The sequence below is a fragment of the Ostrinia furnacalis genome, unplaced genomic scaffold, assembly GCF_004193835.3.
Source record: "Ostrinia furnacalis isolate ACB-3 unplaced genomic scaffold, ASM419383v2 OfSCF0194, whole genome shotgun sequence".
NCBI classification, from domain to species: Eukaryota; Metazoa; Arthropoda; class Insecta; order Lepidoptera; family Crambidae; genus Ostrinia; species Ostrinia furnacalis.
Window position 1 is genome coordinate 1 of NW_021130433.1, and position 262,483 is coordinate 262,483.

Genomic DNA, 262,483 nt, shown 5'->3' on the forward strand with positions numbered 1-262,483 from the left:
GTTTATCGTGAAATATTTTACATAGAACATACTTTGCCAAACAATAATTTGCGAAACAATAATATGCCAAAAACGACATTTGCGAATTAAAAGTTTGCAATAAGTTGTTTTGCCAAATGAGAATTTGCCGTTGTTTGCGATGTGATAATTTGGGAAACGTTTTTTGGCCAAACATCAGTAATCCAAGGACGCCACTTCGAACAATTTTGGAACTCAGTTAATTTCTCATTTAAAATTATTTATGGAAAACATTGGTTTTAGGCTTTACTTGTTATAGTATTATCAAGAGATGAGTGCTATGTGGCTGAACCAGATGTATGGATGCTGGAAACGTTGAATATTTGGATAAATCCGGTTATCCAGTACCTAAACTTATTATTAATACTGTTTGATAGAGTTCGTGAAGCATTTTCAGGATCAGTAACTAGTTTTCGATATCTTACATAGCTTAGAAATAATCGAATGACATCGCTTATCAGTAGTACCAATATTGGTAGGAAATGGGGATGCATACGTTTGAAAAGTGCTTGTCGCGGGAGGTGCGATTTATTTGACGACGAGTGTAATTTAACGCTGCAGCGAACTTTATTTTTTACTTTCCAAAATGTAGCAAGAATTTTGCTTACAATAACTTTAGTCCAGTCAATGAATGCTTTAACGACGGTGTAGAGAGAAATCCCCAGAACACAATTTCTGACCTCGGGACTTTATTTAGACTAGTTAGGAGGTGAACATAGCAAAAGTCCCCGCCCTTAGCCCTTGAGCCGGCGGGAAGAGGGGGGTTTAAAGGTACCACTTTTCGGTTTTTCGCTTAATCCTCGGAAACTATGCGTCCTAGTGACATGGCTACTATGAACCAAAACAAGCTTATTCAATTTGCTACAGGTGAGACAGTCAAGTTTTTCTATATCTTGTATAGTTTTCGCGGTATCTGCTCTAGAAGGTCTGTAATATTGGAAATTTTAATTTTGTCTTACATGTTCCCATCAGGAGAAAATCGAATAAATCAACATTGAGCAAACATTATAGACATGCGGGAGCATGTTAAGCCTAGTTCCAGGGAAGGGACTGCATCGTGCGTATATTTAGACGAACCAATTGGAGCCACTTTTGACTCCTCATCACTCAAAAAGACATCGCATTAACACTTCAAATTTGGCTCATGTGTTGAGACTTTCAAGATAAACATCAGCTTCCAATTTTATAAATATACCACAAACGGTTATTTAGGTATTAACGTTCAAAAATCGACATTTAGGACACTAAAATCTATCTATCACCTGTGAAATGTTAAAATTTACTGGTTTTTTATTTTTCTTCTGTATTTACACAACTACCTATCTGGATGCCAAATTTGAACCTTCAAGGTCATCTGGAAGTGGTTAGAATTTGGTCTTATAGGTCAGCCATGTAGATTTTTAGACGTCAATACCTAAAGAACCGTTTGAGGTATATTTATGAATTTTGAAGCTGATGTTTATCTTGCAAGTCTCAACACATGAGCCAAATTTATAGTGTTAATGCGCAGTACTTTTTGAGTGATGAGGAGTCAAAAGTGGCTCCGATTGGTTCGTCTAAATATACGCACGGTGCAGTCCCCTTCCTGGAACTAGGCTTAACATGCTCCCGCAAGTCTAGAATATTAGCTCAATGTTGATTTAGTCGATTTTCTCCTGATGCAGACATGTAAGACAAAAATAAAATTTCCAATATTACAGACCTTCTAGAGCAGATGCCGCGAAAACTATACAAGATATAGAAAAACTTGACTATCTCACCTGTAGCAAATTGAGCTAATGATAAGCTTTTTTTGGTTCATAGTAGCCATGCCACTAGGACGCATAGTTTCTGAGGATTAAGCGAAAAACCGAAAAGTGGTACCTTTAAACCCCCCTCTCCCTGCCGGCTCAAAGGCTAAGGGCGGGGACTTTTGCTATGTTCACCTCCTGACAAGTCTAAATAAAGTCCCGAAGTCAAAAATTGTGTTCCACGGTTTTCCGTCTATAATGCTTTATTGACTGGACAACTTCTCTTTACAACTGTATTTTTTTCAATACCAGTGTGCGCAGCCGCCTCAGCTTGCGACGCCGACGCGCGGCCCGCTTTATGGGGCTCAGTCGTCGCTTGCGGCGGCGTCGCCAACACCTCCGGCTGGCTGGAGCGGCTGGCCAAGGAGCTGGCGGCGCGGGCTCCGTCCTCGCACCGGCTGAAGAGCCACGCCGCGCCCTCGCCCAGCGAGCGCCGGTTCGCGGCCTGGATCGGTGAGTGCTCGCTTGCACAAGCGTCGCTGGACTTGTGGAGGCTTGTTGCAGGCTGCAGGTGGCAGGAGGCTGGAGCGAGGCGGCTGCCGCACCAGTGTCGGTAGCTGTCACTGTCGCACCAGTGTCTCAGTAGCTGTCACTGTCGCACCAGTGTCTCAGTAGCTGTCACTGTCACATCAGTGTCAGTAGCTGTCACTGTCGCACCAGTGTCTCAGTAGCTGTCACTGCCGCACCAGTGTCTCAGTAGCTGTCACTGTCACATCAGTGTCAGTAGCTGTCACTGTCACATCAGTGTAAGTGGCTGTCACTGTCACATCAGTGTCTCAGTAGCTGTCACTGTCGCACCAGTGTCTCAGTAGCTGTCGCTGTCGCACCAGTGTCTCAGTAGCTGTCACTGTCGCACCAGTGTAAGTAGCTGTCACTGTCACATCAGTGTCTCAGTAGCTGTCACTGTCGCACCAGTGTCTCAGTAGCTGTCACTGTCGCACCAGTGTCTCAGTAGCTGTCACTGTCACACCAGTGTCAGTAGCTGTCACTGTCGCACCAGTGTCTCAGTAGCTGTCACTGCCGCACCAGTGTCTCAGTAGCTGTCACTGTCACATCAGTGTCAGTAGCTGTCACTGTCACATCAGTGTAAGTGGCTGTCACTGTCACATCAGTGTCTCAGTAGCTGTCACTGTCGCACCAGTGTCTCAGTAGCTGTCGCTGTCGCACCAGTGTCTCAGTAGCTGTCACTGTCGCACCAGTGTAAGTAGCTGTCACTGTCACATCAGTGTCTCAGTAGCTGTCACTGTCGCACCAGTGTCTCAGTAGCTGTCACTGTCGCACCAGTGTCGGTAGCTGTCACTGTCACATCAGTGTCCCAGCAGCCGCATCAGTGTCCCAGCAGCCGCATCAGTGTCCCAGCAGCCGCATCAGTGTCCCAGCAGCTGCCAGTAGCGCAGTAGTGTCACTCGGCAGCCGCTATGCGTCGCTCGCGGCGGCGTCGCCAACACCTCCGGCTGGCTGGAGCGGCTGGCCAAGGAGCTGGCGGCGCGGGCTCCGTCCTCGCACCGGCTGAAGAGCCACGCCGCGCCCTCGCCCAGCGAGCGCCGGTTCGCGGCCTGGATCGGTGAGTGCTCGCTTGCACAAGCGTCGCTGGACTTGTGGAGGCTTGTTGCAGGCTGCAGGTGGCAGGAGGCTGGAGCGAGGCGGCTGCCGCACCAGTGTCGGTAGCTGTCACTGTCGCACCAGTGTCTCAGTAGCTGTCACTGTCGCACCAGTGTCTCAGTAGCTGTCACTGTCGCACCAGTGTCTCAGTAGCTGTCACTGTCGCACCAGTGTCTCAGTAGCTGTCACTGTCGCACCAGTGTCTCAGTAGCTGTCACTGTCGCACCAGTGTCTCAGTAGCTGTCACTGTCGCACCAGTGTCTCAGTAGCTGTCACTGTCGCACCAGTGTCTCAGTAGCTGTCACTGTCGCACCAGTGTCTCAGTAGCTGTCACTGTCGCACCAGTGTCTCAGTAGCTGTCACTGTCGCACCAGTGTCTCAGTAGCTGTCACTGTCGCACCAGTGTCTCAGTAGCTGTCACTGTCGCACCAGTGTCTCAGTAGCTGTCACTGTCGCACCAGTGTCTCAGTAGCTGTCACTGTCGCACCAGTGTCTCAGTAGCTGTCACTGTCGCACCAGTGTCTCAGTAGCTGTCACTGTCGCACCAGTGTCTCAGTAGCTGTCACTGTCGCACCAGTGTCTCAGTAGCTGTCACTGTCGCACCAGTGTCTCAGTAGCTGTCACTGTCGCACCAGTGTCTCAGTAGCTGTCACTGTCGCACCAGTGTCTCAGTAGCTGTCACTGTCGCACCAGTGTCTCAGTAGCTGTCACTGTCGCACCAGTGTCTCAGTAGCTGTCACTGTCGCACCAGTGTCTCAGTAGCTGTCACTGTCGCACCAGTGTCTCAGTAGCTGTCACTGTCGCACCAGTGTCTCAGTAGCTGTCACTGTCGCACCAGTGTCTCAGTAGCTGTCACTGTCGCACCAGTGTCTCAGTAGCTGTCACTGTCACACCAGTGTCAGTAGCTGTCACTGTCACATCAGTGTCCCAGCAGCCGCATCAGTGTCCCAGCAGCCGCATCAGTGTCCCAGCAGCCGCATCAGTGTCCCAGCAGCTGCCAGTAGCGCAGTAGTGTCACTCGGCAGCCGCTATGCGTCGCTCGCGGCGGCGTCGCCAACACCTCCGGCTGGCTGGAGCGGCTGGCCAAGGAGCTGGCGGCGCGGGCTCCGTCCTCGCACCGGCTGAAGAGCCACGCCGCGCCCTCGCCCAGCGAGCGCCGGTTCGCGGCCTGGATCGGTGAGTGCTCGCTTGCACAAGCGTCGCTGGACTTGTGGAGGCTTGTTGCAGGCTGCAGGTGGCAGGAGGCTGGAGCGAGGCGGCTGCCGCACCAGTGTCGGTAGCTGTCACTGTCGCACCAGTGTCTCAGTAGCTGTCACTGTCGCACCAGTGTCTCAGTAGCTGTCACTGTCGCACCAGTGTCTCAGTAGCTGTCACTGTCGCACCAGTGTCTCAGTAGCTGTCACTGTCGCACCAGTGTCTCAGTAGCTGTCACTGTCGCACCAGTGTCTCAGTAGCTGTCACTGTCGCACCAGTGTCTCAGTAGCTGTCACTGTCGCACCAGTGTCTCAGTAGCTGTCACTGTCGCACCAGTGTCTCAGTAGCTGTCACTGTCGCACCAGTGTCTCAGTAGCTGTCACTGTCGCACCAGTGTCTCAGTAGCTGTCACTGTCGCACCAGTGTCTCAGTAGCTGTCACTGTCGCACCAGTGTCTCAGTAGCTGTCACTGTCGCACCAGTGTCTCAGTAGCTGTCACTGTCGCACCAGTGTCTCAGTAGCTGTCACTGTCGCACCAGTGTCTCAGTAGCTGTCACTGTCGCACCAGTGTCTCAGTAGCTGTCACTGTCGCACCAGTGTCTCAGTAGCTGTCACTGTCGCACCAGTGTCTCAGTAGCTGTCACTGTCGCACCAGTGTCTCAGTAGCTGTCACTGTCGCACCAGTGTCTCAGTAGCTGTCACTGTCGCACCAGTGTCTCAGTAGCTGTCACTGTCGCACCAGTGTCTCAGTAGCTGTCACTGTCGCACCAGTGTCTCAGTAGCTGTCACTGTCGCACCAGTGTCTCAGTAGCTGTCACTGTCGCACCAGTGTCTCAGTAGCTGTCACTGTCGCACCAGTGTCTCAGTAGCTGTCACTGTCGCACCAGTGTCTCAGTAGCTGTCACTGTCGCACCAGTGTCTCAGTAGCTGTCACTGTCGCACCAGTGTCAGTAGCTGTCACTGTCACATCAGTGTCTCAGTAGCTGTCACTGTCGCACCAGTGTCTCAGTAGCTGTCACTGTCGCACCAGTGTCTCAGTAGCTGTCACTGTCACACCAGTGTCAGTAGCTGTCACTGTCGCACCAGTGTCTCAGTAGCTGTCACTGTCGCACCAGTGTCTCAGTAGCTGTCACTGTCACATCAGTGTCAGTAGCTGTCACTGTCGCACCAGTGTCTCAGTAGCTGTCACTGCCGCACCAGTGTCTCAGTAGCTGTCACTGTCACATCAGTGTCAGTAGCTGTCACTGTCACATCAGTGTAAGTGGCTGTCACTGTCACATCAGTGTCTCAGTAGCTGTCACTGTCGCACCAGTGTCTCAGTAGCTGTCGCTGTCGCACCAGTGTCTCAGTAGCTGTCACTGTCGCACCAGTGTCAGTAGCTGTCACTGTCACATCAGTGTCTCAGTAGCTGTCACTGTCGCACCAGTGTCTCAGTAGCTGTCACTGTCGCACCAGTGTCGGTAGCTGTCACTGTCACATCAGTGTCCCAGCAGCCGCATCAGTGTCCCAGCAGCCGCATCAGTGTCCCAGCAGCCGCATCAGTGTCCCAGCAGCTGCCAGTAGCGCAGTAGTGTCACTCGGCAGCCGCTATGCGTCGCTCGCGGCGGCGTCGCCAACACCTCCGGCTGGCTGGAGCGGCTGGCCAAGGAGCTGGCGGCGCGGGCTCCGTCCTCGCACCGGCTGAAGAGCCACGCCGCGCCCTCGCCCAGCGAGCGCCGGTTCGCGGCCTGGATCGGTGAGTGCTCGCTTGCACAAGCGTCGCTGGACTTGTGGAGGCTTGTTGCAGGCTGCAGGTGGCAGGAGGCTGGAGCGNATAAATTATTTCAATCAAAAATGACGCAACTTCTACAATTTCTGCGGACCCCGACACAGCAGTGTTTTGTTAATTATTACAATAATAATTAAAATAATGTTAATCCTTAATTATTATTTATGGCCGATGCAATGGACACTAAACAACTAATAGATGATGAAAAATTACTGGAAATGCTGTCAAAAAAAAATATAAAATTAACTATTGAAAAAGTAAGGTTTTAATTTCAATAAATTGCCAAAGAAATGTCTTTTTAATATTAATGTGAAACAAGCACTGTTTCTTGTCGCAAATTGAGTCAATTTTAGGAGTAATTTTGGTCAATTTTAAGTCCGACACCATTACGTAAATTTTTTTGCGAACCCCTACCGTCCAATGTTCGCGTACCCCAGTTTGAGAAACCCTGCACTAGACCATAAGAGGCGGTTGCGGTTACTGTGTTTTGCAGTTAAATGCATTATGTTTACTTTGTATACCAATCCCATATAATTTGTGTAAGTATGTGAATAGTAATTCTAATGCTTTAAAAATAAGGCCCATGAAGTAAAGACAGGAAGAAACTGTTTAGCAGAATTATAACAAACGCTAAATATAATAACACTACAAAGACAGTCTCATTCGGGTTTTATCACATTGCTCTAATTATACCACTTCCTCGGACATTCGTCACAGCCCGGATAAAACGGCCAACTCATTGGTGGTCATCATAAAATCCACATCCAGCCAGTGGCGTAGCTAGGTAACTAAGGGCCCTGGGGAAATAAAAAAATGGAGCCCCACTGCAATCTAAACTTACTCCTGATACAGCATTAATTTTTTTAACCGTTCTCTTCTCTTCACAATAAAACGCACATCGATGAATAATAAAACGCACATACCTATCGATAACTGTCAAATTTACAATACTGCCAACTAGGTAGTATAACTTTCGAATTTCTCTTTATTCAAAAGTTAAGTTCAATTGAGATTTTCTGGTAAGGATTCGGGGGCCCCGGGGCACTGGCCCGCCTTGCCCCTTAGTAGCTACGCCCCTGCATGCAGATAAGCATAGTTCGTTCGTTTCAACCAATGACATCCACTGCACTGAACAAAGGATTTCCAAGATCGGTCCTGCACTGCTCACATCCAGATACTTCTGGCGAACTTTACCAGATCGTCGTCACCTTGTGGTAGAGGCTAGAGATGGGTTATACTAGGTAAATTTGATACTAGGTGCACCTATTCCTAGTATTTATTAATACTCAATCCAAATACCTATTCCATCTAGTACGTAGTAATTTAGCATACTTGACCCGACTAGTGCGGACTAATCCACGTAATATGACTTTACAATACATTTTTTTTAAAAAGATACAACCGTAGTATGAATAATACAATTTGAATTATTGAATAATAATTCCTCCCTTCATACTTCAACAGGCTTTGGACTGTCAACTTAAAAGTTGACGTATTTAAAAGATATCAATTTCATAAAACCTACATATTTTTTCTTATTTACATGAATATGGTTTGACTACGTTTGTGTGCGTTTGCTTCGTCGCGCTCAAATTTGTTTAGTCAGACAGAGACGGAGTGAATCTCTACGTTCGCACATAAGCTTAGCGAGAAATAGTAGGTGCGCGTAATACACGACTACGGATTACGCAATAATAACCTTTATTACTTTGATGGTAGGGTCGGAAATCGTGTAATTTATAAAATACTAGGTGGATCAAGTATTTTAAAAATTGGAATAGGTGCCGCCTAGTACTGTAAAATACCTAGTGTGTGGATCTGTTCTAGTAAATACGTCTCATCTCTAGTAGAGGCTTGCTCCTCACATAATGTCTTCCGGCCCGTGATTATAAGCAAAATTCAAATTCGGCAAGCGATAGGCCATTCCATTAAGACCTTAATTACCCCTTAATTGATATTTAAATACATTTTAATGCATAGAATCACTAATCAATAACATTTAGGAATCTAAGACTACCCCCACATGTAGCTAGCGTGATTTGTTCAAATGGATTTTTTTATTTGCATTACAAATCTAAAAATCCTAATAATAATGTAGCGATCTGAAGACGTAAAAGTAAGATTATAAACCAAATTAAACGTTTTATTTATTTTAGCTATGCATTCGTAGCGGCCATAGCTACAATTTCGTGGCTAAAATTATGCACACACTAATTGCACAACGATTCAGAGTGGAACAGAGAACGGCAGGTTTCACTCGATCGTGATGTAAAGCTACGACGAGACATGACGTGCCGAATATAAACAACTGTGGGCATCAAGAGGTCCACTGCTGGACAAAGACCCCCAAGGATTTCCACAACTTGTGGTCCAACGCTGCATGACGAGCAATGTGTCAAATATAAACATTTGTGGGCTTAAAGGCGACCATTGCTGGGTAATGACCTCCCTAAGAATTTCTACAACGGACGGTCCTACATAACGAGACATTTGTGGACCTCAGGACTTCCACTGCTGATAAGGCTGGTTTTAGAGTCACGCTGACGCACGCTGACCGTCAGCGCTGACAGCTGAAATATATGAAGTGTCGGTGCCGAGCGATCAGCGTCACTCAGGAACGTTCCCTTGAATTACATACATATTGATCTGTCAGCGCCGACGATCAGAGAGCGGTCAGCGCGATTCTAAAACCGGCCTAAAGGCTTTCCTCAAGTATTTCCACAAATTCCAGTCCTACGCTGCACGCAACCAGGCACTGCAAGACTGGCATGACGACGTGTGCCAAAGGCCTCCCCCAAGGATTTCCACAACGATCGCTCCTTTTCCTAGGTCGGTAACCTTTGCGAGGTCGGTCCACCGAGTAAGTCTGACTTTTACGTTGCAGGGTCTAGGACTAGGACTAAATTTAAAGATTGTACTCTATTATACTTACCGTAGCAAGTCACTGAACTCTGCTTAGTTTTTTTCAGTCAATAGCTAGTCGTTGAAAATAATTAGACTTAGAGTAGGCGCACACCGTTGATTTTTCGTCGGCCGACAGTTTAGTCGGGCAGTTGATCAGTATGCATGGGCATGTATGGGAGTGCGCACACTACGCCGATTCGATTTGGCCGATTCTTCATACAATTTAAAATCAGGCACAACTATCGGCCAACTAAAAATCAACGGTGTGCGCCTACACTTTAAGATCATAATGAATCCGAGAAAAAATAACAATATTCGACGCGTTATTGTCACTTCATTTACATCTAACTACAAATAATCGTAAACGTGCAATTAAAATCAAATTTATTTAATTAATACCGTTAAAAATAACTTTAAAACTTCTCTAAATGATTGACTTCGGTCTTGAAATCTTGATTTATTGGCACAAACATTGTGAAAATTCGCAAATTCTTCGGTTCCATTGCGCTCTAGAATTAAAAAAGCAATTGAGAGATTGTCTATGAACAAAAAAGTTAATAAACGAAAAAGTTTTTATTTATACTCCAATACGAGGGCTGCACTAAAAGTATCGGGAATGGAATATTTCCACTGTTCCAGTCATATTAAAATCTATTTAATTGCAAAGTCCAGGGTTTTAAAAATCGTATACCATTTATTTATTTAAAAAAAGATTCTCGGTCGTATCACAAGGTCTTGTCAAACTTGTTTAGTCGTTGAGAAAATGGNTTAAGGTAGCTCAGAGGTTACTACGCCAGCGTAAGGTAGCTCAGAGGTTGAAGTAAGGCGAGCTTGGTAGCTCGGAGGTTGTAGCAAGGCGAGCGGGTAGCTCAGAGGTTGTAGCAAGGCGAGCGGGTAGCTCAGAGGTTGTAGCAAGGCGAGCGGGTAGCTCAGAGGTTGTAGCAAGCGAGCGTGGTAGCTCAAAGGTTGAACAAGCGAGCGTGGTAGCTCGGAGGTTGTATCAAGCGAGCTTGGTAGCTCGGAGGTTGTAGCAAGGCGAGCTTGGTAGCTCGGAGGTTGTAGCAAGCGAGCGTGGTAGCTCGGAGGTTGTAGCAAGCGAGCGTGGTAGCTCAAAGGTTGAACAAGCGAGCGTGGTAGCTCGTAGGTTAGTACGACAAGCTAAAGGTAAGCTCGAGCGTCAAGGTAGCTCGGAGGTTTGAGCAAAGTGAGAAAGATAGCTCGGAGGTTAGAGCTACGGTGAGAATGGTAGCTCGAAGGTTAGTACGACAGGCATAAGGTAGGTCGGCTGCATGTGTAAAATTGATAGTTCCTTTTTTAGTTTTATTTTTATGATGTAAGACTGACTGTTTTGGCTTTTAAATACTTCTCCTTATTGTATGGACTAGTTTTTTTTTTTTTTTTAAGATTATTACCAATTTGTATTGCCCAAATTACTAATAGTCCCATTAGCCCCTCGTGGTAAGCTAAATAAGCTTGTGTTACGAGTGGGCTCACCACAATAGTCGAGCGGCGGTGGGATAGTGTCTGAAATAAATCTATTGATTTGATTTGATTTGATTTGATTTAAAAGTTACAGCAGCGGAAACCAAATAACACAACAGCTCCGAGGTTGGAGCGACCGAGAATATTGTATGATCTAACATAAAACTCAGGCTAGATCAGTGTCTTATGCCCATTTTCACCATCAATCCCTAATTTTTAAGTGACCCCTATTAAAACAAAATTCCTGTTGTGTTACCATAGGAGCCACTTAAAAATAAGGGATTGATGGTTTAATTTTGACCTACCTACATAATTATTGTGTTTTAATTTATATAATTTTATTAATATTTAACTTTTTGACACTTTAAATTTAACTGTTTGACATTTTATAAAATTGACATTGTATTTATTTGACATTTAGAAATTAATGTATAATTTATTACTATTTAATTAATTTTTAGTCTGCACTCTGTATTAATTTTAACTGTGAAAACTTTGCTGATTTCTGTCCTATTTTTGTGTGATTATTTGTTTGTTTCCCTAATATAAATAAATAAATAAATTTGCGTGTTTCTTAACATAACCATTTTGTCCGCAGGCGGTTCGATCCTGGCTTCAATAGGCTCCTTCCAGCAGATGTGGATCTCGTCCCAGGAGTACGACGAGGGAGGCAAAGGGCAGCTCGAGCGGAAGTGTCCCTAGCTAGACGCCGCGACTGGAGACGACGCGCCGTGATGAACTGAGGTCTTCAAATAGGGCCAGAGCCATAAAGTTAATATACCTAGCGCAGTGTTTTTCAACTACACTCAACATCAAATAAACCGCACCTCCCGCCACAAGCACTTTTCAAACGTATGCATGCATCCATGCAAAAAGGACACGCAAGAAGAATTTGGTTTTATAACCATAAAAATTGGTCTATTGGTCCCAATGGTGAGCCCCAAGTGAGGCGTTTTTTCATGTCACATTTATGGTGCCTGTTAATTGTTTATAAAAAAATTAAATGTGTTTTTCTATAAGTTTATTATTATTGGGCTTTCAAATAACACCAATATTGTTGGGGCACCATGATTGTGTCAGAAGAAAATCTTTAAATTTCTTGTCGCGGAAGGTGCGATTTATTTGATGTTGAGTATATTTTCATGACACGACCATACTAGTATGAAAAAAATTACGACCCCCCCATATTACAAAAATGTTTCAAGGGACCGAATAGCAGGTAGTTTTTACAACTTCTCGCGACCCCCTAAAACCCACATGTTGAAAAACACTGACCCAGCGGAATAGAGCAACAAAGATCTGAGCGAGCGAGATGACAGCAACACTGTGTGATAACAAGAGATACCGTCGCCGTCACGTCTAACAGAACGTTTTTTTGCAACTATTTGACAGTTCAGAGGCACTTAGTGGCACGCTGAAAATTTGAACTCTTGAGATTTCTTCAGATTTTACGTAAGTGAAATCGTGGATGTTTATGAGAAGTAGTGCTTCAGAAACGTGGTGACTCAAAATCAAAAAATCAAAATCAAAAATCAAAAATATTTATTCAGTTTAGACCACAAGTGGCACTTATGAACGTCAATAGAAAATAATAAAAAAAGAAAAAGGTAGCCCTTATGGGGCACTTTACATGTCTCCTTATCTTTTGGGCCCTACCAGCGCTTCGAGACAAACATATGGCAAGTGCTGAGAAGAAACGCCGGAACAAACTCAGTCACCACTTATTGCCAGGAATTATCTAACGGTAAGAATAGTCAAATTTAAGTACATCAAATATGTGCAGACTGAACTGACCACGCATCCTTGTCATCAATATAGTCTCGAACCTTGTAGTACCCTTTGGACATAAGGGTATTTTTTATATGTATCTTAAATTTGTTTATTGGCAATTCGACAAGGTTGTGTGGTATTTTGTTAAATATGGTAATACATTTCCCCAAGAATGAATTACCTATCTTATGCAACCTAAATGATGGAACAGCAAGTTTATTCTTACTGGTTCAGTGATTGATTTATTGTACAAAATATTGAAATAATCCTGACATCTTACACACAAATTATATCCAGTGTCATCCAAAATCGGTTTCGTTCGACAGCTCGTGGTTGTTGTTGCTCTATTCCGAAGGAACGAATTAACATTATGGCCACGGCAGACGTGCGACTTTTACGGCGATTTTGAAACGTCAAGTGGTCTAATAGTGGCATGTGTGTTGTGGCTCTTATTTTGATATTTCTCAGCCGCGCGCATTCGTCATGAAGTCGACACTCGACAGTCTATGTGACTATTTGACAATTTTAAAATAATATAGCAACAATAGAAATCACCAGAATGTCATTTTACAATGTTTTTTACAATACTGACCTGAAAGAAAGTAATTCAAATACCACATAAAATAGTATTTAATGTAAAATGACTGTCAGAAAAACAATTGAACCTCAATATCAAGTGCATGTGCACTAAACAAATAACGTGAATAGAAAAATGATAGCAGAAGAGAAAAGTGAAAATTAGAGATTATAACAAAATAATCTGAAAAGATGTTTGTCTTAAATTATTTGTGTTATTTTTTACGGTGTCAAATAAAAAGAGTTAGGGACCAGTCTTATAGGTAAAAATGAAAATGTCATTCTGGAGATTTCTATTTTTTAGAAATTATGGAATTAATTCTTCCAAAAATCAGCAGGCCTCATGATTAACCATGTACCAATTGTTAATAAAATATACGCATAAAAATGTAAGAAACGATTTAAGATATTGTACCTTCAACCCGGTCGAGTTAAATGCGCATCTGGCGGCCGTGACGTCACATCGACGCTCTGGTACGGACAGTGAGTTGCGCAGGTAGCTTAATGGGGTTGTAACTGGTACAGTCTGTCTCTGTCATTCATATTACATGTGACAGAGACAACTATACTATACGAACGAAGAAACGGTGATTGTCCAATTTAAAAGTTGTATAAGTACACACAGCACAACAGACCTTATTTCAAACTAGATAAGAGCGACCTTTATTTACAACTTAAATCTTTAATAACAAGTCCAAATGTATCATTGTTTTTGGACCTTAAGGGAATTAAGATCAAGATATGGTGGGAACTATGTTCCCACTTAGGCAGTGGGAAAATAGTTCCCACCATAAAAGGTTAATGTGTTAAAAAACACAGTCAGCAGCATATTTTATTAGTCTACATTTTTGTTCCAAAATAACACCTTTTATAACCACATTTGAAGTCGCAATGTTAAATTGAGAGAACAAACAGCAAAATGTATAATTATTAGATTTTTAAAATACGACATAAGCTATAGTATTAATAAGATGTGTGTAGTGATTGTATGAATGTCAGTTGTGGTTTTTGACTGAGTAATAAATATTTTTAAGGATATCCATGTGTTTTTATTATTTTATCAGTTCTCTCTACCTACAAAATTATATGTGCAGTCCTCGTCAAATGTTTTGTGATGCCCAAAGTGGCCAAAAAGTTTACACACAACCTTCCAATTGTAACGCCCGTATTCAGAAACGATACTTGCATAAGTGAAGTAGCAAATCGAACGCACAACGTTGAATAGAGCTCTGTGATTGGTTCGTGTGTCACCCTGTGCGTCCACGCTCACTGTGAGACCTCATAGTAATGTTTGTGAATACGGGCGTAAGAAGACGTGTGGCAAACTTTTTGGCTACTTTGGGTGTCATGAACTATTTAACGCTGACTGTACCATCGGCAACTGTGTTAACTATAATTTGCCTGTGATGTTGTCTCGTTCTATCGCAAAGAATCGCCATGTGATGAGAGCGAGTGCAAAAACGGAAATGGATAGTTAACAGTGTGGCCGTACGTGTGTACCTTATTATTTCAAATATCAATAATAGTGTCAAAAGTAAAAGACAATATTCTTTAAATAGTATATTTAAAGCTTAAATTAATATAACTTCACACTTCAGTCAGTTGTGATTTTTCAAAAATGCCTTAAAACTTCATTAAAATTAACAAATCTTTTCACATAAACAGAAAGAGACTTGACGATTAAATAAATAATAATAAAATGACATTTAAACATAACTGTCACCAAAAGAAAACAAATGTTTATACACTCGGCATCAAATAAATCGCACCTCCCGCGATAAGCACTTATCAAACGTATGCATCCCCACTTCCCACCAACATTAGTACCATTTGAAAGCCTAGTTCTAAACTTCATTTCATTAAAGGAAAGGTTTTTACCCCAAAAATGTGTCTTTAGAAGGAACCAGAGTCACTTCTTCAAAAAATAGGTAGTTACGCTTGAGCCAACTTTTATGGCTATAAAACTGTTAAATCCATCTGTTAAAAAGGACACGTAAGACCATTATTTGGTTTTATAACCACAAATATTGGTCTACTTGGTCCCATAGGTGAGCCCCAAGTGAGGCCTTTTTTCAAGTTACATTTATGGTACTTGTTAATTGTTTATAAAAAAAATAAATGTGTTTTTCTTTAAGTTTATTTATTGGGCTTTCAAATAACACCAATATTGTTGGGGCATCATGATTGTGTCAGAAGAAAATCTTTAAAGTTCGCGTCGCGGAAGGTGCGATTTATTTGATGTTGAGTGTATTACAAAATTTACGTTACTGATATTATCGCATATTTTTGAATTTATAAATTCAAGAACTTAGTAAAGACCGACAAAACTTCATAATATAACGTCTACGATTTTCTAACTAATATTTCTAATTCACCAAAACTAGCTTAATATCTACGACAATTTAAAATTAATTTACTGAATATAAATTAACTATTTCAAAGAGCTTACTTACATTATACTATCACAAATGCGTAATTTTGAACACTAAGTACGAGAAGGCGTTGATTAAAAATATTAAATAGGATTCTACCTAATGATTATTTATTCCAACAGAATAATATACCTAAATACACTCGAAAAACGTAACCCTTCTTGGCGCAGTCGGGTAAATAAAGGAGCAGCAAAACACATCATCATCATTTCAGCCACAGGACGTCCACTGCTGAACATAGGCCTCCCCCAATTATTTCCATAATGGCCGGTTGGTAGCGGCCTGCATCCAGCGCCTTCCTGCTACCTTTACGAGGTCGTCGGTCCACCTTGTGGGTGGACAAGACACAGTCTCCGGAAATTTTGTAGTAGTTTTATGTAAAGAAACTGTCAATTATGTAAATGCATTATATTGAAAATGGACTTATAGAGAGACTGAAGAATCTCAGTATCTGATATTACTTTTGAATCAAAATAGGTAAAACTAGATACATAGCTAATGTACAAACAACTTCAAACTTCTTGAAGCCACACGAAAGAAGAAAATATGTACAGATATTTCTCGCTAACAATTGGCGAATCCTTTTTTCAGCATCTGTTTAATGTACCTGTAACAATAATATGTTGGTTGAAATACCTACATAAAATTACTTATTTTCAGTATATTCGCATTAAAAAAAAACAATAGTTTTTTAAAACCAAACTAATAAATCACCCGTCAGCAAAGTGCAGACACACTTAAGTCATCCGTCAGGAAGATGTAGACTACGACGTCAGTCGTCAGCAAAGTGTAAACCCCTCCCCTACGTCACCCGTCAGCAAGATGCAGTGTTCTTACGTCAACAGTTAGCAAAATGTACACACCACAGCCCACCCGTCAGCAAAGGTAGCGTAGGGTCTACCTACGCCACGTCCCTCGTCAGCAACACTAATTAATGTCTTTACTGATCGTCAGCAAGTGTACACCCCCTACGTCATATATCAGCTAAGTGTATATCTCCTACGTCACCCGTCAGCAACACTATTCACTATACTGACCGTCAGCAAGCCGTGGCACCGTGTACAGCCTCTATGTGAGCGCAGAACAGCGGCCGCGACGACGACTCATAGCATCAAGCCGCAGTCATTACGTCAATCGTGAACAGCCGCAAAATATCTACGTCAGTAAGCTTTTCAGTCCTCCTTCGTCTTCTATCAGCAAGTGTATTCCCGCTACGTCACCACCACAAGTGTTTACTCACCGTAGGCAAGCCGTGGCGCCGTGGACAGCCTCTATGTGAGCGCGGAACAGCGGCCGCGACGACGACTCGTAGCCGCACACCAAGAAGTCGGCAAGCCGCAGTATTGACGTCACTTGTCAGCACTGTGTATACCACACTACGTCACCCATAGCGTTAGCGTGACGTAGAAGGTATACGCTTGCTGAAGCGTATACCTTCTACGTCACACTAACGCTATTTAAACTATATACTGACCGTCAGCAAGCTGTAGCACCATGGACGGCCTCTATGTGAGCGCGGGACAGCGGCCGCGAGAACTCGTAACCTTTCCGCAGTCTTTACGTCACTCGTCAGCAAGCCGCAAAATATCTACGTCACCCATCAGCAAACCGCAAAATATCTAAGTCACCCGTCAGTAAGCTTTACAGTTCCCCTAAGTCATCCGTCAGCAAGTCGTAAATGTATATACTGACCGTCAGCAAGCCGTGGCGCCGTGTACAGCCTCTATGTGAGCGCGGAACAGCGGCCGCGACGACGACTCGTAGCCGCACGCGCCGCACACCAATACGTCAGCAGCCGCCACCTCCGCTGTGTCTAGGTGCACCTCTGTTGATAACAAAAAAAATATTTAGAAAATGAGAATACCGTGTTTGCGCAACTAAAGTTGAAGCAAACACGGTTTCGGATTCACAGACAAAACACAGTGTGAGTCTTGATAAAGTGCACATAATAGGTGAAACTAGACCTATTTTTTGTCATTTTTTCGACGGAAAAAATGACAAGAAATATCTGAGATTTTTCTTTAATTTGTCATAGATTTTTTTTCTTTCAATTACTTATTGTAAAGAAAACGTAAAAACTTTTAAACTATGAGGTATGTCCTGATGAAATAAAAACAGTAATAATGCTAAATAACAGGCGATAATAATAAAATACATAAAATACTCAAAAAATGCCAACAAATAATAAAAAATTATACTTTTTGAAAGAAAAAACTACTAAACTAATTCGTGTTATTTGGTTATTTATTTGTTGAATTTCTCCAAAAAATGCCCATATTACGGATGTACTACGCGTCGTATATTGTGTGTTTATTTGGTAAGGAAAACAAAATAATAATTTACTTACTGTTCCCCTTTTGCGGTTTATCTTCGGCGTGTACGTCTTGAACATGTTTCATAATCTGAAAATAGTAAAAAACGTACAAATTCTGATATAAATTTAATTTGGAGCTCTAAATTACATATGTGTGTAGAAATACAAAGCAGCGATATAACATTTTGCTGAAATCCATTCGACGCCCGGATTATAATGATCGGTAAAGATGTGTGAGAACTGAATTGCTTAGGATGGTAAAGCCCGGTCCGTGAGCACGTAGAATTTTGTCCAATGACCCCTAGCTACCAATCCTTATCGCTCGCGCGTAATTATGTTGCTGTCGCACTCGCACACTCACTGCGGGCGCCCGTCGCACAGTCGCGACAGCAATATAATTACGCGCGAGCGATAAGGATGGGTAGCTTGGGGTCATTGGACAAAATTCTACGTGCTCACAGACCAGACTATAGATAATTAAGACCTCTACGTCACTCGTCAGCAAAATGTAAACTCCTACATCATCCGTCAGCAAAATGTAGAACACTACGTCACCTGTCACCAAGATGTAAGGCGCTCTTTGGAGGATAAAATATTAATATTTTTAAATATTTTATTATCTTCAATAATAGGGATGATGACTGGGTAATGAAATCGAAATTCTATTTAGTCCGCCAGACAGATAATTAGAAAATATTAGACTCATATTTTTTTCCATAATCGAATAATTACAGTAATTATATTGAGTTGAAATGTCGCGTAAAAATTCTACTCAAGCGTGACGTATCGCGCCATTTCAACTCGATGTAGCACTGTTATTATTTAGGTAATTATGAAAGAAAATATAAAATATGAGTGTAATATTTTCTAATCGGCTAGTTTCCTAAAAAAAATTTTTTAGTCCGTCATGTTTAATATCAAAAAATATTGGACACATATATTTTTATTTGTCAATCTAACAAATAATTACATAGTTATGGTGCGTTGAAGTTCCGCACGACGTCACAACGTGCGGCACTTTTATGCACGCATTGACGTCACGGGGCTCTTCTTATGAACTTTGGCGCGCTTTCTCTTTAAATTTTCATTAGTTTGAAAAAGTGAAAAATACGTGTAGAGTATTTTTTGATAAGTTAACTGACGGACTAATTAAAACTCTTGCTTTTTGACCCAGGAAACATCCCTATTATCTGGCTGACGGACAAACAATTGAAATTTTGTCATCTAGCCTATTAGTATATTCCTATTACCTGTGAGTGAGTGTTCACCCGGTACGGGCATAGCGCGCACTGTAGCGTGCCCGCGGAAGACCGTCGCCAACAGTTGTGCTCCGCCTGCAACAAACAGATGATAAAGGTAAATATATTTTCACTAGCTTTTGCCCCCGGCTTCACCCGCGTGAAATTTCGTTTGTCACAGATCGTCATAAATTATAGTCTATATGTTATTCTGGGTTATAAACAATAATACTGTAAAGTTTCATTAAAATCCGTTCAGTAGTTTTTGCGTGAAAGAGTAACAAACATTCAGACATCCAAACTTTCGCATTTATAATATTATAAGTAGGATTTGCATGAAATGTGTGAGATATCACAGATTTTCCGAAAACTACCGACTTCTCATCATCATGACAGCCACAGGACGTCCACTGCTGAACATAGGCCTCTCCCAATGATTTCCACAATGGCCGGTTGGTGGCGGCCTTTTACAGACTAAATTGGTGTCACTTTAAACCAGTGGTTCTTAACCTTTAAGTCATGAGGGACCATTTTACCAAATTTCTGTCTTGTCAGGGACCACCTCAAAATCGGTCAAAACCAGTTTGCCTGCAAAAATCAGTTAAAAGTGGTTTTAACCAAGGTGTGCAAGTGCACTTCGTAGACCACTTGGAATGTCTCCAGGGACCACCGGTTAAGAACCACTGCTTTAACCCTTAACCACTGACGTACGTACGTGGTACGTCGGTCAAACGGTTTTTCGTTCAAAACTTCATTTTGTGTGGGAATTTTTGCGTGTCCTTTTTGGTAGTTTCCTAGTGGCCAGAGATGCGTGTGCGAAGGGAGAAAATAAATGGGTAGCATGTTCCTAAGTAGGAGAACTAGACCACCCGACGTATGTGGTACGTAACGTCAGTGTTAGTGTAACTTTTTTAAAATCGTTTATGTATGGTGGTCCATAGATAAAATAAATCGTTAGCAGTCTTATTTATTTTCTTGGTCGTCTATATGTAAAAAACCTCATTTACGCCCATAAATATTGCAAATGACGAAGAAATTAGCAAAAAATCCAGGGGATGAAAATTTTTATATCGGTTGCGTCTTTCGAGAATAATCATCATGATGGTGAAAGTCAGTTCGTCGCTTTGGATTGAATTCTTCTGAAGATTGTATACCATGTTTTCATATTTCCTCACTAGTTTGAAGCACAGCAAACTGGTGACCAGGTCATCAATCAAAGAAAGACTATAGAAAATAGCCTTCCTAATTGAACTGTATTAAAAAGTGGCTTATTTTGTGAATTATTGCTATTGTGATTTTTTCGTAATTAAAACTGTTCTTAATCATAAATATGGCCAAAATAGAAGTTCCTACTGTTATCGAATATTTTTGTGGTGATTTTTAATAAATGTCTCTGTAACTTTTATTACCTCTGGAGGATTTCACTAATATCATACTATTCTATTAATCTTATTAAGTTTTTTTTATTATCCCCGTTTAATATAAACATGTGTAAATAATTTAAATTCAAATTTCACCAATGTTACACTCTATTGATACATCAAGAGGTCTTCAAAGTTACGTACGTATGCCGTACGTACGTCAGTGTTAGTGTAACAAAATGACACGTCAGTGGTTAGGGGTTAAACAGTCAGTGTTAAAAAGTTGATTAGGCACAGCGCCATCTAGTGACCTTTGAAAGTACTAATCCCGCACAACGCCATCTAGTAAGCTTAACAGGAACTATTATGCACAGTTCCATCTATCGAGTGAAATAGGTACTATCGTGCGTAGCACCATCTAGTGAGCGCTGAAGGTACTAATACTAGATTGTGTACAGCACAGATATGGATAGATGCAGCATGTGTCAAAAATTGTATGAAGCCGAGCGTGCCACTTTTTAAACGTCATTAGTGTCATTTTAGCGAATTTTAGTGATTGCCGCAACGTAAAAATAATCGTATCATCGTACTGCAATCGCAAAGTCATCGAATGATATCGTGTGACTCGATTCGATAATTAATTAATTCCGATAAAACTGACATTTTGTTAAATTTATAGCTAGTCTGACTGTGGATTAAAATAATTTTGTAGCGGTAAACGTCATTCTATACATATATCAAGCTTTTTATTTTAAATAAAATGTAAAAATACTTTTTTTCATAAAGCTAAGTCAGGTACCTACCTAGTTTTGAAGATATATCTAAACGACAAAATCCAGTGCCATCGTATATATTTTTATATTTCGATTTGTATATTTCGACGTTCGTTACACAGTGCACTCTGTCTTCCGCGATCACTGATCTAACTTGTTTTATAATTCTTCTACTGCTACTTTATTATAATTAATTATTTGTTACTTGTGCGTTAATTACAATAATTCTCAATCCGTAAATAATTTCTTCTTTCTACCGTGTTCGTACTACTGTCCTCGTAAAATCATCGTAACCGATTGTTGTAATCGGATTACATGAACATCACTCGACCATGTATGTCCATTTGGACATATCGGAATGGCACGCTTTGACGAGCAACTTGCTGTATCTACTCTAATCCATATCTGTGGTGTACAGCGCCATCTAGTGAGCTTAACAGGAACTATTAAAAAGCCCTCTAGCAAGTATAATAGGTACTATTGTGCACAGCGCCATCTAGTGAGCGTCGGAGGAACTAACCCTAATGGTGTACAGCGCCATCTATTGCCTTAAAAAGGCACTAATATTAACCGTGTACAGCGCTATCTAGTGAGCATAGTAAGTACTATTGCGCACAGCGCCACCTAGTGTCTAATGAAAGTACTAATGAATTAGTTTTTTGCGGTAAAAACGCACCTTGTGCTTGGTCATTCACGGCGTTGCACTTGAAGCTACAGCTTGAAGTTGGACAAAAATGGATTTCTTGCTGGATTGTTTGATCCTTATTCCTTGACAATAATAAACTTGAAATTTATCATAAAACACACCTTGTGTTTGGTCATCTCCTTCACAGCGTTGCACTTGAAGCTGCACATGCGGCACGAGTACAGGAACAGCTTGAAGCCGGGCGACGCCAGCAGCTCGTGCGGCGGCGCCGGCAGCTAGCGAGCTTCGAAGGTACTATCTAGACTTAGCGCCATCTAGTAAGCTCAATAGGAACTATGCACATGGGGATGCAGTAAGCCTTCCCGTAGAGCGACTCCTTTGACAAGACACTAACTCTTATTCTTTACAGCGTCATCTAGTGAGCATTAGTAAGTACTATTGTGCACAGCGCCACCTAGTGACGTTTAAAGACACTAATATTAATTATGTACAGCGACATCTAGTGAGCTTAACAGGAACTATTATGCACAGCGCCATCTAGTGAGCTGCGAAGGCACTAATCACGTACAACGCCACCTAGTGTCTAATGAGGGTACTATCTGTATTTGAATCAGTTTTTTGCGGTAAAAACTCACCTTGTGCTTGGTCATCTCCTTCACAGCGTTGCACTTGAAGCTACAGCTCGAAGTTGGACAAGAACGGATTTCTTGCTGGATTTTGATCCTTATTCCTTGAAAATAACAAACTTGAAATTTATCATAAAACTCACCTTGTGCTTGGTCATCTCCTTCACAGCGTTGCACTTGAAGCTGCACATGCGGCACGAGTACAGGAACAGCTTGAAGCCGGGCGACGCCAGCAGCTCGTGCGGCGGCGGCAGCTAGCGAGCTTTGAAGCTACTATCTAGACATAGCGCCATCTAGTGAGCTTAACAGTAACTATTATGCACAGCGCCATCTATCGAGTATAATAGGTACTATTATGCACAGCGCCATTTAGCGCCCATAAAAGACACTAACTCTAATTCTTTACAGCGCCATCTAGTGAACATAGTAAGTACCATTGCGCACAGCGCCATCTAGTGTCTTTAGGAGGCACTAATCAAGCGAAACGCCATCTAGTGAGCTTATTAGATCTTATTATGCACAGCGCCATCTGGTATGCTTTAAAGGTACTAACTGTGTACAGCACCATCTAGTGAGTATAGTTGATACCTTCGTGCACAGCGCCATCTAGTGAGCTGGGAAGGCACTAATCACGTACAGTGCCACCTAGTGACTAATGAAGGTACATTTTTTTAAACTCACCTTGTGTTTAGTCATCTCTTTCACAGCGTTGCACTTGAAGCTGCACATGCGGCACGAGTACAGGAACAGCTTGAAGCCGGGCGACGCCAGCAGCTCGTGCGGCGGAGGCAGCTCAGAGCGGCGGCCGCGCCCGCGCCGTTTGGGCGTCAGGCTGGCTAGCTGCGCCCTGGGGACAAGGTGGAGGTTTATAAGTCTAGCACTTAACTCAGTACAGTAATAATAATAATTATAAATAATAATAAATACAGGGTGTTTATTTCATTCCTCGCCATAATTATTTAGGTGATCTATTATGACTTACTAGCGGCCGCCCGCGACTTCGTACGCGTAGACCTCGATTTACCCCCGTTAGATATCATGTTGATAGATGGCGTTTCACGGCTTCCCCCGTATGAATATTTTGCGAACGTCAAAAACAGTAGTTTGTCCAGCGCTGTAGATTTTAGCCAATGACGATAGATGGCGCTTTTGAGACACGTCTTATTTATTGAAATTTATTTGTCACATATAAATTATAGCCTTTAAGTTAATCTGGGTTATAAACAATAATACTGTAAAGTTTCAACAAAATCCGTTCAGTAGTTTTTGCGTCAAAGAGTAACAAACATCCAGACGTCATGACATCCAGATATCCAAACTTTCGCCTTTACAATATTAGTAGGAAATAGGATAAAGTATTCTTATTCTTATTCTTAAGTAACACCAGGCCTGTTCATCTCCGCGAGTTTACATCGAAAACAAAACACGCACGATGGCCCACCTACAGGATACTATTCGACAAGGCCTCACATGCGAGCGAACATTGACTCACGCACGCGTATTCTTGTGTATGATGGAAGAAAATAAAGAAAATGGTGTACTAAATAGTAAATACTGTGCAGTATTTAACTGCCTAAATATAAATAAAAACACAGAATGTACTTTTTTAAGTTGCCTCAAGACACTGAGAGGTAAATAAGTAGTTAATATTATTCATGATAATTCATGCTAAATCATGTATTTCCTCCGCCATTTTCCGCAGTTTGGCACCTCACGTCACATCATTTTACCGAAGTCAGCCCTATAGCTTCGGCGCAGTGCCGATCACTGACGTTTGTCAACAAAATCAGGCCTGTTCATCTCCGCGAGTTTACATCGAAAACAAAACACGCACGATGGCCCACCTACAGGATACTATTCGACAAGGCCTCACATGCGAGCGAACATTGACTCACGCACGCGTATTCTTGTGTATGATGGAAGAAAATAAAGAAAATGGTGTACTAAATAGTAAATACTGTGCAGTATTTAACTGCCTAAATATAAATAAAAACACAGAATGTACTTTTTTAAGTTGCCTCAAGACACTGAGAGGTAAATAAGTAGTTAATATTATTCATGATAATTCATGCTAAATCATGTATTTCCTCCGCCATTTTCCGCAGTTTGGCACCTCACGTCACATCATTTTACCGAAGTCAGCCCTATAGCTTCGGCGCAGTGCCGATCACTGACGTTTGTCAACAAAATGGTGCTTGACTCTTGAGACAAGCTAAATTACACCATATTATTGTTAATGACATTGAGCATACTTTTTTTTAAATACCTTCGCGAAGTAAAACTTCTGTACGTAGTATAGGTGTACCAGAATCTCATGGCAAACAAAAATATTGGAAAAGTGTGTTTTTCATATGGCCATTGTCTATGGCTTTATTGTCACCTGTCAAAGTAAATCAAGTGATCTGTCAGCCGCTGCAGAAATTTTGTAATCTCTTCATGCCTATTTGTTATTTTTGTGAAAAAGACGAAAAAACTCAAGCAAGTCATATTGTTTTCAAAGTGTATTGTAAAATAAGGCATAATTCAAAGTCAATCTTTGATTTTAAATCGCGTCGTTGAGTTGACAGTAAGTTGGAGTGAAATGTTTTGATACTTACCTACATTTAGTTTATTACATAACTGCGTCAGAAGGAGGGTTATTTTTATTTTTATATTATTCTTACCTAATAGCTGCTTTATCGGGGTTTTCAGGTGTATTTCATGCATTGGTGCAGAGGAATGGTGAAAATGTTATGACCATGTAAAGAAAATTGAAAAAGATTTCATCAAGCAAGTTTGAGTAATTGAAATGCTGAAAAAGCGATTTATATTATATTAATACCTCTTTAACTTGATCATCTATTTGAAGAACAAGAAATGCAAGTGGAGTTCTTAGAAGGGTATTTCGCCGAAACAGTAAATTTTCTGTGTCCAGGCAGGCGAACACATGTTTTTTTATATCTATCTGTATAAAACTATTTTTATGGGAAAGTTCATCAAAAGTTTTATTTGTTTTTGCTAATACAATAGCAGAAACTACAAATAATACCGTAGAAAAACTTAATCAAAAGTCGTTTTTCTAATTTCCTTGTTATGTCCATTACTGTTGTTTGCCAAAATGAAGGCTCATTATAACAAATTGAAGCGTAATTTAATTCTAACAGCACTCTCTTTACATTTGAGAAACGTTTGGCTATCGGAAAATAAAAACTTTAAATGTCAAATACTTATAGGAAGAAAATAAAGTGAAGTTAAGTTCTTGTCCAGGTCAAAAGTATAATTTCCCTGGGTCTTCGTTTCGACCATTGTTGTAACGAAACGAAAAAACTTAGAATGTAACGCACTGCACCACTACACTCGGCCATTTCGTCCCAAGAGGCCATTGAGGCAGGACAGTACGTCGTTGATCAGTTTCGCGACAAATCGCATAAATAGGTCCCTCCTTGGGTTTTTGTTTACTAAAAAGTCAATTTCTTTGGACGGTTTTTTGCAACTAAACAATGGATTAATTTTATTGTTTATTTACACAAATGTAGTGTCTGTAGGGGTAAACCCATGATTTAAATAGTAAATGCATAGGGTAAATAGGTTTTTGTCTGTGGTGTCTTTTAGGCATAAATCTAATTTCTTTGGTCCTAATTTCCTTGTTTTCCGTGGCATAAAATGACCTAGGAAATTATAAAAGACCATTAATAATTCGGCGTAAAGTCAAATTTTGAGTATTTCTTTGTTTGTTTGTTTCAGCCAAATGACGTCCACTGCTGGACAAAGGCCTCCCCCAAGGTTGAGACGATGGCCGTTGGGGCAGGAAAGTTCTCGAGTGGCGACCACGGGCTGGAAAACGTAGCGTGGGCAGGCCTCCTACTAGGTGGACCGACGATCTGGTAAAGGTCGCGGGAGTATTTCTTTATTGGAATAAATTTAAAATTTACATTTTAAGAAATAGGTATCAGAATAGATATAGAAAAACTTGTTTTTAATTTTTAACTCAATCTACTGCATTTATCTTCCTTAGTTGTGTAAAAAGGTCGTAATGATATAATATTCATTGGCATGTTTTCTTGCGAAAGTACACAAAAATAGGTCGAACAAAAAAAAAGTAAACCACAGAAGAAAACTTCGAGAAAAAAATATTTATAATAATTTCCTTGGCTACCAAAAATTTATGACCTCATAACTTTGTTTCTAAAACGAATTATGACACCCCTTCTAGATAATTATATTAGCTTAGTTTTTACTAATTAACGCAATGGGAAACTAAAAATAGTTAAAAACAAAAATAAAATTCGTGCCAAGGAAATTAGGCAAAATTGACCATTTTTGGCGAAATACCCAGAATCGTTTTCTAGTTCTGAATGAAGTGATAAGTTATAAGTATAATACTTAATAAAATTATTTACAGTAATATACGATTTACTTATTTTTCAAGACATGTTCCTATGTTAAAAACCCGATGTATAACAACATTCTTCATACACATACCTAAAATGTATAGGTAGGCATTCGTACTTCATGTTCATTAATATTAGTCATAAATAATAATTAACAGTATCAAGATCGTTTAATCCAATTTCCCCAGTATTGCACTCAACAAAGTTTATTTTCCCCATTTGCCATGAGATTCTGGTACACCTATACTTATTATTACTATGTGGACATACCTACGTCATTTTATAAAAGTTTAAAGTTTGACAGCGTATACTCCCAATATAGGATAGAATGTTGGTGAATCATGAAGTTTGGGTCATCGTGGCTTTGGCAGCTATCCTAAAAAAACTATCTGACAAGGACAATCAAAATCAACTGTATATTCAACAGATACACTGTAATTCTACTTACGTTATACCATGAAGTCTGATTTTTATGTATAATATTTGAGCAATAATTAGAAGTTGTTTCCACATCAGCCAGTTTTAATATACTCAACATCAAATAAACCGCACCTTCCGCGACGCGAACTTTAACGATTTTCTTCTGACACAATCATGCTACCCCAACAATATTGGTGTTATTTGAAAGCCCAATAAATATCCTTAAAGAAAAACACATTTAATTTCTTAGTAAATGATTAACATATACCATAAATGTGACTTGAAAAAATACCTCACTTTGGGCTCACCTCTGGGATCAATTAGACCAATTTTTATGGTTATAAAACCAAATAATGATTTCACGTGTCCTCTTTAACAGATGGAGAGCAATTAAACCCAACTTAATAGTTTTATAGCCATAAAAGTTGGCTTTAGCGTAACTACCTATTTTTTGAAGAAGTGACTCTGGATCCTTCTAAAAACACATTTTTGGGGTAAAAACCTTTCCTTTAATGAAATAAAGGTTAGAACTAGGCTTTTAAATGGTACCAATATTGGTGAGAAGTGGGGATGCATACGTTTGAAAATGCTTGTCGCGGGAGGTGCGATTTATTTGACGTCGAGTGTAGTTCTAACTCCTTGCCAGACAGCTTTTACTAGCTTTTACAGCTTTGAATAGGAAGTACACTTACTTCGCTTTCTGTAACGCTTTGGCTCTCTCCAAAATTTCGTTCGGCGTCAATTTTCTTGGCTGTAACAAAATTAATTTATTATTAAAAAGTCGGTTGAATAGCTGATAAAAGAAAACACAATAAGTTGTTTAATGATGAATTAATTAAGTTATAACTATTTATCTCACACCAATAAATATTTTTATAAACCAACAATAAAGGATATAGCACACTTATCAACCTGGAAAGGGATTGTAACCGTAGATGCTCCCTAAGACAGGATTTTGCAAAATTCAACCCCTAGAGTGTAAAACGGGATCCACGCGTACGAAGTCGCGGGTGGCTGCTAGTTAAAACCTAAGTATATAAAAGGAGAAACTGACTCATTGACATATCAACGCACAGCCTAAACGGCTAAACGTAGGCACATGAAATTTGGAAAGGACGTAGCTTAGGTACCGTAGAGGTGCACTAAGAAAGGAATTCCCGAAATTCCCACGGGAACGGGAATTAGCGGGAAAATCTTTTTGTATGAAAAATCTAAACCGCTTAAGTTAGACGCTTGAAATTTGGCACGCAGGGACCTTAGTAAACTTAAAGCTTAGTTACAACAGGATATTGCAAAATTCCCACGGGAACGGGAGTTAGCGGGAATAAACATTTTTTTGAAAAAATCTAAACCGCGTAAGATAGATGAAGGGGGTAAAACGGGATCCACGCGTACGAAGTCGCGGGCGGCTGCTAGTAAAATATAATTCTCTTACCGGCACCGGCGCCTGCACCGGCTGCGGCGCTGGTTCCGGCGCCGGTTCCGGCTCCGGCGGCTCCTGCTCGTACAGCACGAGCGGGCGTCCGTCCATCACAACGTACGCGCCCGCATCCGCATCCGCCTCCGCGTCTGCTAGCATCACCTCCGCTGAAGTAGACGATGATGGGATGAGAAATAGTTGTGGTTATTTATAAGCATATTATACACCACTAAATTTTTATCACCGAAAAAATTTTAACAGGTTATGTAGAAACGTGTGAAAAATTTAAAGCAAAAGAAAAAGAAATGTTTTTCATAAAGTTATTTTTTTATTAAATTTTCTTTAGTCCGTATTTTACGCGTCATAGCTGGGTCACTCCGCTGCTCGCTAGAGTAGTCGTACGCTCTCGCATGTTGCATCGATCTGTCTGTCTCGCTCACGCCTCGACCACGCTTCCAGTGTTATTATTACATACTTAGCTAACTTGGACCATTTTAAATTCTAATAAGTGTTACATTATCGTACGTAAATAGTGCTAGCGACGCGTGTGTCCATAAATTACCAATTTTAGGAGGAAATTAAGAGTCACTTTATTTAACTTTTTTTTGCACAAATGGGATCAGTATCAATAACTCATTACCCAGAATTTTTTTTTCGGTGATAAAAATTTAGTGGTGTAGAAAGAAAGCAACATTTATTACCATGGACATCACAAAAGACAAAAGATGTAAAATTGTGAATAAAAAAAGCAAATAAGACAGAGGTGACATAAAACATACAATGGAAGAGAAAGTAAACTGAGCAGTGCCACCCTGTCGCACAGCGATATCCATCGCAATGGGACCCCACTCAGCACATGCCGTGGCCCCCGGTGAGGGAGGCCACGACGCTGGTTTGTAAGTAAAAACAAGCAAATTATATTGTGAACATAAACCTTTTTTTGAAGTCAGTTAAATAGTTGATAAACAAATTTTCAATTGCAATTCTCTAGTTTTACCAGCTTTTTGGCTATACCCGGCTGATTTTGGCCAATTGAATATCGATCTGTCATGATAAGATGGTTTATTCCACTTTATTCATCTGGATGATATCACCTGGGTTAGAACAACAAACAAAGTAGATTTTTTAGTATCCTCATTTCACCTTAGAACAGGGTTCGAAAGGATAATTATCAATGATAATTATCATGATAATTATCGTGATAATAACAGAAGGATAATTATCGGATGTTAATAACAAAAAAATGCTCTCGTAAAAATTAACTGTATTCGAAGTTTTCGAACATGTATTTCTGCACTTTCGTCTAGTGGTGGGCGTTAATCAACATAGATAGTTATAAAACCTATCTATTTAGATCCACAATGATCACTATTTATCTAGCGTCAAAATATTTATCTATTTTCCAAGTTTTATGTGATTAGCGATGGATAACTTGACAACAGTCAGCAACCAAAAACATAAAGCAACTTCGCAATCAAAATTTCTTATGAAACAATATGACAAATGTATCTTATACTGTTAATAATTATCGTGGAGCGTAATTATCTTCATAATTTCGAACCCTGCCTCAGAACCATTTGACCCAACTTTATTTTCCAGGTGAATTGAGTCGACTAAACCGGTCGCCTTTGTTCACCCAGCAATGAATTCACCCAGGTCAACAGATGCGACTTTTTTCATTGCTCAAGTGGACTTATGACTTACAATGCTAAAAGATATGATGATGGTGTAAATGACAGCTACCTTCATTATCGCTGGAGTGCAGCACGCACGTGACCGTTGCTTCTGAGCTGCTATCGCCAATCTCTGACGCAGACACCAGCCGGTAGGATTCTGAGCCGTCTTCGCACCTGGAAAACGAAATGAATGTCGTAACGTAAGTAAGGGAGAAATAAGTAAGGCAAAATCCTTACGCCCGTATACACAAACGATGCTTGCTTAAGTGAAGCAGCAAATCGAACGCACAGCGTTGAATAGAGTACTGTTATTGGTTCGTGTGTCACCCTGTGCATCCACACGCACTGTCAGATCCCATAGAAATGTTTGTGAATACGGGCATAAGTTTTTTCTACCATTTCTTCTCAACACCAGCCCATAATGTTGTCCCGATGTTGTGGTAGGGCAAGTTATTTGGGACGTATAAATTTTATAAAATCCGATATGTATGAATATTTAAATAATTAAAATGAAGATATCAATTTTCTGACTTCACCATACCATTTATATGCCCATGTTAACATGGGCTAGTGTCGGCTCATATACCCATTTACCTAACACCCTGTATAAGTGCCCTGGGAAGGGCCTAAGTACTGAATAAAAGCTGTAACTTTGACTTTGACCCCAGACTTACCTGACAAGCGTCAAATTGAGTAGGTCGAGCTGCATCACAGACTTGTCCGGATTTATGACTTGCACATACTTCGGTACATTGTCACCTTCCAAACTTGGCATGTCGTTTACCTGCAATGATGAAGTAAGTTATTTATATTCAAACCATTTCCTCAATCAAAATTAAAATAATTAAATTAGTGCGAAAACAAACCCAAAATTATGAAAAAGAAAGGCTGGGAGTTGTGCTCTAAAGGACGAAAAGAATTCACCTCATCTGCTTGTAGTTTCTAATGACTGATTGCATAGTAAAACCACGAAACAAAATATTTTAAAACCATAGTATAATAATAACTTTTATACTGACCCCTTCCACTTTATCAAATGGATTCATTTCCACGATTTGCAGCTGCCCTGTGAAAAGAAAAGTATAACATGAGAATGAGTATTATAGAAGTAAAATAATTACAATTTCTGACCAATAAATTTATGCAGCCTGTTATTCATTGATTTGATGATTCTAAGAGTAGGCGCACACTGTTGATTTTTAGTTGGCCGATAGTTGTGCCCGATTTGAAATTGTATAAAGAATCGGCAAAATCGAATCGGCGTAGTGTGCGCACTCCCATACATGCCCATACTGATCAACTGCCCGACTAAACTATCGGCCGACGAAAAATCAACGGTGTGCGCCTACTCTAAGTAGTGGACCTAGAGTAGGCGCAAGAATAAAACAAAGGTGAAGTAACTTCTTAAGTATATTTTTTTATCCACAAAAGAGAAAAATCTGCATAGATTTGTAGGGGATTTACAGCTGTATTTTTCGTAGATAAGTGGTGTTCTAATTAAAATTAATTTCCCCCAATGTTAAGAGTTATCAGGCCAAGATGTGAAATTAACCATGGATTGGTAAAACAAGAAATTGAATAGCATTACTGTGAAAAACGGCACAGGATCGGTCTTCGTGGAAATCCTTGGGGAAGGCCTTTGTCCAGCAGTGCAGTGGACGTCTTTCAGCTGAAACGAACGAACTGTAAAAAACAACAAAATAATATCGCACCATCTTTGTACTCCGCTGTAAGGAGCTGGGTTTCCGACGTCTCCGGAATCTCCTCGTTCTCCGACATGTTGTTTTATGACCTGAAATTAAAGTTTACAACTTTTATTCGTTGATTTCTCAACTACAGTCCTATCAACTTAAGCTGAGAATTGCATTTGTGTGAGTGATCGCCAAAAGTACCGTTAGTAAAACACATACAAATAAAATTAATGTTTTATTAAAAGGAAGTCTATAAAACACTTGCTACCAATTGGGCCGATGTAACGACACTTGACACATCCTTTTAAATAAATAAAAACAGGTCCTCGCTCAGCATATGCCAAGGCACGAAGTACCTCGACGCTGATATTCTGCGAGCACCGTTTATAGAGAGGGCGTCCAGCCAGCCTTACAAAATACAACAAAAAGACAAACTTTATAAAATTACAAAATAAAAACAGACTAAAAACTTTTCATTGACACCTTTAAAATACGTATTCAATTTGCATAAAATTTCTTTCACTTGGCTGTTTAATGGATTTCGTACAGGAAATTCACTTACAGTAGGAGCCATTTCACTAATATTTGGAACACAATTACATAAAATTACACATTATCTGCTACCAGTACCGGGGGTGAAGTGAAGTATAGTGAGCGGCAAGGAAGCGGTGCGTGGCGGACGCGCCGCGCTTCAGGCCGCTTGCTATAAATAAACCGGTTTAAACCATGCGCAGGACGCGCGCCGCGCTTCAAGCCGATTGTCACTCTACACTATCGGTGTGCACTCACACAAATGCAATTCTCAGCTTAAGTTGAGAGGACTGTATCGCCTGTGGCACTGCACAAATACAAATAAATGTAATATAAATTATTTACTATGATACTATGGTTGTTTATTTTATTAAATGCATTTGCTTGTGGTTCTAGTATATAACATCATTTTTTGGAAGAAATAAAGAACACATTTCTAAACACCACTCCTATCTTGTTCTGATTAATTTCATTGTGGGTCCAATGACAGTTTAACTTTCCCCTGGGACAAACTTGACCTTATCTGGTTGGGTTGTTGGCGGTCAAGCTGTAGATCCTGGCTACACAGGAGTTGCAGCGGTAGTAGGAACAAGAGGTGGGAATAGTTCTGTTAATTCTAGACACCAACTTTAGTGTAAATATCTTTATACAAGACTTTGGCTATACAGAACTTACAAAGAAAACATAATGCCCCTGCATTATAAATTAACCTACTTGTGATGAAAGCCGGGATCTGCAATGCAGATGAAGAACATGAATCCATATTTTTATCAATTTTACTTATACGTAGTAGCATGGTAAAGGTTATCTGGGAAACCTGCTTTCCAAAAGAAATTCAGATGGAAACACTCCACATAAGATTTTAATGAAAAACAATTAAAACAAAGTTTGATTGATTCGTAAATAAATACGAAAACGTCAAAATTAAAAACACTTCTTTCTTGCAACACCCAATATTTTAGTGTTTCTATTTTAAATGAAAATCGGATTTTATGGTTATTGCAACAATATACTCACGATTTGATTTGTTGGCAACAATTTGCTCAAATGTATTTTCACTATTTATCACTGTTTAGGGACTCTTAAAACACTGAATTTTATCTGAAACGCAATAATTATTGCAAATATGAAGCCATTTTCTACAGATTTCTCTTTTCTCAAGATTTAACTCCGCAGAATAAGAAATGGCCACGACTATAATGTTGCCACATGATAAAATTCCTTACCCCAAAAATTGGTAAATTCTCATAATATTTAACAAATTAATTTTAAGCATGGAATATTTTATTTGATCTTTAAAAAATGTTTTGTTTATTTTTTTTTACTTTTTAAGCTAATTAGAAACTCACAGACCACTAGACTCACTGTGTTATAAATTGCAATATTTTGTGGGTGGGACGTGTGACTGATCATGACATTTTCTTCCATGCAAATGACCACGCCCAGTTTTGTGTCTTGCTCTATCTTTCTAGTCTTAAAATGAGTCTTGCTCTAAAAATCAATTTTGGATTCACAGACTGTATAGAGTCGCAAAGATTGTTTAGGTGAATGTCACTCATACTTGTTTTGCTGCTTGCGTCAGTAGCTGAGAAAATCTTGTCGTCTCTTTCACACCTTTGCCAACATCATAAACGATGTTACAAAACTGAAAACATCTAATTACAGCTTAATTTTATGATTAATAGTCATGAAAAAGATATTGAAAGATAGAATTAAGCTGTCTTTTGTATCACTTAAATTTTTAGTGCTCTACATTGAACCTTTGAGGAGAAAAAGAATGTTTAAAAATTATTCCTGACTCGCGGTGTCGAAGTTTTTGATCGCGCTGCGTATATAACAAAGTTTTACGGCTCCCTGGTCGGGAGGTCCGTAGCTACTACGTAAGCCGGAGCTGGCAGGGATCCGGTCTAATTCCTTGCCATCAGATATGTTGAAGCGCTAAGCAATCATATATGGTAAAATAATGTCAAATACGTCAAGAAAATGATAAAGAGAGACTCTCTGGTCTCATCCACACGGTAGTAGCTGATTTGACCTTTCCTTTTGTTGTTTTAAATAACTTTTAACTAATTAAAGTAACATAAATAAGTACTACAATTTTTTAAACATTCTTACATATTAAAATGAGCTATTAACATTTGAAAAATATCGTAATTTAAAAAATGATAATAATGTAGAGTCAATAAATTGAACTCAGTGAGTAATAGGTAACTAAGTGCGGTAAAAGTTAAAATTTTGTTACAAAAAAATAGTGATTTTATAACAAAAACTATCGCTGGAAGTCAGTAGGTATATTTTTTAACAGTAACATAAATCAATCTACGAATGCCTTTTACGTGTCAAGGTGTGGGCAGTGAACTCTACGTGTACAGTTTATAAATAGACTTTTGTAATTAAGTAATACACGTTTGGTAGCTACCAAACGTGTATTAATTACCAAAGTCTATTAATACCAAAGTATAATGAGACAGCTGTCTCACTAGCTTAGTAGATAGCACCCTATCAAGCCAACGGTGGCGGGTTCAAATACGAAGAACTCTTTTTTTGTAAGTAGGATTTCTGAAGAAGAGGCTTTTATTTTTTATGATTCTCAAAAAACGTTTTAACAGTGTTGAAAATGTATTCAAAATATACCATTATATCTCTCATAATGTAGTAATTTTAAGCTATGCAGGAGAGTTAAAGGACAGTACTTTTCCCACAAATTTTGATAGGCAGGTTTGTTAAATAATAAAAACACTGGAACGATAACAAAAAAAGGAAGTCAAAGCAGCTACAGAGGTGTGTGTGAGAAGAACTCTCGTTTCATTTTACGATTATTACGAGTGATTTTTATTACCATTTCATATTAACCCATACATGACGACTTAAAGACGACATATTCAGATGGAGAGGGCTTAAAGCTGGCCCCTCACCACGACCAGTTTCCCTTGTAGCAATGGGACTCCCCGCTGTCTCTACATTGGGATTTGTATTTATACAGAGCGGCCAAAAAACTTTGATATCGAGATTCAGGACGAGCTATCCGATTGGTGAACCGCTATGACGTCAGTCTGCGTAGTGCCTCCATGAATGAGTTGGGAGACAGGTTTATCCAAGAGCGAGGGGAAATAATAAAGGGGAATAATAATTTGAATACCCAGGGCCGCTTGTAGCTGCGTTGCACTGAAATAAATCGAATTATGTTTTGTAGAGATGACCTACTTATGACTCAGACTAGACTGTCCAGTACGTTTACCCTGTACAACACAGCACATAGCGCATCTTAAAATGGAAGGTATTGAGCAATTTACTTGTCTTGAGATGATAATCATGATATTAATTTACAGTGGAAGTGCAACACTCTCTCTTTATATTCATTCTTTATACTAACAGTCTTATTAAACACATTTGGGACTCTACATCAGATTTAGTTATTTATTTGGCTTTGTCAAAGCAACCAATCAAGTACCTCCCCAAAAATGCTAACTAGTACCAATTTCATCACTATGTTAAAGATTTTTTCTTTTAAAGTAATGGAATGTTCAATTCATTTTGTAGAGTCATAATAGAAATACCAATTAATTTACTATTTGCTTTTTGTGTTTCCTTATTTTGATAGATAATTTATCTTTTGACTCTACCTAGCCACATCGATAACATCCAGCCACATCAAACAATAAAACTTCTCATTTAGGCAGCAACTTGTTAATCCATTATACTGATTATTACCTACTATTGTTATTGGTAGTATCTTGCACAAACTCGTCCATTTCAAACGCGACTATATTCGGTTGGAGACGACGTCATGCCCTGCGCAATACAGCCCACTGAACAAGGTCGAGGTCCATCGATCGGGAGCGACGACAGTATACAGGCTGTCCTTATTGAATAGATTAAAATAATAAATGCGTGAAAATAATAATCACCTGGTTTCCAATTTCAATGGATTATGGCCTTTATTCTTTCTCAACATTCATTATGGGTGAATAATTAATGTTCTAAGGATTTTATCCAGTCTGCCCTACTTATTTCTTAAGTAGTGCATAATGCTAAATTAAACTTATTGATTGCCTTAATTTGGCGCCGCGACACACGTACACTCGCGAGCAAAAGTATGGAATCACTTGCATGAAATTTTTTCCACGCGATCTTGTGTACTAACTAATTTGTTAGTAACAAAAAAAGTGGCACCATTTTAAAGATTAAACTTTGAACTTTAATTTGATACCAAATTCATTTAAATCACATCGGTATTTAAAAAGATATCAAGGCTGATGTGAAGAAGTAAGGAAAAAGACAAGTATCAACTGTTTAATACGTCGCGAGTTGCGGCCTATTTACTCCCAATAAAAACACGTGTTTTCGGATTTTTGCTTTCACACGTTGATCCATACACATCTCCGCTTCTTTTGACACTTTACCTGGAATTCTACACCTACGGAAGCAGCACAAATCGTTGCACTATTGCAAGAAGGGCTCAGCCAGCGGTCTGTCACATCTCAGTGCCACATAAGCCAGTCCTAGGTTTCGAAAGTTTTAAGACGCTTTCGGGAGACTGGTGGCTTTATCCCGAGACCAAGATCTGAACAGCGCCGGTGCACATCGCAGAGGGATGACCGTTTTTTCATGTCAACCTTTCTATGAAATCGTCATTTGACTGGTATCGACGTCCAGTAAGAGCTCAGAAATGTTCGTAGGATAGCTGTTAGCGAGTAGACAGCTCGTCTAAGATATAAGCAATAGAATTTGACACCAAAAAGCCCTGCCACAGGCTCGAAACTGACGGCAGGTCACCGACAAGCGCGCCTTCAATTTGTTCGCACACATTTTGATGGGAAGTCGAGTAATGGAGGCGAAATCTGTTCTCCGATAAATGCAGACTGTGTTTGCAGTGCAGCAGTCGAAGAGGTCGGGTCTGTAGGCGGCCTGGGGAGCGATTTGTGCAGTATTGGTACGCTGAAACAGTGGCTTATGGGGGTGACTTGCTCTCCTTCCCATCGAGATAACGAGCAAAGTGCTTGTCGGTGACCTGCCGTCAGTTTCGAGCCTGTGGCAGGCCTTTTTGGAGTCAAATTCTATTGCTCATATCTTAGACGAACTGTCCACTCGCTAACAGCTATCCTACGAACATTTCTGAGCTCTTGCTGGACGTCGATATCAGTCAAATAACGATTTCATAGAGAGTTTGACATGAAAAAACGGTCATCCCTCTGCGATGTGCACCGGCGCTGTTCAGAACTTGGTCTCGGGATAAAGCCACCAGTCTCCTGAAAGCGTCTTAAAACTTTCGAAACCCAAGACTGGCTTATGTGGAGCTGACGTGCGACAGCCCGCTGGCTGAGCCCTTCTTGCAATAGTGCAACGATTTGTGCTGCTTCTGAAGGTGTAGAATCCCAGGTAAAGTGTCAAAAGAAGCGGAGATGTGTAAGGATCAACGTGTGAAAGCAAAAATCCGAAAACACGTGCTTTTATAAGGGGTAAATAGGCCGCAACTCGCGACGTATCAAACAGTTGATACATGTCTTTTTCCTTACTTCTTTACATAAGCCGGGATATCTTTTTAAATACCGGTGTGATTTAAATGAATTTGGTATCAATACAAAGTTAAAAGTTTAATCTTTAAAATGGTGCTACTTTTTTTGTTACTAACAAATTGGTTAGTACACAAGATCGCGTGGAAACAACTTCATGTAAGTGATTCCATACTTTTGCTCGCGAGTGTAGTTCCAATTGGCTTTAATGTTAGACTGATAGAGTCTTGCGATATTTGGAAATTAGTGATGATGGTAATCTTTCATTCACCTGAGATAATTAACATTAGATTGTAAGAAAACCATTAATTTGTTTTCTTAATACTAACAAATACTGAAAAAGATAAAAAAATATTGAAATGAGACATCACTTACACCTCTTTCAACTGAAAAATTAAGTTGAACTTTAAAAACATCCTGTACCGTATCTAGATTCACCTGAGCTCAAAGAAAGAGATAGGATGTAACTTTCAGCTAATAAAGTATCATCTCACTCGCTCATATTGGATCTTATAGAGTCGATTTCATAGTAGTATGGGTATGACGCTCATACACATACAAAAGCAATCTATTGTAATGGGATTAAAATGCCAGCGTGTGCATCTTAGGCAAAGCTCTTTGTAATGAGCGGAATTGGTAGAGCAAGCGGTAACAAAATCGAACTTTTAATAATATTATGGTCTTTCAAGACTCTTAATTTATTATGTAGGTAGAGAGAGATTGAACAGTGGTAATGTACCTGCATATTCATCAATAACATAATATTGTGTAGAAAGAATGTAGAGACAGACTATTTTCGAAACAAAAGAGCTTCTTAGTCCTATACTCTACAATTTATTGAATTGAAATTAACAAACAAATACAAACTAAATGTTATCAGGAGTACCTATTATTTTTCCAAAGTTCTATTCCTAATTCCTACTCGAGAAATCGTCATGATCAGTTAATGTTTAAATATTCAGTAGGTGGGTATTTCGCCAAAAATGGTCAATTTTGCCTAATTTCCTTGGCACGAATTTTATTTCTGTTTTTAACTATTTTTAGTTTCCCATTGCATTAAGTAGTAAAAACTAAGCTAATATATCTAGAAGGGGTGTCATAATTCGTTTTAGAAACAAAGTTATGAGGTCATAAATTTTTGGTAGCCAAGGAAATTATTATAAATATTTTTTTCTCTAAGTTTTCTTCTGTGGTTTGCTTTTTTTTTGTTCGACCTATTTTTGTGTACTTTCGCAAGCAAACATGCCAATGAATATTATATCATTACGACCTTTTTACACAACTAAGGAAGATAAATGCAGTAGATTGAGTTAAAAGTTAAAAACAAGTTTTTCTATATCTATTCTGATACCTATTTCTTAAAATGTAAATTTTAAACTTATTCCAATAAAGAAATACTCAAAATTTGACTTTACGCCGAATTATTAATGGTCTTTTATAATTTCCTAGGTCATTTTATGCCACGGAAAACAAGGAAATTAGGACCAAAGAAATTAGATTTATGCCTAAAAGACACCACAGACAAAAACCTATTTACCCTATGCATTTACTATTTAAATCATGGGTTTACCCCTACAGACACTACATTTGTGTAAATAAACAATAAAATTAATCCATTGTTTAGTTGCAAAAAACCGTCCAAAGAAATTGACTTTTTAGTAAACAAAAACCCAAGGAGGGACCTATTTATGCGATTTGTCGCGAAACTGATCAACGACGTACTGTCCTGCCTCAATGGCCTCTTGGGACGAAATGGCCGAGTGTAGTGGTGCAGTGCGTTACATTCTAAGTTTTTTCGTTTCGTTACAACAATGGTCGAAACGAAGACCCAGGGAAATTATACTTTTGACCTGGACAAGAACTTAACTTCACTTTATTTTCTTCCTATAAGTATTTGACATTTAAAGTTTTTATTTTCCGATAGCCAAACGTTTCTCAAATGTAAAGAAAGTGCTATTAGAATTAAATTACGCTTCAATTTGTTATAATGAGCCTTCATTTTGGCAAACTACAGTAATGGACATAACAAGGAAATTAGAAAAACGACTTTTGATTAAGTTTTTCTACGGTATTATTTGTAGTTTCTGCTATTGTAATAGCAAAAACAAATAAAACTGTTGATGAACTTTCCCATAAAAATAGTTTTATACAGATAGATATAAAAAAACATGTGTTCGCCTGCCTGGACACAGAAAATTTACTGTTTCGGCGAAATACCCAGGTACTGTTTTCCGCTTAAGCTTAACGACCAGCATGTCTAACAATTCTCTCGTCTCTACCGATACTACAGAATATCGCAAATTAACACAGTCACAATATCTTCCGATATCATACAACACAAACGTATCCGGGCTTCATGCTCTACTACGCAGCTGTTAAGGCGACGTTATAGAGCTATCTAGTTTTCTGCAACCCCTAGTTTTATTTGATTTATAAACATGATTAAGACTCTTACAAAATCCTCTACGAAGTAGAATTTACAAAAAATATTTCGCAGGTCCTGGAATCTAGATACACTGAAGTGGTCGAGACAGAAATTTCATCACGTCTATTGAGATAGGTCTAGACTCCAGATAAGTCTATCATAGCTATTAGCTAGGTAGTATAGACTCAAAATAGAGTAAATGAATTTAAAAATGATTTAATTTATTAGGCTGTGGGTAGGTGTAAAGTAAATTATTACACTTAGTTATGTAGAGAGTAGAGCTCTTGTTGAATAAAATTTACTTCTATGACAGCTGCCTGGCCTGGTACTACACTAACCGGACTTACAATACAACACCAGCTTCATTATTGGTCAATGATGTGAATAATTCATCACTTTTAATTGACTAATAAGGTACCAACATCTTCGCGTTATTTTGCGCGTTGCTAAGAGTACCTAATAAGTAGGGGGCTATTCACGACAATAAACAGCATAGTGCTTTACCTTAATGTTCCATTGAAGAAACCTGATTCCACCCCTCTCTCCGTCGCAGACAGACAGAGTAGTTGAAAACAGATCTTGCATTTAATGTAACTAGCTCTAGCCCATAATCTTTCCTTTTTCATCGCCGAGCACATCTACGAAGATAACTCGTCAGCTTCTGTTAACGTCTCTATTCCGTTGGAAGTAACCTAAATTATGAAATAAATAGCTTAACTAGCTATTATTGTAGGCTTATCGTGTTGATGCTTATTTAGTAAGCTAAGTATTCTTTATAAGTTGGACAAGTACCGATAAGCATCACATTATATTTGGGAGCCAACTAAACAATCTGCCAATAATTTTTAGCATCTACTTGACTCTTTTACTTACTACATAATACAATTTCTCTGAAACTTACACTACCCTACATACCTGAATCGCGATATCGAAGTTTTCTCCCCGGCTAAGTATATAAAGAAGCCTCGCAGTTCTACACCCATGGAGTCCGAAGCCACTCGGGGAAGCGGCACAGTGCAGCCGCGTCATTCAGTTGCACAGCACACCCATTTAGACCTTATCATGTCGCAATAAGAACTAACTTCAACATTTGCCATTCTGTCGACTAGAAGAAATTGCTAGACTGTATCTGGATACCCGCGACGCTGTAGAATGACGAATGCTTGAACTTGAACAATGACTGCAAACAGTACCGCAGTGGACAAATTTGACTCCTTTTTTAAATTTTTTTTTTGTTTACAATCAATTATTTTTTTTGCCCTAAGTTGTATTTTTTCCGAAAAATATTATATTACTCAAACACTTTGGTAGGCTACATAAGTATTTGCCAATTATTATTTTGGATAAAGCGTTTCTACGTGCGGTACTGGCGAAAGTTTCCTATAAGTACATATTGGAATAATTGTTTAAAAGCTTTCATGTAATGTACTGTTACAATTTTATAAGTTGGGATATAACTAATTTTTTTTAATAAAAAAATATAAGTTTCTCTAAATAATGTTCGCTTAGAACGACATCTGCCGTCACCCGATCGTCTTGCCTTACTTGAACTTTGAACTCACAGCTTTGCAATCTTAAGCAGCTTTGTAAGGGTTGGGGTATAATCTGCTTTTTAAAAGCATCAATCAGAGGGATGGAGTAGTATTAAATGCTGAAACTAACCACGATGTTCAGCACATACATTAGATCGCTGAATTAGTTAATGATCGTGTCAGTTCTATTTCTTTTTAATTTAATTAAACTAAAAGTAAAGAATTGCCCATAGGTATTTTTTTATTATTTTACTATTTAGGGGTAACATTTACCCCTGACATGACAACCCTTGTTGGTGCACTGCGCAAGTCAATACAATGTCAAAATTTTTACCTTTTCTAGTCAGTCAAAGATCCAACAAATGAAGTAAAAATGTGGAAATTAATTATGAAACAGAATTAAACTGAAAATTAAAGAAAATAATTTAAAAAGTATTTAAGCAATTAATATAGGTAAGAACAGTAATATTTTTTATAGCATAAATAATTACAATTCTAATAAAACCTACCTATTACATTCTATGAAACCTAAGTTTAATTGCACATTATTCTGTTGTTATTTTTTATAAATATGAATACCTTTCAAGCAGCACTAATTACAAATAAAAAGTATTTTTATACAATGTTTATTGCCGACGATAAGGTCGAAATTCGAATTACAAAAATATAAAGCGGGGCACTCGTGTTAAAGTATCTCACAATAGGTTTCATAAATAAATTAAAAAGTACCTAGGTACTTTAGACTTCAAAGTCGATAATAGTTTTTCCCTTTCATATTTGATAATAATTTGAAATATTTTTTGTAAAAACATATACATGTAGGTATGTATATTAGTAGGTAGATGAGCATGAACTAAATGATAATATTATAATATGAATACTTAAATGTTTATATTTATTTCAGCAATAATGACGTCTAGTAATTCTGGAGCGGTATTTTTCTTGGGATCCAGGGCGCATTATCAGGTAATTAAAAAATAATATAGATATTCAATCATGTACCTACCTACTTACCTACCTGTTACATCTACTGTGCTATTACTGAGGAAAAAGAAGCCGCTTTTCTTGCAGTGTCTCTTGTCGATAATTATTTAATTTTATAAAGTAAGCTTTACGTTAGTATAGGTAATAATCAGAATATGCTTGAGGATCGCGAAAATATTTTTATTTTGAAACCTCAATCAATAACCAATAGCAAGTGATAGCAATTATAGCAAGTCTTATCCAGCTTCTGGCCTGGGGGGTGGGGGGTTCTGTAAGTCAGATTTTTTTACGTCAGTAGTTTGACTTATTCCCTTCAAAGTGACTCCCCTTGATACTGATGACGATCTACCTACAGGCTATAGGGAATTAGACAGTGCCTACTCGGCAAATATTTGAAAACTTGTTACTACATCTCTTACAATGATTTCTCCCCATTAGTCTCGCCTTTAAGTTGAAATATCAAAGCTATATTATCCACCAGGTCTTACAACAACCCGAATCGCAGTCCTACGACGCAGAGAACGGTAATGCGTCCACGGAGACGATATATCGCAATCCGTCCGCGCGCGAGTTGACCGACAACGCGGAGTATGGCGAGAGGAACTGGAACTATGAGCATAATACTAATAGTAAGTGGAAGATGGTTTATTGTAAAAGAGAATACCTTTATGAGATCTAAACGTAAACATGTGGAAACTTTAGCGACTCAGTTGATATTGTATCGACTGCTGTATTTTTTTTTTTAATGGTCGTACAAAATCGTAAGTGGCAGTGGGCGGGAAAAATAGCTCGTAGAGCGGACGGCCGATTAGGGCAAAAAGCAGTCCACTCGGTGGACTGACGATCTAGTGAAAGTCGCAGGAAGCTCCTGGATGCGGGCAAAGGGAAAGGCCGTTGTTGAAACCCTTGGGGAGGCCTTTGTCCACAAGTGGACGTCCTTTGATTGAAACAGAAGGAAATAAGATTGGTTTAACATTTGTGTAAAAATTCATTTATTTTTGTTAACAGTGACAGAAGATAAGGAGAAGCTAGAAATTGGAAACGGAGTGAAAAGACGCACTAAACGTCGTCAGAGCGAGACGACACTGTGTGAGAAAGACAATGACATGAAGCCTGCATTATTGAATAATGTTGGAGATAGGTAGGTCTTTTTATCCCCTAGTACACATATTGTATAATTTTTTGTCTATAAACTTGGAAAATCCTGCTGGCTGATGATAACAAATTAGAAATTTCTATATTAGATTCTCCTAACAAGGTGGAATGAAAATCCAAATTCAGTTTCATATTGAGTTCTGTTAATAAGGCGGAAACTATTTTTCGCTCTTAAGAAAGGAATACCTATTTGAACTTACATTTCGAAAGAGTTACATTCCAAAATCCTTTAATGTTGCCTTATTGACACAATAAAAACTAAATTGGGGATTTTACATCCCATTCGTCACTAGTTATCACTGGCAACAAGTCTTAGTGAGATATATCTACCCCATTTGTGTCATCACTGGGATATTTTTTATCCCATTTGTTATGAGTGGGAACGACGCCACAGGCAATGACTGGGAATAACCGGTCAATTCCTTCAACACGGGACTATTCCCACCTCTCGTTCCCACTATTGCAACTCCTGTGTAGCGCGGATCTACAGCTTGACCGCCATAAAAACCCAACCAATGAAGGTCAAGTCTGTCCCGGGGGAAAGTTAAACTGTCATTGGACCCGCAACGAAATTAATCAGAAGAACATAGGAGGAGTTCGAAATTAAGGTTCAATTCCTTCAACAGCAGCACGCCAAAGGCCAAGGCCCGCTGGCGGCTGGGCATCCCCCTATTTCTGCTATCGCTCGGCCGCCGCCGTATTTAGCGACTCTATAACATTTTCGACCCTACACCTATACTATAAAGCTGAAATTGCTCCAACAGCAGCACACCAAAAGCCAAGGCTCGCCGGCGGCTGGGCATCCCGCTATTCCTGTTGTCGCTATTTAGTGACTATAACATTTTCGACCGTACAACTTTACTATAAAGCTCCAATTCCAACAGCAGCACGCCAAAAGCCAAGGCCCGCCGGCGGCTCGGCATCCCGCTATTCCTATTTCCGCTATTTAGTGACTATAACATTTTCGACCGTACAGCTTTACTATAAAGCTCCAATTCCAACAGCAGCACGCCAAAGGCCAAGGCCCGCCGGCGGCTGGGCATCCCGCTATTCCTATTCCCGCTATTTGGTGACTATAACATTTTCGCCCGAACAGCTTTACTATAAAGCTCCAATTCCAACAGCAGCACGCCAAAAGCCAAGGCCCGCCGGCGGCTCGGCATCCCGCTATTCCTATTTCCGCTATTTAGTGACTATAACATTTTCGACCGTACAGCTTTACTATAAAACTCCAATTCCAACAGCAGCACGCCAAAAGCCAAGGCCCGCCGGCGGCTCGGCATGCCGCTATTCCTATTTCCGCTAATTAGTGACTATAACATTTTCGACCGAACAGCTTTACTATAAAGCTCCAATTCCAACAGCAGCACGCCAAAAGCCAAGGCTCGCCGGCGGCTGGGCATCCCGCTATTCCTGCTGTCTCTCGGCCGCCGCCGCCATGAGCCGGAGCGGGCGCAGTATCTGCAGTATATAGAGAGCGCGCTTGCGTGCACCTACCGCGGGTCTTGCCGGTGCTTGGACTGCCAAGTAAGTCTACTATAGTCTGGTCTGCGAGCACGTAGAATTTTGTCCAATGACCCCATGCTACCCATCCTTATCGCTCGCGCGTAATTATATTGCTGTCGCGACTGTGCGACGGGCGCCCGCAGTGAGTGTGCGAGCGCGACAGCAACATAATTACGCGCGAGCGATAAGGATGGGTAGCATGGGGTCATTGGACAAAATTCTACGTGCTCGCAGACCGGGCTTTACCTAGTGGCGTAGCGTGCTCTGTATCAAAATTTCTTGGGAGTCCTTTTTATCTAAAAATGACATTGCACACAAGACATTTATGGAGCCCCTTGGCAGTTGAGTACTCTGCTTATAGGTTAATCCGTCTCTGGGGGTCTGTATAGTCATGGGGGTCTCATACCATTGATACGGGGGTAGCTACGCCATGGCTAAGTACTACAACTATTGAACTTGGCAATAATGCTAGATGCAGGAGAATTAAATATGGCATCGCATTGCAGTATCTGCAGCATATAGAGCGCGCGATCGCGTGTACCTACCGCGGGTCTTGCCGGTGCTTGGACTGCCAAGTCAATAACCTTAGCTCTAAGGTTAACTGGGGGAAAATGCGGGATGGCATGGCGGAAGTTTACCACCCAGTGGCGCAGCGTGCCTTTTCAAAATTTCTTGGCGGCCCTTTTTATCTAAAAAAGTTGATTGCACAGTGCACACTGGACATCATCCTGACGTAACTATCGTCGTCCCTTAACTTCGTGAGCCCTCTTGGCATTTGAGTACTCTGCTTATATGTAGATTAATCCGTCTTTGTATCTATTAATATTGATGATGATGTAAAATGAGATAATATCCGAAATACAGCTTTGATAAGTAAGTCACTGGGCCTGATTAAATTCCTTAATGTTAGGTCGGTACCTAAGCAATTATAAGGTCAAGATGTGGTCAAGGTTTAACTTTATGTTTACTGTTGCGCATTCAAATAAGTAGGTACTTCTATCTAAGTCAACAAGAAGTACTGATAAGGTCTGACTGAAAATGGCAGTTTTGGTGACAAAAACGCCTAATACAGCAATAGCTCGTCACCCGCAGGTTCCCAGGCCTTGTAAAGGGCCGCCTTAACCAGCGCGTATCCCTGTCAAGGCTCGCGAGTTGGATTCGCTTATCCTTGTTCGTTCCAGCCGATCCTTAACTGCGGTTGCTGCACCTCTTCCTTGCACTCTCCTGAACGACTCTGTGTTATCTATTATGGCTGCCCCTCTTCCTTGCACCCTCCTGCACGACTGCATTGCTTAGCCGTATGCCTGGTCCAAGGTTCGACGCCAAAAATCAACAACAACAAGTTCATATTAAAAGATACCGAGCTGTAACTAGAGATATGAGCAAACGTATTGCAAAGTGAAGTAATGTTAAGGGTAGGTAGGAAGGTTACTCTCTCTGAGCTGATTTTTATCATAATACATTCACAGAAGTTACAGTTTCTATTGGCACGCACAGTGAAATGTCCATGACTGATAATGATAGCAATTACACGTGTGGGACGCTGTGTGTTCATCACTTCAGTTAACATTATTACTCACATCAGTTTATTTCCATTAATAATTTACTATTCAAGATCACTATCTTAGGAAATGCAATTGCCTAAACTTAAACAGTTAATTCCACTTCAAATAACACGTGAACATCACGCGATTATAATTATGTTATACAGACGGCACGTCAAGCTTAAGCACCTTATCTCGTTGCAATACAGATTATTTTGCAACAAAAATGTACATTCCAATGTGTTGTCTTCCGTTCAATTGATAGCACATCAAATTATACATTTATTTTTGCAAAATAGCGTTTGTTACAGTTACAACTGCATACGACGCCTCAGTGTTTACCTTAATTTGCTATTGTTTACACACTTATTTATCGCTAGTGGTCGACCTAAATTGTTTTCTGTATACACTTAGCTTCAGTAAAACACTCAATAAGATAATAATGATCATTAGTAACTAGTGTCCAGTTTTACTAGATTGCAGTAGTAATGAGATAACATAAACTAGTTCATAGGAACGAAGGTCGCGCGTGTAGGAGGTAAAATGTGCAGTTAAATCACTATCTATTTTAGGTTCAAAGTGATTAGAGCACTCTTACTATTAAGCATTCGATTTTGATTCGAAATTACTTCGTTAGGTCTATAAGTTATGTAGTAAAAAACCTAGCCTAAAAAAAGAAATTAAAGTACATAATTTAATTTCCAATAAATGTATTCATGGTTCAAAAAATATATTCCAACATACAATGCGATGGTAAACAAACATCTTACAATAAACGATGAGCCGATGACTAACGCGCAACTGATCACATACAAAAGTTTAATAATATCTTAAGCTAAATATTTACATGAACATCAGAAATATTAGTAACAATTGGCCTTTAGAATGGTAAATTTTATATTAAATATTAATCATCAGCATCATAAAGCTCTAAACAATTAACAATGTGAAGTGGCAAAAAGAACTTTAAATTTCGCTGTCAATTTTTTTGGAGAAAAACGTGCTGTGAATAGGAAGCCTTATTTTTTAAATGTCACAAAACGGATTTCCTGTATGCGCCTTGTCAAAAAATGGCGGCAACAATTTTATTTCCGGTTTTCAACAAATTAATCTGAATCTATTAAAATTCTAAATTCGAGGGATAAATTACTAATTTAGTATTGTAGCAGTCACATTATTTATTTAAAGCTTTTATACATTTTTATTGCTAATAATTTACAGCACCATTATTCTATAGAATTTAATATTACTTTTGTCCATTAACAAAAATTAACAGTACTTAGATAATTCCCCAATGTTTTATTTACTTCTCTTTAACAACCAGTGCCACCAGTTATTGTTATTTAATGTTACAATAATTAATTACAGTAATAACATTAAAAGTGAGTTAACAAACATTACAACTTTATATTATGTAACATAAATACTTGTATGCATCAACTAAATAAAATGATGCAGTTTTATAAACATGAGGATTGTAAGATAATGAGGTCAGATATGTTTTAAATAAAAACAACTAGTTTTGGCCTGCGGCTTTGCCCTTTTTAGCAACTAAAGGTCCTTTTCTCGCAGGTCTGTCTCTTAAAATGAAAACAAACAGTTGCTATCGTATTTATGATATTAGTAAACATTTAAAAAGCATACATTGTTAGTCAAAGCATCTTTTAAATAAAATTGTTGTTACAGACATATAATATGAGTGGTATCATTGGAAATATCAAATGGAATCCACTCAAGTCAAAAATCTTTAGAAGCCCCAAAATATTGGTTTGTTTGTAGAAAAAAAGGTCAAATATTCATGTATTTGTTTTGTTATTTAATCATTTCAAATTACTACTATTATTTGGTCAGAGATAGGATTTTATCTGTTAATGACCATTATTATGTAAATAAGTCAGTGTTTGTATTTTTATAAAATGAATGAATAATAAAAAATCTTGAATGTCAAACTTTTAGTTAATAATCTGAAGTTTCTAAAATGGTATAAAAATAAAATAAGAATACATTGAACGAAAAATAATATTTTTAAATGTCAGGTACATAAACGTTGTCGACAAATTTGTCTATGTCATATTCTAAATTAGAAATAGCATCAGTTTGGTCATCATCGTCATTACATACAATGCTTTTCTTACGTTCCTCTATACGGATACATTTGAGGCACTTTTGGCCTTTGCGTAGCCAGCACCCTCGGTGGTACATAGAGTTGCATTTGTCACACAGAATCGCACCGCTGTCAAACGGATACAAAATCTCATTGTTTCCGCACACTTCACATAAATAACCTTTGCCGGAGCATAGCGCACAACCTGTTATGTGGACGCGACATAATTCTGTCAGTTCTGTTAATTTTGACTCTAAAGAACCATCGTTTATAGCTTCCAAGTGTGCCATACTGTATTTATTATTTACATCTCCTAGCTGTATAAATAACGGAGATAATAAATGCGTTCCTTCCGGACACGCACACAAGTAACGTCTCATCCATTCTAAATCCCTTCTCATTTTATGCACCCACTCCAATTCTGCGATGAAAGTGAACAGTCTCGGGTTAATCCTCTCCACATCAATGTACGGTCGTGACCAAGATAAAGTCAGCATTTGGTAAGCGAGGCGAGAAATGTACCTCTTCTCCCAATCCCAGTTGTGGACGACCCTCGCTGGTACCGCAATCATATCGTTCCAATGGCATGTGGAACAGAAATACAGTCCAGTGTAATCACATAGTCGAGGTTCGTTCCACGAGTCCTTGAACGTTAAAGCTGTCTGGCATTCAGCACACTTATAATCTTGTGTCGCTAAACCTCTTTCCGGACATATACTCATCTCAAACTGCCCTCTATCGGTCATGACGACGTGAGCGCACATTCTGCAGATATGATCAACACACTTATAGTGACACAGATAGCCACAATCCGTGCAGATGTAAGAACTCTGTACGATGCTCCAGATAACTCCGCTGCAGTGGTCACAATACTGTTTACGGTTGTTTGGACTGACCTGCTGCTCGAAGTGGTGTCCTTTGATGGCCACCCGCGCCCTGACATGTCCATCGTTGTCTTTTAAATCTTCTAGCCTCAAGCGCAGTTCAACTAGATATCTCACGAGCCACTTACGCTCATCTGAACACTGTGGAGTGTTCAATACAAGCTCTTTACACTGTACAATTGCTTTTTCCACCTCTTCTCTGGTCGCTGAGCTGTGAATTTTGAGTTTTTTGTTTGATATTGACTTCGGAACGAAATTCGAGTCATAACTGTCGTCAGCCGAGACGCATCCTGACGTGGAAGACGACGCTGACGACGTAGACGCCACATCGACGCTCCTAGGGCTGCAGCAGATAAGGCTATTGCGGTATTTTGGGGAATCATTAGCCAGTGCTGCTGCCATTGTCACAACACAAAGGAAGTTAAATTATTGCGATTCACTTGTCACTAGCATGGATTTAGCAAACTCTGCTACAACGAACACTGATTTTGTCAGCAAGTGCGATTCGTCACTGGTTACGTCTCATTTCCGCGTGCTATTTTTCATTGTTTTGACGATAAATAGATTTTTTTCAATGATAGTGTCCCATCGTCGTGTTTGACAGCTATTATGATTTTTATGGTTATGTTGGCACCACACCAATGACTTATCCATTCCGTCTTGCGCATTTTATGTTAAGTTTCATTTTGGTTTTAAAATATTTATCCTAAACATTTGCTTTTAATGGCTTTTAACCACCAAAGTTTCAACTATTTACATTAACTGTGTAAGTTTTATTACATAAACCTTGGAATATTTCGTCAGTTTGTACAAAAACAACAATGAACACTTTTTAGAATCATTGATTCAACAAGAAATGGAACGACGCCCGACTACGTCCACTGCGCAAGCGTACCAACTTAACGATTTTAACCTTGTTTTCATTGATATTTTTTCACTATACATTTGCGTGTTTTGTTTCGTAGGCTACAAAGTTATTTTACATACGCAGCAATGTATGTTTTGTAATTTATTACTCAGAACTTTGAATGTTGTTTAGTTTTTGCGATGATTCAAGTCCAAAATAATGAGATCATACTTTAATCGACCTAGTTACGAGTATGTTGACCTGTATGTCAGTCTGCGATACACATACCTAGCACGTGGCAAATGTTTTGACGAGGCGATTTATTACATTACGATACGATTAGCATCTATCTATAGTTTGAGTAACTTTACCTATTACCTACTTATCTACATACTAGTACCTAATAAACAAAGTATTTGTTTATTTTTGTTTAACGTAACATTGTCACATGAGTCTTCGCATGTTACATTGTCTCGAACTGGGAATCGAACTCATGATCAATGCATAAAAAGAGATTTGGGAACATTTATTGATTCACTTGCCCATTTTCACCATCAATCCTTAATCTTTAAGTGGCCCCTATGAAAACATAATCCTGTTATGTGTTACCATAGGAGTCACTTAGTTATGAATAAGGGATTGATGGTGAAAACGGGCACATCCTCTAACCAAGAAACTTTTAAAAGTCTGTTTTTTTCTTTCGGGATAATATGCTTTGCGCATACCCACTGGTCTATGGGTTACCTCCGCCATATCGAATACCAAATTGATCGGAAATATAATTATCGAACACTAATTAATCGAAAAGTCGCCCACTAAAACCCGATGGTGTCTTCCAGGGTCAATGAAACTTAAACCTAAAATTGGACAACCGTCCGCAGCCCCAGTTAAAGATGTCATACAAAATATTACCTATTTAGGCCGATAGTTTAGTCGGGCAGTTGATCAGTATGGGCATGTATGGAAGTGCGCACATTACACCGATTTGATTTGGCCGATTCTTCATACAATTTAAATCTATTGGCCAACTAAAAATCGGTGGTCTGCGCCTAGTTTAAGTTAGTTTTTTTCAGTTGTTGCCTAAATTACACATAGGTATTTTCCCGCCAACAGAGCCGCTACTTCGAATGCGACGAGAGTGAAGACGAAAGTTCAGAAGACAGCGAGTACAGCGCGCAGTACCAGCCAGAGCCGGTCAGCGTGCAGCAGTGCGAGGATGATGATGATGATGAGGTTGGTAACACTGCTCTCAACAACTTACAGAGGGCGTAGTGGTTACTATCCGTTCGCGCTAAGTTTGCCGGTCCGTGGAATGCGCGTCCCCTCCCCCATCCGCGATTAAACGCAATTAGTTAGTGATTTAACGCAATTAATGTGTCTTATTTTACACAAATACACAAATTTTTATCAATAATAATAAATAAAAAATATTTTAAATATACATAGTTTGATAAAGTTATAGACGCTACCCTTCGAGTGACGTCATATCGCCAGCGGCAAACTTAAAGCGAACGGATAGTACGCCCGTATTTCACAAACGATACTTGCCTAACTGATCGCAAATCGAACGCACAGTTGAATAGAGCTCTGTGATTGGTTCGTGTATCCACGCGCACTGAGACCTCGTAGTAATGTTTGGGAATACGGTTAGTTTACATCAAACTTCGCAAGCGAGCGCGTCAAAAAACTCTATGAAGATTTTAGTTCTTGAAAGTATGCCTAGGGACGCTGTACAATCTGTCATGCATTTAATGTCATTTTTAACGAAGACGTTTGATATAAACTCACACTGCCCTCGAAAATGGCACAAGGATACCGGATAATCCGGATACCATTCTTTCACCACACCAGCGCTTATCGGAGTCAAGCGGCGTTGCAACCACGCAGCGCTCGTGTGGCACTATATCAATGCGTTGAAACTTGAAACCAATCATTACGCTGGGTGTGACGTTGTCATAAATGTTTGCAGGAAGGCGCATCTGACAAATGATGATGATAATGATGGCCAACTGATAGTAACGTCATCAGTGTGCGTAGTGTGAGTTCAGTCGAGCATTTGATGTAAACTCACACTACGCCCCCTGTTGTTTTGTTACATTTTAATTTGAATCTTGACATTAACTTGTGCCTCTGAACGGTTTAACCACGTCTCCGAATCCGTGACAAAACGATCCAAAGTAGTTGTAGAACTATTTGTATTCTAAGGTACTTTCGGCTCCTTGAGGAAGTCTCTGCTTGTATTGATGAGCTAAATAGTCGTTGCGACCAATATTTGGACGGATAAACGGATTCGGATCGGAAACCCTTCTTAGGCCAATGTATAACCCACTTAATTTTAAGCTGCATGTGTCAAACAAGGCTGTATGCTTCTTTAATAAAGATAAATAAATAAAAAATAAATTAGGATGAAAACGGTTTTATTTGACGGATTCGGATCGGACGTAGTACGAAACCGCTCTTATAGCATAAAAACGTTTTCTCCCAGGTGTTCCTTAACCAAACCTTCTTTCCAGGTGTTCATAGACACGCCACCAGACGACAGCACATCCTGCGAGCTGCTTCTATCCCAGGAGCCTGTGTCCCGCGTGTCTCCGGTGTCCCCCCGAGTATCTGAGGAAGATGATGACATGCAGCTGGAAGTCGCGGCTGGTACTCCCGTGCTGCTTAATTATCTGCTGACTCATCCCGTCACCTGCAGCGTGCAGTGATGCCCTCACTGCGTGCCCCGAGAGAGAGAGAGAGAGAGAGTGAGAGTGTGTGTCTAGTGTCCAATGACTGCTCTAGTGTCAGTCCGAAGAGTCACTAGAGTCAGATCTTCGAGTCTCCAGTTAGTTCTTCGAGCATCTTGAGTCTCTAGTCAGTCTTTCGAGCATTTTGAGTCTTTGAAGTCAGGTCTTCGCGTCTCTAGACTCAGCCCTTCGAGTCTCTTGAGTTTCTAGAGTCAGTCCGGGGAGTCTTGAGTCTCTAGAGTCAGTCCTTCGAGTCTCTTGGGTATCTTTTCCCTCCGACGAGTCTCTAGATTCAGTCCTCCTTGTCTCTAGACACTCTAGAGTCAATCCTCCTTGACTCTAGCCTCTAGAGTTGTCCTTCGAATCTTTCTAATCCTCGTCGACTCTCGCCTGTCGCTTCTGTCCCAGAAGCCTGTGCCCCGCGTGTCTCCGGTGTCCCCCCGAGTCTCTGAGGAAGATGATGACATGCAGCTGGAAGTCGCGGCTGGCACTCCCGTGCTGCTTAATTATCTGCTGACTCATCCTGTCACCTGCAGCGTGCAGTGATGCCCTCACTGCGTGCCCCGAGAGAGAGAGAGTGAGAGAGTGTCTCTAGAATCAGTCTGGAGTTTCTAGAGTCAGTCCTTGGTCTCTTGAGTCTGTCAAGAGTCTCTAGAGTCAGTCTGGAGTCTTTACAGTCAGCCCGGAGGCTCTAGAGTCAGTCCTTGGTCTCTTGAGTCTGTCAAAAGTCTCTAGAGTCAGTCTGGAGTCTCTAGAGTCAGTCTGGAGACTAGAATCAGTCTGGAGTATCTAGAGTCAGTCTGGAGTATCTAGTCAGTCTGGAGTTTCTAGAGTCAGTCCGAAGAGTCTTGTTGAGTCTACTTTTTAGTCAGTCCAAGTCAGTATTTCGAGCCTGTTGAGATTCTAGAGTCTCCAGTCAGTCCTTCGAACCTCTTGAGTCAGTGTGGAGTCTCTAGAGTCAGTCCGGAGTATCTAGATTCAGTCCTTCGAGTCTCTAGAGTCCTGTCCTTTGAGCTTAAATTAAAATCTTAAATAATGAATTCATTTTTAAACACTAATCAAAAGTAAAAAAAGAAAGTGATTATCGCTATTGACGAGTTTCAGTATTACCACAGAATAATAATAAGTACAGAGATAGATAGACATAATGTAGGTCATAAAAGGCCTAATTACTTACTTTCATCTTTGAAATCTAATTAACATACCCAGAGTGAGATATGATTAGCAGTGGCGGCGTAGCATGGGTTGGCACCCGGGGCGATNATAAGTCCTAAGGCACCCCCTGGTTAGGGTTGCCAACTATACTGTTTTGAACAGTATTATACTGTTTTTCACTAAATTATACTTTTTACTGTTGAACAAAAATAAAGTATACAAAATACTGTTTTCAGCTAGCATCACTAGTATCCATAGATATTTTTAAAAGTAAATGCCCAACACCACATTTAAGTACGCGTTGTAGAGCTATACTGTTTGTTTTTTTTTTTTAATACTGTCTGTTTTCCTTCTCCGACCTCTGATATACTTGTGCCATGTTGGGAGACATATACATTGCACATACTTTATATTTTGAAAGAAAAGTTGGCAACCCTACCCCTGGTACCCCCCGAATGAAAGACAATCGCAGATAGATGCGCCAGTGAGTACTAATGGTACTAATCTGCGCGACTTGTGTCACCCCCAGATGCTTGGCACCCGGGGCGGACCGCCAGCTGGCCAGCGCGGCCAGCTCTCCGGGAAATTAAAATATTCGTGTAAGTGCTTTTTGCATAATTGTAATAAAATAAAAGCTTCTGTGTACTAGAAATACTTTTCAGAATAAAATTGTACTAATATTGCACATAAATGACTATTTATCCGTCTCATCAAACGATTTGAGTGTTAGTTGGTCGACTATAAACTTCGCGGGCGTTCGCGACATGTCTATATATTCTTCTCTCTCGCTTGCAATCGACTAAATTAATTGTTGATAAGTGAGTGTTATAACTACGAAACAATCAGTTTTAAATTGTCTGGTACAGTCAGCATCATTTAATTCGTGACACCCAAAGTAGCCACAAAGTTCGCAACACGTCTTAGTATTGGAATAAGGTTGTATTGTCACTTTTTTGACCACTATGGTGGTATAGTATATACGAACTATACTCAACATCAAATAAACCGCACCTTCCGCGACGCGAACTTTAACGATTTTCTTCTGACACAATCATGGTGCCCCAACAATATTGGTGTTATTTGAAAGCCCAATAAATATCCTTAAAGAAAAACACATATAATTTCTTAATAAATGATTAACATAATACCATAAATGTGACTTGAAAAAATACCTCACTTTGGGCCCACCTATGGGATCAATTAGACCAATTTTTATGGTTATAAAACCAAATAATGATCTCACGTGTCCTCTTTAACAGATGGATAGCGATTAATCCCAACTTAACAGTTTTATAGCCATAAAATTTGGCTCTAGCGTAACTACCTATTTTTTGAAGAAGTGACTCTGGATCCTTCTAAAGACACATTTTTGGGGTATAAACCTTTCCTTTAATGAAATGAAGGTTAGAACTAGGCTTTCAAATGGTACCAATATTGGTGGGAAGTGGGGAAGCATACGTTTGAAAATGGTTGTCGCGGGAGGTGCGATTTATTTGATGTCGAGTGTATTTGACGTTGACTGTACATACAGGGTGTATACCCAAAATTAGCACGTCATATTTCATGTATTGTCAATGTGTATCACTTAGTACCAAATAAATATTTTTCTTTCTTTCAAAAACTTTTTCTATGGACATGAATTAGGCTTGTTCGATTTCGTTCATAGAGCCAATAAGCACACCTCTAAAATCGTTTAGATTTTAAAATTAAAATATTGTTATTGTTAATTCGTATGCTAGATATTAAGATTAGTTATAATATCATGTAAACATATTAATATGTTGTATTAAAATAAGCTTGATCGATTTTATTCATACTTTTATAATGAATTATTGCTTTTTAAGATAATAATAATTAAGCCAGATTCAGTATTAAGTTTTCAAAGCAGTATTTACAATCGAATATTCAATTATATCGTTCGTTTTCTTATGATTATGGAATTCTATTTTTAACCCCTATTAATATTTTATTATTAAAATAAGTAACACACACAAAAATAGTGTACCTACTTACTACTCGTCTATAACTTCAGCCAGACATTATTGTTGAAGACAAAATATTTACTAGTCATATAAAAATGTGTTTTGTGTAAGAATTTTCAAGGCTGACTGTACATTGTTTGCAATGATTATTTATTAGTTATGTGACGTCGTTCATGATTGTTATAATTTATAACTGTAAATAGTTTTAAGGCGACAGAAAAATAATTAAATAAAACAAGATACTGAAATCAAATTTCAATTTATTTGATATTACATAATTTTCCAATGACACCGGAGTGGCGCCCCATGACACCGTAGTGGCGTCCCATGACGCCTCAAATTAAAATAAGGCTGAAAGCTTCCAACATAAAAGTCTCCTACTATTCAAAGTTTCACAAATTATAGTACAGTCACTGACAAAAATATGCCCTATATATTTACATTTGCAGGGTGAATTTCATGCAATAAATTAAATAAATTACAATTTAAATACACACGAAATAAATATCAAATAAAGTACGTAATTTTACACACATCGCCCCAACTGAAAAATAAGCTTACTCAATTTATAATTCAATAAAAAACTACGAAATTTCTAAATATTTTACATTACATTATACCTATATTGAGCGTAATTTTCAGCGCATATTTTCATTAATGACTGTACAAAATTGAAAAAACAAAACTCTTCACTATGAAATGTTAAATAATATTTTTTATTTATAATATTTTACATAATGCGATGGCTACAGGCCTTTTAGCAATTAATTTCCTTTTAGAGTAGAATATTTAAACAATTTATGTATGCCCATACAATACTCCATTTTTTAAACTTGCAAAACCTTTTGCTGTCCGAAATCAATAAAAAGGCCACCATCGCTTTTTCTAGCCATTTCACTAAGAACCTAGGCTTTTGCTATGCAATAGTAATTCATATAAAATCTACCTTTCATCTAGTCATATTCATATTCACACTAAAGGTGCGTGCACATTTCACACCAAAGAGCACACCAGATTAAAGATTTTCTCTGATAAAAAGTATCTTAATCTTTGCCATTTCTGTAGTTATTGTAACATGTGTTGTTAGAATACTCAAAACTTTACTCATTCTTAGAAAGCGAGCCCGGTCGAAATCGTAGCATGCTCATCAACATTTTGAGTAGAACTCAAAAATGAATTTAGTATGAAAAGTACTTACGTACTTGATTAAAATATGAGCATGCTCAAGTAGTCTCATTCAGAAACAGGGTGATGTGATGTGTCTAAATATTGATATCCAACCAACTAGTCTAGCTAGATGGTTGATGGGTCTAGATTCTAGACCCTATCTATGCTTAAACTTGAATCAAGTCTTGAGTAGTTCTGTGATACGCACTTAAGAGCGTCTAAAATCCGATGTGCATTCTCTTTGTAGACTTTAAAACCGAGACACAAAGTTCAAATTAGAACTGTAAGATTGTAATTACAATTTTGATTTTCAACAAACTTTCATCAGCAGTTCTCAAATCAGTCTAGACCACTATAAACCACTGGTTATTCAAGAAGTATCCTTGAACCATATTCCAAATGGTCTATGGTCTATAAATCCCACCACTGTAGCTCCTGCATAGTCAGCTACTAGGTGGTCTACGGGACTATTCCCACCTCTCGTTCCCACCGCTGCAACTCCTGTGTAGCCAGGATCTACAGCTTGACCGCCAATAACCCAACCAATGAAGGCCAAGTTTGTTCCGGGGGAAAGTTAACTGTCATTGAACCCGCAACGAAATTAATCAGAAGAACATAGGAGGGTACCACGGGTGGTCTGCAGTGCTTACTACTATTTGAGAACTGCTTATGGTAAGTATCTTTGTTTTACACAGTCAAAATATAAGATCAAGTAATTCCAATTGGCTAAATACACCAAAATTATCTGTGTTACAAAAATTCCTTGACACCTTTTAGTAGCTAACATTATTCTATCAAATACATACAATTTCAATTTTAATCTAAATTTAAAATTTTATTTAATCATTCGAACCTTTCTTTTTCTATCGTTCTCTTTCCCACCACAGCATGGTACAAGATAAAATTAAACAGTTTTATAGGTTACTTTTAGTTTTAAGAATATTATACAAAATCATGTTCTGTACTTAAAATATATTTATTTTAATACAGGGTGAAATCAAACATGGGAACTAGCGAGGTCATTATAATATAGTTATTGTCTACTTGCCACAATTATTATAAGTTTTATGCATTACACAAAGGTTACAGGAAATTCCATGAGGCATATAAAGTGTGACAACTTACATAATATGTGCATTTCCTGTGACGAGTCCATTCTGTGGCAAATCGACAATAACCCTTTGAATCCTAGTAAACTTGCGTTTGCAAAAATCTCAACCAGAATTTTGATGGAAATATCATGTTTTTACACGCATATTTGATTCCACCCTGTATATTACTACGCATACTAATTATAACAATAATTGTGCATATTCTACACAGGTACTTTTGTCCCAGACATTGTGGGATATCAGAAACTAGCATGGTAATAAGACTGCCGTGAATTTTTTTGAAATATATCATTTATTTTAGTCTTTACTGGGGCTTGAGCGTTACTTTAGAATTAAAAAAACAACTTTCTCTACCTACAGAATGTACAGAAGCGCCAAATAGTTCGGATATCCAAAGTGGCCAAAAAGTTGACAACACAGCTTGCAGCGACCACACATTCCACACGCTAAACGCGGCAAATGAGTCGCTTTTCGGAAGCTCGACGCAGCGACAACCGTCGCGTCCGAACGCATGAAGTTGTTCATTTCAGTTTTAACTAAAGCACTGTGAGCACGTAGAATTTTGTCCAATGACCACAAGCTACCCATCGCGCGTAATTATGTTGCTGTCGCGCTCGCACACTCACTGCGGCCGCCCGTCGCACAGTCGCGACAGCAATACAATTACTCGCGAGCGATAAGGATGGGTAGCTTGGGGTCATTGGACAAAATTCTACGTGCTCACAGACCAGACTATAGACAGCAATGTGCTTTCTAGGTAAAGTTAAATCAAGTTCTAATTTCGGGCAGTCTTCTTACAAAATGCGTCGCCATTATCAAACATAGAGCTGTCTTGCCTAAACTTAAATTACAACTACTTTAAGGCTACGAAACTATTTGTCTACTTAATATTATGCATTTGTCGTTCAGAGTTCTCCCTTTGCTATCACTTTCTATAATCCGTGTTAGTATACGACGCTAGCGCCAATAGCGGTGATATTTGGAAGCTTTGGCTTTTGGAATACTAAGTATAGCATAATTCAGCGTCCAATTTACTCTCGTCAATAGAATTTGGCCATTGGAAGATATTGCAACTGAATTGCTACGAGTTTTACCCACAATGGAGAAGTTCTTGGCCTGTATATCACCTTACACAAAGTGATGATCACACCGAAAGTTTGTGTACTAACAATATTACAACCAAAATTAATACGCCGAGCTAATGCAGAATGTCGCAAAATGTCAAGGGTCATGCTAGCTCTAAGAAATATGCTGTTTTGAACTAGGCTGTTGTCTGGAGCCCGCATGACGTTGTTTTTGGACACCCTGTATAAGTATTTTGGCTCAATTCACACTTTCTAATATCAATAAAGCTTCCAAACCGCTCCGCTAGGGGCGCTGTGTGTATTTACATCGTCTAATATCCATTTATTGCGTATATTCACACAATTCGAGTCTCCCACAGTTCATTTCCTCGCATCCTTTAGAATATTTATTGGCACTTACGGCTTTTTAAAGCCTAGCCTTTAGCAAGTCTAAAATAATGAAACTTAAACTAGGTATACAGTAGCAACCAATTCCTTAAATTTTTTAAGGCTTAAAACATAAGTGTGGACATATCCATTGTCTGGTACAGTCAGCGCCAAATAGTTCGTGACACCCAAAGTAGCCAAAAAGTTCGCAATAATTCTTTGTTACAATGAGGGCTATCGTTTTAGCGCTCACCAGTTAGCGTCACTGTAGAGTAAGATCCTGTCACTTGCTAGTAGCGAAGACAGTGGCGCCAACTTGTGAGCGAAGTGGTAGGAGGACTATCGTGTTTGCACTCATCAAGATGGCGCCACTGTAGAGTAAGGTCCTGTCAATCGCCAGGGGTGCCAACTGTTAAGTATAAAAACGATAGCCCTCATTAGAATAAGGATGACAACAACTTTTTGGCCACCCAGGGTGTCATGGACTCAGGGTTCGAAAATTCGGATTTTCGAACCCTGACGGACTATTTGACGATGACTGTACTCATACTCATAGGTTTGTTTCATTTTTTGTCTGTATCTGCAGGGTTACTCCGAAACGGTATATCTGTCACTGTCCCTCATGCTGATATCTCGCTTTGTGTGAGAGGGATGGAAACATTCGAACTTCGTACATTTTTGGGAGTAACCTCGCTTTCACCGATGATAGTTTTTGTAGAGGATAGGCTCAACTTACGGAAAGTGAAAAAATTAACTATGTTTTTGGCAAATTATGACGAAACTATTACAGTCAGCGTCAAATAGTTCGCGACACCCAAAGTGGCCAAAAAGTTGACAACACAATCTTATTCCAATGAGGGCTATCGTTTTTATACTTAACAGTTGGCACCCCTGGCGATTGAGAGGAACTTACTCTACAGTGGCGCCATCTTGATGAGCGCAAATGCGATAGTCCTCCTACCACTTTAGCGCTCACCAGTTGGTGCCACTGTCTTCGCTACTAGCAAGTGACTGGACCTTACTCTACAGTGGCGCCAACTGGTGAGCGCTAAAACGATAGCCCTCATTGTAATAACGACGTAGCGAACTTTTTGGCTACTTCGGGTGTCACTAACATTCTGAAGCTGACTGTACAAGACAATTTTACTTTTTGGAGGTAAAATAGAATTGAGCAAACGGCTTTATCACTTAAATAATATAAATAAGATTGTTTATTAACATAATTTTAGTAGACAATTTTATTTATTTATTATTTTCCAGCTTTTTTAGGCGGAATGCGGAGAATTTAGTGTAAATGATGGTATTAAAGATGATTTTATGAAGTAAATATGGATTTTGTGCTATTTTATAGTAATTAGGGGTTAGTTCTCAAATAATAAATCTAAGTTTTCATAATATTTCTTCTTTTACTAATAAGTCTTAATTAACCAAATTCTATTTAATGGCTTCAATGGTTTAACTAAAAGTCTACAATGAAGGCGTTGTAAGACACGTTTAAATATCATGCCTTATTTGAAAATTTCCAAGCAATATTCCATCTGCTAGATCGAATGCAGAATTAATATGGAATTTAGTTTTAGATTACCATCCATAGATTTATTTGTGACAATTTTGTCACAATTTCTAGTGCAAATCCTTGAGTTTTCAAATCAATGTTCAACAGTAAAAAATTATTGCTATCATTTTTGTACTACATTGATTAAAAATGTTTAGTCAATTTAATATGGGACTAGTTTATGCACCATTATTTTTATTCTTTTTACCATTTCAAGTTATGTTGGACTGCGGGCGAAATTCTAATAAAAACAATGAAAATTACTAAACTAATGATTAATTATTTGCCATTAACTTACTTAGGGTCTAATTAAATAATGATCACCATTTTGCGAGACAATTTTAACCGACTCCAGGCCGGAGAGTTATGTTTTTAACATTCATTTAGAAGGTTAAAGCAATAACGTTATGGAATTTATTTATTTAAACATTTTAAAGAAACTGAGCCTTTGAGAAGTCACATGAGTGTTTTGTGGGCCATCTAGTGCTATGAATATGAAAATTTTAACCAACTTCCAACAAACAGTGGTTCTTTTTTTCTTTTTACAAATCAGCTAACACCAAGCATTTCAATGGACATACTATTGAAACTAACTTTAGTATGAAAACCAATAGTAAATTGCCCTTTAAACTTTTCCCAGGCTACTTCCAAACAATACTTCTTTCCAAATTGTCTACAAACCAAACCATATGCGTATCAGGCACCATGCAGCACTTTTCCTTCCAATAATCCGTTATAACTCAACCAAAAATCACATTACAGCTTCTTTCTTTACACAGTCCAACGTCACGTTACAAAAAATATACAAAAATTTAGCACGTCACAAATCGGACTTATACAACAAGGCATTTCTACCAGTCGACTCGTCTAGCACTTAAAATTTCACTATACATACATGTCTATTGCTAACTTAGTATAAAACGTTCTAGTGGAAGGCGGTCTTTTTAGAGATATAATTTATTTATATCTATTCTATTTCATTCAATCTGCAAGTCTTATCATTGTATATTTTCAGTTTGTTTCGTAAAAGTAAATTGTATGGTTGAATTTCATGGAATTTTTTTTTTACACAACAATGAAAGATATAAATTCAAGTTACCGTACAGAATTTATTAAATTATTTGAGCATAAGACGTATGAATTAAAATAAAATAATATGAAACAATGAAAATAATGTAATTAAATGTGAATTTTGACAATTTGAAAAAAATATACTCCGATAAATTACTGAAAATGAAATCTTTTGTGTCTGAAATCTATTTATTGATCATTGTTGGAAGTCAATGAAATAAAAATTGACTTACCGGTCAATTTTCTGCACCAAAAATGTCACCTCCCACTAGAACAAACACATACATGTCCACAACACATTCACTAACTATTATAGTCCTTATCGCACCGGTCATCGTGGTCCCAGTACTTCTGATTCCTGGGGACGTCCGTCACATGCCTCCTTGGTGGAGTCTTCCCGGAATTCGTGTTCACCGACTCTGAACTCTCCCCGCTATTCCGTCGAGGCATCCTGTTCCCCGGACGCGATTCCCGGGAATTCCTGGAGGAGGACCTGGGAAATTTTTCGCCGTCCTTAAACTTTTCTTTGTCGTCATCATCGTCTATGTTGTCTTTGGACCGCTGGCGAGTCCAGTTGCGTTGTCGATTCCTGTTGGCGTCTTCCTTCAAATCGCTTTTTTCCCGTCTCCAATTTTCAATAGGTCGTCTATTCTGAGCGTTTTTTTGAATCTCATTGTTGACTTTTTCAGGCTGCGGTCTTTCGTTTTGTGCGAACTGATACGTATCCCCTTGTTGGTTGAAATTCGCTGTGCTGTTAGCTGGATACTGGTTCTGTATATATGCTCCGTCACCTTGCTGGAGATAATTTGCCATGTTCTCCGGGTAGCTAAACCTGGTCGTGGGTGGTGGGTAATCTGGCACTGTCACTGGAAAATTTGGAGGTAACACAGCCGGGTTGAATACTGGTTCTTCCACTTCTTTTTCATCTTCAGCCTGTCTCCACGAGTTCAAGTCGTATCGCTTGGATAAACTGCTCTTAGCTGTCCACGTCTCAAATGTGTCCTGGCTAACGGATAATGCTTGCTCCTGTCTCAATAATCCTGCTCCAGCCCCCAATATCGGTCTCAACTTTGGTTTTGTATCAATATCATCGCTCAAACTGATCTGTGATACATTCTGACTGGCTTTCTCAGCCACACTGTCCGTGCTAACGTCAGATCTGTACTCATCTTTCTCCGGGCTCTTTTTCCATGAGCCATAACTGACTTCGCTGTAGTTTTCGTCTGGGGTTAGTTCTAGGTGTGAGGCGTAGAACTGTTGGAGCGTGTTTGGGAGTGGTAGAAACTTGTTGAGGCATAAGTCCGCGGAGAGGAGGAGCCAGATGATTGAGACGGGCGGGGGGGAGAGCAACCGGAGGCGGATTGATATGGATAAGTCGTCGAGCTCTTGTGCTGTGTGTTGTGAGAGTAATTCGCGACCATTTTGCATTAACTGTAAGGAAAGAAAAAGAATTATGTTATCATAGGCATCACCAGAAAGACTCGCGCAGGCAGACGAGTTGGAGTGAATTCATAATTCAATCATCATCAGCCCTCCTAGACAGACAAGCTGAACTTTTTGATCGAATTGAATCGTTAAAACTCCATACAAAAAGGCTTTTCGACTGGTTTGCAATTATAATGTGCACTTTGTCGGCTCACGATCCTATGTAATTTACCAGAAGCAAATGAATTTGATTGGCCAAACGGGTTGAGGAGCCCTGATGTTTGCTTTTGTCCCGTAGGGCTCTTTGAAATAAGACTTTTGAGCCGGACTTCAGTCGCTCGTTTGCAGGATCGCACACGGATAATTATATGAAAGTTTTTAGTCGCCTATTCCGCCACTTCTTCTCAGCATCAGCCCATATGTTGTCCCGAAGTGGTGGTAGGGCAAGCTATTTGGGACGTGTATAAGCGCCCTGGATAGGGCCCAAGTACTAAATAAAATATTTGATGCTTTGACTTAAGGTCCTATGTGCCCTAGATGGGGCAGAGGGCGTCTAACAGTCCTCCATCGCGTTCGATCTCGCTCCAAGTCTTGCCGATCTTCTTCATGTCGTCTACTACAGTCCGCCGCCAAGTTTGCTTGGGTTGGTTAAATATTTGGTAAAGCCCGGTCTGTGAGCACGTAGAATTTTGTCCAATGACCACAAAGCTACCCATCCTTATCGCTCGCGCGTAATTATGTTGCTGTCGCGCTCGCACACTCACTGCGGGCGCGCGTCGCACAGCCGCGACAGCAATATAATTACGCGCGAGCGATAAGGATGGGTAGCTTGGGGTCAACGGACAAAATTCTACGTGCTCCCGGACCAGACTATAGCAGGAAAAGACGATTTTATAATAATGTGACTAAATGTCTGTAATTTTGACTGTAGGAGCGACACTTTCATCATCATTTCAGCTTCAGCTACAAGACATCCTGAACAAAAGCCTCCCCATTTCAGCCACAGGAGATCCTTGGATTGGCCTGTTTGTAGTGGTCTCATCTAGCGCCTTCCTGTAAGGCCTGTAACCCTCATAGTGGAAATCCTTAGGGAAGGCTTTTATCCAGTAATGAACGCACGAAATAGAGGATTTGCCCTGCACTCCTCACGCTGGCCAGACAGTTTTCCAAGGCGTGAGGTTCGCATATTCATCCCGTTGCCTCTTACGACATCCACGGGAAGACTACCCTCAAACTCTACACATTGAAGTCTTTTGCCTGCCTGGCTGTCAAGAAAGGGATGTTATGGATATTCGTAACCGTAACCGAAACTTTCGGATATTCGAAATAAAAAATATCCGTAACCGTTACCGATTCAAAGGTTTCGGATGTAGGCAGAGTCAAGCAAGTCCCCACGCTGACTTAATGATCGCATTTTGAAGTAGGCGTGAGTTTTAAAAGTTTTTTTGTGAGACCAAAAGAAGGTGACAGATGCCAAAGATATCTCTTCTGTACCCATTCTATTCGTAAGGCATGAACTGTGTTGGACAACTATTGGAATTTGCATTCTATACTTAGCACAGATATCCGTAACCGTAACCGAAACTTTCGGATATCCGAAATAAAAAAATATCCGTAGCCGTATCCATAACCGAAACTACATATCCATAACATCCCTTCAAGATAGACAGAGACAACAAAATCAAATATACCTGTGTAGCCAGACTCCTGTGTGCCCTGATGTCGTCGGAAGCCAGCAACGCTCGCATGTACTGCAGCAGCGGGCTGGCAAGGATGTGCACTTTGTTGCCGTTGCAGAGACGCGCCTCTGGAATTATACACATAAATCATAAATTAATCACTACTGTGTACCATGTAAATCAGCGGTTCCCAAACTTATTTAGTCTACTGCCCACTTTGAGAATAAATTATTTTTTAGCGCCCCCCATTTTTATAGTCAAGAGTCGAGCTCAATCGGTGTCTAAGAGTCCTCCTAGTAGATGACGCCTCCCAAGCCTCTACACAACGTCCCGATTTTTTTTCTGGGTCTCTTACCGCCCCCCTTTAAGCCTGCAGCGCCCACAAGGGGGCGTTATCGCCCACTTTGGAAAAGACTGATGTAAATTGTCGACAAAGCTGTTTGTATAAATAAATAAATCTGTATACAGGTGGGCCAAATTTTTTTGCAAATTGCAACACTTGATTTTTCGAAAACTGTACGAGATAGCGGACGTGTGGGTGATGGGAAACTGTGTATAATTTCAAGAATTTTAGTAACTATGGAGCGTTTCACTGGACCAAAACGTGCTTTTTGTGTATTTTATTTTGGCAAGGTACTAATTGTGTTCAAGTTTTATCTTTTTCTTACTATGATCGAAGAAACAATGTATTATTTATTTGATTAAAAATAAAATATCGATTATTACCTGCGAAATAATCTCCCATGAGATTCGAAGCGTTTATTAAAAACTGTGGGTTCGCTCGCTCCAACACGTCTAATTCTGAAAAGGAAAAGATAAACCAGTTAAAAATATCTATGTATTTTTGTTGCATAATTTTTATGAATAATGTAACAGTCTACTGTTAACCAGTGACCTAAATTCACGTATTTTGACACAGTCAAAATCTCGCTGACGTTCAGAAGTCGTCCCATTGAAAAACAGTTCTAAATCCGTATTCACAAGGGTCATTTCGATTGAACGATTACTCGATAGGATGGCAACTCAGCGATTTGTTGTCGTTGAAGTTTTGTTACGTGAATAAGGCTACAGTTTTTAATTTCGTTAATTTTTTTAGAAGTCTCGTTTGCAATGATGGGGGCTCCTTTTAAAATTCTAATACAGAGCCCAACTACAAGCTAAGCTACGCCACTGCTGGTGTCCTGTTATATCACTGTACGTGTCCTGCATGCCTTGTATACTAACTGGACGTGCCCTATATAGACACTGTATGTGCCCTGCATACAGTCACTGGATAAGTTTTCCTGTATACTCAGAGGATGTGCCCTGTATTTTACTGTGTATGCCTTGTATATTTAATGTATAATAATATGCCCTGTATACGCACTGGAGAAAGTGCCCTGCATGCCTTGTATACTCACTGGATGTGCCTTGTATACGCCCTGTATAGACACTTTAAGTGACCTGCATGCCCTGTTTACTCACTGGAGAAGGTGCCCTGCATGACGACGTTTAGCAGCGCTTCTCTCAGCAACTGCTGTCGTTGCTGCCGCGTGAAGGAAGCGCCCACAGCGGCCAGTTTTCTACTATTACTGAGCTAAGACGCGCAACACTGAACGTGCCCTGTATATACACTGTAAGTGCCCTGTATATACATTGTAAGTGCCCCGCATGCCTTGTATAATCACTGGACGTGCCCTGTATATACACTGTATGCGCCCTGTATAGACACTGTATACTCACTGGAGAAGGTGCCCTGCATGACGACGTTAAGAAGGGCTCCTCTCAGCAACTGCTGTCGTTGCTGCCGCGTGAAGGAAGCGCCCACAGCGGCCAGTTTTCTTGCTGTGACTGAACTGCATAGCGCTGCGGCGCGGAAGGTTGCGAATGCTTGCCTTGAGAGAAAAATAAACGTTTTATTTAGTGTTGCTAGGTATTAAGTATTACATTCAAGTATTTACGACTACTTGTAAGTGGATCTTATAGACAACTAGCTTTCCGCCCGCGGCTTCGCCCGCGTGGACTACATTATAGCCTATAAACCTCACGGAGCCCGAGACCTTTCCAACGAATGCAAAACCGTGGAAATCGGTTCGTGCGTTCTGGAGTTATAGCGTCAGGAAGGAAAACCCGACTTATTTTTATATAGTAGACTATGAGATAGCGGAAGACATTTGCGGTGTAAATGTTCAATACGCATTCCCACAGCTGGATTACAAGATAAGTCAAGACCACTATTTTTTTAAGGTTTACTGTCAAACCTTCAGGCTGCAACTGGGTTGATCAAGATTTTTTTTATCCCAGCGGTTAGTAGTTTAGATACAGTTTTGTGTAACTAGGGAAAACATAGTTAATCAAGTTTTTAAAAGGCTGATACATGAGTACTGCTACTAATACTTTCTGTGGCAGACTAAAATCTACGCGGAAAAAGCCGCAGGACTAGAGATGGGTAAGTGCTAATAATCCGATTAATAGCAATTGGCTAGTAACGGATTAAAAGCAGTTATTAGCCATAAATAGCCAATAATAGCCGATTTCAGATGGTAACCCTGCTATTAATGTTATACTAATGATTAAACATATCCCTTCATAGTTTACAAATTTAGCACTTGNAGGACTTAGAATAGTTTTGAAAAAGCGGTTGCTACGGGGAACCTATGCCCAATTTCTGTTAGAATTGTCAAACACTTAGAATTTTTTACTATTTTTTGGAAGTTTGTTTACATTTTAATTTAACTGTCATTTATGATGGAACGATTACAAAATTGTCAGTTTGACCTTGCGTCAAGAATAAAAAAAGCTAAGACGAATTTCCAAAAAGGTCCGAATGAGCGTTTGACCAAGGAGTATTTAGAAGGAAAGTTGGAACTACTTGAAGGTTTGTGGAGTGAATTTCTGTTGGGTCATAAGGAATTGTTGCGCACTACGGAACCTAAATTGTTATCTGGATCGACCTATATGCAAGACGATACTTATGACAAAACAGAAGATTGCTATATTGATTATAAATGTAAATTGAAAGGAGCTTTAGCTAAATTAATTATAATCACAGGTACTTCCAACACTGATTCTAACCAGCCCTCTCTACAGGCGCCTAATGTTAAATTGCCAAAAGTAAATATTCCGATCTTCTCAGGAAAGTACTCGGAATGGAACACCTTCCGAGACTTATTCCAGTCTTTGATACACTCGAACAAGACATTAGGAAATGCTCAAAAATTATTGTATTTAAAGGGGTACTTACAGGGTGAAGCCGAGCAACTTTTATGTAACATTCCGATTACCGATAGTAATTACGAGCATTGTTGGGGTTTATTAGACGAGAGGTACAACAACAAACGGTACATCTGTCATCACATTTTGAAAAGACTGCTAAGCCAGAAAAATGTAACTTGTGAGTCGGCTAGTGGGTTGAAAGGGTTGATGGATACCACAAACGATTGTTTGTCCGCTCTATCTAATATTGGCATAGATACGAGTACCTGGGACGTGCTGGTAATCCATATAATAACTTTAAAGTTGGACCCTGAATCAAAAAGGCAATGGGAGTTTAGCATCGCGAATAATAACTCTACCGAGCTACCAACTTACGACCAGTTCGAACAGTTTCTTAAAAACCGTTACCGCGCCCTTGAATTTTTGAGTTCAGGATCCAAACTGATCCCTAATAAAACCTTACCTGTTTTCAAAATGAAAACCATGCACGTTGCCATGTTAGTCTGTCCCTTTTGTAAGAAGGAGCACAAATTGAGCACGTGTAAAGAATTTAGGGATAAGTCAGTGGAATTACGTCGCGAATTTGTTGCATCCCATAATGTTTGTTTTTGTTGTCTCGGAAATAATCACTCTGCCAAATTCTGCCACAGCAAATACAAGTGTCGCATCTGCAAGAGGAAGCACCACACTCTGCTGCATCCTACGAACAAGATTGCTGCTCAGGAACCCCAAAACGGGGAGGTTACTACGGCTGATACCAAGAAAGTTGGTGCTGTTATTTCCTGTACGTCTACAAGAAGCACTGTGGATTATAGCCAGGTTTTGCTAGCGACGGCACTTGTAGATACTGTATCGAAACACGGCCAAACTTATACTATTCGTTCTCTGCTGGATCAAGGGTCCCAATCCTCTTTTATTACAGAGGCCATGGTTGAATTATTGGGTTTGAAGAAGATTCCAGCTAAAGGGCAAATAGTAGGAGTAGGTGGCACGAACGGGCTCACGACAAAGTCGATGGTTGAAATAAAAATAGCATCACGGATTGATCCAAACTTTATTATCACAGTGAAAGCTTATGTACTAGGGTCCATCACTTCGCTTTTGCCTAACCGAAAAATAAGATCGGAGGAATGGAAGGAGCTTGAGGACATTGTCCTCGCGGATCCGAGCTATTATACTTCTAACAGTGTGGATTTGTTGTTGGGGTCAGAAGTATATAGCCGGGTAATTCAAAACGGAGTCATCAAAGGACCGCTTGGTTCACCACTTGCTCAGTGTTCGTCATTGGGGTGGATTTTGTCTGGTGTTGTTCACACGCCCATGAAGCCTTCTGAAACAATAAATGTGATGCACTGTAGCGTGGAGGATAATCAGTTTAGGAAGCTAGAAGATGACATTCCGTTGCCAAAGAAAAGAACGAATACAGAAGATCAAAAGACACGTGATGGATACTTTACCAGAACTAATCGTAGAGATGACACTGGTCGATACATTGTGCGTCGTCTTCCGGTGAAGAATAAAGATCCTGTTGTGAAGAACTATCTGCAAACACCTGGAAAAAGAATGTATTCTTTAGAACGAAGACTGAAGAACGGCGATCAGAAACAGAAATACACAGAGGTTACTAATGAATATGTTGACATGAATTTGGATCACGGTGAAGTTTCTCCAACGGCGGCTGAGAAGATACTGTCAGACTTTTATGTGGACTATCTCAGGATCAGTTGCGAAATTGTCGATCAGGAAAAGTTGACTACTAACAATGAAGATTTGGTAAAGACAATGAAAGAAGATGGTAAAGTAAGTCAACGGAAAGGAAACGAGGAAGGGCTGAAAAGGAAATCTGATGAAATAATAAAAAGTGGTGGTATTACCTGGAACCGAAGTGAAGATGACGTATACCGCTACAAGGTCGACGTGCAGACCTACGGAGGTCCTGAAACAAAAAGGAAGGTTAAAATAAAAGGGATACGCTTGGGAAATGTGATGGGTTTTCAACAACAGTAGAGATATAGAAGGCTATGGGTTGTATAGTTGCATGCCAATCTGAGAACTTTAGTGCTGATGTTGAAAGGTAAAACGAAAATTGATACTTACCCATCGTAGTTTCTCCGGTTCTTGAATCCTTTTCCCGTTGTTAACAACATGTTGCGATTTGGTTGGAGACTTGTAAGAATCACAGCTTCATGAACGTCGTAAGGGAAAGAAAGAAGTGGACTATCTATGCAAATTCCTCAACCTAACAGTTGATGATTTAGTTGTCATAAAGGAGGACAACTAGCTACGGGTCTTGGCTCAGTGGCAGGGTGATTGTGGTTCATCCCGGTAACGACGATGATAGAGTTGTTAGTTTCAAGGTTTTAAGATTTGGTCTCCTTCCTAAGGCTAAATAATTGTAGTTTATTTAGTTTTAAGGTTTTAAGTTTATTGAAAGTGTTTTTATTATTTTACGGTACAATGGTTTTTTACATGGTTTATTTTATGTTTATTGTTAATGTGTACCGTAACCTGTTTCATGGTGGGCGATGCATTCGCCTAAGTTTCATTTGGTTTTCCTGTTGTTAAGGACCTAGGACGGTCCTTGGTGGGCGATATGTATAAACCTTCCATGAAACTTGTTTGTATTATTTGCCGAGAGATGTCACTGTACTTTGAGACGCGTAAAGCTGTACCGCGGTGTCCAGATTTTTTTCCTTGGCTTTATATACCTGGAGTATTTTGACATCTGTGTACCTTTGACAACCATTGTGAACCATTGACAACCTGTGACAAGCAATAAATTGTCACCTAAATATTGACGTCTTATTTATACCTAGATAAGAGTCCCTTAAGTGCGCCGAGAGTATCCGTGGTTTATTCATGGTCCTTCGAGCCGGATATCATCAGGAAGCTGATGTCCATTGGGCACTGGTAACGGTGCAGGTACCGGGATTACACTTTGTGCATTTTTGGAGGGGGGTGACGTCCTGGACAGTGGATCGCTGTCACAAACAGGACAGGTCAAGAAGCTGGGTCAGCTAGGAGCTGTTGACATCAGTTTGACAGTACCAGCTGTGGTGCTGTCAGGGCAACCAACTGGTTGAGGAAGATCAGGAGATGATGATGGTGGTGCTGCGCTGAGGTGGCGCCATCTGGTGGAGAGCCCTAAGGGAGTCGTGTTGGAGCCCTAAGGAGTTCGTGTCGGAGCCCGAAGAAGTTCGTGTTGGATGAAGAGTTTGCCGTCTATTGTGATAGTGTGTGAGTGAAACGGATATAACTGTGAGTACTCTTTTGGCATTTTAGTATTGAGAAGAAAGTTGAAGGATTTTGGACTTTATTTACACTGGTAGTTTAACTTAGAAATTTTAAATTGTTTACATTGACTTAGAATAATAGTTTAGGACTTAGAATAGTTTTGAAAAAGCGGTTGCTACGGGGAACCTATGCCCAATTTCTGTTAGAATTGTCAAACACTTAGAATTTTTTACTATTTTTTGGAAGTTTGTTTACATTTTAATTTAACTGTCATTTATGATGGAACGATTACAAAATTGTCAGTTTGACCTTGCGTCAAGAATAAAAAAAGCTAAGACGAATTTCCAAAAAGGTCCGAATGAGCGTTTGACCAAGGAGTATTTAGAAGGAAAGTTGGAACTACTTGAAGGTTTGTGGAGTGAATTTCTGTTGGGTCATAAGGAATTGTTGCGCACTACGGAACCTAAATTGTTATCTGGATCGACCTATATGCAAGACGATACTTATGACNCTAGGTTTCTAGGTAGCTCGAATAATAGTTTCATTCAAGGACGAAACAAAAGGTATTTGAGCTTATTTAGGTCACTTTTTAGATGTAACTGAGTATAAAGTCTGTAAGTTTGTGTCAGATATTATGTTGACTACACACGAGTTGGGCAGAAGATTTCATAAAGGCAGCAGGAAGGCTGCTAGTACTACCAACCGGCCAATAAGGAAATTAGTAAATGTGGACGTCCTGTGGCTGAAATGAAGATTATGATGGTCAAAGCGAACTTTACCGAATCCTTAATCATAGAGGATTCTACTATCTAACTAACTCCAGGAACACAGTCATGTGCCTAGCCTCATTGGGAATCGAACTCAGGACAACAGAGGCGGCAGATTAGGACTATTGCCACCTCTCGTTCCCACCGCTGCAACTTCTGTGTAGCCAGGATCTACAGCTTGACCGCCAATAAAAACCCAATCAGTGAGGGTAAAGTTTGTCCCGGGCGAAAGTTAACTGTCATTGGACCCGCAACGAAATTAATAAGAAGAACATAGAAGAGTTCGAAGAAGAGAACCTCTCCCGTGAAAAACGGATGACATGTGACTAGGGTTGCCAGGTCCAAAATCACAAAAGCCAGTGCAATTACTGTCAGCTCATGAGTGAGTACTATCATCATCGGTTGCTAACCAAAATCCTGATGCGTGCGCTTCACATGATTCTGTGGCTCGACAACCAAATAAAAAGCCTAACAAAAGCCGGACAGGCCGGACAAGGCAATTTTTGGCCGGACAAGTCCCTTAAAAGCCAAACATATCCGGCTACAGCCGGACGCTTGGCAACCCTACATGTGACTGAACTACAACCCGATTGAGTTAACTGCACACTTGGCAGTCGTGACGTCACATCCCCGCTCTGGTACGGACGTGGCAAACGCGGGAAGGTGTGCGGGTGAGTGCGAGGGAGAGTCGCACTCCAGAGAGGTACGCAGTTAGCTTGATCGGGTTGTAGAGGCAAAAAGAAAAGAATAAATTAAAGCCATGCTTTTAAAGGCGAGTCCATAGCAGTGTTGTCCCAGCATAGTTCATAACGCGCGCCGTCACTGTGAGCGGCAATTATAACGCCGCCATGTTTGAACAGTACTTTACAGGGTACACTTTGGAAATTTCAGCTGAAAAATAAAACTAACATTTGAAATATTTTAAATCTCCAGCTTTAGTCCCTTTTTAAGGTCACTTTGGAACTTAATACTAATTTTGTATCTTTTTTTTGTATGATTTATTTGCAATTGTTAGATACAGTGTAGTTCTTCTTAGTGTACATGCTTATAAATGTTGCTAAGACGAACCATAGGCTCACACTGTGAAAATTATAAGTGAAATTTTAGACTTCATGTAGAGCCAACCTTCTAAATCTATGTGGCATGGCCGTAAATTGATTTGGTTTTTTGCCTCTACATTTTGTGATCCTAAAAGCGCGTTCGGTACGGTGATGATTCAAGGTGGACCAACGACCTCGTAAAGTTAGTCGGAAAGAGCTGGATGCAGGTCGCTATCAACCGGGCGATGGAAATCATTAACAGGGCCTATATTCAGCAGTGGAGGTTCTATGGCTGAAATGATGATGATAATGATGAAAAGCGCGTTCTATATTTTCTTTTCTTTTCTTTTCATTTATTTATAGAAGTTACTCTACAAAAATATTGTACGAGTATATGGCTAAAGGACAATGTTCGTTCTCCATACATTGTTCGCCTAAAGAACCAACAATTTTGACATATTACTACCCGAAAGCGAAATAATACGATTCTGTGTGTAAGAACAATGATTCCTGATGGACACTTGCCATAAAATTAATGATTAAGAATATTAAATCACAGCGATTTTATAATATGTCGTTTATGACAACATGGCGTCTAATGTATTGTGTGAATGTATGAACACCGATTCGCGAAAAATGTTTTGTATTGTCGTCACGCCGAGTCGCAGCCAAATAGTATAAAATAATAGAACAAGTTTTAGAAATACAACTCGGCATTCCACTTTTACAATATGCCCACATATTGCACGTAAATAAACAACATGAATCGTAGGTTGTTTCCACCCTTGTCATCTGACACATGAAATAAACTCCTATTGTATTATAGATATCGAAGCCGAATCGTATATAATAATAGAATGGGTTTTGGAGATCACTCGGGGTTCCACTTTTATAAAATACCTACATNATTATGGTAATTTGAAAGATAATTATATTCCCGTAAAAGCCAAACAAGCCACTACTGGTATTCAACAAAAAACAAAACATTTAAGAACATTTTGCACACTTTGCAAAGGTATTAAAATTTGAGTAATTCAAATGTTTTTCCTGAAAAATCGACTTTTTTGTATAGTGACGGTTTGATTATGAACGTGCGATATGCACTTGAAAGGATGATGGGCACAAATGTATGGAAAGTGGTACCCGCTCCAATAGCCATAACCAATATATATTTTAAAAGGTCTTTAGATGTAGGAAAATGTCTGCTATGGGGCCAGTTCTAATTCACGTTTTGAAAGCAGTAATTCCACTAAGTATTATAATGAAAGTATAACACAATCATCCATGTATACGAGTATGTATTATGACTATAATCTATTAATATAACTAAAAGAAGCATTGAAAAGGAAAGGATTATACGTACGATGAACTACCCAAGCTATTAGCCCTTTATTCGCTTTCATCATCATCATCATGATCATTTTAGCCATAGGACGTCCAGTTGAACATAGGCCTCCCCCAATGATTTCCACAATGGCCGGTTGGTGGCGGCCTGCATCCAGCCCCTTCCCGCTACCTTTAGGAGGTCGTCGGTCCATCTTGTGGGTGGACTTATTGGGTCTTGTGGGTTTATTCGCTTTAGCAACTCATAATAAAGCCCTTACGAAGTAATAAAACTTTAACCCCTGTATTAATAAAAGTTACACCCTAGTTGAACTCTGGCTTAAATTGTCATTTGATATGGAAATGTCATTTTAATCCAAGGTTCTTCCTAGGTGTAACTTTTTATTAATAAGGGGGTAGTACTTCTTTAAATAAAAATATTTATTTCACAACTATCCCCATCAATAATTATAGAGTTAAGGAAGGATGCTGGAGCAGTAAACNAAGCTAGTCTATACTAATATTAGAGAAAAGATTTTATTGTTTGTTTGTATTGAATAGGCTCCGAAACTACTGCACCGCTTTGACAAATTCTGTTACCATTGCAATCCAAATAATTTTATGAGTAACAGTAGGAAATAAAAATAACTCACTGCAGCCTGGCTTCGTCTGGGCACATGGTGGTGACTGTGGACTCGAAGTGACGTAGCTTCCTGTTGAACTGTATGCCATCTTCGCCGAGAGAGAACTGTTCCAACTGTGAATGGATTAATTTCGTTATCAATATCATTCATCATCATAAGCCCATCGATTGTTTGGGCCAAATGACGTCCACTGCTGGACAAAGGCCTCCCACATAAATTTCCTCGGTCCTTCGCTGAATGCATAGCGTCGAGGTATAATAAACCAAATATACTGGTCATCACAAAAATCGGCCCACCTACGTTTTACAGGAAAACTCGTTTCTATTGACACAATCATGGTGTCCCAACAATATTGGTGTTATTTGAAAGCCCAATAAATATCCTTAAAGAAAAACACATCTAGTTTCTTAATAAACGATTTAAACGATTAACATATGCAATAAATGTGACTTGAAAAAAGACCTCACTTTGGGCTCAACTCTGGGATCAATTAGACCAATTTTTATGGTTATAAAACCAAATAATGATTTCACGTGTCCTCTTTAACAGATTGATAGCGATTATTCCCAACTTAACAGTTATAGCCATAAAAGTTGGCTCAAGCGTAACTACCTATTTTTTGAAGAAGTGACTCTGGATTCTTCTACAGACACATTTTTGGGGTAAAAACCTTTCCTTTAATGAAATTAAGTTTAGAACTAGGCTTTTAAATGGTGCCAATATTAGTGGGAAGTGGGGATGCTGCATACGTTTGAAAGTGCTTGTCGCGGGAGGGTCGATTTTTGTGATGACCAGTGAAGATTAAAATATATTTTTATTTGATACACAACAAAAACCAACAATATTACAAGAGAGCCTTTTTTTCCTTGGCCTAAAAGGATAAAATATGATAGATTCGCCCAAGATCAATAAAATACCACGATACGTATCGTGGTATTTTATAGAGTCATAAGGATTTTTATCGAGTAATAAATAAGTTAAACTATTTTAGAAAAGGCACAACAATCAAAAATTACTGACGAAAAATCCACTAAAAGTTTTTACATTTGTTTTGATTTCAAAATTAACTTAAGTACTGGATGAGGAGATTCAGGTGAAATATTATAGGAACAATTTATTTAGTAGTCGGTAAAAACAGGCAGAATCACGTCCCACTTTAAGGCAAAGGCTCCACTCTTCTAAAAGAGTTATTATTTTCAACTCAAATTCTTAACAAAATACCATCTTTTGACGCTAAGATGTTTTACAAGTAATAATATAAAGCCACTCACCAAAACTAATAAGGGCCTGAACTGCTCATCAATAGTCAGCAGTTCTTTCAAGCCCTCATCTTCAATATTCACGTGGTATTTCACTTCCTGCTTCACTTCTTTCCCGACGTCCTCCTTTTCTGTGTCCTCTGACTTCTCCTTTACTTCTGTTCTCGGTTCTGAAATCGCAGAAGTGACGACTGTTTCTTTTATTACACAATTGTGATTTGATGCCATGATGAGAAATTTTAGAAGTGAAGAAAATACAAATATGGTTTGAACAGGTGATGACAGGTCAACAGGTAGTTTATGAATGCACCTGTCTAATGACGCAAGTACACTATGCGGAAAATTGACCGGGACTAAGCGCGAAGCGAACCGAAGTATGGACGACGCACGGGTGGGGGAAGGAAAAAGTAACCGAGATGGTGTTTACACTATTACGTCCCGCATAGTGTATTTGCGCCATAACAGTTTGTGGTGCGTGATCACGGCTTTGGATTTCGAAGTTTGAGCCAGAGAAAAAAAGTTTGTGGTTGATAAAAATGGTATTATTTGATGAATGAATGAATGAAAAATGGTGAGTTTCAAAGGTTGCTGTGCTCTAACTGGGTCCCCATTGATCTGCTTGAATTGTAAGACCTAAATGATAATGTGGTGAAGCAATTAAGTATTGAGTTTTGTAGGCTTATTTCTCTGTGTCATTATTTTCATATTTGTGATTAATATAATTTATGAACGTTTACACAGCGTCATCTAGTCCCTGGGAGACGTCACTGCTGTAGTATGTACCTGTGGCCCTAGGAGACAGCTCGGCGAAGGTCCAGACAGTACCTAGGTCGGATGATGACGCCCGATGAATCATACTCGCGATCCGGGTGAAATCACTGCTGCCTACAGCGCTACCTATAGCGGAGACGTCAGTACCGGTAGCCTTAGGGGAGCCCATCAAGGATCCTGACTCAATCCCGGTCAGTGTAGCCGGAATCCCATCGCTGTTGTCTACGCTCGCATCCTGTGTTATCGCTGCTGTATGCATATGCCTTCGCCTCCGTTATCAGTACCTGTGGCCCTAGGGGACAGTTCGGCGACGATCCAGATAATATTCAGGTCAGTTGACAACGCCCCGTGTAGCTGAAATCCCATCACTGCTGCCTACGCTCGCATCCTGTATCATCGCTGCCTTCTACCTATCTTCGTTGGTACCTGTGGCCCTAGGGGACAGCTCGGCGAGAGTCCTGGCTGCGTCGAGGTCGGCGGGGTCGTCCCCCGGGCGAGGCTCGCGTAGATGGTGGCGCCCGGTGTGACGTCACTGCTGTAGTATGTACCTGTGGCCCTAGGGGACAGCTCGGCGAGAGTCCTAGCTGCGTCGAGGTCAGCAGGGTCGTCCCCTGGTCGAGGCTCGCGTAGATGGTGGCGCCCGGTGTGACGTCACTGCTGTAGTATGTACCTGTGGCCCTGGGAGACAGCTTGGCGAGGGTCCAGATAGTACCTAGGCCAGGTGGTGGCGCCCGGTGTATCACACTCGCGCCCCGAGTGACGTCACTGCTGTAGTATGTACCTGTGGCCCTAGGGGACAGCTCGGCGAGAGTCCTAGCTGCGTCGAGGTCAGCAGGGTCGTCCCCCGGTCGAGGCTCGCGTAGATGGTGGCGCCCGGTGTGACGTCACTGCTGTAGTATGTACCTGTGGCCCTAGGGGACAGCTCGGCGAGCGTCCTGGCTGCGTCGAGGTCAGCAGGGTCGTCCCCCGGGCGAGGCTCGCGTAGATGGTGGCGCCCGGTGTAGCCGCGCCCGCGACCCGGTGTCGACATCTCAGCTGCCTGGAATTAACCAAAGAACGTTTATTAGGTACAATGGATATCACTCAAAGACAAATGGATACATAAAAAAGACGTCAGTACTATAAGAAAACAGGAAGAAAGAAGAAATAGTTGACTGAGCAGTTCCAACCTGAGTGGGTTGCATACTTATCCCAACTAATATTATAAATGCGAAAGTAACTCTCTGTCTGTCTGTCTGTTACGCTTTCCCGCTTAAACCTCGCAACCGATTTTAATGAAATTTGGCATAGAGATAGTTTGAGTCCCGGGAAAGAACATAGGATAGTTTTTATCCCGGTTTTTGAAACAGGGACGCGCGCGATAAAGTTTTTCTGTGACAGACAAAATTCCACGCGGGCGAAGCCGCGGGCGGAAAGCTAGTTAATTATATTGACTAATGCCCGTTTTCACCATCAATCCCTAATTTTTAACCGACCCCTATGATGACACATAACAGGCATTTTGTTGTCATAGGGGTCACTTAAAAATTAGGGACTCATGGTGAAAACGGGCATAAGGATTACATAATCTTAGCCTCTTTTAGGCGATGAAGATCTGTAGCCTCATTCACGTAACAAAACTTCAACGACAACAAATCACTGAATGCGATCCTATCGAGTAATCGTTCTATCAAAATGACCCTTATAAATACGGATTTAGAACTGTTTTGCAATGGAACGACGTAACAAAACGTCAATGACAACAAATCGCTGAGTTGCGATCCTATCGAGCAATCGTTCTATCAAAATAATGACCCTTGTGAAGACATAGAACTGTTCTCAATGGGACGACTTCTGAACGTCAGCGAGATCTTGACTGTCAAAATACGTGAATTAGGCAACAGGGTGTTGTTTCAAAACATTTTTTAAGACAACAAAAATAAGACTAATAAATAAAAAAAACATTTGGCAAGTGCTGAGAAGAAACACAACAAACTCACAATCACCACTGTCGACCACTTAAAATAAATAAAAGTAATAGTAATAGATAGGAGCAGTTCTGATACTTCAGTTTTGGGGACTAGAACCAGAGGTGCAATTGTGTAAAGCAATCGTAATCATTTGACAGTTCATAACGTACGATTATTCTGTCAAACGCTTTGTTTATCTGACTTAATCGTACGTTATGAACTGTCAAATGATTACGATTGCTTTACACAATTCCACCACAGGCCTGTTCATCACCGCGAGTTTACATCGAAAACAAAATACGCACGATGGCCCACCTACAGGATACTATTCGACAAGGCCTCACATATGATACGAGCGAACATTGACTCACGCACGCGTATTCTTGTGTATGATGGAAGAAAATAAAGAAAATGGTACACCATTTTCTTTATTTTCTTCCATCATACATAAATACTATGCATTATTTAACTGCCTAAATAATAATAAAACACAAAATGTACTTTTTAAGTTGCCTCAAGACACTAAGAGGTAAATAAGTAGTTAATATTATTCATGATAATTCATGCTAAATGTATTTCCTCCGCCATTTTCCGCAGTTTGGCACCTCACGTCACATCATTTTACCGAAGTCAGTCACTGACGTTTGTCAACAAAATGGTGCTTTACTCTTGAGACAGGCTAAATTACACCATATTGTTAATGACATTGAGCATATTTTTTTAAATACCTTCGCGAAGTAAAACTTCTGTACATACCTAGTACTTATTATTATTCTGTGCTAGAACTAAGTGTTGTTTTAGATTTGTGCCTTAGAATTACTGGTTTATTCCGTCAGATATTTATTGTTATTATTTATTTATTTCCGGTCTAGCAACATAACAAATCATAGCTTATATAAGAATACATCAAGTATTGTGGAATCTTTATTATTGTTGTGTCGAGACCTTTAGCTTGATAAAAGCCTATATTATAGCAGATAACGGTTTATTAGACTTCTACAATCAACATGAGATAAAGTAAACTAAAAACATTTACTTTATGTTCTTATCAATAAAATGCATGTACATATTTATTAGTATAACAAAGACTACTCTTAATATGTAATGAATCTGATTTTCTATGTCATTTTTGCATGTTAGTCATGTTACTAATTCGTTCGTTCGTTCGTTTCCGCCAAATGACGTCCACTGCTGAACAAAGGCCTCCCCCAAGGTTTTCCACAATGCACGGTCCTGTGCTGCCCGCATCCAGGCTCTTCCCGCGACCTTCACCAGATCGTCGGTCCAGCTAGTAGGCCTGCCCACGCTACGTCTTCCAGCCCGTGGTCGCCACTCGAGAACTTTTCAAATTAAATGGTAGTAATTTGTTTTTATTTGGATCAATCAAGACACAATAACTACGTACCCAATTTTTCTAAATTGGTCAATTGTGTAGTTGCTATTCCACTGTGCAAGTATATTTAGGTACTTAGTTTATTTGGATATTGAGAGAATCTAAATATTATTAACTCAAAGGTGACTGACTGACTGACATAGTGATCTATCAACACACAACCCAAACCACTGGACGGATCGGGCTGAAATTTGGCATGCAGGTAGATGTTATGACGTAGGCATCCGCTAAGAAAGGATTTTACGAAACTCTACCCCTAGGGGGTATCCACGCGTACTAAGTTGCGGGCGGCCGCTAGTTTATTATAATATTGCAATGCAACCAATTAGTTTCTTTTTCATTCAAGAAAATTAAATTAAAACAGAATGGTACAACTTCTTAATATTTTTTACTCAGATATTTATTTTTTTAATTTAACTAGTAAGAATCTAAAAATACTCAAAAACAAATCTTATAAGTGTAAAAACAAGGACTGTTTTTTAAGTATTATGGAAGTTTGTGGAATTATTAGGCTTTTAAATAAGTTTCTACGAACATTAATTGGTGAGTCATAACATGGAAAATAACAAAAAAGAAACAGTGAACCCAAGAAGTTCTTTTGTAGTTTTCATAACAATCATTCACTTTTCTAATGAGGGCTATCGTTTTTATACTTAACAGTTGGCACCCCTGGCGATTGACAGGACCTTACTCTACAGTGGCGCCATCTTGATGAGTGCAAATGCGATAGTCCTCCTACCACTTTAGCGCTCACAAGTTGGCGCCACTGTCTTCGCTACTAGCAAGTGACAGGACCTTACTCTACAGTGGCGCTAAAACGATAGCCCTCATTGGCTCAGTGGTTGGGTTTACATTAAAAACTTATAAAACTCGTTTATTTCTGCAAATAGGCTTTTAAAAAGCTCTTTCACACGTCCCAGTATTAACCCTACCACTGCTTCGGGACAATAAATGGGCCAGTGCTGAGAAGAAGCAGCGCAAGAAACTTGTCAGTCTCCTTTTAAAGGGTTTTTAACAGGTAATTGATATGACATAGCTTCAGAAGCTTTATTCATTTGACTCATCTATTTTCATGACTTCCATCCAATATTGGTCAATAATATTGGGAAATATTGGAAGTGCTATTCATTAACCCTCAAACAGTCAATGTTAGTATTATCCACTTTACTTTGAACTTTGTAACTTCATTTGCAGTCTAAAAAAATGTTATATTTTAGCTTGCTTATCCAATTAAGGGTTAAAACATTAAAATAGTTATATTTGAATGGCATACAAACAATAGTTTTTAAGTTTACAAGGATTAAACATATTTTTTTTTATGACCAAGTAACATGCAGGTTCACATTTCACTTGCATATTTTAACTTTTTGTCTTTATCATATATTCTGGCTTCATCATTTACTGCTGTGATGTTGTAACTTAGGTTATACAATACAGAATCGGTAATTGGTGTAAATATAGCAAGAAATACATTATGTGTGAGATATAACATAGTTAAACAGAAATAATTGTTGTTACACCTGTTGAAGCCAGAAATATTTGCCGCGTTTATACTGACACGAGCAAGCTTGATCCTTCTTCCTGCAGTCGAGTAAAACGACAGCATTTGCGAGTTACTTCACAAATTTCACGATAATTATTCAACAAAAAACACCCCATCGACACAAATACTCACCTAAATATCGAATCTTTGTATTTGACAACCAATCCAATTCGAATTTCACGAAATATTTCGTTGGAATCCAACAGGAAAACCATTTGACACATCAAATTCGCGACATAGAAACAGACACTGAAGCATTTGAATAACTGGAATTATTCAGGATTTCATTTCATGTATCATTTATCACGTTTCCAGTCATGATTTAAATATACATGGCGTGTAAACTCAAAATATCTTTGTCTCGAAGTCCCAACCGGTAAATGTGGACGACAGATTCTCCTTGAGTTCGCAAAAAAAAACATGAGGTTACACAAAATTGAAACGGAGAAAATTATTGTTAAATAATAATATAATTGTAAACTCACCAATAAGAACGTGTAATAGAATTTAGAAGTTATTTATTTCCTAGTTTTTTTTTTTTTTTTCTTCTTTATGGCTCTCGCGGATTGCGTTTAGCCACGACAGAGTTCTTGATGTGGTTCTTGACAAAGAATGTTCTTGACTTTTGCGTTTGGTTTTTCGGACATTGCGTTTTGCGTTTAGACAGGGTGGGATTAGGTTAAAAGGTAGGGAAACGAATTATGATTACGGAAGGAAACGGAACAAAGATATTGTGTGATAGGATGGAATCAGTGTTTATAGTGGTTAAGGATAAAAAAAAAAAAAAAAAATTTACATAAAAATACTATCATACATTATTTACAGCTTGATGTTATTATGAGTAATAAATGCAGCTAAAATATTATAGATTTTACTATCATTAGAGTTTAAGAGGCAAGTGATAGAGGTAGGGAAAGGAACATGGATGGATAAAAGCGAGCTAATAAAAGAGGAACGGTCATAAAGGCTACAATTAAAAAATATGTGGTTCATATCTCCCACATCAGATCCACAGGAACACATATCACTGTCTATAACATGAATTTTGGCCAAATGTGCTGGAGTGCACAAGTGACCAAGTCTCATTCTCGTCAAAGTGGTAGTAACTCTTTTTGAAAGGTTCATTTTAGCAAACCATGGCTTAAAAGGAATAGATGGTTGAATAAGTTTATAATGCTTCCCCTTAGATTGAGTAGTCACTTCCCAATTCTCCTCCCAGGCAGATCTGAGATAAGTTTTGGGAAGGGCTGCTGTTAAATCATGACAATAATTTGTATATGGATAAATATCTCCACATTCAATCGCTTCATTGGCTAGCTTATCGGCTTTATCGTTCCCTGTAATGTTACTATGACTAGGTATCCAAGCAAAATGTATTGAATAACTGTTTAAATGGCATTTATACAATAATTGTCTGCATTCCATGATAACGGGATAACTGGTATTACTCTTAAACGGAAATTTTAATAATGCCTGCAAAGCACTTTTGGAATCGGAAAAGATAACAGTCTTGTCTAATCTCATGAGAAGAACGTACTCTAAGGATTTAAATATTCCATAACATTCCCCTGTAAAAACAGACGACTCAGGAGGAAGTTTAACTTGTTGAAAAATTCGATATTGTTGATGGAATACGCCAACTCCAACGTGACCCGTTGGTGAGTGTTTAGATGCATCACAGTAAAGATGATGCCAACCATGCCAGTTTTCACTTAATATCTGTCGAAATTTAACATCAGCATTACGGTCATCTTTGTTTACATCTAAATTAAGATGAACTGTCGGAGTAAGGATCAGGCACTCAAAATTGACAGTAAAAAGCGGAAGGAAGCAGGATCTGTGTACTGGAGCTTGAATAGATACAAATTTGCGGTAACTTATAACTAAGCAAGGTGGGGATTTGCGAGACCAATAAGGGGAAGTATCAACTAAATCAGACAATCTGTTAAGCTTACTGTAAATTGGATGATTTAATTGTTGAAGAACGCGAAATAGGTATTTGTCGCATAAATATTGGCGGCGCAATCTCAAGGGTGGCTCAACACATTCGGCTTGAAGGGCATTGATCGGACTCGATTTCATAGCACCAGCCACAATCCGAAGTGCTTTAGATTGGATTGCATCCAATTTATTTAAGCCAACTAAATTACATGGTTCTAAGAAAAAACTACCATAGTCCAATACGCTTNCTCACTTAATATCTGTCGAAATTTAACATCAGCATTACGGTCATCTTTGTTTACATCTAAATTTAGGTGAACTATCGGCGTAAGGATCAGGGACTCAAAATTGACAGTAAAAAGCGGAAGGAAGCAGGATCTGTGTACTGGAGCTTGAATAGATACAAATTTGCGGTAACTTATAACTAAGCAAGGTGGGGATTTGCGAGACCAATAAGGGGAAGTATCAACTAAATCAGACAATCTGTTAAGCTTACTGTAAATTGGATGATTTAATTGTTGAAGAACGCGAAATAGGTATTTGTCGCATAAATATTGGCGGCGCAATCTCAAAGGTGGCTCAACACATTCGGCTTGAAGGGCATTGATCGGACTCGATTTCATAGCACCAGCCACAATCCGGAGTGCTTTAGATTGGATTGCATCCAATTTATTTAAGCCAATTAAATTACATGGTTCTAAGAAAAAACTACCATAGTCCAATACGCTTCTTATGATTGCATTGTACAACAGTCTTAATGAGGCTGGATGGGCACCCCACCAGACTCCAGAAACGCATCTTAGAATATTAAGTAGCTTTTCACATTTAGCAGCTATATTGTAACAGTGAGGGACGGCAGTTAGTTTTGCATCTAGCGTGACACCCAAAAATTTAGCATCATTTTTAACTGGGATGGCGCTACCATCATAGAGAACGGATACAGATGGAGGCACTCTCATTCTAGTAAATAAAATTACTGAACTTTTGGGAACCGAAATACTTAGGCCATTTTCATCTAACCAGTTTTTGAGAGCAAGCAAACTATTTGTCAAAGAATTAGTTATGTTCTGGACAGAGGCACCCGAAATATACAAAAGCAAGTCATCAGCATACTGTAGTATACTGACTTGATTATTGTGTGCTAAATCTAAATCATATGTATACAAGTTGAACAACAAGGGACTTAAGACGGATCCTTGTGGCAATCCCTTCCAAACAAACCTTTTGTAGAAACGGTCATCATGAAATACACTGATATATCGCTCTGAGAGTATATTAATAACAAAATTAACTAATATAGATGGAATTCTAAGTCGATGAAGTTTATTTATAAGTAAATTAATTAGGACGTTGTCATATGCAGATTTGATATCTAGGAAGGCCGCTATAAGTGACTCATTAGAAGAAAATGCTAGGCGAATATCGGTAGTAAATATCCCAATACTGTCCATAGTTCCTCTACCCTTTCTGAAACCATATTGATTGTTACATAATAACCCTGTGCTCTCTACGAACCATTCTAAGCGATTCTTAACAAGGTGCTCAGCCAATTTAAAAATTACTAATGAAAGTGCAATCGGTCTATATGAATTAGCGTCAGAGCTTAATTTACCAGGCTTTAAAATCGGAATTATTTCTTGTGATTTCCACGCATTTGGGACATTACCGTTAAGCATTATAGAATTTATCAATGTTAAATAATAGGAAAGACTAGAATCACTAAGGTGCGAGAAAAAGGAGTAAGGAATTCCATCCTCTCCTGGTGATGAATCTTTAACATAGGACAAAATTCCTTTTAATTCACAGAGAGTAAAGGGCTCATTCAAAGATCCAGAATTACTATGGAGGGAATTGTTCATGGATGGGTTTGTAAATGCTAATGGTACAGAAGGAGGGGCTAGTTTATCTAAAAATTGGTCTATTACAGTATCATCCATGTTATATGGTTGAGGTTCTTTAAATATAGATCTGTATCTACGGACATTGGACCAAATTACTGATGGGGAAACATCCGGAGATATTGATGAACAGAAGGACTGCCAGCCTTCCCACTTTTTTTTCTTGAGCAATTTCCGGGTGGCACTCATTACTTCCATCAAATATTCAAAGTTCTCAACAGTAGATTCAGACCTATAGTACCTCTCTGCCTCTTTCCGATTTTTGACAGCTGTCAAACAATCTTGGTCCCACCAGGGAGGAGAAGGGATTTTATTTGAATTATGGTTTTTAGTGGCAAACATTTCATCAGCTGTTTTAATTAGCAATTGAGAGATTGCTTCCGCGCACTCTGAATGATTACTACTTAAGACATTAGGTAACGAGGGGATCTGGCGTTGAACTTCCTGTTGGAATGCATACCAATTTGCATCAGCTAACCTATACTTCATACGAGGTGGGCGCCTTTCGGATGTTTTACCTACTTCATTAGGAAATGCAATTACAACAGGAAAGTGATCACTTCCGAATGACGAGCTTAATGTTGTCCAGGTTAAAGAAGAAGCTAAATTGGGTGTGCAAATAGATAAATCTGGTATACTAATACCTTCGTTAGGTAAAGTCCGCCGCGTCGGCTCACCGGTATTTAATAAACATAAATTTAAATGATCCAATATATCTAAAGTTCTAGAGCCATAGAAGTTTGATCTAGAGCTGCCCCAGGACTGGTGCTGGGCATTGAGGTCTCCCATAATTAAAATTGGTTTTGGAATATTAACNGACTCATTAGAAGAAAATGCTAGGCGAATGTCAGTAGTTAATATCCCAATACTGTCCATAGTCCCTCTACCCTTTCTGAAACCATATTGATTGTTACTTAATAACCCTGCGCTTTCTACAAACCATTCTAAGCGGTTCTTAACAAGGTGCTCAGCTAATTTAAAAATTACTAATGAAAGTGCAATCGGTCTATATGAATTAGGGTCAGAGCTTAATTTACCAGGTTTTAAAATCGGAATTATTTCTTGTGATTTCCATGTATTTGGGACATTACCGTTAAGCATTATAGAATTTATTAATGTTAAATAATAGGAAAGACTAGAATCACTAAGGTGCGAGAAAAAAGAGTAAGGAATTCCATCCTCTCCTGGGGATGAATCTTTGACATAGGACAAAATTCCTTTTAATTCACAAAGAGTAAAGGGCTCATTCAAAGATCCAGAATTACTTTGGAAAGAATTGTTCAGGGATGGGTTTGTAAATACGGTGCATAAAGGTACAGAAGGAGGAGCTAGCTTATCTAGAAATTGGTCTATTACATTATCATCCATGTTATAAGGTTGAGGTTCTTTAAATATAGATCTGTATCTACGGATATTGGACCAAATTAGCGATGGGGAAACATCCGGAGAAATTGATGCACAGAAGGACTGCCAGCCCTCCCACTTTTTTTTCTTAAGCAGTTTTCGAGTGGCAGTCATTACTTCCATCAGATAATCAAAATTCTCAACAGTAGATTCGGACCTATAATGCCTCTCTGCCTCTTTCCTATTTTTGACAGCTGTCAAACAATCTTGGTCCCACCAGGGAGGGGGTGGGATTGTATTTGGGTTATGATTTTTAGTGGCAAACATTTCATCAGCTGTTTTAATTAGCAATTGAGATATTGCTTCCGCGCACTCTGAATGATTATTACTAGAGACATTAGGTAATGAGGAGATGTGGCGTTGAACTTCCTGTTGGAATGCATACCAATTTGCATCAGCTAACCTATACTTCATACGAGGTGGGCGCCTTTCGGATGTTTTACCTACTTCATTAGGAAATGTAATTACAACAGGAAAGTGATCACTCCCGAATGACGAGCTTAATGTTGTCCAGGTTAAAGAAGAAGCTAAGTTAGGTGTGCAAATAGATAAATCTGGTATACTAATACCTTCGTTAGGTAAAGTCCGTCGCGTCGGCTCGCCGGTATTTAATAAACATAAATTTAAATGATCCAATATATCTAAAGTTCTAGAGCCATAGAAGTTTGATTTAGAGCTGCCCCAGGACTGGTGTTGGGCATTGAGGTCTCCCATAATTAAAACTGGTTTAGGAATATTAACTAATAAATTCTCCACTTCATCAAATATTGCTGAGGATGGATGAGGAATATAAAGGGAAACAAATGAAATATTACTTATACTAACTGCTATAATTGAGAAATCACTATTATGCTGGGGAATGGGTATGTGGGTGAAGGAAATAGATCTATTTACAAGGATAGCTACACCGCCGTAGCCATCACTTCTGTCTTCTCTTATACAAGAGAAGCCAGGTACTCTAAAATATACATGAGGTTGAAGCCATGTCTCTTGAAGAGACACAGCAAATGGTTTAAACTTGTTAATTATATAAAAAAGTTCACTTTTCTTACTACTAATGCTGCGGCAATTCCACTGCAACACTAGAGAGCTTTGATCCATTTTGAGAATTACTTTCTTGTATACTATTATTAGGTATGGCAACGTTGGACGGTAAAGAAACTAAATTAGACTTAGATAATGATGTTATTAATGCAATAATTAAATCTTTAATAGGTATGTTAAAAAGGGAATTAGGGTCATGGTTATTTAAGGCACATCCATTTTCAGGCTGAGGAGCATTATAATCTTTTACTAACTCACTATGGGCTACTCGATCATAGCCCTTTCCGTGTTTAGGTGGAGCTTTGGGTTTTAAGTATACTGTTTTATTATATGACCTGTTGCTATTGTTAGATAAGTTAGAGTTATATTCAATTGATGGAGATGGCGGAGGAGAAGACATTAGGACACTTGCATAAGACTTAGTAATGGGTGGATGTAACTTCAAGGCTTCACCATAAGACAGACAATTTTTAGCCATAGTTTCCTTAATTCCCTTTTGCCTATCAAATTCTGGACATTTCCTATCTGTAGCACAGTGAGGACCGGAGCACAGGCAACAAACACTTTCTTCAACAGTACATCTATCTCCTGAGTGTCCCTGACCACATCTAAAGCACCTGGGAGTAGATCGGCACTGGCTTTTGACATGACCATATCTACAACAATTGAAACATTGAATTGTTGGAAATATATACAAATTCACTGGTAATGAGTTATAGCAAAGAAACACACGCTTAGGTAAGACCTGGCCATCAAAGGTCAGGACAACAGTCTCAGTAGGGACAAATTCAGTTTTACCATTACTTGTTACTTTCCTTTTAAACCGTCTGACCTTTAAAATATCACCACAACCTATGGGCACTGAAATACTAGTTTTAACCTCATCATCAGTCCAATCAGTTGGCACTCCTCTAACCACTCCCATACGGGTCACATTAGCTGCTGGAATAAATGCTTTGTATTTATATTGTTTTAACAATGCACTTGAAACAAAACTGTTTGCATCCTCAAAATTTGAAAATGAAATTACAATACGGTTTCTACCAATCTTTTTCAAACTGCCATTAACTATATTTTTAAACTTGTTCTTTTTCAAAAATTGGCCGAATGAAATCGGGTGAATGTTAGATGGACGTTCATTTGATGGGTCTTGATCTTTAAGCACATGAATTAAGTAAGGGGCTGCATCAGAAGCTTCGTAGCGAGATCTGCCTACAAAAGTCGATACACGAGGATTTGGGGCTGGGCTTTCAGTGGAGTTCAATGCAATGGGTTCCNAGACGCTCATTTGATGGGTCTTGATCTTTAAGCACATGAATTAAGTAAGGGGCTGCATCAGAAGCTTCGTAGCGAGATCTGCCTACAAAAGTCGGTATACGAGGATTTGGGCTTTCAGTGGAGTTCATTGGAATGGGTTCCGACATGGGAGAGTTTGGAACTACAAATTTATCAGGCGGATTAATAAAGATATTAGGCTGGTTACTTTCCGTTTCACATAAACAACTGTTAATTTCATTCGATGAATTTGACCTATGTTTCCTCTTTTTGTTGCAATGTTTACAATATTTGCGGTTTATAGAACGTTTCCGAGTAGAGCTAGATTGACCAGCATCTGAACAATCAGTGTCTCTTTGAGATCCTTCGGTTTCAGAACCTTGTGAGATGGTTACAAAATTAGATACCTGGGGGACGCCAGTCCCGCCAGGATCGTCGGACTCATCCATGAAACTTTATAAAAGTGAAAAACTTACCAATGTACAGGAATTTTTACACTGATTATATTAAATATATACAGATAATTAATATACACACTATTTTACAACTGATCCTATACAATATACTATAAAATTAATGAAATTTCAAAAAGAGCAAAAAAAGGACGACCGAACAAACCGACGTTTCCCGCGCTTTTACTCTATTTCCTAGTTGTTTAGTTGCGTAGCGGTTGTCATACGTTTCAGTGCCATATTGGCGAGATTAGTGCGACCAACAATGTAAAAAAAATCATAGACAAAACCGCATTTACCGGTTTTACAAAGGAGATTTTAATAATAATTTTCAAAATATTAACTGCAACTTGCATGTTTCTAAAAATGCTTGCTATTTGCTACAATATTCATGTTAGCACATCATTAACTATGTAAATGTCAAGCAGGCAGGCTGAAAATCGATTATTCCCGTTTTCTCAACTAAAAGCCATGCTGGTATTATATCCACCGGAGCCTAATGAAACGGAGCCGCGAGTTATGGTCTTCACTTGAATTTTTCAGGCTATAGCTTTTTGGCTATCGAACCCCTTTCCTAGGACAGGACCCCTAATCCCCTCCTCCAGTTTTAAAGGATTCCTTATCATTGACTGGGGTACTGTTTCTTTTGTCTCTAAGCTTACCTCATTCTGTCTGTGAGATGGGCATTGAAAACGATTAAATTATCAGTAAAATAATTTAAAATGAACATGGTTTAAATTATAATGGTTAAAATTCTTAATTCAAATTAAATAATTGCATAAAAACCGGTATTTTAAACAAGAAGGAAAACTCATTGACCATAGACAAAACACCGGTTTTTCCGATCAACATCACTGGGAAAAGCCGATCGAAAAATGACATTTCAGTGTGTGTTTCAGTGTCGGGGGGTGAAGTATGAAGAAGAGGGGTTACGTTTCAGATGATTTTGCAAGTGAAACACTGGAAAACTGCCTTTTTCATGAACAATACCATCAATTTTCACCAGCGATAATGCAGCGGCCAATTGTTATACGGTTCTAAATTAACAATCGCCCTTTATAAATTAGTGTACAGTGTTTTTCCACCTCGCACTTAGTTTTTATCGCCACTGCGGTTGTTTGTACTGCTGTTTTATAATAAAACAAATTTATTTCTCTGTACCCAACCGGAAAATCAGTTCAAAAAAATTAAAAAAACCGGACTTTATCACAATAAATAGAAATTATAATCTGCCATTGCCTAATTAAATTAAAAAATATTATTAAAAAAAAGTAAAAAAAAACATGTCGGAAGGGCAAGGGGAGCCGAATCACAATAAAAAGGAGAAGGAGGCTGTGATAGCAGCTAATGTGCCTAGCGACAGTCCTGTGACGGACCCGGGCCACGTGAGAGGAGGGCCGGCGGAGGCCGGGGCGGCGGGCAAGTTTGACGGCCAGCGCGGGAAGTCCAGCGCTTTGAAGAAATCAGCTCGGTACCGGAGCAGATCGCTTTCGGCGTCTTCGGCGGATTCTTACAGTTCTACCTCTTATACAGGTCAGTGCTAGATTAGTTTTACTGTTTATTCTGAAGGTTCATAGAAGAATAATTTTTGTTTAATCTGGCTCTAAAAGTATATTAACTTGCCCTGTATTAGCTATATCGATATAAAAATATGCAGCTCCTGGGCTATAGGGGCCCAGTTTATGTGTAATAGAAAGAAACATTACTCGTGGTCTCCAACAAATTATAATACATGGCCCATATTAAGCACTCTTCGCCACTGTCATTCACACTGGAAAGTGAAATAAAATAATATTTATTCTAGTAAATAAATGAACTAGAGGCTTTGGATTTTTCAAGTGGAGAAAGGTATTATCTCATATTCTGGGCCCATACTCACTCATGTGTATTAATCTATTTGGTCCATCTACCCTACTATGAAGGATAGTAATGTGCGTTGAAAAGATTTTTACTAGATAAATTAAGGCACAATACAAAACAGTCCTTGAATAAGTATTCTTTGAATGAAAAATAATTTGCAGGAGGGTGGATAATTTTTTTGCTGTACCATACTTTTTTTTTATGATGAACCCGTTTGGTGTAGTGGTTCAGAACGGACTACTATGCCGAGAGGTCCCGGGTTCGATTCCCGGCCGGGCAGAAATTGAAATGTTGAATTTTAATTTCTGTGACGGGTCTGGGTGTGACTATGTATAATATTTATGTATTAAAAAAAAAGTACATAAGTAGTATATCCGTTAAGCTAGCACCCATAACACAAGCATTAAGTTGCTTACTTTGGGGCTAGCTGGCGCTGTGTGAAATTGTCCAAAGATTTATTTATTTATTTTATTTATTTTGCATTTATCATTATTAAATTTATCTTTTAACTATGAAATCCCACTATTAGAACAGCAAAGTTAGTGTTAAAGTTATGATAATTGCCATCAATTAATAACAAATGTAAGGTCATATCGTCCTGGCGCGTCCTACGGCTATGCTAAATATCCCTAATGTACTGCAATAAAAGCCATGACTGGGCAATGGGCATATCCATGTGCCACAGTGTAGTTAGGTTCAGTAGGGTCACTTCAAATGAAGGTTATCGTTTTTGTGCTCAACAGATGGTACCACTGGCGAGTGACAGGTCCTTAGTGGCGCCATCCTGTGAGTGCAAATGTGCAATCAACATCGCCTAATTTTGTTCATATGTTACGGTCAAAGTGATAAATGTGAAAATTATGAATAATCCCCGGTTATTATGAATAATTACCGCATGATTTGGTAAATGTGATTAATATGAGGTCATTTATGTGTGTATAAAACTAAATAGGCGGCTTAGGGGTGGCCCAAGGGCCACCCCCGCCGCACCTTAACCTGTTTTTCACTTTAAATCAAAACATTATGTTATAGGCATCATGGAAAAGTAATATTATGCAAGAAACATTCCAAACTCATTATGCCAACTCATTATGTCAAAATATCAAAACGTTCAGAAGTTTGGCTGTACACGAGCACGTACACAAGATGTTGCTCTCTTTTATGAAGTTTGTTAGTACTAAGGTTGAATTATTAAATAATCACTGTTAAATGCGATTAATTTATCACTTTTACCGCGACTGTCGGTAATTATTCATAATAACCGGTTATTATTAATAATTTTCAATTTATCACATTAACCGTAACACATACATAATTTCGACGAAGCGATTTCGTACGAAACACCGCACTTGCTAGAAGACAGTGGCATGGAGGCATTTGTAGAACAGTGGCGCCAGCTAGTGAGCGCTGAAGCGGTAGGACTGTCACTGACTGTTAAGCTCAACAGATGGCATCACTGGCGAGTGACAGGTCCTTACTCAGTGGCGCCATCCTGTGAGTGCAAACGCGACAGTTCTCCTACCGCTTCAGCGCTGACTAGATGGCGCCAATGTCTAAGCTATTAGCGAGTGACCTTAGGACCTTACTCTACTGTGGCGCCAACTGGTAAGGGCAAATACGATAGCCGTCAGTGATCGTGCGAGCGATTTTTAACACTTACATACTTCCCGTTAGATGCCGAGAAACAGGCTACTAGCTATAGCGCTCGCACACTCACTGCGGCCGTCTGTCGCACAGTCGCGTCAGCAATAACACGCGAGCGATAAAGAAAAAGATGGGTAGCTTGAGGTAATTGGACGAAATTCTAACGTGCCTGGCGACCGGGCTTTAGTGTGAAGCTCGCTTCCACCTTCGGCCTGATTATCACTTTCCATCAGGAGAGATGCAGGCCAAGAGCTTCCTCGTGGTTTAAAAAAAACACTTTTCTAGTTATTTCTATAGGCATATGATTATTTCTGGAGTGGTTCTACTGTTTCCTCTACTCTATTGGTACACTGAAGGTCAATGTAATATGCCCAATTCCGATGGATTAAATTTTTATGGCGCACGAAGGGGATGGCGAATTACATTGCAATCCAGTGTACGTGCGTGAATTGAATCCCAATTGGAAAAAACATAAAAGGCTTTGCATTGATTGTAGTACAATTTCATATTTTTGGAGGTATACATACAAATTACTATTTGCTTTTGGAATGCTTTGCCCGCTTGAATTTCTGTATGTTAGAGAAAGAAAGTCGCACGCGTGTTCCCCTTTCCAAAAGGAGGATATAAACCATCCCGTATGTTTTTCCCTAGGTCTCAAACTACTGCCATTCCCAATATCCTTTCGTTTCGGCTAAATAACGTCCATTGTTGGATGAAGGCCTCCCCTTAAGATTTTTAAAACGACCAGTCCTAGCTGCGCTTTCCTTTCCCGACATTCTTAGTGCCTAGATATTACACTCACTTTCCATAAGGCCCTGTTTTTACCAAAGCCTCGGCGATATTCTAGGAGATATGTTTGAATAACCAATCAGATTGCGTTAATACACCTCTCCGCTCAGCTTCGGTACGGATTTCTGAAAGGTTATTCAAACACATCTTTTCTCCGCTCCGCCTGGAAATCGGGACTAAAGGGTATATGCTGACGTCACATCTATAGGATCCTCTTTCTATGTCGTAGTTTACCTTCAGTTTGTCGTCTCCCGGGATTTATACAAAGACGCCACTTCAAGCTGAAGGATATGTACTTATGTAGTGGTAATAGGGTCGATTTTTCGTTAAAAATGTAGTCTGAAGTTTGGTCCTTCGTCGCAGTATGTAGATACAGTCAGCGTCAAATAGTTTTCACCCAAAGTAGCCAAAAAGTTCGCAACACGTCTTTGTTAAAATCGGAATAAGGTTGTGCTGTCAACTTTTGGCCACTTTGGGTGTATAGACAATGGCATATTAAGCCAAATACTGTGACATCTAAGCCTTTGTAATAGGTTCGCTTTTGCTACAAGAATATTTGTAGGAGCCTCGATATGCTGTCGTCTGTACGTTGAATTGAGTTCATCGATCTTTTTTGCATACAACTTTAAAATGTATCGAGCGAGCGTCTTCGTAGATTCACCCTTATTGCTTGACAGTAAAAGGTCTAAAAATTGGCGGGAAAGTAATTCAATTATTTTTTCTTTTTTAATCTCACCAGCCAGGTTCAACACTAAAACGACCATAGACAATTTATTTATCTTCTTCATATTACAAGATACTTTTTCGTCAACCTGCCCCTCCAGACATTAAGAAATGGCTTAACGAAGAAAACGCCAGAGTGAAACGTTTTCGGAATTACAACTGTCACGTTTTGTAGCTTATTTATGGGGCTGTTATAATTATCACATAAATATTTAGGTTTTCTTAAATATACAAGAAAAACAAGTTGTTTATTCGCCAATCTGGTAATATGGTTTCTTTGTCGTGGACGGTATTAACATAATCAAGGCTGTTTTCCCCATAACTACTTATTATGATTAGGTCATTATGTCCCAAGGACTTTATGGAATGTATTTTTTATGTAGAAATATCTCCCATTATACAACATCATCAGGTCATTTAGTCTCCACTGCAGGACTACATTCTAATTTACCAGAGGCAAATGGAGGATTTGGACACTCCACACGCGGTTCCCTCCGTACCTAAAATAAAATAAAAATACATTTATTTTTAAGTTCAGCTCTTTAACAATATAATATTATTTGCATTAATTTCTATCACTGCTTCAGGACAATAATGTAGGCTAAAACTAGTGCTAAGAAGAATCACCGAAAGAAAAGGGTCATTATGGTCAACGTCTTTTCCAAACTTTAGAAAGATTAATATTAAAAGAAAAAAAAACAAAAATGGGACTGATTCCCGTTCGTTAAGGTGTCCCAAATAATCTGCTAGCACTCTAACATCAGCAGGTGCGTAAAGTTTAAGTATTTCCTCTGCGAATATTCATCATCATGTTCATTTCTACACCAAAACTTATCTAAGTGCCAAATATTGGCCAAAATTGAAGATGCTTGAGTTATTTTCGTTAGATGAGTATATGTAGATGTATTTGCAGACAATCTCACCCAAATCTCAATTTGCGAAGAAGTATCCCAAAACCAGTCCAAATGAATCCGGTGCAAATAGAGGGTCCCGGTCTGTGACCCGGATCCGGTGCGGCCCGAGATTGTCCGGATTACCCGGGTGCGTGTCAACTGCGGAGATTTACCCCAATAAGGGTCGTTGTTTGGTATTGAAAATAGAAAATTGCTATGTATAGGCGCGACAATAGTTTTTGGCAACTCTACGTTACGTTTATGGTATTTGTCGACAACAAACCTATACAATGTCAGCCCAAAACTCCGCTACAGGAGTGGCGTTGTCAGTAGCAGTCATTAAATCTTCCTGCGTGCAGTTGCTCACGCAGGGCACGACATGTGCTTCATCGACTGGGGAACAAAACCGCACCTGCACTCCAAGTTTGAGCCTTCCAGGAATCCCCACCTGAACTGATTGTCCTTACTACGGCCGACCTGCGTCCGAAGTCAACTTTTAAAGACTTCCAGGTAAGCCAGGGGAGCTCATGTCCAGGTGGAGGACTCTCAGACATAGGGACAAAAGGGCAGGGAAGATCAGTGCTCACTCACGTTGATGGGTTTACAAAAAAAAGACACAATCAGGTTCATGAAGTCAAATGTTTTTATTTTACGGGGATCGAACACGCGATCTCTGGCATAGTAGTCCGCTACTATAGGCCAGACTGGCCAGAATTACTTGGTGCACAGAGTAACTCATGTGCTTGGTGACTACTACGGGTTAAGACTATTCTTCCCACCGCTGCAACTCCTGTGCAGCCAGGATCTACAGCTTGACTGCCAGTAACCCAACCAGTGAAAGCCAAGTTTGTCCCGAGGGAAAGTTAAACTGTCATTGGACCCGCAACGAAATTAATCAGAAGAACATAGGAAGAGTTCGAAGTTGAAGTCCGACTTTCCGACAGCTACAATGGGTATCAATGACGTACGTTCCATTGAAATAGCCAATGTAAATGGAAAGGATTGTGATTATGTATGTCATGGCTTTCAGCCAGTCGTAGCTAGTGTCGACTAGTCGCCGGTTTGGTAAATAACGAGCTATGTTGTACGTTTGATTGAACAACAATGGTTTGTATTGTCCTTGACATAAGCAAAGTTAAAAGTTTTCGATTTGTAGACAGCAATAGACTGACAGCTACACACAGCTCACTTCTCCTCTCCTCTCGTCTCCGCTTCTCTCCGCTCCGCTTTGGTGGAAATCGGGCCTAAAAACACCGACTTACACGAACCACTCATTTACAGTTGAAAAAAACACTTTCCAACATTAGAATTATAAGAAACCGGTAATTTAAAACTATTATATCAATCACATCTCTATACCTTGATTTTTTAGAATCCAGCAGAGATGTAAACAAACACTTTCATACACAATTACACCATAATCACTTACGTGTTCATAATATCATACACACTATTTAACAAGCCCATGAAACCAACTTTATTTTCACGTTTATACAAGTTTGAAATCAATCTTTGAAACAAATTATTTTAGCAAAATACGTGGACGATGAAAATTTGTGACATTGTCAAATTGACTTGACGTTTAAAATCATGTGTTATCTCCATATTGTCTATGACTTGTCTCTGACACATCAGTGCCGTAACCTGTGAGTCATAGACAATAATCTGTAAATTTAATCGATATTATTNCTTTGAGATCCTTCGGTTTCAGAACCTTGTGAGATGGTTACAAAATTAGATACCTGGGGGACGCTGGTCCCGCCAGGATCGTCGGACTCATCCATGAAACTTTATAAAATTGAAAAACTTACCAATGTACAGGAATTTTTACACTAATTATATTAAATATATACAAATAATTAATATGCACACTATTTTACAACTGATCCTATACAATATACTATAAAATTAATGAAATTTCAAAAAGAGCAAAAAAAGGACGACCGAACAAACCGACGTTTCCCGCGCTTTTTTTCAAATGTTTGACGTAATGAAGTGGTAATGAAAGAAACGTCAGTCAAATGTCAAATTGTAGATCGCAAGCAGGGCTGCCAGATATCAGCTAACTCAATTCGCCTAATTTTTCCTACCGAGTAGCCTAAATCGCCTAATATATTTTTTTTCCTGAAGTAGCCTAATTCGCCTAACATTTTGAGGTAAGTATACAAAAATACATATCAAATCGACACATTAATGACAAACACAGTGGGTCTAGACAAAGTGCAAATTATAATCGCAAACCAGTCGAAAAGTGGTCGAAAGCCCCTTTTTTGTATGGAGTTTTGACGGATTCGATTTTCGATTCGATCAAAAAGTGCGTTTTGTCTAGGGGGGCTGTTTATCTCTTTCTAACTTACCCATGGTGACGTATGAAAAAAGAGATAGATAATAATGTTTGGTCAGCCTACTCATTCTGGCAACATTTTTATGTGACGTCACTAACTACCTGACTTGTGCCGAGTACATACAAGATTTAAGAAATCAACATGGCTGCAATATAGGCAATCAGCTGACAACCACACACACACACACACACACACACACACACACACACACAAAACCTGTCATTTCCTATATTGCGGCCATGTTGTTTTGTGTATTTATATTGCGTGTAAATGTGTGCGTAATGTATGTGTTAGCGGCAATTTGTATAACTTAGGAATTCTATACAATACCTAGTCAATGTGTAAAATCAATGCCTGGGGCGCGTAGGCAATGTTTAAAATATTATTGTTCAATAAATACTTTACCTAGGCGTGTATGTAATTCCTAGGCATTGTATAGAATACCAGCTGGCCCACCGGTAATGTAAAACAGATTTTGATAATTATTATTTATGTACGGTTAGGGTGTAGCAAAGAGGGTGCAGGACTTAGCCGAATAACCGAGTTTTCGAACGTAATTTGTATGGAACTGACACTTAGAAAAAAATTGACGGATTTAGTATGGAGTTTGGACTTTTTAGAGTAGTAAAAGGGGGTAGGGGTCATTTTAAAAAACTAACTGAATTACAGAATACTAGGTTAGGATTTATTTTCCAAGGTAATCCTGAATTAGCCTAAATAGCCCGATCTTATTTTCTAGGTAGCCTAAATGGCTACCGGTAGCCGTTTGCATTTTTTGGTCGCCATTTGACCCCCAGAGGTAGCCTAAATGGCGATAATTCGCCTAATCTGGCACCACTGATCGCAAGCACAGATTATACAACAATGGTTGCCAGCATGAAGCTAAAGATAAAAATGGAGGCCACACTTGGAACAACAACTTGAGTCAAATACCTACTTGTCTCTATCTCGCTCTCTGTGGGCCGACCTCTCTTTTTAGTGTGGACTGTAGTATTGCTATCTCCTTATTTAAATCTCCTAGTAAATTCTTCGAAATAGCCAATTCACTAACCAAATCAGAAGTTAAACAAATAAATAATTAAATATTTGAACTACGATTACCTAGTTAAATTAAAAATCACAAAATTGTCGGCCGTTTAGTCTTAATGTGTTGGCGAATCAGGGAATTACAATCCCAATTCCTGGGAAATCGGTACCATGTGGCAACATCGACCCAATCCGGCCCATCATGGCGGTTGTTTACTATTTTGTTTAAGCAGTTAATTTCGTCACCACTCACCAGTAATTCAATTCGATCGTAAAATGGCAGCCAAAATCACGGTAATAATATCATATAGTATTATAGCCTGACCAGGAACATAAAAACCCTCGCCATGTTGCGGAAAACTAATGGTACTAATTTCTTTTAATGGCAACAGTAACTGAAAACTTCATTGACATGTCACCTTGCATGTCAGTCTATTGCTGTCAAAGTGTAAACAAACTTTATTTTAAATGTGCGCAATTGGTTTTATGAATTAAATTGCTAAAATATTTTTATAGTCGTGAAAGAAAAGTGGTTCACAATGTGTTAAAGTATTTGTCGAAGAGAAATACTAAGAGTTCGGACAATATTTTCATTGAATAATGTTTCCGACAAACAGTGGCGTANTTAGACTGTATTTCAGTCTATGAATAAAAAAGAGTTCCAATTTCGAATTGAAACGAATTCGAATTTGATTTGAAAAAATCTGTAATAGACATGACTCATTGTTACAGAATCGAGTCCAAAGTATATGGACATAGCCCATTGATATTGCTCTTTCAGAATCGAGACCTATATAGGGCTGGCGCGAGAAATAGGAGATGCTGCATGTGTTTCGCTTCCCACGCCCTATTTATATTTGAAAGTAATATACTAACTATGAGTCAGGGCTAAAACTATTCAGGGGAAGTTATTTACGTTGCAGTACAGTAAATGACACGCGTTATAACTGGAGTGGTTATAATTGGCCGTCGTTATCATCATCATTTCAGTCACAGGACGTCCACTGCTGAACATAGGCCTCTTCCAATGATTTTCAGATTGGAGTCCACGCAAACTGCAAACTGCAAATTTTGGTTACTAACTAGCTTTTAACTTTTTTAAACTTTGATTCAGTTCACCTTGTGTTGGCGAGGGCGATATCTTGAAGTCCAGGAGCTTTTCTTTTAGTTTTCTTGAAGTCCCGGTCTCCTGAGACGTCCCGCTGACTAGGCTGTCTCGAGTCCCGGGATTTACCAAATGTCTAGACTTTCCAAGGCCAAACGCTAGTGAATTTGCAACCTTTCTACTAACTAGACTCTTTTGGTCGATTTAGATCACTTTATTGGGTATTACTCGTCAAAATCCACCTTTGACTTTATCAAAACCATTCAAATTCAGCCATAACACTTCCCAGTTAAGTGCATTTTAAAACAATCCTCATAACTGGAGTTAACAGCACCACATAACTGGTGTTAACTAGAGTTAACTGAGCTAACGGCCAGTTATGCGGTGTAATCCGGTAGTGCATTGTTTACGTAGCCCAGTTACACTACACAGCTAAAAATAATCAGCCACAACACAACCGTCTATTCGTAGGCCACTCTAGAGTAGTCAGTCAGTTCTTAAAAACGGAGAATTGAAAAAATCATGAGGTCGACTTCTAAACTGATTTAAGCGTAGGTGCAGACCACCGACTTAGTTGGCCGATGGGCCCGATTTTAATTCGTATGAAGAATCGGCCGATTGCAAATCGCTATGTATTGCCTGCCAGTCTCTTTATTATATTCGTAACGGTACGAGATATACAGATGTAACATTTTTATTAGATAGCTAATTGACGCATTAATTACAGAATTATTTTGTCGCTATAGATCTCATAGTAAAATTTGTCCACAACTGGCCTATTCCCACCTCCCATTTCCACCGCTGCAACTCCTGTGTAACCAGGATGTACAGCAAAAGTTGAAAGATTTCTAACCCTTCTTGGGGTATGAGTTGGCTGTTCTTACGGGCTTATACCTAACAAACGGCATCCAATGCCAACCTGGTCGGTGTCGGTGGGCATTGCAAATATCCACTTCGTTATAGTTGGTTTTGTCAGGTAACCTTTTATGTCGACTGCAAGAGACGAGGGAGGTGATGTCTCTGCTGCCTCTGGTATTGGAAGGTCGTAGTTATAATAGACAACCATCCTTGTTATGAAACGTGACCCAAGTATGATTCTAAACTCATGAAGAGAGAGAAAGAGAGACGACAATAATCTAACGCTGTTGGTTTATTAGAGTACCTAGTAATAGACTACGGACTGGACCATGAAACATGGCACGAAGAAGACATTTTCAACTTTGAACTGACAATTAATTTAAAAATACGGACAGGATAATACCTTCAGAAGAAATGGCAAGTTTTGCTTTCCTGTGAACATGGCACGAAGAAGACATTTTCACAGGAAAGCAAAACTTGCCATTTCTTTTACTTGGATGGCTTATTTTACCTCTATTTTGATTTTAAAACTGGACTGATTTTGATTAAATGTATATTTTTCAATCTGAAGGTATTATCCTGTCCGTATTTTTAAATTAATTGTCAGTTCAAAGTTCTGAGGTTAATAAACTTTTATGTTGAGCGAATATTCTAGTTAAATGAAGTTCTAGTATCACTGCGAGCGATCTATTGTGATAGCCACTATTTTTCTTACTTTACCCCTCCGAGTCCTGCATCTATTGGGTTAACAAACTTACAACCGAGTTAATAACCTTCTTCGAAGTCTGTTGTTAAAAATAATTTCTATTCTTCTTAATAAGACGAGTGAGCTAACGAACTAGCTACGTCTCTTACGAAAAACGACAATTCCTTTCCATGATTTAATGAGCAGTTTGAAGTAAACGACACTTTCCGCTGGCGTTTGCTTGCAGCTCGGCCAGTGACGCCTGACCAATCAATTTTATGCAGCACTGCGGGCGGTAAGCTAACGTGGAGACGGACTTTTTGAAAATCGAACAGAGTTTTTGAAATTTGAACAAAGAACTCCACAGAGAAGAAAAAAACTGGAGATTTGAAAAGAGAGAGAGATCGAGCCTCTTTGCCAGATAACACGCGGCCACAGAGAAAAAAGTTCTTATAAAAATGTAAACTGGAGATTTGAATAAATACGGACTGTTATTTGAAAATTATAAATAACTTGAAAAAATTTGGAAGAGCAGTCGCCCGGCAAGCGGAAGGTCGTGGGTTCAATTCCCGCCTTAGGCAGTTCGATTTTTTCAAGTTATTTATAATTTTCAAATTAGTTTGAGATGCGACTCTTAACGCTAAAAATTAAATAACTATACGGACTGTTAGTTTTGAAGCTCAGTTTTTAGATTAAAATTATTTTTGAAAAGCGAATGAAGAATTGGAAAAAGATTTTCTTCTAAAAATAAGCCAGTGACGCTAGTCTTACCAATCAATTTTATGCAGCGCTGCTGACGATAAACGTACGTCAAACCAGAAAATTGAACAACGAATAGAAATAGAAAATTGCAGCCTTTGAAAAATATAACATTTTTAAACTAAAGGAGTATGTTGGCATGAATGTGGGTGAGTGAACCCTGCTTCGAGAAGAAATGGCAATGCCAGATTTTGTATGGAAGGTGGCGTCTTTTTTTTTTCGCGCGGCCATCGACCAAACTTTGTTTTTTGATTACAAAATAGTGTAATAAACCAAACTTACTATGACATGTATATCTACCTCTAAACTCAGTCTGAACTGAGTTACGAGCGTTAGAAGTTTGATGATTTACATACTAGATTTGCTTTTTGCGCGCAAGTTTTGTAAGAAATTGCAACAGGGAACTATATTGGTTTAAACTTTCATGGTCACTAACATAATAATTATTATCGACGGGATTGCTATTTGCTACCATGTACCATTGTGACCATGGCGCTTGCAACAGTGCCGAAATAAATATCGGAAACTCAAAATTAAGGTACATGGTAGCAATTCCGTCAATAATAATTATTATCCTTGAGGGAAATTACACCCAGCAGAGGACCTGATACGTTAAAAATTCCCAACAGTTTTTTGGTATACACAAAATAATTACTTACACTGCCTTTTGTCCGAGTTTTGAAACACCTCATTTCTATTCGATTTGTCTACAAATCAGCGTTGCCAGTTTTTTTTTTTCGCCAAGTCGGGACTTTATTACTTTTTGAGTGAAAATAGCGGGATTCTTCCGTCAGAAGCGGGACATAGTAAAAAAACGTATTATAATCAAAGGTTTTCAAATATTTATCCTTTTATTTGACTTAAAATTACTTTTACGTGACAATGGATAGCAAAAGTAGCCATAGAAAATGTATTTTAACAAAAAAATAATATTTTAAATCAGATTTACTCTATCGTTAAATTCGTTTTTAGAATAAAAAAAGAAAAAAAAAAACAAAAATCGAAATAAAAAAAAATATTCTTTAGAATAATATGGCGTTTCAAACAATAGTCTGGTGAAGTGAGTGTCTCTCTCCGAAAATCGGGACAGAGCCTGTCCCGCGCGGGACATTTAAATTTGATTTAAAAATCGGGACGTCCCGCCAAAATCGGGACGTCTGGCAACGCTGCTACAAATATAAATAAACAGAGCTGTACAAATTGTATGTAAACTGTACGTAATTTTAGTAAGTGAATATAACCAAAGGCAAGGTCAAGGGTCTGGCGAAAGCTTTCCCAAGGACTTGGTTTGACCTTGAAATATCATTACATATTAGGGCACATCAGACTACGCATTTTTGCTGCAAATTCGATCTTATTATAACTGAATAAGACTCTAAGCTCATTACAGTGTTTACCTTGACGTGCCGTCGTCTGTACAAGACGCAGAAGCTTGAGTGTTTCTAGATTGAATGACAAATACAGGAGAATAAAGTAAAGATTTGCTTCTATTGCTTGGTTACGATTAGGCGTTTGAGACCACTAATCAATCGACGTAAGTGCCTACGTAATATTATGAAGCTTCAAAATGTAATGCTTTATAGATTTTGCATAGCAACAGGACTCTATGGTATCACTTGCTAGCCAAAACGATCGACTAATTTTATTCAAATCAAATAAAAGTCTAACAAACCCTTTATATAAATATCATAGCAATTTGAATTGGTACTAAAATATTAGGTGGACTGACGATCTGGTTAAAGGTTGTGTTAAGTACCTGGATGCGGGCATAGCAGGACTGGTTGTTGAGGAAATCTTTGGGGGAAGCCTTTGTCTAGCTATGGAAGTCATTTGACTGAAAAGAAAATACAAATGGACTATAATTGTGTAACGTACTTCTATTACATAACGTGGTATTTAACAAGTGACTCTTCAAAAATATACGAAGAACGTGGGTGGAATATCCAAAGCTGGAATTGACAGAAGTTTAGGTTATATAAAACGTTGGCAGTAAACAATGCTGTGGGAATAATCCGTGAGACTTCATTATTCCGCTAAGTCACGCATTTTACAATCACGATATTCGAGAAACATGCTTTTAGATTCAAAGTATTGTAATTAGTCACATCGGCATCCATAATGTTGTTTAATCTTATATGCTTTTGAACCGCAATAAAAGGCACCTTTAAGAAGCGATTGAAGTTTTTGAGTTTGGTATATTAAATAGATAAACAATTGTTTATAGTATACCTACCATATACCGTTTGGCCAGCGTGGGGAGTGTAGGCCAAATCCTTCATTTGCCTCTGCTCTGGTAAATTAAAGAGACTCATACTCCTGCATTGGAGATGGAGACTTAAGTGGTTTCAATGCTGATGTCATAGTCACATAAACAAGTGACAGGATCTAATTTCAGGGTGCCAATACGATAGCCCTAATTGAATTGAGCTTAAGATCACGTTTCCAATCCTAAGATCGGATTATAGAATGACACTGACGCAGGCATAGATGGATACATTTAGACCAATCGCAGGGTTCAATCTGTTCTTGATGAGTGTATTTAAAATAAAGAGTATCGTTTAATTGTTTAAAACACAGACAAGAGACCAGAGACCAAAATGGACAAAGATAAAGATAGGCAGAAAGAAACCAATGAGGGTTTTCGCGATTGAAAAATTCGCCAGATGGCAATACGTAGACGCGAGGTCCAAATGCTGCATGATTGGTTATTTTTGACATGACATTGACAGATAGGTATTGCTATCTGGCGGATTTTTCAATCGCGAAATCCCTCATTGCAGGGTTCAATGTGTGGGTTCAAAATAATCTTGAGAGAGAGGGGCCTCATAATTATAGTATCATTTAATAGGGCGTGTGGTAGACAAACAAGAAACTGGCCAGAGACAGGAGAGAAAGAGAGAAACGAGTGACGAAAATCACAAATTACAACACTTTGCAAGTAAATATTTTTCGAATGAAAATCACATTACGTCTGCTAATGTGCGCAAATATTTGAAGTCGGTCGTTTGCATGTGCTGAGTTTGCTTTGGGTTTAACGTCAACAATGTTATTTGGGATTTGATTACGTTTAATAAAAATATGAGTAATTTCACACACAGATGCAGGTGCCAATGACCTGGTGAAATGAACAAAGAGATCGTAATCGATTATAAGAAAAGTCATAGTTTTCACGAGATAAGTGCAATAACTTTATTCGTTTATTGAAACTATAATGTGCCTTTCTGAAGGCGATTCGTCATTATATCAATTTCAAATTCAAACTATTATTAGTATGTACCTAAGGTTCTTTTTAGGGCACTTATACACGTCCCAAATATAGCTTGCCCTACAATCCTTTCGGGAAAACAAATCTTTTTCAATATCTCTCAAAACTCAGAACTTCGTGGGTATTTCAGGTTTTTATCCATAAGACCGCAAAGCTGTGAAATAAATGAGGCACTTAAAACTCTCATTTATGATGAAATATCCATATTTTAGAGTACTTTAATATGTGAAGAAAGTTCAGTGACCGTTTTTTATTTAGCCATCTATCTACCCTGTGTACCTAATCATTACAACATTCTGTAAAACATGAGAATACCTTGAAGTTCATAATGAAATAAAAAGTCGCTCAAACTCGCTTTGAAAGAATTCATACAAAAGTTAACACAATTTTCTTGCGAAACAAAGATTTGTACGTTTTCAGCTTCGCGATAAAATGAGCAGGAGAAAAAATTGTGTCGAGATAACATTTTTATCGTCAAAATGTCCCTCAAAATCAATCAGAATGTTTGTATAATTTATAGTTTTGTTTAAACAAACTCGTTGAAGTAATCCTTTTCCATATTAGTTGAGCGCGACAAATCTTACGTCTGTGCTATCGGTCACACTTGGCGTGTACTTTACGCGCGTCGAACGTATTCCAAATATAAAAATTCAAATCGAATTTTGACCAGAGTGCAGAGTTTTGGCGCGAAGTTTTTGTGATAGTGCTGTGACAGTGCGATTAGTTATCGATTTATTACCGGTTCAATTTACAATTCTTGGAAATACCGTTCGTGAACTGTGACTGTGAACGTGTGTAGGTACGAATAAATCAATGTTTTAGAAGAGTTGTAAATATGTGGAAAGATTAGCGACTCTGCAACAATTTTGTATACAGATGTTGTAGATTTTGTATAATACCAAATGTCAGGTTTTGGACACATTGATCTTCAGTCTCTTTCAGTACTTACATGACTTGATCCCATTTTACTGCCCTCGTAAAACGTTATCCCAAGAATTACATTTACATCGTGTAGAGACCACTCACAAACAAGACAACTCCCTCAAATTTCTTATTTTATTTATTCACTTTATCACCATAAATATAGGTTTCTATTACTTACAAATCTCTCCATTTTCTTGGTGAATAATAAACGCACCAATTATTTTCATATCTCACTGTTATAATAACTCGATAGCAAAGGGTCTAAAAGTTGCTAACAAAATATGATAGCAGCGCTTCATAGAGAAAGATATAGTCAGACTATCTCCTAAAGAAATATTATTACACCCGTTCTAAAACAATACCATCTAAGCCAGGGAATGGAATTCGCTGCCTACTGCTGTTTTTTCCGAACACTACAATCCGGGCCTCTTCAAGGCCAGAGTAAGGCACTTACAGGGCATGTACCAGCCTAGACTGCATCTCACTTAACATCAGGTGCGTTTGTGGTCAAAATGCCGCGGGCAAAAGCTAGTGTAATATATTGCTCTTAGTTTTACGCTTACGTTTGCGTTCTACTTTCTGGTTCTGTTAGTAACAATTTTAAGTATTTTCACTATAATAATGTACGTCCAACAACCGTTCTACCTATCACTGCCTACTCAAGGAAAGATTTGCCACGAAACTTTGCAACTTCTTCACGATAAACTTTAAACCTTGGAGATCTTTTCTATTCGAATGTGCGAAAGAATTACACGAACTAATTCCACCAGCCCCCTTCCATCATCGGGGAACCAGACGCAGGTTAGCGTACCATACCTATATTGTTGACATTCCACCAGCACGCACTAAGCTTTTCGATTATTCTTTTATAACCTCCTGGGGCCTGGCGTCATATATTTATTACATAAAACAAAAAAATATAAATCAACGCTATCTGTTGAAATTTACCAGAACTTTTACGTTAGTTAGTTAGATGGTGCATCTGTCCATCATTCTTAGCTGTGATTGGCTAGTGAAGTGACATTTATATATTTTTATCTTTAATTGAACTAGCGACGGCGCCGCGACCGGGAACAAGTGGTTAGTAATAATGAAATTTTTACTAAAATATAAACGATTTCTATAAGCCTTTCTTATTATTCGTTTTGGGATTTGAACTGTTTTATTATCTGAGTATCACTGATTGTGGAAATACGTATGAAAACTACGAAAACCATGGTGAAATCTGAATGTCATACAGGTATTACATGAGGTCCCAATTACTAGTGTAAACTGACAGAGCCCAGTGTAATACCTGTATGACATTATACATTTTCTATTAAATAGCATACAATCTGATATAATTTTCTTATTTGTTTAGGTAGATATATTATTATGCGAATATAACATAATGAGAACACTCAAAAATCGATTTTACTGGTAAAGTCGACCCAGAAGTATTATCAACACCTCAAGTCACTTTGATTTTTTTTTATGAAATTAAAATAATTTCATGAGGCACTTAATCAAATTGTTTTTTTTTTATTGCTATTGACCTTATCTACATCATTTAATGTTAATTACACATTGATGTGATGCATTTTTTTATCACGAGGATTTTTTAATTTGAGTCATCCAAATGAAATGCAATAAAATTTTGAAATACTATTTTAAAAAAATAGAGATGCAATGTTATTGCCCAAAAATGACATAAAACTTGATAAAGAATCTATCTAGCTACATTTTAACGAAAAGGTACTTAAAAAATATCAATAGTTGCATCCACTGCATAGAAAAAAGTAAGTACAGGCAGAAAAAAATTAAAAATATAGCAGAAAATGTTTTGGCATCTCAATATATTTCAAAAATCGATTCAAATTCGTTGTAGATAGTCAAGAAACTTAACTAGGAATTACTTTTGTGCAATTTATTACGGGACATCCTGTACATTAAATAAAAAAGTCGTTGACATTGGGAACCGATGTCGTAAATATATGACATTGAGAAAATTGCCGTTTTCCAGATAAAAAATTTTATTTTATTTTTATGATAATTATTTCAATTATTAATACTATTTGGATAGTTTTCATATGAATTCACGATAAAAATAATTCCCGGGCCCCAGGAGGATAATGCGAACAGCTAGGGACTGGAATTCGCTGCCCGCTGCTGTCGTTCCCGAAGAATATAATCCGGGCCTTTTCAAGGCGAGAGTGAATAGGCACTTACAGGGCAGATAAGTCCTAGTAACCATCCTAGACTGCATCCCATTTAACATCAGGTGCGATTGTGGTCAAATACCTACCTTGTTATGCATAAAAAAAGATCGTCACTGTTTTCCTCACAGTTCGCTTCCGAGTCCTGCATCCGAGTAGTGCAGTATCTTTTGGGGGCGATATGTTTTACATCTTGTACGCTTAGGATGTATTTGAACCATACATAAACAATCAGACAGTTAGTTCACTGTTTACGTTTACAATAATATCTGACCTACAAACGTCGTAGCACTGCAGGCGCGATGCGGGGTGCACCGGTTCGTGATTGGTTCTAAAATCACTCTGAACACGTCACTAGTAAATAACCATAGATAAAAAACTCTTAGGCAATTTTTTTAAGAAAAATATTATAACTTTTTTGGTTGGAAAATGAAATACGATTCATTTTTGCAAGAAACGGCAAAGGCATATCCACCACACAGCTAAGTCTTTTTAACAAGTCAAAAATAAATATATTTTTTTTCTTATTTCTTAAAAGCTGTGCTCAATATTGTACGACTAATTGATGAATGTATACGGTGCTATACTATTTTTAATTACAATGCACTTAAATCACTTACATATACTTCGGTAATCACAAAAAACCCAATAAATAAACACAAACTTGTTGTAGAGTCGCAATTTTTTCCAAATACCAACAAATATACCCAAAAACAGCCACAGAGCAGAGAAGAGAGAATAGAAAGAAGAGAATATAAATAAAATAAACAAATGACGGACGAAACCATGGATACCATCTCCAAAGAGATGTCCAGCATCCTCAAGAAGCCGGTGAACGATTTGAAGCCGCTGAAGAAACGGCACTCAGTCGTGTCGGGCAGAAGCGAGTTTTGTAAGTCTGTCTGGTACTCTTTAAAATGATCCTTTTTCATGGTAAATGAGAGATAGGTATGGTTCTAATGATGATTAGGCATTCTGGCTTGTCCTAGGCGAATCCTCAACACAAAACAACTGCCCTTTTTCGTCAGGAATGGTTTATGTGAGGTTCTCCCTGCCAGATGGGCATGGCCTACTCACTAAAACCTAAAGGTGTGCTCCAAAGTCTTTGGGATGGAACTGCGAGTTATTGTCCCTAAACGGCCTAGACATTACAGAGGAATTGCCTATCTTATCTCGTTATGTTTTCTTATTTACTTGCTACGTTTACTTCCTTTACTTATTTGGCTACGTTTTGGTTCCGCTTCTTCGTATCTATACTTCTATACTAATATTATAAAGCTGAAGAGTTTGTCTGTTTGTTTGTTTACTTGAACGCGCTAATCTCAGAAACTACCGGTCCGATTTGAAAAATTATTTCAGTGTTAGATAGCCCATATATCGAGGAAGGCTATAGGCTATATACCATCACGCTACGAGTAATAGGTGCAGAGCAAAAATGAAAAATGTTGCGAAAACCGGTTTTCACGCGTACGAAGTCGCGAGTCGCGGGCACAGCTAGTTCCATTATAATTTCGTAGGCCATTCGAGGCGCATCATAGAGTTACTGAGATCTAAGATCTATCAACTTTGTTCCACTTAAGATGGCGAATAAAAAGGAGCTGCTCATAAAATCTGTTATTTTACTTTAAATACCTGTTTGCTACCTTGATTCGTCACCCATTCCAATATTATGAAGTTTTATTACAAAACAATGCAGCGTGAAGGCAAACCGATACGAATTGGTGTAGCAAGTAGAATCAATTACAATTTATTTCACATATACTTGACATGCTCCTTGCGGGTCTGACGCAGAAAGTGCACTTCGCCAAATGTGCACTTTTCTATACAAACAAATTCTTCAGCAGCCCTTAACATTTGTATAGAAAAGTACGTATTTTGCGAAGTGCACATTTTGCGTTACACCCGTCCTTGCGAGTTCCTTGCGAGCAGCAGGTAGCTGTGACCAGTAGTAGTCTTAGCCTTAACCAACCTTTCGTTACCTGACTTAGATCCTTAAAACGTGCTCCATAGAGATCAAAACGACCTGTGCAAATGTTCTTCAGTTAGTACTCCATTCAATTAATCGTTCGTTCGTTTCAGCCGAATGACGTCCACTGCTGGACAAAGGCCTCCTCCAAGGTTTTCCACAATGAACGGTCCTGCGCTGCCCGCATCCAGGCTCTTCCCGCGACCTTCACCAGATCATCGGTCCACCCAGTAGGAGGCCTGCCCACGCTACGTCTTCCAGCCCGTGGTCGCCACTCGATTACTATTCACTATTCTGCCCCAACGGCCATCGTCTCTACGAGCTATGTGCCCCGCCCACTGCCACTTGATTTTAGCAATTCTGCGAGCTATGTCGGTCACTTTGGTTCTCCTGCGAATCTCCTTATTTCTGATTCGATCATGCAGGGAACCTCCGAACATAGCCCGCTCCATCACCCTTTGGGTGACCTTGAGCCTTCTTATGAGGCCCATAGTAAGCGACCACGTTTCAGATCCGTATATCAATGAATCGACTCAGTAATAAAGTTACGTAACGCACTGGACGACGAGGCTATTTTAGAAATGAGGTCGGACAATAAATCTGTGCGTCCATAAAGTATCTGTCTGTATACATCGTAAGACGTAAACAGTGAATACAGATAACTCGCGTTTCCATTCCACGACGAACCGTTAAAATCAAAATCGTACAAAAACTTAAAAAACTTGTTATACAGGATTACTACTCGACTCGAAACTCAAAACGAGACCCACCAAAAAACATCTAGCGGCGGCCCGCGACTTCGTACCCGTGGATCCCGTTTTACCCCCTTAGGGGTGGAGTTTCGTAAAATCCTTTCTTAGCGGATGCCTACGTCATAACACCTACCTGCATGCTTTTAAGCCCGATCCGTCCAGTGGTTTGGGCTGTGCGTTGATAGATCACTGTCAGTCAGTCAGTCACCTTTGAGTGATAGATATTTAGGTATTGCCAAGGCGAACCGTGTGTATCTTATAAAGGTAGCAGAAAGGCGCTGGATGCAGGCCGCTACTAACCGGGCGATGTGGAAATCATTGTTCCTATTTTCAGCAGTGAACGTCCTGTGGCTGAAATGATGATGATGGAGGACGAACTGTGCTGCTCACACTGTGAAAACGTTATCAGAACCCATGTAGAGCCAAGTTTTTAAACTCGAAAGTCCACAATATTAATAAAAAAGTCACCTCTGTTCACCTAGGTCCTGCTGGGTGAATCAATTCCTAGGTGAACAGAGGCGACTGCTTTAGTCAAATCATTTTACCTGGATGAAATAGTTCTGAGGTGAAATGAGGAGACTAAAAACTCCATTTTCTTCATATAGATTCACATTCATTCACAGTTAATTCATAATGGTGCTCCGAACATGCGTACCAATTTTCAGCTGTATGCGAATTAATGCAGGGTTCATGTCTAATTTGACTGGACTAATGATTGTGAACAATGACGATTTGTAAGAACTATTTATTAGTCCAAACAAATAAAGAAATTTTGACTTTGACTTTGACTTTGATTCGAAAAATATGGAGTTTTTGTGTGTCCTTATTTCACCTCAGAACTATTTTACCCAGGAGAACAAAGTGGAATTTGTGCCGGACGGTATGGGGTTGCCTTGATACCGTACGCCGACACGGCGCGATGCGGGGTGCAGCGCGAGCGGGAGAGCGAGACGAAGGGGGCGGGGAGCGCAGAAATGATAACTCGGTTGTGGTTGAGACTGTGACCGGTTCCTCGGAGCAGTGGCGAGAGCTTGGTGTTGTAGCTTGTTGAGGAGAAAACGCGGAACTGACTGGGTCCGGATGGCACCCCGATATTTATTTACTTTCATTAGAGTGAGAAAACCTCGTTGCCTCTCGCTCTAATGAAACAGCAAATCTATTGCCCTCTCTTTCTAATTTAGACCCCCCCTGGGCGGCAATACCGTATAGAGAGCCTGTTTTTTATCTATTCGGTGACCTATTTTTTAACTATGACCTTGACCTAATTCTTATCGGATTCTAATTAGCTCTTCCACTATTCTTCGGAATCTATGTTATTTATTTTCAGACAAATTACTTCTTACTATTCGATAGGTAAATAAAGGTACACAGGTACAGGGTTAATTACTAATTAAGAATTTGTACACGAAATAGGGCTCATTTGGCCACACGATTTTACATTAATTGCCTTTATGGCTAATTAAGATTATCACCAATTAAAAGTAAATAACTATAAGGCTCTACACATAATTATCTATCTAATATACATACTATAAATACGACTCGACATACATAACTATGCGAAATTACAGGTTTAATCGATATACATAAAACAAAGGGCTATCAAATTATACATTTCTATGGTTTTCCAAAATAAACTATGATTTATACATCTCCAATATTACATACGTCTATTAATTAGTAATTAATTAGAGACTTTACACATTAACTGAGAACTAATTGCGAACCAACAAAGAGAAAGTGGACTGTATTACGAAGTTATCGACATTTAAACTATACAAACTATCAAACGAAATAAAAATGAAACAACTATGAAACAACTATGAAACAACTATGAAACAAAAACGAAACAATTATTTACAGCTATTTAAGTTTCTGTTCGGGGCCGTCCGTCGTGCACAGAATTTATTCCAACTTCTTCACCTAGGTGAACAGAAACAAATCTTTGCTTTTTCTCATAAAACCTTATTCTTCCCAGGGTCATCATCAGACGAAGACGAAGGCGTTCAACCCCATGAAAAGGCCATCGCAGCGGGTCAACCCAACCCACCATACTGCGTCAGGAACGTGGAACAGCACGCCTTCGGGCGGAGGGAGATAGAGATAGCGGAGCAGGAGATGCCGGGGATCATGGCGCTGCGGGCGCGCGCCAAGGACGACAAGCCGCTCAAGGACGCCAAGGTAGGGCAGTGTAGGACGACCCCCAGCTACAAGGACGACAAGCCGCTCAAGGACGCCAAGGTAGGGCAGTGTAGGACGACCCCCAGCTACAAGGACGACAAGCCGCTCAAGGACGCCAAGGTAGGGCCCCCCCCCCCCCCCCAGTAAAGTGTGTAGGAGGACCCTCCAGTAACTTAATGAATGACGACCCCCCAGTAACTTAATGAAGGACGACCCCCTGTAACTTAGTGTAGGACGACCCCCCAGTAACTTTATGAAGGACGACCCCCTGTAACTTAGTCTAGGACGACAAGCCGCTCAAGGACGCCAAGGTAGGGCGTGCAAAATATCCGGCTCAAAGGACCATTCTTGATTGTTTCCACGACACTGGTAGATAAAACGCTAGCTTACTATTTTGTTGAATTGAATGTCGATTGTCATTTTATGGATTTGGGCAGGAAAAAATCTCGACACCGCGGTTAAGGAAAATACTTATTTTAGCCTAGGCGCAGACCACCGATTTTTTTGGCCGATAGTTGGTTGCGTCCTGCTGTTGATCAGTATGGAGTTATGGAGATGTATGGAAGTGCGTATTGGCCGATTCTTCATACAAATTAGAATCGGGCCCAACTATCGGCCAACTAAAAATCGATGGTCTGCGCCTAGTCTTAACTGAAGAATAAACTTGTCATTTTGACTTATTTCCCATACTGAAACTGTCAATGTGCCAAACTTATTCTTTAATTAAAAGTTACCCGACGATGGTAAGCCCTAAGAAGATTGTATAATAGCAATACAATCTTAGTTGGGACAAGATGGCCCAGTGCAAAATGTCAAAGACTATAAATTATATTATTTTATCTTTTCAGATCGTAGGCTGCACGCACATCAACGCTCAAACCGCCGTGTTGATAGAAACCCTCGCAGCCTTAGGCGCCACCGTCCGCTGGGCGGCCTGCAACATCTACAGCACCCAGAACGAGGTCGCCGCCGCTTTGGCACATGCGGGTAAGATACAAAAAGAGTTTAAGGCCGGGTAGCAGAGAAAATGGCGAAAATGAGGTTTTCATTTTTCATTTTTGAGGTACTAAACAGTAAAATTAAAGGCTAAGATTTTTATTGGGCATAGTTGAGGATATTTTCTAGGGCTATTAACGGATGGAAACACGATTTGATGAAGTTGACTCGATAGAATATATTCCCAAAGTTACCTCTATTCGTTTTCTATTTATGGTTTTATTTTTAAAATAAGCGATTTGAGATTCTAAATCTTTTACTAAACTAAAGTTCAGAAATAACTTGAGGGCTTTTAACGGATGAAATTTTTATATTGCGTTTTATTTAGTTACTATGTTAAAAAATGTGGAAAAAATCGTCCATGACGGCTTGGACAATCTCAATCAGTCGCGCGGTGGCGCTTACGGAGGACGGACGCGTGTCAGTTTTTTAGCCGTGACAGTTCGCGATTTGTCAATATTTTTGACAATGATGACTTTGATGAGTCACAGTATAATAATATCAGTGTTACTGGAGAAAGCCCCCCCCCCCCCCCCCGTATAAAGGTTACTTTTTTTTATAATTCTGGTAATTTCTGACTAGACCCGACTGGCAACACTGGATTGGTTTAAAAAAATAAAGAGCAACAATGGCGGCGTGTCCACATTAAAATTTGTGAAAATTCTCTAAAATTTATGATAAAACTGTTATCACAAGTAATTTAAGCCTGCACAGTGTAATGTTAATCCTTAAGAATGTCGGGGGAGAGTTGGAAACTTGAGCAGAATTTGTGTCGCTGCTGCCACAGCGAGGGCGCGCATAAAAACTTGTCCGAGGCTTGTATTGACGGGGAAGACGAAATTTTATCAGACATGTTACACGATACGCTAGATATTACTGTAAGTCCGTAATTTCTTTCATTATACTGTATTAGAATTCTTTTAAAATGCTATTGTTCGCTCTTGCTTTGTGTATCAACATTACTTACTTGTTCTGCAATTCCTCTGCTCTTGAATTGATTTTTTTTTAATAAGACACCTCTAGTTAACCTCAGTATTGACTAAAATCATCCAAGTACACAAATGGTCTATTTGGGGTGGGGGCTACAACACTATTCTTAGATGGGCACAGCCCACTCGGCCCCCTATAATAAATATGCCTATGCAGTCTTCACTAGTTTTTGATCCAGGGCTTCCATATAATGTATTATGTTACAGTGCATTTACTTTTACATTCTTCCTAGTGACCAGCCCTGGCTTCGCACGCAATGATGATACTAAATGTTTTGTTAGTTGGGTCTGATTCTAATTTGCATGAAGAATCGGCTGATACCAAATCTGTACTTTCGTACATGTCCACACTGATTAACAACCCGATCCAACTATCAGCCAACCAAGTTGGTGGTCTGCGCCTAGGCTTAAACATCTAAACATACATAGGGACAGACAGCGGAAAGCAACTTATTTTATACAATGTAATGTTTGGTGTTCCAGATAAACCCGGTCACGGGCCCTCTCGGCCTGGTCACGTACACGATATGCGAGCCGTGCATGATGCGGTTGCAGGACGCGTGGAGCTTCAAGCAGCAAGTGGTGGACTGCGAACGACGCTTCCACGAATTATACAGTAGAAACGCTTTGAAAAGTATGTAACACATTTTTTTTATAAATAAAATTTTCACTATATTTATGTAACATCTTTATTGCACACTAAAAAAAAGAAGTGGTACAAAAGTCGAACTTAATGTCATGTGGCATTCTCTACCAGCTAACCTTAGGCAAAACAGAGAATTTGAGTAGGCGGTGCAAAATAGTGCTCATACATTCAAAACTAGCAATTTTTCTCCTTTCCTATTCTTCAACAGCATCACGGAACAGATTTGCTCATAGCCTTGGGACTGATTGCAAATGAACAAGCAAAAAAAATGTTTCTTAACTAACCTACTATAGCAAATTATAAATAACTTGAAAAAATCGAACTACTTAAGGCGGGAATCGAACCCACAATTGCCCCGTGACTGCTCTTCCATCTGAGTTACTTAGACACTGGATGAAGCAGTCGAAATTTTCAATTGTAACAGCAATCGCTCGGCAAGGCAATTCGATTTTTTTCAAGTTATTTATAATTTAGTTTGAATAGCAACTCTAAATGCTAAGAAATTTTAATAAAATATACCAACACAAACATACATAACATAGCATTTCTTTGTTACAGTGGATCCGGACAATGTCATCGTAGTAGATGTGAAGCAGGAAGTCGATGTGCCTATTGTTGTCAAGACCAGTCCAAACGAAGGTCTGTAATTATATCAACCAATGGACGTAGTGTGAGTTTACATCAAAACGCATTTGACCAATGTCAATCAATACTGCGTTAAAAATATGTATGAAAATTTTAGTTCTTGATAGTTTCCACTAGGAGCGTACAATCTTTCATACATTCAATGACACTTTTACGTGCTCGTTAGTTACGACGTTTGATGTAAACTCACACTAAGGCTAAGAAGAACTCACGGCGCGATTTTCACGGCCCGCAGCTTCTGTAGAAGGCAGATACTCATGAAAAAACTAGCACAACTCGCGCCGTGAGTTCTTAGCGTAACTGTAACCGCTCCCGTGAGTTTTGAAATAAAACCGCAATTCCACAACCGCCGCGGACGCGGGTGAAAATCGCGCCGGGAGTTCTTAGCCTAAGGGCCACACTAGCGATTTGCAAGCAGAGTGGTCGACAAAACGCTGCCGCTCCTCCGTGTTGAAACCGCTTGTAACTCGCCAGTGTAGCAAGGCTCTAAAGCCCTCATCATCGTCATTTCAGCGACAGGACGTCCACTGCTGGACATAGGCCTCCCCCCAATCATTTCCAGATTTACTGGATGGTAGTGACTTACATCCAGCGCTTTCCTGCTGCCTTTATGAGATAAAAACAGTATTATAATACCTTATAAATGATAAATAAACAACTTGAAAAAATCGAACTAGTTCATGACTATTCATTAGTCCGTCTTGTGGGTGGACGTCCTACACGTCATACATTACTTATTAAAATTGATAAAATATTCATATGTCCATCTCATTAAAATAGTTGATGATTGATGATAAATAATGATAATTGACTCCTTTAAGCAATTAAATTATATTTTTTTCATTCTACAGGTGTCAAAGAAGAAAGGCTACACAGTGACGATGACGATTTCCTACCAGTTGGTCAGTATTTATTGTTCTTTATTAATACCTTGATTTATTTCTATCCCAACTAATATTATAAATGCGAAAGTAACTCTGTCTGTCTGTCTGTTACGCTTTCCCGCTTAAACCTCGCAACCGATTTTGATGAAATTTGGCATAGAGATAGTTTGAGTCCCGGGAAAGAACATAGGATAGTTTTTATCCCGGTTTTTGAAACAGGGACGCGCGCGATAAAGTTTTTCTGTGACAGACAAAATTCCACGCGGGCGAAGCCGCGGGCGGAAAGCTAGTTAAATAAATATATTATTATGATAATAATATGATTCTTTGACAGATTAAACCAAAATATGTAATAGAATCTTGCTTATCCTATTAACCGTGTGTTTTCAGTAGAGTCTGTTTCCCTACTCTTGCCGTGGAAGTCGTAAATATGAAGCGATTAAGCGTGATACGAGGGCTGCACTAAAAGTATCGGGAATGTAATATTTCCACTGTTCCAGTCATATTAAAATCTATTTAATTGCAAACTCCAGGGTTTTAAAAATCGTATACCATTTATTTATTTAAAAACTAGCTGACCCGGCGAACTTCGTACCGCCTTAGCGTAGAGATTTTCTTAATATTTTTTTCCGTAAGAACCATCTTTGGACTTCCACAAACATTTAAAAAAAAGAATTATCGAAATCGGTTCAGCCGTTCACACGTGATGCCGTGACAACGCGAAACGGGTTTCATTTTTATATATAAAAAAAGAAAAAAGATTCTCGGTCGTATCACAAGGTCTTGTCAAACTTGTTTAGTCGTTGAGAAAATGGAATTGACTCGAGAAAATTCAAGAGCGATGATTTATTATGACTTTTGAAGTGGTTTAACACAAAAACAGTGTGTTGACCGGATGATTTCTGCATTTGGTAATGAAGCCCCATCCAAATCCACAATTTATCGCTGGTTTCCTGAATTTCAACGTGGACGTGTCAAGCTCAGTGATGATCCCCGTCAAGGTCGTCCAAAAACTGCAGTCACCTAAGAAAACGTTGATGCTGTGCGTAAGCTGATTGAAGAAGATCGACATGTGATATACCGCGAAATTCAGGCAACTTTAGACATTGGCATGAGTCAAATACAAATAATCTTGCATGAACAATTAGGTGTAAAAAAGTTGTTTTCCCGATGGATACCGCATTCGCTCTGTGAAGAGCAAAAAGCGGCTCGCGTTACTTGGTGCGTCAGAACTCTCGGGAGATTACATGCAGGATCCTCAAATGCTGTATACAACATCGTATCAGGTGACGAATCATGGATATACGCGTACGAACCCGAAAAAAAAAACCAGTTACGAGTTTGGGTGTTCGAAAATGAATTAAAGCCAACAAAAATAGTTCGTTCACGGAGTGTTGCAAAAAAAATGGTGGCTACGTTTGTCTCCAAAACCGGCCATGTTGCGACTATTCCTCTTGGGGGACAAAGAACGGTTAATGCAGATTAGTATGCTAGCATTTGTTTGCCACAGGTCGTTTCTGAACTCCGTAAAGAGAACTGCAACCGCCGCATCATCCTCTATCACGACAATGCGAGTTCTCACACCGCGCACTGAACAAAAGGGTTTTTAGACCAAGAAAACATAGAATTATTAGTCCATCCGCCGTACAGCCCCGACCTAAGCCCTAATGATTTCTATACTTTCCCTAAAATAAAGAATAAATTGCGTGGTCAGAGATTTTCATCACCTGAAAAAGCTGTGGAAGCCTACAAAACGGCCATTTTGGAGACCCAAACTTCCGAATGCAATGGTTGCTTCAATGATTGGTTTCGTGTATGGAAAAATGTGTCAAATTTCGCGGAGAATACTTTAAAAAGCAATAAATACATTTTTAAATGGAAATGTTGTTTCACTTCCTTGATTCCCGAAATTTTCAGTGCCGCCCTCGTAAAGTCCGGTCGCCGAGCAGATATAATTTCGTCCAATGACCCCAAGCTACCCATCCTTATCGCTCGCGCGTAATTATATTGCTGTCGCGACTGTGCGACGGGCGGCCGCAGTGAGTGTGCGAGCGCGAATAGCAATTTATTTACGCTCGAGAGCTAAGGATAGGTTGGGGTCAATGGACGAAATTCTATCTGCTCGGCGACCGGACTTTAGAACATAAATGCACAGGTGAAGTGACATTGACAAATGTTAGAATTTTCCATGCACAAAAATATAGGGATAATAATATAGTCCCACGATTCTGAAACGTGAAGTGGCAAAAATCTTAACTGATTTTTTGTCGGCCGATAGTTTAGTCGGGCAGTTAATCAGTATGGGCATGTATGGAAGTGCGCACATTACACCGATTTGGTATCGGCCGATTCTTCATACAAATTAGAATCGGGCCCAACTATCGGCCAACTAAAAGTCGGTGGTCTGCGCCTAACCTTAAACTAAACCCAGTATTGATATTAGGGCCTTCCAGTAATGTCATATTATATGGTTGTCCAACGTGGCCAAAATCGGAACCAGCGATGCGGTATTGACGGTGTCGCCCCCTGTCAATGTCACGGGTGGAACGGTTCAGGACATCCATAGAAAATAGACTTTCTTTCTTATTTAAATTTAATACAGATGACCCACGCTGAACTGTCCCACCAAACTCAATGACAGGGGGGCGCTACCATCGTTCAACTATAATAATATTGTTTCCAACATGGCAAAAATCGGAACCAGCGATCCGGTATAGACGGTGGCGCCCCGCTGTCAATGTCATGCATAGGACAGTTCAGTATTTTGGAACTATACATCGACTTGAAATGTCGCGTAACGTCACTTTTGAGTAGATTTTTTTTTACTCAAAAGTGACGTCACGCGACATTTCAACTCAATATGTCCTGTACTGTAATGATTAGATTATGAAAAAAATACGTGTCCAATATTTTTTTATTATCTGTCTGACGCGACAGAATTTTGATTTCATTACCCAGTCATCATCCCTATTGGCAACATTTGTAACTTCGGACAAAGTTTTCCGAAATAAAAACTAGATTAGATACAGACTCTTCTAAAAAGCAAATCCCTTTACAGACGACGTCCAATCTGACATATCCGACCAAGAACAGACCAAAAAGAAGCGCAAGCCCCGCGGCCGGCCCAAAGCCCCGCCCAAGATCAAAAGAACGCCCCGCCACGCCCAGAACAAGACGCAGAAGGTGGACGACTCGACGGCGGACGACGGGAAGGAGAAGAAAGGTAGGTGTCTTGATTACACTGAAAAGTTCGCGCGTGGAGTTTCGGGGTGTTTGATGAGAGCTGAACGTTCTATGGTTCAATTTTGAGTATTTTTTTTAGTCAAAATAGGGAATATGCATGTTTTACATGACGTCACGCTCATCTAATTTCTTTCAACGTTTTTTAAACTCGTGTTATCTTTTCTATTTCTGCCCGGTCGGTGAGCACGTAGAATTTTGTCCAATGACCCCAAGCTGCCCATCCTTATCGCTCGCGCGTAATTATATTGCTGTCGCGACTGTGCGACGGGCGCCCGCAGTGAGTGTGCGAGCGCGACATCTACATAATTACGCGCGAGTGATAAGGATGGGTAGCTTGAGGTCATTGGACAAAATTCTACGTGCTCGCGGACCAGACTATAGTTTTAATTCAGTACTTTTTGTAAAGGTAAGATACCTGTATGCTTTTTTAAAAGTTTTTTTTACATTGTATAATTATTATCTTTTATAAACTATGCATATTCCCTATTGTTTTTTGACACCATTTATCCATAATTCTAAAGCACAACTTCCTAAAAGAATATCATTAGCTTACAGACGAGCTACTGACGTGACGATAATTTGTCGCTGATAGCAGAGTAAATACAAATGAGTAGGTCATCTTCATAGAAACCTACTCATTTGTATTTACTCTGCTGATAGCTAGGAAACGCTCATAAAAGTTTTACTTAGGGCCACATAGCAGGGGAGACAAATGAAAAGTTCATAGGTCAATTCGAGTTAGAAAGCCTTCTCGTTTCATTTTATACGATTAATACAGATTTTAAAGTATTGTGCTCATTATTGAATAACGAACAATCTTTCGGAAAGGATAATAGGATTTCACAGGATATATTTCAGGTTTAAAATTGATATCAAACGTTCAGCTTTCCTCAAAGACCGTCTAATTATATTTTCTTTCAATACAGCTTGTGTAATAATAAGCTTCTATAAATATACACACTTACTTAAAAGCCTGGTCCGTGAGCTCGTAGAATTTTGTCCAATGATCCCAAGCTACCCATCCTTATTGCTCGCGCATAATTATATTGCTGTCGCGACTGTGCGACGGGCGCCTGCAGTGAGTGTGCGAGCGCGATAGTAACATAATTACGCGCGAGCGATAAGGATGGGTAGCTTGGGGTCATTGGACAAAATTCTACGTGCTCACGGACCAGGCTTTAGTCATAAAAACTAGCAAAAGACATGTATACAGACATTCGAAACTCCATGCAGAACCGATTGTATTATGTGCAGATACGAAAATGCATTTGTATTGTCTCTCGATTGATAGAATCGACATTAAAATCATCGATTAAAAAAAAATATCGATGTTATGTAATTTATTGCAAATGACTCGGATACTGATTCAGAGACCTGTATTATCGTCACATTTGTTCTACAAATAAAATTATTTGATTTAAAAAAGTTCTCAAAGATAAATTTTTGGATGACTTAAAAACCTTAAAAAAACACTAACATCGAATTTTGATTTGTTTTAAATTTTTAGTGCATTTTCGTATCTGTGCAATTTGTATTCTATTTTTCTGTGTGATTTTATCTGAATTGACTATTATTCGTATCGTGTGACATTATAACTCTTATGCCATTGGAATATAAACTACTTTACCCTGACATTCGAATCGGCTTAGGCTTTTAAATCTTACGGCGTTAAAAGATGCGTTTTTTTTTTAAACGGCAAATGCGTTAAGTGACAGAATAGAGCGGTTTTTAGCTTAACTGGTACGTTTCTATACACATTTTAATATAATTACAGTATTTATACATTCGTATTTTTTTTCATCTGTGAATATTGTTGCGGCTTGAAATATTAATTTATTTACTACTTTTTGCGATAATTACTCTTACTTTTGTTTATTATGAATTCTCTAGGGAATTTTTGAGACCATCTTTTTCTTAAACCTTACAATATTAGCCCATATCCTTACCATTTTTAACGGAATTTTTTCCCACCACGTTTTAACCTTACTACCTTGTATTAAGGTCCAAAAACGATAACATTTTGATGGCGTGTACGCCAAAAAACCTATTGAACATACAAGTGACTTAACCGCCCTGTTTAAAATGCCCAAAACGACCACCCCGTCACTGGCACGCCCCAAAAGAACATTCAAGAGAAACCAAGAAGCAAACTGAAATGTTTATTTTGTTCTTCTAGACGGTAAAGCTGCCAAGTTCCGCCTCAACGACGGGGACTATACTCGGGACGGGGATATATACCAATGCGGCCGCTGTGATAAGCGTTACGACAAATTTTTCTCGCTTAAGTTTCACGTGAAGACAAAACACTATCACATAGCGAGGTACCCGTGCCCGTTCTGCGAGGAGCAGTTCATGACGCCCGCGCCTCTCACAAAGCACAAGCTAAAAGTACACAATGTGGACGACAGAATCAGTTGCAACGCTTGCAAAGGGATATTCAACTCTAAAGTGCAGCTGCGAAAGCATATCAACAATTTCCACATGATGGGCGAACGGTATAAGTGCGAGTCTTGCGACTACGAATCATTCAGCTTCGAAGGTATGTACAAGCATAAGTTCAAACACAAGACGGTCAAGGATTTCCATTGCCGGTTTTGTAGGAAGGCGTTCTTGAGGAAGACGACTCTGGATCTGCATGAGAGGATACATACTGGAGACAGGAGGAAGGTGTGTGCTGTGTGCAGCAAGGCATTCGTTCAGAAGGCCAGTCTGAACTATCACATGACTAAGTACCATCCAGAGGTCAATTATTAGTGCCAGTGACGTTAGTGGGATGTGTCGTTTTTTACGTGAACAGCACATTTTTTTTGTATTTATTGTTAAAATGTTAATTTTACATGATCTATACTTAAAATTGTTTAATCATACGTCTTCATGTGCAATAGAATTTAAGCTAAATTTGATCTTATTACATGTTAAACTTACATATCAATGAGAGAAGAGGCAGGCACGCCCCGTAAGTGTGAATACGCCATTATGTGTGCGTCATGACGTCATATTATGTCAAGGAAAGAATTGGCTACGTTCGTCAACAACCGAGTCATTTCTTACGTAATTAAAAAGTAATTTTGTTATAACAGAGACCGTAATATTTTTACATAAAGTATATTTATGTCAATCTTTATTTAAAGCGTGATACGTAACAAAACGTTAGCAGAATGGGTCGGGTGTATGTACCCTACTATTCCCACCTCTCGTTCCCACCGCTGCAACTCCTGTGTAGCCAGGATTTACAGCTTGACCGCCAATAAAAACCCAACCAATGAAGGTCAAGTTTGTCATAGGGGAAACTTAAAATTAGTATAGTATGGTCGGTTAACTTATAGTCAATACTTCTCTGCAATCATCCAGTAAAGCCTTAAAAAATATATTTGTGCAAGTGTCATTGCTCTTCTTAATTTCGTTGCGGGTCCAATGCCAGTTTAACTTTCCACCGGGACAAACTTGGTCTTCACTGGTTGGGTTATGGCGGTCAAGCTGTAGATCCTGGCTACACAGGAGTTGCAGCGGTGGGGACGAAAGGTGGCCACCTGACCAATGTCGCATTTTGCCAAATTGCCATGCACGATGTTTTAGTACATTGTTTTTATACTTTTTATTTCAATTGTTGAATAATAATAGTCTTGTGTACTGTTGTTTGAAATGGTTATTACTCTTTTACAATATGAACTTTTTTACTTGTAAGAATATTTTTTTCTTTCTAACATACAATCAAGAATCTTGTTTTTTTTTGCGAAACATAGGTAGCAATTACAATACAATACAAATTGCTAATAATCATTAAAAAATAAAATAAAAAAAATTGCCAGAAATCGTAGTAGAAAAAAGTGACCGTATTTTGCAGTCAGATCAGTATATTTATTTTATTTATTCTGGACTTCTTAAAAACCCGCATTTTTGTATAACTTGAAATATAGGAGAAATGAATCTATGACCATTGCTTACCTAAACTAGGAAACCTAACTGTTGTATTTAGAAGATATGGGGAATATTTTTATGCACATAGTTATTATTCATATTGTAATATTAATTAAATATAAATAACTATTATTTTAGAAATATCACAGGTTACATTTATGAATTACCTTCCATTATTTTTATTTTTTACTGTAAATCGTTTTTCCTTATACATACATAGTACTATGCGTAGTACATACTCATATAGTTATATTTGTTTTTATACAACAAAGCAGCCGTGTTTAAGACTGTTGTAATGTAATATAGTTATAGTAATATAACGTGTTGTAAAATGAAAATTAAAGTAATTATTACATGATTTGTTTATTTCATTTGATATTTTGCTAAGCTCTACGAAATGATATTTCGCCCAATACCTCCTGAATTTTGTCGGTTTAGTTTAAGTGTGGAACAGAAACAAACATCCATTCTCACAATATAATATTAGTAGGAAGGATATAGACGTGTTCAAAATGTATCAAAGTATCTTTAAATTTACTTTAACTGAAGAACGCAATAAAAATAGTCAACTACGTAAATTACATGGCGTGTGTGTGTGTGATTCAGGTATATCCAAAGAAAGCAATTAAAGATGAACATATTTATTCAACGAAATCAAAATCAATAACGCGACCTGTAAATCAACACATTCCACTTAATCACAACAACTATGAACTCGTGAATCTGTAAAATATACTCATATAGCCCGGACGAAGAAAGTGACGGCCATCTTTCTTCTACAGGGAACAGGAAACGCCCGGACTATTACAGCGTAGCGAACGAGCGTTACACATGCAACCTCTGCGAGCGAACGTTCGCGTCGCAACCGCTCGTCTCGCAACACCACCGCTACGTTCACTTAAAACGGCGTCCGAGAGAGCGGAAATGTCCCCACTGTCCTCAAAAAGTCCCAGGGTACCTCCGTGCGTACCATTTGGAAGAAATCCATGGAATTCCAGCTCCATCTTGTGGGGTTTGTCAGAAAAGGTTCAGGTTCCCATGTGAGGTGCTAAATCATCAGAGGAAGGTGCATCTAGTAGAGAGGACCGCCACTTGCGACGTCTGTGATAAGGAGTTCTTCGATGGTTTAAGTCTAAAATCCCATATGCTTACCCATGGTAATTTGAGAAGGTTCAAATGCGATTTTTGTGGGCAGCAGTTTAGGTGGAAGAATAACCTGAAAGACCATATTTTAGTGCACATGGGGGTTAAGCAGTATTCGTGCAAGATTTGCAATAAAGCATTTGTGCAGAAGTCGTCGGTTAAACAGCACACTTTGCGGAACCATTACTGATTTGATCAATGGCAGGCAAGAATGGAGATCATCATCAGCTCATGTAGACTCCACTGCTGATTTACTTACGCCTGTATTCACAAACAATGCTTGCTTAAGTGAGGCAGCAAATCGAACGCACAGCGTTGAATAGAGCTCTGTGATTGGCACGTGTGTCACCCTATGCGTCCACGCGCACTGTGAGACCTCATAGCCTCATTTTTGTGAATACCGGCGTTAAGAGTCAAATAGAGAATGGAGATTATTCTATTTTTTTGATCCAGCAGTCTTGGGATATTGCTGGTGATCTTTTTAAAGATTTAAGGATAGCTGCGATACAAAAATTTGGAATTATTGTCTTTTCTATGGGAATATTCACTGTATGGTGGACCTAGGGGGCTACCCCCTAACGCCTACTTACTTAATAATACAACTAACTGAAAATTAAACACTGACTTTCATTAACCTTATTATAGGATATGTCACACTGGATGCGGTCTGCGGTCAGGTCAGATTACTTTGACCGCAGACCGTATACAGTGTGGCAAATCCTTACATGACATTACAACCCTAAGTATGCACAAAGTACCAACCTAAAAACCGTAAATAATATAAATGGTTCTACCAGCTGCCTAGGCTAGAAAATCGCTCATATTATTCCGAAAGAAATCGTGTCATGTGGAATTTAGAATAAGTCGAAAATGATAGGATGCTATGAAGGTTAGTAAGAATTCCAAAATGTATCTTGATTATGAGCTCAAAACTTATTATACACACGGCGTCAAAGCACCGGCACCTCCCGCGACATACTTTTAAGCGTACGCTTAAAATGTATCTTTATTAGGATCCAGTGTCTCTTCTTAAAGCGACAGGTAGTTACGCTTGAGCCAACTTTTATGATTATTAAACTGTTAAGTTGGGATTAATCGCTCCATCTGTTAAAGAGGACACGGGAGATCATTATTTAGTTTATTTATTGGGCTTTCAAATAACACCAATATTTATGGAGAACCATGTTTGTGTTAGAAGAAAATCTTAAAGCTATTGTCGCGGGAAGTGCGATTTCATTGACGCGGAGTGTAGTTACGGCCGGAGATCCAAAAGTGGACCTTGGTAATCTTAGGCAGGGTACTCACCTGCCATGTAGCACGTAACGTAGCATGTAACCAACCTTCAAGTGAGTACGGCACGGCTCGTCCACGGTCATCCCGTATCTGGCTGCGAGCTCCTGGATCCTACTGCGAGCCGCCTTTGTGCTTGCAGTGATACCGCCACTCGGCGGGTCGCTACGAACCACGCGCGAGCAGTAGCTTGATACAGTATCTGATACATTACATGCTACACGGCTAGATGAGTACCCTGCATTAGTAGGTTCAAATACCAGCAAGATGCTCACCCTATCTTTCTTTTTTAGGGTGCGCTGACCAAAAATTGATGCCTTACATCCTCAAGGAAAACGACGGGGTCAAAGAGTTCATATGCAGCTGGTGTAGAAAGCCCTTTGGGAAGCTGGGACTGTTCTCGCAGCACTATAGAGATGTGCACCTAAAGAAGCGGCCTAAGTTGTATGGCTGTTACTTGTGTCCAGCGAAAGTGCGCACCTACTTGCGTACGAAGCATTTGGAGGAAGCTCACGGCATCCCAAGGCCGCAGTGCTTGGCATGCGGGAAGAAATTCGCATTCCCTTTCCAGGTAGTCTTTTAGCTGTCCATTTAGAAGTAATTTATTTTCCGCAAATTGTCTTTTAAAAAACGGTTTTACACGTTTTAGTTTAAAGATCAGAGATCTGTCAACCCATGTGACCAGCTCTCAAGTAACTTTGTAGCCTGCTTGAAACATGCTTTTAAAATCAAATGAACTAATCCAATCAATCAAATCTAATGTCCAAATAACTAATTTAGACATGGCTAAGTAACAAAGAATTGAATGACTGAGTAGCGATCTTTCGTAGTTTGATACTTTCAATAAGTAACTTTTTTAACTTACATGTCCCTAATTTGCCGTCGTGCAGTCCTGTTGTTCCCAGGGAGACAACAGGATCAATCCTATTGTCTCCTCCAGGAGGGGCAATCAGGAGGACAACAGGACTGACCATAGCCTATGGCCTATGCTATAGAACAGGGGTGGCCAGCCGGTCGATTGCGACTATTAGTGCAGTCGATCGTGGCAAGGCAAAAATATTACATGATTGTGTACTAAACTATGCTGTTTCATTTAAGATTTCAAGAAGTATGTAAGTGGCAGATGCCCAGGGTTTCGTTAGTAAACAGTAGATCTATGTCTAATCAAGTTGGCCACCCCTGCTATAGAACAATCTCTCCTTCATGGTCTCCCACTGGGTGGACCAACGATCTGGTGAAGGTCGCGAAAAGTGCGGACCGGTCGTGGAAATCCTTGGGGGAGGCCTTTGTCCAGCAGTAGACGTCATAACTAACGAATAGAATAAAAGGTTCGTTCGTTCGTTTCAGCCAAATGACGTCCACTGCTGGACAAAGGCCTCCCCCAAGGTTTTCCACAATGAACGGTCCTGCGCTGCCCGCATCCAGGCTCTTCCCGCGACCTTTACCAGATAGTCGGCCCACCTAATAGGAGGCCTGCCCACGCTACGTCTTCCAGCCCGTGGTCGCCACTCGAGAACTTTCCTGCCGAACAAAGGTTAAACGTTCCAAAACCTTTCAGGTGATCCAGCACCAGAAATTGGACCATATGAATGAGAAGCTGTATTCTTGTACCGAATGCGATATGCAATTCAAGAACCAATCCTACCTGAAAAGGCATTTGCCGTCTCACTCGTCGGAAAGACCGTACCAGTGCCAGTATTGTGACAAAACTTTCAAGTGGAAAAAGAACCTGACTTCGCACCATATGATGCATCTAAACGACAAGAGACATTTTTGTTACGTCTGCGACGCTGCGTTTGTTCAGTCCTCCAGTCTCAAGTATCACCTTATGAAGAAACACCCGGACTTTGCTTAGGTGTGTTTTGTAACGTAGGAAAAGCCTATAAGCCTGTGGAAAGCAGCTGGGAATGTTACAACCAGGGATGTTATGGATATGAAGTTTCGGTTATGGATACGGTTACGGATATTAGAATAATATTATACCGGTTACGGTTACGGATATGAAATCATTTCGGATTATTCGAAAGTTTCAGATAATTTCGGTTACGGATATTATAATTTTAAAAATGTTAAATTCAAATAGCAAGATGCTGTGCGACCCACATAGCCACTTTATGTAGTTACCATGACGACACCTATGATCAAGGTAAAACAGGCGGGGATATTAGATGGTGCCAGGGAATGCCAGACAAGTAACAAATATTAAGATTTAGACTTAGACTCCGCCTTTATACGAAACTATCCGAAACTTTTGAATCGGTTACGGTTACGGATATTTTTTTAATTCGGATATCCGATAGTTTCGGTTACGGATATCCATAACATCCCTGGTTACAACCGATTGAGCTAACTGCGCACCTCGCTGGAATGCGACTCCCTCGCACTCACCCGTATATCTCCCCGTATTCGCCCCGTTCATCCGAATCAGAACGTCGATGTGACGTCACCGTCGCCAGAGTAAATACAAATGAGTAGGTCATCTTAATAGAAACGCAACGAGCGCGGTTTGTATGTGATCGCGCCAATACGTATGCGGCGCGCACGCACACACTGACAAAATTTAGCGTGGATTAGCGGGGAGTTGCGCCGAATTTTGTTTTTTGTTGTGTGCGTGCGCGCCGCATACGTATTAGCGCGCTCACAAACAAACCGTGCTCGGTGCGTTTCTATGAAGATGACCTACTCATTTGTATTTACTCTGCCCCTACAATACTTACCTAAAGTGTCTAACGCCCGTATTCACGAACATTACTATGAGGTCTCACAGTGCGCGTGGACGCATATGACACGCGAACCAATCACAGAGCTCTATTCAACGCTCTCCTTTCGATTTGCTGCTTCACTTAAGCAAGTATTGTTTGTAAAAACGGGCGTAAGAGTGCATACTTAAAAAACTTATTTGCCCAAAATTGCTGTATTTAAAACATAGTGAAATACATGTCATCATATTATTTTTTACTGTTAAGTATCATGTTAACTAAATCCAAAATAGTTTGTTAACTATATTGATTACACTAATTCATTACTGAGCTATTGTATTCTTATTTGTTTTTAAATCTTTACCCCAAAATATAATAAGCCACAGTACATTTAATTTTGCTACTTATAGGCTGGGTTGCACCATCTCTATTTTAACTTTGGTCTTTGACAAATGTCAAAACTATAAAAACCCATAGTAAGCTGACACTTTTGCCTACCTACTTACTTGCATTTTAGATTTAGCATTATTTTAAAGAAATCGCTTCATTATTTACAACATTTAACTAAATTAACTAATCAGCCCTTTTAAACAAAATGAACATTATTTTTTGTAACGGTTTTAATTTCGAAATCGTTTCACGGAGCGAAGTAACTACTACAATACTAACTGCGCATCTCGCTGGAATGCGACTCTCCCTCCCACTTACCTGCACACCTCCCCGCGTTCGCCCCGTCCGTACCAGAGCGGCGATGTGACGTCACGGCAGCCAGGTGCGCAATTAACTCTATTACATATTTTTTTTCCCAATGAGCAACAGCAAAATGCGTAAAACAAAGGTGTAACTCAACGGTAACAAAGAAAGGGAAAAAACATCGTAAAACGTAGTGATTTAACGAAAGGAGCGATACGTCTGAAAGTTACGACCATTGCGTTTTTAGTGAGAATATTATTCCTAACCAAAAGCTACTTACTAGTAAATTTTTTGTATAATTTAATTATGTTTTTGCTTACTCCACTATTTACGATGGCTTCTTCAATTTTAATACCTCCAGTGTTCTTCTTGTGGACAAAAAATACATCTCTGCAAACCTAACACTGCGTTATTTAATAGTCAAAGAAAAGTAAATACAAATTTTAATTTCAGATGCACCAACGAACTCGGCATTGCTTGGTTCCACTGTCTGCCTGAGCAACAGTAAGATATGTAAGTCATACACCTGCATCGAATGCGGCAAAAAAGAGGACAAGCCGGGCAAAGTGAAAGATCACATATACAAAAGCCACTTAGAAAACGCCACGACTACGACTTGCTTTTGTAAGAAAAAGTTTGGAAACCAGACCCGACTGGACTACCATATCAAGAATGTGCACACGCTGTTTGAATGCAACGTATGTGCTAAAGGTTTTATGAAGAAAAAGCTGCAGCGTCATAAGGCTGAAGTTCACGGCCTGCCTAAGAAGTTGCCCACTTGTGGTGTTTGCGGGTATAAGTGTATGACAGAACACTTGTTAGTGGAGCATCAAAGGCGCGTGCACTTGAAAGAGAAAAACGTCCAGTGCCCCCAATGCGGGGAAATGTTTTTCGACAACGGATACTTGAAGTTGCATCAGGTGAAACACAATCCAGTGATGAAGTTTAAATGTAGATTCTGCAATAAGACATACCCGCGTAATCATACCCTGAGTAGGCATGAGAAGATTCACACTAAGGATATGAGGAAAAAGTGTGAGGTTTGCGGGCAGATGTTTGTTCAGAAGGCAAGTCTGAGTTACCATATGAAGAAGTATCATCCGGAAAAAGTTTAATAAGCTAGATTCCTAAAAAAAAACTTTTAATGCGCTATTATAAAAAATATTGGACACGTGTATTTTTATTTGTCAATCAAACATGTAATTACGAAATTATAGTGCGTTGAAGTTCTGTGTGACGTCACAAAGTGCTACACTTAAGCACGCTTTGACTTCACGGGCATCTTCTTTTGAACTCGCGCTTTATCTCTTTCAATTTTCATTAGTTTGAAAAAGTGTACGTGTCGAGTATTTTTTGATAAGTTAACTGAAGGAGTAATTTAAACTATTGCTTTTTTACCTAAGAAACATCCCTCCCTATTAATTATGATCATCATTAATAGGGATCATATGGGTTAAGATGCGCGCCGTGATAAAATGTTATCGATTATTTCAGACGACAAACGTATTATCACGTAAAATAGATAAAGCTTATCGCGACGCGCGTCCTAGGCCTTACAGTGGGCTGAGTGTGAGTTTACGTTAAAAGTCCTCACTAGTGAGCGCATTAAAAAATGTATGAAAATTTTAGTTCTTCAAAGTTTCCACTAAGGGCCCTGTACAATCAGTCATACTTTTAATGCCATTTTTTTACGCTCTCACGCCGCCGCTCACTAGTGACGACGTTTGAAGTAAACTCACACTAAGCCTCATGTAGTGGAGACTACATGACTCAGGTCATGTAGTCTCCACTACATAAGCCCTATCTTATTTACCAAAGGTAAATGGAGGAATTTGATTACACTCCTCAAGCTCTGGCCATACGAGTTGGAGACACCTAATGAACGCATTATTTGTTGCATTTTTGTTATATTTGATTGAAAAAAGAGGGGTTCTCTGTCTATGACATCATAGCTGCTAAACGACTGAAGCGATTTTCATTTTGTTTTTTTTTGTATGAAAAGTTTTTCAAGCGCAAGTGTTCTTAGCTATGTTTGATGAAAATCGGCTGAGCCGTTCAAAATTTATTTGGGTAAAATTACCCGAGTGAGGATGTGCGTTACAAATTTGAATGTTGAATTAATGATTAGTTGATGATTAAATTGCAAATAAAAATGTAATTAATAATTTGAAAACCCCCAACATAAATGAAATGGTCTGCTGACTTACATAAGCGGCCGATATTGTAACTTTCAACCTTACTGGCGCCATTTCAACTAGATAACCTTATTTTTTACTTTTCATCAAGTTTTTTTATTTTTTTGCGTTGGGGTTTTTTTAATTTTTTATTTAAAGATCATAAGTTAGTACAGTCAACGTCAAATAATTCGTGTCGTGACACCCAAAGTGCCAAAAGATTCGTTACACGTCTTTGTTACAATTGGAATAAGGTTGTGTTATGATAAGTGCCACTAATAGTGGTCTAAATTGAATAAAGTATTTATGATTTTGATTTTGTTGTCAATCGATTGGCCACTTTGGGTGTCACGAACAATTTGACGCTGACTATACCATGTAAAGAAATGTCACAAAGATTGCGTTCATGTTAACTATATTGTGGTATTTTACTGAAAATTCTGTAAGTTGCCGTTCCAATAATATACGTATTTTCTTAAGATTAATGGTGTTTTATTTCTAAAAAGAACACAAATGTATATTATTAATTCGGCTTTTAGGTATAGGTACGAGTAACTTTATGTATGAATTATTGAAATGCAACAAAAGTGGTATTTTGTTAAACATAATTTCATTATCTCAAAAATGATATCCCAAAATAAATAGTAGCTTTACAGTCTGATCAAGCTAACTGCGCACCTCGCAGGAATGCAACTCTCCCTCCCACTTAGAGTAGGCGCACACCGTTGATTTTTCGTCGGCCGATAGTTTACTCGGGCTGTTGATCAGTATGGGAGTGCGCACACTACGCCGATTCAATTTGGCCGATTCCTAATTCAATTTAAAATCGGGCACAACTATCGGCCGACTAGAAATCAACGGTGTGCGCCTACTCTTACCCGCACACATTCAGTGCGTCAATGTGACGTCGCATCGCGTGACGGCCGCCAAGTGCGCAGTTAACTCAACTGGTTTGTAATGATGTAGTCTCAATAAACTGGCGCCCAACGAGTTACTATATGAGAGAACACAGACGATAGTCGACACTCTGAATACCTTCATAGTCCAGCCCCCCTAGACAAAACGCACTTTTTGATCGAATCGAAAATCGAATCCGTCAAAACTCCATACAAAAAAGGGGCTTTTCGACCACTTTTCGACTGGTTTGCGATTATAATTTGCAGTTTGTCTAGACCCTCAGTAGTACGAGATTGAGACTCGTGACTATTAGGTTCTGGGTTTGATTCCCAGGTGGGTCACAGGCTAAATTCACGTCTAGTACGCATACGTATTCGTTCTTTTTATGATCATAAGGTTCCTGTTATCATTTTTTATTTCGAATGACCGTTTAAAATCTACAATAATTTAAAGAACGAATCATTCTCGCCTAAACATTAAATTAAATACCTACACTAAAACTACGCTAAAATACTCACAAAACTTCTAATACACTAATGTTTTCGAACTTATACACGACCTTATGATTGATATGATATGACTGTGTCTGGCTCTAAAATTCAATTGATAAGTACTCGCCCCATACTATCTCTACAGTCGAATATTAATGATTGTATACTTCTATAAGTATGCGCACTAAACAACTCTAATATTTTAATTTCAGATGCGTCGAAGGACCCGGTCAAAAACGGGTTCGCGTGCGAACATTGCCCCAGAGTCTACAAGCAACGATCTCACTTGAAAAGTCACATTGAAAACATACACAATAACGTCGCGTCTACGTGTCAGCATTGCAATAAGAAATTCGAGTCTGTGTTTAAGATGAAGAAGCATATTTACATACACAAGTTATTCGACTGTCCGGAGTGTTCACAAAAATTCCACAAGATGGAGCTGGTTTATCATAGAGCTGACGAGCATGGTGTGCCGATGCCCACTTGTGGGGTGTGTGGGTATAGGCATTATAACAAATTCATCGTTGTTAGCCACCAGAGAAGGGTGCATATGAACGAAAAGACAGTGCCTTGCCCGGAATGCGGTGAGAAATTCTTTAGCATCTACGAAATGAGGGACCATCAGGTCAGGCATAATCCGGTTAAGAAATTCGAGTGTAAGTTCTGTAAGAAGATGTTTCCACGGATGCACACGCTCATCCGGCATGAGAGGATCCATACTGGGGATAAGAGAAAGGTGTGTACCGTTTGCGGAGAAAAATTCGTGCAGAAAGCCAGTTTGAGCTACCATATGATGAAGCGGCACCCGGACCAAGTCTGAACTGCTTCCAAAAGCTGATTTTAGAAGACCATAACAAATCATATTAATCCTGTTAAGAAGTTCGAGTGTAAGTTCTGTAAGAAGATATTTCTACGGATGCATACGCTCATCCGGCATGAGAGAATCCATACTGGGGATAAGAGGAAGATGTGTATCGTTTGCGGAGAGAAATTCGTGCAGAAAGCCAGTTTGAGCTACCATATGATGAAGCGGCACCCAGACCAAGTCTGAATCGCTTAAAAATGAATCATCATCGGATCACTTGGTCTTTGGCAGGCACACGATCCTCTAATTTGTCAGAGATGAATCTATTTGGCCTACACTGATGCTTCAGGGTCACACAAACTTGTGGTCCCCTTCTTTTTAATTCAATGACAATCTGTGTTTCAAGAGTTTTGTCACGAAAGAATAATGATTTCTTGGTCTGTTAAACTGTCTTAGATGTGCATTCTATCAATGTTAAATTTTTTAAAACTCATCCATTACTGTCTGTTTACGATTACTTACTTCTAAGATTATTCTCAAATTATTTTTTGATCTAACTCATAAACTTTTTATTTTTTTCAAAGAGAAGACTCATTTACGTTTTTTATTTGTTATAGATATTCAATTTTTATTTGATTTGATTAGAACAAAATATTTTATAGTGCAATGAGTAAAATTAAAAGTAGGTACCTACCAGCTATCTTTGTTCTTCATAAATGTTGAGTTAAAGAATACCTAAGGTATTTTAATTATTATAATTTAACAAAAGTATCACTAGAGTAGCTATAGCTAAAGTATTTCAGTTGTATGGTCTGTTTAATAAATTATCTTGTAAAATAAAATATGTGTATCATTTCCGAAATAAATGTCCTTGTTCTGTGTGCCTACCATGAGTTTACGTTAGGTGAGGTCGCTAGCGAATACGTCAAAAAATTCTATGAAGATTTTATTTCTTGAAAGTAGCCGCTAGGGGCGCTGCACAATATGTCATACATTTAAATGTCATTTTTTTACGCAGTCGCTAGCGAGCACACCTAACGTAAACTCATGGTAGGCACACTGATGTTTAATAATAGGTAAGTTTTCAAATCGTGATTCTCCTATAGATTTTACTAGATTTTGACCGCTATTTTGCGTTCACCGTTGTATTTTTTAAATAGTTTATTCAGTAGGTACATAGGGCACTTATACAATATACACTAGGGCATGTAATATCGGAAGGTTTTCAATTCCGATATTGGATTCCGATATTAGATCTCAATATCGGAATTCCGATATTAATATCGGAATTGAGTTCATGTGCTATAAACAGTGGCGGATTAAGAGTATCCGAGGCCTTAAGCACAGAGCCTGTGTAGGCCCTCTATTGCTTAAATGGAAATGGAAGGAATGGAATGGAAGGTATAAAGTATAAAATGAAAGTTCATCAAAATAGAAAGTGTGGTAGGTAAAATGTAAAACTTAAAACATTATTTTCCTTGCCTTAATCAGAGCAAACGTCCAAACATCCAGACATCATGACATGCAAACTTTCGCATTTATTACATTAGTAGGATTTAATTTTCTTTTCAGCCAAATGACGTCCACTGCTGGACAAAGGCCTCCCCCAAGGTTTTCCACAATGAACGGTCCTGCGCTGCCCGCATCCAGGCTCTTCCCGCGACCTTTACCAGATCGTCGGCCTTAAACGTCAGGATTTAAACGGCCTTGTTGATATTATGCAGTTTAGGTTAGTGTCCGTGACTTCCACTCGGCATGGGGCCCACTGAAAACCAGCGTCGTGGCCTTCCCCACCGTGGGCCACGGCATATGCTGAGTGGAATCCCATTGCGATGGGCATCGCTGTTGCGACAGGATCGCACTGCTCACTGCTCAGTTCACTTTTTATTTCCTTGTAATATTTATATGTGCCATTTCTGTCTTTTTCTCTGTCATGTATGTGATGTTCATCGTAATAATTTTTTCTTTCTTTCTTTCTTTAAACGCCACTTGTATATTTGGGAAAACGCGCTTTACTTTATCTACACTATAATATTATAAAGAGGAAAAGTTTGTTTGTTTGGTTGTAATGAAAAGGCTCAAAAACTACTGGACCGTTTTTAAAAATTCTTTCACCATTTGAAAGCTACATTACTTACGAGTAACATAGGCTAAATCTCTATAAAATGTAGGTATGAAATGAAACGCCTCCATCCTCTGCTGGCGCGCCAGCAGAGGCCCCTGGAGAACAGGGGCCCCAAGCACGTGCTTGTAGTGCTTATACGTTAATCCGCCACTGGCTATAAAATTAATATTTGGTTATATTCGTAAGAATTCTGAATAGTTTACAATAAAATTATGATTCCAATCAAAATCTTTAATTTGGTACAAAACAGCACTTCATAAAATTGAAGTATTTTAAAACCATTTTTACGTTATGGGTATCCATTGCATTTGGTTGTTTATGTGACAAGAGGCAAACGAGCAGACGGATCAACTGATAATGAATGGTTACTGATAATGAGCCTATATGGACTAGCAAATAATTAAAGTGTTTTTGTAAAATCACAGGTATCAAACAAACTTTTACTCCTTCATTATATTACCCTGTTTTATGTTGGCGGAACGAATTTTAGAGTCATTCAAATCACGTGTTACAAAAATTGTAGAGAGTGGTAAAAACTTGAATATGCTTGTAATTTGTTCCTTTTTGACTATCGATGATTAACTCACAAAACCACTAGCCAGCCATATGTCAGCCATAGGACGTCCACTGCTGAACACAGGCTCCGATGCTGATTTTCACAATGGCCGGTTGGTGGCGGCCTGTATCCAGCGCCTTCCTGCAACCTTTATGTTACCTGCACCTTGTGGTTATGAGTCCTATGCTGCGCTTTCCGGTACGTGGCCTCCACTTCAGAACCTTGCTGCCTCATCATCCGTCTGTTTTGCGTACTAAGGCAGAACCGTTGGAAGACCTTATCACAATGCTCGAAGACCTTAATCGAGTTTCCCAACAGGTAGGCCTTCAGATGAATATGGAAAAAACGAAGCTTATGTCGAATGTCCATGTTGCTCCTTACCCAGTTTCGGTTAGGAGCTCGATTCTCGAGATTGTTGACAAGTAAGTATGTCTATCTCGGACAAACGATCAGCTAGGTAGTTAGATGCAATTTCGAGAAAGAAGTATATCGTCGAATACGAAGACGAAAGTCTTCACTTAGTGTGTGTTACCAGACCAGTGTGATATACGGCTTGAAAACGTGGCCTTTGAATATAGGTCACAACGTGCTATGGAGAGGGATAAGCTTGGTGTTTCTTTACGAGATCTAATCAGAAATGAGGAGCTCCGTAAACTAACTAAGATCGCTGACATAGCCCGACGGATTAGCAAGCTGAAGTGGCAATAGCAGCACACATAGTACGCAGAACTGACGGTCCATAGTCCAGTAAAATTAATGTTTGAAAGGGAGTTGAGATGTCGTTCTTTGTTGACCAAGCACCTATGGCAAATGCTAAAATTGATTTAGAACAAGTTAAATTAACCATAAATAGTAAAGATATTAAAATATTTGCAGTGGAACAAAAAGTGATGGTGAGAGACATGAGAAAATCATTGGTCTTTGCCTATCATGTACTTTGGGCTTTGTGGCAGGTTGTGGCGAGTTTAAACGCTTTGTTTAAAATCTCAATTAAAACTTTTATCTGATTCCGATATTACGATATTAGGTCGCTCAATATCGGAATTAAAATATCGGATCTCGCAGTCCGAGATTCCGATATTACGAGATTCCGAGATTCCGATATTCATGCCCTAATATACACGTCCTAAATATAGCTTGCCCTACCAGCACTTCGGGACAACATATGGGCTGGTGCTGAGAAGAAGTGGCGGAAGAAACTCAGTCACCTTTGTCAGCCTCTTTTGCAATCAAATACAGTAATTTATAACTTACATGACACGTAATAGCCTATGTTATTCTAATGTATGTTATGTAATGTAACTTTAATACTCAAAATTATCTTACTTTTGCGTGTAAGAGAAAGAAACATTATCACAAACTTATACATTTACCTATTACCTACGTTTACCCGTGGGCGCCAGCCAGCCACTTCATATTAGTATCTTCAAGCACTAATGTGTGACAGGACCTTACTCCTAACAACCAAACCTTATTATCATTTTCGCTTGGTCCAAAACCAATGAAAATTTTTATCACGTAGTTCCCTATAGAGGGTTAGCTCATAACCATAATTTCTTAACCTACTTACGTAGAACGCCCATGATCTTATATCACCGTACTCATCACTCTTAAGGTATAAGTCCATATAGGTATGGACTGCAGAGCGCAAACTGCAAGCCAACCATGAAGCTACAGATAAAAATGGAGGCCAGACTCCCAATACCTACTTGAAGCACAAACTAAGTATCAGTATCTCGCTCTCTGTGGGCAGACTTGCTCTTTCTAAATAAACAAAAAATATAAAATTGCTCAAATTCAATGAAACCAATGTAAAATCTTTATTTCTTGACATAGGTATCATTAAAAATGATAAGTGTAGTTACTGGTAAAACGTTTTAGGAAGAAATTACTGTAAAAAATGTGAAAAATGTTTACAATGATCCAATGTCGGAAATCACGAAATAAACACTTACGCGTGGAATCTTATGTCACTTCCAGGACAGCACGTACTACCGCAACCACGCACTACAAAATTTTGCACCAATTCTTGTGATAAAACAATGATTATTTCCTGTAAACAATCTCAAACGAAATTAACTGCTTAATAAACAAAATAGTAAACAACCGCCATGATGGGCCGGATTGGGCCGATGTTGCCACATGGTACCGATTACCCAGGAATTGGGATTGTAATTCCCTGATTCGCCAACACATTAAGTCTAAATGGCCGACAATTTTGTGATTTTTTATTTAACTAGGTAATCTTAGTTTCAAATATTAATTATTTATTTGTTTAACTTCTGATTTGGTTAGTGTATTGGCTATTTCGAAGAATTTACAAGGAGATTTAAATCAGATGATAGCAATACTACAGTTCACACTAAAAAGAGAGGTAGGGCCGCAGAGAGCGAGATAGATATAAGTAGGTATTTGACTCAAGTTTTGTTCCAAACTCTGCCCTCCATTTTTATCTGTAGCTTCATGAAGCCAACACGGTTTCTTTGACTTTTTCTTTTTTTTTTTCATTACGATCAACCGCAGCCTGCGGTTGCAGTCTGGCAGTCCATCGTGGACTTGTACCTTTATGTTTACCCCTACTTAGGGAGTATGTAGGTACTTATGTCCCGATGGGATTCGAATTTTGAACCTTTATGGCGTTGTAGGTTGTAGTCCGGTACGCGAGCCACTAAGTCAAGACTGTCGTCAAAACAATAATGCATGTATTTTGTTTGTGTCAGTGGAAAGAAACAACGTAAAGTAAAAAACGGGTATTGAAGACTACATTCTAAGATGGTAATAACTTTGATATTAAGTAGGCAGCGTTAGGGCTCTAGCAAACATTTTATTTAAGCATTGACTACAATTCAAATTGCCATGCTACAATAAAGTAAAATTGCTGATCAATTCTCTTTAATGCTACCAGAACTAAACGGCATCTTTATTTTCAGGTGATTCTAAAATGGCGGCGTTACTAACCAAATTCACTGTCGTCGAGGAAGACAGCAAAAAGAAGTTCCTCTGCGAATTCTGTGCCAGAACGTTCACTACACTTTTCTTCGTAAAAAATCACTTGCAAATATATCACTCGCAAGAGTTCATATGCGGGACGTGTAATAAGAAATTTCAAAATGGCTGCCAGTTAAGAAAACACTTGGCTATCCACAAGCTTTTCGACTGTCCTGATTGTGATGGGACGTTCTCTAAGATTGAGTTGGGTTATCATAGGGCAGACGCGCACGGGGCGCCCATTCCCACATGCGGAGTCTGCGGTTACAGGACCTTGAATAAGTCTCAAATGATGAACCACCAAAGGAGGGTCCACATGAAAGAGAGAACGATTCCATGCCCGTTCTCACAGTGCGATATGATGTTCTACAACCAGAATCATTTGAGGCAGCATTTGGTGAAGCACAATCCGGTAAAAAAGTTCGAGTGTAAGTATTGCCTGAAGTCATATCCCAGGCAGAACACGCTAATGAGGCATGAGAGGATTCACACAGGAGATAAGAGGAAGGTGTGTAAAATTTGCGGGGAGAAATTTGTGCAGAAAGCGAGCTTGAATTACCACATGATGAAGCGGCATCCGGACGCTGTGTAACAACATTATATTAGCTTGGGCACTTATAAAATGGTTTGTTCTGCTGACCACTCTGACTGTTTTCTATGACGCACAGCCAAAGAGAGCTGAAGTTGAAATAGGCATCAAGGTACAGCCGAAACGAATTCTTGAAATTCTAAACTACGAATATTGTTAGGTTTTTTAGATAATGTTATTGTTAGCATCTGCTACGAAAGGATTAAGTGGAAGATTTTATTTTTATTTTGGCAAAATGGGTTAATTTGTGTTAAAGTTTATTCAAAAGAAGCTAGTACCCAGTAAATAAAGATGTATAAAGTTTGTTATTTGGGTTTCGTAGGTACTCTTGTTTAAATAGTTCGTTCGCTCACGATTTGTGATTCGTTCTTTTCGAATAACTAATTTTATAGGTGTGTATTAAAATTGTATACCTACCTACTGATCGTGAGTCCTTGGCATAATACATATACCAATCCTAGTCTGGTAGGACACCGTTAGTTCATAATTTGTTTTGTAAGACCAACACTTACACTTTTTTACCTGTCTTCTTACTTCTTTACAAGTTTGTGCGGTTGATGGCACATCAAGATGACCTACGTACTCTGTTGCCAACAGGGATGATGACTGGGTAATGAAATCGAAATTCTATTTAGTCCGTCAGACAGATAATTAGAAAATATTAGACTGATATTTTTTATTTTTTTCCATAATCGAATAATTACAGTATTATATTGAGTTGAAATGTCGCGTGACGTCACTTTTGAGTAAAAATTCTACGCAAGCGTGAAGTATCGCGCCATTTCAACTCGATGTAGCACTGTTATTATTTAATTATGAAAGAAAATAAAAAATAGGAGTCTAATATTTTCTAATTATCTGTCCGACGGACAAATAATTGAAATTTTGTCATCTAGCCTATTTAAAATCTTTATTGCATATTAAATAGTTGTGATTGATGCGATGCGCAGGCCGCTACCAACCGGGCAACATGGAAAGCATTGGAGGAGGCCTATGTTCCGCAGTGGACGTCCTATGGCTGAGATGATGATGATGATTGATGCGATTATGCAACATTTTTTTTAGCCTGATGTGTCAGCGACCGTAGAAACAGTTCTATCTAGTGCTATCTCAGTCACTGCTTGAGGTATGGGAGCGGCACGGGAGGGGTGACATTGACATAATGATGTGACATAAAACTCTCATAAGAATCTGAAGAAATTCTGAAGTCTCCCTGACATTTGACAAAAACACCATCCCGTACCGCTTCGTTACCTCAGACACTGACTGAAGTTAAAAGTAAGCCTCTATTATGATTATTGTTCATATCTTTAGGCTAGGACTTAATAACAGAATTTGTTAAGTACACACAGAATTGAGAATGTTACTAGGTATGCAAAATCACTTGAAACCTATGTTACAGTTAAGCTTTTACATTTACAAATACATTAGTTTTTATTTCATTCAAAAATACCCAGTAGTTATGATTTTATAGGCATTCAAAGTTCGCTTAAATATTGAGTCCCGCCGACGGTCACGTGACCCCGTGTGACGTACATTCACAGCGTCCGCTCACTAGAAAACGGATATAAACATACTTAAATACATTTTTTTTTGTAAATACAAACTTATTATACATATTAACACCCAGACCCATCACAGAAATTAAAATTGAACCAAACCCAAACTTGATGCGATTGTGTCGTTTTAATGCGAATTACCTTCCAGCTCCATCATTAGACCCCGATTACTATATAGAATTAAAATACTCATCAATACAAAACGAACGAGCCCAAACTCGATGCATTTAAGTCGTTTTATTATAGAGTTCCTATGGCCACCTTCCAGGTCCATCATCAGATCAGCTCCATGTCATCATAATATTGCATGGTCATCCAAATCACATGTGTTTGCGAAATTTCAGCTTAATCGGTTGCCTGGAAGTGGGTCTTAATTCAGTTTGCAAGATTCCACCCATACAAATATGAGCCAGTCGTTGTAATATGACGTCACGCGCATAAAATGGCGGGCCGGCCGCCGCCCGCACTTTTAAAATTCAATATCTTGGAAACTAATTGACGTATCGAAATAATTCTTTCACGTGTATTTTTTATTTTTAACAGAGAATACAGAAAGCTTAAAAACAAAATTAGTGAACATTCTTCATTTTAATGTAAATAAGAACAGTCAATTGCTGACATGTGTGAGAGCAAAGTTTAAATAAAATGGTGTAACTAAGACATTATTTCGTTAAACAATTTTGATTTATTGTAATAATTAAGAAAGATGCTTGAAGAAATTGTTAATGAATTAAAAATATTATTGTTTTTTGGTCATACCAATTGTGTTTTATTTTTTTCAAGATAGCAAATACCTACCCCATAAAAAGGACTATGAGTGGTGTTCAGAAAGTAATGAGAATGGATATTTCTAGCCAACACAAAAATCTGAAAAAAATTAAATAGGTAGCTTAATTATTCAGTAGAAACTGGTAGAACATTCATTTAAGTTTACCATTGTGTTTAAGAATTAATTTCATCTGAACGCGACCAGTCGCAGACGCAAGCAGCGTGATCACGACAGCTTTGTATGGGGAGTCAGGATTTATTTATTTAGCTTCACAACACCACTTGCCATTGCAAAACCAATCGCTAACGGTCTGAGTTAGATTTATTTTCCTCTACATGCTTGATAATGAATTCAAAACGCAAGTTACCAAATTGTTTAAACGACTTCAAATGTTTTTGTTTCAGATGAATCGTTGACGCTAGAGGATATCTCCGACTTCACCATCATCGAAGAAGGCCCCCAAAAGAAATACCGTTGCAACAAATGTCCCAAAACTGCTTCAACGCCAGCTAGAATCCGGAATCACATACGATACCTTCACTTGCAAGAGGAGAGTGCTTGCGTATGTGACATTTGCAAGAAGGAGTTCAAAACCAGACCCCAGTTAAAAAGGCATATGTGGCTTCACAAGCTCTTCGACTGTCCAGAATGTTCGCGACAATTCACTAAAGAAGAACTAGGATTTCACAGAGCAGACGAGCACGGAGTTGCCATGCCCACTTGTGGGATCTGTGGCTATAGGAATATTGACCAGTTTCGTGTAATAAGGCACCAAAGGTCAGTGCATTTGAAAGAGAAGAACCTATCGTGTTCGCTCTGCGATATGAAGTTTTTTAGCACGTCGCATTTAAGGAAGCATATGGTGCGACATGACCCGGTCAGAAAGTTCGAGTGTAAGTTTTGTAAGAAGACGTTCCCACGTCTTAACACGCTGCGGCAGCACGAGAAAATTCATACGGGCGATAAGAAGAAGGTGTGCCCCGTTTGTGGGGAGAGGTTCGTGCAGAAAGCCAGTCTGAATTATCATATGATCAAGCATCACCCTGATGCGGTGTAAGAATACGAATCGTTTTCTAGCTGTGAATGAAATACAATCCGATCGAGCCAGCTGCGTACCTCGCTGGAATGCGCACTCAGGCGCTCACCACGAGCGTAGGAGACGTCACGCCCACCAAGTGCGTAGTTAACATGACCGGGTTGTATGTAGTTATTCCAAGTTTGCGTCCGTTTCTGTGTTAATCAGATATTCCGAAAAATAAGCGTTTATTTGCGCACCTGTGTGTTTAGTCAATGAATGCGATTTTTCATTGTTTATTTATATTTTGTGTAAACTGGATTTTACTAGAATTATGTAAATTGATATTTTGACTCGTACACGTACATTATATTAATATGAATTTATTTACATTTGTCATAAATTGAGAATTAATAAAACCCGTCATTGTAATATACTTACCTATAATTTTTCAATAAAACATTATTGAAAATGGTTGCGTTTTAATAGCTAATCTTTAAATAGACCTAAGTGATATTGCCCAACTAAAGTTGGCGCCCAACGTGTTCTAATAGACCTAAGTGACTGTCCAACTAAAGTTGGCGCTCAACGTGGTTTTCTAATAGACCTAAGTGACACTGCCCAACTAAAGTTGGCGCCCAACGTGGTGTTCTGATAGACCTAAGTGACACTGCCCAACTAAAGTTGGCGCCCAACGTGGTGTTCTAATAGACCTAAGTGACACTGCCCATCTAAAGTTGGCGCCCAACATGGTTGCTGAGTGACACCTTTCAGCCCAACTAATTTTATTTTTACCATTATGTGTTGAAAATTAAGGAAGTTATTCAGTAGGTTAGTACTTTTAGTTTTTACTAATAGATAGCTTGTTTCGTATACAGTTCAAATTCTAACGGTTATCTTTCTTCATAGGTACCGCTCTCGTGGACGAGTACGTAATGGTACGCGACGATAAGTACACTTGCAAGGCTTGCGAGCTCTCGTACATGCGATCATCGGATCTCCGGTACCACGTCATCCGATCCCATCTCAAGCAAAAGTTCATTCGCTGTCCTCACTGCCCAGAAAGATTCATGTACCACAGCCAGCGGAAAATGCACATATCTTCCAAGCATTCCAAAGAAGATCCTAAGAAATTTTCGTGCGCGCATTGCAGCAGAGAGTTCAAAAGGAAAAATACTTTAGCTGAGCATATGATGGATGTCCATATAGAGAAGAAATGTCAGCACTGCGAGAAACAATTCGTACGGAAGCGGTATTTATTCCATTTGAACGAAAAGCATGGGGTTTCGATGCCCACTTGTGGGGTTTGTGGGTTGAGGACTTTGACGCACAGCTCGCTGGTACGTCACCAGAGAAATGTGCATTTAAATGAGAAGAATAAGAAGTGTGAGGTTTGTGGAAAGAATTTTCACACCCAGTCAAATCTACAAGACCATATGATCACGCATGATCAGAAGAGAGTTTTCAAATGCGACGTTTGTGAAAAGAGTTTTGCGAGGAAAGAATGCTTGAAGACTCATTCTAGAATACATACTGGAGAGAAACCATTTATTTGTAATTTGTGTTCCGCCTCTTTCGTGCAGCGAGCCAGCTTGAGGTTTCATATGAGAAGTCACCACGCCTCTCCCAGTTCAACTAAAAATAAGAATTAGTAATTTCATTTCTATGAGAGAATGAATAAACGCTTTTTTGTTACCAAATAATAATTTGGTAACAAAAAAGCGTTTATTCTTTCTCTATTGAGACCAATTTATCTGATTACTAGTCAGCATTATCAACGCTTATTTAAATAAATAATTGCTAATAATTTTGTTTCAATCTTTTAATGGTCTGCCATGGAGGACGCTCATGGAATAATTACCTAAATAGCCAGTGAAATCAAAATATCATCTACTTACATAAATAAAAATAGTCGAGAGATTTCTATATTTTACCTCTTGCAATACTTACTGCTATCATTTGCTATTATGTCCAGATGCTTGAGCTCCTCGTCCGCCCCATTAGCGTTGCCGTTGCGTCGAGTCGCCGTTGCCGTTCCGTCAGCGTCGCCGCTCCATATTTTGGCTGGCTAGGTGACTTTTCGACAGACTTATGCCCGTTTTCACCATCAATCCCTAATTTTTAAGTGACCCCTATGAAAACAAAATTCCTGTTATGTGTTACCATTACAGGGGTCACTTAATAAACATTAGGGATTGATGGTGAAAACGGGCATTAGTCACTCTATAAGGCGCTTTCAATTTAGACGTTTCGCGCGCACCATAAGGACCTACATGTTAATTTTAACACCCCGACCCAAACTTATACTTACGCTCAATGTAATAAAAACTTACCTCTGTACAGCACATACTTTTTAAGACTTAAGTCAGAGTAAATACAAATGAGTAGGTCATCTTCATAGAAACGCACGGGCGCGGTTTGTATGTGAGCACGCCAACACGTATGCGGCGCGCACGCACACACTGACAAAATTTAGCGGGGAGCCAGTCGTGGTTGCGCCGAATTTTGTCAGTGTGTGTGCGGCGGCATACGTATATTGGCGCGCTCACATACAAACCGCGCTCGGTGCGTTTCTATGAAAATGACCTACTCATTTGTATTTACTCTGCTTAACCCTTATTCAAACGCGAGCTGGTATGCATTTTTTTTACAAAGTTGAAGTGGATTTTGGGTAATTGTGGGTCACTTATTTCATATTTTTGATCAAAATTAACAAAAAAATAGGGGAAGGGGTAGTTTTTTGGGTGGTAAATAATTTACCATTATCCATTCATGACTACAAATTATTAAATGTTGGTGGTAAAATAGTTACCATTGTCCGTTTTGGTTTATTTTTGGTTCTTGACTAGTGAATTCCTCTTAGTTCTGCCTATATTTTATTAAATATTTTGGGAATGAAATAAATTTATTGTTTTTATAAAAAAAAATATTTATTAATATTAGTTATTATGCTTACAATTAGGATGCTTACCTTGAGTCTGAAACTAACAATTCACTAATTACGTAACGTCAAAACGTTACGTAAATAGTTATCAAAATAACTTAAAATTTCACCAAATATTTATTTAGTTTTATTTGTGCACATACAAAAAAAAACAGTATTTTTATATATCATCAGACTTTTGTCAAGACGGGATCGGACAATGGTAAACTATTTACCACTTCTTTGAAATGTCTATATTATATGATTAAATCAATTGCAGACGTTGCCTATAAGCGAGATTATACAATAAATGTTATAGTTTAGGAATTTGAATCGAAAAAACACTTATCAGAATTTTCGTTGAACAAAGTTTCAAAAATACTAAAAACGCGCGCTAAAAACTTGAAATTTTTTACACCAAAACCGTTTGGTTGACTTTGACATTATCTGACAGTGACAAATGACGTTGAAAAGTTGTAAAATGGCATAGTTATGTAAAAAAATATATTTAAAAATATAAATAAGTGACCAAGATATCTTTAAGTATTACCATATCGAAAATTAGGATCCTTTTTTAAAAGTAAACAAAGTGGTAATATATCTACCTTTATTTGAATAAGGGTTAAGTGTTATAAATTATGAAATTGGAGGTTTGATTAAATTAAAATGTAAGTAAATAAAATGTTTAAGTAATTTATTCTAAAAAGTCACTTACACGTAGGTAATACAAGCAGGTATCATCTTACAAAATAATGGGAGAATTTTGCACGGACTACAACTTCAGATCTATGTAAGTACCTGACCTATGAACGTTTTCACCATCAATCAAAAGTGACCCCTATGAAAACAAAATTCCTGTTATGTGTTACCATAGGGGTCACTTAAAACTTAACCTACTTCTTTAGTCGTCCTTCAAGTAAATGATACGACTTGGTGTGCACAGTCAGCGACCGTTGGTTATCAAATATCTTATTGCAAGCCTGGCACTTCAGGACCAAAGCTTTAGCTCCGTGCACCTTCACCATGTGATCGTTCTTCTTAGTGTAGTCCGAGAATTTCTCTTCGCAATACCCACACTTACTTCTTTTATTGTGGCTCACATGTACAGCCCTTTCGTGCTCTTTCTGCTTCACCTTATTATCGAAAACCTTACTACATTGCGGACAAATAAACTCTCCTTTCTTATGCCTATAGCTATGAGTTTGAAGCATCCTTTGATTTACAAAACCACTGTCACAAACATCGCAAACGTAATTCCTAAAATGTTTGTTCATATGCTCCAGGAGGACTTTGAAATTGTTGAATTCGTTTCTGCAAATGGCGCACCGAAGAGTGTCTGCATCATCAAATCTGAATGGAACGATGTGGTTGATACAGTCTTTGTGGAACACTTTGTGATGTGATGAGGTCAAATGGTGTTCTAGTCCTTCCAGGGTGTCGACAGCGTAACCGCAAAGCTTACATTGTAAATCTGTCACGTCCAACTTAACTATGAAATTTATAATGGAATAGCCCTGCATAAACATGGATTTTTCGTCGTCACCATGAGCGGTTAGGGTGTGCTTTTTTAGTTGCGCAGGGTCAAAGAAATTCGTCGGGCAAAAGCTGCAAGTAAATCCCAAACCACCCCAACTTCTGATCGGAGTGGCATTTGATGACGTTATAATAGAAGCGACGTTCGCTTGATGTTTGTCCACTTCTTTCTTTTTCGTCATTTTCAATTGCACGGGCGGGGGCGGGGGCTGGGGAGTTATGAGCATGACTCTCTTTGGGGCGCCTCGGAGCATTTTCTTTCTTGGGCCAAGTTTGATTACGGCTTTTCTGGATTTAGAGCCCGGACCTATAACAAAATATTCAGTAAGTTCAATTTCGTATGCGTCATCATCACTGATCAGTGCTTAAATATCTGCTATGAACATTTCCAGGCGCTTATAACTTTTGTAAGGTCCTAATATTTTGCATCCGAAATAAAAGGCTATGGTCTAGTTCAGTGGTTCCCAAACTTATTTAGTCTACTGCCCACTTTGAGAATAAATTATTTTTTAGCGCCCCCCATTTTTGTAGTCAAGAGTCGAGCTCAGTCGATGTCTAAGAGTCCTCCAAGTAGATGGACGTCTCCCAAACCTCTACACAACGTCCCGATTTTTTTCTGGGTCTTTTACCGCCCCCCTTTAAGCCTGCAGCGCCCACAAGGGGGCGTTATCGCCCACTTTGGGAAAGACTGGTCTAGTTCTTACGGTCGCAAATTCTTCTACATCATATTTGCCATCATCTAAATAATACCAGAAGAAACAAACAAGAATACTATAATAATACTTGACTTAATCAAACGCACATTACACGCGGTGCACATCCTTCTTATGTTCAACCATCACACTCCTCATGATAAACGCTTTGTCACAGAACTCGCAGACATAGTTCCGATAATGTTCAGTCATATGACCCTGAAGGTCGCTGTATTCGTCGAACTCCTGCAGACAGATCGCACAGCTCAGCTGGAGACTCTCAAACTTGTACGGGACCATGAGATTCCTGATGTGAGAATGGATCGGCTCATCATGTTCCAGTTTTAAGTGTTCGATCAATTCTTCCAGACGATTCATGCTATCGTTGCAAATGGTGCATTTTAAGTCTGTCACGTCCAAATGCACGCTGTACCGCGATAAAGACCGAATGTTGAGGCATTCGAGTTTATCATCAGAATCCCTGTGCTTGTCTAGCGTATGTTTCTTTAAGTCTCGAGGATCCATGTACTGATCAAGGCAGTAGCCGCAGGCATAACGGTCGCCAACTTTGCAGCGTATAGGGGTTGCGTTGGAGCATCGCACGACAGTTTTGATGTTATCAAAGTGTAGGTCCAACTCAGTGAGGCGTTTTTGCTTCTGGGACGTGCGTTCGACGTGGCGCACACGCGATACGCCCGAAGGCTTGATGTTGATGAAGGTGGAGAAATTGACTCGCTTGTTCAGAGTCAGCGTTTCTTCGGAGACTTTCCCACGGGACCTCGTGTTACGCCCTGAAAATAAACGTGGGGATGATTGTTTGGATTTGTTTTACAGTGTTTTGTTTATGTTTTAAATGTAGTTTATGAAATAGTGTTAATAATAAATTATGTTCTCCCTCCAACTGGTTGGAAGATCTCACGCCATGCCGAAGTCTTGGAGATAAGAAAATGGCACACAAGAACGTTAATAGCAGTAAAAAGACATGGTTTTTGATCGGGCTGTGGCTTATTGGGTTTGCTGTTAAATATTGTATCAGTTACAAAATAAAACTATTTATAACGTTCATAAAGTTGGTTAGATTTGTATTTTGTATTTGAGTATGTACGAGTGACGAGTAAATAATTTACGTAAGTTTCTTGTCGAGGTGTTTGAATTTACTCTTGACATTATGTAAATACTTAAATAAATAAAAGCAATAAAATGTTGCGTTCCCCAATTAGATAACGAATGTAAATTCACGTCTTCTTGTAATCCGTGTCTATTGTCTAGGCAATGAATCCGTTTTCTAATGCTTAATGCTTATACCTAGTGGCAACTCTAGATTATTTTAATAGTAGGTATGATTAATATTTGTATTTTGAGATTCTCAGCTTCTAATATTTCATCTATGATACGAAAATAAAACAGCACAACTAGGTAATACCAATTAAAATTTATTTCATAAAATTTTAAATTTAACAATCATAATATTATCTCTAACATAAATAAACTATACACTTACGCACAAATAAATATAATATCTTTAGCTAGATAAAGTTAAATTTAGACCATGTCCCCGTGTTTGGCGCGCATATGACCTTTCCAGCTGCACTTTTGAACGAAAGACTGCCCGCAGTGCTCACATTTGAATCTCCTATCGTCCGCGTGTATCCTCATATGCTCATTTAGAGTCTTTTTCCTCCCGTAAGACTTAAAACAGACCCCACACTGGAACGACCTCATACCAGTGTGTTTCACCATGTGCTCTTTCAACTCGCTCGTCTTAAAGAATTTCATCTCGCATTGCTCACACTTATGGCGTCTCTCCATCAAGTGATCCCTCTTAGTATGAATGGTCAAAGCCGTTTTAGTCGCAAACGTTTTGTCGCAAGCGTGGCACTTTAACGCGCGGCTTGGCACACCGTGAACCTTGGCAATATGTTCGTCTTTCTTCTTATAATTCTTGAACTTCTCGTTGCAATACCCACACTTGTTCAGCAAGTTGGAATGTATGTGCACGGATTTTTCGTGCGATTTCTTTTTGCGGAACGTGTCGAAGACTTTCTCGCAGAAATCGCACTGAAAGACTCCGGTCTTGTGAGCTTCGGTGTGGTTCATTAGAATGCTGCGTGACACAAAACCTGCATCGCACACTTCGCAAATATAATTTCTATAATGCGAGTTCATGTGCTCTAAAAGTACTTTGAATTTGTTGAATTCGTTCATGCATTTGACGCATTTAAGCGTATCGCCGTCGAATTTAAAAGGGAGTATGTGGTTTTTGACGTCCGTATACAGTCTTTTATTGTGTACTTCTATTAGATGCTGAATGAGATCTTCTAGAGAATTTATAGGGTTATTGCAGACGGTGCATTGCAGAGACGTGATGTCCAGTTTGACGAGGAAGGAGTACATCATTTTGCCTTTCATGAACTTGACTTTGGCTTTATCGTCGTGTTTCTCTATGGTGTGAGCTTTAAGGTCGGCGGCGTCTGGGAATTGTTCGGAGCAGAAGCAGCAAGCGTAGCCGATGCCGCCTCGGCACCGGATCGGCGTCGCATTGGAGTGTTGGAGGATCATTCGGATATTGGTGCGGTGCTTGTCCAGTTCCGGGATCTGGCTTAGAAACTCTTCACCCATTATCCGTGTGCCGCTCGCTTTTAACTCTATTTTGACTTTGCGTTTCAGTTTCAGACGCACACCTACAAAGAAAAGTAAATGTTAATAGTCGATCGCACTGGAGTTATTGTCCGATTCTTATTAATGATACGTGTTCTAGCAGTGTCCGTATGTGTTGGTAGGAATTTGTTTTTAGCGCGTTAAAAATACTCATTTAATAGATTTCACGTTTATTTCCATAAATTAATTAAAAAATATTATTACAGTTTTTGGAGAGCTTACAAAAATTAAACTTACTTTCAAGTGTAAGAAACTCAAACACCTACCTACATCAAGTCTACAAATAAACACTATTATGAAAGTAATATTAAATAATAATAAGTCCTATAGCTTTTACAAAAGCCTTAAGGCGACTGTCCAATTATGCAAATAATCAGTCCTTTTCATTGTGAAAAATGTTGAACTAAACAAATTCAATTCAAATTAATAATTAATTAGCAGTAGCCTATAAATTGACAACGTTTAAACTTCCAAATGATTAGCAGTCAACGTTTTCTTCATCTATCAAACGATTATTCAGTTCACAACCAATTCCTTATGCTTAGAACGCATGTGATTCTTCCAAGAGCACTTCTGGACGAAGGCTCGGTCGCATATCCCACACTTGAATCTTCTGTCGTCTGCGTGGATCCTCATGTGCTCTTTTAAAGTGTTCTTCCTTCCGTACGACTTCAAGCACACGTCACATTGAAACTCTTTGATCCCAGTATGTTTCAACATGTGCTGCTTCAGATCACAACTTATAAAGAACTTCATATCGCAGAGTTCGCACGCGTATCGCCTCTCCATCAAATGATCCCGTTGTATATGCATCATGAATCTCCTTTTTCGGTCAAAAATCTCCCCACAAGACCGACAGTTGAACTCCAAACGTGGCGCCTCCACGCCGTGAATCTTAGTAATGTGGTCCTCTTTCTTTGAAGAACTCGAAAACTTCACGTTGCAATATCCACATTTGTACAAAAAATTCGAGTGAATATGCACGGATTTCTCATGGGATTTCTTTTTCCTGCTCGTGTCGAAAACTTTCTCGCAGAATTCGCACTGGAAAACGCCAAGCTTGTGCCCCTGTACGTGGGTGTCCAGGATCTTGCGAGAAACATAACCAGCGTCGCAGACCTCGCAAACGTAGTTCCTGAAATGCGTATTCATGTGTTCTAGGATAAGTTTAAATTTGCTGAAGATCTGCAAGCAGTAGATGCATTTTAGAAGTACGCCGTCGAATTTGAACGGGAGGATGTGGCTTTTGATGTCCGTGTATAGTTTTTTATTGTGAGATTTAATGAGATGGTCGACGAGTTCTTCCAAAGTGTCTATGGATTTGTTGCAGACGGTACATTTTAAGGCCGTGATGTCAAGTTTTACTAGGAACGCGCTCATCATTTTGCCCTTCACGAACTCAGCTTTGTCGTTGTGGTGACATTCTAAGTTGTGAGTTTTGAGGTCTGCAGGGTCTGGGAATTGTTCGGTGCAGAAGCAACAGGCGTAGCCGATACCGCCGCGGCAACGAATCGGTGTCGCATTGGAGTGTTGGAGGATCATTCTGACGTTGATGCGGTGTTTGGCCAGTTCTGGTATCTGCCCCGAATAATCCTTGGACTTTTTACGTCCGCCGACTACTTTTAAGGCCCTTTCAGTTTTGACGGTACGTTTCAGTGTCAGACGTACACCTACAAAGAAAAGTAAATGTTATTAAGTCGATCACACCGGCCAATTTTTAGATGTATTTTTTGTAAGTTCTACGTATTACTTATTAGCTTTTTGATTTACCAATTTTGTAAAGTGTCCTAGCTATTAAGATTTTTGCATTTACATTGCAAAAAATAAATTGTCACTTTGATAAATACCTACTAAAATAGCTTTTCCTAACAAAATGACACAAACGTAAGTTTGATATTTGGGTCACTTCAGATTAGATGCAAGTTGTGGCACATGGAGATTTGCTTTCGCAAGTTGAGGCACATAAAGCTTTGCTCTTAACATTACTAGGTACAAGTAGATTTAGGCATTTGTCCTACCGCGGGCGATCTAAAAGAAAAAGAACTAGAAACTAGATATTTTGGCGGGAGAACGAGACATTACGACAAATACACAAGATGGGAAGAGACAGAATAATAATATATTGTCAACTCGACAGTCCTAATCGTATCGACCTTTTGTATCGCTGCTAGTTGGCCGTACTTTAGTTAAAACTGTTGCTGATAGTACGTTGATTTGTGATTATTTTAATGGAAGATTTGGGAAATGGGATACAAGTAAGTAATCAATTTAATTATAGGTATAATCATTTATTCATCATCTAATTATTTTAGATCATACAGCACAAATAAGAACAATGTAGGTTTATCAATTACTTATAAGTACAACAAAGCGATTTACCAGTGGATGGATTTACCAATATCTATAGGTAGGTATTACATTCTTTTCATTTATTTATTAGGCCCGGTTACGGTCCACTAAGGCGGAGCGGAGAATTTGCCAGCGGAGGCGGCACAGAGCGGTGCGGTGTTTCATTGACAGCAATAACTGACAGCTGAAAGCTACGCACAGCTCACACATCTCCTCTTTGCTCTTTTCCGCTCCGCTTTAGTGGAAATAGCCTGCCAGCTTCGCCGCACATCTTTTTTCGTTTCCTCTCCGCTCCACATTGGTGGAAACCGAGCCTTACACTGGTCTCTTCACGAGGAATGCACAAAAATATTTAAGTTAACCTGACAGACCTATCCTACTTTTTGGATTAAAGGTAATGAACCTATGTTATAACGACATCATGCTTCGACCGCATGTGATTCCTCCAAGCGCATTTCTGGACGAACGCTTGCTCACAAAGCTCGCATTTGAATCGCCTGTCATCCTGATGTATCCTCATATGCTCTCTCAACGTATTCTTTCGTCCGAAACACTTCAAACACACGTCGCACTGGAACTCCCTTACGCCCGTATGCTTCAACATGTGATTTTTCAATTGGGCTCCCGAAAAGAAGTCCATCTCACACAGTTGGCACTGAAAAGGCCTCTCCATCAAGTGATCCCTCTTTGTATGGATTCTCAAGGTATCCCTGTTCGTAAAAGCCTTGTCGCACATCGGACATTTATATTTAGACTTCCCAACGCCGTGCACTTCTAAAACGTGCCTATCCCTCTGTCGGGAACTTCGAAATTTGACTTCACAATACCCACATTTGTTCAAGAAGTACGCGTGTATATGAACTGTCCTCTCGTGCATTTTCCTCCTTTGTGCCGTGGTGAATATACTGTCGCAGAAACTGCACGGGAAAGTCCCAGTTTTGTGAGAACCCTTGTGCACAGACAGTCTGTTACGCGAAGTGAAGCCAGCATCGCAGACCTTGCAAATGTAATTCCTGTAATGTGTATGCATGTGTTCCTGAAGCAGTTTGAATCTGTTAAAGATTTGCTTACACTCCACGCACTTTAGCTCACTGCTATTGAACACAAAAGGTAGAATATGGCATTTGACGTCTGTGAAGAATTGCTTATCGTGTATTTTGATGAGGTGCTGAGTCAGTTCTTTGACGGTAGGTATATTTTTGTAACAGATGGTGCATTGTAAACCCGTGATGTCTAATTTAACGAGGAAGTTGCTCATGCATTTTTGTTTCATGAACGTGCTTTTGGCTTTTTCGTGGTTTTCCAGAGTGTGGGTCTTGAGATCGGCTGGATCTGGGAACTGGTCTGAGCAAAAGCAGCATGTGTAACCGATGCCGCCGTGGCACCTTATAGGCGTGGCGTTGGAGTATTGTATAAGCATTCTGACGTTGGTCCTTTGCTTCTCTATTTCTTGGACCTGGTTGTACTTGAATGACTTGTAAGCCATTTCACTTTCGTCCACTGTGGGCAAGACCCGTTCGAATGTGACCGTAACTTCCGTACGACCTATAAAGAAAAGTCAATATTAATATTAAGAAGAGCTAAACTATTTGGGTTTTTAAAAGATAATTAAGTAGTTTACCTAACCTTTTATGCCAAACTTATTATCCACACTTTTATTATGATCTTCAGGAAACCCTATACCTTTTTGTTTAATGCATAACAAGGCAGGTATTTAACCTATACGTAAGTATTGAGTCATTGTCTCGAAAAATAAATAAACAGGATAGCTTCAGATAATTATCATTTATTAATGAATAGAGATAAATTCGATGTTAATATTGCAAGGAAAACATAAAAATATGGAATGTATATAGGTAAATTAAGTACTTATTTATACATCTTTTTTTCTTTGCTAACGTCTATATTACAATCTTTCCAAATGATCAATTCTCAACCTCCCCGTGTTTAGACCGCATATGACTTTTCCAACTACACTTTTGCACGAACGCCTGTTCACATCTTTCGCATTTAAATCGCCTATCGTCTGCATGTATCCGCATATGCTCCCTTAGCGTATGCTTTCTTCCGTAACACTTGAGACACACGTCACACTGAAACTCCCTGATCCCAGTATGCTTCAGCATGTGATTCTTCAAGTCCTTGCTCGTAAAGAACTTCTTCTCACAGTGCTCGCACTCATGCCGTCGTTCCATCAAGTGATCTTTCTTCGTGTGCTTCGTCAGCCGGTCTCGACTCGCAAAAGACTTCTCGCAAGCGAGGCATTTGAAAACTAACGGTTCTGCCCCGTGAATCTCAACCATATGATCAAGTTTCTTCTTATGAGACGTGAACTTCTCTGAGCAAATCCTGCATTTGTTTCTTTTTTGGATGCCTTCATGAACATACCTTACGTGTATATCCCTCTTGCTCCTCGTGTCAAAAACTTTGCCGCACGTCTGGCAATCAAAATCCCCCTGCTTATGCCTTCTTAAATGACTCATCATCGTCCGCTTGTTCACAAATGGCGCGCTACATATCTGACACAAATAACTGCCGTAGTGAACATTCATGTGCTCTTGAATTATTTTGAAGCTTTTGAATATCTTTGAGCAAACAACGCACACGAACGCTTCGTTCTTGAACGAAAAGGGTATTATATGGTTGTTGATGTCCAAATGCAGTTTCTTATTGTGTTCTTGTATTAGATGGTTCATCAACTGCTCTAGGCCTTCTATGCTGTTCTGGCAAAGCAAGCATTGAAGCGCTGTGACGTCTAATTTGACCACGTACGACGCCATCGGGAAATTTTCCATGAACAAATTCTTTTCTGAATCTGTGTGTTTTAACAGCGTGTGCGATTTCAAATCCGTTGGGTCCGGGAAGCTATTTTCGCAGCAAAAACAACAAGCGTAGCCTTGACCATCGTGGCATCTGATGGGAGTCGCGTTTGTATATAGAAGTATCTCTCTTATATTATGTAGGTGCTTATCTATTTCCCGGGGTATTGTTTTTCTTGAACTTGGCTTCTTTATCGACACTGTCCATTCGATTCGACGCTCTCTTTTGATCGCCTTGGGTCGTAATATCTTTAGGAATTCACTCATGGATCTTTTTACAATACCTAGTTGCGTTTCGCTGCGATTACCTACAAAGAAAAATTCGCATTAAAATCTTCGAAGCACCACCCTACAAGATTTAAGATAAAGTCGAATTTTGGAGGGGTGAAAGACCGTGACGTCAGCGTTACTTATAAGTGAACTCAACTTAATATTCAGTGGGTAGATGGAATTGACCTCGTCGCCAATATCGCCTAAAATATTGGCGACGAGGATTATTAAACTGCTTATTTGCTAGTGGGTATAAAGTGAAACATTCTTTAAAAGGAGAGAGCACAGTTTTCTTAATTCAGTGTTATTTTTAGGTTATAGAATCTTTGTATAACCGTTGTTTTGGTTCTTAAAATAATAATACCAAAAGTATAGTTTCATAATAATATAATTCAAATGAAATAAGTAATAATTTGTGATATTATTATAGTAATACTTGATTAGGCAAATCACGATACAAATTTTGTATAATAGCAATAAATATTGCAATCCTTTCTTCAAAATACACACAGTTTACAATAACCTAAATAATAATATCTTAAGGAAAAACATTTGTTAAATATTTTGTTTATTATGCGATGGGCGTGTCTCAGCTAGACATAAACTAAAGATCACTCGATGTTGGTTGTTAATCATACAGACACGCCTATATGACTTTATTGTTCAGACTAGATTACTACTATTACCTATTATTTAACATTAAACTAAGTTTCAAACGTGGAAATATAACAGTAACCACAAGGATTTATTCAGTTTCGGAATGTCTAAATTCATTCAACTTTGAAAAGTGTCTTGAATGAATTTCGTGGAAGGCAATAAATTATTACGAATTTAAAACCATTTATAAAATACCGTATTTCAGGAAAGCATTGTCATTAGGCCAGCTAGGTTTTTTGCACAAATTGAATAAAATAAATAAAATCTTTACAGCCAAAAATAAAAGGATATGTCGTCCATAACTTCAATACTTGTTAAGCCGATAAGTACAGCATTTGTTATTCAAATATTCGTTAAAAGATTTATATTATGCTAAAAGTTTCCCTAATACATTTTAAATTCAGATAAACTGAACGTTTTTATAGGAATATTTTTAACTAAGTAGTTATTCAGTCGGGTAAATATGTAACTCCGTGGAAATGTACAAAATCCCTTACTTTAAACTAACAAAATTCACTTAGGCATGTTAGGCATATTCTGCTGCAGATTCTGATTTGGATTCATCATAGACGTTTTAGTTATTCCGTGATTTTTCTTCATGTGTTTCCCCTTACTGTTCTGTGTAGCGTATGCCTTCCCGCATATATCACATTTGAACTTCCTCTCGTTTGTATGGGTCGCCATGTAATGCCCTAACATGTGGCGTTTGATAAAGAATCCCATGCTGCAAACGGAGCATTCGTACGGCCGCTCTTTTAAATGTACCCCCCGCATGTGAAGCATCAAATTCGACTTCAAATTGAACTTCTTTTCGCACATATCACATTTGATGCCTTCAGCGTTGTGCACTTGCATCATATGCCGAGTCTTCTGGTAATAATTCTTGAATCTAGCTTTACAGATCTGACATACACTATCTCCAGCGATTCCTTTGTGTTCTGTATTGACGTGAGTCTTTCTTTTGGACTCCGCAGCGAATGTCTGACCACAATGGCGACAAGGGAAGGTAGATTTCTTCTTGGCATGAGTCGTCTCATGCCGGTTCAAGCGGAAACTATTCACAAATCCTGCACCACACGTGGTACATATAAAGTTCCGGTAATGTACGTTCATGTGTTGCATCAACAGTTTCATGTTGTGGAACACTTCGTCACATAGAACGCAGTTGATTTGCTGTTCGTTGGTCAGTTTGAAGGGCTGGAAGTAGTCAGTTATGCCGTGATAGTATTTTTTGTCGTGTTCTTTGACTAGATGTTCGGTGAGCGGGCTTAGGCTGTCAAAGTTTTGGTCACACAGAGAGCATTTGAGGTCGACAATGTCTAGGAACGCTACGAAGCTAGCCATACCAGAGCCGGCTTTGTAGGTGGGTTTTTCTCTGACGTGATCGTTTTGTGTGTGAGCTCTTAGCACGTTAGGGTCGGGGTAAGTCTTGAAGCAGTAAGCGCAGACATATCCCGCGTCATTGCGGTCCTTGAACGGCGTCGCATTGGAGTACTTCAGCAGGGTAGTCAGATTGTGCCACTGCTTTTTCATCTCCGGGAGATGTTTCTCGCGGAACGGTAAGTTATCTACCTCTATGTGTACCTCCTCAGCCTTTATTTTCTGTTTTCGTTTTTTTGCGCCGCATTTACCTATAAAAGAAAAATATTCTTTCACACGTTATTCCTTGTTCTTCTTATTCAACTAATACACCGGACGTTTCAACGTTTAATTGGTTTCCTTTTGGTTATTATGAAAAAAAAAAAAAACGAGAAATATGAAATCAAACGCAGAAAGGTAAATCAATATAATTTATTACAGCAACTTTAGCAGCCACTATAAAACTTAAATACTATAAAACATAAAATAAAAGGATAAAATAGTCTTCGTGGTCATTTTAACAAATCTAATGTTTTGATCTAAAGATATACTTGACTGATTTTCACTATGTTATGTGGTTACAATAAAACTTCGCTAAAATGCCTTAAATAAATACAAATAAAGGTTAATACAAATAATATGTATTTCGTTCGATTCTATTGAATATTAGTATAATCTATATAGAGAACTTAACATGTTTAGAATAAAATAGACAGGTTTTTGTTTTAATTTCAATAAAACTAAATGTTAAAACATATTCGAAGATGAGATACGTAACATAAAATTTTCATAAAATTTATAAATGAATAAGAAATCTACTTTGTCATACTGGAAGAAAAGAAATCTACGTGTTTTTGTTGGTATAAAACTTGTTATAAGGCCTAGGTGATAAAGGTGATAATAATATTGCTCTTAAAATAAAATAAAAATGCAATACTTGTAAAAGTATGCAATACGGTCGGTTTTACCAGTGCTGAGCATTACATTTCCTGCCTAGGTAGTTACAGTCAGCGTTAAATAAGTAGTTCATGACGCCCAAAGTGGCCAAAAAGTTATTCCAATGAGGGCTATCGTTTTAGCGCTCACCAGTTAGCGCCACTGTAGAGTAAGGTCCTGTCAATTGCTAGTAGCGAAGACAGTGGCGCCAACTTGTGAGCGCTAAAGTGGTAGGAGGACTATCGCATTTGCACTCATCAAGATGGCGCCACTGTAGAGTAAGGTCCTGTCAAATGCCAGGGGTGCCAACTGTTAAGTATAAAAACGATAGCCCTCATTGTAACAAAGACGTGTTGCGAACTTTTTGGCTACTTTGGGTGTCACGAACAATTTGACGCTGGCTGAACCAGCTAAATCATTAAATAAAACTTTTGCCAGACATTCTAACTGGCTTCATACTATCATCTCTTGTTGGTAGTTTGTGTGACGTCCAAAGTGGCCAATAAGTTCGCAACACGTCTTTGTTACAATTGGAATAAGGTTGTGTTGTCAACTTTCTGGCCACTTTGGATCTCACGAACTATTTGATGTACTGTACATCAGACTATAACGTGGCATCTATGTAGTTATCATAAGAGCGACTTTTTAACAAAAATGTAGGTAATATACGCTGTTCGCTGTATACTGTACGATATAAACACATTTACGCCCGTATTCACAAACATTACTATGAGGTCTTATAGTGCTCGTGGACGCACAGGGTCCACAACCAATCACAGAACTCAATTCAACGTTGCGTTCCATTTGCTGCTTCACTTAAGCAAGTATCGTTTATGAATGGCGTTACAATGCGTACGACTACATAAACTCTGTCTTGTGTTTCTCATCCTCCGCTTTTTTTTTATTTTCAGCGGCAATCTGCTTCAACGTCATCTCCCTATTGTCAATCAGATGTTTAACGTCTTCAAATTCCTTGAAAATGTCCAAATCGTCCTGATGCAAGCGCATATGCGCTTTGAGGCTGCATTTCTGAACGAACACTTTTTCGCAGACCTCGCACTGATATCTTTTGTCGTCTTCGTGTAGTGCCATATGGACTTTCAATGTACGCATCTGGGAGAATGTCTTTCCGCAGACATCGCAAGCGCAAGTTTCCCCGCCAGAGTGCCTCGCCAGATGATCGACGAGACCGCGCTTGGAAAAGTACTTCGCGTTGCACTTATCACAGAAATAGTTCCTTTGCTGCAAATGGTGATTCCTTATATGCCTGTTGAGCTCAAACTTCTTTTTATACGACTTACTGCAAGCGTTGCAGTTGTACACGATTGATTTTTCGTTGTGCTCTTTAGCTAGATGCTCGTTTCTGTCGTAGTAACTCGTGAACACTTTGGGGCATTTCGGACACTTGTTTCTCAGCCAACCGCCGGTGTGAGCACCTTTTTCGTGGTTTCGTTTCTTTGCCAGAGAAGAATATGTCTTATCGCAATGATCACATGGGAAGACACCTTGAAAGTGCGTGTAATCGTGTCGCCTCAACGCCGCTATGGTAACGTAACCTGCACCACATTTTTTGCAGCAGTAATTCCTGTAATGCGTCGTCATATGATGGAACAGATTCTTGAACGATACATGGACAACAGAACAGATCATGCAAGTATAGCTGTTGCCGTTTCCTAAGCGGAAAGGGAGTATGACGTCCTTGATGTCTTTATAAATGGTTTTATTGTGTACAGCTGTGAGATGCTCCTTGAGATTTGCTAAGTCAGTCATGGGCAGATCGCAGACCGTACAGCGTAAGTCAGTGATGTCAAGTTTGATGGGGTTGTAGCTGAGTTTGTAGTCTGCCATGGTGTTAAGTTTGTCCTTTTCGGACTGGAGGGAAGTGTGTTCTCGTAATTCTTGGATAGTTGGGAATGATTTACAGCAGTAGAGACAGGAGAATCCGCGGACCGTCTTATTGCGGAAGGGACTCGCGTTGGAGAATTGTAGTATGGCGGTAAGGTTGACCCTGTGTTCGGCGCGTTGTGGCGTGGCGCTATTGACGCCTTTCTTTTTCGCTTTCCTGCGCTTCGGCGCGGCGCCGTCCGTTCCTATAACAGAAACGTGAATCTAATTATCTTGTTCCGTCTTCTTAACTTTAACCCAGGGTTGGTTTTAATTTACGTTGTTTCGGTTATTTTTATAAATAAAAGTCAACGGTAGTCGCAATGTATGTTTTATTAGTGATAATAACTAATATTTATTTCAATATTAGCAAGTTTTCTCAAGTATTTAAGTGCTGAGAATAAACATGCTGAAAAGGCGTCCACCGTGCTAAGATGACGTTGAAAATCTATATTGCAATATCATTTTTTTGTATTTCTTTGCTGTTTGTAGTGCGTGGAGGAGAAGATGTGACTTCCCACACTTCATTTCTATGTGATTTCCTGCCTATGTTCACTTGCTATTGTGATTTCTGTGGATATGGTATATCTTCGGGTGATCATCTTGAGAAAATCTTGCATCTGTTCTTGTATTGATATTTTTCCTTCTTCATGTCCAATTGCTATCAATTTCGAGTTGAGAAAGTCAATAGCATTTCGAGGCAGCTAGCGGGTTAATTGATCTACGTTCTTCATTTCCTCCATTTGCCAAAGTCAGAGGGTTGCTCCTAAAGTGAAGACTGGATGACCTGATGATGTAGATCATCATTTATTAAAACCGTTCTTCAAGTAGGTACTACCCAACTTATAAGATAATTTAGATCTCTTTCCAGATAGGGTGTATCATTGTATCAAGGTGTTTTGTTAGATGGTGTTTGCTAAAATGGTAGATTCAAATAAAAAGTAATAAAACAAATTGGAAACAATTTCCGAAAGAGCGTTTAAGCTACTTTCAATCCTTTGTCAAATAAATGTCATGGTTTAAATGAAAACTAAATAGAAGGCAGTATATTTTGTAGTCCAAGTGATTCTCCAAAATGCATTAATATACCATTACGGTGGTATATTGTATAGATCATACGATTCCCAGACACCGATTCAAAGCCGTCATTGAAGATGATATTAACGAATCGATTCAAAACGCAATAGAACAAGCCTGCACGTTATTCGTTTCACGCCATCTAGCGCATCGTATATGATCTAAGTCTCTACGTAGAGTAACGATTGTTTTCGAACCGGTTTAGAGAAAAGGTTGCAATTTTTAAGTTCTAAAAGAACTCAAGTTAGTCTTTATTATTACTTACTTTACTACAATTTAAGTTATTAATTTAGGAGTGAATAAATAAAGGAGCCAAATTAATTTCAAAACTTAGGCACGATTTCCTGTTTAAGTGGGTAAGCAGAACTAAAAACAATAAATGCTGATTTGTCTCGTCCGCCTAAGCAATTTTTAATTTTCGCTGTACAAAATCATATGCATCTGTTGTAATAATAAAGAAAGGGCGACTTAAAAGCTAAACGGATAAGTATCAAAAAAGCTGTAAAAATTTGGCTTGCTATTAAAAACCAAAATGAGTTAATGAATAGAATGATATTTAATAGTTTTTATGTCAAACTGTGGCGGCAAGAAAATTCTGACACTATAAAAGTTGCTACAATGCACATGATGGAAAAAGATGAAAAACCGTAAGTATACAGCTATTTTGATACCTATAAATATGTGGCACAGTAGGGTATGAGCATGCTAGTTACAAAACCCAAAACTCAATTTGTTAGAAATGATTTATTTTACTTTTTGTTGTCGTGCTATCGAAAATAATTTAACATGAGATAACATGTAACTAATTTAAACAATTAGTGATAATAAGTTTAATGTCCACTGTGTCTGAGCTCAACTATAGAACTTTAAAACTTTAATTGGATGCAACTGGTAAAAAAAAATCCTAAAAATAACAGTTTATTCTTTTTTGTTTATACTGCTAAATAAGGCATTTGGTTGGTAGGAAGAAGTAGATCGTCAATCGTAAACGTATCTAACGCCCGTATTCACAAACATTACTATGAGGTCTCACAGTGCACGTGGACGCACAGGGTGACACACGAACCAATCACAGAGCACTATTCAACGCTGTGCGTTCAATTTCCTGCTTCACTTAAGCAAGCATCGTTTGTGAATATGGGCGTAAATCATCATCATCATGTGACCTAACGTAAATTAGTCTCAATACCTAAAAAATATAAAAACTTTTTGTAGTAGCAACGGAAAGCTCTCAAAAAATCTTTCTAGTATTATAAAAAAGTTTCAAAACTTGTTTGGCTCAGCACAGCGCCATTAAACCAACCAGAGTACACAGACCCACAGTCCACAGATAAAATAAATCTTCACTTACGTTTCGAAGACGTCTCGGCTTCGAGCTTCGGCTGTTTGGCCCGGGATGTCGTCGCCTTGGCCGACCGCTTTTTGGCCTTAGTATCGTCTGACGACTCAGTCTTGATTGCAATTTCTTGGTATTCTGCAATAGTGGGATTTAGTTTTAGAATGGGAGAACAGTTATGTAAGCCAAGGATGCGCGTTACGATAAGTTTTTATCGCGCCATTTTATCGATTTTTCGGATTAAGCCTATACATTTGTCGTCTAAAATCTTCAATAAGATCCTTCCTACTAATATTATAAATGCGAAAGTTTGGATGTCTGGATGTTTGTTACTCTTTTGATGAAACTTTACAGTATCATTCTTTTTAACCCAGAACAACATATAAGCCATAATAATTTATGACGATTTGTGACAAACTGAATTTCATGCGGGTGAAGCCGCGGGCAAATGCTAGTATTATCATAATTCTAATTAGATTTTGCAATGAAATTGTAGTCTGAAGTAGCATTATCCCTTCAGATTAGTGCAGCTAGGCTTAAAAGCGTAAGAACTTTACCACTTAAACTCATTTCGTCGGAGTACTTGTCATCGTCATCGGACACTCCGACTGCTTCTTCCAACGGACTTGCTTCCACCTTCACTATGTTTGCTGTAACAATGGATTATAACAAATTAAAACAAGACCAGCAAGAAATAATGATTGTGTTCAATCCTACTGCTAATCAGAAAAGTGAATTGTGTGTAAAAAGCCCAAAATTAAGCAAATGATAATGTATTTGTAAAGAAAGAAAGAAAGAAAGAATGTTTATTCAGGAAAGAAAGACATTTATTAAATCGATATTACTTGCAAATATTGGCTTACTTACAGTAGGTATCTTATTGTTGAATGTAAAACTACATCAACATTTTTGCAGAACAACTTATGGTGTTAACAATAATTAATAAAAAATAAACTAAAACTCTGTAACTGGCTCAGATTTAATGCACCTTAAGCCAACACGAAAATTTCAAACTAAGCTGTTGAGTTTCTAAATAAATATTGAGAAAATAAGAAACAGCGTAATTTTTGTAATAAAAACTTACATTTAAACGGCAGATCATCCAGCCGCCTCTTAAACTGCTCCTCTGTCCTCTGCACCTGCTTCTTAAAGTTGGCGGCGTTACGCAGTTGTGTGATGCACACTTCGCATATGCCCGCCTCCTGGCCGTCGTCTGACGCTGCCAGCTGTCGATAATAGAGACATTAGTTTTATTACTATCTCAGTAGCCTTTGAAATCAAGGCACAATACAGGGTATATGAGCCGACACTAGCCCATGTTAACATGGTCATATAAATGGTACCTATGGTGAAGTCAGAAAATTGATATCTTCATTTTAATTATTTTATTTATCATAAAAATCGGACTTTATAAAATTTATTTTGTATGAAAATTTAAAAAAATAAAATGATATCAAATTTCTGACTTCACCATACCATTTATATGCCCATGTTAACATGGGCTAGTGTCGGCTCATATAACCATTTATCTAACACCTTGTAGAAATAAATTGTTACAGCAGCCTCATTTGACCACTTAGGGTTAATTTATACAAAAGACACAATTCATTTGAAAAGAACTAAATGCACAAAAAGGTGCAATAAATATGAACTGTTCAAAAACAACCAAATTGTTGTTATTTATACTTTTAAAATCTTTAATGAAGGTCTGTCATCCATTAATTTTAAATGAAATTACATAATGCTTTAAAATATATGGGTTCATTTATGTGCCTGGTAATTTCTAATTAGAAACACATCTAGATGTGTAAATTGAAAAAAAAAAACCTAATTAGTTATTAAAAAACTTAAATATTTAGGTGATTGTGTACAAAATACTGTAGCTATAGAAAAGCAATTTTATTAAAATTACACTTTACAGGTTGAAACTAAAAAGTATTGAGAAGCGGATTTATGACTCAGGTAAACAATAATATTTATTCATCATCCATTGCTTGTTCAAAGTGGTGATAAAACTCACACCTATTAAAAAAATTATCCATGTAAAGTTTTATGTTGAGTTAAAATATTTTTAAGGTTATCAGATTCATGAAGATAGAATAGAATTGAGGACGGTTTATTTGTTAAGTTATTCTTTTTGATAAACTCACAGTAATATCAAAGCATTCTCGTAACATTTCCCCGTAGACCTCCTCCTCTCCCATCCATTGGTACCTCGTCGCGACATCTTTGAACGTGCCCTCGGAAGCACAGCACCGGCACATGCCGTTGTTTATCGTCTCCATCTTTCGCGTTTATTACACAAAACGTTTACTTATTAACTAAACCGATCAGCGGAGTAATTTTATAAAATTTTCAATTTTTATTCAGTCAAAAACGCCGTCGACGATGCGCCGCCATTTTGTACAGTGTTGCCAGTCGGGTCTAGTCAGAAATTACCAGAAATATAAAAAAAAGTAACCTTTTTGAACAAAAAGTAACCTTTATACGGGGGGGATCATCTAAATACGAAAAGTGACCAGTCGTATAAAAACGTTTCATGGATTTGCGTTTTATTATCGAAAAACATTCGCTAAAACTAATTTTTCTTAACAAATAATAAATAAAATTCAAGTTTAAATGCACTTTATGACATAATTTTTAAATTGTCACTATTAATATTTTTTACTGAATAACCTGCAAAGTTAATTCTACAATTTCTGAAAAATCACCTAAAAGTAACCTTTTCATTAGTGTAACCTAAAAGCAACCACAGCAGTTCAAAAGTAACCAAAAAGGTTACAAAAGTAACCTTCTGGCAACACTGATTTTGTAAGCTAGCTAACTTTTTTTGGCGTTTGTCGATGCAGTGCAGTGGTAAAAATAAAATATCGGTATTATTGTACCGGAGTATTTAAAAATTATATCGTTAACTTTCCTATTGAATTAAAAAACATGTTTAGAAAGGGTTTATAAATCTATTTTCCATAACTTTTTCAATTTCTATTTAAATAAGAGCAGATAAATTGCGAATGCAGGGCCCCGATTACGCTAATTTTTAACGTCTCCAATACAGACAGAAGCGCGTCTGTATTGGAGACGTTAAAAAATAGCGTAATCGGGGCCCAGTTTGTTCGAAAATAATGTAAACTGTAGCAACGACAAATGAAATAACGATAAACAACGTCACCTCACTACTGTCAAATTGGCCACCGACTTGTCAAATCTGTCATTTTCAGCACAAAAAAAGCTCCTCTGTTTTTCAGTCAGTTTTCTTTTCTTTCCGTGGTTTTTCGGAATTTCCAATAGGAATTTCAGAATTCTGTTTATTTTAGCGTAAAAAATGGACTCCGCTATGGTTTGCCGATGCTGCCTGGCACGGCCTCCGGACAAAGACTTGAAGTTATCCTACCAAAGGCTTGGGAAGAATGAAGTGTACTTGGACATGCTAAAAGAATGTTTTGAGATTCATGTAAGTGGCTGATGGTTGAGAGATCTATTATATTTGTCTGCATGTCACATTCCGGCCAAGTAATGTTGGTTGCCATAAGCAACAGAATTAGTTAAGGACTCTGTAGCTGAAACTGCAGTAACATTCATAACTTTGAAACTTTAATAGTTGAAATTCTACTAAAGTGTAAATGTCACAGCTGATTGATTTGAAAGTAGCTTTTGCCTATGATTTTGTCTGCATCCATAATATGCTCCAACATGGGGAAGTTGAGAAAGTTTTATTAAAATTCGGCCAGCAGTGTAGCAGTGACAAATATCTACTATCACAGTCTTTATTGTTTATTTACAATGCAGTGTCCTCCAGTTATCTGGCAGCCACTGTTATCCAACATGCCTATCACTGTTGATTGATACATCATTTTTGTCAATTTTTATTCTTTGATTTGTATTTTGTCGGATTACAATATACTCTTTTTTTTTAAATTCTGGATTATAAAACTATAATGGATCTTAAGTCCAGCAGTGGACGTCTTTCGGCTGAAACAAACGAACGAATGGGTCTTAGAGAGAGTGCTTTTAGTCTTGAGAAATCTGATAGTCTGGTATCTGAATGCACACATATACCACTGTGTTCATCTACGTGAGTGTGTGGGCCCACTCCAGAATGGTCAAGTGCCCACCCCAGAATGGACTAGTGCACACCCCAGAATGGTCTAGTGCCCACCCCAGAATGATCCATTGCTCACAGCAGAATGATCCAGTACTAGCCCCAGAATAGGCTAGTTGCCTAAAAAAATTTTTTTAGTCCGTAATGTTTAATATCAAAAAATATTGGACACATATATTTTTATTTGTCAATCTAACAAATAATTACATAGTTATGGTGCGTTGAAGTTGCGCACGACGTCACAACGTGCGGCATTTTTAAGCAAGCGTTGACGTCACGGGCCTCTTCTTATGAACTTTGGGGCGCTTTATCTCTTTAAATTTTCATTAGTTTGAAAAAGTGAAAAATACGTGTAGAGTATTTTTTGATAAGTTAACTGACGGACTAATTAAAACTCTTGCTTTTTGACCCAGGCAACATCCCCATNTCTAATTCTCGTCACTACACTGCACAACTTAAAATAATTACGTTTTTTGTCGGTAAAAACGTCCTGGTGACGTCACTTAAGCATTTTTCTTATACTGCGTGCGGTCGTTGCGCGTGCGCACAAAGAAATGAGACCGCTCGGACACCGAGCCCACAGCGTGGTAGGGGTGGGGTTGCCCGCTCTTTTGTTTTTTACTACTACTACGCTGAATATTGTGTGCGGATTGGCTTGTCGTACAGGGGTACTACCTACACGGTAAAATAAATCTCGGAGGCGAAAGCAGGATAATAATAATTATTTACTGTAATAAACGAATCATATAATTTTAAAACGAATAATTTTAAGACAAATAACTAACAACTGATATAAAATGGTTTGATATAATGAATATATTTCCTATAAAACTTACAACGTATAATAATCAAAACAAATACCATTCAAATCATATAAAAATACAATGTCGAACAATCAAATGAGATAAAATTCTTTTCCTATAAAACTTAAACCATATAACAATAATTTTATATAAAGTTCAATTTTTATAATAAGCCTGTTTAATGTACGTTTGGTACCTAGTACAAGATTATGAAAATTTATCTTAATCCGAAGAATTATAAGTTGAATTAACGCCTATTCAATACTACTGAGCAAAATCGTCATAAGATTCTTTAACTATTGTAAAGTAAAAAGTAAATATGAACAATTATTTTTTGTTGTAGGTGGGATAAAAAAAAATGACACAAATAATTAAATTGTTTACCAGTGATTTGCGTATCTATTTGGAAGAAAACTTTGTGACGTTACGACGAGTATAATTATGAATTCCATAATTAAATGTGAAACCTTTTTAAGTTCCAAAAATTCGTTGAAATTGTTTATTGACGGTTACAGTTACAACAAAAATAGACAAATGAATAACAAGTTCTATTGGATATGTGAGTTAACTAATCTGGAAAAATGCAAATCCCGTGCTATTACTACGTTGGATAATGAGACTAAATTACATTCGGTGGAAAACTGGGACAATAAGCACAACCACGACCCGAATCCATCAAAACTAGTAACTACAGAAGTCATACAAAATATTAAGAGCGAGTCTTTGACCAATTACGATCGCAAGACTTGTAATATTCTCCAGCACAGTAAACGAAATCATGATGTATTGGAACTTTCGCAATTGCCTTCTACATCAGCGTTACGACAAATTTGTTACAGACAAAAGAAAAAAGGTAAACCGACTTTTTTAGAACCTAAGGACATATTTTTTACGATTCATCACGATAAATTACAGTTAAATGATAAAAGTTTTGTTATTTTTGACGAAATTTTTGGAGAAAATAAAAGAATAATAATTCTTTCAAGCCTAGAATTAATGAGAAATTTGGGAAGATCTGAACTATGGATTATGGATGGAACATTCCATGTAGCTGGAATTTTCCAGCAGCTGTATGTAATACATGGAAATATATTTAAGGATAATAGACAAACCTCCTACTAGGTGGACCGACGATCTGGTAAAGGTCGCGGGAAGAGCCTGGATGCGGGCAGCGCAGGACCGTTCATTGTGGAAAACCTTGGGGGAGGCCTTTGTCCAGCAGTGGACGTCATTTGGCTGAAACGAACGAACGAACGAAGACAAACCTATCCTTTATTGTTTGCATTTTGTTCTAACAAAGATAAATCGACATATAATAGACTTTTTGATGCTATTATAGACTACAGCAATGAAAATAATATAGAACTAAAGGTTCAAAATGTAATAATGGACTTCGAGATCGCTGCTATGCAGATCATGAAACTGATTTTTGAAAACGTTACCATAAATGGATGTTTTTTTCATTTAGGCCAAATAATCTACAGAAGAGTACAAAAAAGCGGGAAAAGTGCGTTATATGGTACCAATATAAATTTTGCGATCGAGATAAAATGTCTTTTAGCATTGGCGCTTCTTGAACCTGACGAAATTCCACTGTATTTTAAAAAACTACAAGAAGAGAGTTCACGTGATGCTATTAATATTATAAATAATTTCGGCGAGGACTTCGTGGTAGGAAGAAACAACAAGCCAAAATTTCCACCACATGTATGGAGTATTGCAAATTTAGAGTCTCGTGGTTTACCACTTACTCAAAATTCTGCTGAATCTTGGCATCATCGTTTTAACGCAATTGTAGATACGGCAAATCCTGGTTTTTATTTTGTGGCAAATGAACTTCTCCACGAGAGTATAAAAGTATTAGCTGATATTGAATGCTTCAAGAATGGTACACCTTCTCCAAAACGCAAAAAAATATACATCTCAAAATGTATAAGAATTAATAATATTATTAAGAATAAAACAGAATACACAGAATGCGAACTCTTGCGAGCAATAGCGTCAAATTTAAATTTGAAAAAACTTCAATAAGTTTTCAAATGTTTTGTGTTTTACTTTACTTAGGCTAAGTTGTACCACCTAACTTTAACCGTAACTATTACGTTAACCGGTGCTTTTTGTATGGATTTTGACAGATTTTTGACGTTTGTCAAAGTTAAAGTAAGATGGTGCAACCCAGCTTTACACACACATATGATAGCGCGAATGCGAAATTATACACAAATAAAGAAATACAATAAGTAGTTATTTGTTATAATAATAATTAATTTAGAATATTTTCTATTATTATATTAAATTCATTTACTGTAATTAATTATTCACAATATTGTTGATTTGTGAGTCTTAAAACACTACGTAATATTGTAAAGAGAAACAAGACGAGCGGGTTGCTGCAAAACAACACCTGCACTAAAACAAGTTTACGTTGCACGTGCAAGCCCCACCTTGCGGGGACACTCGTTATAAAAGCGGCAAGCCGGCCGAATTGATTCATTCTTATTACGGACACCGAACTGTGAACATCTAATAAAAGTATCAAAATGAGTCATCGTTTTACCACAGTAGATAAATCAAAACAGTACGGAAGCTTCATACAAATGCTCGAAATCAGACTCACGCACACAGACGCACGCTTTACACGAGCTCTAAGCGAACCTCGCAGTCCATCCGTCGCGGGTGTCGCGCGCGTTGCGTTTTTAATAATAATTTTTAGGCATCCACTGTCCGCTGTATTGTTAAAAACATGCCACGAATGTATTGCGTAGTATACGGCTACTTTAACTCGGCATCTTCAAGACCAGAACTTACATTTTTTAAACTTCCTAATAATTCTGAATGGTAATAATGATTAAATATTACTTTTTAAATAAAATGCTTACATCTGATATGGTAATAGTTATTTTTAAATTACGTAATTACGCTTCTTAACAATTTGTGTGTTCCATTTGATAAAGTAATTTGCTCAGCGCGCTTTTGTACTAAGTGATGAATTGTACCTAATTTAATATTTTTTTAACTACTTAGTCAAATAATTTATTAAATTACGTATTTGATAATTAAATAACCTAAATAAACGTTTTAATAAATAAGTAAGTAAAAACCAGTGCCCACCCCAGAATGGTCTAGTGCCCACCCCAGAATGGTCTAGTGCCCACCCCAGAATGGTCTAGTGCCCACGCCAAGATGGTCTAGTGCCCACCCCAGAATGATCCAGTGCTCACACCAGAATGGTCCAGTGCGCCCACCCTAAAATGGTCCAAGAATTGTCCAGTGCCCACCCGAAAATGGTCCAAGAATGGTCCAGTGCCTACCCCAGAGAATGGTCTAGTGCCCACCCCAGAATGTTGGGTTGCCCAATTTGATGTGTATTTTAGAGCACAATAAACTTAACTCTGACTAGTATTGCTGAATATCTGTGTTGGTATTTCAACTGACTAAGATAGAGTTCTCTTTATTTTCAGATGCTAACTGGCGAGTGCGAGGGAGACAGTGGAATTTGCGATGTGTGCGTGGGCCGGCTGCGCGATGCGAATGACTTCAAAATGCAGGTATGAGTATGTTAAAGTGTTAACATGGACGCACACGGGTGACTTTTGTCACCGTGAGCGAATCTCACGTAAAAGCAACAAAAAAATGCAGAGCCTTAAATAAAAAATACAATCTAAATGCTTTTTTTTAGAGTAGGTAGGCGTATTGTGTCGTTATTAGGGTCTAATAAATAAAATTGGTGAACAAGTTTTGTGACATCTTAATCGGTTCTGTAATTAATTCTACAATTCTTTTCTATTTTAAATCAAAAATGAATATTTTAACTTTTTCAGGTGCAGCAGTGTCAGCGGGACTTCGCCAGTTGCAAAGATATACTCGTCAAAGGTGATTAAAATAAAGTTTTATTTTTTAACTTTAACAGCGCAGCTAACGCGTGTTCGTAAAACTTAGATCGATCAATCCACGAAGACGCGCCCCACCAATTTTCGGTCTCGGTCGCGCGGGGTGCGGGGAGTGTGGTCCGAGCAATCCGTAAGGCATTATTGTAGTGTGCGTGTGCACTCATGGATCATTTAGCGTGTACCGATAACACTCAAACATTAGCGGAAGAATGGTGGGGCGCGTCTTCGTGTCGTGGATGGAACAATCTACAAAGGGTCTGATTTTCAAACAGGCTAACTTATTAAAATATCATTTATCTTTTTTACAGGAGAAAAAGTTAAAGTAAAGGAAGAGATAGCAGACGGTGATGATGATAACGGAATATATTTCTTACGTGAGTTCTTTATTTTTTACTATAAACTGCATTATACATATTTATTTCACATGCTTAATCACTAAAGCCTGGTCCGTGAGCACGTAGAATTTTGTCCAATGACCCCAAGCTACCCATCCTTATCGCTCGCGCGTAATTATGTTGCTGTCGCGACTGTGCGACGCGCGCCCGCAGTGAGTGTGCGAGCGCGACAGTAACATAATTACGCGCGAGCGATAAGGATGGGTAGCTTGAGGTCATTGGACAAAATTCTACGTGCTCGCAGACCAGACTATAGTAACAATATACAATCCGACCGAGCTAACTGCGCACTTCGCTGAATGCGACTCACTTCCCCGCGTTTATCCCGTTTGTACCAGATCGTCGAAGTGACGTCACGCCCGCCAAGTGCGCAGTTAACTCGCCCGGGTTGTACAATAACTAATTTCTAAGCAGTTATTTGCTTGTATTATGATAAACCACAACTCTTCAGTAAAAAAAAATGCTTGCATGAACCTAATGCATAAAACATACCTAGTACCTACCTACTATCCGTTCGCGATAAGTTTGGCGCTGGCGATATGACGTCACTCGAAGGGAAGCGTCTATAAGTGTATTTTTATTAGTAATATTGATAAAAAATGTGTATTTGCGTAAAATAAGACACATTAATTGCATTTAATCACTAACTAATTGCGTTTAATCGCGGTTGGGGGAGGGGACGCACATTCCACGGACCGGCGAACTTAGCGCGAACGGGTAGTAAAGTGAATAACGGAAAAAATATGCGGCGCGGGCCAATGGACATTGTGTTGGACAACGGGTTGTGAGCATCTTAAGCCTACTGTCTGGCGCAGTCGGGTAAATCGTTCGTTTCAGCCAAAATATGACGTCCACTGCTGGACAAAGGCCTCCTCCAAGGTTTTCCACAATGAACGGTCCTGCGCTGCCTGCATCCAGGCTCTTCCCGCGACCTTCACCAGATCGTCGGTCCACCTAGTAGGAGGCCTGCCCACGCTACGTCTTCCAGCCCGTGGTCGTCACTCGAGAACTTTCCTGCCCCAACCACAGAATAATAATAAGTACTACGTACAGAAGTTTTACTTCGCGAAGTTATTTAAAAAAATGTATGCTCAATGTCATTAACAATATGGTGTAATTTAGCCTGTCTCAAGAGTCAAGCACCATTTTGTTGACAAACGTCAATGATCGGCACTGCGCCAAAGCTATAGGGCTGACTTCGGTAAAATGATGTGACGTGAGGTGCCAAACTGCGGAAAATGGCAGAGGAAATATATGATTTAGCATGAATTATCATGAATAATATTAACTACTTATTTACCTCTCAGTGTCTTGAGGCANTCAGAAGAGAGGAGTGAAGAACCTACTACCCGCCCATATGCTGAAGTAGGAAACCCTGACCGACGCACACCTGTTCTTATGAAAAATCCAAGATTCCAAGAACTCAGCAATATTTCCTCGGGAACCTAACAGGTCTCATCCCTGGTGAAGAATTCACGCATCACAGCCACTCAAGCTCAAGAAAAGAAGCTTTTTACCGATCGACCAGCAAGTTGGACTTTGGACCAGTCGATTGTTCAAGGCGAGGAAACGAACTTGGGTCGGAAACCGGTTTGAGTATTTTGTGAGTTCGTTCCAATTTATTTCCTTTTCTTTTCGCTACAGAATTGCTAATAACAGTGCATAATTTTCATTTCCTTGCAATTTAATTTTCATTTTTTATTTTATCATTCCATAAAAAGCTTATGAACGTCAAAGTGCATCTTTTGAATAAAATACTAAATGTGGCCCAATCAAAGGAACACTAACGATTACCCAAAAAACGTAGCTGTTTAAAATCTAAATTAACCATTTTCAATAACTTTATTAGACTTCTTAAGATTTGGACTGAACTTAGTCAGGAACAATACCTGGAAGGGCGTTTAAACAAATTTGATGCCATATACCCTATTTTTGACGATTTACAGATTGACATCGAGATGCTTACGGAGGATTCCGACGCTGAGATGAAGTAACGCGAGCTGTTTGAAGACCAGTAGCACAAGCTGGCTGCGGCCGCGCGGGGCTTGCTCAGCGCGCCTCGCTGCCAGCAGCGCGATAGCGGTTCCGTTTCGAGCAACAATGATGTTCAGCCACCACCAATTAATTTTAAAACTGTCAAAGCGAGACTCTTCCATAGATCTTGTATGGCAATATTAGACTGTAACGTCACTATTTTGTCCACTCAATCAAACTTCTTTTTCAATTACAATTCAACCCAAAATCTTACTTAATCTTATAATGCAACCTAAAACTTACAGATAATTTAAGATTAGTTAAGTTTTTAAGACCAGAATTAAGTTTACCTACTTATTTTTTGAAAATGTTGAACTTTAAAATTGTTGGTAAATGGTGTCAAATACCCAATTAGCAATTGACAATATTCATACAAAATGTCATTATCAGAATAACCGAACAGTCTTCTAAAGAATAAAAAACGTTTCGGTTCCTTTGCTAAAGTTAAGTTATTTTACACAGTGGTCTGGTAATAATTTGAGTCCTAAATACTTAGAGCCGTATCAATCAAATCTTAAAAATTATTGACAATGATCGATATAAATAAATAAATAAATCATTTATTTTCTTAGAAACATGGTAACAAAATGAGCGATAGAAAATGTCAAATCCAACATGTTTTGTCCGGGATATGCATGCAACTTTTACAAAATTAGAATCTATTAATATTGCATAAATTTAGTCTTGGATACACTAATAAAGAGGTTTATTACAACTCAGCCATTTTGCAACTTTGTCTACCGTCTTATTAATGTCGAATTCATAATTAATAATGTCATTACAAGTGATAATAATCGAAATGTCATCAGCAAATAATATCGTTTGAAATTCAGTTACATTAGGCGGGTCATTAATGTAAATTAGAAACAGAAGTGGCCCTAAAATGCTTCCTTGAGGTACACCGTATGAATTTATCTTTGGACATGACTTAAAGTATTTTAGTTTTTTAGATTTTTGATCGACTTTGGATATTTCGACATACTGTCGTCGGTAACTACTTAGCCATTGCAGTGCACGACTTCTCAGGCCATTAAACTCACATTTCCGAAGAAGTCTCTCATGGCAGACATAATCAAAGGCTTTGGTCATATCAAACAGTACCACCGCTACATGATCTCCTTTATCAATTGTTTCCGTAATAGTTTTAATCAAATTAAATGCAGCTAAGGTTGTTGATTTACCTTTTTGAAAATCATTTTGATTATCTTTTATAACGTGGTGCTTTTGCAAAAATACAAAGAACACGATGCCAAGTACAAAGTCTCTATATACTGAGCATCTTAGGATAGTACCGAATCCGAATCTTGAATGAGCCGTGATAGCAAAATAATAAAATTACCATCACAATAATTACTTGTCAAAACAAGCCACAGAATAGCCTCTGAGTTCAGCAGACATTCCTGGAACGGAAATTTGTCAATCCAAGCCAAGGGCCTCTGAGTTTGACAAAAGTTCCGTATTCCTTAGTGCAGTTGAAACAAGCGATGTGTTTGGCCGCTGAGTTTGACAAACCTTTAGGATAGCAAATTACTTGTCAAAACAAGTCACGGAATAGCCTCTGAGTTCAACAGACATTCCTGGAACGGGAATTTGTCAAGCCAAGCCAAGGGCCTCTGAGTTTGACAAAAGTTCCGTATTCCTTAGTGCAGTTGAAACAAGCGATGTGTTTGACCGCTGAGTTTGACAAACCTTTAGAATAGCCTCTGAGTTCAACAGACATTCCTGGAACGGGAATTTGCCAATCCAAGCCAAGAGCCTCTGAGTTTGACAAAAGTTCCGTTTTCCTTAGTGCAGTTGAAACAAGCTATAGCAAATTACCTACCTGTCAAAACAAGTCACGGAATAGCCTCTGAGTTCAACAGACATTCCTGGAACGGGAATTTGCCAATCCAAGCCAAGAGCCTCTGAGTTTGACAAAAGTTCCGTCTTCCTTAGTGCAGTTGAAACAAGCTATGTCTTTGACCGCTGAGTTTGACAAACCTTTAGTCAGAAAAAGCATGTTAAAACCTCTGAGTCTGGATAAAAATAAAAATAAACGTTGTCCTTTTAGATTAACGAGACCGCTAGCTCGAGCACGAGCTGCTTGTCAGCATGGCCGTGATAGCGCGAATGCGAAATTATACACAAATAAAGAAATATAATAAGTAGTTATTTGTTATAATAATAATTAATTTATAATATTTTCTATTATTATATTAAATTCATTTACTGTAATTAATTATTCACAATATTGTTGATTTGTGAGTCTTAAAACACTACGTAATATTGTAAAGAGAAACAAAACGAGCGGCTTGCTGCAAAACAACACCTGCACTAAAACAAGTTTACGTTGCACGTGCAAGCCCCACCTTGGGGGAGACTCGTTATAAAAGCGGCAAGCCGGCCGAATTGATTCATTCTTATTACGGACACCGAACTGTGAACATCTAATAAAAGTATCAAAATGAGTCATCGTTTTACTGGCGCCCTACGTCGTTCACGATCTCAGTCACCTTCAGATGGACTTCCATGTACAACCCTCACCAGCTCCATCTGGTTGGGCGGATACCCGTCCAACTCTAACACATATTATAAATGTTTGTTTGCAATAATAAATACTTTTTTTGTATATTTTTTTTTATTTGTAATTTCTACTAACAATCGGCATTTATTATTATGTATTTATTAGGTTTCAATGGATTTCCACAGCAACCATGGTATTGATATTAGGTAGGTAATGATTAACAAATACACAAAGCTTGCAGGTATACAACATGCAAATTTGAGTAAAAACTTGAGATTTCTATGGATTTCCACAACGATATTGGTACTGATATTAGGTACGTAATGATTAATAAATACACAAAGCTTGCTTCCATGCAGAAAGCAAGCAAGCAAGCAAGCAAGCAAGCAAGCAAGCAAGCAAGCAAGCTAGCAAGCTAGCAAGCAAGCAAGCAAGCAAGCAAGCAAGTTAGCTAGCAAGCAAGCAATTTGACTAAAAACTTGAGACTTCTGTCACGGCTCCGGCACTGCGGGGCTCTGGCGGTCCCTCGCGTGCTATTCGTTCTCCTCAGCCCGCGGGCCGCCTCGCCCCTCCGTGCCTACGCGCTTCTAAATTACACTCTAGGGGTATGGCAGACAAGACTACGTGGAGTCGGTTTTACGGCGATTCGTTTTTACAAGCTTTNGTGCCCCGCCCACTGTATCTTGATTTTAGCAATCTGCGAGCTATGTCGGTCACTTTGGTTCTCCTGCGGATCTCCTCATTTCTGATTCGATCACGCAGGGAAACTCCGAGCATAGCCCTTTGGGTGACCTTGAGCCTCCTCGGCCTAGTCGGGTAAATAATACACCCTATTTGTACTATTACAGCGTTAAAAGACGAGTTATCCGAGTACGACGAACTAAAGCACGACAGCAGCGACGACGACAAGAACTTAGCGGAGATGCTGTTCGACGGCGTCGGCCTCAAGAAGAAGCTTGCTAAGAAAAAGAAACGGTTGCTACTTGACAAAAGCGGTGAGTCAATCATCCCGGGACATTATGGAGGGGTTCTGGAATAATAGGGGGTATTTTGGAGCAGTAGGGGGTATTCTGGAATAATAGGAAGGCATTTTGGAGCAGTAGGGGGTATTCTGGAATAATAGGGGGCATTTTAGAGCAGTAGTAGGCATTTTGGAGCAGTAGGGGGTATTCTGGAATAATATGGGGCATTTTGGAGCAGTAGGAGGCATTTTGGAATAATAGAGGGCATTTTGGAGCAGTAGGGGGTATTCTGGAATAATAGGGGGCATTTTGGAGCAGTAGGGGGTATTCTGGAATTATAGGGGGTATATTGGAGCTGTAGGGGGTATTCTGGAATAATAGGGGGTATTTTGGATCTGTAAGGGGCGTTCTGAAATACGAAAATCAGTTGGGTCCCCTGCTCTTAGACACTTCAGGTAGGCGTAAAATATAAAAGTATGACGAACTGAAACACGACAGCAGCGACGACGACAAGAACTTTGCGGAGTTCGCTAAGAAGAAGAAGCGCCTTCTGCTTGACAAGAATGGTGAGTGGGGAGTTCTGGAATAGTAAGGGGCATTCTTGAATAGTAGAAGAGGGCTCTAGAACAGTTGGGGGTATTTTGGAATAGTATAGGGGATTCTGGAAAAGTAAAGGGCATTCTGGAATAGTTGAGGGGTTTCTGGAACTTTGGGGAGGTATTCGGGAATAGTAGAGGAGGATTATGGAACAGTAGGGGGCATTCTAGTACCGTATGAATTCTGGAACAGTAGGAAAGGGCATTGTGACCCAGAGGGGTAATACAGGTATTTAGGCAGGGCAGTCTCTTAGACCCTTTCATTTTGATCCAGGTGATTGAGAGAACATTCTGCCTCAAGTGAGGGGAGCATGGCAGGATCCCTGCGCTTTGACAGTTCAAGACGAAACATAGTCATTATTTCCTTTCCCTTGTAACAGAATGAAAATTTTAACATTTCTTTATCATTTTCAGAAAAGAAACTCCTCAAGAACCCTCTCAAGTATTCTCTCCGGACACTCACCGAAAAACTGAAGAAGCCTCTCTCATGTCGATACGTCAGCGAGAACAAAATGCACAAGCTGAACGTAGAAAACATCCTGAAATACTCCAACTGCACTCCATTCCTGAACAAAACCATAGCGGGCATATCCTGTGCTTACTGCAAAGAAACATACCAAGATCCGCAAGATCTGAGAGTCCACACTCAAGAAGTCCACAGAAATGACGAGCTACATGACAACAAACGAATGGATAAAAACAATTTGTCCATCAAAATTGATATAACAGATCTGAAATGCAACATTTGCAACGCCCACGCCGACACAATATCATTATTGAAGATACATCTAACAAACGAACATGACATCAAATTTTATCCGGACGCAAACGACTACATCCTAGAATTCAAATTAACGGACACAGAAATTTTAAACTGTGCGTTATGTAACTCCACGTATGAGACGTTCAAAATGTTGCTACAACACATGAACGGGCATTATAGAAACTACATTTGCGAAGTGTGCGATATGGGCTTCATAAATAAGCACAGATTGAAAAATCACCAACGCACACATGATATTGGTACGTTTAAGTGTTCATACTGCGATAAAGTGTTCACGACTCGAGTGAGAAAAGCCTGTCACGAAAAATATACTCACAACACTAGTGCTAGATACACAACAAACTGCCCGCACTGCGACCAATCGTTTACAAGCTATTATCAACGCAATAGGCATATGTTTAAAGAACACAATCAAGTGGCAGCGAGTTACAAGTGCAATATATGCGTGAAGTCCTTCATTTTGAAGTCTAAATTAACGTCTCATATTAAAAAAGTTCATCTTATGGAGAGGAATCACATCTGTGCGGAGTGCGGTCAAGGATTTTTTATCAAGCAGTCGTTGGATGAGCATATGATCAAACATAACGGTGAAAGAGTGTTCAAATGTACAGTGTGTCATAAGGCGTACGCTAGAAAGAAGACTCTAAGAGAGCATATGCGTATACATAATAACGATAGACGTTTTAAGTGCGGTGTGTGCGGTTCCGCGTTCGTTCAGAAGTGCAGTTTGAAGAGTCATATGCTATCGAATCATGCTATAACGCTGTCCGAGTATGAAGCGGCCAGGAGTGAAGCGAGCAGTCCATAATTGGTAGGGAATGGTAGCTTTAGTAGAATCTTTAGCCGAAGTGGGCAGTGAAAGCTACCGTACCGATCCAAGGCTACCATATTCCAGTTGGCGCCACTGTAGAGCCTTGTCACTAAAGTCCGGTCGAGCACGTAGAATTACGTCCAATGACCCCAAGCTACCTATCCTTATCGCTCGCGCCCGTCGCACAGTCGCGACAGCAATATAATTACGCGCGAGCGATAAGGATAGGTAACTTGGGTCATTAGACGAAATTCTACGTGCTCGGCGACCGGACTATAGCTGGAGGCAAATTCTGGTCAGACAAGTGTCAAGATATTTGTGAAGACGCACAAAATATGTGTGTTCATACTGTGTTAGAAGTTGTGCAAGAATTCTTTGCGATGTATTCTTTTATCAACGAAACTGTCTTCCATTATGCCCGCTATCTTGTTTTCAGACTAACGTGTCACTGAATAAAATTACTTTTCTTTCTTTTTATCATTTTATAAATTGTTTCAAATATACTTATTTGCGGAATGCGAGGAGTTTGAATATTGCACCAATATCTTGCCACGTGTCTGTAATCCTAAGATAGTGGCGCCATAAGAGCGCTGAAGCGGTAGGACTGTCGCATTATGCACTCACTATAGTCTGGTCTGCGAACACGTAGAATTTATTCCAATGACCCCAAGCTACCCATCCTTATCGCTCGCGCGTAATTATGTTGTTATCGCGCTCGCACACTCACTGCGGCCGCCCGTCGCACAGTCGCGACAGTAATATAATTACGCGCGAGCGATGAGGATGGGTAGCTTGGGGTCATTGGACAAAATTCTACGTGCTCGCAGACAGGGCTTTAGAGTGGCGCTATTGTACAGTAAGGTCAATCGACAGTGGCGCCAACTACTCATGAAGAGAAACTGTTAATATGAGTTTTGTTATGATTAAGAAGTTATCTTCTTTTATATTTTGTGGTTTGGATTGGGGTACCATTGCGACAGGATTTTACAGAAAAATGTTTTTAAAAAGGTGCCTAACTCGTACCATGGAGGCTTATAATTTTTTTTATTAAATAAATAATTTTGACACTTAGTACCCACACAAAAGTGTTTTTATCTTATGTAATTTTAATACATTATGTGCATCACAGATTTATGTTATAATAATTTAGAGGTTTCAAATGAACCAATTATTATTTACAGATTTTTAAGCATTTATTTATTTATTATTTACCTTGTTGTATGGAGTTGTATGAAAGGGTAATATTTAAATTACTTTACCTTAATTAATTAATTCAGTTACAAACATCACAATGTTACTCGTTCTAAGTTGTAAGGTTTTTTTGTTCTACATAAAATATAATCTCAATGAATTGATTGACTTTTTAGAGTTAAAATATTGTTATAAATAAATTGTAAAAAGAGTTGAAAAGTGAATTGAAATAGAAAATATTTATTGTGCAATAAATAATTTTAGAATGAGACATTGCCCTTTAAATTATAGTTAAAATTAATTAAATAGTTATTAAATAGCTAACAATGTAAATATGTAATTAATATTATTATGTTTCATTTAAGTTACATAGTTACATTACAACTCGGTCGAGTTAACTGCGCACCTGGGCGGCCGTGACGTCACATCGCATGAGTGCTTAATTGGGTTGGAAATTTGATTTACTAGATCTTCCATTACAAGCTCGGTTATAAATTAAATATTTTTGGTACACATCCAATGAGGGTTTTCACGAATGAAAAATCCGCCAGATGGCAATACGTAGACGCGAGGTCCAAATGCTGCATGATTGGTTATTTTTGACATGACATCGACTGATATGTCAAAATCCACCAATCATGCAGCATTTGGACCTCGCGTCTACGTATTGCCATCTGGCGGATTTTTCAATCGCGAAAACCCTCAATCGTATTCACAAACGATGCTTGCTTGTGAAGCTGAAAATCGAGTGCACAGCGTTGAATAGAGCTCTGTGATTGGTTCGTGTGTCACCCTGTGCGTCCACGCGCACTGTGAGACCTCGTAGTAATGTTTGTGAATACGGGCGTTAGTAAGTTTAAATACTTTTTTTTAATAGAATTTCCAGAACAGAAATTGTTCATTAAAATGATTGTTTGTATTTTTAATGCCGTCCGAAGCCAAGTTATAATTTTCAAAGGTTTATATAAAAATTACGAGTTTTTAGTTCAGTGGGGTTACTCCGAAAAACGTTATAGATTGTTTCTTCCACGAAGACGCGCCCCACCATTCTTCCGCTAATGTTTGAGTGTTATCGGTACACGCTAAATCATCCATGAGTGCACACGCACACTACAATAATGCCGCTCGGATTGCTCGGATCAAACCCCGCACCCCGCGTGACTTCGAGTAAAAACTGGTGGGGCGCGTCTTCGTGGATAAAACGAACGTTTTAGTAGGTGTTATAGAACCTATAACAATAAGTTAGAAAGGGTCAAAACTGTTTCGTTCGTTCGTTCGTTCGTTTCAGCCAAAACTGTTTATTATTCATAAATTTTTATGAAATAATATTTACTTTGATTTTAATTTCTTATAAGGGTCAAATTATCTTGTACTCTTTGGCGATTTGTTGCAGTTAATAATTTATCTGTCAGTTAACTGCATGATGAAGTTAACTGCAAAATGGAGTATGTTTATTGTAGTCCATACGACTGATTTAGTTTTTATGATCATAGGAGGAAGGTAGACTTTTGCGTGGTTTAACAAAATATGTATGTTGTTTCAGTTGTATGTATAGAAATGGTTGTACTTTTGTTGTGAATTCGCAATAATTATTAAATAATTTTATTTACTTAACCTTAGTTTTATTTCACACGTTATTGACTAGGGGTAGGGTTGCCATCCGTCCGGATTCCCCGGATTTGGGGCGTCCGGGCGGGGTTTCATTTGTAATCCGAGTTTAGAAATTTAATTCTTAGCCGATGCCATGCGACTAAGTATTAAAAAATACCTGTTGACATATCCGGATTCCTGAAGCGATTTTGTATTAGGTACTGTTTTTTATGTAAGACAAGGCAGATATTTGAATTTTTAATTAGCACCTGGTGTTAAGTGAGTTGCAGTCTAGGATGGTACATATCTGCCCTGTAAGTGCCTATTCACTCGCCTTGTTTACCACTTATCTAAAAGGACTGGATATACCGTGTGCGAAAAACAAGATCTTTGACAAAATTAAACACAAAAGCAAATATGTTCTGGTAGTTACTACAAAGTATTGTTCACAAAAGAAGTTTTCAAAGCATTTCAAAATAAATGCGTCGCAACGAATCGCTACGATTTTAACTCAAGGAAGACCAATTGGTTATTATCGAAATTTGTAAATGTTTATTCTCACTTGAAAAAAATATGGCTTACGTCATTCAGCTCAGCCTCGCCACGCGCCACGCTCTTTATCGAATTAGATTATAGTATAGTACCTAAATTAGAAAGCCGCGTTCACATTGACCAGGGCCACGAATGCGCTAATTTGTAATGTCTCCAATTCATTCGCGTTTTTTCTCCAGTTGCGCGCGACTTACGCTCCATTGTCATTCCAGCTGATGTGCAATTCGGTATCGCGGTAAAGTTCACGTAAAGACGAAACAACGGAATTATGCACTTTCCATTAAAAGTCCGCACCCTTTATTTTTAAAATTAAAATGACTAAAACACAGCAAATGTTCGTGAAGCGTTTGACTTGCGTTTGCGTTTGACTCGCGCACGACTGGAGTTGAAATGCGAATTAGCGCAATCGGGGCCCAGTTGAAGTAAGGCACATTTTCCACGGTACACACGGCCACACTGTTAACTATCCATTTCCGTTTTTGCTCTCGCTCTCATCAAATGGTGATTCTTTGCGATAGAACGAGGTGACATGACTGGCAATGGGTAGTTAACACTGTTGCCGATAGTAGGTACCTACGTCATTTGACGAATGCATGTGTCGCAGTCAGATTGTATAATCCGCCGTTTTACATTACAGCTAGGCATTTTGCATTACAGCTCTGTTTTGTAATACGGCGGATTAACGTTTAGCCGGATTTAATACGGCTGCATGAAAATCCGCCGGAATGTATTCGGCGCTAAACGTTCTTCAATACGGCTAGCCGTAATGTAAAACAGCGTGTCATTACCCGCCGCTTTGACAGTTTTTAGTTCCTATTTTCAATACCGTGGCGCTGCCGGACAAAGTGGCTATGGATTCTGGTGTTCGGTGGAATCCTACGCAATATTATTAGTGTAAAAATATGAAATCATGGCTGTGGCCGGTGAAGATAATTTTATCTTAAAGAAAAATAACCCAGAAAAAATAACTAAAACTTTATTGTTTTGAGTTACCTGTTCCCTTTGATCATTTTTAATGTCTAAAAAAAAAGACTAAAGCCAAATATCTAATTAATTCTTAAAATGTTTAGAAAAGTCTAATTGTTTTGAGTTACTTTTTTTTAGATGGCTATCCCTTGTGATTTATAAATAAGTAAAAAAAATACTGAAGCCAAATATATTATTTAGTATACAGTGACGAAGGTAATAATTCTTAAATCTGTCTTATTAAAATTTATTTTCATTAAACATTGTTTTATTTTGTAAGTATGGTCACCCTACAATCTATAGTAATATAGTTCCAAAATACTGGACTGTCCTGTCGATGACATTGACAGTGGGGCGCCACCGTCAATACCGGATCGCTGGTTCAGATTTTTGCCATGTTGGAAACCATATAGTTGAACGATGGTAGCGCCCCTCTGTCATTGAGTTTGGCGGGACAGTTCAGAGCCCCGATTACGGTAACTTTTATAACGTCTACAATCCAGACGCGTTTCTGATTCTGCGATACGATTGGTCAAAACAGCTGACGTACGCTGTTGAACGACCAATCGTATAGCAGAATCGAGAAGCGTGTCTGGATTGTTGACGTTAAAAATTACCGTAATCGGGGCTCTGCGTGGGTCATCTATACGATGCGGCTAAACGTGGGCCGCCGTATTGAAGAACGTATCGCAATGACAATCCGCCTAAACGTTGAACCGCCGTATTACAAAACAGAGCTGTAATGTAAAATGCCTAGTGGTAATGTAAAACGGCGGATAATACAATCCGACTGCGACACATGCACCGCTTGGCATACGAACGCATGATGACAAGTGGTAGAGCGTGATGAATAAGAATAAGAATAAGAAATTTATTCATAATGTTCATTACATGTCAAATTTTTAATATATTTTCTTATTAATAATAAACAATTGCAGTATTAATAAGAAAGAAATACACATCATGTCCAAATAAATGTGCCGCTCTGTGAACACAGTTTTGATATTTTTGATTGATTTTACGCAAGATGCAAGCATAGCTTCCGCATGACGTGCAGTTTATATGTGGACTGTAGGTCCTTTGTAAGTCCTTAAGACGATATGTTTACCTATTACATATTTTTGGCTTGTTGTAGCCAGTCGTTTTCAACAAATTGTAAATTCGTCACTGTTTGGTACTTAAAATAAAATCGCACACCGAGGGTTCCATACAAACTGTAGGTATGTAAATGATTTTGTTCCTGAAATTAAGGCGGGTACTTACGTGTACTATAAGATGGTAATAAGTAAGTATGGGTCATTCCACAAAAATATGTCAACTCTTAGTCCGCGCCACATTTCACATGAAATATTTGTTAATATTTTATTCCAAAATTCTTAAATAACAGCTCGCAATGTGCTTTATTCATCACCCATTTATATTTTTTGAAACTATTTTTAAAACATCTTTAATTACTATTGAATGACCCAAANGTTAATCTGCATTTATGTTAAGTTTTACTCCAAATCGTCAGTTCCTAGAGCGTCAGGCCCTAGCTTTAAACGGCACTTGGGACTAAATTACTAGTTAGGGAATGATGTTTTTTATATAGTGATAATAACAAAACAACTACATTATGTATATTAACTTGTCTATAAATGTTAAGGTTATATGTTTTATACTTTATTAGAAGTCATATAGGAGTAATGTAGTATGAAAAAATTGAAAATTATAATTTCTCCTAAAATAAAGCATAAAGTGACTGGCCCTTTTAGACATAACATAATTAATTATTAAACTATAATTTACACTAATAAAGTATTCAAAAGCATCTTAAAAAAGTTACGGACAAAATGACGTCGAAAATATACAGATTTTTATGGAATGACCCGTACCTATAGATACTTGCCAAATTTCATAGTTCTAGGTGAAAGGTAAATACCTAACCTATAATTTTTGATCCCTATAGATAAGTAAGACCTACCTAGGTTTTTAGCGTCTTTTTTTAAAGATTGATTTTTTTCAGCTGAGACTCGATTCCTCCACGTGTTAAAAAGGTCTTGACAAACGGACGGTTTTTCCTTTTGATGTACGGAACCTTAAAAATCAAGTCGCATTCTTTGTCTTCAATTTTTCGGATTACTAGTACCTACACATATAACTAGCAATCGCCTTAGTTATTACTTATTAATGGCACCGTTCACCGTGTTAATACAGTGCTAGAACTACATAGTAACTACTTAAATATTTATTACTTATCTAATGGCATTTTCTAAACTGATTCCAGGTAAGGTTGCCGTCCGTCCGGGTTTCCCTCGATTTGTCCTAGTTTAGAGGGCGTCCGTCCGGGTGGGGTTTAATTTGTCCGGGTATACAAAATTTAAAGTCTTAGGCCAATGCGACTAATTTTTATAAAAATCTGTTGACATATCCGGGTTCTGGGCTCCAAAATCCGGGGTTTTCACGCGTTTTGTCCTGGTTGCCAAATTTTAGAGATGGCAACCTAAATTCGGAAAAGCAGCAAGACTTGGAGCGAGATCAAACACGAAGCTCAAGACCGAACGCGATGGAGGACTGTCGTGGACGCCCTTTGCCCCATCTAGGGGACATAGGACCTTACTGCCCGTTTTCACCATCAATCCCTAATTTTTAAGTGACTTGTGAAAACAAAATTCCTGTTATGTTACCATAGGGGTCACTAAAAAAATTAGGGATTGATGGTGAAAACGGGTATAAGTAAGTCATCCCTAATTCTAGGATTGAGGATAGCTCTGGTGCAGATGCTATGGTGCCCGGACAAGACGAAAAACCTGGCGACCGCTGTGAAGGAGATCCACAAGGCCAAGCAACGAGGCGCACAGCTGGTAGCCCTGCCAGAATGTTATAAGTACGAGCACAATAGTAAGTACTTACTTCTTTTATAACTTCAAGGTTCGATCAAATCATTGCGTGTACGCGAAAAATTTTTAACGCCATTTTATCGTAAAATCCATCCATCGCCATCGCTCAAGCCTACACATTACACTCAAGCACGTTCACGAACACTTACTTAATGGTTAATAATTCACCATTATTGCACAATTAATAGTCGGCTAAACACGAATTTTAGAAAAAACAAAACTGCTTAAGAAAGAAACGATTAAAAATAGTTAGCTGGGTATTTCTCATCGCCACGGTTCTCATCGTCACCTTCGTGGCAAATTTTATTTCTAACTTATTTCAACTTTTTGTAAACAAAAATTGTAGCGCTTGATGTGAAGAGTGTATTCTCAGTAAATCAGTCAAATAGTGAGTCCCGTTTGGAAGCTTTAACGTTTTGAATTTGTTGATGCCACGAAAGTGATTCTGTACTTCACAGCAATATTTTTTTCAAACTTTACCACTGTAAATGACTCTTAAGTGTTTATAAAACATATAATTTTGTCTTATTTTCATAGATAAATATCAATAACATAATATAAATAGGTACCTACTTAAATACAAGATAAAATTTTACCGATAACGTCACCTACTAAGTTACAAGATTCTACGTAATTGGTTTTAAGGGTGATACTGGTGGCATTCTGAAATGCTAAAAAAGCAAAAAAGGATTATCAGTACCTCAATAATAAAGAACTCTAACTGATTAATTATCAGTCCTCAACAAAAATATATTTTTTATTGAGGCCAGAGGGCCTCGTATTTTTGTTGTACAACTTTTAACTGACATTTCAGATTAAATTTATCTTACAAACAGATACACAGACAGACATAAACAGTCATACAGACATACATACAGTCATACAGACATACAGACAACAAAAATACGAGGCCCTTATTTTTTTATTGATGTACTGAACTCTACTTCATCATCAACAGCCCTTTACAGTCCACTGCTGGACTATGAGCCTCCTCCACTATAGTGGAGGGTTTTGCCATAATCTCCACGCTTGGCAGGCGGGTTGAACTCTACTTACCACGTATAATTTATTAGTTATTAAAATATTGTAAAAACATAAACACCAGTCACTATATTTTAAAATAAACCAAAGCAAGAAATCACTTTCGTGCCCTAAAATCACCTTCGTGTATAAAACACCACGAAGGTGATGCCACGAAGGTGACGAAAATTTTAGTTTTTTATGAATTATCCTTAAATTTGAATTTAACGGTTCAAGTCGAATACTATACAAATAAGCCTAACATTTTAAGTTTTCAATAGCCTAAGTTTCAATTAAATTGTTTAAATTTTAGAGGTAGAAAATATTGTTCAAGCAAGCGACGGTATGTCTATGGAAAATCACAAAAAGTTACGTATTTTTTTCGCGGAGCGACGATCGACCTATCTCACCTCCCCAATGGCTGGAGCACGACAGACGTTAACCGAATAGAACGCTGTGATTGGTTGCTGGTGTTCGGTTTAACGGCAATCTTGTATTATTACCCAAAATTTTAGGTACCTAAAATCGTGTGACCAACGTATTTCGCTTTCTCAATTCGAAATAATTATAAGAAGATATTTTTTTGACTATTGTGTGGAAAGTATATTTAATTACGATGATTTAAGTATATGCTACACACAAATTGAATGAAAATTGTGAATGCAGTAACCAAATGTTTCATTGCAACCGAAGGTGTGACACGATGAGAATGCGAAAAATGACCCCGTTTTGTATCGTTTCATGTGATGTTTTCGTATTATTTTTGCTTCTATTACGATAAAATTTATTTTGTATGTAGCTAAATAGATTTTTTATCATCTGATATCAAAGTTATTGTTCTAACTTATACCGTTTATGAACTATTATTGAGTGACCATTAAATTTGAGTGAAAATGAGAAGTACCCAGCTACTTGTATGAAAAGGGCGGCAGCGCAGGACGACCGGTCGTTATGGAAAGCCTTGGGGGACGCCTTTGTCCGGCAATGGACGTCATTTGGCTGAAACGAACGAATCAAAAGGACACTAGCGGGTGTCACGCACGCATGCGGGGCAATCCCGCGTCCGTGAAGAAATCCGCACGATATTAGAAAGAAAGAAAGAAAGAAAAACATTTATTTGGTTCCAACTTAAAATATAGCACACAAAATCAGATAACAAAAAAACAGATAACAGATACAAGTTAGAACCAAATCTGGCCACCGCACATATTATAGTGCATTTTTCCTGTAATACAGTTTTCGGCACGCGTGGGTGGCTTTACACGCACTCGGAAAACAATACGTAGTTACCTATCTGTATTTTTTTCGATCGCAATTAAAATTGTTTTTTAAAAAACAAATCAAAATCATAAACGGCGGTATTTTTTGTTTAAAGCTTGATTAGGGAAAATAACGGAGTATTTATAACGCTCTCCGTGGCTTGCAGTGGCAAGGCGTTTTTTTTTACAAGCCGGTCGAGCTAACTGCGCACCTTGTTGGAATGCGACTCCCTCGCACTTACCGGCTCACATCCCATCCCCGCGTCCGTCCCGTCCGTAGAGCGTCGATGTGACGTCACGGCTATCAGGTGCGCAGTTAAGGTCGGACCGCATCTGCACGGCGCTGCACTGCTGCACTGCGCGTCAAACTATTATATAAGACTAGGTAACTGTACTAACTGTTCTGTCAAGCGCGCTCATAATGCAATATCACTCCATCCATACAAAATAACTGAAAGTATCAAATTGACGTTTTGTACAGTGCCGCGCTGCGTCGCGCAAATGCGGTCTTACCTTTAACTTGACTATTTCTGTCCAGCAGTAAAAGAGGAGTATGCTTTACAAAATGCCCATTTGACGCGGATTGAGGACTCTAATCGCCTAACTAAATCACATTGTAAATTATGGTACATTAGTTGACTGGGAAGAAGTGCCATCGGGGGAAGCGTGTCGCGCGCTGTCTGAGGCCGCGGCCGAGGCAGGCGTATGCGCGGTAGGCGGCAGAATAACGTAGATTTTAATAAACGCTCTTTTTTTCTATATAACTAAATATACTAAATATGATGGTAGTTGACTGGGAAGAAGTGCCATCGGGGGAAGCGTGTCGCGCGCTGTCTGAGGCCGCGGCCGAGGCAGGTGTGTGCGTTGTGGGCGGCACGCTGCCCGAGCGCGACGGTAGCGCCCTCTACAACACCTGCACCGTGTGGGACAGCGACGGGTCGTTGCTGGCAAGACACAGGAAGGTATAGTATTAGGTTTTAAGGTCTAGTTAGTTAGTTTTGCAGGGCAATCGAATACCACACTTAGCCTCATGATTGGGCAATTGTGCGCGATTTGTGATTTATCTTCCTACTCCAACCACCGCAGATCCCCCAAAGCAAGAAGCCCGTCTAGGCTGCTACAGTAGGCCTCCTGCAGCGACGATAGTGATCGGAGAAATTGAGCCCGTTGTTCGGTTTTATTTAAGGTCTATTCCACTTTGATCACCTGGATTTGAACGACCCAGGTGATCAAAATGGACTCCGAGCGACATTTTGGTGTCCTTTGATCCCATGGATAAGAAGTCCACTTTGATTTTATCCATGGGTGATCAAAAGACACCACAGTGTCGTCTGGAGTCCACCTTGATCACCTGGGTAATCGAATCCAGGTGATCAAAGTGGACTGGACCTTTTAAAGTATGAAATTGCCGTTTTGTGTGGAGAATTTGAGACAGTTCATTTTTCCATAAAAAAAATTTGCGATTTTTTAGAGATACACAAATCTGAGTTTGTGACTGTTTTTTTGGGCAGATTAAACAATAAAAACTGATACTTGTAAAAAAATAAGTTGTCTTAAGAACTTATGAAACTTCTAGCTAGGCTATAACTAGTTACTTAGCTAGTTAGTTACTGTGCTGTATTAAATCAACAAACTCATCATTACTTATGGGGATCTTTTTGCGAAAAAAGTAGTACAGGACCTACGAGTAACCTAGTTAGTACCTATACCTACCGAAGTACTTATTATTATTCTGTGCCTATACTACAAGTTCAAACATTTTAAATAGGTACTAACCTAGCACTAACTTGCTTATTAAAATGATTCCAGATGCACCTGTACGACATAGACATCCCGAACAAGGTGACGCACAGGGAATCGGAGCTGGTGTCGGCGGGAGACCAGATAACCACCTTCGTGTTCAACGGCGTCAAGATTGGCCTCGGCATCTGCTTCGACATCTGCTTTCCTGAGATGGTGGAGCTCATGGCTCAAGATGGTCAGTCGAACTATAAATACAGGGTGTCCCAAAAATAGCGTTAAGCCGAAGCCCAGAGTCCAAACTGTGTGGCTGTACACGAGGTGTTCTCTTTCATGATATTTGTTAGTATTAAGGTTACATTATTAAATAATTTATCACTTTTACCTCAACTGTCGGTAATTATTCATAATAACCGGCGATTATTCATAATTTTCAATTTATCACATTAACCGTAACATATTTTATATTGATGATTATAATACAAGGGGTGATTCGGGTAGCCCTAGTGATGCTCTACCGGCTGGGCTTTGGTTTGACACTAGTTTTTGGGACACCCTGTTTAATAGTTACTTACTACCCTAAACTTTTACTTAATTACTCACTCATCTCTCTTGAGAGTGTACTGTAGACTGTCGCGCATCAAGTAAGCGCGTACCTCGTATTGTTTAGAGCATATAGTTAACTTATATTAGGTACTTACTAGTGTTGTATTTTGTAGTATAACCAGATAACTATCTTTATTTATTCTTCTGTCGTCTCTTCACTATGTCGTTCAGGTACCCCTTCCATACATCAGGCACTGTCTTTAAGCGCTAAACCGTACCGTGTTCATAAACATGCTTGCTTAAGTGAAGCAGCAAATCGAACGTATAGCTTTGAATAGAACTCTGTGATTAGTTCGTGTGTCATCCTGCGTCCACGCGCACTGTGAGACCTCATAGTAATGTTTGTGAAAACGGGCGTTGTAACCAGAGAATCTATTCTTGCTGTGATTAATCTCTCTTCTGTCGCTATGTGTAACCGCCTCTGTGGTCTAGTGCAAAACCATCTGCTTCAGACGCAGAGGTCCCGGGTTCGATTCCCAGTGGGGGCAGATTTTTCTGTTCGGTTTGGTTGGTGGTAGGGCTCGTTCTTAGTCCGCCTGGCTAGCTACCACCATCTTACCTAAGTCTGTCGCCATAACAACAATGTTAACAGCATTGTTGTGTTCCGGCAGTTAGAGGTAAGATAGCCAGTTCCTCCGTGGTTGAGGATTCCGGGCGAAGCTCGCTTCCACCTTCGGCTTGATCGTCACTTACCATCAGGTGAGATACAGGCCAAGAGCTTCCTCGTTGTGGATAAAAAAAATGTCGTTAAATGGTTAAGGGCGCTAATTATAATATTAGATGTTCATGTTTTGTAACCTCCAGGATGTTCTCTTCTAATATTCCCGAGCGATTTTCACATGGTGACTGGGTCGCGGTACTGGGAGGCTCTCGGGCGCACTCGTGCCTTCGAGAACCAGCTGTGGGTTGCGCTAGTGGGCCCCGCCCGTGACCCCGACACCGAGTATAAGTCCTGGGGACATTCTATGCTCGTTGACCCCTGGGGAACCATCAAGGCCGAGCTGGACGAGAATGTTGGGACGATACTGGAAGACATCGGTAAGTAGCGATGTTTAGTACCACTAAAGTCCGGTCGCCGAGCAGATAGAATTTCGTACAATGACCCCAAGCTACCCATCCTTATCATCATCATTTCAGCCATAGGACGTCCAATACTGAACATAGGCCTCCCCTAATGATTTCCACAAAAGCTGGTTGGTAGCGGCCTGCATCCAGCGCCTTCCTGCTTTTATGAGGTCGTCGGTTTACCTTGTGGGTGGACGTCCTACGCTGCGCTTTCCGGTACGTGGCCTCCACTCCACCTTGCTGCCCCATCGGCCGTCAGTTCTGCGTACTACGTGCCCTGCCCATTGCCACTTCAACTTGCTAATCCGTCGGGCTATGTCAAGGACTTCAGTTCGTTTACGGATTTCCTGATTTCTGATTCGATCTCGTAAAGAAACACCGAGAATAGCCCTCTCAAGGTAATAGATACTTGTAGGGTATAGTCTGGTCGCCGAGCACGTAGAATTTTGTCCAATGACCCCAAGCTACCCATCCTTATCGCTCGCGCGTAATTATATTGCTGTCGCGACTGTGCGACGCGCGCCCGCAGTCAGTGTGCAAGCGCGACAGCAACATAATTACTCGCGAGCGATAAGGATGGGTAGCTTGGGGTCATTGGACAAAATTCTACGTGCTCGGAGACCGGGCTTTAGGTATACTTAGTAATTTTCTTTTTACAGACTTTAATGTCGTGGAGGAAGTGAGAAAACAATGGCCTGTAAGGGCCCAGAGAAGGACAGACGTATACAACACCGTGCGGAAGTCTTCATGAAGAATAGTTTCGTTTATAATTTCGGATATTTTTATTAAAATTTTGACTTGTTCATCTCAAGCGGCATTTTTTTTACTAAAAATTACCTACTTACGCCCGTATTCACAAACAATACTATGAGGTCTCACAGTGCGCCTGGACGCACAGGGTGACACGAACCAATCAGGGAGCTCTATTCAACGCTGTGCGTTCGATTTGCTGCTTCACTTAAGCAAGCATCGTTTGTGAATACGGGTGTTGTTACTTAGTTAGGTACATCTTTGCGCAAATGGGGCGCCTGTCATCAAAATAAAATTTACCTACTTTCTAAATGAATCTGGCTAAAAAGATTAGGTTCTGGTGAAGGTTAGGAAAGTTAGGTCTTCATGGACCTTGAAGAAAAACATGAAAAGCTGGTGATCTTCAAAACTTTGGTAAATTATTTTGATACGCACAGCCCCATGTGCGCAAAAATGTAACTAATTTCAGACTATCGTTTGGGTGTCACAAACTAATTGACGCTGACTGTACACAAATAATTTAAAGTCATCTTTTACCACAACATCAATTTATTGCTTTCAAATGTAAGGCATTTACATAATCTCTATTTACTTTCAATATTATAGGTCATTTCATCCACGAAGACGCGCCCCACCATTCTTCCGCTAATGTTTGAGTTAGTGACCGACCGAATATTCGTTTTCGTTTTCGTTTTCGGCCATTTTCGGCCAAAAATGGACATTCGGCCATATTTTCGTTTTCGGCCAAAAACCAGCCGAAGCTTCGGTCAAACCGAATATCAGAAATACGTGAATGAGATGGTGACGTTTATCGTTCCGATATCTTCGGGAGTGAATCTGGTGCACTCATGGTTCCAATCAGACTTAAACAGACGCGGTATTGTCACACTCTTTTGAAGTTGTGAAGAGAGGTTACGTTGTAAAGGGTGTCCAGCTAGAATTTTCAAAATTGAATACAAATAAAACCAAAGAGTTTTCAGTAAGTTTAATTGTTTCAAAATAGAGTCTAATGCGGATTTGAAATACGCCATGAGTCACTGGTCAGGAGCCTACAGAGCGTTCGCAGTTGAGCATTAAGTATTTGAAATGTATTGTCGAATGATCGATGAATGTCTGATACCACAATTGCAACTGCATCCCGGTCAACTACGTAACTCTATTTCAGCAAGAAGGTGTCTCACCACACAAGGAGAGTACCTCGATGGAGACACTGAGGATCAGCAAGTACAGGGACACACCCTAGCCGCCTCAGTCACCAGATGCGACTTTTTCTTGTGGGGATATCTCAAGTCAAAAGTTTATAGTAAACAATCCTTAAATAATTCAGGTTCTGTAAGAAAATATCCGCCGTGAAGTTGCAGGAAAATTATTAACGCGATTTGCTCTCGCATAGTTGCGAATGTAAGGATCCGGCTGTGAGAGTGAGAGTAAAACGGGCATCATTTATAAGACATTACCTATAAAAAATTAAATCCGCATTGTTAAACTCCAGTTTGCATTAGTAATAAATAATCATTTTTGAAGTTGAAAAATTCCCACTGGTCACCCTTTATTTCTTCTTCACTTCCCAATATTTCAATATACACCGGAAATAATATTCTACTAAGAATTCATTAATTTTTTTTGAGTTTTAATGCCGATTTTCTTTAATCAATCCTTATCAAAATCAACTGTCAAACGTCATTATGTTTTTGGTCAAAACCTTAACGGTTTCAAAGTTTTTACATAATTTCAGATTGAAATTTGAGAGTTGAAGGTCATTTTCGTTTTCGTTTTCGTTTTCGGCCGAAAATGAGACTGCAGCCGAAGCTTCGTTTTCGTTTCCGTTTTCGGCTGAAAATCCATATTCGGTCGGACACTAGTTGAGTGTTATAGGTACACGCTAAATGATCCATGAGTGCACACGCACACTACAATAATGCCTTACGGTACGGATTGCTCGGACCACACTCCCCGCACCCCGCGCGACCGAGACCAAACATTGGTGGGGCGCGTCCGAGTGGATGAAACGATCTATAAAATAGGCAGTAGTACATAGGTAAGTACTTATTATGTAACAATATACATACTAAGAAGAATATTATGCAGGCTGGTAAGAAAAATGTTTTAAATAATACTTAATTAGGAAAATGCCAACAAACAAAATTTATATAAAAACTACGACTACTAAAAACTACGTTTACAGCACCTTGTCATATTTATATGTGAGATTTTATGTACAAGCTATGTTTATACATATAAATAATTTATATAATTTTGTGATGAAATGTAACAAATTTTAATGGTCTTTTGATGGCTCAGATATTATGATCTCAGGTCATTAAAGGACGTAGCACACTTATCAACCCGGAAAGGGATCGTAACCGTATCAACTCGAGGCGATCAGTATTATTTGTATGAAACTCCATACTCTAAGGCTCAGAACAGACGGTGAAACGCAACTGCAACGAAACTGCAACTTTCTGATGATTCTGATGAATGAAACTGAAAGTTTCAAACTGGTCGCGTCATGTGTGGCCTCTCAACGAATGCTATGGCAGAAACTTAGATGCAACTCAAAAGTAACTAGCAGTTGCAGTTTCGTTGCAGTTGCGTTTCACCGTCTGTTTTGGCCCTTTCTGGGNGCGCCGGTTTAGGCTGCGCTCCCGCTACGTGGTGGTGGTGACGCAAATGCCCTGGGAAAGATAAGATAAGATAAGAAGCGTTTATTTGCCAGAATACAGGTCATAAAGTTCTTACAAAAAAAAAATTGTACAAAATAGTTTTATTTGTCCCGAAAATAAAACAGGGAATTTTTTTAGACTACTAGGTCAGAGGCTGAGGAGAAAATGCCAATATGAGGGTAGTTGAAAATCTTCAAGCCCGCCCGAACGGACGACCACGAACCGCCAGTCTGCTTGTGACCACGGCTGCAGCATCGCAGCCAAAACGTGAAGCCGTGAGTACATAATGTAACTCATTAATAAACGCCGCGTTAAGACCCGTGTCTTACTATTTTAATTAAAATGCTAGGTTTTTGGAAATGCGGGGCATTACCGGGGCGTGTGTTAAAAATCGTCGTCGGTCGTAACCGCTCTCATCGTTACATCGTTATCGGCTACCCATCATTTCACTGGTTTGAGTAATCAAGCAAGTGAGCGAGTGCGGGGCGTTACCGGGGCGTACGTTTAAATTCGTCGCCATCTTTGTCGCTCGTTGCCCCATTTTCGGATACCTGTGTTAATGAATATGTTTAATAAACACAAGCGGGGCGTTACCGGGGCGTACGTTTAAGATTGCCTTCGTTGTCGCCGATCGTTGCCACGTTATAGGGAGCCTGTTATATCACGAATTTGAGTAAAGAATCAAGTGATTAAATGCGGGGCGTTACCGGGGCGTACGTTTAAATTCGTCACCATCTTTGTCACTCGTTGCCACATTTTCGGATACCTGTGTTAGTTAATATGTTTAATAAACACAACACAGAAAACGCAGCGTAGGACGTCCACCTACAAGGTGGACCGACGACATCGTAAAGGTAGCAGGGAAGCGCTGGACGCAGGCCGCTACCAATCGATCAACGTGGAAAGCATTAGGGGAGGCCTATGTTCAGAAGTGGACGTCCTATGGCTGAGATGATGATGATGATGAATAAACATAAGCAATACAAGCGGGGCGTTACCGGGGCGTCGCGGCGGCGCCAAATACTCGAACATGCTCTGCGTGTGCTGCGCTAGCATGCTCGCCAGGTCGCACGGCATCGGGTCCGTCCAGAAGAAGTCGTGGTTCAGAGCCGTATCCGCGTCGTATCTAGAAAATAATACTAATATAAATAAAGAGGAAATATTTGTATGTTTGAAACTAACAAACTCAAAGCCCCTTAATAATAATAAGTTACACCCCAGTTGAACACTGTTTTAAAGTGACATTTCCATACTAAATGTTACTTTAAAACAGTGTTGGTTTATTCCACTATTCCCCGTTGACAATCCCAATGACAAGTTAACGCCAATTGGAACTTATAATGGGGAATAAATAATAAACTAAAAAGTTCATTAATCCCCATTACGTTAAAAATAAAATCCTAATATAACGGGGATTAATGAACTTTTTAGTTCATTATTCCCCATTATTATAAGCTCCAATTGGCGTTAACGGGGATTATCAATAAGCCTGTTATACGGCTCTAGCGTGTAACTTTTTATTATTAAGGGGGAAAAACTACTGTACCGTTTGCAAAAAATATTTCACAATTAGAATGCTACATTATCTCTAAGTAATATAGACTATAGCAGACTAAATTTCACTCGGGTAAAGCCGCGGGCAAAAGCTAGTAATGTTGGTTGTTGATGAAAAGAAGAAGTTGCAATGACCCAACGACGCCCCAACTTCCGTCTGCAAGGAGAAGTATCTCAAAAAATCGCTAAAAACGATTGCCTCAGGTGGGAATCATTGGTCCTTTGCGACCTGGCGCCTTTAAAAAAATTGAATAATCCTAAAAATTGAATGCATTTTTAATCTTACCTCTTGGCTGGGTCCAACTGCAGCAGCTTGTCCAATAAATCACAGCCGTACGGGTCCTTTACATAGTGCTTTAGCCTTTCCTGTTATGAAGAACATAAATAAATATTACGGTCTCTGTTAAAAATCATCAATATTGGTTCAATGTTTGGATGTGAAGACAGAGTAACTTTCGCAAACACATGAGTCATAAAAAGTGACACATTTTTGTGCAATTAGGTTTTTTAAAAAACGTTTACACATCCAAATCATTGTTTGACGACAAAGATTGCACAACATTGTGCAATTATTGTTTGACGACAAAGATTGCACAACATTGTGTTCAACAACAATTTTTCCTGTGTATCACAAAATCACAAATAAATTATTTTACGCTATTTAAGGACATAATTTGTCGGCCGTTTGGTGTAGTGGTTCAGAACGGACTACTATGCCGAGAGGTCCCGGGTTCGATTTCCGGCCGGGCAGAGATTTAAATGATGAATTTTAATTTCTGTGACGGGTCTGGGTGTTTTCTATGTATAATATGTATGTATTTACAAAAAAAAAAGTATATAAGTATGTTTATCCCGTCGTCTAGTACCCATAGTACAAGCTTTGCTTAGTTTGGGACTAGAGGCGCAGTGTACAATGTCAAAGGATATTAATTTATTATTTATTATTATTATAATAATATCAACTTGGAAAGGGATCAACACCGTATCGCCTTTCGATGTCAACCGCGAGGAGAGGCGTTTACGTTACGGTGCGGATAAGTGTGCATTACAATACGGAGTTTCATACAAAGAATACTGAGTACTGACCACCTCGAGTTGACACGGTTACGATCCGTTTCCGGGTTGATATGTGCTACGTCTTTTAGGTTGGTTTTAGAATCACGCTGACGTACGCTGAGCGTCAGCGCTGATAGCCGAAATGTATGGAGCGTCGGCGCCGAGCGATCAGCGTCACTCAGAAACGATCCCTTCAATTACATACATTTTGATTTGTCAGCGCCGACGATCAACAAGCGGTCAGCGCGGTCATTCGAAAACCACCTTAGAGGTTACCAGCGCATGAAAACCACGAACCTTGACTTTCCTCTTCTGTCCTTTAGGCAGTTCCATCTTATTGTATAGATCCAAGCTCTCCACGCCAGGCCACACGTCTGGCGTGCAGGAACCGCACAGCTGGGAGATCAGGATCAGTTGCTGCTGCTCCGTTGGACCCTGGGGCGAGACGCAGAATGACTATAATTTCATTTTTTACTTAAGGCTGCCGCGACAAACGCACAGCTTAGTGCAGCAGCCGCTAGATAAACAGACTGTAAATTTTTTGCTGGCAAATAAAATACTTTTACTTTTTTACTTTACTTTACTTATTTATCTTTGTCGGCCGTTTGGTGTAGTGGTTCAGAACGGACTACTATGCCGAGAGGTCCCGGGTTCGATTCCCGGCCGGGCAGAAATTGAAATGATGAATTTTAATTTCTGTGACGGGTCTGGGTGTTACTATGTATAATATTATGTATGTATTTAAAAAAAAAGTATATAAGTAGTATATCCGTTAAGCTAGCACCCATAACACAAGCATATTAATTGCTTACTTTGGGGCTAGATGGCGCTGTGTGAGATTGTCCAAAGATATTTATTTATTTTTTTATTTTTTCCAAAAACAAAATACTTGTATATGAAAATTAGTTCGACACTAAAATTCACACAATCTGCAATTCAATTAAAATAAAATTAATCTAATTGATTGGCAAGAATGCCATATGTCCAGACATGTGCTGTGACAGCTGAGAGATGAGGATCAGTGGCTGCTGCTACGTTGGACCCTGGGGTTAGAGGCAGAAGGCGTATTATTGATTGACAGGCAACAGGAGTGATATATGGTTAGGTGCTGCTGCTATAATGGATCCTAGAGTAATAGGCAGAATGACTATAATTGATTGGCAAGAGTCGCACAGCTGAGAGATGAGGATTAGTTGCTGCTGCTGTTAAACCCTGGGTGAGAGGCAGAAGGGTTATTATTGATTGGCAGGCAACAGAAGTGAGATATGGTTAGGTGCTGCTGCTACAATGAACCCTAGAGTAAGAGGCAGAATGACTATAATTGATTGCAAATACCGTCCAAGTTGACAAAAGGTTCCGCGGGGCTACTGCGAAAAACGTTGCCCGAAGTTTCGAATTTTGCTATCCCCCTCACTTAAAGCGAGATACCAGCATAGCGATGGCGATAGATAGATCCGAAATTACGTAAACAGTATTTCAAAATAGCTCTCCTTTCCCATCGTAAGAAGGAACACCATGTACAGTCGCGGAATGAAAAGGTTCGTCACCTTAGTGTCGGTTTTCGCTTGCACTAGGTACTGTAAGAGTCAAACCTGCCAACATAACCGTGCAAGCAGTGCAAGAAACATTGCTGCTAACATTTAAATAAATATGACGTTTGCTAACGAATAAGGTTTTGCTTGTTTATTTTTCTATCCCATCAGTGCAATGTTACAAATGTAGTTTTTTTTATTTAATAGATAATGGCAGGTTGAACCAACAAGAAGGTTTTAGTTTATCAATCATAATAATCTTCTTGACAAGTTAAATCGTCCAACAACTTTGATCTGACTAATTTTGAACTTTACTGACGTACAGTTAAAGATTATTTTCTCTAACTCGAGATTATTCTGTAACATAGTTTCAAAAGGTAATATGTGCTCGCGATTCGTTGAAGGAATCAATTTGAAAACTGACGAACCTTTTCATTCCGTGACTGTACTTTAACTGCATTTTATCTATTAAGGGTGGATTTTACCAAACAAGAGTAAATATTAATCTCAGAATAAATCGTCAGTTTTGACATATTATTATTTCCCATACTGAAACTGTCAATGTGCCAGTTATACCAGGAGTTATTCTTGGATAAAAGTTTGGTCAAATCGAGTCTAAATCAAACAAACAAAAACTGCCAAAGGTCATGTATCAAATGAAAGATGACAAACCTGCATGATGGGTGACCGTGTCCACATTTCGGCCATGATGCAACCAGCACCCCACATGTCGACTGGAGGACCGTAGTTGCGGTCACCTTTGGAAGAAATTACGCTTTTTTCATAATTTACATCGCTACAGTCTTAACTCAACAAGGGGTTCTGGTAGAGCCCAAAAGATAAGGAAATGTGTAATGTTAAGGGTTAGCTTTTTTTAATTTTTCATAAGTGCCAAAATACTAGTCAAAACTTAATAAATATTTTTGATTTCGTTTATTGTAGGATAGTTTTAGTAATTGATTATTTTTTATTTAAATGCAGATTAATGTCATTAATAAATAAGTGGAGTTACCTACATAAAGAAGTCATTAAGAAATAAAAGAAGCAAAATTAGTGTTACTCATTTTTTGAATAAAAGCTTCTAGGGTACTTAAAGAAATCAATTAAGAAAACAACACAATGCAATTAATTACTGCTAATTTTAGCTAATGATATTGAGAGGATTATTTAACAGCTAACTAAGAAATCAAAGGTTTAAATATTAAAAATCAATGTTTTAAATTGATTTGGGTGTTGTGTTGCTCAAAGTGAACACTAAGAATAGGAATGTAACAAGAAAGTAATGTTTTTATGACTAATTTGCTCCAACTCAATACATTTATATAATATGAGAATGAACATAGATAAAATTCAGCCAATTATAAATTACTAGCTTTCCGCCCGCGGCTTCGCCCGCGTGGAATTTTGTCTGTCACAGAAAAACTTTATCGCGCGCGTCCCTGTTTCAAAAACCGGGATAAAAACTATCCTATGTTCTTTCCCGGGACTCAAACTATCTCTATGCCAAATTTCATCAAAATCGGTTGCGAGGTTTAAGCGGGAAAGCGTAACAGACAGACAGACAGACAGAGTTACTTTCGCATTTATTATATTAGTTGGGATGACACCATAAAATACTATGTTTAATGGAACTGAGAAGAAAATATTATTATCATGAAATCACAATAATTTATCAATAGCCAGGCTATGAAAGTCTTTATCTGATAAATATGTCAGCAAGTGATGAAATAACCATATTAGTATGTCATAGTCATAGTCAAATGTTTATTGCATCATGTTGGTATATTTGGATCTTAAATAATAATACAGTCCCTAAACATGGCCTGTAAGAGCATTGCAACATTGTAGGTACTAGTTATAACATAAAAATCTAAATTATTGAAATAACAGTAAAGCCCGGTCCGTGAGCACGTAGAATTTTGTCCAATGACCCCAAGCTACCCATCGTTATCGCTCGCGCGTAATTATATTGCTAATTCTACGTGCTTACGGACCAGACTATAGTAGTACTAAATAAAAATAACTCACCTAATAACAGCTCCGGAGGCCTATACCATAATGTCACAACTCTGTTTGTGTACTTGTTAGCCTGTCCAGACTTGGCTACACTGATGGCACGCGCCAGACCGAAGTCAGCGAGTTTTAAGATACCGTTCTTGGTAATCAGAACGTTGGCAGCCTTCATATCTCTATGTAAGATCTTATTGCTATGAATGTAGTATAACCCATTCAATAGCTGCTGCATGACCTTCTTAATCTCGCCGAGACTGAATTTCACGTTCACATTCGACAATAAACCTGCCAAATCGTGTTCACAAAAGTCAAAAACCAAGTAGAAAGTTGACCTATACTTATTGTGCAGTGTAGCCTTAGTCCGACATATTTCGATCAAATTCACAACATTCTCGTGTTTCAGACGCTGTAGTATCCTTATTTCTCGCAAGGCAGTGATAGGAAACCCTTCCTTTTCGTTATCCATGAGTACTTTCTTCATTGCCACGAATTTTTTACTACTGTTCCGAGCTCGAGCTTTGAACACTTCTCCGAAGGTTCCTTGACCGATCTTGGCCACTTTTTCGTATTTGGAAGACTCATCGCAGAATGGGAACTCGAAATCTTCAACGTACTTCTCTTTTTCCCGCATATTCAGGATCGTCGAACTTGTGCTGATGACTGGCGGAGCTTGCCCCCCAGGGGCGCTCACGCTTTGCATTTTAGACGTAATCGTGGTAGTTTTAACTTCACTCCCGGGGAAAACGACACACCTCGACACTATCTAAACTATAACTGACTGAATTAAGGAATTGCTTTCCCCAAATTGCTAAAAAATACCACAAAAAATCTTCTTCTTCTTCTTCTCCTCTATGGCTATTGTGTTTCCACGTTTGCCAATGTCACGTGAGCATAGCCATTACACGGTATAAAAAGTTATAAACCTTGGGGTTGAGTGCTATTAGGTATAGTCTAGCGTGCACACCTAAAACAGACAAACACAACGGCACAGATAAGACAACACAGTTAGTATAAACATAATAAAATCACGAAAAAACAAGAGAACAGACGACAAGGTGAGTAGAAGGAGGGAGGAAGGGAAACAAAATAGTTAGTGGAAAGGGGGAGACGTGAACATTTACTATAGTTTAATTTTATTAATTAGGATGAATTTTGATAGAATGTCTAAAATAGGGGAGTTAACAAGACCGAGGATTGACTTAAGATTGCAAGGACGGGGAAAGTCTTGAGGTAGGGAGTCGTATAACGACGCGCNGAATGAAACTGAAAGTTTCAAACTGGTCGCGTCATGTGTGGCCTCTCAACGAATGCTATGGCAGAAACTTAGATGCAACTCAAAAGTAACTAGCAGTTGCAGTTTCGTTGCAGTTGCGTTTCACCGTCTGTTTTGGCCCTTTCTGGGTCGTTGAGACCACACATGACGCGACCAGTTTGAAACTTTCAGTTTCATTCATCAGAATCATCAGAAAGTTGCAGTTTCGTTGCAGTTGCGTTTCACCGTCTGTTCTGGGCCCAACACATATTTATCCGCACCGTAACGTAAACGCCCCGCCTCGCGGTTGACAGCGCGCGAAAGTCGATGACAGCTCGCAAAGGGCGATACGATTTACCGAGTACCTATCTATCAAAAAGACCATTCAACGCGTCCAAAATACACCTTTACATTGAGATTTATGTAATCTAAAAGTAACTATGTACACATTTTAGTCACAAAACGTTGACCATTTTTATTGCACTATTTTAATTGAGTTTAGGCCAATTTAAACCAAACATAATATTTAGATCAATAATATGCAGGCGAAATATATCTGTCTTTTTTGCTCATGCTTAAAATATTACATGAGCGAGAGAGACAAAATGTGCTGTAGGTTCAATTCAAACTACAACATACTGACAAATATTTTCAATTGAACCCAATATCTTAGAACTCAAAGTTCAATATCCAACGAATCATAATCTGAGATCGATTCAAGTTCAAAACTTTTAGCCTAGGCGCAGACCGCCGACTTTTAGTTGGCCGATAGTTGGGCCCGATTCTAATTTGTATGAAGAATCGGCCGATACCAAATCGGTGTAATGTGCGTACTTTCATACATATCCATACTGATTAACAGCCCGACCCAACTATCCGACTAAAAGTCGGTGGTCTGTCCCTAGGTTTAAAGTTAATACTCCATTCGGTTAGCTTCCAAAGCTAAGAGCAAGTGATAGCGCTGGCTGTCATACTAATCCCATGATTTGACAGCAAATGGCTCTTCAAACTACACTTCTGGACAAACGTCATCGCGCACACTTCACACTTAAACCGCCTGTCATTATTATGTATCCGCATATGCTCCCTCAAAGTATACTTCCTAGCGTAGGATTTGTTGCAAACCTCGCAAGCGAAAATCCGCTCGCCTGTATGCTTAACCATATGAGCCTTTAAGGCTTTTTTGCTGAAAAATCTGTAACCACACTCCGTGCACTGACAGTTTCGTTCCATCAAATGGTTCTTTTTTATATGATACATCAGCAACGATTTTAAAATATACGACTTATTGCATATATTACACTTGTACTGGGCTTCAGAATTGTGCACTTTCACCATATGCTGATTCCGTTGATAGTAACTGCGGAACGGTTCGTTGCAGAACGGACAGTTGCTTATGTTCCGAGCACCCAAATGTTTGGTCTTCTCATGGTAGTGTTTCTTCGGTTTGCTACTGAATATTTTCTCACAATAATCGCACTTGAAGCTGCCTTCCTGGTGCGTTGTTGTGTGAGCGTTTAAAGATCTTTTCGTAGCGAACGATGTGTCACATTTTTCACACGTATAATTACTGTAGTGTATGTTCATATGCTGTTTCAACATCTTGAAAGTCTCATACGTGGATGTACACATAGCGCAGTCATATACTTCTCCCTTTTTCAATTTGAATTGCAATAAATGATCCTTTATATCGTTGTAAATTGTTTTATTGTGAGTCTTTACTAAATGTTCTTTCAACGCAGACAAATTGATCATTTTTTCATCGCACAAAGTGCATAGTAGATCTGTAATGTCCAGATTGACGTTGTATTCGGTCATATCGAAGTTTGATTTGAAGTCTAACCGTTCTTTTAGATGACTGGATTCTGTATGAGAGCGTAGATCAGCTGGGTCTGGAAAAGTAGACTCACAGTAGCCGCAAGAAAATCCTAGTAGAGATTTGTTCTTAAAAGGTGTAGCGTTGGAGAATTTTAACACTGTGAGGAGGTTCTCTCTGTGTTTCGTTTTGTTCTGATTGGTGCGCGGCGTTGCTGTCCAGGTGAGGTTGAGTTTTCCGTCTTTAAACATGGATTTTTCGAGTTTGATTTTTGTGGGTGCTTTTGGCGGCGTGATGGTTAGCTCGGGAAGGTTGACGGAGTCTGGAAAAGAAGAAATAAAATCTGAGAATGCTTTTAAAGAAAACCCAAAGATATTGTGAAATATCACAGCTTATATGGCTGAAGGGCGTCTGTGACCCTTGCTAGGCCTAGGCAAGTTAAAGACATGACAGTGTAATTTTGAAATCATAACTACACACAAAAATAACGAGCGATTTTGGAATTACAGCTAAGTACAGGCTGAAATCGCAGTGATGTTTTAGGTAATAAAAACACCCTCCGATGTCGCTCCTCCTACAAGAAGTGACGTCACATTACTAAAAAACTATCCCCCTTATTAAGAAAAAGTTAAAGCTGAGACGAATACTGCGCTACACCGACGACATCGTAAAGGTAGCAGGGAAGCGCTGGACGCAGGCCGCTACCAATCGATCAACATGGAAAGCATTGGGGGAGGCCTATGTTCAGCAGTGGACGTCCTATAGCTGAGATTATGATGATGATGAATACTGCGCTAAAATGACATTTCCATTCTAAATGTCAATTTAAACCAGAGTTCAACTAGAGTCTAACTTTTTGTAATTATTTACATGGCATATACCTACTCACAAAGGCCCAATCAAGAAGCTAATTCGATTGCCCTGCAAAACTAACTACTAAAGCCTGGTCCGTGAGCACGTAGAATCCCGTCCAATGACCCCAAGATACCCATCCTTATCGCTCGCGCGTAATTATATTGCTGTCGCGACTGTGCGACGCGCGCCCGCAGTGAGTGTGCGAGCGCGACAGCAACGTAATTACGTGCGAGCGCCAAGGATGGGCAGCTTGGGGTCATTGTACGGGATTCTACGTGCTCACGGACCAGGCTTTAACACAGCATATGATATTCTACTTACTTATGGAAGTAGCGAGTCGGTTAACCAGCGTCTTATTAATCTTAATGATCTTCTCTTTCCTCCACGCGGACTTGCCGCTCTTTTTGTCCGGGGCCTTGCCCTTTCTCTTCTGTTCTGGCTTCTTCTTGGCGGGGCTCTCTTTTACTTCTTCCTTTATCTTTTGCTCGGGAGTGTGTCGCACTGTAATTATAGAAGATTATTCTGGGTTATAAACAATAATACAATCAACCCGTTCAGCAGTTTTTGCATGAAAGAACAACAAACATCCACACAAACTTTCGCATTTATAATATTAGTAGGATTACATTTTAACGCTTCATCCAATATAAGTAGTCCGTAGAAACGCCACGATAGCCGAACGGTGAAGGGGTCGGACTGGCCGACTCGTGATCCGAGGCACGCGGGTTCGGTCCCCGCCGCCGCTCGACTATTGTGGTGAGCTCACTCGTGACACAAGTATATTTAGCTTAGTACGAGGGGCTAACAGGACTATTAGTAATTGGTGCAATACAAACAAATTATATTGCTAAAATCAAGTGGTAGTGGGAGAGACGCATAGCTCGTAGATAGTTGCTGGGGCAGAAAAGTTCTTGAATGGCGACCACGGACTGGAAGACGTAGTCTGGAGAAGGACGCGGGAAGAACCTGTATGTGGGCAGCGCAGGACCGTTTGTTATGCAAATTCTTAGGGGAGGCCTTTGACCAGCAGTGGACGTCATTTGGCTGAAACGAACGAACGATTCTAACGTTTCTTTTTAAGCCAGGCAAGGCAGTAATTTCCGAAAATATGTATTTTTGTTTCGCAAGAACTCACGCATGTCTGTATCGAAAAATAGTATGAACACTCGCGGCAAGGAGCGGGCGTGCATTTATATGCAATCATACGGTCATACCTAACACTTATCAACTCTGAAAGCATCAACACCGTATCACCATTCGTGAGCTGTCAGCCACGAGGCCAGGCGTTCACGTTACGGTGCGGATAAGATAAGTGTGCGTTGCAGTGTGGAGTTTCATACAAAGAATTTTAGGCGCGCACTCGCTCCGCCAAGTTTTAGCTAGGCCCTTAATGTGATGGGTCATCATCAGTGCAATTAGTGCAGTCAATAACAGTCCACTGATGGACTTAAGCTCCTCAAAGGACGCCACAGAGCCACAGCCTGACTTCTTTAGGTTCGTGTCGTCAGTACATCGAGAAAGTGGACGTCCTACACAATGTTTGCTAAGACGTGATCAGTAATTTTTATGTACAAATACTTACAGTAATCTATACTATAATATTATAAATGCGAAAGTAACTCTGTCTCTCTTTCACGCCTAAACCACTGAACCGATTTTGATGAAATTTGGTATAGAGATAGTTTGAGTCCCGGGAAAGGACATAGGATAGTTTTTATACCGGTTTTTGAAACAGGGATGCGCGCGGTAAAGTCTTTCTGTGACAGACAAAATTTCACGCTGGTGAAGCCGCGGGCGGAAAGCTAGTTAACACATAAAATAATAATGTTTATAAATGTATGTACCTGCATCAGCCAAGAAATAATCGTCTGAGTCGTCGCCACTCTCTTGAATAGGCTCCAGTTTTATTTCGAAAGGCTTTTCATCTGTGAACCAGTATGATATAACATTAGGTTGTGTATATATGTTTCTAAATTCAACATCTCTATTTTCAGTTTAATTTCTGAGTATGGCATAAAAACTTTTTATTGATCAATTGATCACTTAAAAAGAGCGTCTGCTTCATAAGTTAAACCCACAACTACATTATTGTGTTTTATTGGATTTTTTTTAACTTTTTCAATGTATCCAGATGTTCAAGGTACCTTTTGACCTAGGTTTTTCCTTTATTATTATATTGTAATTGTAAATAGTAGTGCTAAATAGAAATAGAACACAGATATAAAATAATAAACCACATTTCTTATTAGAGTTGAGCTCACTTTAATATAATATAGTAAGAAGATTTTGCAGAATTGCAGCATTTTAAATCCATACAACAATTTCCAAATAGCAATATTTAATAATTTTCCTGACATATAACTAAATTGAAGCATATGAAACAAGTACATACCTTCATCATAATCTTTGATCATTTTCAGAAATTCCTGTTCTGACCTCAACACTTGTTGTTTGAAGTTGATGCAGGTTCTCAGGTTTTCAATGCAGGTATCACAGATTTTGGCCTTGTATTTAGAAGATGAGAGCTAAAATTAATTTATTAATAATTTAGAAGGCAAAATAATAAATAGTCCTAGAAGCGCATAGGTATTGTGGTATGATACTATTTATTTTATATTAATTGTAATATAGGGCTAGACAGTGTTATTGAAAAAAATACTAATTTGACGGACTTGTCCACGATTGGCGATTTCTTCCATCTTTGGTACATTAATTATGCTATGTTATTAATGCATGAAAATGACTTCAAAGCAAACAAATAATTTAGAAAAGAATGAAAGAATGTTTAAATGAAGGTTTTATGGGTATAATAAGTGTAAATAAACTTACAACAATACTAAAACAATCATTCAACATCTTGGAATAGTTTTCAGCTGTGTTTATCCAAACGTGCGACGCATCCAAGTCTTTGTGCATGCCCTGAGATAGGCAACAGCGGCATGTATTTTCCAATTCCATTGTAGTTGGTCTCAGTAATCCATTTATTCAGGCAAAATTTATTGCGGAATTGCTTCTTCTTCTTCTCCTCTATGGCTACTGTGTTTCCACGTTTGCCAATGTCACGTGAGCATAGCCATTACACGGTATATGAAGTTATAAACCTTGGGGTTGAGTGCTATTAGGTATAGTCTAGCGTGCACACCTAAAACAGACAAACACAACGGCACAAATAAGACAACACAGTTAGTAATATACATAATAAAATCACAAAAAAAAGGCACGAGAACAGACAACAAGTAAGTGGGTAGAAGGAGGGAGGAAGGGAAATAAAATAGAGTTAGTGGAGAGGGGGAGACGTGAACATTTATTAGAGTTTTATTTTATTAATTAGGATGAATTTTGATAGAATGTCTAAAATAGGGGAGTGAACAAGACTGAGGATTGATTTAAGATTGCAAGGACGGGGAAAGTCTTGAGGTAGGGAGTCGTATAACGACGCGCCTACCCTGGGACAGTTAAAAAATATGTGGTCAGCAGAGCCTTCGTCCAAGCCGCATTCGCAGAGCGAACTATCTTTCACTCGAATTTTGTTTAGGTGAACTGGAGTACATGCATGACCCAAACGGAGACGACAAATGACAGAAACTACTTTTTTGGGTAGGTGATGGTGTTTAAAAAACCATGGACGGCTAGGGATTTCTCTTTGAATATCAAAATAATATTTGCCCGCTAGTCTCCTCGAATTTTGCCAATCAGTGCACCATGATGTAGATAGATGGGTAAGAGCCAGGCAGGAGAGATCATGGGAGAGTATTTTNAATATGCAACTTGCTTGCTGTCTACTATCCATATGACAATTTTACTTTGTTTGATTACAGCTGAAATCTACAATTACTGAAGCAGAAAAGGCCCCTGAGAATACCGAAGAGAAGAAATCGGAATCTAAACCAAATACTCCGAAATCACCTAAAAGCCCTGGCTCCACCCCTTCAGGTGAAACTAAGTCATGGTTCTCATGGTCATAAATTAAACTTACTACACTGTTTGATGATCTCATCTCATTGCCGGTACAGGGTTTAAGTTTGTGACCATGTGTTCATTAATGCCTTCTGTAGACTCATATCATGTCATCCAGAAATGGGCTATAGTAAAGAGATGGCTTTCATATAGTGGCAATTTAGTTCCTATTTTAATAGCTTATTAAATGCAATCATAAGGATTTATAGTTTAATTTATTCATTGCTAAGTTGCAATAAATAATGCCTACATTCACTTGTTAAATAAGTACGTTTTTTATTGGTAAATTGAGATTAAATGGCTTAGTGTTACTTGCGTAGTTCTTCAGGCGTGGCGAGCTTATTTACTACAATAAAATAATATTTTTGTCTTACAAATTGTACAGTAACAGATGCCCCCAAAGATAAATTTTAAGTAGAATGGGAATGAGGTCTTGTAGAAATTTAATGTATGTGATAGGAATATTTTATGTGGAAACATGGTGAAATGTGTTAGCACTTAGTTGAAAATTGTTGTATAGATGTATTAATATGTTTTGTTTGTGTTGTAATTGGGACAAAAATATATCAATATATAAGTGTTATCTTGACTTCTTGATGGCCTTTATATCAAATTTATATACTACATTGTATTGTTAAGAGTTAGTAGTGGACTAGGTACTTTAAAGTATTCAATAAATTTCTTACTCGAAATATAAACTACTTATGTCTATGTGTAATTGAAGTATACAGGACAAACTATATACTTATAATGTGACTCTGACCAAAAGTATATTATAAGGTGATACTCAATTCTATCTTAAATAAACTTAAATAAAATTCAACCCTTGTGTAGTTCAATGATAAACAAAGTAAAAACATTTTCAAACCGTGTTCAACCTATAGGTGTATTTTTGAGTACAAAATAAGCATAAATGTTAATTAATGTACTAGTCAATTGACGTGCATCTTTGTTCGAAGGCTCTACCAAATTACTTCAAATAAAAAAATCTTGAGCATCTCTGAATATGTAAAAGTATATGTATACTTGCCAGAATAATGTATGCATGAAAACGTAGTTTCAGATGATTGTGTATGTACTCTATAATATTGAATCTGAAATGTTACATAATTACTACTACTTATAAATGTACATAATGTACAGACATGCCGAGGTATAAAATGTCTATATATGTTACTGTAAAAGCTCGAATTGCAGTAAATCCTAAGATATTCCAGTACAACCTAAGATCTACCAAATTCTAATGGTAAATGTCCCAAAAGGTTTGCGATTCGAACTCTTACCACCATTTCGTTGGTAAATCTTAGGATTTACATTAATGGCACGGTAAATGTTGAAAAACAAAACATGTCATAATGTGCTCAGCGCATCTCATCATCATCATCATCATCAGAAATTACTTCAATTGGAAAAAATCGAATCTATCTTAATATTGAAGTTTCCTTCTTTGTATTTCTAGTCGCTCACTTAGTAATTTAGTCGCACGGACAGAATTTTAATATCTAAAATGGATTAAACATAACCCACTTTTTGTAAGCTCATTCTGCATTTGAATTTTTCGCTTACTCAAATTCATACCGCTCAAGTTATTAAAACAGTAAGTATGCCATCATCAATCGCTAACTAATTTTTTGGTCGATCGTTTTATAATTCCCCATTAAGAATTACTCATTGTTTTATTCCTAAAACCAACATCTACCAGCTGACAGAGGTAAAACCTAGCATATACTGAATTCGAATGGTAAAAGCTCGAAAAAATCGTCGTATTTTCAGAAATACTTGCATTTACCAACTCATGTCGGTAAATCCTAAGATTTACACTTAAATCTTAAGATTAACCATAGTTCGAGCTTTTACAGTAACATATACATACATACTTAAATAACTTATCGGGTGTGTAAAAATGTAAGTTTTGATTTTCATGCTAGACTTAATTTTAGATAAGAAAAAGATTAACTCTGATTTGGGCCCATACTATCTATGATACATAGAATTTTCTTATCGGTGCCATTTTATTTGATATTTCCGGTATTGAAATGTGAGTAATGGGTGCAAAGCATAGTAATATGTTGGTGTGAGTATTTAAAATTTAAGAAATTCATCTTAAACAAAATAAAGTTAAGTTGGCGTGGGGGTTGTATATCCGAACCTTACTTGACCTTCACATGTGCTGGAGCTAAACATATTTCTACATATATGTGCGTCATTTGTTCTAGATTTTTTTTTAGGTAAACTAGGTAGATACATATTTTTCCAATGAACAAGTTATGTTTATGTATTTTTTCGTCATTCCACTTTATATTCGACGGCTGTTGTGATTGTTTACATTAGTAAATAGTAATATACCGGACGCGTACATAATATTTTCCGCAATGCATTAGATTATATTGCTGAGTATTTCTCAAAAAAAGTGTACGTAACGAAACGGTAGTAACGAAATAGTAAGGCCATAAGGCTTGTTATACATTGGCGAAATATTGTGAATGCTCTTTATTTATTCAATTCGAAATATTTGTAAGTATGCACCCAAATANGATATTAAGACCTTTTTGATTGCACCTGTAAAGGGCTTCTCTAATTTTGAATAAAATGGGATATTTGGTTTTGGATTTGAACGGGTTGGAGGAAACACCTTGGAGGCAGCTTAAAGAGTCCGAAAAGATTACTGTTTTGGAGAAATTATGAGATTCAGCATAAAGGATGGCTTCAAGAATGGCTAGGGATTCGCCTGTGAAAACAGAAGAGAACGGAGGTAATTTAAATGATAATGCGATTTTAAAGGCAGGTATCCAGACCGCAGAGCCAACGCAGCCATTTATATCGAGTTTAGAAGAGTCTGTATACATGTACTGCCAGTCCGGCCAGTGTTTGGCTACAATATTTAAAAAAATTTTGGGAGCACCGGGGCAGTCTTTATCTATTCCCAAATTTAAAATGATGGATGGATTAAAAATTAATGATTCGAAGCTTATAGAGTACAAAGGGTTTACTTCCATCTCTTCGATAGGAGCCGGGAGGCGAGAAAATTTAGAAAATGAATGATTAATGCAAGAACGTTTTTGAGTGGAGCCGGCTGAGTCACACAGGGTCGATAAATGACGAAGTTTTTCAATGAGGGGGTGACCACGATTTTGGATGGTCTTCGCAAGAAAGCGGTCGCTGAGAAATTGTCTGCGTAAATAGAGAGGAGGGTCGACACATTCGACCTGCAGACCGTTGATAGGAGAAGATTTCATGGCTCCCAAAATAATACGTAAACATTTAGATTGAATTTTTTTAATTTTATCTAAAGCTGATTTATTGCAAGGGTCAAGGAGAAAGGAGGCATAGTCCAGGTGGCTACGAACGATAGCATTGTAGAGGAGTTTTTGGGAAAAAGGATGAGCACCCCAACTAACTCCAGAAAGAGAACGTAGAATGTTTACTCCTTTCTCAGCCTTCTCAGTGATGTAATTAAAGTGAGGGATTNAACAGGTTTTTGTATGAAAGGTAAAAAAGGACTATTTTTAAAATATCTAAATATTTGGTAATAAGCAGGATTATAGCTATAATTCTTCGTTATCTTAAAGATTAATATTCATCCTTCAAAATTGTGTGTGTGTTTTTTTTGTGTGATGATTTATAAATATAAAACTTTTGAACTGTTTCAAAGCACACTTTTTTTTTTCAAAATGTACATTTTTTTTGAGAAATACTCTGCTATGTTTTCAAACGTAGATATTTTCGTTAAAGGTGTTGCAATGTTATTTAAGCTTCCATGGTTGTAATGAATAACATCGTTGTGAAAATAAAGAATTTAATGAAATCATCTTTTTTATTCTGTCGTCTGATTCTGTGTTCCCTTGTTCAGAACAGTACGGATCCAGTTCAGATGAGCGCCTATACTCGTGTACACTCCTGGAAGACCAGACACGCCGCAGCTCATTCCGTAGCTACTTACGCCTTGTAAAATGGTACTGTTACCACAGAATAGAGGACCTCCGGAATCACCCTGAAATAAAACAAGTTTTGGTACATTTAAAGCGATCTGTTGCATTGAGCTTTTTATGACTATTTAATTGTTTACTTAAGCATAAATTATGTAAGGAAACGATTCAACTATGAACTCTTCGTTCAGCATAACGGACATGTCAAACCATTTTCTTTTATAAATTTTTAATTTTAGTTACCTACTTGGTTTCTACTGTGAATGACGTCCTTTTAGCAATTATTGCAGGCAGGCCTACACCAGGTGGACCGACGATGACGACGTCCTTTTAGTTCCAAAGACCATCAGACGTTTTTCTTTTTATAGGCATTTGCAATCAACTGATTATCGACCAAGATATTTTTGATAATCGCCTGCCCTTCACACGTGCCTGTTTGGCGCCCAACGTGGTGCAATAAAAATATTAATTTATTGATGTCAAAAATCATGTGGTAATATTAATACAGTTCCAATAAAAGTCAATATCATATACCTAGATAGATGTTAAATTTACACATTACAAGTCCAATAAATTAGAAACAAGTTTACTTGACACGCGTCGGCCCCGCTCTCTCCAACTGCGCACATCATACCGCTGTCGTACGCTGGGGCAACGTACGGTCCGAGTCGCTCTATGCATTCATCCAGCGACATCGTCTCTACTCTGCCTTCGAGTAGCCTCTCTGAAACTTCTGCCGTAAGGGGATTCGTGTACCCGTAGCCGTATATCGAGCAGTCATCACCTAGAAAATAAATAATGGTAGTAGGTACGATAAATTCGCTTTTCGTAATTGGATTAAAACATTACCTGACTATTATTATTATCATTCATTATATATTTTTTTACATAATGACTACCATTATGTAAAAAAATATAACAGCCTTATGAACAGGATGAACCCTTATTTTGAGATACCTAATCTATCTATACTTATAATAAATCTGTAGAGAGGTCAATTCTGTACATGAAATATATTTTCAAAATAACTATCAGGGGGTGATTAGTGATCGATACTGATGCCAAAAATGCAATCAGTAAAATTTTTGTCTGTCTGTCTGTCTGTCTGTCTGTCTGTCTGTCTGTATGTTCCTTATAGAAACAAAAACTACTCGACGGATTTTAACGAAACTTGGTACAATTATTCTTCATACTCCTGGGCAGGTTATAGGATACTTAGGAATTCCCACGGGAATGTCTGTCTGTCTGTCTGTCTGTCTGTCTGTCTGTCTGTATGTTCCTTATAGAAACAAAAACTACTCGACGGATTTTAACGAAACTTGGTACAATTATTCTTCATACTCCTGGGCAGGTTATAGGATACTTAGGAATTCCCACGGGAATGGGAATTAGCGGGAAAATCGTTTTGTATGAAAAATCTGAACCGCTTAAGTTAGACGCTTGAAATTCGGCATGCAGGTACCTTAGTAAACTTAAAGCTTAGTTACAACAGGATATTGCAAAATTCCCACGGGAACGGGAGTTAGTGGGAAAAAACATTTGTATGAAAAATCTAAACCGCTTAAGTTAGACGCTTGAAATTTGGCATGCAGGTACCTTAGTAAACTTGAAGCTTAGTTACAACAGGATATTGCGAAATTCCCACGGGAACGGGAGTTAGCGGAAAAAAACATTTGTATGAAAAAATCTAAACCGCGTAAGATAGATGAAGGGGGTAAAACGGGATCCACGCGTACGAAGTCGCGGGCGGCCGCTAGTTGCAAATAAATGTTGAGTTTTTACATGAATAGGATGTCTGGCTGGCGGCTTCTAATAATAGTTTTGGCGCCATATACCTACATCAAAGAAAAAACGGTCTAGTCTTGTAATTTGTTTGGGAAATAGATTTAAGGTTTCAATGGAACGTTTGTTTTTTAATACAAACGGCTGGTAAGCCTACTTACTAGTAGTTTCCTACTTTGAAATGGTGAACTAAATAAACTAAATGTGTGTCGGTGATGTTTTATTCTTTTTCTCATTAGGTAATTTATTTTAAACTAAATGCACAAACTTTAATACAAAAGGCGAACTTTATGCCATAGGGCATTCTCTCCCAGTCCAGTTCAATCTAAACTGGGGGCCCTAGTTACTTTAAAGATAAATCATTATTGAGTGTTGATGGCATGGAACCATGTCCAGTGTTTGATTTCAGTTATAACTTTGATAACTTAGGTAATTCGAACTTAGAGAAAGACAGCACCTGCTAGCTAGCAGCTAGCTAGCTAGTTACTAGTTCCGTGCCCAGACTAAAATTTTCAGGGTAACTTAACTTTACCCTCGTTAAATAAAAAAAAATATCCTTATTCCTTGGACATCTTACACTGTGCGATCTCTAAGCAAAGCTTGTACAATGGGATGAACGGATAAAGCTGAATATAATATGGATATTTTACTGATATACTTAAATACACATAATTGTTTTAAAACCCTTACTCACTTGATAAACCAAATGACGACGCTGGCAACACAGACTCGTTTAACCAAGTTACATTGTTTAGTTCGAGCCGTATCTGCAGGATGGCTATATCATGCGTCGACGAGTACCTGAAACCATACAAAGTTAGCATTGATGCGGAGCCCTGATTAGCAGATAAACCTTCGTTGATTCGAGTCTTGCTAAGTTGGAATTGGATTTGTATCTAGGGCAGAGATTACGTAATATCGGCCAAATGGATCAGGTTTAGGTACTATGGTGTTCCTATTGTTGTACCTACCTAATATGGGCTTCATAAGTTACTTACACCGATAAAACCATACAATAATGTCCACGTTAAAATCATAAAGTTAATATTACAATTTATTTTCACATAGCATGAAAAATATGAGAGTTTTTCTACTTCCTATTAGACATTTGGACTTTTTGGTCCGAAGTTCGATTTCTCATTTTTCAGTTCAGAGGGCTTAGTCTGAGTTTCTAGTGAGCGCGTTAAAAAAATTTTAGTTATTGAAAGTTTCCGCTAGCGCCCCTAGCCGTGCCCCTAGTAAGTAATCCGATCAATCATACTAGTCCAGTCAATGAATGCCTTAACGACGGTGTAGAGAGAAATCCGTGGAACACAATTTATGACCTCGGGACTTTATTTAGCCTAGTTAGGTGGTGAACATAGCAAAAGTCCCCGCCCTTAGCCCTTGAGCCGGCGGGGAGAGGGGGGTTTAAAGGTAACACTTTTCGGTTTTTCGCTTAATCCTCGGAAACTATGCGTCCTAGTGACATGACTACTATGAACCAAAAAAAGCTTAATCAATTTGCTATAGGTGAGACCGTCAAGTTTTTCTATATCTTGTATAGTTTTTGCAGCATCTGCTCTAGAAGGTCTGTAAAATTGGAAATTTTATTGTTGTCTTACATGTTCCTGTCAGGAGAAAATCGACTAAATCAACATTGAGCAAACACTATAGACATGCGGGAGCATGTTAAGCCTAGTTCCATGGAGGGGACTGCACCGTGCGTATATTTAGACAACCCAATTAGAGCCACTTTTGACTCCTCATCATTCAAAAACTACTGTGCATTAACACGTCAAATTTGGCTCATGTATTGAGACTTGCAAGATGTACATCAGCTTCAAATTTCATAAATATACCTCAAACGGTTATTTAGGTATTGACGTTCAAAAATCGATATTTAGAGCACTACTATCTATCTATCACATGTGAAATGTTAAAATTTACTGGTTTTTTATTTGTTCCTTTGTATTTACATAACTACCTTTCTGGATGCCAAATTTGAACCTTCGAGGTCATCTGGAAGTGGTTAGAATTTGGTCTATAGGTCAGACATGTAGATTTTTGGACGTCAATATCTAAAGAACCGTTTGAGGCAGATTTATGAAATTTGAAACTGATGTATATCTTGTAAGTCTCAACACATGAGCCAAATTTGAAGTGTTAATGCACAGCAGTTTTTGAGTGATGAGGACTCAAAAGTGGATCAAAGTGATTCGTCTAAATATACGCACGGTGTAGTCCCCTCGCTGGAACTAGGCTTAACATGCTCCCGCATGTCTAGAATGATTGCTCAATGTTGATTTAGTCGATTTTCTCCTGATGGGAACATGTAAGACAAAAATAAAATTTCCAATATTACAGACCTTCTAGAGCAGATGCCGCGAAAACTATACAATTTATAGAAAAACTTGTCTATCTCATCTGTAGCAAATTGAATATGCTTTTTTTGGTTCAAAGTAGTCATGTCACTAGGACGCATAGTTTCCGAGGATTAAGCGAAAAACCGAAAAGTGGCACCTTTAAACCCCCCTCTCCCCGCCGGCTCAAGGGCTAAGGGCGGGGACTTTTGCTATGTTCTCCACCTAACTAGTCTAAATAAAGTCCTGAAGTCAGAAATTGTGTTCTACAGTTTTCCATCTATAATGCTTTATTGACTGGACTATACAGCAATACAATCTGTCATGCATTTAATGTAATTTTTTTTACGCGCTCATTATAATGAATTACATAATGACGACGATTGATGTAAACACAGTCAGCCCTCAGTACTAAAGTTCTATCATAGGATAGTTGGTGTTGTATTTGGGAACGTAAAATAGCCATTAATAGCTGTAAGGCTCTACAACGGTGAATTCATTTTAAATCAAAATCTGTTGCCGCTGGGGCATTAGCTAATATGTTTTTTAAACAAGTGCTAGAAGCCCTACATACCTGTCATACTGATCGTAGATAATGATGTCTACTACTTCTGCTTCAGGGTAGGTCTCATTTTCACCAACACAATAATTGTTCAACCGCAGAACGTATTGGTCGACTGGCTGCAGAACACAATGGGCTGCTGTTATGGCAAATTCTGGCGATACGAGGGTAATTCCACAAAGGTGCTGACCGGTGGTAGAGTTCCGAATGGATGCGACGCGAGGCTGCTCGCCTGCCAATACAAATACAACTTATTTTTTCAGAAGTTGAATGTGAGCATTGCCTGTAAATTGAACACCTCTATATTTTCTTCTCACATCCACCGCACATCACAATACTTTCAGATATTTTGAATACGCGTTAATCTCTTTATGATAGAGTTAATTTGAATGTCGATTTTTTGAATTTATTGTAATGTAAGTATTAACCTGGGCAGGATCAGATTGGTTAAATTCAAGATTAATTCAAAATTTCATAAATTCGTCTCATGAGCGTTACATGCCGCACTTATTAGCTTCGCTTTAGTTTGCGCTATAAAGGCGCGGGAACGACTAGTCTTAAAATGTAAAAAAAGAATGCAAAAGTAATAAAAACTGATACGATATCTACCGCACAACACAGGCATTCCGTTTACAATCCTTCTAATCCTTCCGCTGTGCGAAATTCTTAAGCACAAAAAGAAAATTAGCACTTTGACCAAATCAGCCACGAAGTAAATTTTAGCAGACATTTCAAGTGTAGATTATTATCAGCACTAACTAGACTTTATTAATGGCAAATTGTTCTCATTGCATACCGACGTACCTTATTATATCGTGGAAAATCGTGACAATAATGTATAAACAGATGTTTTCTATACGAACGGCTAAAGTAGCGTGTAATGATGTCGTAAAGTACATACAGTTGCTTTCATTTCAATGCGTTTTTGGTAAAATACCTACTCGCAATTGTGTTTTTGACATTGTTATTATACAGGGTGTTTGCGCCAATGAATTGAATAATTGACACTAATTACAGATGCGAGAGCAAAATTATTTCTTACCATGATCCCTGTTGTGTGTCGCCTTGTAAAGCCATAAACATAAACTCTCAGTTTTGGTTGTCTCGTTCCTCATTTAATATTGTAAGCATGTTATGCCCTTTTTTACCTAGGCAATTGATTGAAGTCAACACAACATGCTATTCTCTGCAAAACAATTTGTATACACGAAGTACATTATTTACAAAAGCATACTTTTGTAAGCTGTTCTTGCTTTTGTATCTCATAAGATATAGCACGTATTTTTGAGCTCTCTTTGAAGAATAAATAGCGAGGAGCACATCCGAGAAAGGGAAAATTTTATACGTTTCACTTCTAAACAGGAATCTAAGCTACGTCAAATTACCCGGCAACACCCTATATTATTTCATATCGTGCAAGTAAACACTTCAGGGCTAATTCATTTGTATTAACTAGTTACTTTGTCTGCTTATTTTAAAAATATTTGTTCTAAAGAAACAGTAAGCAATAAAAATAGATCATGGCTAGATACCTTAATGAAAATTTTATTACCGAATTTATAAACTTCAAAATTCTTTCAGCTTTAGAACTGAAGGTGTGGCATTTTCGTGTTTTAGTTAAGCTAAGCTAAGATAAAAGTATGTGCAACATAATAACCGGATAGATGAGGCTTATTTTTTACAGCCAGGTAACTTTCTGGACCGCAATGGTGCCCCTAAGAACATATTATCATCGCGTACCTATAGGACACAAACTCGTGTAAGTAGGTTAGTGCTGTCTGTCACAGTTTCCATTAACGTTTGGCGACATCAAACATCTTGTACTCTATTTGTTCCATCACACACAATTCAGCGTCCCTCTTTTGCCCGACTGGCCGAAAAGGAGGACTATGTTTTTCGTGTGCATCTCTGTAGCTATTGATGTTAAATTCTTTGGCACGCTTTGAATCCTAAACGCCTTGATAGATTTTACATGTGTGGTGTCGTTACATGAATTAGGTAATTTACAGATTTGTCACATGACAAATTAATTAATATTTTAAGGTATAGGGAGTTCGGACGTCTCTCTATTCTTTCAGATCAAATCAGTCTTTATTTGCACAATATGGGTTATAAAGTTTCTTTTTTGTTTTATGAACAAATACAGATATTTTTTTTTTGAAAGGTAAATAAGAGGACAAAAGATAAAATGAATAAGATTTTTATCGATATCTGTCTCTACCTTAACCTAAACTTGACTGGACTCTATTTATTATGATTTGAAAACCTTTCAGCCGTTGATCTAAAATCAATTTATCATAGGTAACCTCAATTAATAGTCTATCCGCAGCAGGCCCTCTATCACGTGAACCATTAATTACGAGTAAGCTCCGCCACTTCTGTAACCATTGTCTGTTGAAAAGTATAAAACCTAATAAAATTCACAATTTACTTAATTAATTGATTGAGTTTTAGTACCCATAAAAACGATTTGTATGGTACTATGTGTAATGTAGAGTTGTCCACAATTCCACGTCGAATGAAGATAACTCAAAGGAAAATACTAAATAATTCAAAAATTTGCTGAGATATAGGGTACCTACTTAATTAAATTTTTAGTCGGTGGATTGTGGCTGTAAAGTTAAGTTCAGCTGGCAAGAGGAATAAAAATGGCAGCTGCATCTCAAGTTTATCATCGTCTCACATAAGCCACCAGTTTTATTAAGTACCTAGCTTTTCTTTTTGGTAAAGTGGACCTACTAAATTAGTTTATTTCCTCCTATATTAAATATGTTTTTTTGCGCATTTATATTAAATTGTTTCTATGTATTACACACTTACTTATCATAATATGACTGTCATTTACTTATTAAAACCAGAATCTAATGACACCTCTTATGTTAGCTCGCCAAACAGAGCGTTCCGCAGTCGGGTAAAAAGATAAAACTGATTAAGTCATTATTTAACCGCCATCGTGCATCATATCAATCAATCTATGTTAAGACAAAGTAGTACAAATTAGTCGTACTGAAAACGTTGGGTGCGCTTAAAAATAGTGTTTCTATAATTATTTAGTGTGTTATTGTTGTGGGTTGCATGCGTTGATGCCAGAACGTAGCGACAACAGACAGGTGGGAGCGGGCAGCGGGCAAGGAGCGAGTTTATGTAACGCGAGGGCGCGAGTCGTTGCGGCAAGCGGCAGTGCTCCCGACGCCGCACGGTGGGNGCCCGCCGCGAACCGCGCGCGCGCGCCATGGACCGCGCCGGCGGCTCCCCGCCGCCCAGCCCGCAGCCCGCGCACCACACCGGCTTCGGCGCCTTCTGCAGCGCCCTCTCCGACACCATCACGGTACGTACGCCCGCCGCCGCCGCCGCCGCCACAGCCGCCGCAGCCGCCCCCGCAAAATACCACTCATCCCAAAACCACATTTTGGCGCCGATTCACGCTGCACGCTCTCGATAAATCCTCAATTATCGATGATAAAACTCCACTGTCGTGTCGTCGCGCGGTCTATTTAGAGGAGCACGTGGCTCTCGAGGTCGTCGAGCGAGGCCTTCGGCCGTTAGTTAGCAGGAGGTAGGGAATCGGAATAAAAAGTCACGGAGAGAATAAAAAATATAAACAAGTTTATTATTAGAGTGCTCGTTGAGGCCGGGTCGCACGGTCGCGATTTGTCCGATGGGTGTGATATACCGAAATACCCGCGCATTAAACGTTTGCCCGACGCGCGACTTACCGGTGCAGCTTCGCACTCCCGCCGGCTCCGCACGCCGGCCACCACGAGTCCTCCGGCCCTTGCGACCCCGAGCCTTGGAACCGCAACCCTCGCCCTTCGCTACCAGCACCCTCATAGGTACCCACCATTATCTTTTACCTAACTCAATTCTCACAGTCAAACTCTGTTCAGAACTTGCTTGACTCTACAATTTCAAATTGTTAGTACCAAACTTTAGAGTTGTCACATACCATCACCATCATTATCACCAAATGTTTGGCATCCCATACGTTACATACAAGTTATTTCTGTATGCCTTGATATGCATTCCGCGTGCTCCTAGTAATTGACATGTTTACATCCGATAGATGATTAGGTAGGTAAGTAGGTAGGTACTCCTTTGGATTGAGTGAAAATTGGAAAAGTGATATGATTTTGGTGTATGTGAAGTGAATTAGTATTGTGCCATGATTGTGGATTATTTTGCAATAGGTAACAGGAGTTTCTGTTCAAATCTTAACCACGTTTTTCGAAAATAACGTTTTCCTTTCGCTGGTAACAGCACATTTGAATGGTAATTAGTAACATACAACAAACTTTAGTTACTTGAAAGTTTGAAATGTTAACTTTTCACGTAAACTGAATGAAAATTAAAAACGGTAAAAGTACATCAAAGATAGATTAACTTCATTATCAAAGCTATTTTTAAACTGTGAATCCAATTTCAATGCTTTTAATTGTGCTGTTAACTGCGGCTTTGTGTGAAGTGTGTTTTAAATAATATGTTTACTATTTTTAAAAATAAGGCTTATTTAACTTTAGTGCAAAAAATCACTGATTCATAAAAAGTGCGGTTATAGAAGTAATGTTTACTAGTGTAGACGAGCTTTAATATTACATTGAAAAGCAATTCCGAACTGCTTCATTGATACAATAACGAGAAACAGGTTTTTTAATTAAAACAGTTCTTAAAGTAAACAAAACAGAGTGCTGGCGATAGTTTCCTAATAGGAAAAAAATATCATTATTCCAGCTCTATTTGTCAGCTGTTTATTAAAAAAGTCTTTCTTTTTGTTTGTTTGTGTAACAAGTTTTGTCATTTTAATGTAGAGACACTTTAAACGGAATTGTTCTTAGGTGCTCATTAAAAGAGAAAATGCTTACACAAATTCATATGATCATTTTTCTACACTTATTCTTATTTCTCATTCACAAAATGAAGTCGTAAAATATCAACATTTATTTTGTAACAATGATAATTCGATAAGCGCCGGCTATGGTACATACATCGAAAACATTCGCACGGTTTGCCTCAACAGTTTACTAAACAGGGATGTTTAAAAGAGCGAAGTTCTTAGTTTGCGACTAATGCTTATACAACCAAGAGAGTTGCTGAATCTGCGCTAAACAGACTGCTATCTAATTAGGTTTTGTAGGTAAACCCTGAGCGCAGCGCTTAAGAGCAGACTCTACTACGAGTATTGTTTGTTTCACCACATTCTAGACAAGGACCAATTTGAACTCTATTATTGTTTTTGTAACTAACCCTATCTCTGATGTTTTGCCGGCATCACATGCCTACCTGTATCTCTATTGTAACACCACTATACATTTTAATGTGACATGCAATTAACAGTTTGAATTTAAATATGAATTTGTACTAGAAAATTGTTTTGTTTTATGTTAAAGAAATTCAAAAAATCTTAAGTATCCTAAATGCTTAAGTTCAATGTTATTTTTTATCAGCTATTTATTCTCTGTCCATGAATAAAATCCATACTAGAACCGTTGGAATGTGCAAAGCTTAAAAAAAAGCAACTTTCATTTCATTACTCATGGAATATTTCAATTAGTAATAATAAACTTCGTTACAATAGAGCAAAAAGCGAATTTCGTGCATTGTATTATGAGCTGCTTAAAGTTTGGAGACGAGTTCAAATTAGGTATTCCGGAGCGTCACGTAGCCTTAGTGGACCGGTAATTTCATTGCTAGTTAGTTCATTAGGGACTTACGGCTAGTGTCGTCTTTGTTTTTGTCGATAGGATAATGAGCCGGCACATTGCGCTCCGACATCTCACAAAAACTGCGGTGACTCACGCGATTAGACGCACTTATGAAAAATAACAAGTAGGTCGTAATAATGACATGTACCGAGAACTGAGCGCTTCCTACGCTTCGCAGTACTAAGAAGAGCATCTCATATGAAAAATGATGAAGATTGAAGATGAATGATTTAGAATAGATCTCATATTCTGTATGTAGAGTCGAAATTCCATTGAACCAAATCATTGCCCGAGTGCAAGGTTGGACCATTCCTAAGGGTTGACCGCATCGATCGCCGGCACGCGACGAGTGCCGCCTCCATTCTGAGGAAAAACAGAATAACAACCCAAGGAACCTTGCAATTTGTTTCAAATTCATAAGTTGTCAATTCCGATTAGAATCACGAACCCAAACATTGGATTATTCGAACAGGTGGGCCGGGAGATGTAACTTCGTTCTGCTTACAACACGAATTTCAAATAAGTTTCAGCTCGCTGCTACAAAATCTAACCAAGTAACCACATAAAAGTACTTTTGTTGTGATCATTTAAAAAATAATTGTAATACAAAGCATTAATCAAGTTTCATATTGTCAAGTCAACTGTTACAAAGGACACTACTAGTGCATCATCAAGCTTATGTGCCAAAATATTGGTCTAAACTAAATAAATATTTTTAATTTGATTTGAATAAACCAATAAGATTGACGGTAATTTCATAAGTTGAGGTCGCGTTATTTGCTTCACGCAATAAACGTTTTATCAATCACAACTTTTGCGTCGTCGTGTTATGACTCAAACAGAACTTTTTTATGGAACTAAATTCAGTCCAAATTACTCGACTAAAAAAACCCAAAAGTACGGTCGTAGTTAATAAGACCTAAAAAATACTTTTCAAGTTATTAAGGTTCTGAATTTGTCGGCTCATCAATTTGAGTGATTGTTTGACTTACCTACTAAACGACTGACAAATACCACGTTCATACATCGATCTATGATTGTTAGTCAGTGGGGCGATAGCCGCTGAAATGTGTAGGTTTGGCGCGTTGAATACAATCCAACGCGTGCCGGTACACACACAAAAAGAATTTAACGTATTTGTAAAACTGAACATGAGCAATGCCAGTACTGTTGTAGCTTGCACCGTCGTCAAGCAACAAAGTCACGGTAGCACACCCGGCTCGGTTCGTATTATAAATAGAAGATAGGGAACACAATCGTAAACGCACCAGTGCTTCTGCTATTTCTGATTGTAACCTGTCCTGGATCAAAAACACGGTCACGTTGCGAGAATCCCCGTTCTGGAGATGAACTCGCGGTGTCAGTGGGTTCGCATGGTTGGGGTGCTACGTGTCGGGTTACTTCGGTTACGACGCTACGTAAGTTTATACTGTTTACTTACCGTGATTATGTTAGGTAACGTTAAACCATACGTCAATAGTTTTTCTATCCAATTAACGCTAATGTGAGCATTTTAAAAACAATACTTTTCCATTACAGGAATTTATAATTTGAGTATCATTAAACGTACGAGCTGATGCCCAATAATTAACCGCAGCACATTTTACCGAATTTTATTGGTGGACGTTAATATACCTAGTGTTACATCAAAGGGCCGTTAAAGGCCGTTATGTAGAGCATTTAAAATATTTTACTTCACACTTCATATTGGAAAAAAGCCAATTTTCAAAACTGAACGTCTATCTGCTAACATTATTTTGGTTCGTAACGAAGTAGGTACATAATATTCATAAAAACCTATGATAGTTGTTACTGGCAAGGCTTTTAGTAGGGCTTATTAACTTTGTTGTTTACTTTATATGTATTACTTTGCACATTAAGTACTTTAGCTATGAATATTTATAGAAATAAATATCATACGAGAAAACTTAGAAAGATCACAAATTACGGGGATTCTCTTGTGTTCATACAATTACATACATAGCACCCTTTTCTATTTCTTTGCAATTAGATGAGCAAGCTAGAGAATCGATAAGTACTAGGTAGCAAAGTGACAGGGCTTTGATTAATGTTTCCTGTCTTGCACCAAAATTAGTCAGAGGTCAGTACAAGTGGAAAAGCCAGAATATTATAATACACTCACGCTAGTGTGAGTAGACTCAGCGATAATGCTGCCAAAAGCACGAAGACATATCAAAATTATGTTATACTATTACCTATTTAAGTTCAATAAAACAGTAGGTAATCTAGATTTATAAAAGCGAAAGGTCACCGATTGTCTGACTCACTCATCACGAAATCTCAGAAACTACAAGTGCTAGGAGTCTCACTCAAATTAATTTGAAAGAAAGAAAGAAAGAAAGATATTTTTTTTTCTTTCTTTCTTTCTTTAATTTTGCATGGGGTTCCTTTTAGAACGTTAGTGCTGGAACGAATTTTACGAAACTCAACCGCGGGGTAATTCAACGGGGTAAAACGGGATCCACGCGTACCTACGAAGTCACAGAGTCAAAACGATCACTTTTCCATGAAGCATGAAAGACACAGAACGCACAGAATACAGTGATATAAATCTGATACAGGATTTTTCAAACCTTAAACCAAGAACACTGCGAACTTCTTAATTATTAAAAAATGTTTGTTAGAACGTTTATTACTTAGGCTGGATTCTTGTAGCAGAAAATTGAATCGATTTTTGGTAAATCTTTTGACGAACCCCCTAGGGCTCTGTTACCCCAGTTTGAGTACCCTGATCCTGATTTTCATTTCTACCCATAGTTCACGCGCTACGACAAGCTTTACGTGTTCTTAAACGCGTAGGTACTAAGCAAGTGACTACGCCGTAGCACTTTCGTAGCAGAGCTACGAAGAGAAAGTTTAAGTTAACTTTTGATCTCAAGTAATAATTAATGTTCAATCAAACACCATTATTAAAACATGTCATTTCATTTATTAATTAAATGCTTGACGAGTTATTAATGAACTTGACACGTTAAATTATTGGATTTATAAGAAACTAGCTTTCCGCCCGCGGCTTCACCCGCGTTTAATTTTGTCTGTCACAGAAAAACTTTATCGCGCGCGTCCCTGTTTCAAAAACCGGGATAAGAACTATTCTATGTCCTTTCCCAGGACTCAAACTATCTCTATGCCTTTCATCAAAATCGGTTCAGTGGTTTAGGCGTGAAAGCAGGACAGACAGACAGACAGAGTTACTTTCGCATTTATAATATTAGTATAGATTCATTGTATAAAACATTGTTGAAAAATGTTTCAAATATTTGTTTTCCAGCATCAATGCTGGTGGGACTTGTTGAACCATGCAATGGCTTTTCCCAAAACTGATTTAAAGTTAGTTTAGAGAAAGTAAATGTTTGTTCCCAAGACAATCACTAAACTAATTATCAACATTTGTTTAGTATGCAAATGTTATCACAAATTATTTATGAAAGATAAGTTGGTATACCTATGTCATTGAACTAAAAAGATGTATATTATTTTGTAAATATGTTTGACTACTGCCTTCACACCATATTTTCTCATTTTCCAGGGAATGGCTACTACGTCGAGGAGTAGAAGAAAGGTGAGCAACTTCATCATATTTTAATAACTTAGTAAATACTAACTTTACTTCATCCATTAGCATACCACAAGCATACTTTAAGTATTAACTATTTGTAACTGTAGACGTAGTAATTTAGTAAACGTTAAGATAGATAACGACATGCTTTTGATGCGACTATTTCATAGATTTCATATAGCAATAGGAACCTGTGACTACAATACCTATTCACTAATTAAATTGACTATTTATTTCAAAGCAATTTAAAATCTTAACAGTAATAAATAGAAAACGAATTGGTTTTTAGGGTATTGGTTTAAATCAATCGTTCTTTAGAAGTTTGGGTCCATGTTTCCATATTATGTGTAGCCAATTCAAATCAGAGCTTTCAAACCAATAGCAATGATTTTTCGTAGTGTATGTAGATTCTAAAATCTGATAACAAAATCGTAATATGTAATTTGCTCGTACATAGCTCAAAGGGACAACAGTGCCCTACACAGGAGTCAAACGGCGAGCACGCCCGGAATCCTTCAAAGGCCGCGTTCGTTTGACAGCGCCGCGTAAACGGCGGACGTATGTGAACACTCGCAACTATGTAATTCGAAACATTCTGCATTCCGCGCGTTTTGTTGGTCACTCCGCTTAAAGGACAATGTTCGTTCTCCATACATTGTTCGCCGTTAGATCAACAGTGCCGAAATAATACTTTCTAGGTTCTAAATGACACAAATCTTTATGTAAGAACAATTATTCCTGGCGGACCAATTCTATAAACTTATTGATAGCAATATTGTTATCATAACCTCTTACTTACTAGTATTGTATTATATTATTTTATGCACATCGATTTGGGAGATGTTCTGTATTGTAGTTGTCGCAGCCAAATTGTATTATAATATTGGACGGGTTTTGGAAATAGCTCGGCGTTCCACTTTTATGATTTACTTACTTACATTTTGCACGTAAATAAATAACATGAATCCTATGTTTACTTTCCACTCTTGACATTTAACACGTGACTTACCAAACTAACTATCTCCATGGTTACCGTCTTAGTCTATGCATGACTAGGGATTGAACAACTTTTAATTGAATATTATTAACAATTCTCGATAATTATTATCGATTGAAAAATATTCGGTATTTGAATCGAAAGATATATTCAATTTTATCAATATCAAAATATTCAATTTTAATAATAAAATAAATATTATTTACTACCACCTATGAAATGTTCTAAAAATTGCCTGGAGCGCTCCCCCAATCCTGGGTTTTCCCTTTCCAAGCTGAGAGGATATCATTTTGGTTCTATCGATACATTATAAAGGTACTTAATATTTGAAATGTATTACCAATTATTGTTATAAGCATTTTGAGCGAATAAAACTTTCAATTTCTAGTAGTAGGTATACTAGTTTAATGAAAAAAATGATTCGATTTGAGTACTGAAAACAAAATATGGATGGTAATACTTATGTGGATACTTATATGGTGGAATAGTTCTACTGGTATATATCATAGTTTATGATATGAGAAAAGGTAGATTTTTAGACTAATATTTAAATAGAATACTTAATTTCGTATCAAAGTACCTACATCCACTGTCCATTTGGGTTATCAACGTAATAGAATGTCACACAGAATTGCAGTGTCGGGCTCGGGCTTTGCACGGGTTTATAAATTCAATTACACTATCCTCCTCAATTTGCCTATTCATTGCTGAAAATTGAAATGCTAACATTTGTTTGTGATATTTGCAACTGTAACACAGAGAGACTTGATGGTAAACAAAGGTAGGAGTTAGTTTAAAATGTACGAGTACAAAAGAAGGGTTAAACAGTAATAAGATTTAACTAAGTACCTCTCAGTACCCACTCGAAGCTATTTAACTTTAGCTAAGTTGAAAAACAGTTTCCCAAGATTGTCAAAAAAACTGTTTTGTATACGGAACACGAGTATTGCGGACAATAACCGAATACAGTCACAAAAACGACCTTGTTCTGGTCATTTGAGCAATTTATTGTGTAACTACAATTTAGAATCAGATCTAATCTTAACTTTAAGCCTTTCAGTACCCGAAAGTTATTAGGACCACATGAATGAACGGAAATCAGGTAGACACGTGTAACAGTTGATAAAAATCAACTTTTTATCGATTATCGTGTACTTACAAAAGATAAATTATGTAGAGTTTAATCTACATACTACAAACTTGAAGATCAACATCCTGGAAAATTTTGTAGTAGGAGGAGTAGCGCAGATTGTTCAAAAATACAACCACAGACCAAAACAAAGAAAATAAAGAGTTCTTTTTAGACACTGACATGAGACATTTTTAGAAGTAAGTGTAAAGTAAGTAGGTAGAGTCAAACTAAAATTGAAAGAAAAATTCCAAAAGTTTCCTATGTTTGCATATTCAGCAATCGAGAAATACGTGTATGGAAAGTTGAAACAATATTAGCAGAGCTGTGGCCGCAATTTATTGTAATTACTCCAGATTGATCTATAATCGCCGCCGAGAAATTATAATGTTCAAAAATTACCCGGGTAAGAGCACCTTTATGCTTCGAGGTAATAATACTGGCAGGGTAAGTTTAATGTAAATGCATTTCAGTTTCATTATGCACTTAATAAAGCAACTTGTATAAATGAGTCCGATAACTACTCACGAGGAATAAACACTGAAATAAAATTATGTAAGCGATTAAACTGAAGTCTCATGTAGCGGACAGAAAACCAATAACGCTTGTAGATGCCAGTTTTAGAATGCCTCTAACGGCGGTTTGTTTTGCGTTGGGAGTGTTTGTTTAACAATTAAGTCGGCTGATTTAGGGGGTGTCTTTGAAGATGGCTGTGTACACGGTCTTTATGCCGGCGATATATCACGCTACGGTTTATTTACCTTGCGTTCGGGATGTCATATTTTTTCACAAAGCAAGAGCGACCACGCGCGCTTGACGGCGTGCCAAGCGTCGCACATGCTATTTCTACGCGAACTTCACACGGTCACATAGTCACACCGCCATCATTACATGTTTGGTCGCATTTGGAACGTTTATCTGACTCGGGTGACTAATTTGCGATGTCGTCTTTGTAATGATTTTGTTCCGACAAATTGCGGCATTCTATATGATTGTAAATATTGTAATAGTTAGCTCTACATTGCAACAAAAATGTAGTCTGGTGTGCTGTCTGCTGTGAAATCGGCAACAGAATCTACAAAATATACTATCTGTATTTCAATATCCTTTCTTACATTAATTGAAATTACCTATCTATCTTCAATTGACAAGATAACCTTACTAGGTAATCATGGTAACTCTCGTGAACTGTGATTATTTCCGATTTGAGTAGTTGTTTTTAAGCAAATCTAGCCACTTGCCTATAGAGTTAAAGTTTTATGTCGTTAAACTATAACGTTATGAAATCATCCAACCTTGAATCATTGGTTGGTTAGTCAACGAATTCCGATGCGTTAGAGGATTTGGCATCGGGCCCTTTATTGCCACTCTAAAATTGCAAAACAGATTATTTGATATAATTAGGTATCTAATCTAAACCACATGCTTTCTCAGACTTTGATATAGGTAGGGGTAACGTGTTAGTATTTAAGTGCCAAAAAGTAACAATATAATCGTATCGATGTACAGACGACAACATATAAAGCTAAACATACCTTACATAAACACCATATTATTATACCTACAAAAGATCGATCGTTGGAGAACTACGAGTAATTCTTCATACCGTCCGGCTTGATAAATAAATAAATAAAATATCGTCTCGTCAATATCACGTAGCTATTAATTTATTATATACAGTGTGAGTCACGTTAAAGTGTACATATGAAAATAGATGAAACTAGACCTATTTTTACCGACAAAAAAGAGGTCAAAAATTTTTTGAGATTTTTTTTAAATTTTTTATAGAATTTTTTTTCTTCCAATTACTTATTGTAAAGAAAACGTAATAACTTTTAAACTAAGCGGTATATCCTGATAAAATAAAAACAGTAATAATGCTAAATAGCAGGCAATACTAAAAAAATACATAAAATACACAAAAAAGGCCAACAAATAATAAAAAATGATAATTTTGGAAAAAAATCTGCTTAAAAATTCGTGTTTTTTTGGTTATTTGGTAAATTTCTCCAAAAAATGCCCCTATAACTGGTGGTTTTTATTACTTTGTATTATTCTCTATCGTATTACCTTCGTAAAACCAANCCCTGTATTTCATATTATTCGACATAAAACATTTTCCTCGGAACAATCGTCACGTGTGCAACAATTTTCCAGCCGGAATTCCACGAAATAACGTGGATCTGTATTGATCATTCTGCCAATTATTTTTGCAAGGTCAACATAGATCTCCTCTATCAAAACATACCTAGTGTTATATTTTATTAGGTATATCGGGAATATTCGTGTTGTTCAGTTGTCAAGAAATAAAATGAGCTAATTATTTACGAGTAATTCTTACACAAAATGTAAGAATATTTTCGTACAAAGAATGTAGGTAGGTTTTCTTACAGTGACTGTGATTGACTATGATGTATGACTGGTCGATACAAAAAGCTTCATCAAGCATAATATTGTTACACTGAAAAACATTTTTAACATTGCATATTTTACGGTTTGTAACTAAGTAACTAAGACGTGCCTATTAGAGCATCTAGATAATTCTAAGATTTTAATGTAAAAAATATGCAAAAAGAGTTAGTAGATGATAGCTTTTTCAGTGAAAATTGTATTCTGACTTTGATTTAATAAGTTACTTTACTATGCCCTTTATCAGTCCTAGAAGACGTAGGTTAAGTATTTGACATTTCGATGACCGTCGCCTGTCACACGTGACCAAAATGGTCCCGTGGAGTCTAGGCCTAGGTCTAGGCAAATATTAGTTTCACACGTAAAGAGTGCCTAAACTGCCTCATCAGATTAACTAAAACCTGAAACTTTCCATGAGCAACCTAGCAATTAATAGATTAATCATGAAAGCTCGATTCAATTAATTGGAATTCAATTATTATAGACAATGACATAACTTAGTAGGTACTTAAGGTAAGTGTCAATACATTTTATAGCAGCTGAATAGAGATACACAAAAGGTGGACTTAATACTCTAAGAATTCTTCGCCAGTCAACTTGTCATGCAGAAAGCTCTAAGTGCAGTGCAGGTTTAAACATAAAATTTTTCAGAACTATTTTATTGTTCTTAACTTTTTTCACTAAATATTTGTTTTTGTCGGTAACGTTTTATTTTATACCTAACTTAAGACAAACCAACAAGACAAATTATTTTAACGAGGCTCATTTCTACCACAACTGGGAATAATTAGACGCTGTTAAAGTGCAACCAACCCAAAACGCAACCGTCTGAAATTTCTCTACCTAAACTTTTTACTACTATGCAAATCGGATAATAATAGCTGTTGTAAAGTTTTTGCATAAGGAATGTTAATAATATCGTAACGTAAAGTTATGCATTTTGCCTATTATGCAATTTTGTATTAACATAGGTAGGTAAAAAAGTATTCCATAAATCACTATCGATCAGCGTTGCCAGTTTTTTTTTTCGCCAAGTCGGGACTTTGGTACTTTTTGAGTGAAAATAGCGGGATTCTTCCGTCAAAAGCGGGACATAGTAAAAAAACGTATATAATCAAAGGTTTTCAAATATTTATCTTTTTATTTGACTTAAAATTACGTTTACGTGACAATAGATAGCAAAAGTAGCCATAGAAAATGTATTTTAACAAAAAAATAATATTTTAAATCAGTATGGCTAGCACGAAAATCTTTCGAGTTCAAATCGCCATCAAAAGATTTAGTACGAAAACTACAACAGCACCGTTGTGGACGTGTCGTAAAGTGAACTTAGTGTAAGAAATGGTTGCACGAAACTTATTTTGAGAATCAAAATTGTCACGTTATCGTTTAATTTGAAGGTTGAGTATCGAATTTTATCGGATACGCAAACGATTCGAAGACGAAAGTTGTTCATGCTAGAGGTACAGATTTACTCTATCATTAAATTCGTATTTAGAATAAAAAAAGAAAAAATATCGAAATTAAAAAAGTTGGTCACTCTCTAAGGGCATCTGGTACAGAACAATTCAACCTGTCCTGTGCAGATGTCCTTGGTTTGTTGGCACGGGTATGGGCAGGGATGATATTGTCTTGGCTCTTAGACTTCGTTCCGGACATATACCCTTAAACAGTTTTGGATTTCTTATGAAAAAAACACCATCGCCTATGTGTGACGAATGTAACGTCATAGAGGACGCGCATCACATCATGATGGAGTGTGTCAGGAACGAGCCTGAGAGAGTACAATTCTTTCATGAAATTAACTATGTAAATGAGATTGGTATTTGTAATAGTATTCTAGCTAACCCGCTTTCCGATAATGCATTAAAACTGTACTCTCTTGTAAAAATAGCGATAAGACGACGTCATAATGTAAGTTAGATTATAGTGTTGATCATGTGTGAGTTCTATGAGGGTGCCATCTTCTTTCAGAAGAAACCCTCCCTAAAATTTAGAATAAAAAAAAAAAAAAAAAAAAAAATTAAATAGTTGTATTATTTACAATAATATGGCGTTTCAAACAATAGTCTGGTGAAGTGAGTGTTTCTCTCCGAAAAGCGGGACCGAGCCTGTCCCGCGCGGGACATTTAAATTTGATTAAAAAATCGGGACGCCTAGCAACGCTGCTATCGATCGACTTTGTTTTGTGAATTTGTTTTTGCGAAGGACTGAAAATGCGAATATTTCAAAACATCGAGACTATTATCCCGCGATGTTAAATAAATAAGTTTGTTAGGTGGAACTACTATAAACTAACTAATTAATTAACTGCAAAAGTTAAAACTCCTGTTTTCGACTTGAAACAGTTTTTATACAGTTTTCGAACTGTATTACTTGTTATTGAATACTTTTAGATAAGTGCGCTTTATTGATCAGACAATAGTCCGATAAAACTCATGACAAGATGATAAGGTTGGCGAATTGATATAAAATCAGTATCAATATTTTCTATAATATTAGTTGACTATGTTTTGTTGCCGCCATTGCCGTATTGCGCGGAGTTGACGATTACAGTGTTGGAAAAATAGAGTGCATGTCGGATAACAGTGGTGCTTTGTTGCAGCAGGAGGATGAGAAGAAAAGCAAGAAGAAGCAGTCGCCAGTGGACGAGCGGCCCACGGTGCCCGCCCCCAGTGAGGCAATGCTCAACAGTAAGTAAATATTTACAAAAATAAATCACAATTTTCATCAAAACGTTTAGCTGCCAGTGGATATTTACAGCTTCACATTTTTAACCTCTGAATCCAATAATTGTCGAAGGCTAGGATCTCTTTTAAATTTTCGAGTTTATGACTTTTATTTGAATAAAAGTGATATAAAAATGTATGGCACGAGCCACGCTCAGCCAATTATCTCTAGCGTCTTCACTGATAAATTTTCGCGAGGAAGTAGGTACTCGTAAATAAAGTTGAAATTATCAAATAATTTATACTTAAACGCCCACACTGTATTACAGTTATCGCGTAAATACTCGTAACTGTGCGTATTGAATGACCGATAGTGTGAAAACGGTCTGCCTACGCAGTAATTTACACCTGAAAGTGGGCGTGAGTCGCGCCGTAGGACGGCATTGTTTGCTCATGAAAACTTTGATGCCATTGTCATTTCTATGAACACATTAATGCGATCGCAATAGCTAAAGGGCGAAAGCATAAAGGTGTCGAATAACGACCGTGTAACATTTCAGTAAGATTGACAAGAAACGTGGCGTATAATGGATGAAAGTAAACACTCAATTGCTCTTATATCTACCTAGTTACTCGTACCTAACAATAAAGATTTTCTTTTATTTTGGAAAACATGCACTTTATACACATCCACAATTATTTAATTCTATGTGGACCTTTAGAAATAAGTGCAAACTAATTACGAGTATAAAAAGTAAAAGTTAGTAGAGATACTTAGATATTTACGTGATTAATAAAATATTTTTTTGTATATAGTATACAGGGTGTTAGGTAAATGGGTAGGTATATGAGCCGACACTAACCCATGTTAACATGGGCATATAAATGGTATGGTGAAGTCAGAAATTGATATCTTCATTTTAATTATTTTAATTTTCATACAAATCAGATTTTATAAAATTTATTTTGTATGAAAATTTAAAAAATTAAAATGATGATATCAAAAGACAATGCCGGAAATTGGCGTCTTTTTTTTTTCGCGCGGCCATCGACCAAACTTTGTTTTTTGATTACAAAATAGTGTAATAAACCAAACTTACTATGACATGTATACCTCTAAACTCAGTCTAAACTGAGTTACGAGCATTAGAAGTTTGATGATTTTCATACTAGATTTGCTTTTTGCGCGCAGTTTTGTAAGAAATTGCAACAAAATAGTGAGATTGTATGTGTAAACAAACAATATCATCCATTAAAGGCTCCAGACATAAGTATGGAGCAGAATCAGCGCAATAAAAAAATAGCGCAATATTTTGTTGCAATTTCTTACAAAACTTGCGCACAAAAAGCAAATCTAGTATGAAAATAATCAAAGTCAAAGTCAAAGTCAAAATTTCTTTATTTGTTTGGACTAAGAAATAGTTCTTACAAATCAAACTTCTAATGCTCGTAACTCAGTTCAGACTGAGTTTAGAGGTATACATGCCATAGTAAGTTTGGTTTATTACACTATTTTGTAATAAAAAAACAAAGGTAGGTCGATGGCCGCGCGAAAAAAAAAAGACGCCACTTTCCATACAAAATCTGGCATTGCCATTTATATGTCCAAGTTAACATGGGCTAGTGTCGGCTCATATACCCATTTACCTAACACCCTGTATAGAGCATAAAAAGTAAAAGTTAGTAGAGATACTTAGATTAGAGATACTTAGATTAAAGTTAGTAGAGATACGTGATTAATAAAATAATTTTTTGTATATAGTATAGTTTTTAAGTTTGTAAATTACCTGTACTTTAATTTGTTGTTCTGAATAAAATATTAAAATGTAAAGCCACTAACTGGCGAACAAAAAAAATAAAATAATACAGTTCTCAGTGTAATCTTATTACCTATTTTTATATCAGTATTATGTCCATTCTTTCAGTAATAGCCAAATATGGTTTATTTAACCAAGTAATCGTATGTTTTTCGTAATCACATCAATTACTCTATCAATGAATGTTGTGTTAGTTCTGTTACCACAAAAAACAAGTTATTTCATCCCAATATTCGTTAATAAATAAAGCAGTCTATAGGTAGGTATACCTACACTACAACTATCCAATTGATACTTAATTAAGACTACAAGTCTCATTGTTGTGACTTATGATGAGAAAACACTATAATTGTTATCTGTTTGTTGACATTGTTAACAAGTTTATTAGACACACGATCTCGTACTTATTAGCTGATATTATTATTATCGTGATAAGGCGTATCACATCTAACGGTGTCATTAACTAAAGCACACACTACGTAAGTATGTAAACAATCTTCGAACCACGACGGAAATTAATTTATTTTCCAAGTTCTAACCAAGATACAGGGCCATTCAGTCTTTTGTTAAATTAATAAGAATGAAATTACGTCTTACATAACTTTACTGACTCGGAAAATACTAATTAGAGAGATAATAAATTACAACGAGTAGGTAAATGGAATCTGAAATTAATTTGGTCAGGATTGGGAGTCGACAATAATACTTTATTGAAAGAAACAGAAAATCTATTGACACAAAAAATACAATGAACAAAGATAATAAAAACTTTACATAACAAGTTGTCCAGTTGTAATCTAACTGAAAAATAACCATTATCTACTTTACAGATATTTTTTGTAAAATAGGTCAACCTTGTCTCAACGATAAAATAAAATCAGCGGGGATATCCCCAGCTGAATTTAGATAACTGAATTCTCTAATTGCACGCTGTACCTATATTTATTTATCGTCTTTTGTCTTTTGTAAAAAACAAATGAAGTTCTAATATTTAGAATCCTTGGTGCCGCCGCCAAATCAAGTAATTAATAGGGAAACTAATGTATGTACTTGGCACCACTGCACTGCAAGGCGAGCGGTAATGGCCGTGGACGATGTCACAGCTCTGTGAACTTCATATCACATAGTAAAATATGATACACGATAATAACATTAAAGACAGACACAAACATTCCCCACTCTTCGCATCATTATCGCAAAATTTATTTAAAGTGGCCATACATTGGGTACCATTTTGTAAGGTAGAATAATTTTCAGGATTTTATTTGCATTTTCAGGACTTTTCCCCTGTGTTTCACCTATCTTAAATAAATATATATTTTTGTAGGTATTGTTCTCACCATCACAAATATTCCAGTTGTATTTTTATTTTAAAATAAGCAGGAGAGCCGCGGGTAAGGACTAGTTAATAAAATTCGGTATAATTAGTCAGACAAGGTGTTAATTAAATGTTAAATAAACACCTACATTTATAATTTACCTTACATACGAGTACATGACCCATTATTTGGTAAATCTTTACCGCATATTATGCACATACAGGCTGCTTACTTTAAATATGAGGTTGAATAAAAGACGGGACTTCCTTTTACCTACTTGTGTTTCAGAGTTCCTTTCCACTAACTGGATTAATTTGTGCACCATGCTTATTTAAAAAATAAAGCTTTATTCATGTATTCATACAAAGATGGAATGTGTTTACAAAAAATCAAAATAACTAAATTCGGAAATTAAATAAAGATTACTTAATCTTGCTTTCCAAGTCTCGATGAAATTGAAGTGGAGAAAATGCATTACTATAAGTAAAAACAAAAGGTTGAAAAGTATAGCCATAACAATAATGCAGCTTTATGATTAGGTAGGTATTTTAATAACTTACGCATACGGAACCATTTAAATATTATAAAATACTTATTACATCCAGAACTAAAGTAAAGATGTTATTTTAACACACAAATACTAAAAATATCGAAACTGTGTGCATATTTAAATTAGTTAACAATAGTCCAAATATACTGTAAAGTCTCATATTTTATGCAAAAATAACACTGTTTATTCGTAGTCGGGGGAATTCCTTAGTCATCTTGTAACAACGTTGTACTAAATAAATCATGTTGTGTTGGACAGGTGTGAATGTGGTATTTATTACAGAATTTAAAACCGACACGTACAAGTTCTAAAACGCTTTGAAATGTTAATAGTTGTTGGATCGTTTGGCACCGTTTAGCAGAGGAATTAAACCAAGGAAATAGGAAGAGTCCATTCGCAAAAATCCAGATTCCAGGAAAAAGTTCGCAAATAATTCGACGATATAACGTGAAACGCGTACATCTGTGAATGAATTTATAAAACGTAGAGTTGTTGAATTTGAAGCGTTATTGTGAAGTAGGTACATTTTTTGTTACTTTTTTTAAATTCGTCCCATTTAGATAATAATTTCTTTTGATAGGCACCTTCGTCAATTCTATGGCATAATATTGGAACTGGAGTAGACAGTAGGTGCGAGACATAATAATTATAGTGGTAAATATTTGTATACTGGGGTTCTCAATTCAATAACTGCAATATAGAAAACTGTATGGACTAGCAAATTAAATGTTTCTACCCGTTCAAAGAGATTTATCACCACCATCGTGGTGTAAGTAGTCTGACACCAGAGATAATGTAGCATAAAAGACTCTACATTTATTTTCATACGCAATAAAGTGGTACTGATATTATTGCCTTACCACTTTTATCTTTGAAAATAAGACAACATTTATGAAATTTCCCAAATAGATTAGATTGAAAACTCATTAACAGCAGAAGCGTGGGGGATGTAAGACAAATGTTCGTTTTATAAAACGACACCTCTTTCTTCTGAACCTAAGTTCAAGAATGGATTTAAGCTAATTGATCTGTACTTGAATTTGAGACCAGTTTCAAGCGTCGTTTCAGTGACAGTCTTGGAAATATTATTTTCCTGCAACAGATAAGGCCGTATCGAAAATTTATTAACAACGGAGATGTAAAGCCGAGAGCACGATAAGAAAGGCATGATGATGCACGTAATCTTTTGTCAATATTGCCGTGCTCGCGCTTATATGGTGCCGAACCGCTGACGAGCAGGCATTTTCACTAAATCACCTGTCGTAGATACGGCGCTGATAAGTTTAAAATGAGACGTTGTTTTCAAGTTTAGTGAAATTATCGCAGCGTCAGAGAAATGGCTAATGTGAAGAACAATGATTTCTGTGAGTAATCTTAGGCGTAGCAAATAGACAAGGATTGTTTTGAAAGTTTATTTACATTGTGGCATATTGAAAATGATGATTCATTACTTTACCAACCTACATTTTCTTCACGCAGGTAGGTATGCATTAACACGTTGAGTGCGAAACCAGGTCTATAGACCTTGTGTACGTCTCGCTTACCGTGCGGCTAAGAAAATTATAGACTTCCTTGTCGTACGAAAGGCATAACTTCAATTGGGTCCGGTGTAGAAAAGTGATGAATATATATCTGTGATGTATTCTTAAAATAGAATCCAATGATGTACCTACCTTAATACCAGGTTTTTAGACCTGGTACCGCACGGAAGTAATAAAATGTCTTCACAATGCGAAACCAGGTCGAAGCACCTTGTACCCTGCGCACCTAGTACCGCACCCCACGCTAGCTTCGTGCAGCCAGTGTTGCCTCGCATTCGTAAGAAACGCACATGTCGACATGGCGTCAAGAGAAACAAACAAAATCAAAACTGCAAATTGATTATAATTTAATTTTCTACACGATTTATTGCTAATTTAAATAATATTTTTCGTGACAAACATTTGAAATTGTAACTAAATGTTATTAAATAATATGTTTTCTTTAAATATAGCTTATTTATGTATTTATGCACGTATGTCTTATTTGTAAAATATTTAGACTAAATTATTAAAACATCTTTGTTTGTTACTTTGTTTAAACTATCGATATTTGTATTTCACATCCCTAGAATACCCACCAGACTTCCCTACTTCAGTGCGGCACAGGGTGCATTAGCCTTGTATTTTGAATATAGCTATAATTTTTATACTAAACAAGTTATTCACGAACGCCTTCAGGTGTATGTCAATAAATGCATTATTATTAATATTCAAAGAAAAAAAACACAATATCTATTAACATGAAGTCAAAAATAAAATTAATATATCTTAAATATTACAAGGTCTTTAAGCCTTGTGCCGCCACAATGTAAGTTTTAATACCAGGTTTACTGACCTTGTACCGAAGGAATGGAAAGTATTAGAAAGTTACTGCCGCAGCAAAGGTGTTAATATTAGAGCATGTAATATGCCTTAGTGGTGCGGTAAAGTATTATGATTGTTTGGTAACATCCAAAAGGAATAAGGTATGAAAATATTTTACCATTTATAAGTAAAAATAACTATAGCAAAAAATAAACCCTACAAATTATAGTGCCTCTTAAAGTCTTTATCCGCTTGATGAATAAATTATACAAATTTGATTATCCTGATAGAAACCCCCTAAGTACTCATTCATCTTGAATGTTGAATAGAGGAGGCTCATCCAGTCCAGCAGTGGACTGTAACGGGCTGTTGATAATGAAGCACCTGAATGTGGGAGTTTCCCATTCCCAGTTTTGATTCCAGATAGGGTTGATTTGAAAATATGCCTAGATCTTTTCTTACGCAGTACTTTTTTATTGTCTTTGTTTTACTTCTGAGTTCTCGCGTGATGAGTGAGTCTTGTAGTTCGAAACAATCACAATAAAGTATGCTATGTTTGGCATTTATTAAATTATTTGTACATTTGTTTCCAGACCTCCGAACAGCATTCGGTCTGCTGGACCGCGACAGCGACGGTCACGTGACGCCAGCTGAGCTGCAGTTCATGCTGCGGAACCTCGGCATCGAGGTCAGCGACGACCTCATATCGGAACTCATCAAGGATGCCAGTAAAACTGGTAAGTAGAAGAAACTCGTTGATCTTCTTTTCACTTTATATTGTCTTCTTCTTCTTATTTTTTAAGGCCAGTTCTGGAATATTCATCATCATCATCAGCTTCCACTGCTGAACAAAGGCCTCCCCCAATGATTTCCATAATGACCCGTTAGTAGCGAACTGTATCCAGCGCCTTACTGCTACCTTTATGAGGTTGTCTGTCCACCTTATGGGTGGAGGTCCTACGCTGCGCTTTCCACTGGGATATTATAACCCAGTCTACTCCCCAATGAATTCCGCCAAAGTGACGTTAATATCTACACTAAAAAAACCAAAACAAAGGAATCATATCACCAATCAATTAATCAACAAGCCAATCTGAAAATTATTGAGGCTTATGTTCAGCAGTAGACGTCCTGTGGCTGAGTGGCTGAAATGATGATGATGATGATGATGATCACCAAGTGGATAAAAACAATCGTGTCTGTCTGTAGCAAATGTTAGCAAAAATGTGTTGAAATTAACGTTTCATTTATAATGATGAATATCTTATCAAAATATTTTTAGCATCTTGAAATGATTAGTAGGTATTCATTTTCTTTAAAATTTATTGCATTGATTTAATTAGTTGGCACGCGAAGCGGTTATTAGTGATACCTACCTAATATATTATATACTTTTACAGATTAGAGTATTGACAGTCAAGAATTACAAAACAGACATTGTTAATCTGCAGTGTCTTTATTAAATAAATTAATAAAATAACATGCGGCTAGCTTCATTTGGACAAGGTTCAAATTATAACAAATCATTAATTAAGGGCCGATTTTTCAATCGTCGGATAACTTTTAACCGAAGAATAAAATTGTCATTTTGACATGTTTCTCATACTGAAACTGCCAATGTGTCAAATTTATTCTTTAGTTAAAAGTTATCCGACGATTGAAAAATCAGCCCTAAAGGGAATAAAGTTTGTATCTGTAAATAGAATTGCATACGGCCGGAGATAATCTGTGGTAAACTCGACGGAAGTTCAAGGGATAAGGTGAAGGTCACAGGAATAGTTGAAGCTGAATGTCACCGCTGCCGTGGAATTCCTTCAAGCGGGTCAATCGTGTAGCCAGCCATCGTACAACATGCAATACCCCGGTCAAAATAGCATTATAAAAATAAATTGTGTCCTTACTGCAGGAATAAGTTTTGCCACTCATTCTTTGCTTTGATTTGAATTCTTGCCAAAAATGAGCACGTGTTTTTGTTATTGAAAATCACGACGCGATCTTCTATAGAGGAAAGTTTTGCCTCTGTCAGTAGGAACAGATGATACAGCAGGCCAGTGAGTCGTCAACCCGCTAAAATTATCTTGTTTACGTTTACTTAAGCCGTATCCGTATTGTTGTTGGCACGGAGGAGTAATGGCGCAATGTTAGACTTTCAAAGATTTTATAGACAGGTGATACGCGATTGTTTAAAATTATCTCTCCTAGTATTCGATATTAAGTTTGGCCTTTGAAGCCATTATATTCAGTTATATAGGCCACCACTCGTGGAATTGGAACACAAACAGCAATTGCTACGAGTGTTTGTCACAATTTTAATTTAGTGTGAAAACTTTTAAACTTGCTAGTGCTGATTCATGCGAGAGGTATTATTAACTAATTATACAAACTTATTTCATTTAGCAATTTTACTTTTAAGTGATGTAATACTGCGGTCCTATTGGTATATACAGGGTGGAAACGATAAGACGTGATCTCATTCGATTATTTCTTAACTATACAAGATATCGAAAAACAGGTTACTGATCCTGAAAGTGCTTCACGAGCTCTAACCAACGGTACCAATATTAGGTTACAGAATTAACTGGATCTATCCGAAAATTTAATGTTTTCAGCCTCCATACTACATGTATGCCAGCCAAACAATAATAGAAGTATATTTTTTTTTTATTAAATAATAAACACTTAAAATGAACTCGTAAATTGCAATCTTATTTAAAATTATTCTTGGAAAACATTGATTTTAGGCTTTACTTGCTATAATATTAACAAGACATGAGTGCCATGACTGTGGCTGTACTAAATGTATGGAAGCTGGAAACATTGAATTTTCGAATGGATCCAGTTTATTTTGTAACCTATTATTGGTACCGTTGGATAGAGCTCGTGAAGCACTTTCAGGATCAGTAACCAGTTTTTGAATATGTTGTATAGTTTTTAATATTATGTGGTTTTACTAAATGTATGGAAGCTGGAAAAATTTAATTTTCGGATAGATCCAGTTTATTCTGTAACCTATTATTGGTACCGTTTAAAAGAGCTTGTGAAGCACTTTCAGAATCAGTAATCAGTTTTTCGATATCTTGTATAGTTTAGAAATAATCGAGTGAGATCACTTAACGTTTCCACCCTGTATTTTGTCAAATCCTTAATTTCAATGCAATAAAAATAGCTAAAACATGCTCCATGCGTGAATAGAACTATTTTTTACCCGACTGCGCGACGCAAAGGAGTGGTAATGTGTTTATTATACAGTTGAAAGTCACAGGCTAGACTTTCAGCTGTATGAAAACTTATGTATTTGACCTATGAAATATGTTATCGCATTCCGAATCCGTTTTAACTGTATTTATTTATAACTTTTAAAAAGCACAAAAACTAAATATCACGTTACTTGAATGTTAAAACATAAGTTAACGTTAATCAGTCGATCGGACGGTTAATTTATACATGCTGAATTACAGTGGGGTTATTGTAAAATGGCGTGCGGCGTAGGGCGGGCGGGCGGCGTAGGGCGCGCGCGCTTCCGGCGACCTCGGCCGTGCAAGGTTACGATTATAGTGCCAGCACCAAACAACATATTGCTTACATTTTCGTACGTCTTCGAAGTAATCATTGATTTAGTGTTAATTATTGGGATTAATTTATATTTGCCTTGTGACAGTTTTGAAAGTTCCTACTAATCTCTAAAGATTACCGGATTACCTACACTAACTTTTAAAAACATAAATAAAGTATCCTCATTTTAATGTTACCTTTAATTTAACTAAGACTACCGAAAAAAACTTACTTTATTTATGTAGGTATTTGTTTCATGAATGAATATTCCCTTACGACGATAATCAAACAAAATTATGAAGTTACAGTTACAGCTATTAATCGTTATGAACTTCAATTAACAATCTTAGATTGATATTATTAAGAAGTAAAGTTAGTGTGTTTGTTTATAACAAGAACTGGTATCTATTCTTTGGACCACTGAACGGATTTTCACTAGCAAGTGACATTTTATTCATGGGCGATTTTTTGGCGAAATGTCGACACCGTAATTACATTACGCTGTAGGGCTGTGATGACTTTCAACTTTGACAATGGGTATGATAAGAAGGTGGTGGTGGTGGCTGTCAACTCCTATCTACCATCGCTGCTAATCGGCGATCTGATCCGAGCTCTAGGCACGTAATGAGGTTAGCACCAGTGTTGCATAACTATCGATAGGTGACTGCGAAAGGAGGTCGATAGTTCTATCGATAAAATAAAAAAATATAGTTTCTTAATATTAACAGTAAATAACACAGCAGTGACAGTAATCTATTTAGTTATCAAAAACATTGAATTTTCCCAATGGATTTTAATTTTAAATTAATTTCTAATTTGAATTTTATGTTGAGGTGATTGCATGTTGATGTAATGATTTTTGACCAATTGTTTTTACTTTAGGTAGGTACTGACTTACTTTTATGTGCGATGGGCATCGCTGTGCGACAGGGTGGCACTGCTCAGTTTACTTTCTCTTCCATTGTATGTTTTATGTCACCTCTGTCTTATTTGCTTTTTTTTATTTACATCTTTTGTCTTTTGTAATGTCCATGGCAATAAATGTTTCTTTCTTTCTAAAGCAATCGATAGCGATCAATCTTACTTATTATTAAGAACTGTCGTTAATTTTGGGTAAACGTGCCCATAAGTAATTAATGCGGTTAATAAATAGAAGTAAACCTACAACATTGTCTTAATAAACTTAGTAAATAACGCTTCACGAGTAAATATTGATAATCGCCGGTATAATTAACTGAAAGCTAACCGTAAGCGAGCGAGGGTTGACGTCATGACTTTAATGACCCCAACCATTGCGTTAATTAAGATTTAACGACGGAGCCCTTTCGGTGATTGTCGCATTAAATTTTGTTACACATTACTTATAATACTTTTGTTGATCGCAGCGGCAATAATGTTACCGGCAGACGCACAAAATGAAGAAATAAAAGTCATTTTGCAGACAAACGATACCAAACCAACCGCGTTTGTTTTCCTTCGATTCGTTTTTCTACATTTCTATGGCTGCGAAGCACGCGATGAAGACGTACTACTATAGTGAGTTGGAACTTTTTGCTCCATAAAAGAAATGAGGTTGAATAGAAGCTTCGTTTCTGAAGAATTGCATTCTTCGAAAATATTCGTGAACTTTCCTGAGCGATGTTTATCAGAAAAATAATTTTTTAAGTTACTTTTTTTGTTGTTTCAGGTAATGGTCTAATAGACGAGAATGATTTCATGCAATGGGTGACGAAGATACAAGCGATACAAGGCATGGACGTCACCACGAGTGGGGGGGACTCCGAGGAGGAGATTACTCGGGACTTACTTGCAGCGTTTAAGTAAGAATATTTTTTATTTACTGCAAACCTTTAGTGAAAAAATATTTTACCTAAACTACCCATTGAATTGACTAATATAGCTACTGTGAAAAAACCTGAACTCTATCTTGGAGCTCAATTTTTGAGAGCCAAGTCCTTACGGTTTCGTAGCGTCGTAGCAGCGTAGAAGTTGTAGCTTTTAGCTCTTTGATATTCTGAGATATACCATTTGACTCTTTTCTCTTATCGTGGTGATGGTGCCAGCAGGAAAAGTAGCATTAGAGTAGCTGCCTTATGTGCTGCTGCTTTATGTTTTTGTCTATAATTAAGTGTCTAAGAGTAAGGACCTGATTTATTGCAAATTACATTGAAAAAACCTAAACTATTATGGAGTTTTATTTTGAAGCTAAATTTCAGAGCTACTACGGTCTCGTAGCGTCGTAGCACCGTAGAAGTTGTAGAGTTCGTAGCATTTTTTGAAAGAAGTTTCTCTAGTTTTTACTTAGAGGACTCTTTTCTCTTTCCATGTTGATACGTGATGTCCGCAGGTCGCAAAGGGTTTCTGCCTTATTTCGTAATTGTCGCGCTAACAGCAAGTGCAGGGGATTCACATGAAAAAAAACTGATTTCCGTCCCCTTCTGGCTCAGAAGCTGAGAATGCCGAATGCCTATGTCCTCATCTCTTTATTATTGGCATTAAACAGTTCGTTCGTTCGTTCGTTTCAGCCAAATGACGCCCATTACTGGACAAAGGCCTCCCCCAAGGTTTTCCACAATGAACGGTCCTGCGCTGCCCGCATCCAGGTTCTTCCCGCGACCTTTACCAGATCGTCGGTCCACCTAGTAGGAGGCCTGCCCACGCTACGTCTTCCAGCCTGTGGTCGCCAATCGAGAACTTTTCTGCCCCAACGGCCATCGTCTCTACGAGCTATGTGCCCCGCCCACTGCCACTTGATTTTAGCAATTCTACGAGCTATGTCGGTCACTTTGGTTCTCCTGCGGAACTCTTCATTTCTGGTTCATTAAACAGTCCCATTTCCAAATTGCAGAGTGTTCGACCGGGACGACAACGGGTACATAACGCGGGACGAGCTCCGGTCCGCGCTAGAGATGATCGGCGAGCCGGTCACCGACGCGCAGCTCAACCAAGTGCTCGCGCTCGGCGACATCGACCACGACGGCCGGATCGATTACGAAGGTAAGTCGGGAAATGCATTTTTTTAAATAGGGCATTTGCCACCACCAATCGATTGACGTACTTTTTAAAACTGTCGAAACGAGACTCTCCCATAGATTTTGTATGGCAATACTAGCAAGACCAGAATGAAAATTGCCTTTTAAAAAAAGTTCTTGTGCTTTAGAATTATTGGGGAGTGGTCAGAGAGACTCGGTTTAGTTTATTTTTCTGACAGTAGGTTCAATCAGATTGTCAGGGTCAATCATTGAAGAAACAGGCCCTTCTCGTAAGAAGCTCTTTTACTCGTCCCGGACAATAATCCTGCTATAGACTGTTAAGGGCAGGGATAATAATGTGGGCAAGTAGGTATTCTCTGATTGAGAGGTAAAGATTATCTGTATTTTTAGGACTTCGCAATATATTTTTTTAACCCCTTGTTGACTGACGTTTACATAGCTGATCAATCTATTTTGATTTTTCAGAATTTGTGAAAATGTTGCTGTAACCTCACCGAGCAAGACCTCACTAGAATTAATGCTGTATTTAAAGACATTTTCACGCCGTCAAGTGCTCCTGATGGCTGATCCTCCGTGAAGAGATGGTCATTGTGGTCGATCAGGCGGCGGTATGTTTCTAGGGAACTCTTCCATTTAATTTTAGACTTTATGTACAAGATCGATATGGTCGAAGATCTTGATTTATATTTTTGAGAAACAAACGTTTGCTAAATTATTTAAGACACTAAAGTGTTCTTTTTTGACATAATGTTTTAAATGAAAGTTTACCTTGGTATTTTTTTAAAAGCAGTTTTTAAATACAAAAACTACACCAATATTATATTATATCCATACACTTGTACAATGGAAGAGATTATTAATTACTTATTTATTATACTATCTGTATAATTATGTACAGTCACGGAATGAAAAGGTTCGTCAGTTTTCAAATTGATTCCTTCAACGAATCGCGAGCACATATTACCTTTTGAAACTATGTTACAGAATAATCTCGAGTTAGAGAAAATAATCTTTAACTGTTCGTCAGTAAAGTTCAAAATTATTCAGATCAAAGTTGTTTGACGATTTATCTTGTCAAGAAGATTATTATGATTGATAAACTAAAACCTTCTTGTTGGTTCAACCTGCCATTATTATTTCTATTAAAAAAAAAACTACATTTTGTAACATTGATTGCACTGATGCAGATGGGATAGAAAAATAAACAAGCAAAACCTTATTCGTTAGCAAACGTCATTTTTATTTAAATGTTAGCAGCACTGTTTCTTGCCCTGTTATGTTGGCAGATTTGACTCTTACAGTACCTAGTGCAAGCGAAAACCGACACTAAGGTGACGAACCTTTTCATTCTGCGACTGTACATAAAGTACCTACTTTCAATATTAATAAAATTAACGACGTAGTGTAACTAATTTAGGGTAGTATTTAATCATGCATTACTTATTAAATGGAAGTGTATATCTATTTATTTATATCTCCACTCTTTAAATAAATGTGTATGAGATTGTATGTGTGGGGCTCAAACGTACTTGGTAAATAGAAATATTTACTTTTGTACTTACTACCCGTTCGCGCTAAGTTTGCCGGTCCGTGGAATGCGCGTCCCCTTCTCCAACCGCGATAAAACGCAATTTGTTAGTGATTAAACGCAATTAAGTGTTTTATTTTACGCAAATACTCAATTTTTATCAATATTAATAAATAAAAAATATTTTCAAAATAGTTTGCTAAAGTTATTGACGCATTACTTCGAGTGACGTCATATCGCCAGCGGCAAACTTATCGCGAACGGATAGTACTGTATTTATTGCAAGGAGGGAACAAATAATAACGTTTAACGTCCGTAATCATTAATATCTATTACGCTAAACAGATGAGTGTACAAAAATGACTTCCCCGAATACAATAAAACACGTAGGACCGATTTTTCTGTCGCCTTAATTTTTATCGGAAGAGAGACCCTTTTTAGCAGATTATTTTCATATCTACTTATCTGCTAAGCATTCAAGTCCTTTTAACTGAAAAACAGATTTTACCTAATTCCTACTTTCTGACATAAATTACTTCAAATTACATAGGTACTTATTATTTGACGATTGAAAAATCGGTTCATTAACTCTACCAGAATTACCTAACTATTATTAAGTTGCCACTTTTTATTTTAGATACCTAACACTTCATACCTAATCAGGATTATTTTTTGTCATTGGGAATTTATAACATATTTATCTGAAAAGACAAAAGTTTTTGTACGTTGTTTACGGTTCATCGTGGATCTTCCATAAATATATTAATATTTAAGATAATAATATAGTCTAATGACAGCGTGGCCGATATTATAAAGTTTCTAATGATTTATTTTATAGATCCTAGATTTCCTGTAGAATGTTCTTTTTATAACAGGAGGATTATACTGTACAATAATTTATCATAAAATATTGTAATTTTATGGTTGTGAACTATAATTTACTACTTGTTTATTTGTTACGCACTTGTGTTACATTAGTTTCAATGTTAACTATTATTTTAACACGATCTTAAAATAGAAAAATAAATAAATGCCTACCTATGTTTATTGAATAGTCAATGAGCCTTTGGAAGGCAAGTGATTTGGAATGTACGTGATCAATAAAATTGGAAATTGTTATGAATTTTTAATAGCATTTTACTTATCGCACTACTTATCTACGTAGGAGGATGACTGTAGACTAATTGATTTTCTTCCTAGTCTCTAGTTTCCATTTCCTTCAGTTTCCTTATCTAACGATCTAATAGCTATATTACCTTCACTAATTGTGATTTCGTGGCTTAGTGGTTAGAGTATTCGTCTCTATAGAATATACATAGATTACGAAGGTCCGAGGTTCGATGCCCAGCCACCAATTGAAATAATTTTATTGAAAACGAGTGAGAATCGAGATTCTTTTTTTATCCACAACGAGGAAGCTCTTGGCCTGTATCTCACCTGATGGTAAGTGATGATTAATGATTTCCGGTGACCAATTCCAGATCCGGAAGTAGGTAGGTATTTAAATTACCATTAAAATTACGTAAGTTAAGTTACTTAGGTATGTTTTTATTAATAAACAGTAGGTACCTAATAATCAGTGTCAAAAGATTTTATATTAATAAATTCAAAATTATTATTATTAATCCACTCCATTCAAGAACTTGCCAATGAAATCGCACGGCTTCGGCTCCAACGTTGGCTGCCAATATGCCATTATGTGACCTTTCTGTGCCCACGAATGAGTTATTTCTTTTAGTTCCATGTAACCCTATAAAAATACAAAGAACTAAAATCCAATGTCTCAGGTTCGATTCTTGATTGGGTCAATTGGATAAACGATGTTTACACAAAAATATACTACAATAAACCAAATGGTTTCTTATTCTGGGTGTTGGATGTGTATTGAATAAACAAGACAATACACAAACGTGCTCATCGCATTACCATTTGGGAATCCCCAACCACAGCAGGCATGGCAGCAAGGAACATATCATAGCAGTCCGTAAGTGCGGGAACCCGGAATCCACAATAATTACTTATTTGCATTAGGTACTGCTGCTGGAAGACGTAGCGTGGGCAGGCCTCCTACTAGGTGGACGGAGGATCTGGTAAAGGTCGCGGGAAGAGCCTGGATGTGGGCAGCGCAGGACCGTTCATTGTGGAAAACCTTGGGGGAGACCTTTGTCCAGCAGTGGACGTCATTTGGCTGAAACGAACGAACTGCAGTTTGGTCCTGTGAAGTGGTACAGCTTATGATCTTACCTTAAGCACCAAAATGTCAATGACACGAATGTCCGTCACGCAGGCGTTCTTATAAAAGTACTCTCGGATTTTGCAACGACAGTCCTGCTCCGTTTTGGGGACGTCGAAGTACTTGACTGGAAAGGGAAATTAAAGTCAACACCTTTTTGCAGGCACGCAACCATCCTGCGAACTGCAGGTGAACAGTCTCCTGATCTGATGGTCACATGGTACAGTGATAAAAAGTAAAGGAGTTGTCGGCCGTTTGGTGTAGTGGTTTGAAACGGACTACTATTCCAGAGGTTGCGGGTTCGATTCCCACACAGTACAAACATTTGTGGGCATTAACATATTTGTTTGTATTGGACTGGGTGTTTTCTATGTATAATATGTATGTATTTACAAAAAAAAAAGTATTTAAGTATGTCGGCCGTTTGGTGTAGTGGTTCAGAACGGACTACTATGCCGAGAGGTCCCGGGTTCGATTCCCGGCCGGGCAGAAATTGAAATGATGAATTTTAATTTCTGTGACGGGTCTGGGTGTGACTATGTATAATATTTATGTATTTAAAAAAAAAAGTATATAAGTAGTATATCCGTTAAGCTAGCACCCATAACACAAGCATTAAGTTGCTTACTTTGGGGCTAGCTGGCGCTGTGTGAAATTGTCTAAAGATTTATTATTATTATTTATTATTATGTTTATATCCGTTGTCTAGTACCCATAGTACAAGCTTTGCTTAGTTTGGGACTAGAAGCGCAGTGTAAAATGTCCAAGGATATTATTATTATTTATTTAGTTAATATGATTATCAATAACTAAGCCTGTCGAGGTTTTGCTTCCTCGGAAACAAAACAGCGAATTAAAAAAAAAACGAGGAGACCACAATATGTACAAATATAAGATAATTATAGTCTACTGATATAATTTAAAAAGCTTTTACTTATGTATGGAACATAGCGATAAAACGCTTTGTATAGTCCAAGGACTCGTCTGCGAGCTTCCCAAAAATCGGTCGACATGATTGGCCTCACTTCCCTGCATGCAGCACGTACGGTTTCGCGCGCAGCTCCAGCCATTTTCAGATAAGTTTGCTAATAAATTTATTGATAAATCGAGGATTTTGCTTCAATATTTTTGGTTACAATCAAATTAGAACTTTGGCTTTGTTGTCAAAACTGACATTCATGAACTTTTTTATTGGCAAAACTCAAAACTAATGCAACCTTTATTTAATTTGTCAATTTTACACAGTAGGTACCTACCTACTGTTACATTTAGATTAGATAAACTGCGCCGTGCTAGCGAACCTTAGGGTCTCCGCTAAAACTCGTGGCAGGCATTGTAGTGGCGAAAGTTGGGTCTGCAAAAACCTTTACATCTAGCAGGGATATCCAAAATACCCATGTTTGTATTTTCTACAATTGTTATCAAACTACTTAAGCATAATATTATGAATATCTATCCATTTCTTTGAGAAATGAAAGAATAATTTAATATTATTCAATCTATTGGTTTAATGTAACATTTTGAACTATTAAAATAATCATTTATACACTATACAAACTGATAATGAAAGTGATTTATTCATTTGAAGCAAAGAATTTAGATAGGAAATCTTTAGGTTTGGGTTCTTCAGTGGGTTTGAAATAGGCCATCATGTGGCCTTTTTGTTTCCACATGTTCACTGCTTCCTTTAGTTCCATTTGACCCTGTAAAAATGTAAAAACTCCTGTATTAATTAGAATAGGCAAATTTAAAGTAACAGTTTAAAAACTTATATGATATATTTTCAACATATTATTTGTTAAATATTTAGCTATTAAAATTTCATACAAATAAAGGTTAAATCATAGTAAAATGATTATTGTGGCATTAGTATTTCGTACCTTGATAACAAGCATATCAATAACCCGGATATCAGTGACGTGTTTGTTCGCTCGGAACATCTCCTTCAGCTTAGCTCTGCACTGGTCCTCCGACTTTGGCATGTCATAATCCTTAACTGAAACATAATATTTTCAGTATTATTAAAAACAATAACATTATCAAATTATAAATAAGTAATAATAGTACATAATAATATTGAGCACAGCTATGCTGCCAGCCTAGCTTGGCTGGTGTAGATTATGGAATCACAACTAAACATTGGTATTGAAACTCTATTGTGTACTAAGTAATAAAACCTAAAATCCTAACTAAGCTAAGCTAGCTCCCATAACACAAGCATTTAAGTTGCTTACTTTGGGGCTAGCTGGCGACGTGTGAAATTGTCCAAAGATTTAAATAATAAATAAATAACCAAAAATATAGCTTGCTAATCATAATTTAAAGCAAATATTTGTTTCTGTTTAGCTATTAAGATGATATAAAATAAATGTATGTGGATAGGAATGGCAAAGTATGACATAACAGGCCACTAACCTAAGTAAGGAACTTGACGATACCAAGCTTTGTAGAGGTTTAGTACTCTCCTTTTAGCTTCAGCAGGAGTCACAGAAAGCACTGGTCTCACATTCTTCGTGCCAACTTTTATTGCTTGCCGTGCAGCAGACATTTTGTCGGATTCTTTTCCAACAAATTCCTTTTGTTTTGACTTTTGACAAAATGAGAACAATGTCTGACAATGTCAATCAGAAAAAACCTACCTACTTGATTTTTTTACTTTCGTTATGATGAGATAGAATATATACTTTTGATATCTCTATTCCAATACAATTTTTAGTCCTATAGAAACGATTGTAGAAAAGTAGAACTTTACTACTGAAAAGGAACAAATCCCAAGAAATGTGACAGTGACATTTTACTTTTTTTATAAAAAAAATATTCCGGCAATGCGCTTAACGTGTTTATGCTTCACGAGCTACAGTATTATTGATTTGGTTCCAACGAGACACAATTTCAACGGGACACATTTTCAATCAGACACATTCCCACGTGGACACATCAATTATTGTATCATCAGTAGACGCAGACACAGATAATATATAGCGCAGACCATGGTGGGAAGAGGGGATGCATACGTTATTTTGCTTCGTCGGCGGGAGGTGCGAGACCCTTTTTTGACGCCGAGTGTAGTTAGGTTCAAGAGGTAGGTAACTACCTAATGTAGGTAGTTAGGTTTCAAGAAGTACCTAACATTTCCTGGGCGGGTCCTACTAACATTCCGCAAACCTAACTTTCAGAAAACCTCCAGTTGCAAAAATAACAACAAGTGGATTTACGTATACAGGGTGTCCCAGAATGGGTGAATAACTGCTAGGGGAGGTAACTCTACTAATGTACTATCCCTAAAATATGAAAAAAAAAAAATTGAGTTCGTTTTTTTTTTTTAATAAAGTGCTCTAAACTCGAAATCTAGTCATTATTTTCAAAAGTTTGTTTACAGATAAACGAAAGCGATCATGTAGGTACAATAAATAATATTAGTAAGAAAAAGTACAAATAAACTCCAAACGCAGCAATTATAGCCAGATACTTAGGCAAGAGTACGTTACTCCAGCTGGAAAGTAGCTCCTAGAGTGATATGAGTAGAACGTATAATTAGTTCCCAACATGGTGTAAATGTGCGCCGAATTAGAGATTAGTGCGTGCTGTCGTTTTGGTACAAAACGAAAAAAACGATTCCTGCTGGAGTAACGTTTTTCTAGCAGGAAAATTCTAAACGAATGATCGGAAAGAGAAAAACTGTGTACGAGCAGATAGCTTATATTTGTTCTATTATGTGAGCTGAAAATGTGATTTGAGCGTCTTCAGGTTTTCGAGATATTGCATTTCCTGCCAGGGTAACGTTTTGCAGAATGCTCTATCTCAAGAACCGTTATATGTGCGCCTATAGAATAAACACTCACGAGTAGCTCTTGATTTGTGCGTATATGTGAAAGAAACATGTTTATGAAAATATTTATAAATATCAAGTAATCGAGCTTTCTTCAAAATCCGAAAAAATCGTGTAGCGCCTGAATAACAAAACATACAAGGTCACTGAAAACTGTATTCGATCCTTCTTAAGACGTATTATAACCATAGAAAGTTTCAAAAACGCACATTCATGGGTCATTGAATAATATCACTAAAAGTAATTACGACGGAGCTATAACTTTGACGTCAAAATACAAGGAATCAGCTACACCAAGATGAGCGGATGTTAACCGTATAATTAGAGCGTTTATTGAACAAATATAAAATACAATATTCAACTTAGAATGTATCGCTTAAAAAAAGATATGCATAAAAATATCAAATTGTAAATACCGGCTGGTTATCCGACCAAATTCGAATGCATACAAAAAAGCGACGGATTCATACTTATCGACGACCTTCTTAACTTTACACACGAACCGGTTGAAATTTGTTGTACCGAAGTACACTGAAGTAGAAAATAACCAGTAAAAAAATAAAATGTAATTAATGTATGACATTTTTTTAAAGAATTTAATATAGTCTATAGTTGGTATGGTTGACATAATAATATAATTATTGGACAATTTTATTGATCCTGCTAATATTATAAATGTGAAAGTTTGTATGGATGTCTGGATGTTTGTTACTCTTTCACGCAAAAACTGCTGAACGGATTTTGATGAAACTTTACAGTATTATTGTTTATAACCCAGAATAATATATGTAAGTATTGTAAGCTATAATTTACGACGATCTGTGAAACTGAATTTCACGCCTGTGAAGCCGCGTGCAAAAGTTAGTAATGTAATAAAAAAGATGTACCAAATCGCGCAGTTCGTGGTATACAGGGTGAAAACGATAAGTGATCTCACTCGGTTATTTCTAAACTATACAAGATATCAAAAAACTAGTTACTGATCCTGAAAGTGCTTCCTAAGTTCTATCAAATATGTAGTACCAATAATAGGTGACAGAATATAGTTATACTTAGTTAATAGATGTTTTGTCCCCCGATTCAAAAATCTTGCTCATAACGCATACCTACCTACACTTTAGGATGAGAAATAGCCGTAAATGTGGTAAGAAAACTAAAATTTTGTACAGTTTTGACTACTATTGTCTTGCGTTAATTGGGCGCATTCTTTGAAATATTTGCATAACGAATACTATGTATGTAAGTAATAAAACTACTTTACTTATTTATAAGTAGGTATGTATATTGATCTGTGATTCTACGTGGGACACTATTTAAGTTGTGAGCCTAACTATGAAAACAAAGTAGTTTATTATTAAAATGGTATTGATTGCGTTTATTGGTATTGTCTTTCATGATTTATGTACTTTTTAATGTGTCCGAAACACTTTTCATAGCATTTTTTCCACTCAGTTTGAGGCACCTCCAAAGCATGGTTTTTGACCGCACCGACAGTTGCTTCTGGCTACATAAATCGCTGTTCACGCATTTAATTTTAATATATGGGTACCAAAAGAAGTGTTTGGATTCCAAGCAAGAATTTTGTAGCGTTGGACCTGTTTATTTCATATTTTGAGTGTTTAAATAGGCAGTTGTTTGACGAGACGTGTAAAAGCTCACATTTTCGTAACGAATGGCGATTTGACTATGCTGGTCAGTTTCCCTTATTAAACTGAAGACTTTTGGAAAAAAAGTGGCTGTTTACTATTAAGAATTAACCATTCTAAATTTCTCTAGTGACGTTTCTGTCATATAATCGGATATTTCGGAAAAATAGGCGACCGTAAGATTCAAAGTGTTCCGAGCGCATGGGACTTTTGTTGGAATTGGTTCATCTTAAAACATCTTCATAGTCGATAGCTGTTTATTTTCAGGATCATTATGCATAGATCCTTAATTCGTCAACTGTCACAATTTTAAAAACGGCTTTTAAAGCTTTTTAAACTTATTTATCAAACATTTCCAAGGACTAAACGACACAAGCGTCCTATTGAGCGTTTGAAAAATTTTGTGACATCCAGCGAGAAAAAAACGTATTAACCATAATATGGTCATACAATATTTTATAACTGCTAGTGGAATTAATGCCTAGGATTATCTCAATCTTACGATATATCACATGACGAGGTTTCTCTTCCATTTTTCTGACAACATCAATGTTTTCCGCCACTATTAGTCATTTTGGACGACTTTCGCAAAGTTCACTGGTGAGCCAATGACATACAATATTATACTTCTTAAACTAGCCTTTTACAATGGTCAAGGACAGATCTTTATCACCAAAAGTGAAATTTAGCTGACCGCGTCAGTTTTGTATTGATTAACCACGTCGAAAGTCATAATAAATCTTCGCGCGTAAATTTCCGCAAGTCAATTCCATGTTTTTGTAGTCAAGATAATTTTCAATTCAATGTTAATAATACAAAACGTGCTCAAATGATAAAAAGTTTTGAATAAGGTTGTAGTCAAAAATGTCAAACTTTTCATTAAAAGTATCAGATATCGTCTAACAACACGTTATGTTGTCGAGGCTCACAACTTAAATAGTGCCCTAGTATGTCATAATATAATACTTTTAAAATACAATTGATTAGATATTCATATAAAGAAAAATAGAGTTTATCAGTAGGTATGTATGATCTGTGAAAAATTAAAAAAAAAAACAATTTCCACAATAGCAAGGTTTTTCAATGTGGTCACAAATTGCATTTTTCACTATAGGGGGTTCGGCGGTCAATGAAGATTCAGATTTCGTGACGTTTCCGCACATAGATTTAAATAATAGATACCGCATGTCAAATACCTAAATAGAATGAAAAGTATGAAAACGAGCGTGTCATTCTTGAAATCGGGCAC

At 38.4% G+C, this 262,483-nt stretch overlaps 17 protein-coding genes and 2 long non-coding RNA genes across 45 annotated transcripts; 6 read left to right on the top strand and 13 right to left on the bottom strand.

Annotated features, from left to right (window-relative positions):
* Positions 1–15,254: 15,254 nt before the first annotated feature.
* On the bottom strand, positions 15,255–33,805 carry LOC114354741 (zinc finger and BTB domain-containing protein 45). The gene is made up of 12 exons (XM_028307287.1): positions 33,620–33,805; positions 32,093–32,172; positions 31,400–31,446; positions 31,055–31,164; positions 30,448–30,554; positions 28,720–28,871; positions 27,977–28,035; positions 23,176–23,341; positions 19,101–19,184; positions 17,884–17,938; positions 17,229–17,361; positions 15,255–16,143 (listed from the first exon to the last, which is right to left on the bottom strand). Exons 2-11 carry the CDS (start codon positions 32,157–32,159, stop codon positions 17,231–17,233), a joined length of 978 nt encoding a protein of 325 aa, XP_028163088.1. The 5' UTR covers positions 32,160–32,172; positions 33,620–33,805; the 3' UTR covers positions 15,255–16,143; positions 17,229–17,230.
* Positions 33,806–42,476: 8,671 nt separating this feature from the next.
* LOC114354547 (uncharacterized) lies at positions 42,477–54,458 on the top strand. Its single transcript, XM_028306974.1, has 7 exons — positions 42,477–42,525; positions 42,977–43,038; positions 43,538–43,685; positions 44,065–44,197; positions 45,576–45,738; positions 52,210–52,329; positions 53,610–54,458. Exons 2-7 carry the CDS (start codon positions 42,982–42,984, stop codon positions 53,802–53,804), a joined length of 816 nt encoding a protein of 271 aa, XP_028162775.1. The 5' UTR covers positions 42,477–42,525; positions 42,977–42,981; the 3' UTR covers positions 53,805–54,458.
* DEF8 (differentially expressed in FDCP 8 homolog) lies at positions 47,955–50,882 on the bottom strand. Its single transcript, XM_028306964.1, has one exon. It carries the CDS (start codon positions 50,649–50,651, stop codon positions 49,287–49,289), a length of 1,365 nt encoding a protein of 454 aa, XP_028162765.1. The 5' UTR covers positions 50,652–50,882; the 3' UTR covers positions 47,955–49,286.
* An 8,731-nt stretch (positions 54,459–63,189) lies between the features above and the next one.
* On the bottom strand, positions 63,190–91,818 carry LOC114354496 (uncharacterized). Of its 4 annotated transcripts, none has more exons than XM_028306917.1 (9): positions 91,750–91,818; positions 84,026–84,065; positions 79,559–79,694; positions 77,897–78,054; positions 76,635–76,738; positions 68,145–68,296; positions 67,149–67,223; positions 66,435–66,550; positions 63,190–64,749 (listed from the first exon to the last, which is right to left on the bottom strand). In XM_028306917.1, exons 3-9 carry the CDS (start codon positions 79,683–79,685, stop codon positions 63,622–63,624), a joined length of 1,860 nt encoding a protein of 619 aa, XP_028162718.1. In that variant the 5' UTR covers positions 79,686–79,694; positions 84,026–84,065; positions 91,750–91,818; the 3' UTR covers positions 63,190–63,621. The 4 variants fall into 4 exon arrangements, with proteins under 4 accessions (XP_028162718.1, XP_028162700.1, XP_028162709.1 ...); XM_028306899.1 differs by having other exon boundaries at positions 77,897–78,075; XM_028306908.1 differs by lacking the exons at positions 84,026–84,065; positions 91,750–91,818 and adding an exon at positions 83,673–83,839 and having other exon boundaries at positions 77,897–78,075.
* Positions 69,015–72,984, bottom strand: LOC114354532 (uncharacterized). Its single transcript, XR_003656027.1, has 2 exons — positions 71,492–72,984; positions 69,015–71,169 (listed from the first exon to the last, which is right to left on the bottom strand). It is a non-coding gene; the product is annotated as an uncharacterized LOC114354532 (long non-coding RNA).
* LOC114354517 (uncharacterized) lies at positions 88,203–91,184 on the bottom strand. 2 transcript variants are annotated; one of them, XM_028306938.1, is made up of 2 exons: positions 91,107–91,184; positions 88,203–90,958 (listed from the first exon to the last, which is right to left on the bottom strand). In XM_028306938.1, the coding sequence occupies exon 2, from the start codon at positions 90,750–90,752 to the stop codon at positions 89,838–89,840; it is 915 nt and encodes a 304-aa protein (XP_028162739.1). In that variant the 5' UTR covers positions 90,753–90,958; positions 91,107–91,184; the 3' UTR covers positions 88,203–89,837. The 2 variants fall into 2 exon arrangements, with proteins under 2 accessions (XP_028162739.1, XP_028162747.1); XM_028306946.1 differs by having other exon boundaries at positions 88,203–90,974; positions 91,123–91,175.
* Positions 91,819–92,466: 648 nt separating the features above from the next.
* On the top strand, positions 92,467–116,543 carry LOC114354475 (adenosylhomocysteinase-like 1). Its single transcript, XM_028306878.1, has 3 exons — positions 92,467–93,087; positions 115,322–115,524; positions 116,373–116,543. Exons 1-3 carry the CDS (start codon positions 92,838–92,840, stop codon positions 116,541–116,543), a joined length of 624 nt encoding a protein of 207 aa, XP_028162679.1. The 5' UTR covers positions 92,467–92,837.
* Positions 116,544–117,131: 588 nt separating this feature from the next.
* On the top strand, positions 117,132–148,324 carry LOC114354660 (zinc finger protein 569-like). Of its 9 annotated transcripts, XM_028307212.1 has the most exons (8): positions 117,132–117,398; positions 117,993–118,143; positions 118,714–118,794; positions 119,652–119,702; positions 122,743–122,907; positions 129,572–129,849; positions 130,837–131,133; positions 133,124–133,529. In XM_028307212.1, the coding sequence occupies exons 1-7, from the start codon at positions 117,255–117,257 to the stop codon at positions 131,131–131,133; spliced, it is 1,167 nt and encodes a 388-aa protein (XP_028163013.1). In that variant the 5' UTR covers positions 117,132–117,254; the 3' UTR covers positions 133,124–133,529. The 9 variants fall into 9 exon arrangements, with proteins under 9 accessions (XP_028163013.1, XP_028163006.1, XP_028162959.1 ...); XM_028307205.1 differs by lacking the exon at positions 133,124–133,529 and having other exon boundaries at positions 130,837–131,484; XM_028307158.1 differs by lacking the exons at positions 129,572–129,849; positions 130,837–131,133; positions 133,124–133,529 and adding an exon at positions 147,551–148,324.
* Positions 148,325–150,241: 1,917 nt separating this feature from the next.
* LOC114354711 (protein suppressor of hairy wing) lies at positions 150,242–151,981 on the bottom strand. Of its 2 annotated transcripts, none has more exons than XM_028307243.1 (2): positions 151,900–151,981; positions 150,242–151,404 (listed from the first exon to the last, which is right to left on the bottom strand). In XM_028307243.1, exon 2 carries the CDS (start codon positions 151,349–151,351, stop codon positions 150,458–150,460), a length of 894 nt encoding a protein of 297 aa, XP_028163044.1. In that variant the 5' UTR covers positions 151,352–151,404; positions 151,900–151,981; the 3' UTR covers positions 150,242–150,457. The 2 variants fall into 2 exon arrangements, with proteins under 2 accessions (XP_028163044.1, XP_028163033.1); XM_028307232.1 differs by lacking the exon at positions 151,900–151,981 and adding an exon at positions 151,789–151,893 and having other exon boundaries at positions 150,242–151,544.
* Positions 151,982–153,195: 1,214 nt separating this feature from the next.
* Positions 153,196–169,544, bottom strand: LOC114354606 (gastrula zinc finger protein XlCGF26.1-like). Of its 6 annotated transcripts, none has more exons than XM_028307115.1 (5): positions 169,285–169,544; positions 168,219–168,360; positions 167,692–167,784; positions 167,150–167,272; positions 153,196–154,470 (listed from the first exon to the last, which is right to left on the bottom strand). In XM_028307115.1, the coding sequence occupies exons 1-5, from the start codon at positions 169,417–169,419 to the stop codon at positions 153,332–153,334; spliced, it is 1,632 nt and encodes a 543-aa protein (XP_028162916.1). In that variant the 5' UTR covers positions 169,420–169,544; the 3' UTR covers positions 153,196–153,331. The 6 variants fall into 6 exon arrangements, with proteins under 6 accessions (XP_028162916.1, XP_028162902.1, XP_028162909.1 ...); XM_028307101.1 differs by lacking the exon at positions 153,196–154,470 and adding an exon at positions 154,498–156,117; XM_028307108.1 differs by lacking the exon at positions 153,196–154,470 and adding an exon at positions 156,894–158,341.
* Positions 169,545–170,338: 794 nt separating this feature from the next.
* On the top strand, positions 170,339–184,175 carry LOC114354652 (zinc finger protein 615). Its single transcript, XM_028307148.1, has 6 exons — positions 170,339–170,585; positions 175,498–175,584; positions 175,858–175,909; positions 176,235–176,300; positions 181,707–181,853; positions 182,831–184,175. Exons 1-6 carry the CDS (start codon positions 170,457–170,459, stop codon positions 184,006–184,008), a joined length of 1,659 nt encoding a protein of 552 aa, XP_028162949.1. The 5' UTR covers positions 170,339–170,456; the 3' UTR covers positions 184,009–184,175.
* A 5,141-nt stretch (positions 184,176–189,316) lies between these two features.
* LOC114354714 (omega-amidase NIT2-like) lies at positions 189,317–197,690 on the top strand. Of its 2 annotated transcripts, none has more exons than XM_028307262.1 (6): positions 189,317–189,530; positions 191,047–191,190; positions 194,258–194,430; positions 195,278–195,446; positions 196,619–196,852; positions 197,539–197,690. In XM_028307262.1, exons 2-6 carry the CDS (start codon positions 191,070–191,072, stop codon positions 197,628–197,630), a joined length of 789 nt encoding a protein of 262 aa, XP_028163063.1. In that variant the 5' UTR covers positions 189,317–189,530; positions 191,047–191,069; the 3' UTR covers positions 197,631–197,690. The 2 variants fall into 2 exon arrangements, with proteins under 2 accessions (XP_028163063.1, XP_028163056.1); XM_028307255.1 differs by lacking the exon at positions 189,317–189,530 and adding an exon at positions 190,375–190,576.
* A 303-nt stretch (positions 197,691–197,993) lies between these two features.
* Positions 197,994–207,307, bottom strand: Cdk9 (Cyclin-dependent kinase 9). The gene is made up of 7 exons (XM_028306889.1): positions 206,463–207,307; positions 205,107–205,192; positions 203,200–203,337; positions 202,133–202,212; positions 201,291–201,418; positions 200,230–200,304; positions 197,994–198,001 (listed from the first exon to the last, which is right to left on the bottom strand). The coding sequence occupies exons 1-7, from the start codon at positions 207,145–207,147 to the stop codon at positions 197,994–197,996; spliced, it is 1,200 nt and encodes a 399-aa protein (XP_028162690.1). The 5' UTR covers positions 207,148–207,307.
* A 1,202-nt stretch (positions 207,308–208,509) lies between these two features.
* Positions 208,510–213,380, bottom strand: LOC114354643 (zinc finger protein 1 homolog). Its single transcript, XM_028307134.1, has 5 exons — positions 213,200–213,380; positions 212,763–212,895; positions 212,215–212,295; positions 210,692–210,871; positions 208,510–209,837 (listed from the first exon to the last, which is right to left on the bottom strand). Exons 1-5 carry the CDS (start codon positions 213,326–213,328, stop codon positions 208,642–208,644), a joined length of 1,719 nt encoding a protein of 572 aa, XP_028162935.1. The 5' UTR covers positions 213,329–213,380; the 3' UTR covers positions 208,510–208,641.
* Positions 213,381–214,121, bottom strand: LOC114354734 (uncharacterized). The gene is made up of 2 exons (XR_003656049.1): positions 213,816–214,121; positions 213,381–213,512 (listed from the first exon to the last, which is right to left on the bottom strand). It is a non-coding gene; the product is annotated as an uncharacterized LOC114354734 (long non-coding RNA).
* Positions 214,122–218,041: 3,920 nt separating this feature from the next.
* On the bottom strand, positions 218,042–223,732 carry LOC114354727 (serine protease 42). Its single transcript, XM_028307271.1, has 5 exons — positions 223,549–223,732; positions 222,952–223,171; positions 220,730–220,836; positions 218,844–219,037; positions 218,042–218,318 (listed from the first exon to the last, which is right to left on the bottom strand). The coding sequence occupies exons 1-5, from the start codon at positions 223,667–223,669 to the stop codon at positions 218,142–218,144; spliced, it is 819 nt and encodes a 272-aa protein (XP_028163072.1). The 5' UTR covers positions 223,670–223,732; the 3' UTR covers positions 218,042–218,141.
* Positions 223,733–226,150: 2,418 nt separating this feature from the next.
* On the top strand, positions 226,151–252,889 carry Eip63F-1 (Ecdysone-induced protein 63F 1). 8 transcript variants are annotated; one of them, XM_028306986.1, is made up of 7 exons: positions 226,151–226,267; positions 232,189–232,221; positions 239,362–239,446; positions 246,047–246,190; positions 250,693–250,825; positions 251,854–252,002; positions 252,464–252,889. In XM_028306986.1, exons 1-7 carry the CDS (start codon positions 226,172–226,174, stop codon positions 252,484–252,486), a joined length of 663 nt encoding a protein of 220 aa, XP_028162787.1. In that variant the 5' UTR covers positions 226,151–226,171; the 3' UTR covers positions 252,487–252,889. The 8 variants fall into 8 exon arrangements, with proteins under 8 accessions (XP_028162787.1, XP_028162816.1, XP_028162824.1 ...); XM_028307032.1 differs by lacking the exon at positions 226,151–226,267 and adding an exon at positions 226,565–226,772 and having other exon boundaries at positions 239,359–239,446; XM_028307041.1 differs by lacking the exon at positions 226,151–226,267 and adding an exon at positions 226,565–226,772.
* Positions 252,890–253,566: 677 nt separating this feature from the next.
* Positions 253,567–257,117, bottom strand: LOC114354590 (NADH dehydrogenase [ubiquinone] 1 alpha subcomplex subunit 6). The gene is made up of 3 exons (XM_028307062.1): positions 256,694–257,117; positions 255,771–255,886; positions 253,567–255,276 (listed from the first exon to the last, which is right to left on the bottom strand). Exons 1-3 carry the CDS (start codon positions 256,827–256,829, stop codon positions 255,148–255,150), a joined length of 381 nt encoding a protein of 126 aa, XP_028162863.1. The 5' UTR covers positions 256,830–257,117; the 3' UTR covers positions 253,567–255,147.
* Positions 257,118–257,242: 125 nt separating this feature from the next.
* LOC114354599 (NADH dehydrogenase (ubiquinone) B14 subunit) lies at positions 257,243–258,551 on the bottom strand. The gene is made up of 3 exons (XM_028307073.1): positions 258,175–258,551; positions 257,640–257,755; positions 257,243–257,462 (listed from the first exon to the last, which is right to left on the bottom strand). Exons 1-3 carry the CDS (start codon positions 258,305–258,307, stop codon positions 257,334–257,336), a joined length of 378 nt encoding a protein of 125 aa, XP_028162874.1. The 5' UTR covers positions 258,308–258,551; the 3' UTR covers positions 257,243–257,333.
* Positions 258,552–262,483: the final 3,932 nt, after the last annotated feature.

Bases quoted from the DNA above. Each gene is read 5' to 3' on its own strand.
- LOC114354741 (XM_028307287.1), bottom strand. From the start codon at position 32,159: ATGTCGGAGAACGAGGAGATTCCGGAGACGTCGGAAACCCAGCTCCTT. The intron at 30,555-31,054 runs GTAAGTCTGGGG...TTCGTTTTCCAG, and splicing joins CTCAATTTGACGCTTGTCAG to GTGCGAAGACGGCTCAGAAT. The intron at 28,036-28,719 runs GTAAGAGAATTA...ATTTTGTTACAG, and splicing joins CGGTGCAGGCGCCGGTGCCG to CCAAGAAAATTGACGCCGAA.
- LOC114354714 (XM_028307255.1), top strand. From the start codon at position 190,552: ATGGCATTTTCTAAACTGATTCCAG. The intron at 194,431-195,277 runs GTATAGTATTAG...AAATGATTCCAG, and splicing joins TGCTGGCAAGACACAGGAAG to ATGCACCTGTACGACATAGA. The intron at 196,853-197,538 runs GTAAGTAGCGAT...TTCTTTTTACAG, and splicing joins GACGATACTGGAAGACATCG to ACTTTAATGTCGTGGAGGAA.
- LOC114354547 (XM_028306974.1), top strand. From the start codon at position 42,982: ATGACGTCTAGTAATTCTGGAGCGGTATTTTTCTTGGGATCCAGGGCG. The intron at 43,686-44,064 runs GTAAGTGGAAGA...TTTTGTTAACAG, and splicing joins CTATGAGCATAATACTAATA to TGACAGAAGATAAGGAGAAG. The intron at 45,739-52,209 runs GTAAGTCTACTA...TCCCGCCAACAG, and splicing joins GCCGGTGCTTGGACTGCCAA to AGCCGCTACTTCGAATGCGA.
- LOC114354660 (XM_028307158.1), top strand. From the start codon at position 117,255: ATGTCGGGGGAGAGTTGGAAACTTGAGCAGAATTTGTGTCGCTGCTGC. The intron at 118,144-118,713 runs GTATGTAACACA...TCTTTGTTACAG, and splicing joins CAGTAGAAACGCTTTGAAAA to TGGATCCGGACAATGTCATC. The intron at 118,795-119,651 runs GTCTGTAATTAT...TTCATTCTACAG, and splicing joins CAAGACCAGTCCAAACGAAG to GTGTCAAAGAAGAAAGGCTA.
- LOC114354652 (XM_028307148.1), top strand. From the start codon at position 170,457: ATGGACTCCGCTATGGTTTGCCGATGCTGCCTGGCACGGCCTCCGGAC. The intron at 175,585-175,857 runs GTATGAGTATGT...TAACTTTTTCAG, and splicing joins CGAATGACTTCAAAATGCAG to GTGCAGCAGTGTCAGCGGGA. The intron at 176,301-181,706 runs GTGAGTTCTTTA...GTACTATTACAG, and splicing joins TAACGGAATATATTTCTTAC to CGTTAAAAGACGAGTTATCC.
- LOC114354711 (XM_028307243.1), bottom strand. From the start codon at position 151,351: ATGCTCCGAGGCGCCCCAAAGAGAGTCATGCTCATAACTCCCCAGCCC.
- DEF8 (XM_028306964.1), bottom strand. From the start codon at position 50,651: ATGGCAGCAGCACTGGCTAATGATTCCCCAAAATACCGCAATAGCCTT.
- LOC114354475 (XM_028306878.1), top strand. From the start codon at position 92,838: ATGTCGGAAGGGCAAGGGGAGCCGAATCACAATAAAAAGGAGAAGGAG. The intron at 93,088-115,321 runs GTCAGTGCTAGA...TATTCTTCCCAG, and splicing joins CAGTTCTACCTCTTATACAG to GGTCATCATCAGACGAAGAC. The intron at 115,525-116,372 runs GTAGGGCAGTGT...TTATCTTTTCAG, and splicing joins AGCCGCTCAAGGACGCCAAG to ATCGTAGGCTGCACGCACAT.
- LOC114354599 (XM_028307073.1), bottom strand. From the start codon at position 258,307: ATGTCTGCTGCACGGCAAGCAATAAAAGTTGGCACGAAGAATGTGAGA. The intron at 257,756-258,174 runs GTTAGTGGCCTG...ATTATGTTTCAG, and splicing joins TCGTCAAGTTCCTTACTTAG to TTAAGGATTATGACATGCCA. The intron at 257,463-257,639 runs GTACGAAATACT...ACATTTTTACAG, and splicing joins TTGATATGCTTGTTATCAAG to GGTCAAATGGAACTAAAGGA.
- LOC114354496 (XM_028306899.1), bottom strand. From the start codon at position 79,685: ATGTCGACACCGGGTCGCGGGCGCGGCTACACCGGGCGCCACCATCTA. The intron at 76,739-77,896 runs GTGAGTGGCTTT...ATCCATTCACAG, and splicing joins TCAGGCCCTTATTAGTTTTG to TTGGAACAGTTCTCTCTCGG. The intron at 68,297-76,634 runs GTGAGTTATTTT...TTTTCTCTCAAG, and splicing joins CCAGACGAAGCCAGGCTGCA to GCAAGCATTCGCAACCTTCC.
- LOC114354727 (XM_028307271.1), bottom strand. From the start codon at position 223,669: ATGTCTGCTAAAATTTACTTCGTGGCTGATTTGGTCAAAGTGCTAATT. The intron at 223,172-223,548 runs GTAGATATCGTA...TTGTATTGGCAG, and splicing joins CGGAATGCCTGTGTTGTGCG to GCGAGCAGCCTCGCGTCGCA. The intron at 220,837-222,951 runs GTATGTAGGGCT...GTATGGTTTCAG, and splicing joins ATCTACGATCAGTATGACAG to GTACTCGTCGACGCATGATA.
- Eip63F-1 (XM_028306986.1), top strand. From the start codon at position 226,172: ATGGACCGCGCCGGCGGCTCCCCGCCGCCCAGCCCGCAGCCCGCGCAC. The intron at 226,268-232,188 runs GTACGTACGCCC...CTCATTTTCCAG, and splicing joins CCCTCTCCGACACCATCACG to GGAATGGCTACTACGTCGAG. The intron at 250,826-251,853 runs GTAAGAATATTT...TCCAAATTGCAG, and splicing joins GACTTACTTGCAGCGTTTAA to AGTGTTCGACCGGGACGACA.
- LOC114354590 (XM_028307062.1), bottom strand. From the start codon at position 256,829: ATGGCTGGAGCTGCGCGCGAAACCGTACGTGCTGCATGCAGGGAAGTG. The intron at 255,887-256,693 runs GTAAAAGCTTTT...TTCCCTTTCCAG, and splicing joins TCGCTATGTTCCATACATAA to TCAAGTACTTCGACGTCCCC. The intron at 255,277-255,770 runs GTAAGATCATAA...GTATTTTTATAG, and splicing joins TTGACATTTTGGTGCTTAAG to GGTTACATGGAACTAAAAGA.
- LOC114354643 (XM_028307134.1), bottom strand. From the start codon at position 213,328: ATGGAATTGGAAAATACATGCCGCTGTTGCCTATCTCAGGGCATGCAC. The intron at 212,896-213,199 runs GTAAGTTTATTT...AATTAATTTTAG, and splicing joins ATGATTGTTTTAGTATTGTT to CTCTCATCTTCTAAATACAA. The intron at 209,838-210,691 runs GTAAGTAGAATA...CTTCTTTTCCAG, and splicing joins CCGACTCGCTACTTCCATAA to ACTCCGTCAACCTTCCCGAG.
- LOC114354606 (XM_028307084.1), bottom strand. From the start codon at position 169,419: ATGGAGACGATAAACAACGGCATGTGCCGGTGCTGTGCTTCCGAGGGC. The intron at 167,785-168,218 runs GTAAGTTTTTAT...CCATTGTTACAG, and splicing joins GGATGATCTGCCGTTTAAAT to CAAACATAGTGAAGGTGGAA. The intron at 164,928-167,149 runs GTAAGTGAAGAT...TTTCTGTTATAG, and splicing joins AGCCGAGACGTCTTCGAAAC to GAACGGACGGCGCCGCGCCG.
- LOC114354517 (XM_028306938.1), bottom strand. From the start codon at position 90,752: ATGGGAGTGGTTAGAGGAGTGCCAACTGATTGGACTGATGATGAGGTT.